The sequence below is a fragment of the Erythrolamprus reginae genome, chromosome 2 (assembly GCF_031021105.1).
Source record: "Erythrolamprus reginae isolate rEryReg1 chromosome 2, rEryReg1.hap1, whole genome shotgun sequence".
NCBI lineage: Eukaryota > Metazoa > Chordata > Lepidosauria > Squamata > Dipsadidae > Erythrolamprus > Erythrolamprus reginae.
In genome coordinates, this window is record NC_091951.1 from 194,335,316 (window position 1) to 194,584,379 (window position 249,064).

At 42.1% G+C, this 249,064-nt stretch overlaps 3 protein-coding genes and 1 long non-coding RNA gene across 10 annotated transcripts; 2 read left to right on the plus strand and 2 right to left on the minus strand.

Moving 5' to 3' along the window:
* Positions 1-39,736: 39,736 nt before the first annotated feature.
* LOC139161618 (gametocyte-specific factor 1-like) lies at positions 39,737-75,195 on the minus strand. Of its 2 annotated transcripts, none has more exons than XM_070740997.1 (8): positions 75,106-75,195; positions 67,394-67,480; positions 62,942-63,039; positions 55,217-55,343; positions 50,829-50,909; positions 50,457-50,517; positions 47,644-47,738; positions 39,737-40,063 (listed from the first exon to the last, which is right to left on the minus strand). In XM_070740997.1, the coding sequence occupies exons 2-8, from the start codon at positions 67,413-67,415 to the stop codon at positions 40,050-40,052; spliced, it is 498 nt and encodes a 165-aa protein (XP_070597098.1). In that variant the 5' UTR covers positions 67,416-67,480; positions 75,106-75,195; the 3' UTR covers positions 39,737-40,049. The 2 variants fall into 2 exon arrangements, with proteins under 2 accessions (XP_070597098.1, XP_070597099.1); XM_070740998.1 differs by having other exon boundaries at positions 75,102-75,194.
* Positions 75,196-75,283: 88 nt separating this feature from the next.
* On the plus strand, positions 75,284-84,445 carry LOC139158737 (uncharacterized). Its single transcript, XR_011557738.1, has 3 exons — positions 75,284-75,394; positions 78,874-79,020; positions 84,359-84,445. It is a non-coding gene; the product is annotated as an uncharacterized lncRNA (long non-coding RNA).
* A 10,250-nt stretch (positions 84,446-94,695) lies between these two features.
* LOC139161620 (gametocyte-specific factor 1-like) lies at positions 94,696-108,665 on the minus strand. Of its 3 annotated transcripts, XM_070741006.1 has the most exons (7): positions 108,599-108,665; positions 103,922-104,049; positions 102,385-102,511; positions 98,876-98,953; positions 97,636-97,678; positions 96,229-96,267; positions 94,696-94,852 (listed from the first exon to the last, which is right to left on the minus strand). In XM_070741006.1, the coding sequence occupies exons 1-6, from the start codon at positions 108,648-108,650 to the stop codon at positions 96,246-96,248; spliced, it is 450 nt and encodes a 149-aa protein (XP_070597107.1). In that variant the 5' UTR covers positions 108,651-108,665; the 3' UTR covers positions 94,696-94,852; positions 96,229-96,245. The 3 variants fall into 3 exon arrangements, with proteins under 3 accessions (XP_070597107.1, XP_070597104.1, XP_070597108.1); XM_070741003.1 differs by lacking the exon at positions 96,229-96,267; XM_070741007.1 differs by lacking the exons at positions 96,229-96,267; positions 108,599-108,665 and adding an exon at positions 107,834-107,943.
* Positions 108,122-242,697, plus strand: NCKAP1L (NCK associated protein 1 like). Of its 4 annotated transcripts, none has more exons than XM_070741000.1 (31): positions 108,122-108,142; positions 118,413-118,523; positions 120,047-120,139; positions 124,441-124,497; positions 131,413-131,555; positions 133,606-133,696; positions 135,206-135,343; positions 139,744-139,792; positions 141,715-141,871; positions 146,932-146,988; positions 150,120-150,216; positions 152,787-152,890; positions 155,642-155,774; positions 157,091-157,172; positions 158,589-158,647; positions 160,827-160,972; positions 165,624-165,756; positions 167,568-167,687; positions 176,840-176,979; positions 185,673-185,804; positions 191,464-191,682; positions 193,347-193,477; positions 195,723-195,820; positions 196,471-196,564; positions 197,952-198,034; positions 198,147-198,227; positions 210,333-210,426; positions 220,767-220,883; positions 225,615-225,724; positions 232,304-232,393; positions 241,666-242,697. In XM_070741000.1, the coding sequence occupies exons 2-31, from the start codon at positions 118,461-118,463 to the stop codon at positions 241,789-241,791; spliced, it is 3,237 nt and encodes a 1,078-aa protein (XP_070597101.1). In that variant the 5' UTR covers positions 108,122-108,142; positions 118,413-118,460; the 3' UTR covers positions 241,792-242,697. The 4 variants fall into 4 exon arrangements, with proteins under 4 accessions (XP_070597101.1, XP_070597103.1, XP_070597100.1 ...); XM_070741002.1 differs by lacking the exon at positions 108,122-108,142 and adding an exon at positions 108,891-108,984; XM_070740999.1 differs by lacking the exon at positions 108,122-108,142 and adding an exon at positions 111,303-111,610.
* Positions 242,698-249,064: the final 6,367 nt, after the last annotated feature.

The window sequence follows — 249,064 nt, forward strand, 5'->3', positions numbered from 1 at the left end:
CAAAGTAAGGTTTACATCATCATCACCATCATCATCACCATCATCACCATCATCATCATCATCATCATTATTTAGATTTATTAGATTTGTATGCCACCCTTCTCCGAAGACCCTGGGCGGTTTACTATTTTTATTTAGAGATCAGTCTGTCAGAATTAGTACCTGGGGTAATATTCCAGTTACAGTGAAAAAAGTTGTAATTAGTGTAAAGTAAAAGGAATTCTGAGTCATGGTGGATCAGCAGAATGTGCTACGACCTGATTGGTCAAGATCTGTATATACTGTAATGCATCTGGAGGTGTGGCTTATGGTCAGTGGTGGTTTGTTGTAGTTTATGGTTAGTAGTGGAAGAGTCGTCTAGTAAGATAGTTTGGTGTTCTGTAATATAGAATAGAGAATATAGTTTTGATACCAAGAAGAAGTAAAAGTCTCCAGAAGAATTCCTAGTCTTCATTCCGAAACCTCTCCAGTTCCTGATATCCTTTCTACTTCTGGGCGGACAGCTTCTAAACACAACTCTGACACAGTCATTGTGAATTCAAGGACTGTAGTGATTGGGAGCAAAAGCAAAAGCAGCAGAGTATGTGGATTGACAATGGGGAGAGCAGATCTCACACTAATTCATTTTTGTACCAACTCAAGGATGAGTGGAGCACACATTAACTCAGGACTGGGGGAAACTCCTTAATACCACACATGGGCGACTTTGCAAGTCTGCATGCTCTGTTCTCTGACCATAGTGTATCCCCTGTTTAGGAAAAATAAGAGGGTTGAGAGAAACAACGATTCGCTAACTTCCTAACCCACTATTTTAAAAAATATATATATTTATTTATTTATTTGTCAAACAATTATAGGGTGATAATTTGTACATATAAAACATTAGATAAGTAATGATAAAAAGTAGACAATAGGACAGGGACGGTAGGCACAATGGTGCACTTATGCACGCCCCTTTGCTTTGTTGGAAGCTGTGGTTCACAATCCCAGGTTTTGAAATCCTGAGCTCCTGTGTATGTCTTCAGTTTAGAAATGCAACGACATTACTCTGCAGCTTTTTTTCAACAAGCATCAATTACTTTTTGGCAGACTTGAAGCATGTTTATATTACAATAAGGAATGAATCTCACTACATAAAGATGCTGACTCAGCAGGCTGGTGTACTCAGTGTCCTGCAGCAGGGCAGCAAGACTCAGAATGGCTTTTAGTTATCAAAAAGAGGGGAAAATCAGCAGCTTTCACTTCTGTTGTTTGCCTGGTTTCTTTGGGATGTCCAGGCAAGATTAAACAGTGTTGCAGATGTCGTCAAATGTGGTCTAGGCAAGCACTTTTGCTTGACTATTTATGTGTTTTAATTAAAACTACATTTCAGACTACACACACACACACACACACACATATATATATACACACACACACACACACACATACATACATACATACATACATTCCAAACTTGTAATCTTTCCCCGGCTCAGCTGATAAAGGGGAGTAGAGCCTGTGGTTTAGAAGAAAAATCACTGCCTAACAAGGCATAAGAGGCCAGGTTCAAATCCTAGAAGGGTATGGCTTGGCTGACGAAAGATAATAAGCTTGAAATAGATCTATACAAATCTCCCTTTATTTCTTTATCAGTTATTTGCACATATACCAGTCATGGGCAACCTTTTGAGCTTGGTGTGTCAAAATTCGCCAAAAAACCGAGCATAACTCGGGTGGTGTGTCACCTTGAGAAAAAAACACTCTCACTCTCTCTCACTCTCTTCCTTCCTCTCTTATCTCTCACTCTTTCTTTCTTTCTTGCTCTCTCTCACTCTCTCTCTTCCTTTCTTTTCTTCTCTCTTCCTTCCACTTTTTTCTCTTTCTCTCTTTTCCTTCCTTCCCCTCTTCCCCTCCCTCTCCCTCTCTCCTACTCTTCCCCTACTATTCCTCTCCTACTTTTCTTTCTCTTCCTCCTTCTCTTCCTCCTCCTCTCCTTTTTCTCCTCCTCTTCCTCTCCTCTTCCTCCTCCTCTCCTTTTTCTCCTCCTCTTCCTCTCCTGCTTTTCTTTCTCCTCCTCCTTCTCTTCCTCCTCCTCTCCTTTTCCTCCTCCTCTTCCTCTCCTTTTCCTCCTCTTCCTCCTCCTCTCCTTTTTCTCCTCCTCTTCCTCTCCTCTTCCTCCTCCTCTCCTTTTTCTCCTCCTCTTCCTCTCCTGCTTTTCTTTCTCCTCCTCCTTCTCCTCTCCTTTTCCTCCTCCTCTTCCTCTCCTCCTCCTCCTCTTCCTCCTCCTCTCCTTTTCCTCCTCCTCTTCCTCTCCTTTTCCTCCTCTTCCTCCTCCTCTCATTTTTCCTCTTCCTCTTCTCCTTTTCTTTCTCCTCCTCTTCCTCTCCTTTTCCTCCTCTTCCTCCTCCTCTCCTTTTTCTCCTACTCTTCCTCTCCTGCTTTTCTTTCTCCTCCTCCTTCTCTTCCTCCTCCTCTCCTTTTTCTCCTCCTCTTCCTCTCCTTTTCCTCCTCTTCCTCCTCCTCTCCTTTTTCTCCTCCTCTTCATCTCCTCCATTTCCTTCTGGTTCTCCTTCTCCTGCTCTTCCTTCTCCTTCTCCTCTTCCGCTTTCTCCTCCTCTCCTTTTCCTCCTCCTCTTCCTCTCCTTTTCCTCCTCTTCTTCCTCCTCTCATTTTTCCTCTTCCTCTTCTCCTTTATCTCTTCCTTCCTTCCTCTCTTCCTCCCTTTCTCTCTCCCTCTCGTTCACTTTTCTCTCCCTTCCCTCCCTCCCTCCCTCCTTCTTTCCTCTCCTCTTTCCCTCCCTCTTTTTCCCTTCTTTCTCTCCACATCTCCGGCGGGCAGACGGCTTTGCTAACCGGCACAAGGCTCAAGCCAGCTGCCCGGGAAAGCCCTGTGCCAGCCAGGAAAGCCGGCTTTACGGGAAAGCAGCGCGCTTTTCAAATGTGCTGCTTTTCTGCTGCAACTCTTTCCTGGGCGGGGGGGGGCGCCCGAACAGAGGCAGCGGCGGCGGGTTCAAGGGACCAACAGCCGGTCCTTTTCGGGGCTGCGTTGTTGCAGCATCTGAGGCCGCCACTGCCTCCGCCTCCAGGCTAAGGGATCTCCTCGGTGGGCGGTCTTGGAGGCTGCAACAACGCAGCCCCGAAAAGGATCAGCTGTTGGTCCCTTAAAGCTGCCGCTGTCGCCCACTGCGGAGATCCCTTCGCCTGGAGGCGGAGGCGGTGGCGGCCTCAGACGCTGCAACAACGCAGCCCTGAAAAGGACTGGCTGTTGGTCCCTTGAACCCGCCGCCGCCGCCTCTGTTCGGGCGAAGGGATCTCCACAGTGGGCGGCAGCAGCTTGAAGAGACCAACAGCCGATCCTCATTGAGCTGAGTTTCCTTTGGCTTCCTTCAAGGCAGCAGGTGAGCTTTGCAGTTTTGCCTCGAAGGAAGCCAAAGGAAGCTCAGCTCGGGGGCGGGCCTGAAGCAGCCGCCGCCTACTCCGCCCCATGCTTCGGCCGCGCCGGGGCCAAGTAAGCTGAGGCTAGGCCCGTCGCCCCGGCTCCAAGTGCGGGGCCTGGACGGGCAAGCATTGGGAGGGCCTCGCCGTCGCTTGGCGGGAGAAGAGCTCCCCTCCCCGCGATCCGGGACGGCATGGCCATCAACAAGTTAGTGCACGGGGGGTCCTGATGGCTTGCTTACAGCCCCCTCCAGCCGCTCTTGCAGGGCTTCCAGGCTTCCCGCGGGGCGGCGAAGAAGCAAAAAAGTGGCACTGGAGGGACCAAGACGGTCTGCAGCTGAGCGTCTGGAGGAGGAGGAGGAGGAAAGCCAGGGGGCGGGGAGGAAAGCGGGCCTGCAATTGGCCAATTTCTTTCTCGCCTTCAGGGAGAGGAACTGCTGCTGCTCTGCCATAGGGTGCTTTCCTCCCCGCCCCCTGGCTTTCTTCCTTGCTGCCGCCAGACGCTCAGCAGCAGAGTGGAGGGGAGATTCGGGAGCTTATGGTAAAATCTCTACTGTAGTTTGGGGACCGCTGCCCTAAAGCTCCCCGTTTCTCCAGCCGCGTGTCACCGAAAATGACTACGCGTGTCAGTGCTGACACACGTGTCATAGGTTCGCCATCACTGATATATACAGTGGTACCTCTACTTAAGAATGCCTCTACTTAAGAACTTTTGTAGATAAGAACCGGGTGTTCAAGATTTTTTTGCCTCTACTTAAGAACTATTTTCTACTTAAGAACCTGAGCTGGGAAAAATCTCCCAGGAAATTTGAGAGTGACACGAAGGCCTGGCCAGTTTCCTGCCATTCCCCCTTTAATCCCAGCCATCTGGGCTGCCAGAGGAGCCTTTTGGTGGTGCTTAAGGAGGCTTTGGCAGTCCAGAGCAAACAAAGCATTTTCCTTTCTCTGGGCACTTGGACAGGGAATTAAAACACTCCCTTTGCTCTGGGCAGCGGAGGAGTCACCACAGCGAAGGAAAGGCACCGGCTACAAAGCGAGCGAGCGAGTGAGAGAAGAGGGGAGCCCTTCAGCATGGGAAGGAAGAGGCAGCAGGTAGCAGCAGCAGCAGTCAGTGTATGGGAGGCAGCCTTGCGCTGGGTGCATGGGAGGCGTGTGCTCCTCCTCGCTGCCTCAGAGTCCCTCTTTTTTTTTAGCCTTAAAGTTTTAGATTTTTTTTATTCCCCTCACCTCATCTTCTTCCTTCAGCAGGGGCTGTCTTCTTCCTCTTCTTTCTCCTCCTCCTCCCACAAAAATGCTAAGCTTTTATTTCTTTCCTAATGGGTTTGCACACATTATTTGCTTTTACATTGATTCCTATGGGAAAAATTGCTTCTATGCGACGTTTCGGTGAAATCACATTCACCATCATCAGGCTGAAGTTTCCAAGCTTCGTGCTGTTGTAAAATGGAATGTTTGCAACTGTCATTTCTTCCTAGTATATAGTGTGGGGGTGGAGATTTGGTTTGAATGTAACAAATAGATTGGGTGATTATGTTTCAGTGATCTGATTGGTTGGTGTAATCATAATTATTAGAAGGATTGACATGGTGATTTTTATGAAGTGTTTTTTGTTTAAGGCTGGTTTCCAAATTTCCAAATTCCAAATTCATAATTATTAGAAGGATTGACATGGTGATTTTTATGAAGTGTTTTTTTTGTTTAAGGCTGGTTTCCAAATTTCTGGTAGGCGGGACGTGTCATCTCTTTTATTTATGCAAAGGGGGCTCCTCTCAATTTCTATGGCTTCTAGAGCAATTCTTCTATATAAATTCTCTGTTTTGTGAAGTAATTTAGTTTTTTCAAAGTCAATTTCGTGCCCTGTTTTTTTAATGTGCTGGACAAGGGAGGAAGTCTTTTCTTCTTTTTTAACTGCATTCACATGTTCTGCAATGCGTTGGCTCACTCTTCGGTTGGTTTGTCCAATGTATGTGGCTGCACATGTTTTGCAAGGGATTTCATAGATTCCTTGGTATTCCAATTGGATTTTATCTTTGGGGCTCCTTAGGATATTAGATATTTTTTGGTTGGTGCAAAATGAAGTTTTGATGTTATGTTTGTGCAGAATTTTACTAATTTTGTCTGTGGTGCCCTTGATGTAAGGGAGGATGGTGGTACCATTGTCCTGTTCTTGATCTTGTTTTTTGGGGGGTGTCTCTTTTTTGATTAGGTTTGTGATTGTTTTCTCTTCGAATCCATTAGAAATTAATACTAAATTAATATTACACAGGGCAAAACCCGAACTCAGAACAATCTACATACATATACCCGTGAAAATTTACGAAAACAAATATATATATATATATATATATATATATATATATATATATATATACACACACACACACACACACACACACACACACACACACAGAGTATAAATGTGTGTGTGTGTGTGTATGTACAGAATAAAAAATATCTCCAGTGTGTAGACTACCCTTGGCAAAACTCATGAATGGGACAGCAATATGTAACTTTTCCAGATAAGTCTCAACATTTCTGGAGAGCTCCAGGTTTGGCAAGGCTGCTGTAGAATCAGATCTGGAAGGAGCTGTGTAGTCTACTCCATCCCATCCCATTAATGCAGAAGTACAATGAATTAATGAATTCTACCGTCCAAGTTATTTTATGACAAATCCAAGCTAGGAGATTCCTTTTCAGCCTAATAGCAACCCAATCCAAGATCATGCTTTAAAATTGCCGATGGGTGGGTCTTTTATTTGCTGCCTTCAAGTCACTATTTCCTGGATCAATCTCTGCAATTTTCTTGGCAAAGTTTTTCAGAGATGGTTTGCTTCCTAGGGCTGAGAAAGAAAGAGTGGGCCAAGGTCACTCAGCTGGCTTTGTGCCTAAACCAAAACAAGATCTCCTGATTTCTAGCCTGATGCCTTAACTACTATTGCTTTAAGATTATAATTTTCAAAAAACATGGCTTGATGCTTATTAGTCATCCCCTATAGTTAAAAGGAAGCCAATTATGGATCCACTCCCTTTAGAACAGCTAAACATATTTTCCTTCTTCTCAGTAAGTCTTTGCGTTTCTATAAACCCTGACATTTTCAGAAGCCTGCTGAGTGTCTGTTACAGATGAATAGTGCCGTTTTGGCTACAAGATGATCCACCCTTGGAAAATACATTTGGAATGGGTAGATGTATTCAAAACAAAACACTACACTAAAAAGGATTTGGATATTTTGCATTTAGCATGTTGCAGGAATCTACTTATTGTTAGACCATGTTATAGGGCAGTGATGGCAAATCTTTTTTGCCATAGGTGACAAAAGGGTGCCCGTGTGTGTGATAGAGTGCACGCACTTGCCTGATAGCACACACATGGGTGCCTTCATCCATAATGCAATCCCTGTGCATGTGCACACAAACCTCCCCATTGCTGCCCCCTGAACATGTGTGCAGGCATCACTGAAACCTCCAGACTTCCGGTAGGCCCACTAGATCATTTCCAAACTTCCGGTAGGCCTGTTGGGTCATTTCCAAACTTCCGGTAGGCCTGTTGGGTCATTTTCAACCTTCCGGCAGGCCCATTGCAGTGGTGGGCTACGAGCCGGAACACTAAATTGCGCTTGCTGCCGTGGCTCATAAGTTCTTGTGGGATCAGTGCGATTTTGCTGCTGCACCTGTGAAGGTAGCAAAATTGCGCATGGAGCCGCAGGTAAAACCTCGCTGAAACACAGGCGCAATTTTGCTACCTTCATAGGTGCAGCAGCAAAATCGCGCTGGTCCCGCAAGAACTTATGAGCTGTGGCGGTGAGCGCAATTTAGAATTCCGGCTCGTAGCCCATCGCTGGCCCATTGGGTCATTTCCAAACTTCCAGTAGGCCTTTTGGGTCAGTTTTTTGCCATCCAAACTTTCCTGAAGCCTGGGGAGGGTGAAAACGGCCTTCCCCTGACCTCCGGAAGGCTAAAGCAAAGATCAAAAGCAACATGAGAAAATATTATTTTACTGAAAGAGTAATAGATCCTTGGAACAAACTTCCAGCAGACGTGGTTGGTAAATCCAGAGTAACTGAATCCATCCTAAGATAAAATACAAAAAATAGTATAAGGGCAGACTAGATGGATCATGAGGTCTTTTTCTGCCGTCAGTCTTCTATGTTTCTATGTTTCTAAATATCAGTCGGCCAGCTTGCACGCATGCCATAGGTTCACTATCACGGATTTAGAGCAACTTCTGAAGCCACAATATGGTTGATTTATTTGGACTAGCATCAGTATTGGGTTGCTATCAGAATGGTAAAGAACGCCTCACCGGTAGCAAAAATTCAGCTGCGCGTGCAGCTTCATTTCTTCTGCACGCACGCGTGTGTGTCCCAGCATGGTTTTGTTTCAGCGCATGCACAGGAAGCAAAATCTTGTGAGGGGACGCGAGCATGAGACAGTTTGTCAATTTTTTGCTTCTGTGCATGCGCAGAAGCAAAAAAAATGCCAAAATCCTGTGCGCTTGTCCCCTCGCGAGATTCTGCTTCCTGCACATGCGCAGAAGCAAAAACATGCTTGGATATGTGCACGCACACAGAAGAAGCAAAGCTGCATACACAGCGCACCGGTAGCAGCGGGAATTGGAATCCGCCCCTGGATAGCATGATTGTGAACACAGCAGGCATCTTCTGTTAGCCGATATTTAATGTGTTTTGCGAACTTAACCTTGGAGGTGGGAAGGGGTTATAAGATATCTTGTTCAGTGCAGAAATCTAAATTAAACTTCCTTGAGAGATAGCTGTCTAACCTTTGCTCAGGCACATTATTAATGTTTTGGAGTAATTATTTCCCGTGCCAAACAGATTTTACTGTAAAGATATTTTCCCTGGTATTTAACCAGACTGCCTCCCTGTAATTTAAGATCATTATCCCGTGTCCTACAATTTGGAATAACATTCTGCTGTTTGCCAAGAATTTTAGATAAATGATAGATGATAGATGAAGAGTACATCAGTTTCCCCCTCTATATCCTATCTTTTTTTTTCTTTGGGGTAAAAGTTTTCTTTATTTTTCTTCTCCAATCACGTGTATAGAAAAAAAGATACCATTAATTTTCACGTGTAGAGAAAAAAAGATACCATTAATTTTAAATTAATTTACAATATATCATTTTTGCAGTTTCGGTATACATAAATTAATCAATGCCACCTCCTTAGCATTTGACACCTGAACCAAAAAAAATTATTCCAATTCCTTATATGATAAGAAATGTAAAAAAAAACCTGTTAGCCACTATACATTTTAGGCTGTTACTATTCTTAATCACATCAAATTAATTAGATCATAATGTTTCAATTTTCTCAAAATCTCCTCCATATCAATTTTCATCTATGCTTTAAACCCTCTTCCATAATAAATGCCCTTTAGAATAAAAGAGAAAAAGAAAAAGGACATTAAGGGAAAAGAAAAGGAGCAAAAATTTCCATTTACCTCCAACACAGTATTAAAACCAACCATTGCTAAAAAAATAGTTAAAATAGATATAAAGAGGGCAAAAAAGGGAGAACCCACCATATCGTATATCCCAAATATCGCCAGATTAATAAGACAAATTAAAAAAGAACCTAATTAAAAATAATTCCCTTTCATGAATAAATAAAATAAAATAAAAATAGAGATTAAAGAAGATTAGAAGATAGCAGGGGGGAAAAATAAGAAAGAAAATAAGAAACAGGGAGAATAAAATCAAAACTAAATACTCCATCATACCCTACTGAAAAAAACAGTAAGAATATCTATATCCTATCTTACAGTAGTCCTCCATTATTTTTATTCTCTGTTCCAGTTCACAGCTTCAGCAGGGGGAAAAAAAGAGACATTCTGCGAAGAGGGAGATTGTTTTGAAATCAGAGCTGGCTTTTTAAAGAGAGGACAGATGAGCAACCTCAGCCCACAGTCTTAGTTATGGTAAGTCAATTCCCCTGAGGATGACCTGCTTAACCCCGAAGCTGAGGAGTTTGGGGTCTTCCCACGAGTCCAAGCCAGATGCTTTACTGTGGGTGACTTCAACCACCTACACATGTTTTGGGGCTTGCCAGCAAGTGAAGTAATTGTGGGAATTCTCCCTGGATAGGCAGAAAACTGCTGTGTCATCTCTTCCCCCACTCCTAATCAAAGTGCTGGCGAGGGCTAGCATCCATGATTCAAAAGAAAAACATGCCTGCCCTTTTTACGGAACCATAATTCTGTCCTTAAGTAATTTTTAGCAGTAATTGGTAGCTAGATGCTGCTGGGGGCGGGTGATGTTGAAGCAAAGTTATTGCTGAGAATAAAGACCAAAATCCATCTGTTCTTCCTGTTAGTCCTCCAGTCAGCACCAATTTTTCCAATCCTTTTGCAAGTCTCCCAACTTCCTCCTCTGAGTCTACTATTGGGATTGAGGGACTAGGGGTGACTTAATAGCAATCTTCCCACATTTGAGGTGCTGCCGGAAAGAAGAGGTGGGTCAATCTATTTTCCAAAGCACCAGTAGGTAGGACAAGAAGCAATGGTTGGAAACAAACCAAGGAGAGAAGCAACCTAGAATGAAGGAGAGATTTGCTGACAGTGGGAACAATTAATCAGTGGAACAACTTGCCTCCAGATGGTGTAGATGCTCCATCACTGGAGGCTTTTAAGAAGAGATTGGACAGCCACTTGTCTGGAATGGTATAGGACAGGGGTAGGCAAAGTTGGCTCTTCTATGACGTATGGACTTCAACTCCCAGAATTCCTGAGCCCAATCATGCTAGCTCATGAATTCTGGGAGTTGAAGTTCACATGTCATAGAAGAGCCAACTTTGCCAACCCCTGGTATAGGATCTCCTGCTTGAGTAGGGGGTTGGACTAGAAGACCTCAAAGGTCCCTCCCAACCCTGTTATTCTGAGAGAAGGTCCAACTAGTATCCAATGATAAAGGGAGAGGAAAGAAGAAAGTGGGTGAGGGACTAAAATAGTAGAATGGAACTATACTGGGTATCAGCTGCTAGTTCCACTTTTTTGAATGCTCTAAAACAGGGGTGTCAAATTTGTGATGACACATTGTCGTCATGTGACATATCACAACTTTTCCCCCCTTCGCTAAACAGAGGGTGGGCATGGCCAGCAGTCTAAATCATCTGGCCCGAGGGGCACAAGTTTGACACCCCAGCCTATTCTAAATCAAGGTTCTTAAACTCAGATCATTTCAAATAACTCATAAGAACTAATTCACTACCTTGAAGGATGGGACATTGAACCCCCTTCATACATGGAGAGTAAATTGCCGAAGAGCATCATTGATTTTTTTAAACAGAGACCTTTTGCAATTTTTTGACAAGGCATAGTCAATGGGGAAATCAGATTCACTTAATAATTGTGTTACTAACTTAACAACTGCAATGATTCACTTAACAAAAATGGGGCAAAAGACACTTAACAACTGTCTTATTTAGCAACAGAAAGTTTGGGCTCAATTGTGGTTGTAAGTCAAGAGCTACCTGTATACGATTAGACCGTATTCTCAACCTGTGGGTAAGGACCCCTTTAGGGGTTGAATGACCATTTCACAGGGGTAGCCTAAGACCATGGGAAAAGACAAATTTCCCATGGTGTTAGGAACTAAAGCTTCTATTCTGATGCCTTGGAACATATTTTTACAATCTGACCAATCAGGAGTTTACAGTGGGGGTGTCCCTCTGACCTTCCTGCCAATCAGATTAAAGCTCTGTTGGGAGAATTGGCACTAGACTTATGGTTGGGGGTCACCACAACATGAGGAATTGTACTAAGGGGTCACGGTATTAGAAAGGTTGAGAACCATTGGATTAGAGGAATCCATAAATATACAGTGGTACCTCATGATATGAACCCCTCACCATACGAACAATCCAAGATACGAACCCAGGGTTCAGAAATTTTTTGCCACTTCTTCCGAACTTTTTCCGTCTTACGAACCCACCACCCGAACGCCGAACCCGGAAGTTCAGCAAAAGTTCAGGTTTGGGGTTCGGGAGGATGCCGAGAAGCCCCCCGGCTGTTTCAAAAGGTGACAGCCGGGCAGCGGGGCCTCTCGGCGGCCACCCGAACCCGAACTTTTGCCGAACTTCCAGGTTTGGCATTGGGAGAACGCTGAGAAGCACCCAGCTGTTTCAAAAGGTGACAGCCTGGCGGCGGCGTTTTTTTGCGTTTTTTTCCCTTGCACGCATTGTAATTCATTTTACATTGTTTCCTATGGGAAACAATGTTTCATCTTACGAACTTTTCACCTTACGAACCTCCTCCAGGAACCAATTAAGTTCGTAAGATGAGGTATTACTGTACCATCATCCGGTATATGGTACTTTTATTACATCCCCCCACCATCAAAATCACAATGATTGAATATTGAACCTATTGGTGGCCGGACTTTTGCAGTTAACAAGTGATGGGGAAAAAAAATAACTTTGCAATGAATCCTTGCATTAACAACTTTCACAGATCTGCAAAGCGAAAGAAAGCTGAAGTTGGATCATAAGCACCGCTGCAGTTTTACTTAGCACCCAATTTGCTTAATGTCCAAGTTGCAGATTGTCCCAATTGTGACAGCCAAACAAGGATCTGTGTGCCCTTCTGCTTCAGGACTGCTCAGTGATGTCAGCCAGCCTGCTTAATCCTGGCAACTGCGGGGCTTGTTAAAAGGACATTATCAAACATTTCTTCGCTCCCAGTTGCAAAATCTAAAACTGATTGCTACCATAAGGCGGTCAGAGGAAAACAAAAGGGAGTTTTTTGGGGACTTTTTTGGCTCCCGATTTAAGGAAAAACAAGAATCGCATAAGAATGTGTGAAAGGAAACTCACAGCAGAACAAACTGCCTCTTCTAGCCCAGTGTTATCTACTCATATTAGTAATAGCATTCCAGGATGTCAGGCAGGGATTTTCCAAGTCCTGTTTGGAGATGCTGCAGATCAAATGCCAGGTCTTTTGCAGACAATCCACATGGTTTACACCTGATTGTAGCAGAATGTTCCTGATGTCTGGGACTGACAATAGGGCTACCTCCAGGATACTCAAGTCTCTGTTTGTTGCCCTCCAACAACTGGCTTGATATGGTAGATCTGCTCATAGGAACAATCCCACCTTCTCATTTTCCTTAAAAAAAATTCCAATCTTATTTTGGCTTAATGTAGTGCAAGCTCATAAGGGATGCCTTTGCTGTCCTCACATCCAGGCCTGACCCGGAACCACCTTCTCAATTCCTTCTTCTTCAGAAGAAAAGGTAGTTCCATCTTCTTGACACAACTTTCTCAAGTGTGCAGGAAAGAAAGAGACTTATTTCTTTATTTTATTTATTTACTGGAATTTGTCAAACAAAAACGAGAACAAGAATAAGAGAATAAAAATGCAATGACAGGGACTTATGCATGTCCGTCCCCCCCATACTGATCACTTAAATACAAAGTAAGGTCCACGGAAGTCCATTTGTGACTGAAACTGTGAAAATTTGTAGCTGAGACAACTGAATCAGTGCATTTCAGACTAGGATAACTCTATTACAGAAATCATATTTTTTTACAGTCAGGTTTAGAATAATTTACGTTGCGTTTAAAGCAGATGTTTGCGCACATATTATTGGGATGATTGTGTCCATACCAGGTGTGTGTGTGTGTGTGTGTGTGTGTGTGAGAGAGAAAGACAGCAACAGAGAAAGAGGAACAGGAAGAAGAAAAAAGAGGAAATGAGAGAGAGAGAGAGAGAGAGAGAGAGAGAGAGAGAAAAGAAAGAAAGAAAGAAAAAAAGAAAAAAAGAGAAAGAAAGAAAAAGAAAACAAGAAAGAGGAAGGGGGAGAGTGAGAGTTAGAGAGAGAGAGAGGAAGAAAGAAAGAAAGAAAGAAAGAAAGAAAACTTATGACCACAATTGAGCCCAAAATTTTGGTTGTTAAGCAAGAGCGTTGTTAAATGAGTTTCACAGCATTTTACCACAGCATTAGTTGGCCACGCCCACCTGGTCATCTGATCAAGTACACCCACCCAGTCACATGACCAAGCACGCCCAAGTCACCTGAAAACTAAGCCATGCCCACCTGACCTCCAAGCCACACCCATAAAATAAGCCACACCCACAGAACCAGTAGGGATTTTTTTTAGATTTCAGCACTCTGAGAATTTTGAGCCTGGTAGCATAAGGAATTCTATTGTGTACAGTAGAGTGCAAGACTTTTCTTGTCTTCTGAACCCATCGATTGTACTGATGTCAAATATATGATGGGAATTCCAAACATAAAATTGGTCTAGCATAGCTTTTATAAGCTCTAATTAGCAATTCAATATTTCCAGGAAAAAAAAGCTTCACAAAATTAAGTTTAGAACTTTTAATGCTTTTTTAGAAATGCTGTTACAGTGAGCATTGGAGCATAAATCGTCAGAGATAAGCATACCCAGGTCCTTAACAAAGTGAGGGTCATCTACTAAATCAATGCCATCTGGCTTATACTTGACATTCTGATTATGTTTACTAATATGTAAGACAGATCATTTATTAATCAAAATTTGCAGTTGCCAAATAAATGACCACATAGTCGAGATCACTTTGCCAAACAATAGAATTATCTATAGAATTGAATAATTTTACATCATCAGCAAAAAGAATGCAGTTGCTTTTAAGTTGATCGTATAATATCATCGATATAGACCAAAAAGAGAGAGAGAGAGAGTGGGACCTAAAACTCTGCTTTGTGGAATACCACTGTTAACTGATACAGGGTTAGAGAGAGAGAGCACCCTATTTTGACCTTCTGCAGACAGGAAAGCAGCAATCCACATGTGCAAAGGTCCAGAAATGCCACAAGAATTTAATTTCAACAGCAGTTTATCTTGTACTACTGTATCAAAGGCCTTACAAAAATCTATGTAAATTGCATCAACAGCTTTACCTTGATCAAGACATGTAGCCCAGATGTTTTTGCAGTACAAAAGTTGTAAATTACAAGACAAGTTTTTCCAAAAACCCAACTGCTTGTTGAATAGTAAATTATTTGTCTCTAAGTGGTGAACAATGGATTGGTTTATAATTCATTCCATAACTTTGCATGTAGCATAGCACAAAAAAGTTGGTCTATAATTTTCTATTGAACTAGGGTCACTCTAGACTTATATACTGTTTCTTAGTGCTTTACAGCCCTCTGTAAGCAGTTTACAAAGTCAGCATATTGCCCCCAACAATCTGGGTCCAGAATGGAAGACTGAGTCAACCTTGAGCTGGTGAGAATCAAACTGCTGGCAACTGGCAGTCAGCAGAATTAGCCTGCAGTACAGTACTGCACTCTAACCACTGCGCCACCACGCCTCATTATAGGTATCTAAATCAACCTGGCTGAAATTTGATTTGAGTCATTCTGATGTTTCCATTTCCACCCAGATGTTTTTATCAGAATTGCCTGAACTTACACAGCATTCCAACTACTTACTAATCACAGCAGCTTTGTTGTCCCCTTTCCTATCTGGGACTGGAAAGGAAATTTTTCAGTGCTTGCTGTGGTATGGCAGCTTTAGCTTTAGCAACCAAATAAGCTTAAGCATTTGCTCTGGATCCTGAGGGAAGTTTCCTATTATAAAGCTTCTCTAATATAAATAAGTAAACTCAGCAATCCAAGTTAACTATTTCTTCTTGGTTGGTTTTACAATAATCCCTGTTGAAGGAAAATAGCGCTGCACTGCCATCTATCTGCAGCCTCCAGAACTACATGGCTCCAACTCAGACCCTTTTAGGCTGGAGGATGCATAAAGAACAAACAAAATGATTGAGGCCAGTAAATCCCACCGTTCTCCTAAGCTTCCGTGCAGCTGCACGGAAATAGCTTCAGCTCAGCCAACCATTGCTTTTCCTCCAAGCCCTGCAGGAGAAAGCGAGTGCTGGAAAGGATAGAGACAGAGAAAGGAAACTGTGGCCATGGCAGCTGCACTAAGCTATTGATCTGATGGGAGAGGGGATCAATAGCTATTAAATGTACAATGAAAGCAGGTGCTAGAACATCCATTGAGAGCAGTTGAGCATCAAGGAAATAAAATAGGGGCAAGCAACAGGCAGTTGCGTTAGAAGCTGTTTTGGGCAATGAATGCAGTTTACTGGCTTTGTGCCAGTTATTAACCACTTTGTGTCAGTTATGAACCACTGAGCCACGGCGGCACAGTGGTTAGAGTGCAGTACTGCAGGCTACTTCTGCTGATCACCAGTTGCCAGTTGTTTGGCAGATCAAATCTCACCAGGCTCAAGGTTGACTCAGCCTTCCATCCTTCTGTTGTGGTTGGCTCTGGGCCAGCTCCTGCAACGGGGAATTTGGATGTTGGCTTAGGAGAGTCCTCAGATACTTGTCTTAATGCCAGCAGCTTTGGACAGTGAGGATTCCTTGCCAAGGTCAGACGCTGGGGGAGAAGAAGAATCAGATAGAGAGCTGGATGCAGCCAGCCCATTAGTCAATGACCCCGTTAGTGGGTCATCGGACTTGGATCAGTAGATAGATGCCAGAATGTGCAGGCTCATGGCTAGAAGGGACCAACTGCACAGGTATCATCGGAGATACGGGAGAACACCTGTGGCTGAGGCAATTAGACTAATGGGGTTGCTGATAAATCACCAGCATTGCAGAAAGTGCATGTGGGAGATTGTCCATTTGGAGAAGGAGACGTCGTGTTTGCATTTTGTTCCTGGCTTTTCACAGACTCTTGGGAAAATTTCACAGCTAAGTAAAAACTTGTGGACTGACTGGAAGAGGTCTGGCTGTGGGGCTTCCACAGCTGCTCTTATCTGCTTTGTTTGTTTTTGTATTCATCTTAGGTATTTTTGGAGGGGGTACAAGTTCTTTTTGGGGGAGGTTCTATTGATTTGTGGTGCAGTATTTCTATATTTGTCGTTGCATTTGGATATGAGAGGAAGGAGTGTCTAGTATCTAGTATTTCCCTGTTTAAGCCATTTATACCAGAGATTTCCCATATTTTGTAGAATTCGGATTTGTCCTTTTCCTGTAGCTCTAAGGTCATTTTAATCATTTTGGCGCATTCAAGAACCTTGTTTATAAAGCTTAAAGTTTTGGGGGCTGTTTCTGTTTTCCAATTTTGTGCATGTAATAATCTTGCCGCCGTTGAAGGATTAGGTATTTATCTTCATTTTTGAATTTCTGTCTTACAATGTCAAGGAGGAAAAGTTCAGGTTTTAGGGGGATTGTCTGTGCCACAATTTGCTCTAAATAGCTTTTAATTTTACACCAGAATTTTTTAGCAACCGGGCAGACCCACCATAGATGGTAGTAGATTCCTGTTTCCCTTTTGCACTTGCAACAAATCGACAAAATTTTTGGGTACATTTTATTAAGTAGTGCCGGTGGGAGGTGCCAGTGGTAGAACATTTTATATAGATTTTCCTTGTAGGATATTGCTAAAGTTAGTTTGTAGTTTGTGTTCCAAATTTTTCCCCATTCTACTAAATTTATGGAATATCCAAAATTTTGGAACCAAGATATCATTGTTCCTTTCACTTCTTCGTCAGCCATATCATGAGCAAGTAGAAAACTGTGTATTCTGGAAATTGTTTTTTTATCACGGCCTAAGAGAATCTTATCTAAAGGAGTGTTGTTTTGGAAACCGTATTTAGTTTTGTCTTCTTTAAATTTGGATCAAATTTGTAAATAGGTCCACCAATCCAGGTTTATTCCTTTTCCCCCTAAGGTTTGTCTAGATACCAGGTTTTCTTGTTGATCTAAAATTTGCTCATACATTACTATTTTTGGGGGATCCAGCCATTTTGGTGTTGAGTAGTAGTTGGATTTTTTTATTTGTAACCAGGTATGGATTAAGCTGTTTCTAATATAATGTTGTCTGAAGTATGTGTGTGTTTTGTTTTTCACCTCCCCAAAATGCATGCCAGTCTGCTTGGAGATCGAAACCTTCTAGCGTTAGTAGTCTGATGTTTTTAAGATGGATCCATTCTTTTATCCAATTTAGTATTGCTGATTTATAATAGAGATCCTGGTTTGGCAAACCAACACCCCCCCCCCCCACTTCCTACAGTCCTGTAATAGTTTAAGTTTAATCCTCGCTTTTTTCTTTGACCAGATGAATTTACGGAATTTTTGATTAAGTTTTGTAAAGAATGTTTTATTAAGTTTTATTGGAGCTACTTGGAAAAGATATAGTACTCTTGGCAAGATGTTACTTTTAATGGCTGCTATTTTACCCATCAAGGAGAGTTGTATATTCAATACAGTGATCCCTCGATTTTCGCGATCTCGATCTTCGCGAAACGCTACACCACGATTTTTCAGAAAATATTAATTAAAAAATACTCCACGGTTTTTTTGCTATACCACGGTTTTTCCCACCCGATGACGTCATACGTCATCACCAAGAGTCACTTCTCTGTCTCTTTCTCTTTCTTTCCTGTCATTCTCTGCTTCAATCATTTTCTCATTTCTCTTTTTTTCTCCCCTTTTTTCTATCATTTCTCTCTCTCTTTCTTCCTCTCTCACACTCTCTTCCTCCCTCTCTCATCTCTTTCTTTCCTTCTCTCTCTTTCCTTCTCTCTCCCCCCCTCCACTTGCCCACGAGAAGAAAAAAAGCAACCTCTGCCGGGCAGCTCCCCTTGTGCCCCCGCTTTGTGCTTGCCTCTTTTGGGGATTTTTTTTCCTTTTCTTTTTTCGCCTTTGGTCTCCCATTAAGCCTGCCGCTTGGCCGCCACCGAGGAGAAGCGCGGGGAGGGCGAGAGAGGGAGATCATGGCATGCGAGGTCCCTGCAGAGCAGAGGGGGTGGCTGAGGCGGCAGAGGCGTAGCGGCGGCGGCGGCAGGCGAGCTTGGAGCCTTGCTTCGCCTCCTTCGCTGCAATACAAACGAAGGGGTCAGACGCAGCCTCGGCGAGCCGAAGGTTTCCGCGGCTCTGACCCAGAGCGGGAAGGGCTGGTGGGGACGGCGAATCCACCTCCCCAGCCACCGGCTCCACCATCTGCGCATGCGCGGCCATTGAAAAAAGGGCGCGCATGCGCAAATGGTGTTTTTACTTCCGCACCACTATATCGCGAAAAATCGATTATCGCGAGAGGTCTTGGAACGTAACCCTCGCGATAATCGAGGGATCACTGTACTGTACTTCTAATTTAGTTTTTTGTTTGTGAGTCATATTCATTGCTATGATTTTAGTCTTTTCTTTATTTATTTTTATACCTGCTATATTGCCAAAATTTTAAATTCCCTGTATTAAAACTGGACCAGTTTCCAATGGGCCCTCTAGTATGTAAGCCATATTGTCCGCAAAGGCCTGAGTTTTGTATTCCTCTATTTTAATTTTTAAGCCCCTGATTTCTTTCATATTTTTTACTTTCTTTAATAAGGTTTCCAGGGCTAAAATAAAAATTAGAGGTGCCAATGGGCAGCCTTGCTGTACTCCCTTGTTAATTTTTATTTTTGCAGTCATGTCGTTATTTATTAGTATTCTTGCTGTTTGGTTGGAGTAAATAGATCGAATCAGTCCTATGAATTTATTACCAAATTGCATTGTTTCTAATTGTACTGTGAGAATGGCCAATACAGGCTTTCAAAGGCTTTGTGCATATTGACAAATATTATTGCAGATTGTTTATCGATCCAATTTTCTTTCTTCCTTCCTTCCTCTCTCTCTCTCTCCTCTATGGTGATAGTGGAAGGAAACGGCGAAGTGTCTTAGTCGGGTTGTACTTCCCGTGTCTCCCAGCTCAGGGTAGGCCTTGCGCTCCATCTCAAATCTCCATCTACCAATCTACCAGTATGTCCTACCTCCACAACATTTGGCTTCAGATATTGTTCCCCATGGCCATGTGATCAAAATTTAGATACTTGGCAATAGGCTCATATTTATGATGGTTACAGTATCCTGGGGTCATGTGATCACCTTTTGTGACCTTCTGACAAGCAAAGTCAATGGGGAAGCCAGATTCACTTAACAGTGGTGTTACTTCACTTAATAACTGAAGTGATTCACTGAACTGTGGCAAAAAAAACCCCATAAAATGGGACAAAATTCACTTAATAAATATTTCACTTAGTAACAGGAATATTGAGCTCAATTGTGGTCGTATGTTGATGACTTCAAAATACTACCTTCTACATTGTTACGTTTTGATTTTAAGCATTATTATTTTTTAAAAGGGCTTTAAAAGTTTTATCTCTGAAAGAGAGAGAATAAAACATACAGCAGTGTTTTTCAACCAGTGTGCCGTGGCACACTAGTATGCCGCGAGACATGGTCAGGTGTGCCGCGAAGCTCAGAGAGAAAGAAAACAAGAGAGAGAGAAAGAAAAAGAGAAAGCAAGCAAGAGAGAAAGAAAAGAAGAGAGAAAGCAAGAAAAAGAGAGAGAAAGCAAGCAAGAGAGAAAGAAAGCAAGAGAGAGAAAGAGAGGGAGGGAAGATGGGAGAAAGACGGAGGTAGTGAGGGAGAGAGAAAGAGGAAAAAAGAGGAAAGAAGGAAGAAAGAAAGAGGGATGGAGAGAAAAAAGAGGGAGAGAAAGAGGGAGAGAGAGAAATACAGCGAAAGGAAGAGAGAATTTTTTTGTCCAAGCTTTTTTTAGCCTCCCCCCCCCCCTCAATGTGCCCCATGGTTTTGTAAATGTAAAAAATGTGCCGCGGCTCAAAAAAGGTTGAAAATCACTGACATACAGTATACAATTTCCCCCTAGTTTTCAGCCATCCAAAGAAAAAACAGGAGGGGGGATTCTCTTATGCATCCTTCCTTCCGCTGTGCTTGTTTCTCTAATTCTACCCTATTCCCACTGGTTCAAGTCCTGAATAGAACTGAGTCTCTGAGTCCTCCTGACAAGAATCGCTGAAAACAGCTGATTTATCCCACTACAAATAGCCTCTCTGATAGGAAATCTGGTTTAGATGGACATGAGATAAAGGCTTAAACCAGAGATCTTCAAACTTGGCAACTTAAAACTTGTGGCCTTCAACCCCCAGAATTCTACAGGAATTGAAGTCTGCAAGTGTTAAAGTTGCCAAGTTTGAGGATCTCTTTGCAGCTACTAACTTTAGTTAAAGTCCTTACAATTAATTGCTTCATGTAATTTAAAAAGCAAGATTGGGGTCACAGTGTGGGAACACCAGTTCCTCTGTCTCTAGTGTTGAGAAACAAGTAGGATGCGATTGTGCTTTTGGGGGTTCAGCTTTATTTCATAGTCCAATGCAGCACAGATGCACCTGCTAGAATTGTAGAAGTTTTTATAATGGCATGAAGTGGTTAAGTATTTAACTGTTGCAATTTTCAGAGCTTCCCTCCTCCCTTGATATATGAGCAAATTCAATGTTCTCTGCTTTCACATTGATTTTTATTGCATGAAACCATATTTATGAAATATGTTAATAGTAATAGTTTATGGCTCTATTCCATCCATTGAGAAGGCACCTCAAGAGTTTCTCACCCAAGCTCCAGGAGAAAAATAATTCAAGTTTATGGAAATGGAATGCTGAAATATGAGGTGGCAGAAAAGGCTTGTAGTTTCAGGAATTTAGTTTTTGTTAGTATGGCCATTTTCTAAGACCATGGTTTAAGAAGGGATTGGATAATCATTTTTTAAAACTATGGTGCTGATATAGGGTCTCCTTCTTGAGCAGGTGGGTGGATTGGAGGACCCCAAAGGTCCTTTCCAAATCTTTTATTCTGTTATTTTGTAATAGAGTCTGATGTCTGCATCAAATAGGGTGGCTCTTAAAATTCCCCATGAAAGAGCATGATAAAAGGAGGAGTAATTTGCATTTCGAGAAATACATCTAACAACAACAAAATCCAGTAGCAATAAAAAAAATATGTTGTAAATGTTGTCACCAAGATTCTAGATTCTCTTCCTCATCTACCAGTATTTCTTTTCCATATACAATTAGAACTTTTGCTGTTAATTCACAGCACCAACTCTTACACACATGCTGAAAAGTGTTAGAAACATAGAAACATAGAAGTCTGACAGGAGAAAAAGACCTCATGGTCCATCTAGTCTGCCCTTATACTATTTTCTGTATTTTATCTTAGGATGGATATATGTTTATCCCAGGCATGTTTAAATTCAGTTACTGTGGATTTATCTACCACGTCTGCTGGAAGTTTGTTCCAAGGATCTACTACTCTTTCAATAAAATAATATTTTCTCATATTGCTTTTGATCTTTCCCCCAACTAACTTCAGTTTGTGTCCCCTTGTTCTTGTGTTCACTTTCCTATTAAAAACACTTCCCTCCTGGACCTTATTTAACCCTTTAATATATTTAAATGTTTCGATCATGTCCCCCCTTTTCCTTCTGTCCTCCAGACTATACAGATTGAGTTCAATAAGTCTTTCCTGATACGTTTTATGCTTAAGACCTTCCACCATTCTTGTAGCCCGTCTTTGGACCCATTCAATTTTGTCAATATCTTTTTGTAGGTGAGATCTCCAGAACTGAACACAGTATTCCAAATGTGGTCTCACCAGCATTCTATATAGTGGGATCATAATCTCCCTCTTCCCGCTTGTTATACCTCTAGCTATGCAGCCAAGCATCCTACTTGCTTTCCCTACCGCCTGACTGCACTGTTCACCCATTTTGAGACTGTCAGAAATCACTACCCCTAAATCCTTTTCTTCTGTAGTGTTTTAGCTTCCTTATTAACAGATCATGACAGCAACAGCCATTCAGTCAGTAAGATCTTAATTTGAGCAAGAAGAAAGTTTAGGGATTTACCTCTAGGCTCCCCAAGCTGTACATCCTCGGTCCCATCTAGACTCCTTGGAAAATATCAGTTCAATGCCTCTATGTACTCTTTTTTTAAAATACATGAATTTCATAGAAATAAAAATTCTGCACAAAAGAAATTTCTAAGTTTTACAGTTCTGAACACATAATATACAGACTCAGACTGAATGTTTAGCAAAGTATCCCAGTTTTCATCCAGAGCGAATCAATGCTGTGCTTGGTCTTCTGTTATCCAGTTTTCCCATCCAGCATCTGCTTGCGACCACATTCAGATGAATTAGAGATAACTTTTTGCTTTGGTTTTCCGTCTTTGCTGCCTTGAGTCTTAGTCTGCTGCATCACATCCATTCCTAAGTTCTATTCTATTCTGTCTATTCCTGTTCTAGAATGTGGGGATGAATGCATAGAATTGGCTACCATCAAGTTCTATAAAATAATCTCTCCATCCAGCCAGTCGATCTTGTTGCAAGTGATAAAAAACTGGGAGCCATTGGTGTTGGAACCAGAATTGGCCATGGCTAGCAAACCTGGTGTCATGTGCTTCAGGATAAAGTTTTCATAATCAAACTTCTTCCCGTAGAGAGACTTCCCACCAGTACTGTTGTGGTTGGTAAAATCTCCAGCCTGGCAATGAACTGGCGGATAATGTACTTTAACCATCTCTGGATCTTGAACATGTTGGAAAAGCAGATCTGTGATAGTCGGGTTTTAAGAATGGAGTCAAATCTAAATTTGATTGAAATGAAATCAGATTAAGCTAACTGCAGTCTAGGCAGGCATGATTGCATCCTGTGTTAAAGAAAGCTCTTACCACCCTGTTTTCATTCCTGATGATTGATATGTAGCTAAGAAATTAGCAAAGCTCTTAGCAAATGAGTTAATTTTCTTAACCATAGTACTATGTGATCCAATTATAAAACAACTGCGAAAGTCACCGAGTAAGGTTTTTTTGGAACAATCGGAGATTTGACAAGACAATGATGAAGAAGATGATGAAGATGATTTGCATCAGCCCAACCTAACTAAATACTTGAAAAAGAGATATTGCCCAGCAACAGAGAATACAATCTGTCTTAGCAGTTGGGGATTGTATTGTGGATGGAAGTTGTAATGTGTATGAACAGTCAGGAAAGGCTACTGGTTCATTCCATCTCTATGGCAAGCCCAACCAGACTGAAATTACAAATCAGGATATGGAATTATAAAGGGTCTGCCAATGTATGTACATATTCCCATGGCCAACTGAAGTTTTCTGCTTTTGTAGCCACTCTTCCTTGACATTTCTGAATGTAAACTTAGAGCTCAAACATGTTTTAACGGTGAATAGCAGCCTACTGACTTGCCCTTTTCCTTTTGAGGACTAGTGAGAATTAAATCCACAGTCAAAAGTATGAGCCAATGAGTGACAGCAAGACTAGGTCTCGCAGGCACCTTCCCTCTGAGTCTCCACATCTTGAGCCTCAAAATCTCAAAACATGTCAGTTACAGCTTATCAAGATATTCTTATTAAGCCTAGCATGAGAGATCTCAGTGGTCTCAAATTCTGCTTGTGTATGAATGATAAAGCCTATGGCCCTGGATGTTGGCTTTGTTTTAATGGCAATCTTAGGAGCACAATGCATGTTACTTTCAGCTTCTATTATTCATTCATTGTTAATGTCCATATCTAATCACACATTCTTGCTGCTGTGGCCTAGAGGTGGAGTTCTTGCCTCACAATCAGGGGCTTGTGAGTTTGATCCTAGTTAGAGACAGATGTAAGGACTCCTGCTTGAGCAGGGGGCTGGACTAGATGACCTCAAGATCCCTTCCAACTCTGTTAATCCCTCTGTTAACACCATATTGAAGTTCTTTTGTACTACCCTAAGAAATTGTTATATATATATATATATATATATATATATATATATATATATATATAGATAGATAGATAGATAGATAGATAGATAGATAGATAGATAGATAGATAGATAGATAGATATAGATATAGATATAGATATAGATATAGATATATATAGAGAGGCAAAACAGGAGCTGTGATGTTCCTTCAATATACCAGGGTGATTCGACACAAAATGTAACCCTTCCCTGGTACAGAGCTGAAGGGATTGGATACTGTAGCCTAGAGGATAATTCTCTGCCTTACAAGGCAAAGGTTGCAGGTTCAAGTCCCAGTGGGTATGGCTAGCTGATGAGGCCAAAATAAGGCCGAAATAGATCTATCCTAGTCTCCCTTAATTTTCAAATTCAGCTTAAACATGTGACACATACAGATAGAATTGTCGGCTATCAATAAAATTAACTGCCTTGGAAATGGCCCTGGGTTGGGCCGAGAGGCAAAACAGGAGCTGTGATGTTCCTTCAATATACCAGGGTGATTCGACACAAAATGTAACCCTTCCCTGGTACAGAGCTGAAGGGATTGGATACTGTAGCCTAGAGGATAATTCTCTGCCTTACAAGGCAAAGGTTGCAGGTTCAAGTCCCAGTGGGTATGGCTAGCTGATGAGGCCAAAATAAGGCCGAAATAGATCTATCCTAGTCTCCCTTAATTTTCAAATTCAGCTTAAACATGTGACATATATATATATATATATATATATATATAGTTATATATATATATATATATATATATATATATATATATATATATATATATATATATCTATCCTAGATCTATCCTAGTCTCCCTTAATTTTCAAATTCAGCTTAAACATGTGACATATATATATATATATATATATATATATATATATATATATATATATATATCCTAGATCTATCCTAGTCTCCCTTAATTTTCAAATTCAGCTTAAACATGTGACATATATATATATATATATATATATATATATATATATATATATATATTTGTTTTCGTAAATTTTCACGGGTATATGTATGTAGATTGTTCTGAGTTCGGGTTTTGCCCTGTGTAATGTTTTGCATGTCTATGCGACGTTTCGGTGGAATCACATTCACCATCTTCAGGCTGGAGTTCCAATCTTTGTGTTGTTGTAAATGGAATATTAGCAAACTAATTGCTAATATTAGGAATATTAGCAAACTAATTGCTAATATTCCATTTACAACAACACAAAGATTGGAACTCCAGCCTGAAGATGGTGAATGTGATTTCACCGAAACGTCGCATAGACATGCAAAACATTACACAGGGCAAAACCCGAACTCAGAACAATCTACATATATATATATATATACACACACACACACACACACACACACACACACACACACTGCTCAAAAAATAAAGAGAACATTTAAACAACACAATATAACTCCAAATAAATCAAACTTCTGTGAAATCAATTGTCCACTTAGGAAGCAACACTGATTGACAATCAATTTCACATGCTGTTGTGCACTTTCAACTTTGTACAGAACAAAGTATTCAATGAGAATATTTCATTCACTCAGATCTAGGATGTGTTATTTGAGTATTCCCTTTATTTTTTTGAGCAATAGATATATGTGTGTGTGAAAAATATAGTGAATATATATGAGAAAATAAATATAAATCCACTCCACCCACTTATTTTTTTGAAAAATGTATCACCAGCATAGTTCAGAAAATAACAAATCTATGCAGAGAATATTCCATTTTTTTTGTTTTGATTTAAAAAAAGAAAATTGCTTTTATGTAAATACTGGGGTGCTGGAGGAGAATCCAAGAACCCGAGATACAATCGAAGTAAATGGTCCCATAAGATACCCAATTTTGATTACATAAAGATCAAATTATAGGAAAGGTTTCATAGGTATGTCTGGAGAGCTTCCAAGAATCAATCAACATCAAAATACTTTGCACCCGAATCCAATTTGAAAATATGTAATGTTTTTCTAGTAGGAAAAACCTCCTTCCAATTCCTATTCATCAGGTGCCAAATCTTTTTCCAAAGCAACTCAACAAATGTTTTTTTTTAATTTTGTGGAATTGTATATGTTTCCAATAGGTCCTCCAATATTGTTATTATAGAGAATACCTTCCCATAGAATAAAAAATCAGATTGGCAGATGATAATTATTTATTAGTCACCAGTTATATGATCTGAAGACAGCAATAGCAGAAGAAACTGAAGATAGAGTTATTTTTCAGAAGTACTTAATATGTAATTCTTAAAAGGAGTTGGACAAAAAGGAACATGCTGTTTGAAGTTTTAATAGTGGTTCTAATTGATTTCCCTATGTTTTTATATTCTGTAATTTGCATAAACTATCTTGAGTGTCTTAGAAAGGCAAGCAATAAATCTAACAAATAATAAATGAGTACAAGAGAGAGGCCAAAATGTGCTGGGTCTGATACTGTAGGGCAGCAGTCCCCAAACTACGGCCTGCGGGCCACGTGCGGCCCACTGAGGCAATTTATCCGGCCCGCCAGTGAGTGATAAGAGCACAGGGAAAAGAGAGAGAGAGAAAGAAAGAAAAGGGAAAGAGAGGGAGGGAAGGAGAAGTGGAGAGGAATGAAGGAGGGAAGGAAGGAAAGAAGGAAGGAAGGAGAAATGGAGGAACAAGGAAGAAAGGAAGGAAGGAAGGAAGGAAGGAAGGAAGAATGAAATGAATGGAGGGACAAAGGAAGGAAGGACTGTTTTGGGAGGGGGGTTAATTTTTTAAAAATTTTCTCTCAACATACATTCAAACAACACAGTGTACCATCTAATTTTCCATGAAGAAAATGCGGTATTTTGTTAGTAACTAATATCAATCATTCAAAAAGTTGCAAAAGGTTTTTTTTCTAATTTTGTCATCCAGTTACATTCATTTTCTTTTAATTAAATTCCCTCCTTAATGTTCCTTCAAAAAGTGCAACACCAATTATATGTCTAACTTATTAACCATTATGCCTTCTTTCTTTATACATAAGCCAAGAAAACCTTGTATAGCCAATAATATGTTAACAAAAGAAAATTAAAAACAAAACATTAACATATATGAATTTCAGATCTGCTCCCCCCTCTAAATAGTACGATCCCATTTTGTTTTTTACGTTAAAATAAAGTATGTGCAGTGTGCATAGGGATTTGTTCATAGTTTTTTTTTATAGTCCGGCCCTCCAACAGTCCGAGGGACAGTGAACTGGCCCCCTGTGTAAAATGTTTGGGGACCCCTGCTGTAGGGAATAACTGTTTCAGGCATATTTTACTATTGTGGAAGGATTTACATTGTGAAGGAAGCCATTGTGGAAGGTTTCCAAGTAGCCCAAATAACATATTCTTCGCTACATCTCTTGAGATGTGCCAACTTCAGTTCTGGGTAAAATAGAAATGTTTGTCCCAAATGGGTTGTGTCCTGAAATGAAGAGTTTTTGGATTAAATTATATAATGGATGCAAGAAATAACCAAAGTATCAACAGAATTTACACCAGAGCTCCTCCTTCTGGGAATATTCAAAAATGACTACAGTATAATAAAAAACATTAAATATTTAATATTACACATTACAACCACAGCCAGGATAGTATTTGTGCAGTCTTGGAAAAACTCAGAAATACCCGTAGAAAGCAAAATAATTAACAAAATTTATTATTGTGATGAAATGGACAGACAGAAGTACAGGACCAATAAGACTCAGACTATTATAAATATATGGGAACAATGGTATCAATGGATTGAATTGAGAAAAAAGAAAAAAAGAAAAGTAACAGCTAAAATGTAAATAGGTAAATACAAATGTGTTTGTAATAATGATAAATGAAATAAGATTGAATTTAAAGTATTAACGCTCAAACAAAAAATGGAATTTTGCTACAATGTAGAATTATTGTAACAGTTCAAAGAATTCAGTTCAAAACAGCTGAAAGAATTATTGTAACAGTTATTTTAAACAAAAGATTTGAAAACTAATAAAATGTATTATTAAAAAAAAACAAATGTTAGGGTGAGTCCATGGTTCAGCTCACACTCTTAGTCATATTTTCTTCCTTGCAAAAGCAAATTCTGACTTGATATATTGGGGTGATTCCTCTAGTATGCTTTTTGGATCCATAGAAAGTCAAGGCAGAGCAAAGGATAAATTGAACATTTTGTATTTGCAATATCATCAGGTTGTGCATCTTCCTTTTGTTATATTTACATATGGATGTCCTGTTTTGTGATGAAAATATGTACCCAGATATCAAGCACACGTGGCACATTTTGCTAAATTGCTCCTTATGTCATACCCAACATATTATACATCTGGTTGTTAGGAAGCTTTCTCACCTATCACAATGAGTGATTATAAAGCAGCTTATAAGACCAATGTATTGAATTATCCAAAGCCACAATATATTTAACTGTAATACTGGTTATCAACAGCAAAATTTAGCCGCTGTGAGCTGCTGGTTTCTTCTAAATCCCATCCAGAACAGCGCAGCAGCAGAGAGAAGCAGCCAGCTCGAATGCTATTATCTCTGTGCCACAGCGCTTTCTGGATGGGACTTACAGCACCCAAAGCAGTAGCTCACGGCTGCTAAATTTTGCTGTGCTGCACAAGGTGCTTTCCCAGTAAAAGCAGCAGTGGAAACAGCTCCCGATCTGGAGAGCACATGAAGTGTCTCTGCAAGTGACCAAGGTTCGCCAACACCCAAGGGTCAGAAGAAGCAGCTGCAAGATCTGAGATGCTGGACATTCAACCTGGCTGCTTCTCTCCACTGCAGCGCTTTCCAGATTGGATTTCTTACAGGTAAGAACCTTAGCCAATCCACTTCAGTCCCCTGTACCCTGTGGCCATTCTGCCCCCCCCCCATGGCCCTTAGGCCAAGCGCTGCAGGCCGCAGCCATATAAATTGCTTCAGCCTGGTAAGGGCTGTAGTTTGTGGCCAGAAAGGGGCATGTGGGCAGAGGCCCCAGGGAAGGCTAGAGCCAGGGACTGGCACCCCCCCTGACCCAAGGCGAACGGTGAGTGGGTGGCATGCAGTGGTTGGCTATGAGCCAGAACGCTAAATTGCATTTGCCGCAGTGGCTTGAAAGTTCTTGCGGGACCAGCGTGATTTTGCTGCTGCATCTGTGAAAGTAGCAAAACTGTGCCCGTTTCGGCGAGGTTTTACCTGCAGCTCTGTGCAAGATTTTGCTACCTTCACAGGTATAGCAGCAAAATCGCACTGGTCCCACAATAACTTACGAGCCGCAGCAGTGAGCGCAATTTAGCATTCTGGCTCATAGCCCACCGCTTGCAGCATGCGAGTAGAGGCCCAAAAGCCTGGCACATCCTCTAGGCCCCGGCCTGAAAGGCAAGCTGGCGGTATGCAGGTGGAAAGATGGCGAGAGGCAGGTCCGAAAGGTGGCCAAGCCTCGCCGTGTCCACCCTGAGGCAGCCCTTCGGCTGAGTGTCTTACCTTTGTAGGCAGCTATGATGAGTAGAGTGGGCGTAGGAGTAGAAATCAGCTGGGCTGCAGGGTTGGCATGGTGGACCACGGTGAAGGCAGGCAGGCGGGGTGCAGAGATCAGATGTGCCACGTGGTCTGGGTGAGCAAGCCAGAGAATAGCTGGGCACAGGCATGATTCTAGCCATTGGCCAAGGCGGGCAAGATGAGATAGGGCAGGGAGGAATGGAGCGGGCAGGTGAGCCCAGCCATTGGTGGGATTTACTGGTTCGCCGAACTGCACAGAATTGCAACAACCAGTTTGCCCAAACCAACAGCAGCCCACCTTTCTTTCTTTCTCATTCAATTCATTCTTCTATGCAGCCCAATCCCACTGTGACTCACGGTAGCTTACAACCTATGATGATAATTGGGTCCACAACTTCAGTCCTAAATTGAGATGGTGATAAAGCAGGTCTTCACATGAACGTGTCCTATTTTATAAGCTTTTTTTTTTTAAGTGATCATTAACATGGCGCCATAAAAGCACATTTGCAATTGCCAAGCGAACCCATTGTTTACCAAGGTTTTTTTTCCCTTCCTGCTGGAAACCAGAAATATAGGTTTCTAGAAAAACAACATGGTAGATTAATCATGTGAATGTGGGAATCTAAATGCGAGTCCGTTGCAGAGAATTCAAAATGGGGTTAAATGATCATGGGGGTGGGATAGTGGGCATCAGAACTTCAAATCATGTTGTAGGTTCCTTTTTCGGGGTCTGTCACAACTTTGAACTGTCACTGCGGAAGAAGTTATAAGTCAAAGACTTGCTGTAATCCAGTTAGGGTCAGAGAAGTGTTATTGGCATTCCCAGAAAATAAAAATGATGTGAAGTTGTAAATTAAATCGAAAGTAAAACTAGGATGAGAGAGCACTGTAAAAAGTTAGAGGGGTGAATGTGAAGCAATGTTGTCTTTCCCTTCTTGTGGCAACCATTTTGTGAGAAAGATCTATGACACCTGCTCAACCTTCTGGAGTTGTTTCACTCAAAATTTGGCTACCCTAGCTACAGTACATATTAAAACATTACAGTGATCCCTCGATTTTTGCGGGGGTTGCGTTCCCAGACGGCCCGTGAAAGTTGAATTTCCGCGAAGTAGAGATGTGGAAGTAAAACAACAATTTTTGGCTATGGACAGCCAAAAACTACCCCCGCGCACCCTTTCCCAAGGCCGTGTAAGGAGCCGGGCTTGAAGTTGGGGGCGGGGAGCAATGAAAGTACGGAGACCAGCAAAGATTGTTTTGAATGTCGGCCGCCACCACGCCACCAGCCCCCTCGCCGCTACCCCCCGCCCACCCAATCCGCCCCTCTCACCGACTTTCTTGGGACATGGGTCCTCCTGCAGCAGCGCTGGCAGCTATGGCTTCTCGTCCTCATTTGGCCGCTAGCCTCTCTGAGCGCTTTGAGAATGCCCGCCCTGCCCCTCTCGCAGTCCCTTAGCTGAGAGCGCTTTCTTCCCAGCTGTCAGCGAGGGGGCTGCAGGAGAGGCGGGGCAGGCGTTCTCACAGAGAGCAACACAGAGCGAGATAGAAAGGAGGGAGAAAGAGAGAGAGCAAGAGGGGGGGAGAGGGGAAGGTAGAGAGAGAGAGAAATGATAGAAAAAAGGGGAGAAAAAAAGAAATGAGAAAATGATTGAAGCAGAGAATGACAAGAAAGAGAAAGAGAGAGAAGTGACTCTTGGTGATGACATATGACATCATTGGGTGGGAAAAACCATGGTATAGAAAAAAAACTGTGGAGTATTTTTTAATTAATATTTTTTGAAAAACCGTGGTATAGCCGTTTCGCGAAGTTTGAACCCGCGAAAATCGAGGGATCACTGTACTGCTATCTCTGACATAAAAAGGAGATCAGTATATAGATTCTCCCTCAGACCTTTCCATCCTCTGCTTTTTACCAGACAGCTCAAATTTATGTACAAAATAATTTTTTTGTTGTAGAAGACACACCTTTTCCCTCCCTAAAAGAGGCTGATAATTAGGGTGTGTCTTATACTCTGAATGTAGCTTCCCCCCCCCCCCCAGCCCTAACTAGCTGCTAACGATCTTCCCAGCTCTTACCTTGCAGGCTCTTTAATTGTTTCTCTCTGTGAAGAATGTTTTCCAAGCCCTGTCTTTACAGGCCTTTTTCCATTACTCCAACTTCCTCCAAAGAAATTTCTTTCCAGCCCTAACCAGGTGCTATTAATGTCCCCAAGCTCTTTCATTGTTACTCTCTACTGTTTTCCAAGCCCTAAATCTTTGCAGTTTCCCCCCCCATTGGTCTAACTTGCTCCAGCCCTAACCAGGTGCTAATGATGTTCCCAGCATGTACCCGCTTACCAGCTCTTTCATTGTTACTCTCTGAGGAATGTTTTCCAAACCTTGTCTTGGTAGGCTGGGTTTTTTTCATTGCTTTACTTGCTCCAGCCCTACCCAGGTGCTAACAATGTTCCCAGCTCTTACCAGATTGCAGGCTCTTTCATTGTTACTCTCTGCTAAGAAGAATGTTTTCCAAGCCCTAAGTCTTTGCAGAGTTTTTCCATTGCTCTACTTGCTCCAACTGTTTCTTTACAGGTGCTAATGATGTTCCCAGTTCTTACTGGCTTGGAAGCTCTTTCATTGTTACTGTCTCAGAAGAACCGTTGCACTTACCTGAACGGTCTTCTCGCTGCACTGCAAGGAGAGTCCAACATGGGTTAATCTTCAGCCTTGCTGGAAGGGACTGAGTTAAAAATTAGCATAAATAACTGGTCCAACCCCCATGCTGCCCTTCCTGGGTCAGTCTTACAATAAAACGAAGTCATAGTGATATTAAATCAACCAACTTTATTAAACCAATTTAACTAAACTTTCAAGTAACCCTGTGTCCCTGGGCCAAACAGCCGGGTGGGTTTGGACTCTCCTTGCAGTGCAGCGAGAAGACTGTTCAGGTAAGTGCAACGGTTCTTCTCCACTTGCACTGCTTCGGAGAGTCTAACATGGGATGTACCCAAGCTTAACCAATTAGGGAGGGAGAAGGCTGGACCAGGGACGCAGTATCGTTGCAAACTCTCTGCAGTACTCTGCGTCCAAAGGCTGCTTCAGCTAAAGCGAAAGTGTCCAAACGATAGTGTCTGATGAATGTATTAGGGGCAGCCCAGGTCGCTGCACGGCAAATGTCCTCAATCGGGGCCTGCGTTGCCCAGGCTGCTGACCTGGCTGCACTCCTTGTTGAGTGTGCTGTAATGCCTTTAGGTATTGGTGTGGGCCCTGATTTATATGCTGTGACTATACAGGAACGGATCCAACAGCTAAGTGTTTTAGATGATACCTTATTTTTCATAGATGCCGGAAAATAAGAAACAAACAGGGCTTCAGTCTTTCTGAAGGTACTTGTGCGTCTAATGTAGATCTTGATGGCACGCCTAACGTCTATCTTGTGCCATTTCAGTTCCAGAGGGTGTGTCCCGTGGGTGCAAAAGTCTGGTAGGGTAATGTCTTGTGATCTGTGGAAAACCGTGTTCATTTTAGGTAGGAATGAAGGATCCGGTCGTAAGACCACTCTGTTTGTGTGAAAGATGCACAGGTCAGGTCTGACTGACAAGGCTGCGAGTTCCCTCCTTGCTGATGTGATAGCTGTTAGGAAGGCAGTCTTTAGCGACAACAGTCGCAGTGATATCTCCCGTAAAGGCTCAAAGGGGGGTTACGTGAGGGCTTGCAGCACCAAGGGTAAGTCCCATGTGGGGAACCGATGTACCGGTGGAGGTCTGATGTTCGCAGCTCCTTTAATAAAGTCCCGAATCCATGGGTGTTGTGAGATCGGGCGAGAAAAGTCCATCTTGAGTATGGTGGCGATTGCCGCTGTCTGCCTGCGCAGGGTGTTAGGTGACAATCCTTTGTCCAAACCTGTTTGTAAGAATTCCAGGATCTGAATCACAGAGGGGGACTGTGGGTCCTGATTCCGGGCCCTACAAAAGGAGCAATATGCTTTCCAGGTCGCTTGATAAATGCGAGTCGTGGAGGGTCGACGTGCTGCTTGGATGGTGCTGATTACTCTGTCAGGCACGTGTTCCTTCCTTAATCTCTCCCCCTCAAGTGCCACACGGCAAGACTCCACCACTGGGGTTCTGGATGGAAAATTGACCCCTGTTTCAATACCACCTTGTGGTATGGTATTCGCCAGGGGGGAGAAAGTGATAGTTCTATCAAGTCCGCGAACCACGGGCGTCTGGGCGAATATGGAGCCACCAATAGTATCTGTGCTTGTTCTTGTAGCAGTTTGTTGATTACTCTTGAGATCACGCAAACTGGAGGAAAAGCGTAAAGCAGCCCGTGCGGCCAGGGGCAAGTCAATGCATTGATCTGCTCTGCCCCTGGTGCTGGGAACCTTGAGAAAAACCTGGGTAACTGATTGTTGTACTGTGTGGCAAACAAATCCACTTCCGGTGTCCCATATCTTTGAGTGATCTCCAGGAACAGATTGCCGTCCAAACTCCATTCCCCCGGATCGATGGTTGTCCGGCTGAGCCAATCCGCCTGAATGTTTGATGTGCCTGATATATGTTCTGCTCTCAAGGATGCCAGATGGATTTCTGTCCATTTGAACAGGGACTGAGATTCCCTCATCAGGCGGCCTGATCTTGTGCCCCCTGATGATTGATGTGGGCCTTTGTTGCCACATTGTCTGTAAGTATCAGTACATTCTATCCTCTGACTTGTGGTGTGAATTGTCTGAGCGCCAGGTGCACTGCCCTGAGCTCCAGGTAATTGATGTTTGGACAGATAAGGCCGTCTGGATTCCACAGTCCCTGGGCTACTCCCACGTTGGAGTAAGCGCCCCAGCTTACCTGGTTGGTGTGAGATGGCTTTTTGGATAATTGATTGAGAAACCCATAGTCTCCAATGTCCTTATGGTCTCTGTCAGGTCCTGTCGTGCTCGGCTGGGGCTGCTGGACAGTATGATGATGTCGTCCAAATACGCCATAAGGCGTAATGGACGCGTCCTGAGCTCTGCGGCGAGTATGTCCAGTAATTTTGTGAATGTTCTGGGCGCTGATGATAGGCCAAAAGGCATGGCCCTGTACTGGAAGTGCTGGTTTTCGAAGCAAAAGCGAAGATATTTCCTGTAGTCCGGATGTATGGGGACATGAAGGTATGCTTCTTTGAGATCTATTGACGTCAGCCAGTCCCGCTGACGGATTGCTGCTAATATTGTCTTTAGCGAATGCATTTTGAACCTGCGGTATTTTATGTATATGTTCAGTTGTTTCAGGTTGAGTATGAGACGACAACCTCCCGAGGTTTTGGGTACTATGAACACAATGGAGTAGTACCCCCGTCCCTCCTGATGAACAGGGACCTTCTCGATGGCACCAATGGCTAGTAGGTGATCGATCTCCTGGTGGAGGAGGTTGCGCTTGTGATTGAAGAGTACTGGACACTGCATGAACCTGTTTGGTGGTCTCTGAATGAATTCCAGGGTAAGGCCCTGGGTTATTGTATTTTGAGCCCAAGTGTCTGTGGATATAGACTCCCAGGAGTCGGTGAAGTGCTGCAGCCGTCCTCCTATGGGAAAGGTTCTGAGGGAGTCATTTGTTTCTTCGATAACCTCCTCTGTTAGAGCCTCTGAAGGCTCTTCTGGTCTGCTGGAACTGTCTGTTCCTGTCTCCAAAGTTTCCCCTGTCCGACCTGTAGGAGGGCTGGGAAAAGGACCCCTGGGCATACGACCTTCCCGCCTGGGGTGCAGCGGTGGAAGATTCCGCCCGAAAGGGCTGGCGTCTGAAGTAAGGGGTAGTGCGTCTCTCTTGACGTCTGTAGGTTCTAGGTAGGACTTTTTTCTTGTCCTTGTCTTCAATGAGGACGTTATCTAGAGATTCCCCAAAGAGTTTTGTCCCATCAAAGGGAGCTGAGGCCAATCGCCATTTGGATTTGGCGTCAGCTTGCCAAGTCCGGAGCCAGAGTAAACGGCGGGATGACTGGTTCGCTGCTAAGGCCCGTGAGGAAAACCGGGATGCCGACAGAGTGGCATCTGCAGAGAATTCTGCTGCCGCCAGCAACTTGTTAAGATCTTGCCTCAGGCGGCCATCCTCCGGTCCCAGCTTTGTGAGCATCTCTTGGAGCCACAGGACTGAAGCTCTGTTAAAGAATGATGCAGCTGAGGCCGCTTTTAGTGCCCATGCAGTCATCTGGTGAGTCTTTTTATTCACGCCCTCCGCCCTCCGGTCCTCTGGTTTCAGTCCATCTGCCACCTCGGACGGAACGAGCGCATTAGACACCAGTGCTGCTATTGGGGCTTCTATAGATGGAAATTCCAGCAAATTTTCTAGCTCTGGTTCAAAGGCATAAAATTTGCATTCAGAAGCTGTTGGGCCTAGAGCTCCCGCTGGATATTGCCAAGGCCTTTTGAAATTGTCTAAGAAGAGTTTAGGAGCCGGTATCAGGTCTGCATCCTTCTGGTGTTCTGTGAGCACCCTGGAGGCCGGCTGGGGAGTTGATGACGCCTCTGTAGGCTTCTCAGGAATACCTGGAGTAACAGTCATTTACGCCTTGTTGAGGAGCACCCGAAAAATGGCTGGTCTGAAAAGTCCTGCATATGTTGGGGGTTCTGGGGGTGCTCCCTCATCCTCGGATAGGCCATCATCTGGCTCTGAGCCCTGTTCTCCAAATCCAGGATCCTCATGGAATGAGTCCTGTACAGGAGATGGGGGGGCTGGAGCTGCCCAAATATCTCTCTGCGCAGAAGGAGGAGGGCGTGGTGAGGCAGGGGGGGGGCAGTTGCTGTATACTGTTGTACCCCTGCCACTATGCCATGAGAGTAAGCGGAGGCAATCATATCCTGCAATGCTGGTGGCAAGCGTTGCCAGGTGAAGAGCGGAGGCCTGCGGCTGTCGGGGTGAATGTGGCTGTTGGCAGAGGTTGCGAAGCCATGTGCCATGCTGAAGAAGAAGAAGGCCTAGTGAATTCGGGCCTTGTTGGCTCAGCCACTTGAGATGGGCCCCCGAACCTATCTGGTGACCAGTCCTTATCAGTGGCCAACCCAATTCCCTCCGGGAGTCTCGGGGGTGTGGCACTAGTTATTGTTCCCATACTCTGACCTGGCATTTGTACAGAAGAACTTGCGGTTTGCCTCTGAGCCTCCAATTGATCTTCCAACGCTTTAATACGTCGTTCAGCTTCCTTGAGGGCAGAGGAAGATTGGGAACTCTTAGATTTGGCCTTGGAGGAGTGCGTTTTCTCCTTGGCCTTAACAGTCGGGGGTTCTGTTGTCCCCTGTGGAGGAAGATCAGCCATTCTGTGAATAAAGCTGCTCCGCTAAAGGTACCCAATATCGGCTTTTTTGCTGTGTTGTTTACAATCTGACTCTGCAAGAAATGGCTGCCCTCCGGTAAGCGCTGCCTCTTCCTGTGTCTTACAGGACATCCGGCTCCTTCCTGCGCTTTCCGGGGTGTCAATCAACCCTTAATTTGGCAGGCGGAAGTTGACTCCGAAAAGGGGCGTCTTAAAATGGCGGCCTCCTATTCAGCTCGCCATGCTTTCAATGGCCGCGCCCTTCGCTGTAGCCGTCTCTGACGGCGATCCGCGATCCGTACAGCCGCCCGGCCAGGGGCTCATGTTCTTCCGCCTCCGCTCTCGAGGAGCTGATCCCAGCGGGAAATTCAAATTGGCCCCGTCTTTCCACCCTTGGCCGATTTTCAAGTCGCTCCGACAGAGGTATGGCCGCGCAGGCCGGGGACCTCTTCGTTCGGCGACACCCGGTCTTGGGAGCAGTACCCACTCAGGGAAGAGGCTCTGACCTGGGAAAAGCGTTGTGGGCTATACTCCACAGAGCAGGGGCCCAATCCGTTGCTGTGAGTTTCTTGATGTATCTGAAAGGTAAACAGAGAAAAGAAATCGTTAGTAATATTTAATTAATTTGTAAAATACTAAATTCTAAAACTAGACTACAAAAGTCATAGGAGAAAAAACTCATGTGTCCCTTCACTATGACTGAGTTTTTTAGACTGACCCAGGAAGGGCAGCATGGGGGTTGGACCAGTTATTTATGCTAATTTTTAACTCAGTCCCTTCCAGCAAGGCTGAAGATTAACCCATGTTGGACTCTCCGAAGCAGTGCAAGTGGAGAATAAAGTTTTTTTAAGCCCTTAACCAGGGGAGAAAATAATGTGCTGAAGTTAACCAGATTAAGGATGTTAGTCAGATGAATACCAGGTAAGCAGATTCTTTTCCCTATTTTCCTCCCCCAAAACTAAGGTGTGTCTTACACTCTCGTGCATCTTATACTCCAAAAAATACGGTAAATGAAAAACCAACTATATATTATAAGCATAAAATACAAGATCTTCAGCCTTCTGTATTAGTTTACATTAAAAAAAATATTATTATTGCTAAAATTGAGTTTTCAGGTTGCATATGGATTACTTTTTTTCTAAAATGCCATGCCTTAGAAAGTTATCACACTGCAGAAATACGTTTGTTATTCCAATAGTTATGTTCATACGAACAACAGTCAATGCATTGTTGAATAAACAGTTACAGAATCTTAAATCATCTGAATTAGGATACTATCTAAAGTTCCATATTTGCAATAAAGTTTTGAGATAATCTAAATTAGTGTTAGGAGCAAGCGATATGCAGAATATATGGATGGAAATTGAACATTGTGGTTTCAGTCCATTATATACGTCTTTAATGTCCCATCAGGAAGCTTTCCACGTTTTTTAAAATTTTGAATCATTATTATCTAAAAAGAAAGTTATAATTAATGATATTTTCAACTGAACCTGGCAGATTTGGACCTTTTTTCCAAAGGTCATCCAAATGAATAATTAGCTCTGTTCTCAATGATGAGTTCATTGTTTTATTCATTTAGGACAATATAAACATAATAAGAAGTCGTCAAAGCCATGGGAAATGAGAGAATCATAGATGGAGAAATCCAGCAAGGTCTATTTTTACAGACAGAAGAAAAGGAAAAAGAGCAGACCAGCTCTCTCAGCTGCCACCAAATTCCTCTTGGAGATTATCCAGAAAATTACAAGAGTGTAAAGTTACCAATGGATTTTCTACTGATGCTTTAACAAATTGATATCTTGTAAAAACTATGAACTGACTAGCAGTTACAAGATGGTGGCATAAAAAAGAGCATTAAAAAAATTGGTCCTATTAACAAAGGCTGATTTACAGGTGACATTCCAGTGACATGGAATATTCCAGCAGGACAACAGGATTTGTATAGTATATTTTAAAGTTTACCACCATCTGTCCAAATGAAGTGAAGCATCTTTGGAATCCCAACTGCTCAGTCTCTCCAGTGTCACTTGACACTGAGGTATTATTTTGTGACAAACCCCGACATGCTTTTAAAACTTGACAGAGCCCATTTCCCAAAATGGAAAGCCTGACAGACTAAAATTTGTAGTGTGTTCTCAATACACAATTGTACAATAGCCTGTCCAATTTTTATTATTAATTCATGGCATCGGACCAGAATATCCCCCGGACTGCCTTCTGCCGCACTAATCCCAGTGACCAGTTAGGTCCCACAGAATTGGCCTTCTCCGGGTCCCGTCGACTAAACAATGGCATCTGGTGGGACCAAGGGGAAGAGCCTTCTCTGTGGCGGCCCTGACCCTTTGGAACCAGCTCCCCCCGGAGATTAGAATTGCCCCCACCCTCCTTGCCTTTCGTAAACTTCTTAAAACCCACCTCTGCCGTCAGGCATGAGGGAACTGAGACATCTCCCCTGGCCTATATAATTTATGCATTGTATGTTTGTGTGTATGTCTTGCTTTTAAATAAGGGTTTTTTAGATATTTTAATTATTAGATTTGTTATTGTATATTGTTTTTTACTATTGCTGTGAGCCGCCCCGAGTCTACGGAGAGGGGCGGCATACAAATCTAATAAATAATAATAATAATAATAATAATAATAATAATAATAATAATAAATAAATAATAATAATGCCTCCCATTTCTCCTATAAGGCTACTCTGCAATATTTCTTGACTCTATAAAATAAAACGAAAATAAAACTGGGCCTAAAAATATATCATAAATGGTTCAGAAAACTGAATTGCAGCATCAGATTTGTGTGCTAAGAAACAGATCATCTTAGAAATGGGGATGAATCATGACTTGCCATATCAGGGCATTTAACTGGAAATATGTGGTTTTCCAAATATTGATGAATTTCAATTTTTGGGAACTGCAGCTGGCATTGCCGATGACAACAAATGCTAGGAATTATACCTCAACATGTAGAAAGTTACAGAGAGTGCTCATATCCTACAGTAAATCATTTTTATTGTCCAGACATTTCTCCTACTCTTCACTTTTCCTTTTATACCAAGTTTATTTGTCTTATTAGACTTTTAGGAGTGAACTTCTATATTCATATTAACAATTAAGCAACATGCTCTTGGCAACTATATTGTTAACCGCCCCATATGCAGTTAAGAATTTGAATTCTTTTATTTTTGCAACCTCAAAACAAGAAAATAGCTTGGCACCAGTGTCTTTACTGGCATTTCAATCTTTCTGAGAATAGATAATGAATACTTGAGATCCAATGGAAGAAACAGCTTTTGCCATGGCCTTCAATTTTCAGCATCTGCAATTAAATGAAAAGCATGCAGTTTTAGATCTCAAAATAGAAGCTATGATAATCCAGACAAAAGAAGTATCAGGCAAGCCATTAAACCTCAAGAAAACACCATCAATTCTTCACACAGTTAACATGCTTACAGTGATAGGCAGGAAAAACAAAATGTCTTAACCAGAATAAGGAGCAAGTGCAGAATTTGTCTTATCCATATGCATTGTGGCCTAGAGCGACATTTTTTTAGCTATCCAAAAAGCTGGAAATTGGTTGAGACTTTTGCAATGCCCTTGAACAAAGCAAGTTCTGTCAAACCATTATCTGAATTAACTTCAGGCTGACACACACATTCCTAGAAGAGTCTTTCTAAGCTACAGTTTGAAGCAACGATTGAGGCACTTAGGAAAATTGTTTAGCTCTCCCTATTCTTTTCTATATTTGATGTAGTGTGGTACAGTAGTTCAGATATTAGAAGTCTAATAGACAGCACCCAATTCAAACCCATCGCTGCCAATAGAAACTCAATGATAACAATGTCACTGACTGAGCTATTTATAAAGTTATTATTCTGGGGGAAATAGGGTGTTATGCATGCTCCCTTCAGCCCTTGGATGAAAGAAAGGGTATAAATCAAATTACTGAATGCATTGCTATGTTTCAAACTAAGCTGCTCATAAGGTTATGTTCTGAGGAAAAATACGGGAGCGCCCCTATGCGTGCTCCTTTCAGTTCCTGGATGAAAGATGGGCTATAAATCAAATTAATGAATGCATAAATATTTATATTTGTCATGGAGAAACTGTAATCTCAAAGCCCAGTCTTTTGGGGGGTGGGAAAGTTCCACACATTCTCTACTAATTTCTCACCGACGGCTACCTGGTAGAATTAGAATTAAAATTTCAAAACAGAGGCATAAGACAAAAACAAACCTGGAAATACAGTGAACATAAAGTGATTACTGTATATATCAGCATTTCTCAAAATTAAAATATTTGATGAAACGTAAACAAGAACAGAAATATTTAGCTGGGAGTCTTTTACAATGAGATCCTATCTGTATCTAGCCATTACAATTGTCATATATTATCCTTAAGTTACAGTAGGGTTTTTTGAAAGAAATCAAACTAAATGAAATACTAAGGAATAATTATTATAGAAACATAGAAACATAGAAGTCTGACGGCAAAAAAAGACCTCATGATCCATCTAGTCTGCCCTTATACTATTTCCTGTATTTTATCTTAGGATGGATATACAGTGATCCCTCGATTTGCGCGTTCTCGATTAGCGCGAAACGCTGCAACGCGGTTTTTCAAAAAATATTAATTAAAAAAATAAAATATTAAAAAATAAAAAATAAGTCCACGCTAGTTCTCTCTCTCTTTCTCTCCCTGTTGCCGGCGTGGTATATGAGAGAGAAAGAGAGAGGCAGAGGTCGGGCGCATTACCGGGAGGTGGAGGCGGCATGGGGACGCTGGGTGCCGGGGACTCCGAGGAGGGGGTGGACGTCTGTTCCCTGAATGGAGACCGCCGGCCGCTCAATCGGGCCGGCAGGGAACAGAATGGACCCTTCCGCGGCGGGGCTGGTAAGGGGGGGAGCCGAGGGGGGAGCCGAGCCCAGCCCCGTGGCATTCGCTTTCCTCCCGCCGGCAGCCGACTGATCGTGGGCTCCTTCGCAACCTCGGAGAGCTTCCTGGTTTTTGTGAGCTTTCATGCCCTGGAAGCTCTCCGAGGTTGCGAAGGAGCCCACGATCAGTCTCGGCTGCGGGTGGGAGGAAGGCGAATCCCCCGTGGGCTCCGTTACATCTTCCGCTGCCAGCCAGGCCATGCTGGCGGCAGCGGAACAATCGCTGGCTGTCAACTTTTCTTTTTAAAACTGGGCAGGAGCTGACTTGCCTCCCCAGTGCTAAAAAGAAAAGTTGACAGCCAGCGCTGCGACTGACGGAATGCTGAGCCTCCCGTTTTCTCTCCCCCCCCCCCCTCGCCCCTTCGCCTCCCTGTGTTCCTAGGAGAAGTGCTGGGGATTGAGGCAAGACAGACCTTCTGCTCCTCACCAGCACTTCTCCTAGGAACAAAGGGGGGCGAAGGGGCGAGGGGGCGGAGAGAGAACGGGAAGCTCAGCATTCCATCAGCCGCAGCGCTGGCTGTCAACTTTTCTTTTTAAAACTGGGCAGGAGCTGACTTGCCTCCCCAGTGCTAAAAAGAAAAGTTGACAGCCAGCGCTGCGACTGACGGAATGCTGAGCCTCCCGTTCTCCCCCACCTCGCCCCTTCCGGTTTCGACGTTCGGCAACGGAGTCCGGCGCTGGGGCCATGCGAGGCCGCTCATCCAGGGGGGCGTGGACTGGCAAGCGGCAAGCGATCTGGCGGGAAGACCAAGGGAAGGTTCCTTCAGCCGCCCAACACCTGATCCGCTCCGCAGCGCGGCAGCAGCGAGGAGCCGAAGATGGGGTTTCCCCTTTGCCTTTACCCCATCTTCGGCTCCTCGCTGCTTCCGCGCTGCGGAGCAGATCAGCTGTTGGGCGGTTGAAGGAATCTTCCCTTGGTCTTCCCCGCCGCCCACACGCAAACTCCACCATCTGCGCATGTGCGGCCATGAAAAAAATGGCGCACATGCGCAGATGGTGGTTTTTACTTCCGCATCCAGTATAACGCGGAAATCGGTTAGCGCGGGAGGTCTTGGAACGTAACCCCCGCGCTAACCGAGAGATCACTGTATGTTTATCCCAGGCATGTTTAAATTCAGTTACTGTGGATTTATCTACCACGTCTGCTGGAAGTTTGTTCCAAGGATCTACTACTCTTTCAGTAAAATAATATTTTCTCATGTTGCTTTTGATCTTTCCCCCAACTAACTTCAGATTGTGCCCCCTTGTTCTTGTGTTCACTTTCCTATTAAAAACACTTCCCTCCTGGACTTTATTTAACCCTTTAACATATTTAAATGTTTTGATCATGTCCCCCCTTTTCCTTCTGTCCTCCAGACTATACAGATTGAGTTCATTAAGTCTTTCCTGATACGTTTTATGCTTAAGACCTTATTTCTTCAATTAGGTTATACTGTATTCTTAATCAATCTATTGGAAAATAACAAGTAGAGAAAACTATTAGTGGCTAATACTTACAGTAGCTATTACACATTACCTTTCAAAGCACTTTCATGATAATTGCACAATATCTAAAACAGAGGCACTAACGGCCTATTATATTCTATATGTTTTGGACTTCAACTTCCATTAAACTCAGGTAATGACAAAAGATTTTGTGGAATTAGTCAAAACTTCAGGAGGGACAAAACCCTATGCGATCATGTCCCCTCTAGTCCTTCTTTTCTCTACAGGAACCGTACCCAATTCCTGCAACCTAGTTCATATGTTTTTTATCTCCAGGCCTTTGATCATTTTAGTTGCTCTTCTTTGCCCTTTTTCCCCACCAAGTTTCAACATCTTTTTTTGTAATGTGGTGATCAAAACTGGATGCAATATTCCAGGTGTGGCCCTTGCTAAGGCTTTATAGAGCAGTATGAATACTTCACATGATTTTGATTCTACGTCTCTGTTTATATAACCAAAGATTATATTCGGCTGCTGCTCACACATACTGTCTCATGTTTAAATGATTGTCCACTAGGACTCCAAAATCCCTCTTGCAATTACTGTGTTTTAGCTACGTTTTCCCTACTCTGTATTTGTGTTTTTGGTTTTTCTTGTCTAAGTATAAAATCTTGATTTTTCTCCACATTAAATGTCATGTTGTTGGATAAGGCCCACTGTTCAATTCATGTTAACACTGTTCAAGCAATGTTAACATTTCAGACACAACAGCTGATGTTAAAAATAAGAACTTCACATTTAGCCCAGTGCTTATTTTTCCAAAATAGTTGAAAGATCTTAGCCATAATTTAGAACAGAAAACCCAATATAAAGCTATCTACAGGTAGTCCTTGACTTACAACTATTTGTTTAATGATGGTTTGAAGTTATAATGGCACTGAAAAAAAATGTACTATGATCCATTCTCAAAATTACGACCCTTGTACCAGTCCCATAATCACCTGATCGCAACTTGAATGCTTAGTAACCGGCTTGGTTTATGACAGTCGCCGTCTGCTGTGGACAAGGTGGTGTGATGGTCACAACTCACCTTTTTCAACGCAATTGTGCCTTCAAACCATTATTAATGGAATGATTACAAGTCCAGAACTATCTATACTGCTCAAAAAAATAAAGGGCACACTCAAATAACACATCCTGGATCTGAATGAATGAAATATTCTCATTGAACACTTTGTTTTGTAGAAAGCTGAATGTGCACAACAGCATGTGAAATTGATCAGTGTTGCTTCCCAGTGAACAGTTTGATTTCACAGAAGTTTGATTTACTTGGAGTTATATTGTGTTGTTTAAGTGTTCCCTTTATTTTTTTGAGCAGTGTATAATGAGATATACTTTTAATAAAAAATGTAGAGCAAATTTGATATAAAACTCCCCCTATGTCATTTTCTCCAGATAATTCAATTAGACAGATTAATGAAAAAGAAGAGACATTTGGATTGCTGTTTTAAAACACTGGGCTTAATGGAGCAATTCAAAGTGGAGAGTGACTCTTAAGTTACTTTCAATGACACTCAAATGCTGATGTTGTTACTATTTCCTTAATTACTTTATGCAAGCTAAGTCACTGTCTTGCACTTCACTGTAGATTTAAAATATGAGTGGAGCTACATTCTGAAAAATTCAGATCTTTCAATAAAAGCACAAGAAAAAGATTGAGGGATCAGTAAGACTTACTTCTTGGAGCCCAAATCTTCCTTTAGGCTGAACAGCCCCTCCCACTTTTTAGCTACCCTATAAAAATCATTACTACAACCTCAGTTATCTTTTTCTCCTTTCATTTCCTTCAGCACATATGCAAATATGCATGTATGTACTTGCCAAAGAATATTATCTATTACTTTTCCCCAAACACCTTTGCCTATTTCATACACCCATCCTCATCTACAGGATCATAAAGTAATTTATGTGGCATACATCTATGCAGCCAAATCAACTTTAATTATATTGGCTTAACATCTAGTCTCCTGAGAAATTGGAGGATCGACTCATTAAGCAATGGGTACATAATTCTCTTCTTCCAATATTTTATAGCTGGAATCACTAGATTCATGGACATCCCTGTCTAAAGCAAAATGGGCCCTTTCTTTTAGAGAAGCCAAAATTCCAAGGTAACCCTCATGTCCTTACCTATCCCAATGTTTAAATGGCAAATGTGAAAGGACATCTTTGCATGAATGCCACAAAAATCTCTGCGAGAAAAAATAATTGCATTCATAAGAAGTCATATTCAACTAAGGATGTCCAGAGTATTCGTTGCAAGTTACTTTTGCAAATACAATATCTGGCACACACAAAACCAGAGTTTTAGCTATTCTGAAATTGTGAGAGGCCCAGTTTGCAGAAACCCAGTCACATGCTACATAACCAGGAAAAAGAAACACTGGAAGAACATTGCATTCTTCCTTATAACCGATTATAAGTTGAGAACTGGAAGAAGCGTTTTGTCACCTCAGGGATAGAACAGGAGAAAGAAAAAAATGACGTTAGTCCAGTCATTCATTCCCCATTGTTGACGCCCAAGGAGAGACAAGAATAACGATGCAACATATTCCAGATTGTTGCAGCTTATGAGAGCCGAACTGAGACAGGCTCTGCAAACCAAGTCTAATGCAGCTGTTCACTATGAAGCTCCTACCAAATTTAACAGGAATCAATACTAAAAATCTAACAACTGTTAAGATGCTATTTATGCCTCTTCTTGTCCTCTGGCACTTATATTTCAAAGCAGCTGTTTTAGAGAAGTTAGGGGTAAATAGCGCCCTCTCTTGTCCAGTGAGACAAGAGTAATGAAATTAAACACTTCTCCCATGACAACTACATAAAGGTTGGATTCTATTCAGCAAGCTTAAACAGACAACTGATTTGGGAGGTGGATGGGGGGAAGGAGGCAGCATATTATGCAAGCATAACAAATACAGTGGTACCTCATTTCGTAAGGTGAAAAGTTTGTAAGATGAAACAATGTTTCCCATAGGAATCAATGTAAAAGCAAATAATGCGTGCAAATCCTTCAGGAAAATCCCAAACTTTAGAAGGGAGGCGAACAGAGGGCAGGGAGGAGCAGCTAAAGGGGTTGGGTGGAAGAAGCAAGGCTAGGCTAAAAGGTGAGTGGGCAGGAAGGCAAGGGGGGCGCCCCTCCCTTTTCTTTCTTCAAAAGACACCAGCACGTTGTTCTCTGCAAAAATTTTCCTCCCCCAAGCTGCCCCTCCCTCCTCCGTTTTCTTTCTTAAAAAGACACCCTTTCAGTTCCTTTGCAAGCACGTTGTTCTCTGCAAAATGTTTCCTACTCCAAGCTGCCCCTCCCTTTTCTTTCTTCAAAAAAGAGGGGGGGAAAGAAACCCCTTCATCCCAGCAGCAGCTGCTTGGGTTCGTAAGGTGAAAATAGTTCAGAAGAAGAGGCAAAAAGTTTGTTAGAAGAGGCATTCGTAAGATGAGGTACCACTGTAGTCTCTGGGCAGAAAAGGCTTCTTGTTAACTGCCTCTCCTTTTTCTTCTTCCAAGTCTTCGGAGAGGGGCGGCATACAAATCTAATTTATTATTATTATTATTATTATTATTATTATTATTATTATTATTTAATCAATGCTTGATTCTCAGACATTTTCTAGATAGTTTTCTTGGCAAGGTTTTTCAGAAATGGCTTGCTTTCATCTGCTTCCTAGGGCTGAGAGCGAGCTGGCTTCATGTCCAAGGCAAGACGAGAACTTCCACTCTCCCAATTTCCCAGGACAAATCAGTAAAACTAGTAACTTGCCTCCTATTCCTGCATCAACAGGGACAAACAGCATAGCCGTTTTAAAGTATATTAATTACCTGCCTAGGGAATAATTCCCATAAACAGAATACCTATTCATTTGAAATCCAATTTCATTCTTTTCACATTTCAACGACTGATCTTTCTTATATGCATTCAGTCTGAAGACAATTAAAATTAGCTTGTTCTTGTAAAATCGTATTTTTAAATGTGTCTTGACCCATATTCATATTAGTTACATATATGCAGCTGGTCCATGTCTTGATTTTATGGTGCAACCCTTAACTTAGCAGAGACAACTGCCTCTCATCAAGGTAAACAGACAATATATCCATATAGACATTTATAGATTTATTTATTTATTATTTAGATTTGTATGCCGCCCCTCTCCGCAGACTCAATTATGAGCTTTTCTTAATGAAAAATAATGATTGCTATAATGCTCAGGCGTACAAATATTTCCATCAGATATTATCAATGAATAACAAACGGTATTATTAACTTTAGGTGAAGTGCATAAGCAAGTCTTCCCAAGTTCTTACCTTTTATCTATAATGGACATAGTTTTCAGTACATAGTGCACTGATGTTATAGGCGGGGGCTTATTTCTTTTTTTAAAAAGAAAAACCACAATATGTTCTCAATATAAAACACCGTAGTGCATGGGGAGTGCTTTATCGCACACAGTCCAAGGTCTACCATGCAGAGATCATCGTTACTTACAGTTCTTCCATGGCAGAATGAAAGGCAAAGTCCTAGGAGCTCGCAGGCCTGAAGCTAGATGGCTCCTTTGTCCTATTATCGGGTTGGAAATTGGTCTGGGGAAAAAAAAAGGGGGGGGGGAGAAGAAACGTTCATTTTCCTGCTTTTGCTTAAATTTAATGTGCATTTTTTACAGGAGAGAGAATAATATATAGGCAGTCCTCACTTAGCAAGCATTCATTCAGTGGCCATCTGAAATTACAACGGCAGTGAATGAATGGTACTTGCACCCAGTCCTTGACATTATGGTTGTGCAGTGCCTGCATGATCATGTGATCAAAATTCAGATGCCCGACTGTCTGCACTCCCGACAGCCATCCACCCTCATTGTCTGCTCTTTGGGCTGCCCTGCACTGTGCTGCCTCTGGGCTCTGCCACCTCCACCGCCTCCCTTGAGTTGACCTTTGCCGCCTTCCTCCTCCCACTGCTGAGGAAGGGTGCCTGGCCCTTTGCGAGGCAGCGGCTGGCCCCACCAGGCTTTCTTCCTAAAACATAAAACCTCCTTGTAAGGCTTTGGAAGATATCAAAGCTTCCTAAGAAGGCTCTATGTCAGTGTTTCCCAACCTTGGCAACTTGAAGATATTTGGACTTCAACTCTCAGAATTCCCCAGCCAGCATTCGCTGGCTGGGGGATTCTGGGAGTTGAAGTCCAAATATCTTCAAGTTGCTAAGGTTGGGAAACACTGCTATATGTAATTTGGGCAGGGTGCAATTACATTCCATGGGGTGAGCAGGGCAAGAATGTAGGGCAGCCAAAAGGGCACAAATTAGGGTAATGGCTTGGGTTGAGGTGGGTCCTTGCTTAAAAACCAGGGGGGGTTGATTAACACCAGCAACAGAGAATGCCTTGGTTAAGTGGGGTGGTCATGGGATGTTGCACTTTGCAGCTGTATCAGTGACAGAAATTCCAGTTCCGGGTACTGTCATAACTCAAGGACTACTAATTTTTAAAGTTTCTGCGGGTCAGGACGAATGCCTCTGTTATGTTCCTCTGTAACAGAAGATAAACAGATTTGCCACTGACATTTGCTACACTTCTATTCAGCATTTAATTGTGCTATTTCCAGTACTGAACAATCTCTATTCACCACCACCCCATTTGTTGCCATTTTATAATTAAACTAAGATTGAGAATCGAGCTGACAGCATTACCAAATTAGTTCTTAACAAAGCCCTAAGACAGGAGCTTTCAAATAATAGATTACTAAATTCTTACATTGCAATAGTTTTCTGACATTTAGATGGAGGGATGTTATTTTTTGCTTTATTTAATAAAACAGAATGGAAACAGAAAAAAAAAAGAATAACAAAACAAAGAGAAAACCCAGCTTGGTTGTTATTCGCATAACAACTCCACAATATAGAAACTTAGCTGGCAACTGAGGTCTACTTAAAATTTCTGAACAGCAGGCAGAGAAAAGAAGACATAGGATAGATAGATAGATAGATAGATAGATAGATATTCATGGAATGTCCTACCAAACAAACTAATTATACTATTCATTAGAAAAGCCCTCTTTACGGTGGTTAACTAATGCAATTTACTATAGACCAATATCTCTAGAGTAAAGCTGGAAGGCAACTACCTACACTTTTGATTTTACCTTACTGCAATTAGTAAATTTCAATTAGATGACATCTTTCTAGCTGAGTCAGTAAAGGTGAATCTTGATTATAATTATTATTACATTGCTATAGTTTTCAGGGGCAATGGACTAAAACTGGATTTGCCTATCTGGTATAGAATAAATTTCACCCAGGAAGTGGGAAACTCAATGACAAGGATATACAGTATGTAATTCATATAAAATGCTAATGACAGAAGCTTTAAACTTCTCTGAGTTCCATCACAAGGAACCAGGTTGAAAAAGCAGTCACAGGAGGCCAATACCATGTTTTCCCCAAAATAAACCCTAGCATGATTTTTCAGGAAGCTCATAATATAAGCCCTACTCCCCAAAATAAGCCCCAGTTAAGATAATCAGTGGTGGCAGGAAGAAGAAATAGTTGGTAATGCGAGAGGAGCCGAGAGGAAATCCTGCTAGTTTTGCTTATTTCGCAATCCTTTGCTCCCCCCCAATGCCAGTGATGCTAGCTTTGTGACCAGGCAGTCGTAAGTGTGAACAGATTACAAAGTGCCCAGATTGTGATCAAATGACTGCGGAGTGCATGTGCGATATTTTGCATTTGTCGGAAGTGCTTTATCCTTTCTGAGGCCAAAGTTAATTCAATCTGTCAGTAAGCAAATGGTTATAAATTGAGGACTATCTGTAACAGAATAAAAATTCAAAAGCATAAAGTAACAACTTTCTTGGTCAGCAATAAGCCACAATGTTTCTAATTTATAGAAAAACTTTTCAATAAAAATTCCTTAAAAAACCATCTCTATTTAGAGCAGTGGTTCTCAAACTTTCAAATGCCACAACCCCTTAATACTGTTCCTCATGTTGTGGTAACCCCCAACCACAAGTCTAGCTCCAATTCTCCCAACAAAGGTTGAAGCTGATTGGCAGGAAGGTCAGAGGGACACGCCCACTGTAAATGCCTGATTGGTCGGATTGTTAAAATATGTTCCAAGGTGCCAGAATAGAAGCTTTAGTTCCTAACACCATGGGAAATTTGTCTTTTCCCATGGTCTTAGGCGACCCCTGTGAAACAGTTGTTCGACCCCCAAAGGGGTCCCAACCCCCAGGTTGAGGACCACTGAATTAGAGCAAATAGGACTGTTGAGAGAATGATCTTATGTTTAAGAATGGAAAGGAAACACAACTTACCTGTTCACTGCACAGCAGCCTGTGCCCCAAACAAAGGTAGAGTCTGATTGGTCTGCTATATCTATCATTGTACAAAAATATCAGTTTTTACTTATGGAAATGAACATAAGTTCTTTTTTTAATTAAGGAAAAAACTAATCTAGGGTTTGGTGCCAAAGGAAGCAATGCAGAAATATAATTAATCTACATGAGAATGGATAACCTTAGGTTGTAAAATGTTCTAATTTCTGCTTAGCCAAGGATAATAACAGCACAGGATAGAAAATAATGTAAGAACAGAGGTTTGAAAGGAGTATCTTTTCATACTAATTATAATTCAAAAAGAGAAAGGGAAGGCTCAAACTTGCAGTATTCTAACTACACAATTCTCACCTTTGTCCCAATCTTCTTCACATGGAGGAGACTGCCATGAACTTATCACATTCACTTTTCTTTTATTCTCTGCTTGACTTGCTATAACAAAAAATGAGAGAAAAATGCTTCCAAAATGACCCAATTTAATGCTGTCAGCATTAATTTTTGGAATCACATTTGACTACACTATACTAACCCACCCTACAGGTTAGCCTAAAAATGGCTTCAGTTTATAGAAATGATGGAGCTTAATGGCTATTAGGTTTGATGGCAATACAGTGATACCTCATCTTACGAACCCCTCTTCATACGAACTTTTCATGATACGAACCCAGTGTTTAAGATTTTTTTGCCTCTTATTCCGAACTATTTTCACCTTACAAACCCGAGCAGCCGCGGGGATTTCCCTGAAGCTCCTCAATTCCCTTCATTGTTGCCAGCGCTGCTTTGAATCCCAGCGACAAATTCCCCCCTTCCAAACTGGGGAAAAGACCCATGGATCTCAAGAGGAGAAAGGAGTGGGGAAAATGAGCAGGACAGGGTGAGCAAAAACGGGATCTCAAGAGGAGAAAGGAGTGGGGAAAATGAGCAGGACAGGGTGAGCAAAAACGGGAGGGACCCATGGATCTCAAGAGGAGAAAGGAGTGGGGAAAATGAGCAGGACAGGGTGAGCAAAAACGGGAGAGACCCATGGATCTCAAGAGGAGAAAGGAGTGGGGAAAATGAGCAGGACAGGGTGAGCAAAAACGGGAGGGACTCATGGATCTCAAGAGGAGAAAGGAGTGGGGAAAATGAGCAGGACAGGGTGAGCAAAAACGGGAGAGACCCATGGATCTCAAGAGGAGAAAGGAGTGGGGAAAATGAGCAGGACAGGGTGAGCAAAAACGGGAGGGACCCATGGATCTCAAGAGGAGAAAGGAGTGGGGAAAATGAGCAGGACAGGGTGAGCAAAAACGGGAGAGACCCATGGATCTCAAGAGGAGAAAGGAGTGGGGAAAATGAGCAGGACAGGGTGAGCAAAAACGGGAGGGACTCATGGATCTCAAGAGGAGAAAGGAGTGGGGAAAATGAGCAGGACAGGGTGAGCAAAAACGGGAGAGACCCATGGATCTCAAGAGGAGAAAGGAGTGGGGAAAATGAGCAGGACAGGGTGAGCAAAAACGGGAGGGACCCATGGATCTCAAGAGGAGAAAGGAGTGGGGAAAATGAGCAGGACAGGGTGAGCAAAAACGGGAGGGACCCATGGATCTCAAGAGGAGAAAGGAGTGGGGAAAATGAGCAGGACAGGGTGAGCAAAAACGGGATCTCAAGAGGAGAAAGGAGTGGGGAAAATGAGCCGGACAGGGTGGGCAAAAACGGGAGAGACCCATGGATCTCAAGAGGAGAAAGGAGTGGGGAAAATGAGCAGGACAGGGTGAGCAAAAACGGGAGGGACCCATGGATCTCAAGAGGAGAAAGGAGTGGGGAAAATGAGCAGGACAGGGTGAGCAAAAACGGGAGGGACCCATGGATCTCAAGAGGAGAAAGGAGTGGGGAAAATGAGCAGGACAGGGTGAGCAAAAACGGGAGGGACCCATGGATCTCAAGAGGAGAAAGGAGTGGGGAAAATGAGCAGGACAGGGTGAGCAAAAACGGGATCTCAAGAGGAGAAAGGAGTGGGGAAAATGAGCCGGACAGGGTGGGCAAAAACGGGAGGGACCCATGGATCTCAAGAGGAGAAAGGAGTGGGGAAAATGAGCAGGACAGGGTGAGCAAAAACGGGAGGGACCCATGGATCTCAAGAGGAGAAAGGAGTGGGGAAAATGAGCAGGACAGGGTGAGCAAAAACGGGATCTCAAGAGGAGAAAGGAGTGGGGAAAATGAGCCGGACAGGGTGGGCAAAAACGGGAGGGACCCATGGATCTCAAGAGGAGAAAGGAGTGGGGAAAATGAGCCGGACAGGGTGGGCAAAAACGGGAGGGACCCATGGATCTCAAGAGGAGAAAGGAGTGGGGAAAATGAGCAGGACAGGGTGAGCAAAAACGGGATCTCAAGAGGAGAAAGGAGTGGGGAAAATGAGCCGGACAGGGTGGGCAAAAACGGGAGGGACCCATGGATCTCAAGAGGAGAAAGGAGTGGGGAAAATGAGCAGGACAAGGTGGTCAAAAACGGGAGGGAAAGACCCATGGAGCTCAAGAGTGTCTCTTTTTGCCTTGCTTCGTTGGGACTGCCACTTCTTGCCACCTCTCCATGTCCCTCCCCCCCACTCCATTTGCCTCAGCTTAGTCTGGCCCCCCCCCACTTTTTTTTAAAAAAAGGCTTAATGTTTTGGATTTTCCTAATGGGCTTGCACGCATTATTGGCTTTTCCATTGATTCCTATGGGAAACATTGTTTCATCTTACAAACTTTTCACCTTACAAACCTCATCCCGGAACCAATTAAGTTCGTAAGATGAGGTATTACTGTGTAACTATTTCTGAAGGCCATTCTTTAAAACATTGCAAGAAAAAAAATTCCTATGTCCATTTCTTCCATTGGCTTGAGTGATAGTAGCATCAGTAGAGCCCACATCTTTTATATTATAGAATCCTTAACATCTATCTGGAGGCTCTAGAAAATGAAGAAGCAGGAATTTATTTTGGGTCCCCATTGCTTTCCACGCATGAACACTTAAGAACACGAAACTAAAAAACTGTGTTTTCTTTACTCCAAACCAAAATTCTGAAAGAGTTCAATTCTAACCCCCCACCTGCAAATATCATGCTAGTTCTTATTTCTCTTATCCCAATTTACATTTTTACTTACAATCAAGAGTCGGGCTGCAAGAACATGTTGTTTTCTCAGAATAATCCCCTTCTCCTGCCTTAATTCAAGATGTAAACTACATTATAGCAATACAGTTTAAATTAAAATTATGGGATGAGTATTTCAGATCCAGATCAAGGGGCTCCTTGGCCAATCTTAACTGCAATTAATGTTGATACTAATCTTTTGACAACAATTATGACAGTGTGATATTATGTTAAATATAGGCTTCAATCTGATACTCAGTTACTATGAATCACTGTTGCACTGGGTCAGAACAGTAGTTACTCCCTGGTTTACAGTACATTGGGTTAATAAGAGATAAGTATTCAGGTTTATGCTAAATAATATTCAAGCTATATTGGTTCTTTCATACTTACTTATCCTGGCACATTTATACATATACTGCTCAAAAAAATAAAGGGAACAGAATATAACTCCCAAGTAAATCAAACTTCTGTGAAATCAAACTGTCCACTTAGGAAGCAACACTAATTGACAATCAATTTCATTTTGTTGTCAGCACATCCAACTTTGTACAGGACAAAGTATTCAATGAGAATATTTCATTCATTCAGATATAGGATGCGTTCTTTGAGTGTTCCCTTTATTTTATTTTTTTGAGCAGTGTACATTAGAGAAGAGGTTGTAAATATATAATGAGATTTTTATTTCCAAAGTACTTCACTCTGAATGGTTAAAACATTGCTATTTTTTTTAATCCAAAGAGCGAACTTAGAGAATGCTTTCTTCTTGCAGTATCAGCCCAACTAGCAGATGGGAAAAAGTTACTCTGGTATCTATAGAAGTGTTTATTCTGTCCAGACTCAATAAATTCCATGCAATCTTGATTCCCACACACTACAAAAAGTGAAGGGGCTAGCTAGGATTTCAAGAATGCCTCTTCTCAGTAGATGCCCAGGTATTTCCTAAGATAAGAAATGCCTTACACTTCCTGGTTTTTAAGAAGTCCTTAAAAACATTTTATACTATGGGTCATTTGGGTGCTGATGGTACTGTCCATACGTTTTCTGATGATTTTTAATCATTTTTAAGTATGGCATGGTAAATCATCTGGAATTATTTAAGCAACTGACAGTCTAGGAATGATTACATCAATCAATAAACCCCCAAGTATGATGCTAATGTTCAATTTCTGTTATATATATTTGTTGTCTAAGAACACAATGACATTCACTTATTTCATAAAAGGGAAAGTAATATCTAGCTTTTGTCCCCACTTGCTTCACTCCACTGAACAGGAGATGCCAGTGACCCAAAATTATTTCCAAAACCTAACCCCGACTACCTTTTATTATTATAACATGAAACATTTATGTCACAATGTTGGACAATAAAACGTCATTGATTTATGAAACTAAGGACTCCAAGGACCTGTTAGGTCATTAAAAAAAAGTAGTCGTTTTACCTATGCTACTCCAAATCAAATTTAAAGCAAACCCACAGTCTATAATACCTGCAACAATACCTGCAAAAGCACCTGAAAGTCCTTTTGAAGGCAAAAGATAACTTACTCAACAAACCATTTTTGAAACTCTAACAGTAAAGTAAGGGATTGTTATAGCTGTCAACAGTCAATTCCTAAAGATTTATTTTTACCAATGTCCTGCTCAATGCATCGTTTGTCATCACAGCTTGATATATGTTGGCTGATCTCGTCCCTGGGCACTTGATGACGAGCATTAAATGGGCAAGTGACCAGCTGTTTCACAATCCCAGGATGGTTCTATAAAGATAAGTACAGGTAACAAAACCACAGAAGCTTTACTGACAGGTCACCAGGACATTGTTTTAACAACATGAGTGTATTAATTTAAATCTTGACATATAACTGTAACACAAATGCTCTTAGTTTCCTCCCTTCTCTGTTCTGAAACATCCATTTGTCATCAATAAGATTTGCCATCATCTTCTTCACATTTTTTTTAAAATTTCCTAGTCTGGTTTACAGTCAATCTACTAACCATATCCAATCTTGCTTTATTTTGCAACATTTGCCACATTCATTCATTCATTCAATTTTTATGCCGTTCTTCTCCTTAGACTCAGGGCGGCTTACAACATGTTAGCAATAGCACCTTTTAACAGAGCCAGCCTATTGCCCCCACAATCCGGGTCCTCACATTGGCTGGGTGCCATTATTTAATTGGGCTCTGTAAAACAAGTGCACAAATATGTTATCTTAAATAACTCTAAAAGAAAGGCAGGACACAGGGAAATATATCTCAAAAATCACCTCCTGATGGATTCTCAATACTGTCACCATTGCTAGCACAAGTGTGAATCCCTACATAGCGGCCACATTCAGAAAATATTTGTGGTCATCCAAAATCATAATTTCAAACCAGGATTTCCTCTTCATATTTGGCATACTAATTCCATTGTTCTCCTTATATTTCTCTATTATTTTATTTATTTTATTTTATTTATTCATTTGTCCAATACACAAATACATAGGAAGAAAGATAGACATGTGATAATATAAAAGAGGGTGAAAGTGAGCTTAGAGGAGAGGACTAATTCCATTGTTCTCCTTATATTTCTCTATTATTTTATTTATTTTATTTTATTTATTCATTTGTCCAATACATAAATACATAGGAAGAAAGATAGACATGTGATAATATAAAAGAGGGTGAAAGTGAGCTTAGAGGAGAGGACTAATTCCATTGTTCTCCTTATATTTCTCTATTATTTTATTTATTTTATTTTATTTATTCATTTGTCCAATACATAAATACATAGGAAGAAAGATAGACATGTGATAATATAAAAGAGGGTGAAAATGAGCTTAGAGGAGAGGATATATGAAAGGAAGAGAATATAGGCAGGGGGACTCATGTGTTCTTGATCTTTTTGGGACTTTCCCCCATGGCTTAGTCCATTATTTTCCAAAGTCTTTTTATTAAACTCCAAAACTACCACTACCACAGCACATCTACCAACTGCTTTTTGCACATGATTAAATCTTAACCAATGCATGGATATCTATGGAGATTCTCAGATATCCAGTTCATGGTTTTCCCCAAAGTGCTTTTTCTTCAAGAACCAGCTAGATTTTTAAATTTTTCTTTGCAAACTTTCGCTTCTCATCCAAGAAGTTTCTTCAGCCCTGACTAGATGTTTACATTTATAAAGTGGCACAACATAGGAGAACAAACCCCTCAGGACTAGATTCAGCAGTCCATCTGCATTTAAAAGACAAAGGCCACTCTTCTGAAGACAGCAAAGCTCATATTTTGGACAGAGAGGACCATTGGTTTGAAATGGGTCAAAGAGGCCATCTATGTCAAAACTGAACTTCCCTTTCTCAACAGAGGGGAGGGGTATGACATCATCTACCTGCACAGTCCTTTGAGCAGTTCCAAGAAGGCTCCACACCCATTTGCACTACTTAGGTAACCCTGATGACACAGATAAATCCCCAGGTGGCCCAAATGATTCTCGGAGAACAATGCAAATGACCAGCTGTCTGCAAGGAATATAAATCCTTCCATTTGCCACCATCCAGTCAGAGATGCTTGCATGAGAAGCTAAATAAGAAAGTCCAGCTGATCCTTGAAACAAACACCTTGTCCAGCTGATCCTTGAAACAAACAAATGCATGAATATAACCTAGTAATTCATAAAATTGAAGGTGTGGCTTTGTAATTTATGAAGAGAAATGAGCTTGACTACATTTCATTTCAGGTTGTTATTTGCCCTTCCTTCTGAGCAGACATACATACCCTAGGTATTTCAGCATTGATACATATTGAAGATAACTGAAACACTGATTTCTTTAAGCTTGCATAGGAAAAACTGTAGCTATGGGATAGAAACATATTGATGGGGTCTTCCTTGAAGTAAGGCAACTTGAGTTTCTATCATTTCATTTTGAGGGCCTTATTATAAAAGAGAATTAGATAGCTGATTTATTTTGCAGGGAGGTGAAAGACAAGCCAGTGTGCCTCATTAGCAGTGAACGAGTTGCCCTGATGAAGTAAACACTGAAAGGCATTATAATGCCAAATCTAGATGAAGAAACTGAAGGCCAGGTTGCACCAGGGAAAGAAACAGAAAAAGAAGCTGAATCCAGTTTGAAATGTTTTAGCAATTTCAAAATATTCAGAAGCTAATACATTTTATATTAGTTTAGGAAAGTAAATTTACGGGAAGGTAAGAGTCTGCAGTTAAGGGACCAGAATGTAAAGTATGGTTAAAAATGCATCTTCCTTGGAAACAGGAATAAAGATTAAACGTGTTAGGTTAACTGAGGACACTATGACAATTCAAGGACTGGCTGAGGATAAACTATTCAGATTCTGTCTTCTATTGTTGAGACTGGCAATGAGACAATAGCCAACACATTCTGCTCCACTGATTGCTGCTTGTTTGGAACTTAATCTCTGGAGATTATCATGAATTGTGTGAGTTAAAAGTCTTCCAAACAAAACTCTGGTTTGCAATGGCAAGTCTTTGTCATGTAAAAAAATTGGTGGTCTCAATGCTGCTGATGGGTCATTTGTCTTGTTGGTACTAAGAAAGGACTGAAGCCCATTTTATGAGGAAAAACCCCTCAGCCTTTTTGCAAATGAATTACAGTACAGTGGAACCCCGACATAAGAGCTGCTCTACTTAAGAGCAACTCGAGATAAGAGCTGGGAGGGGAGAGATATTTTTGTTCTACTTACAAGCCCAAATTCGAGATACAAGTGCCAAGGAGCTGTCTCCTGAAGCCAAACGCTAACTTCCGCGTTCGGCTTCAGGAGACAGCTGCGAAGCGGCGCGCGTGTTTTAAAAGGTTGCAGCCGGCCTGGGGGGCTCGGGGGGGTGCTTGCAGCTTTCTTTCTTGCTCTTTTTCTTTCTCTCTTTTACCTTCCCTTCCTCTATTTCTTCTTTTCTTTCTCCTTCCCACCTTCTTCCCTCCCTCCCTCCTTTCACTCATTCCTCTCTTACTCTCCCCTTTCATAAGTTTCCTTGCTTCCTTCCTCTGTTCCTGTCCCTTCCCCCTTTCTTTCTTTCTTTCTTTCTTTCTTTCTTGCTCTTTTTCTTTCTCTTTTACCTTCCCTTCCTCTATTTCTTCTTTTCTTTCTCCTTCCCACCTTCTTCCCTCCCTCCCTCCCTTCACTCATTCCTCTCTTACTCTCCCCTTTCATAAGTTTCCTTGCTTCCTTCCTCTGTTCCTGTCCCTTCCCTCTTTCCTTCCTTCCTTCCCACCCTCCGTCCATTCATTCACCCATTCCTCTCTTGATCGCTTAAAGCCGGTCCCTGGTGCAAAAAGGGTTGGGGACCTCTGTCCTACAGGATTGGGTGGCAGAGAAGTTGAACATATGTAAATTTAAAAGTTTAAGAAAGTATACAAGTTAAGTGAAAGAAACTTCATTATTCATTTATATGTACATGTACATTTCTTCATTAAAAACATGTCTTTCTGCATAATTTAGACTAACTTTGTGAGTTTTTTGAGGGCTGGAACCAATTAAAATTATTTACATTAATTCCTATGGGGAAAAGTCGTTCGAGATAAGAGCTGCTCGACTTAAGAGCCCAGGTCCGGAACGAATTAAACTCGTATCACGAGGTACCACTGTACTGTATTTTTCAGAGTGTAAGATGCACCTCCCCACCCCTAAAAGAGGTGGAAATGTTGGTGTGTCTTATACATCAAATGCAGCCATTTTAGGCCTCCTGAAGCCCTGCCCCGTGTCCTATTTTTGTGAAAAATGGGCCAGTTTTTCACAAAAATGGGGTCTGCAGAGGGCTTGGCAGGCCTTTAGAGTATGCCTAAAGGGAGGGGGAAGGCAAAAACAGACTGGGGCTTTTTTTGTTTCAAAAACAGGGGGGGGGGGGTTTGCCTTTCCCCAGCCTCCAGAAGCACTCTACAGGCCTCCCAAAACCTTTGTCGGCCCCATTTTTTGCAAAAATGAAAAATGAACCCGTGTTTCCAAAAAAACAAGGCATGTAGAAGATGTCTGGTGGCCAGGGAGGACAAAAACTTTTTCTTATTTATTTATTTTAATTTAATTTAATTTAATTTATTCAATGTTTATGCCACCCTTCTCCTTAGACTCAGGGTGGCTTACAACATGTTAGCAATTTCACTTTTTTAACAGAGCTAGGCTATTGCCCCCACAACCTGGGTCCTCATTTTACCCACCTCGGAAGGATGGAAGGATGAGTCAACCTTGAGCCGGTGATGAGATTTGAACCGCTGACCTTTAGATCTACCGTCAGCTTCAGTGGCCTGCAGTACAGCACTCTACCTGCTGCGCGCCACCCTGGCTCTTACTTACCTCTTCAAAATATTTGTGCGTCTTATACACCAGTGAATCTTAGTCCCCAAAATATGGTAATAGTGTGATATTGCACAAATCATGGGGAAAATATCATATTCTTGGAAAAGTAAAAACATATCGCCAGGAGTATAAATTATGTATAAATATATCAGAAGTCAGAGACTCAAGGAACTTCAGTTTAAAAAAGTATTTTTAAAAAATCCCTCAAAGAAGAACTAATATTTGGCTCATTATTGTGGAGTATGCTGCCTAAGCTGACGTGACATGTTGAAATGTTTAGATTCACTGAGAAAGATAGGTTTTGAGGTTTTTTGAGCTGGAATGAAGCTGGAAATTCACTATTTTTAAAGTTTATGTAAAAGCTGCTTCTCCAACTTCTTACAGGTGAATAAAATCATTGGTTCTAGAGATTTTATATTACAGTGATCCCTCGAGTTTCGCGATCTCGATCTTCGCGAAACGCTATGTCGCGATTTTTAAAAAAATATTAATTAAAAAAAAAAACCACTTCCACGTTTGGCTTCAGGACTCAGCTGGGAAGCGGCGCGGCTGTTTTAAAAGGTCGCAGCCGGCCTGGGGGGCTTCCCAGCACCCCCCCGAACCCCCAACCTGGGTCTTCCCGGCCGCCCACGCAAAGGGGAAACCCCGGCTCCTCACTGATGCCCGCCGCTCGCCCGCCCGCCAGCAAGAGGGGGAAGACCCAGGGAAGGTTCCTTCGGCCGCCCAGCAGCTGATCTGCTCGGTAGCGCAGCAGCAGCGAGGAGCCGAATTGGGTTTCCCCTTTGCGTGGGCGGCGGGGAACGCAAACTCCACCATCTACACATGCGCGGCCATAGAAAAAAAGGGCGCACATGCGCAGATGGTGTTTTTACTTCCGCAACCCTACATCCCAAAAAATCGATTATCGCGGGGGCTCTTGGAACGGAACCCTCGCGATAATAGAGGGATCACTGTATATCAACCTAACAATAAATGAGTAGCTTATGTCATATTTAGGAGAGGGAATAATATGTTATTTTATATTATTGCATCTATGTATTTATCAAGCTAACTGGGCACTATGGATTGAATTAGTGTAACTGCCTCCACATCATCATTTTCTTTACAACCTGGGCAAGCTCTGTCTAAATCTGTCAGATCCAAGAGGCTAAACCAGGGGTGCCAAACTCACAGCCTGGATGCATCATGTGCTGGCCCCACCCCTGCCCACTGTAGCAAAGGGAAACCCCACGGGTTTGACACCCCTGGGCTAAACTATCACCCCTTTCACAGCAACAGACAATGTCCCCTTTCCTAACAAGCCATTGACTACTTCCACAATTACAGAATACCAGAGTAGGCTCATATTCAATTGATTGTCCACTAGAATTCCAATATCCTTCTCCCAATTACTGCTATTAGCCAGGTTTCAAATAATCTCTACGTGTACTTTTGGTTTTTCTTACCTAAGTGTAAGACTTTACTTTTCTCTACCTTTAATTTTATTTTGTTAGATAGGGCCCAGTTTTCAGGTCTGTTACGATCCATCTGGTTCTTGAGCCTACCATTTAGGGCAGTGATGGCAAGCCTATGGCACAGGTGGCACGCGGAGCCACATTATTATTATTATTATATTATTATTATTATTATTATTATTATTATTATTATTAGATTTGTATGCCGCCCCTCTCCGCAAACTGCTGGCATGCAAGCGGTTGCCCTAGCTCAGCTCCAACATGCATGTATGTGCGGCCATCTGATTTTTGGCTCACACAGAGGCTCTGGGAGGGCGTTTTTGGCTTCCAGAAAGCCACCAGGGGGATGGGGGAGGGCGTTTTTATCTTCTCCCGGCTCCAGGGAAGCCTTTGGAGCTTGGGGAGGGCAAAACACGAGCCTACTAGGCCCAGCAGAACTTGGAAAACAGGCCATTATCCGACCTCCAGGGGGGGGGGGAAGCTGTTTTCACCCTCCCCGGGCATAGAATTATGGGTGTGGACACTCACACATGCACGATTGTGCGCCCGCATGCTCTTTCGGCACCCAAGGCAAAGAAGGTTTACCATCACTGATTTAGGGTGTTGGCTATTCTTGATTTGACTTACTCAGTACACTACTTTCCTATTGTTGGCATATTACTTATTCTGGTCCGGTGCCCTTCATGGCACCGGACCAGAATATCTGCGAGACAGCCTTCTGCTGCACGAATCCCAGCGGCCGGTTAGGTCCCACAGAGTTGGCCTTCTCCAGGTCCCGTTAACCAAACAATATCGGCTGGCGGGACCCAGGGGAAGAGCCTTCTCTGTGGTGACCCCGACCCTCTGGAACCAGCTCCCCCCAGAGATTAGGACTGCCCCCACCCCCCTTGCCTTTCGTAAACCTTGTTAAAACCCACCTCTGCCATCAGGCATGGAGAAACTGAGACATCTCCCCTTGCCTATGTAGTTTTATGTATGGTATGTCTGTGTGTATGCTTATTATATAATGGTTTTTTTTAGGTTTTTAATGTAAATTGTTATTTTAGACTTCAATATTAGATTTGTTATGGTATATTGTTTTTATCACTACTGTGAGCCGCCCCGAGTCTGTAGAGAGGGGCGGCATACAAATCAAATCCAATCAAATCATCAATAAATAAATAAATAAATAAAAAATAAATACATACTTCTGTCTTAATTGCTAAAATAGCTTAGTAATTCTCTAAAAACTCCTGGCAATGTAATGAATAAGTCAGATCTTTTTCATTATCTGGAAAATGATTCAAGTTAAAATCATATTTGCAAGACTAAAGATGCCATTTTAAATTTGGTACCGCTCAAGATCCAATGAAGATAGCCAGTTCTTTATCATTTGCAAATGATGAAAAAAAAGAACACTGGGATCACATTTTTAAACGGAGGGAATGGGATGAAGGAGATTAAGACTAAAACATACACTGAAGAAACTGGAAAGAGCAGTAACACTGGCTTGTCCAAAAAACAAGTAAATATAGGGAAAATAAGCAGTTAAGCAAATATTCTGTGCACTCTGCCTTGACAACTGCGCTTAACAAAAGATTTCCAGAGCTTACCTTACGACACTTGACAAGGTGGTAGGGGAACCTACAAGCCCTGATTTGGTGACTTTTGTCATAGGGGCACTGAATTAGTTTTTCAGGATCCAAAGCATCTATTAGAAAAGAACAGGGAAGGTCTAATGAGTATCCCACAAGTACTTTTCTAAATGCACTGCAAAAACACACCAAAGCATTGGAATTAATCAGATAGGTAAGAAAAGCTATCAGTTCTTAGTATTCCATAAACACAAAATTACTTCAAGTTTGCTGGCTAATTAAATTCACTCGGAAGGTTTAGGCGATTAGGGTACTAAACAAAGAAATGTAGCCAGTAGTGCAAGACAATGCGGCAGATGTTAATGAGCACATTTATGAAATGAAGAGAAAGCTGCTGAAAATCTGTATCCCTGAAGCTACTCAATTAGACAGTCCAATTAAAAGAGTTATTCAAGAAAATTGAAGAGGTGCTGCTCATGGTCCCCACTGGCCTTATAAGATAAGTGGCATTCGTCTGAGCCAGGAGGGGGTTGTTGCTGTACAGTGGAACCCCGACATAAGAGCTGCTCTACTTAAGAGCAACTCGAGATAAGAGCTGGGAGGGGAGAGATATTTTTGTTCTACTTACAAGCCCAAATTCGAGATACAAGCGCCAAGGAGCTGTCTCCTGAAGCCAAACGCTAACTTCCGCGTTTGGCTTCAGGAGACAGCTGCGAAGCGGCGCGCGTGTTTTAAAAGGTTGCAGCCGGCCTGGGGGGCTCGGGGGGGTGCTTGCAGCTTTCTTTCTTGCTCTTTTTCTTTCTCTCTTTTACCTTCCCTTCCTCTATTTCTTCTTTTCTTTCTCCTTCCCACCTTCTTCCCTCCCTCCCTCCCTTCACTCATTCCTCTCTTACTCTCCCCTTTCATAAGTTTCCTTGCTTCCTTCCTCTGTTCCTGTCCCTTCCCCCTTTCTTTCTTTCTTGCTCTTTTTCTTTCTCTCTTTTACCTTCCCTTCCTCTATTTCTTCTTTTCTTTCTCCTTCCCACCTTCTTCCCTCCCTCCCTCCCTTCACTCATTCCTCTCTTACTCTCCCCTTTCATAAGTTTCCTTGCTTCCTTCCTCTGTTCCTGTCCCTTCCCTCTTTCCTTCCTTCCTTCCCACCCTCCGTCCATTCATTCACCCATTCCTCTCTTGATCGCTTAAAGCCGGTCCCTGGTGCAAAAAGGGTTGGGGACCTCTGTCCTACAGGATTGGGTGGCAGAGAAGTTGAACATATGTAAATTTAAAAGTTTAAGAAAGTTTACAAGTTAAGTGAAAGAAACTTCATTATTCATTTATATGTACATGTACATTTCTTCATTAAAAACATGTCTTTCTGCATAATTTAGACTAACTTTGTGAGTTTTTTGAGGGCTGGAACCAATTAAAATTATTTACATTAATTCCTATGGGGAAAAGTCGTTCGAGATAAGAGCTGCTCGACTTAAGAGCCCAGGTCCGGAACGAATTAAACTCGTATCTCGAGGTAACACTGTATTGGGCTACACCTTTTCGCTTTCAATTCAGAGACCATAACAATAAACAGTTGCCGGGGAGGGGGGGGGATGTGGGGACAATATTATTAAAATCTCAAGTGATCTGTTAAAACCCCCGAATCTTTAGTAGCAGATTGTTCTCATCCGTTCTTCTTCCCTTCAATATGGGATGCTATGTGAAAAATTTCTTCCATCAGTGTAAGATTACATTTAACAAAACAGCATATGTGAGATGTTTTGGGATTGTACATCTAAAGTACAATTCAGTATACTAATGCTCCATTTAGAAACAATGCAACAGTTCAGAAGCCTTGATAGGTTTTTAAGATGGGGTGTCAAACTGGCGGCCTGCAGGCCAGAGGCACCATACAGGCCACGCCCACCCCAGCTCCGCGAAGGGGAAAAATGTTGTGATATGTCGTGTGATGGTGAGTTTAACACCCATGTTTTAAGAAATTTGATCAACAGCTGAAAGCACTAAATACTTTCAAACAAAGAAATTCAATTCCTATCATATGCCTACTAATAGTAAACTAACTAAATCAGCCAAGTCATTCTTCTTGCAACTGACTTGCCCCATCCACTGGAAATGCACATTTTTCAATATCTTGGCAAAATTGAAAACATTTTCAAAGTCCTTCTACTTGCCATAAAGGAGGCGGTCACTTGTTTTCTCCCATCAGCAAGGAAAAAAGGTCTAAAAACCTGCAGTGCCTTGATTAGGGTTGGGACTAATCATTTTCTTCCAAATTCCCAGATGGATATAAAGGGGAAGAGACTACTTACAAAAAACCCCGTCGTAAGCCCTCATGGTTTTCAAATGCTGGTTGAGAAGGATGACCCTTTATCAACTCTTTTATTCCATATATATGACATGGTTGCCTTAGGGCAGTGTTTCCCAACCTTGGCAACTTGGACATATTTGGACTTCAACTCCCAGAATCCCCCAGCCAGCGAGTGCTGGCTGGGGAATTCTGGGAGTTGAAGTCCAAATATCTTCAAGTTGCCAAGGTTGGGAAACACTGCCTTAGGGAGATAGCATCATCCCAGTTATTTGGGAGCAAACTGAATTGATAACCACCCTCTCACTTATTGACCGGGTTAGTGAGTTCACAGAGCACGATCTATTGTCTTCATGTAATGAAACGTGTTGTAGAAAGAAGGCCTGAATATGACATTCTCCTGACTCTGGGGCTGGATTGTCTATGGGAGGACAAACCACTTCTATAGCTCGCAGCATGTTTAAGCAAATCAAATTCAACTGAGCTCTAGCACTTCCCCCAATGTGAAGTTTAGAAATGGAATTCACAAAAGTACCATTTCCCTGGACTTTCCAGTGCTTAGGATACCTTAGAAATGGAAAGCAGTGTTTAAGCTTTATTTTTTAAAAAAAATATTTGTATTGTTTTCGAAATAAAAGTCATAACAAGTCACACAAACATAAAATAGACAAAACATAACACATAACATAGAAAGGAGCTACAACTGCTCCACTCAGTATTGAAGCAGTGCTTAAGCTTTAAATTGGGCAGGATGATAGACTCATTAGAGACAGACCTCGACTTAGAAACTACAACTGAGCCCAGAATTTCCATTGCTAAGACAGTTGTTAAATGAGTTGGGGGAAAGATCAAAAGCAATGTGAGAAAATATTATTTCACTGAAAGAGTAGTAGATCCTTGGAACAAACTTCCAGCAGACGTGGTTGGTAAATCCACAGTAACTGAATTTAAACATGCCTGGGATAAACATATATCCATTGTAAGATAAAATACAGGAAATAGTATAAGGGCAGACTAGATGGACCATGAGGTCTTTTTCTGCCGTCAGTCTTCTGTGTTTCTATGTTTCTATGAGTTGCGCCCCCTTTTACAACTTTTGCCAGAGTTAAGCAAATCACTGACGTTGTTAAGTGAATCATGCTATGGTTAACCAAATCCGGTTTCCCCCACTGACTTTGCTTGTCACAAGCCAATGGCCCTGGGACAGTGCAACAGTCAAATACAGTATATGCCAGTTGCCAAGTGCCTGAATTTTGATCAGGTGACCATCAGGCTGCTATAACAATCGGAAGTGTGAAAACTGGTCCTAAATTTCCTTTCTTGGTGCCACTTCGTAATGTCACTCAATAAATGGTCATAAGTCGAGGACCAACTGAGCTGCAATTGCAGGGGTGCTTGATGGGACTCAGTAGCTCAGTGACCTACAGATATCATTCCAGACTACTTAACCAGGTCAAACAGAGCTGGGAGAATATTATACTTCTGAAAAGCTGTCAACACTACAGAGATGCAATACAATGAAGATGAACAGTAATACACTGTGTAGATTTATACACTCTAGCCCTATCTCAACCAATGATAAAGAAACAAGGAATTGTGCGTTTTCTGCGGCACAAGGAAGAACTGCACAAGATCAAGGATAAAACATTCACCCCCTTGTTCTTTTCTAAAAGGAAAGACAAAACTGCTCAATGCAAACGTTTTGACTATAAGACCAACCACAATGTGTGTGCCTTTACGTCACCCAATTATATTTGTTTATTTCATTTTTTTAAAATGTCGCCCTTCTCCTTAGATTCAGGGCTGTTTATAATGTGATAGCAACAGCACATTTTTAAACAGAGCCAGCATATTGCCCCCACAATCCGGGTCCTCATTTTACCCACCTCGGAAGGATGGAAGGCTGAGTCAACCTTGAGCCGGTGATGAGATTTGAACCGCTGACCTGCAGATCTAAAGTCAGCTTTAGTAGCCTGCAGTACTGCACTCTACTTTGATTCCTCCCTCCTCTGAAATATGCAACATGTCTTCTTTTTCCCTTAATCTCCCAAGTTGCCCGGAAGTTATTATTAAGACCCCAGGTGGCAACTAAGATTAAAGAATAAAGACACAAAGTATTTATTTATGTACATATTGTCTACATTAAGTTTCTATTTTTATTAAATATATCTTACCATAGTAATCTTCTGTATTCATTGTTTGGAAACTGATAGAAGCCTGCCAAAAACTATGGCAACTCTGCTGTTGGGACCCACAGTCTTCTAAACAGTAGAAACCAGGATGTAATGAAAATATTTCAATTAATCCTTTTTATGGTTTATACAGTCGTTACTCATATAATAAATAATAATAATAATAATTTATTAGATTTGTATGCCGCCCCTTTCCGCAGACTCGGGGCAGCTCACAACAATAATAAACAGTATACAATAAACAAATCTAATATTTAAAAGAAAAAATATCTAAAAACCCATTATATAAAAACATACAAACAAGCATACCATACATAAAACTATATATGCCTGGGGGAAATATCTCAATTCCCCCATGCCTGGCGGTATAGATGGGTCTTAAGCAATTTACAAAAGACAAGGAAGGTGGAGGCAGTTCTGATCTCTGGGGGGAGTTGATTCCAGAGGGCCGGGGCCGCCATAGAGAAGACTCTTCCCCTGGGGCCCACCAGACGACATTGTTTAGTCGACGGGACCTGGAGAAGGCCAACTCTGTGAGACCTTATCAGCCACTGGGATTCGTGCGATAGAAGACGGTCTCGGAGGTATTCTGGTCCGATGCCATGTAGGGATTTATAGGTCATTACCAACCCTTTGAATTGTGACCGGAAACTGATCGGCAGCCAGTGCAGGCCACGGAGTGTTGAAGAAACGTGGGCGAATCTAGGTAAGCCCACAATAGCTCTCGCGGCCGCATTCTGCACGATCTAAAGTTTCCAAACACTTTTCAGAGGTAGCCCCATGTAGAGAGCATTGCAGTCAGAAAAGCTGGATGGGAGGCAATAACACAGAATTTATAAAAAACTTCAAATAATCCAGCAAATACTATTATACATATCTCTTACACTTTCTAAATGGGCACCAACCTGAAATTTTGAAAACTGTGAAAAAGTTTCTGCTATGTAAATTCTAAGGACAAATTTCCTTAGAATTGAAACATACTACCTAGTTTTGTAAAATAATTTATTATCATTTCCTTTATGTAGGCTGTATTATCTTTGAAAACTACAGACTGCTATTTGTGTAAAAAACTGGCAAACTAGTACCTATGGGCCATAACTCAGCATTTCTGCTTCATTAAATATCTTTACTTCTTACATATAAAAATACAGTAATACCTCATCTTATGAACCTAATTGGTTCCGGAAGGAGGTTCGTAAGGCGAAAAGTTCATAACACGAAACAATGTTTCCCATTGGAAACAATGTAAAAGCTATTAATGCGTGCAAGGGGGGGGGGAATCCCAAAATGGTGCTTTGTTGGGCGCTGCCGCCAGGCTGTCACCTTTTAAAACAGCCGGGGGGCTTCTCGGCGTTCTCCCGAACCCGAAAGTTCGGGTTTGGGTTCCGGAGGCTGCTGAGAAGTGCCCGGCTATTTCAGAAGGTTATAGCCGGGCGGCGGTGCTTGGCAGAGCGCCGTTTTTGCGATTGGTGGCGGCGTTTTCGGCCGATCTGGAGGCTGGAAAGGAGGTGTGGAATCCCAATAGGGAATTCCATGGGCGGAGCTTTGACGTCACGAAGACGTCCTTCCTGGTCAATTTCATCACCAGTAGGCCTAACCTCTCTGGGACCTTTAGATGTGCTTCTCTTGGGAAACGGTCATGGCCTGAACAAATTACAGGGACAAGACTTGAGCCAGAAATCTGATGGGAGAAGCTATTAGGGCAACGTTTCCAAGAGGAAGGGGGCCCTGCTCCTAGGCCCAGGAGCGTCTGCAACTCACAGTCAATCTGGTCGGTACCAGAGTTCGTGCCAGGGAGTGCAGAAGGGCAGGCCTTGCTAACCTTAATCAAAGTAAATCAAGGCACACTGGTTTGGAGGCCTAGCCAGGGAGAAAAGGCCTGAGGGATTGAAAGCTTACTCCAGGGCCAAGCGGCGGACTTAGAGACGCCAGACAGGACACGCGTGGCAATCTGCAAGGGCCGACAATTACTGGGCGCTGAGGGCCTTTGCGCCAAAATAAACTGCTCCGAGATTTTAAAGACAGAGGGGAGTCTAAAGTCTGGGGGACAATCAAGGGAAGCTTGCTAACAGTCCCACACCGCAGGAGGAAAGAGCCCTTTAAAAAAAAAAAAATCAATCAGCTTGCCGGTAAACCTCCTGGCCGAGTAGATTTACTTGTAAATACAATCTGACAGCGGCGCGAGCAGGGCGTTTGCAAAAAACTGCAGGAGCCACGCTGCGGCTTCTCCCTTGGCGCCGAGCCCAATAAGGCTGGCGTGCAACCAAGGCAAGCTCTAAAGTAAAAGGCAATAACTGAATTTTACTTATCTGATAGAAAGAAGACGAAGGGAAGGTGTTTTGCAAGAGGAACGAGCCACCACGAGACCTGCTGGATCGCAAGACTGAGCGAATTCTGGGGAAGGGGCAGATCCAGCAGGCTTTTTAAAGACTAGGCTCAGTCCTCGACGGATTGGACAGCGAGCAACGCACGTGACTGCTGGACCCGCTCTCTCAGTACAGAGAATGTCTCAGTTCACTTACTGTGGATTTACCCACATCCTAATCACGATCTAATTATTTAAACTTGTTCTGATGTTTTTTATTCTAATTTTAGGTACTTTAGTGATAAATGTAGGAATGTACCTGCTTTTCACATGTAAAAATTGCATTTATATTTAAGTTATACAACAGACTATCAAATGTAAATGATACATATTTGTTATAGTCTATCTTGTTGAGATAGCTGTATGTTGAAAAAAAGCTGAAAGTCTAAAATTTCAATAGGGTGATCTTATTTATTCATATGATTGGGCAGTTTGAATAGGGGAATACATTTTTCACTTATAGGGATAAAATGTTAATTGCATGTATATTCCTAGTTTCTTTAGTTTTACATACCGTATATACAGTGATCCCCCGTTTATTGCGTCCCCAACCATTGCGAACAGGGTACTTCGCTATTTTTCAACCCGGAAGTCAAAAATACCATCTACGCATGCGTGCCGGGCACACATGCGTAGATGGCAGCGGCTTCCCTGGGTCTTCCCCCTCTTGCTGGCGTCAGCGAGGAGTTTCCCCACCGCCCACGCAAACTCCTCGCTGCCGCCCGCCCTTCGCCCGCCCACGCCGTTCATTCTCGCCGCTTTTGAGCTAAATCCGGGAGCGAATTCGCTTCCGGACTCAGCTCAAAACCGCCGATAGCAAGCGGCAAGGAACGGCTTGTCTCGGCGCTTTCGAGCTGTCAGCTCGAAAGCGCCGAGACAAGCCGTTCCTTGCCGCTTGCTATCGGCGGTTTTGAGCTAAATCCGGGAGCGAATTCGCTTCCGGACTCAGCTCAAAACCGCCGATAGCAAGCGGCAAGGAACGGCTTGTCTCGGCGCTTTCGAGCTGTCAGCTCGAAAGCGCCGAGACAAGCCGTTCCTTGCCGCTTGCTATCGGCGGTTTTGAGCTAAATCCGGGAGCGAATTCGCTTCCGGACTCAGCTCAAAACCGCCGATAGCAAGCGGCAAGGAACGGCTTGTCTCGGCGCTTTCGAGCTGTCAGCTCGAAAGCGCCGAGACAAGCCGTTCCTTGCCGCTTGCTATCGCCGGTTTTGAGCTGAGTCCGGAAGCGAATTCGCTTCCGGACTCAGCTCAAAACCGGCGATACCAAGCGCCCCCCCGACCCCCAACCCGGGTTTGGGGGGCTGCTAGGAAGCCCTCCATGCCGGCGGCAAACAGCCGCCCCGCCCCCAATCTTCGGCTCCTCGCTAGCGCTGTGGGAGTAAAAACACCGTCTGCACATGCGCAGACGGTGTTTTTACTTCCGCATCGCTACTTCGCGAAAACCCGCTCGTTGCGGGGGCTCCTGGAACGGAACCCTCGCAACGAGCGGGGGATCACTGTATAGGCAAAAATATACTGCTCAAAAAAAATAAAGGGAACACTTAAACAAGAGAATATACCTCCAAGTAAATCAAACTTCTGTGAAATCAAACTGTCCAATTATTATTATTATTATTATTATTATTATTATTATTATTATTATTATTATTATTTAGATTTGTATGCCGCCCCACTCCGAAGACTTAGAGCGGAGTCTTAGAAAGACTTAGAAAGCAACACTGACTGACAATCAATTTCACATGTTGTCAGCACATTCAACTTTGTACAGAACAAAATATTCAATGACCATATTTCATTTATTCAGATCTAGGATGTGTTCCCTTTATTTTTTGAGCTTTGTATATATCTTGCAGTGCAGATTACAGAACAAAAAACATCTCCAGTGTGTAGACCACCCTTGCCAAAAGTCATGAATGGGACAGCAATATGTAACTTTTCCAGATAAGTCTCAACATTCAAATCAATAACAACTATTTAGAGCAGGTGTCAAACTCCTATCATCGAGGCAGCATCATGTGATGTACCGGGTCTTCCCTCCCCTTCGACGGGTGTGGCTACCGTGTGACAGATCCAATCCGTGGGCTGGGAGTTTGTCAGCACTGCTTTAGAGGAAAGCATGTATGTTAGCTTGCCCTAAGAGTATTTGAAACAATTACAGGCTATCTGCTATAATTTTTATCTTTGAAGCTCAATAAAATCATAGTACAGTGATCCCCCGATCGTTGCGAGGGTTCCGTTCCAGGACCCCCCGCAACGAGCGGGTTTTCGCGAAGTAGCACTGCGGAAGTAAAAACACCATCTGCGCATGCGCAGATGGTGTTTTTACTCCCGCAGCGCTAGCGAGGAGCCGAAGATTGGGGTTCCTGTTTTAAAACGTCGCCGCCGGCATGGGCGGCTTGCCAGCACCCCCCCGGACCCCCAACCCGGGTTTGGGGGGCTGCTAGGAAGCCGCCCATGCCGGCGGCGACGTTTTAAAACAGCCGCGCCGCTTTCCAATGAGTCCCGAAGACAAACGTCAAACTTCCACGTTTGTCTTCGGGACTCATTGGAAAGCGGCGCGGCTGTTTCAAAACGTCGCCGCCGGCATGGGCGGCTTGCCAGCACCACCCCCGGACCCCCAACCCGGGTTTGGGGGGCTGCTAGGAAGCCGCCCATGCCGGCGGAGACGTTTTAAAACAGCCACGCCGCTTTCCAATGAGTCCTGATGACAAACGTCAAACTTCCGTGTTTGTCTTCGGGACTCATTGGAAAGCGGCGCGGCTGTTTTAAAACGTCGCCGCCGGCATGGGCGGCTTGCCAGCACCCCCCTGAACCCGGGTGGCCGGGCGAGCAGCGAGCGAACGGCGGGTGGGCGGGCGAAGGGCGGGCGAGCGGGTGCTGGGGAGGGCTTCTCGCCCTCCCGCCAGCAAGAGGGGGAGCGAACGGCGTGGACAGGCTGCGGACAAGCCGTTCGCTCGGGCCGCTTCCCAGCTGAGTACTCAGCTGGGAAGCGGCCCGAGCGAACGGCGTGGGCGGGAGAAGGGTGCGCGAGCCGCGGGCGCGGGCAGGCAGGCTGCGGACAAGCCGTTCGCTCGGGCCGCTTCCCAGCTGAGTACTCAGCTGGGAAGCGGCCGAGCGAAGCGGCAGCAGCGAGGAGTTTGCGTGGGCGGTGGGGAAACTCCTCGCTGATGCCCGCCAAGAGGGGGAAGACCTAGGGAAGCCGCCCAGCAGCTGATCTGCCCGGCGCCATCTACGCATGCGTGCCCATAGAAAAAAGGGCACGCATGCGCAGATGGTGTTTTGACTTCCGGGTTGAAAAATCGCAAATTAGCCTGTTCGCAATGGTCGGGGACGCAATAACCGGGGGATCACTGTAACCTGCTTTCCAAGTGAAAATGGAGACACAATATTTACTGGATAAAACTGGGATACATGTCTACAGCTTCTAAAATAACTTTCCCAATAAGTGAAAAGCTAAATTATAAAGCCATTCACAGGTACTATCTGACAAATAACCTCAAACAATAGATCTTCCAACATTGATTAAACCAGCTCAGAGAACTGAACTTGGAGAAAGACCACCCAAAAAATTACTATCAGAATAGCTCTTTAGATATGAATCAGAATTAAGTACAGGTAGTCCTCAACCTATGAAAATTCAGTCCAAAGGTTTTGCCCCATCTGAAGATCTTTCTTTCCTCTGTTAAATGAATCACTGCAGTTGATAAGTTAGTAATCTGGTTGTTAAGTGAATTTGCTTGTCAGAATTTCACAAAAGGGGGAACCCTGGGACCCAGCAACGGACATAAATAAGAACCAGTTGCCAAGCATTGAAATTCTGATCATGGGGGATCTTACAAAGGTTGTAACTGTGAAAAACAGTCATAAGTCACATTTTTCAGTGCTGTTCTAACTTTGAAAGGTCACTAAATGAACTGTCATTAAGTCAAGGACTACCTGTACTCTTCAACTCATACAAGCAGTAGAGGAAAAAGATGGAAGGCAGGAAGAAGAAAAACAGGAAATCCAATAGGACACACATAGGCCAGATGTTAAGGATGCTGCAACTATGCACGGCTTCTATTTGAAATTTTGAGAGCCAGGGTGAAAGGAAGAAGAGAATATTACAAAAGTAGATAAACTGCTGCTCCTAAAGTATATATCTGAATATATCAAGAGGACCAATGCTAAGTTACTCTGAAACCAGGTTTGGTAAAGAAAGATGCCACTCTTAAGAGAGTTGTTGCAGGGTAGTTATTATGAAGAGAAATAGAAGCGAATGGTTCGCACACCGCTTGGCATCCCTGTAGAAAAAGGGACCCAGAAACTTAATAAGCAAACAAGTAACAAAAGAACCTTAGATTGTCCAGTTGACTTCTTCCCGTTTCTAAGAGGTCTGTAAGGGACGGGTGCAAGCGCACCACTGGGCCTACCCTCTTTTATTGCTACTTTTTACTTATGTTATGTTTATACAAACTATTATCATATATGTGTTTGACAAATAAAATTAAATAAGAAGGAAGGAAGGAAGGAAGGAAGGAAGGAAGGAAGGAAGGAAGGAAGGAAGGAAGGAAGGAAGGAAGGAAGAGACAAGACTGGGGTCCATCATGTTCCTCTTTCATACATCCCTGTGATCTAATTTATTTATTCACCGTGTTCCTTTTTATTAATTAATTTTGTTGGTCAGGTGAATGCAGTAAGTAACTAGTATCCATGTTGAACAGAAGACAGATTTACCCAATATAACTGGTAAAAAGTTCCAGCATTGCTGGCTCATTTTAGCCACAAGGCCTTTCCTTAAAGCAACAGAAGAGAGCTTGAAGGTTAAGAGGTCTTTTTTGCCACTTGTAACCTTTATAAATGTTTTTAGCCCCAATATTTTCCCAAGTTTTTCAACCTTGCAGAACCGTTAAGAATCCAGATAAATATGCTGTAACGCGCCTTTTACCTCCTTCTATTTATTTATTTTTAAATTTATTTGTTTTGTCGTATACAAAGATATAATAATATTTAAATACATGATACTAGTAAAAGAGAAACATTAGGACAGGGGACGGAAGGGACGCTGATACACTTATGCACGCCCTATATTGTTTTACAGCCTACTTATTTTATAGACCCGAAACTGGCACGTATGCCTTAACTTCGCAAAAGATTAAAAAGAAATAAAAATTATTCTCTTAACGCGGGAGCAATGGGAAAGCGCTCGGCGGGAGAAAAATAAAATAAATCTCAGAGAGCCCTAGAAATTAATAAATGGCGGCCCGGCCCTTTGGGAGACACCACCCCGCATCAGAGCGGGAGAGAGAAAGGATGAGAAGCGAAACTGCGTCGAGGATCCATTACTTACAATGACTCCACTCCTGCGAGTCACACGCGAAAAGAACCTTACCCCGCCAACGTGCCCCTTTTGAACGCATGCGCAACGTGCCTTTTGAGCGCAGGCGCATGATCTCCTCTCTCTCTCTCTCTCTCCCCTCCCCCCTCCGCAGGTGCGAACGGGGCTGAGGGCGGCGTTTGCGTCCCGCCTTAGCCGGCGAAGATTGCTCCTGGAGCGAGATCGGGCTGCATGGAGGAGGACGGACTGCCGATAGTTTTGGGTTTCGCTGTTGCCAGAAACTGGCTGGTGCTGTTTAAATGTATGATTGCCCTTTGTTGTTGTTTAGACGCCAAGACGGCTCCTCAAACTTGGCAACATTAAGATTTGTTGGACTTCAACTCCCAGAATTGTATTCTGTTGTTCAGCTGCCCGGAGTCCTTTGGGAATTGGGCAACATATAAATTAAATACATACATACATACATACATACATACATACATACATACATACATACATACATACATACCATGCGTGCATAAGTGCACCTTTGTGCCTACCGTTCCTGTCCTAATGTCTTTTTTATCTTTTCTATCTCTACTTTATACTTATATTATGTTAAACATGCTACAATACAATACTATATTTGTATGACAAATAAAATAATTAAAATAAATAACATCTGTCTTCGGGAGTCTTTGGAGAGGGGCAGCATACAAATCTAATAAATTATATTAGATAAATAATAATTAATAATAACATACATACATTTGGAATTCTGCTCTTTGAACTATTAATAACCTGTTAAATGGTTAGAACACTGCTCAGAAAAGACTGCAAACAACAGTTGGGCTCTGCTTTTGCTTTGGGATCTGATGCCCATTTGCTATCTTCAGCGAACAGCTGACATGGTTGCACTTCTCATGCTTTAATTTTTTTTTAAATGCATACAGTATTTACAAAGCCTTTTGTTAACTTGTTAGCTTGGATTTATTCTGAGTGTTTGCTTTCCACGCATCATCTCCATAAACCCACATTTCTATAGGTGCCCTTCTTTGGTGCCTTTCTTTGGTGACCTGTCCCTCTTTTGACTTCATGTCATTTGATTTTCTGTTTTTCATAAATCTTTTAGGATAACACAGTGCCCTGTGTTTATGGGCATCCGTTTTTCCTCATTGGAATTGTTAGTGATTGTGCTTTCAATATGTCACTTTTAGAAATTCCTACCCATCTTTTTCCCATTAGTTTATTTTGTGATATTAGTCTGGTCCCTAAGTGCTCCAAGGACATAAAAGTAATAATGTTTTTAAAGTTCAAAATTCAGTATACCACTCAGTTTCATTTTTTTTTCTTCACATCAAAAATTCTGGCATCTCATTCCCTTCACAGTTTGTATTTGCCTACTAAGTTTTTCCTAATGATTAGAAATAAATGAAAAATACCTTGGAAACCTCCTTCACATTCAAAAGGGGAAAGCTATTCTTGATTTGATCCTAATTGTTAGAATGTCAGAACTGGAAGGGACATTGGAGGTCTTCTAGTCCAATCCCCTGATCAGGCAGAAAACCCTTTACCAGAGGTCTTCAAACTTAGCAAGTTTAAGACTTGTAGACTTCAACTCCCAGCTGGCTGGAGAATTCTGGGAGTTGAAGTCCACAAGTCTTAAACTTTTCAAGTTTGAAGACCTCTGCCCTATACCATTTCAGACAAATAGTTGTCCAATCTCTTCTTAAAATTTTCCACTGTTGGAGATATTCACAACTTCTGAAGGCAAGTTTTCCACTGATCAGTTGTTCTCACTGTCAGGAAATTTTGGCTTAGTTCTAGGTTGCTTCTCTCTTTGATTAGTTTCCATCCATTGCTCCTTGTCCTGTTTTCAGGGGCTTTGGAGAATAGCTTGACTCCCTCTTCTTTGTGACAATCCCTTAGATATTGGAACACTGCTACCATGTCACTCCTAGCCCTTCTTTTCATTAAACAAGACATATCCAGTTCCTACAACCATTCTTTATATATTTTAGCTTCCCCTAATCATGTTTGTTGCTCTTCTCTGCACACTTTCTAAAGTCTCAGCATCAACAAATATCAATTTAAAGTGAAACTATCTCAAACAACAGTTTTGCTTGTTCTGATTATCCTCTATTGCAACTGAAGTCAGCTTTTCATCCATTTGTGTTTGAATTAGTATTCTGTTTGGCATTTACAAAGGATTATAACACATTAAACAGATGCATGAGAGAGATTTTAAAAACTAAATAACTTGGTTGTGGAATATATTGGTTGTGTTTATTATTGTCTGTGGAGAGGGAAGACATACAAATCCAATAAATTATTATTATTATTATTATTATTATTATTATTATTATTAATTATTATTATATGGGAAGCTCAGTTGTTTATTATTATGCTTTTAAGAGAAGTATTAAATGTAGAAATCAGTAACAAATCTCATTTATGTTGAGTCCAGTTCTTAATGATGGTGGGTACATTAATTTAGTTTCTTGCTAACAATATGAAATTCTTCAGATTTGTGGCAGAATATAATACTTGTACATGTAAATAAATAGATCACAAAATGGTTTGCTATTACTTTCTTTCAGGACTTTTTTTGTTGGTCTAATGTACAGCATTTTTTCATTGTGGCCTCTCAGCCAAATATTAGGTTTGCCTCTGCTTAGATTTCTGTATTAGCCATAGTTGGCTAGGTGTGTTTCCCTAGTGGCAGAAATTAAGGCATTGTGAATATGAAGCCTGTAACCCTGATATTAGAAGCCTGCTGTAGAGTCAGACTGTTTCCACTTGAAAAGTTTGGCTCTTGTTCATAAAATCAGATTACTCTGCTGAAGAAAGAAAATTAGAAAAATAATTGCAGCATAATAGAATAACAGAACTGAAGGGGATGTTGGAGGTCTTCTAGTCTAATCCCCTGCTCATGCAGGAAACCCTACATATAGACAAACAGTTGTCCAATCTCTTCTTAAAAATTTCCAATGTTGGAGTATTCACAACTTCTGGAGGCAAGTTGTTCCACTGATTAATTGTTCTGTCAGGAATTTCTCCTTAGCTCTAGGTTGCTTTTCTTCTTGATTAGTTTCCATCCATTGCTTCTTGTCCTGCCTTCAGGGGCTTTAGACAATAGTTTGACTCTCTTTTTTTTGTGGCAACCCCTTAGATCAGTGTTTCCAAAGTGTGATACGCGTACCCCCCAGGGTTATGGGAAGAGTTTGGTGGGGGTATGGGTTCAGAAAAAGTTCTGAAATACATCTTGCCTTTTCCAACTTCATATTTATGTGAAGTGGTTTTTTCAGCATTTGTAGACATTAAGTCGAGAAAAGGAACAGACTATTGGGCGTGGAACCACATCTCAGATTAAAATTAACAAGCAGGGAACCAAATTATGACAATCTGTCATCTCAGCACAAACAATCTCATCCTTCTCATTGATCCCAATAGATGTTATTTATAATATAACTTTTATTTATATTTTATTATGAATAATTTTATTTTTCATGTATTATTATTTTGTGTATGTACCAAAAAAGAAAAAAGAAATATATTTTGATATTAAAATACATCCATTTTTTTTTGACGAGGGGTACCAAGCGTTACGAAAATTATAGAAGGGGTACACATATATCAAACGTTTGGTTAACACTGCCTTAGATAAACAGGATAACTGAAAAAAAATGTCTGTAGCAGTTCTCTGTTGAAGGAGAAGATGAAAAAGATTATGTAAGTATATCGTTGTATACTTTTGTTCTCTGGCATGTCTACCAATTATAATCTAATTTTTTATTACAGGAGATTGGTCAAGATGTTAATCATATTGACACGATTGCTTTGGGGCGATAAGCAATTTCTCTGCAAAATAACTTGAAAGTGAATACAGTAAAAAGTTTCAACTTGATGAGAAAAGGCTGTCTAAAAATTTTTCACATTTTGGATGAGGTGAGAAGCATGCTGTGATTAGATTGCTTGATCAGGAATCGTGCTAAGGTTGAGTGAAAATTTTTATTTTTATTTATTTGTTTTGTCAAGCGGGGATATATGATTACAAAGTACACTGCTCGAAAAAATAAAGGGAACACTCAAAGAACACATCCTAGATCTGAATGAATGGAATATTCTCACTGAATACTTTGTTCTGTACAAAGTTGAATGTGCTGACAACATGTGAAATTGATTGTCAATCAGTGTTGCTTCTTAAGTGGACAGTTTGATTTCACAGAAGTTTGATTTATTTGGAGTTATATTGTATTGTTTAACTGTTACCTTTATTTTTTTGAGCAGTATGTAAACATTAATATGAATATCTCAGTACAAGCATGGTTTTGAGTACATGATATTTTACGAGATACATGGAGACTTTAGACAGGGACGGTAGGCACGCTGGTGCGCTTATGCACGCCCTTTACAAGCCTCTTAGGAATGGGGTGTTGTCAATGGTAGACAGTTTAAGCCTATAATTTTGGATGTTTGGGGAAGAAACTAAAGAGTTAGGTAATATATTCCAGGGGTTGACGAATTTTTGCAAGCACCTTTGGAGCAGTTTACATTAAGTTTGTATCTATTGTGAGTTTGTGTATTATTGCAGTTGAAACTGAAGTAGTCATTGACAGGTAAGACAAGTAGCATATAATTTGTGTGTTACATTTAGGTCAGATTGAAGATGACGTAGTTCTAAATTTTCTAGTCTGGTGGCACAAGGTATTCTGTTGCGAACAGTATATTCCATATGCTTTCCGGATTTTGGCAGGATGTATGAAAACAAACCCCAAAGGTTATTTCCAGGTGTGCTTGGATCTGCAGTATAGAATGGGGGTATTTTAAAAAAATTAAAGAGGTTGGTATTTTTAAAATCAAAGAGCCTTCCCTAACCCTGAAGCTTGGCTACATTCAATGCTTAAGAATCATTTGCCCGTTTTCTTTATTATTATTTTTGAAATCAGAATGCAGGATGTCACTTGATAGTGAGATATGTGGCATATAAATTAAAGAAGTGTGTAAACAGACCACGTAGCACAAAGATGTCTGGGTATCAGCCAGAGAGAGATGAATGACCAGCTAACCATACCAGAAGCGGTTTGATGTGTTATTTGATGCACTGCTGATGACTGAGCTTTCACCATGGATAACGTTAGATATAGATTAGAATTACATGTAAATGGTCTGTAGCCTTTTTAGATGGTCTATGTGCCTTCTGAATGGATTTCTGTTCCAGAGAAAAACGGCTTTGTAGACTTTAAATTAAGTAAGCCTGGTTTCTTCCTGGAAAATAAATTGTGAAGAATTATGTCTAATAATTGTGCCTAGTAGATCATGCATGCCTAATTAAGCCCATGATTTTTCACCTTCAAATGTATTGTTTCTTCTTGCAAAAGCATAAAAATACAGCAATCTTAAGAATACAGTGATCCCCCGAGTTTCGCGATCTCGATCTTTGCGAAACGCTATATCGCGATTTTTCCACCCGATGACGTCACTCCCTTCCTTTCTCATCTTTCTTTCTCTCTCTCTTTCTCTATCTTGCTTCTTCCTCTCTCACACTCTCTTCCTCCCTCTCTCATCTCTTTCTTTCCTTCTCTCTCTTTCTCTATCTCTCCCCCTCTTGCTCTCGAGTGGCGGGCGGCACCCAGGGAAGGTTCCTTCGGCCGCCCAGCAGCTGATCTGCTCGGCAGCGCAGTAGCAGCGAGGAGCCGAAGATGGGGTTTCCCCTTTGCGTGGGCAACGGGGAAACCCCATCTTCGGCTCCTCGCTGCTACTGCGCTGCCGAGCAGATCAGCTGCTGGGCGGCCGAAGGAACCTTCCCTGGGTCTTCAACTCCCAGAGCGGCGGACAAGCGGCGGCCGGACAAGCGGCGGACAAGCGGCGGCCGGACAAGAAAAGCGGCGGCCGGACAAGCGGAAAAGCGGCGGACAAGCGGTGGGCGGACAAGCGGCGGGCGGACAAGCGGCGGGCGGACAAGCGGACAAGCGGGGGACAAGCGGAAAAGCGGCAGACAAGCGGGCAGGCAGGCGGCTCCTCAGCTGCTGGGTCTTCCCAGGTGCGGAAGTAAAAACACCATCTGCGCATGCGCGGCCATGGAAAAAGGGGCGCGCATGCGCAGATGGTGTTTTTACTTCCGCACCACTACATCCCGAAAAATCGATTATCGCGAGGGGTCTTGGAACGGAACCCTCGCGATAATCGGGGGATCACTGTATTAAAAATAAGCTAGCTGAAAACACAAAGAGCAGGCTTGCCATTTGCCATTTGAATGAAATGAATAGCCTGCACATAGACAACTTTCAATGCAGCTAAGTAATAAATTCATTTAGGACTATATATTTATATGGCCAGTGTTGGCTGCAAAGATCAAGCATGTTTTTTAAAAAATCTTTATTACAGAATAAATTAAGATATAATAGGCAGAGTCATTTTGTCCTTGTGGAAGCTATGCAATATATAAGGTTGTCTAGCTGAGTCTGTTTTTACATTTTCTGATGCTGTCACCTACAGCTGTTACTTTCTACTTGTTCCTTGGCCCTTGCGCCTGTCTCCTTTGCGCCGGCTGTGACTACGAAGCCTCCATTCTGTCATGTTGCAGAGTTTATCTGTGTGTTTCTACAGAAAATCATGCAGAATTCTGAATGGCACCTCATGGTTATTTATTCCGGCATCTCTAGTTTGGTTTAGTTTGTCGTAACACAATATTGGCGATTGTGAATTTTAAGCCATGATTCATAGTTTGGTGCTATAGGAGAAGCAGGACACTATGAGTGTTATCCGGAAAGTAAGGTTACAAGGCACATAGCTCTTGCAGGCAATGTTCGTGGGGGAAGTGGTTATTACTATCATGTAACAGAAAGCCAACGGAAGAGAACAAGCAGTGACAGTGGTCAGTAGCTCATCGACTGGTTTTGTGTTGAACGTTAGAGATGAGCGTCCTCATTCTGTTTCCCTCCAAGTATGAACTGCTTGCTGTAACATATTACCTGACTGATAAGGGCATGAACGCTGCTGTGATGGGTGCCCAGATGCTTCCTGATGTGCACAAAATCAACAGTCACTGCTGCCCAAGACTTTCTTGACCGTTTCGAGATTGAAGGCGAGGCTTTTCTCAACTGTATAGTGACAGGAGATGAAACTTGGGCTTGAGCCATACCATTCTCCTTTAGCCAGAAAATTCAAAACTCAGCAAAGAGAGAAAAATCTTGGGCACCCATCGCGCATGTTGTGGTTAGCTCTGGCTCAGCTCCTGCCCCAAGGACTGTGGATGTGGGGCAGACATCCACATGCTGCAGGCCTGTTTTGCCCCCGGTGGAATCTGCTGATGAAGGCTGCTCTGACCAAGAAGACATGAGTGACAGGGAGGAGGAGAGTGTGGCAGACAGCTCAGAAGGAGATCAATTATCTAGCTCCTCCTTGGATTCGGAACAAGAGTTAATGATACAGCCACGCATGCGGAGAGCGATGCATAGGCAACAACAACTGAGAGATTATTATCAAAGAAAATGAGGCCACCTGTGATTGGGTGGGGCTGTGGTAATTAGTGAGGCTGCTATAAATAGCGGCCTGTGGGTTTGGCCATTGTGGAGGATTATCTGATCCTTGTGTTTCGTGCCTGCTTTGCTGATTTTGACCTTTGTGTACTGATTTTTCCCCGCTTTGAAACTAAACCAGAGCAAAGTGTGTTTCACTTTGTGAAAGAAGGAGGACTGTGAATGGCCTCACAGCTGCAAGCTAAGTATCACAGAACTGATAAGGGACTTGTACAAATTACCAGTTTGTTTGGAGACGAGTGCTCTTTGCTATACAAAAAGAGGGCTTAGTTTAAGTGAATTTTCGGTATAAAGAACATTGTTTTGAATTTTCAAACGTGTGTGTGTCTGAAATTGTATCTGTGCATTTTCGGGAGGAGTCTACCAGAGAGCTCGACAGAACAGCGCACAAATCTTGGGCCCGCATCCCAGCAGCATTCATGCCCTTAGTATTCAGGTAACGTATAACAGCGCGCACTTTGCACTTGGAGGGAAACGGAATGAGGACGCTCATCTCTAACCTGCAACACAATGCCAATCGATGATCTACTGACCACTGGCACTGCTTGTTCTCTTCCACTGGCTTCCCGCTACACAATAATACTACCAACTTGCCCCGCAAACATTCCCCGCAAAAGCTACATGCCTTGCAACTTTACTTTCCTGATAACCCCATATTTTTTCAGTCTCTGGCTTCTCCTAACTATGGCTTAGCATTATTATGAGCCCAGCTATTAAATACTGCATTGAAAAGATTGCCTGATAAAACTGTAATATGACTTCAACAACCAAGTACCGTAGTTTATGTCTGGAACTCACTACCTGACTCTGTAGGTTCGTCACCAAACCACCAAAACTTTACCACTGTCCACTGTTGATCTCACCCGATTCCTAAGAAGTCAGTAAGGAGCGTGCATAAGTGCACCAGTGTGCCTACCGCCCCTATCCTAATGTTCCCTCTTATACGTACCCATCTCATGTATACTGTATAAACAACGTTATATCTATGTATATTACCAAAACATACTTGACTAAAGAAATAAAGAAATAAATGAGTAAGTAAATATGACTGACTAAATGAATGAATGAATGAATGAAAGAAAGAATGAATGAATGAATGAATGAACGAACAAACAAACAAACAAACAAACAAACAAACAAATTCTATCCCTTTGCTGATGTTTGGATCCAGGTTTAACTATAATTCTCCATTTACCATCCTATCCTTTATTAGGTAGAAATGAATAGAGAACATAATCTTCCAAAAAAACATAGCATTGTGCTTTTCATTTATTGCTTTATCTTATATACCTGCTAGACAGATGCCTCTAATTTCCTAAAATGCTATGAGCAATGATGCAATGTATGCTTAAAAAAACATTGGACTAAAAATATAACTTCGCTTGGCTCATTTTAAAAGCAAAAGTACTTTTGCAAATAATAGGTTTACCAAAGTGAGAATACTCATTCGGCTCCTGAGCCATTTTTGTTTTGACCTTCTCAAGGTTACCAATCTTGAAAAAGAGATAAATCCCTTGAGCAGAATTTAAAAAAAAAAAAAAAAAGCTTGAAAAGTGAATTGCTCTCTTGCTGCGGTGCACTTTTCCTGAGACTTTGTGTTGAAATTCAATAAAACCTAAAGAAGGAGAAAAGAAACCTTGACAGCCTTATGTCAAAATAAAATTACAGGGGGACTGCTGTCTACGTACAGTAATTTTCTTCTTTTCCGCATCACTGATTTTAAAAACGCTCTGTCTCTCTTGCAGGGAGCCTGCTGCTCGCACAATTCAAAAATGCAAATATCTGGTGAGAGTGAAGGAAGAATGTAAGAATACTCAACATTTAAATAAAAGTCTTAATGGTAAAAAAAAATGTTGACTTGAATTAGATATGACCACTCATATTTGATTAGGAAGTGTCCACTGGCCACATGGTGGGAGTGTTGTCTAGAGGTTGGATAAAAATTAATATTTGTTTCCATGTTTAAACTACTCCAATAACCAAAGACTGTAAAAAGAGGTTTAAGGTAGTGCTGGATTACTAAGGATAGGTGCATATCCATCATAAGAGCAATATGGAGTAGGTGGTAGGTTTCTTTACCAGTTTTGAATTTTTGAAGGGACTGGAAAAAAAGAAAGGACTAGAGAAAAGGACAAGTGGGGACATGATACCAGTATTCCAGTATTTGAGAGGTTGCCACAAAGAGGAAGGGGTCAACTTATTTTCCAGAGTAGTGTTTCCCAAACTTGGCCACTTGAAAATATTTGAACTTCAACTCCCAGAATTCCCCAGCCAGTATTATCTTCCAAAATTCCTTCACTCCCCAAGCTATGGTCAAAAGCAATAGTCATCCCCATCTTCAAAAAAGGAGACCCTTCTCTCGTTGACAGCTACAGACCAATATCACTATGCTGTGTCTCATGTAAAATCATGGAATCAATTATAAATCAATCAATCACCCTTTCTTAGAATCTAATAACCTACTCTCTAACAAACAATTTGGATTCAGAAAGGAATTATCCTGCAATCTACAACTACTTCACTGCAAAAACATTTGGACTACCCACCTAGATCAAGGAAAATCCATTGATGCAATTTATATTGACCTGGCAAGGAGCAAGATAGAGAATGTAGAAGAAGCAAGAGCTTTTTTTGCGGAAAGCGGATTGAATAGAACTGAACAACCACGTAAAGAACCTAAAGATAAAGAGGAACAGGGGGTTGCCTGTAAAGAGAGGAAGGAAATACAAGATGTTAGAAAGAAACAACCACAAACTCAACAAGAATTGGTCTTAAGTAGTAGATTGAGAGAGCCCAAAGAAACCAAAAAATACTATAAATAGAGATGTTACAAGATTTTTTTAAAAATTCAATGTGAATGGATTGAATAACCCTAGGAAAATAAATCAAATATTGACCAAACTCAAAAAACAAAGAGCACAAACAAATATTCTACAAGAAGTTCATATTAAAATATCAAACAGAAAATTAACTTAATAAACCAAAATTAGGGAAACTCTATACAAGCTTAGCAGACCAAAAAGAGAGAGGTGTAGCAATGTATATTGATGAAACAATAGAGTCAAAACAAGTATACAGTGATTGTGAGGGTGGAATTTTAATTGTGAAATTAGATTTAGAACCAAAACCTCTCGTTATTATATCTATATATACACCGAATGATAATCAAACACAATTTTACAAGGAATTACACGACAAAATAATTGAATTATCAATAGAAAATATGATAATAGTAGGCGATTTTAATGCAATCTCCGATAGTCAAATGGATTACTCAGGTAAAAGGAAGGGAAAGAAAAAAAAGGTAATTCTACCAACAACTTTTTGGAAAATGAGTACTGAATTATTGCTAAAAGATATATGGCGTGAATGCCATCCACAAAATAAACAATACACTTTTTATTCAAACCCCCACAAAATTTGGACAAGAATAGATATGGTTAGGGCACCAGCACATACAATGGAATGGATTGATATTGAAATAGAAACCAATAGTTGGGCAGACCATAATCCATTAGTCATATATTGGAAAGGTAAGGAAAAACCTAATAATTGGCATATGAATAGAAATGTTTTACGTGACCCTTTATATAAAGAATGGATTGAAAAAGAATTGGAATTTTTTCCCGAAATAAATAAAAATGATACAACCCCACAAAATCTTTGGGATACAACAAAGGCTTGACAATTTCTTATATGGCAAAAAAAAATAAAGAGAAAAAAATACAACATCAAACATTAGTGGAAGAATTTAGAAAAATAGAATTTGAAATTCAACATAATGAACATGATGACAAAGTTAAAAATCAGAGGGATATAATAAAGCACAAAATAAAGTTGATAGAACAAGAACAAATAGCTGAAAAAATAAAAAAAGCAAAACAAGACTATTTTGAACATGCAAATAAACCAGGAAGATGGTTGGCTTATAAATTAAGAAAAGAAAGAGAATCTAAAATTATTTAAAAAACTATTAGATAGTAAAGGTGTACTAAGACATAGAATAGATGAAAAGAAGGAAATAGTACTAGAATTTTATAAAAAATTATATGAAAAAGAAGAAATAAAAGAAAAGGAAATCTTTGATTATTTAAGTTGTATAGACTTACCTATATTAACAGAAGATCAACAACAAAAACTTAATAAACCTTTTACAATGTCTGAATTACAGCAATCTTTCAAAAATCAAAAAAATAATAAAGCCACAGGCCCCGATGCAATACCTGCGGAATTCTACAAATTAGATAGTGATATACAGTACTCTCTTCGAATATGTTAGAGATATTCAGTAAGATAATAGCGTATGGTAAGCTACCTAGATCATGGATAGAAACTTTAATAACATTAATACATAAAGTTGGAACAGAAAAAGAAAAAAAATGAAAATTATAGACCAATTTCATTATTAAATGTAGATTATAAAATTTTCATTTCAATATATGCATTTAGATTTAAAAACATTATAAATGATATACAGTGATCCCTCGAGTTTCGCGATCTTGATCTTCGCGAAACGCTATATCGCGATTTTTCAGAAAATATTAATTAAAAAATACTCCACTCTTCTCTCTCTCTCTTTTTTCCTCTCTCTCACTCTCTTCCTTCCTTTGTCATCTCTTTCTTTCCTTCTCTCTCTTTCTCTATCTCTCCCCCTCTTGCTCTCCCTCTTTTTCTCACTTTCCCTCTCTCGTGCACCGAGCGGCGGGCAGGCAGGCAGGCAGGCGGCGGACAAGCGGCGGGCGGACAAGCGAGGCGGCGGACAAGCGGCGGGCGGACAAGCGGCGGGCAGGCGGGCAGGCAGGTGGCGGACAAGCGGCGGGCGGACAAGCGGCGGGCGGGCGGATAAGCGAGGCGGCGGACAAGCGGCGGGCAGGTGGGCAGGCAGGCGGCGGACAAGCGGCGGGCGGGCGGACAAGCGGCGGGCGGGCGGACAAGCGAGGCGGCGGACAAGCGGCGGGCGGACAAGCGGCGGGCAGGCGGGCAGGCAGGCGGCGGACAAGCGGCGGGTGGACAAGCGGCGGGCGGGCGGACAAGTGGTGGGCGGACAAGCGGCAGGCAGGCGGGCGGCGGACAAGCGGCGGGCGGACAAGCGGTGGACAAGCGGCGGGTGGACAAGCGGCGGGCGCGACAGCAGCGAGGAGCCGAAGATCGGGGTTTCCCCTTTGCGTGGGCGGCGGGGAAACCCCGATCTTCGGCTCCTCGCTGCTGCGGCGCTGCCGAGCAGATCAGCTGCTGGGCGGCGGAAGGAACCTTCCCTGGGTCTTCCCAGGTGCGGAAGTAAAAACACCATCTGCGCATGCGCGGCCATGGAAAAAGGACGCGCATGCGCAGATGGTGTTTTTACTTCCGCACCACTATATTGCGAAAAATCGAGTATCGCGAGGGGTCTTGGAACGTAACCCTCGTGATACTCGAGGGATCACTGTAATACATGAAGATCAGAACGGATTTTTGCCAGGGAGACAAATTAAAAATAATTTGAGGACAATAATAAATACTTTAGAATATTATGAACAACATCCTGAAAAGCAAATGGCACTAATATTTCTTGACGCTAAAAAAGCATTTGATAATGTGGATTGGGTTTTTATGAAAATGCAATTAAATAAGATAAATGTGGGAACCAAATTCTTTAATATAATTGATGCTATTTATTCCAATGAATCAGCGAAGATTATAATAAATAATGAACAATCAGAAAGATTAGAAATACAAAGAGGAGTTAGACAAGGTTGCCCTATATCACCATTATTATTTATTTTAACATTGCAAATATTATTAATAAAAATAAGAACAGAAAATGATATAAAAGGATTACAGATTAAAAAAGAAACTTACAAAGCTCAAGCATTTGCCGATGACGTTGTTTTTATAATAGAAGACCCCCTGACATCAATACCAAAACTAATATACTTAATAGAAGAATATGGGAAAGTGGCAGGTTTGAAAATTAATAAGGAAAAGACACAAATACTCACAAAAAACATGATGGACTCACAGACAAATCAACTAGAAAAATTAACAAATATGAAGATAACAAAAAAAGTAAAATACTTACCGTAGGTATTTGGATTTCTGCCAAAACTATATCATTAAAAAATGATAACCATATAAAACTCTTAGGCCAAATTAAAAAAGATTTGGAAATATGGAATAACTTGTATAAACTTGTCAATGAAACCAAACAGTAAAAATCTCCCTTAATACAATCTTTCTGGTAGTAGGTTGTAAATCCCGTTGCTACTGGTTCGCGTGCAATGCTTCTGTGCAGAAGTGTCCCAGGTGGGTGGGTGGAGCCTCCCACCACTGCCGTTATTGGTTCACTGAACCGGGCCGAATCAGAAGCAACCCATGGCTGAATTCTTCCCTATGTTCATATACAGTATTATACAGTAGTACCTCTAGATACGAGCTGCTCCACATGCGAGTATTCCAAGTTACAAGCCACGATGGGAGCAAAATTTCTGTTCCACACCCGAGCTCAAATTCGGGATACGAGCCGAGCTTCCACTAGGTGGCGCAAGAATCCTTGGTTCTGGTTATCTCGGCAGGGAAAAATAAAGTCTAAAGCCATTTGTTCCAAATACGAGTTGATCGACATACGAGCTCCGTTCTGGAACGAATTAAACTCGTATCTAGAGGTACTACTATACTAAGTTAATTAAATCAGTTGGGTGAGTTTGCACAACTCATTGTGCCACAATTTAACCGTATTATTTGGGTTCATATAAACTAACTGACCATATTTAGTCAGTTGTGTTGTACAAACATAACTATCGATTAAAATATTTTAAGCCCTTATCCTGATCATTCAATTGTATCATGCTCCTTTGTTTTCCTTTCCCGAAACCAACTTGTAACCTTTTCTTTGAATTGTCTGTTCCTCCCAAAAATTTCAATCCCTTAGTGATGGTTCTATCTGCAGTCAGTTGCTTTAATTTATTTGGGCATTTATTTATTTATTTATTGGATTTGTATGCCGCCCCTCTCCAGAGACTCGGGGCGGCTAACAGCGACAATAAAAAAGTGTACAATAGTAATTTGGTATTGATGATTAAAAATCAATTAATATAAAAACCAAACATACATACATACATACCATGCATAGAATTGTAAAGGCCTAGGGGGAAAGAGGATCTCAATTCCCCCATGCCTGGCGGCAGAGGTGGGTTTTCAGTTGTTTACGAAAGGCAAGGAGGGTGGGGGCAGTTCTAATCTCTGGGGGGAGTTGGTTCCAGAGGGCTGGGGCCGCCACAGAGAAGGCTCTTCCCCTGGGTCCCACCAGGCGACATTGCTTAGTTGACGGGACCCGGAGAAGATCCACTCTGTGGGACCTAACTGGTCGCTGGGATTCATGCAGCAGAAGGCGGTCCCTGAGGTAATATGAGGTAATTCATATTTGCTATCTAAGTTAAGCCAGTTTCATTCTGACCTTTTATTTATTTATACAAAATCTAATTTGCAATCACTTTTGGCCTAATTCATATTGGAGTCACCCTATGTCAGGTAAAGGAAAGCTAATCTTTCTTCAGATCCTTTGTTTTCAATTGAAGTTAAAGTAATACACACATAGCTAAGAACTGTTATTTATGCCTACTTATTTTTCAGAAGGGCTAATGGCTAGTTAACCATTAGATAAGAACTGAGGTGTGGAGAACTTGCCAGACTGCAGATAAGGTAATTTTTTTTCTTGAAAAAAGTATTGTAACAGATGGTATTCATGGTTCACTAAACACAATTTGGGTTAAGGTGGATGGCATGGTGAGCCATGCTACAATGTGGTAATATGTCATAGATCAGATAGAGCTGCATTTTATTTAGATGAAACTTGCATAACAGTTTTGGTGATTGCAGGAAATTGCTCATTACTTCATGATGCATCATCCGATTCTAATAAAATATTTAATATATTTTCTGCTTTTTGGCTGACAAAAGGTCAAGGTTCCTATGTGACATTTAGAACATGATATAGAATTATTTTTTTATTTTCCAAATACAGTGATGTTGTTTTTTAAACATCTGGATGCAGGATGGTAATAACGCTTAAAGATCATATTTCTATTCTATCCATTTGTTTGTTTGTTTGTTTGTTTGTTTGTTTGTTTGTTTGTGTTGAAAGGCAGGTCATCAAGTCCAACCTCCTGCTTAAGCAGGAAATCCTACAGCACCCCAGCCAAATGACAGTCCAATCTCCTCTTGAAAATGTTCAAAGTTGGGGAGTTCACAACCTCCGCTGGCAGGCCATTCCACTGGTTGATCGCTCTGACCGTCAGGAAGTTCTTCCTTATTTCTAGGTTAAATCTCTCCTTGGTCAGCTTCCAACCATTGTTCCTCGTCTGGCCCTCTGCTGCCCTGGAAAACAGTGTGACCCCCCTCCTCTCTGTGGCAACCCCTCAAGTACCTGTATACTGCTATCATGTCCCCCCTGGCCCTTCTTTTCTCTATTAAAACTAAACATTTATCTTTTTTCTCCCCTTTTTTCTATCATTTCTCTCTCTCTTCTTTCATCTCCTCTCTCTCTTGCTTTCTTCCTCTCTCCCTTCCTCTCTTCTCTTTCTTGCTTTCTCTCTCTCCCTTCCTCTCTTCTCTTTCTTGCTCTCTCTCTCTCCCTTCCTCTTCTCTCTTTCGCTTTCTCTCTCTCTCACTCTTTCTCTCTTGTTTTCTCTCTCTTTCTTTCTCCCCCTCTTTCTCTCTCTCTCTTTCTCTCTCCCTCTCTCTTCCTTTCTATCTCACTTTGTTTGTTGCTCTTTCTCTGTCTGTCAATGAAGCGGCTGTGAGAGTGCTTTCTCGGAGTGCTTCAGTAACGCCTGCCCAGCCTCTCCTGCAGCCTCTCTGCTGACAGCCCAGGACGAAAGTGCTCCCAGCGAAGGGGCTGCGGGGGGTGAGCGTTCCCGAAGCGCTCCGAGAAAGCATTCCCGTAGCCCCCTCGTTGGGCACGCGGATGAAGAGGAGAAGAAGGCACAGCAGCCACCGCTGCGGGAGGAGCCACGCCCCAAGATGGCAGGCGGAGTAGGAGAAAATCGGAGAGAGGGATGGATCGGGCAGGCGGGTGCAGCGGCAAGAGACCAGGGGCGCGAGGGGCCGGAGGCGCCTGGAGGGGTCGAGGGCGGCTGCAGGAGGTGGTGGCGGGAGAGGAGGCGAAGCTTGTGCTTTGGCCACACAGGGGCCGGATAGGCTGAGGTCAGGCCCGTCGCCCCTGGCTCCAGGGGGCAGCCCCAGCATGGCAGCGGGAGAGGAGGAGGCAAAGCTGGCTACTCGGGGAAGCGACATGTTTGAAAAATGCACTGCTTCCCTTGGCGCAGGCCTTGATGTCAGCCGCCGCTGCCTCCCCCCTTCTGTCCCAGCACAGGCTGAGCCTCAGGGAAAGGGCGCCGCCATCTTTTCCCGAATGGGCAGGGCCAAAGTGGAGTGGGGAACTGTGTCGCTCCCCGCCCCCAACGCCAACGCCTGGCTCGGGTGGGCAACCTTGGAAAAGGCTGTGCGGGGGGTTATTTTTCTGTGCATGCGCGCGCACCTTAGAGGGAACCTCACCCAGGACAAAACCCTGTGGTTCCCCACTGCCTACTTTCTTCCGTGTGGATTTGGAGCTGTTGAGGACAACTTGTTGGGTGCGGTTGGTCAGCCAACTGTTTATCCATCTGCATGTGTTGTAGTCTACCCCATTTTTTTTCTAATTCTATTCTACTCTACTCTACTCTGCTCTCTTTATTTTTATATCCTGCCTTTATTATTTTTCTTCTTCCTATTTTCCCCACAGCAATAATCCTGTGAAGTGGGTTGGGTTGAAAGACAGATATATATTGCCTTTGCTCTTAACTGTTCAAAATGTTGCTGTACAAGGCGTGTATGGAAACTAGAGAAGAGACTAAAATTTCTTTGTATCTGTGCTCCATAATTCATAACCAAGAAAAACAAACTACCCATATCAATGGGAAAGCTACAATCCCCCCCAAAAAATCCCTCTGGTGAAAAAACAAAGCAGGCTATGTAGCTAACTTCAAAAATTGCTACAAAAATATATACTACCAAATAAAGATGGAATGCTCCAACTATCTCAGCAAACAAGAAAACCTTCTGTGCACAAAATCCAAACACACCTTCTATAACTTCGTAAATAAACTCAAGGACTTGAGATCCCTTCCCACCACTAAAAGGATCCAACAACAAATAATGCTATGATGTAACAATCAAAACTAACCTCTTCAGCACATTCTTTGGCTCAGTCTTTGTAAACAGCAACAGCTCATTGCCAAAATTCCCTAGAGGTACTAGAAATACCCACAATGATTTAACACAAATAGACCTCACTGAAGACAGTGTTGAAAAAGCATTACCCGCCCTAAAACCTTCTCTGTCAATCGGACCTAATGGACTACGTGCATATTTCCTAAAAAAAGCTCTCCACAGCCATAGCTGAACCACTCATAATCAGTAACATACACAATTATGACCAATCTCATAAATCAATATCCAAATTGCATATGTTCATCAGTCTGTTTTTCTTTACACTCCCCTCCGTCTCCTTCTCCTCCTACCTTCTTACTTCTCTCCCCCTTCCTACTTCCCTCCATTCCTCCCTTCACCTATGTACTTCCTCTTTCTCCCTCTTTACCTTATCCTGAGTTATTGTTATCCTAATTCATCTCATATTTAACAGACTGATAACATATTCCCATACATTTTTAAACTATCGGTGTCTCTTCTAAAATCATTATTTTTATATAATTTCTATACATGGAACTCTTCATTTTGGGTATATGTTATCAATCTAAGGCAGGCTCCCCAAAACGTAATTTTGTTTCTTGGGTCTACCATCGTTTAATTTTCAATTTTTTCCCAAAATTAGCTGCAATAGCTTAACTTCCAAAAAGATTCATTGCTTTTTATGCCTCATAATTTTTAGTTGTACAGTGGTACCTCATCTTACGAACGCCTCTTCTAACGAACTTTTCGAGATACGAACCCGGTGTTTAAGATTTTTTGGCCTCTTCTTCCAAACTATTTTCACCTTACGAACCCAAGCCACTGCTGCTGGGATGAAGGGGTTTCTTTTTTTTTCTTTTTTGAAGAAAGAAAAGGGAGGGGCGGCTTGGAGGGGGAAAGAATTTGCATTTTAAAAAGTAGGAGAACAGCGTGCTTGCACAGGCACTGAAAAGGTGTCTTTTGAAGAAAGAAAAGGGAGGGGTGGCTTGGAGGGGGAAAGTTTGCATTTAAAAAAGTAGGAGAACAGCGTGCTTCCACAGGCACTGAAAGGGTGTCTTTTGAAGAAAGAAAAGGGAGGGGCGCCCACCTTGCCTTTCTTCCTTCCCACTCACCCTTTAGCCTAGCCTTGCTTCTTCCACCCGCCCCCTTTAGCTGCTCCTCCCTGCCCTCTGTTCGCCTCCCTTCTAAAGTTTGGGATTTTCCTGAAGGATTTGCACGCATTATTTGCTTTTACATTGATTCCTATGGGAAACATTGTTTCGTCTTACGAACGTTTCACCTTACGAACCTCCTCCTGGAACCAATTAAATTTGTATCATGAGGTACCACTGTATTTCTCCCACTCCTCAATTAATATCTTTACTCATCATTCTTTAAAAAAAAAAATTCTATCATTTCTAAGTGTCCTAATCTCACCAGGCTCAAGGTTCCACCCTTCTGAGGTGGGTAAAACGAGAACCCAAATTGTTGGGGGCAATATGCTGACTCTGAAAACTGCTTAGAGAGGGCTGTAAAGCACTGTAAGTGCTATTGCTATTTGTCCTGTATGGTAATTTGGAAGGGACCTGTGGCAGAGAGGCATCTTATGCTTATGAAGTGTAGTTCTTCTGATTAGAATGTCTTTCCTACAACATTAAAAAATCTCACTTCTTCTTCTTCTATATAGGGAGATAGAACCTAGATAATTCTCCTGAAAATGGCTGCTAAGAAGCAGCACATGAGTGCCAGTGTGGCAAAGTGGTTTAAATGCTTAAGACTAAGCAAAATTCAAATTCCCCACTTAATTATAAAGATCACTGATGACATTGAAGCAATCGTTCCCTAGCAATTGTTCTCTCTTAGTTAAGTTTCTCTTTTTTAAAAAAGAGAATCTCATAACTGCAGTTGAAGCTAACTTTATTTTCAATTTTAATAAGTTTTATTTGAATAAAACATATGTTAACAAATTTTAATATTTAAATGTTTAAAAAGGATAGCATTGAATTTTAAACAAATTGTCCCGATTTCTTCTTCCAATGGGATCTTCATGATAAAACCTGGAATAATAGGAATAATATTAATTTTTAATCATCTCAAAATGGCTCGTAACACTCTCCCAAACTTCTTGCAATCTGACAATATTGATAAAAGTCCAAAACAAAGAAGAGGAGAGGGGAGAAACTGCTAAGTATATTGTTTAGCATATACTGGTTGTGAAATGTGAAAAGAATCCTGCGCCCGATACTATTATTAGTTTATTTGAACAAGACACCCTAAGCTAGGGAAATCTATGTCAAAACTCCAAGCAAGGGCATCAAAGAGTGTGTTTATGTCATATCCACCACCTTGCAAACTATAACATACACTTCTGATGCTGAGACTCTAAGGCTGCCTTTGCTAGCAGAGCCTCTAGTCCCATTTACTGTTCATATTCTTGTATCATAGGCAACAGCAGCAACAACAACACCCTTTTCTTGCCATCCCTTTACCGTTCACTTTGACTACATCGGTACTATTTCAAATAGGAAAAAATGACTCCTTCAGTACTCTGCTAAACATGAGCTAACCAATTCAGTGATAGCTTATTCAATAAACTATTACTAAGCTAATGTAATGTTTAGTTGCTCAGATATACCGGTAATGGGAAACCTCTCATCACATTTAACCTCTATTATGAGCAGTATTTGGCTGGTGTCAATTCACATGGTAGTCTGTAGTTCGATTTCTTGTGGTACCAATACTATTGGCTCCCAAAAAAATTTCACTTTCAAAGATGTTGTTTCTGTTACAATTAACTTTGATGGCTTTTCTAATGGCCAAACAACATTTTGTAATGGCCAAACAACATTTTTGAAAGTACCATCTCCCCAGTGCATTTTACAATTACAGTGTTTCCTCGATTTTCGCGGGTTTGAACTTCGCGAATAGCCTATACCACGGTTTTTCAAAAAATATTAATTAAAAATACTTCGTGGTTTTTTTCCTATACCATGGTTTCTCCCACCCGATGACGTCATATGTCATCGCCAAACTAATAATTTTTGCAAATAAATAACAAAAAAAATAATTATTGTTAATAAATAATTATGTTTATAAATATCAGGATCACTAAGTGTCTTATTCAATGGTGAGTAAATGGTTGTTAAGGGAATGGGAAATGGTAATTTAAGGGTTTAAAGTGTTAAGGGAAGGCTTGTGATACTGTCCATAGCCAAAAATGGTATATTTACTTCCGCATCTCTACTTCGCGGAAATTCGACTTTCGCGGGCGATCTTGGAATGCATCCCCTGCGGAAATCGAGGGAACACTGTACTCATTAGCAATGAAACGTCTTTTGCTTCTGTGGATTGGCTGGAACATATCAAGCTAAAAATTAGAAATTCTATAATAGATTATTTAATTCCATAATACATTTATTTATTATTAGATTACCATTGAAGTTGTAGATTCTACTTTTTCTGTGCAGAATAGCTGTCAGGAAGAAAAATATGAGCATCAGTAATTATGTATGTCTTAAATTTACCTCTTCTAACATTCTTTCTCTAATATATATAACAGTAGAGCAGCTTTCATTCATGCAAACAGGGCTGAAAGGATGCAATGCTAGATTTCCATGCTTTAATTTGTAGGGAAGATTAGATATGCAATTCCTTCTTCCATAATAGAAATTGATTCTACAACAACTGATATACTATTCTGTGAAAAATTCCCAATCAGAGTCAATAGAAAAAAACCCAATATCCAGAGATTGCAAGAAGATATATTTGACATATCATAGATGTTTGATAACATTTAGATGTACAGTGGTACCTCTACTTAAGAATTTGTTCCATGACCAGGTTCTTAAGTAGAAAAGTTTGTAAGTAGAAGCAATTTTTCCCATAGGAATCAATGTAAAAGCAAATAATGTGTGCAAACCCATTAGGAAAGAAATAAAAGCTCGGAATTTGGGTCGGAGGAGGAGGAGGAGGAAGAGGAGGAGAACAGTCACTGCTGAAAGAAGAGGGTGAGGTGAGGGGAATCAAAATAATCCAAAACTTTAAGGCTTAAAAAAAAGAGGGACTACCCAGAGCAAAGGGAGCATTTCTTTTTTCTGGGCGCTGGCAGAGGTTTATTCCCTCTCCAAGTGCCCAGAGAAAGGAAAATGCTTTGTTCACTCTGGACTGCCAAAACCACCTTAAGCCCCACCGAAAGGCTCCTCTGGCAGCCCAGAAAAGCCCGAGATGGCCGGGATTAAAGAGGGAATGGCAGGAAACTGGCCGGGCCTTCGTGCTGCTCTCAAATTTCCTGAGAACTTTTTCTGTGCTTAAGTAGAAAATGGTTCTTAAGAAGAGGCAAAAAAATCATGAACACCCAGTTCTTATCTAGAAAAGTTCTTAAGTAGAAGCGTTCTTAAGTAGAGGTAACACTGTATTTGATAATTTTATTATAGACTGATTCTTCAAAGCAACAGCTATCCAAAGAACACTGATGCCTACCAATATCAACTCTTGCCTTGATCATCTTGTTTCCACTACAGTGCATTCTATATGCAGTTGCATTTGTAGACAACTCAGAAACTACATATATGTTGTCTAAGCAAAAGCATTTTTATTTTTCAACTTACACCCACTGTAGTATTGTACTATACTTACTCTCCCTCCACCCCCCATAATACGGCTTATTATTACATAGGTCTTCTACACCATAAAACATACACAAAAGATATACCTCTTTGACATAAAAAGTTGATTGGGCCAGATTTAAGAAACACTATTGACCTTGTGTCATTTGTTAAACCATTGTGATGCTGAATTAATAGGTGAAACAACAGGCAAAGCAGTTATTCTGTAGACTCACCTCTTCCCAAAAACAAAAACAGGAGCAGGATATTTATCAGCATCTTTAAAAGAAGGAACAGTAGTAAACCAGTATTAGATGCCCTTTGCATAATTACATAACTGGAAAGCTCTTTTCCGATTTTTTGCATGAAGCGCTCAAGTTGATAAGACATGAACTACATTCTCAAATGAGATAGTTATGCTTAATGGCACCGTTAAAATTATTTTGCCAAAATATCTAAAGCATTCTAGAAATAAACACAAAAATATTGTTCAAATCTTCCCTATTGGTTCAGAACCTAAGCGGCAGGGAGAGCCTGTGCAAAAATAATAGGAAGAGAAGACAGCAAGTGGAAAATTCAAACGCCAGTCAGGAGAAAGATGGGGGTGGAGTTTTTTTTATCAGTTTAACTCACTCTCAGGTCTACTTAAGCCCTTTCTTAAACCTTTGTTCTTATATCAGTGATGAGTAACCTTGCTGCTCTTCTCATCATCTAGACTAGAGTAGCATCCCTGCATGCTATTATGAACATTTTTCTCATCAAAAGCTCCTAAGGACAATACTAAACTTCATAGAGCATCCCAGACAAACACGTAAAGGATGTCCTATTATCTAAATCCCCACTGGGTCCAATTTGATTTTTAACAGGGGCAATTGGAACTTTGTTTAAATCAAGTTAATGGCCTTTTTAGGCTTCCTCCACATGAGTAGGAGTTCACTTTTTGAATATTAAGAATCATATGTCACAATGTGTGTGTGTGTGTGTGAGAGTGAGAGAGAGAGAGAGAGAGAGGATTTTAGAGATACTTAGGTGGGGCATGAGCAAAAAAAGGCTGGGAACCACTGATCAAAATTTTAACTTGTCTCAATGGTTGCAATTCAAAAGTGGGAAAAGACCTCTTGGCCTAAATCAGCAGGAACACTTAATCATTTGGAGCAGTGTTTCCCAACCTTGGCAGCTTGAAGATATTTGGACTTCAACTCCCAGAATTCCCCAGCCAGTGAATGCTGGCTGGGGAATTCTGGGAGTTGAAGTCCAGATATCTTCAAGTTGCCAAGGTTGAGAAACACTGATTTGGAGAGAGATCTGGTTCTTTAAATCTGTTTTAAACTGGGGTTTCCAAGAGGGAAGGAGTTCCTGCTTTGTCATAAAAAACCCCCCAAAAACCAAAATGTGTTTGGTTCAATTATAATACTTTTCAATTTGGGGAAAAATTGTGTACAGTTGTGGTGCTGTATACTGGAAATAAAAACTCACCAGCGTCCCAGTCTTCCTGCGGTGGTGGGCATTCCACACCAGTTTCCTTTTTGAATCTCATGTTTATATTGGCAGCTCCTGCAACCAAAATGTTCAGAGTTATGAACAGTGATATTGCTATCGAATAGTTATGAACAGTTACACGCAGTGATATTTAGTTCCAGGGCTGAGCGTCTCTCCTTACGATGTTGGAACTCATGTTTGTGAATTCACATAATTTATTTATTTATTATTATTTATTTATTAATCAGATTTGTATGCCGCCCCTCTCCGAAGACTCAGGGTGGCTAACAACAATAATAATACAATGTAAACAAATCTAATATTTAAGTTAATTTAAAAAAAACCCAATTTAAGAAACCAATCATACATACTGACATACCATGCATAAATTTTATAAGCCTAAGGGGAAGGGAAAGTCTCAATTCCCCCATGCCTGACGACAGAGGTGGGTTTTAAGGAGCTTACGAAAGGCAAGGAGGGTGGGGGCCATAGTTCCCTCTAAGCTGAGCAGTGAGCAATCGCTCACTTAAAAATCATCATCAACTCAGAATTTTTCAAACCTGCCCAGAAGCCGAGAGGGAAAGAGTGAGAGGGAAGGAGAGAGAGAGGAAGAGAGGAAGAGAGAGAAACAGATAGAAAAAAGAGAGGAAGAAAAAGAGAAAGAAAAAGAATGGGAGTAAGGAAGAGAGAAAGAAAATCAAAATCTAGTTTGAAACTAGCTCAACTATTTAAATGGCATTTTGATATTGATAGAGTTGCCTATTATGAGCTCACTATTATAGACACACAGTACAGTATTTTATTTTGAAATTCTCTGAGGCAAAACAGGGTGGATTTTTTGTTTGTTTGTTTGTTTGTTTGTTTGTTTATTTATTTATTTATTTATTTATTCATTTATTTATTTATTTATTATTTTTGTGCCGCCCAGTCCCAAAGGGACTGCCGCTCAGACACTATACTTTTCTGCCCCCCCCCCAAAAAAATTAGAGGGAACACTGGTGGGGGCAACTCTGATATCTGGGGGGAGTTGGTTCTAAAAGGTCAGTGCCGATACGCTCAAGTTCAAAGCAACTCTGTTGCAATGCAAAGCATCCTGGTCTCAGATTTTAATTTTAATGATTTTTACATTGGCTTTACGCGCTTTCATGAAATGTTTCACGTGTCATGAAATATTTTTAATGTTGATTTTAAATAGACATTTCATTTTCAAAATGCCAGGTGTCTTTGGTAGCTGCTCTATCAAGTTAAATGAATTTTTAAAGGGGGGGGGCATTTTGTGAGAAAGACGGGTGGGCTTCAAAATCTTTAGCAAGGGGTTCTCTGCCTGGTTGCTGGGTGGGTGTGATAATGATGGGAGTGGCCTAGGCATTTCAAGATCATATGCTGCAACGTCCTACCTGTCAATGACTACTTCAGCTTCAACCGCAACAACACAAGAGCACGAAACAGATTCAAACTTAATATTAACCGCTACAAACTTGACTGTAAAAAATATGACTTTAACAATCGAGTTGTCGAAGCGTGGAACTCATTACCAGACTCAATAGTGTCAACCCCTAACCCCCAACATTTCTCCCTTAGACTATCCACAATTGACCTCTCCAGGTTCCTAAGAGGTCAGTAAGGGGCGTACATAAGTGCACCAGTGTGCCTTTCGTCCCTTGTCCAATTGTCTTTCCTTTATCTCATATATCATATATATTTTCTTCCTTTCATATATCTTCTCCTCTATTTTATATTTTTCTTTATATATATTACCTCATGTCTATTCTCTTCTATGTATTGTGTATTGGACAAAATAAATAAATAAAATTAAAAAATAAATTTTTTGCCATCTCCAGGCTCCGGAGGCTTTCCTCAAGCCTCTGGGAGGGCAAAAACGGCCTTCCCAGTCTCTCTCCCTGAACCTCCCTGCAGTTACCTTACACTTACTCCTGGGAATGGCAGGATGGGCAGGCCCAGCCAGGGATGGAGGTTCTCCAAACTGCACAGAATCTTAGCTACATGTTCTCCCCAAACCCCTGCAAACCCACAGCAGCCCACCCCTGGAGAAAGAACTTGCTATGGCATGAAATACAAAAATTAATGGAAGCTCTCCATTGTCTTGGGTGAGTTCCCTTCTTAAATACATAAACACTTTCTGATTATTTACTGAGAGAGGAAAGGGGAACAGAAGAACAGCTTCTACGTTGTACAACAGATAATTTCAGACACTCCTATATCTCCTATACCTTTCTTCTTGTTGTGTCCAGAGGACAGTTAGGCATTGTACCCGCCCCTTATTTCTTGGGCGGGAAAATACTATAAGGTGATTGGTTGGCAGCCCGGCATATATATAGCTGCCGGGCAAGGCCATGTTGTCTTTTGTCTTATTCATGTAACCGTTATTCTCATTAATAAAAGAGCAGTTGTTTACCACACGAGTGGAGTCCTTCATCCAGCAAGGACTTAACATTTCTATTCCTATATCTCTTCTTCTGTTCTTTCACTGATATGTTCTATTACTATATCTTCTTTTCTATTATTTCTTAGATATATTTTACTATGAGTATCTCCTCTATAACCGTCATCATGTATTTTACTATGTGTATATAGGTATATACCTACTAAAACCCTCATTGTGTATTGGACAAAATAAATAAATAAAACAAATAAAATAAAACATCTAAGTCAGGGAATTAATTGGACCATTAAATCATGGGAATTAATTGGACCATTAAATCATCTTTCAGGACCAAAGCTTCAGTACTGCCCACTTTATTGCTTCATGTCCACGTTTAAATGTGTGTGTGTCGGGGGGGAAGGAAATATGTTAATTGCATATCTTTTTTACTTCTGTTTGGAGGAACAAAGCATAAAATACTCCTCAATTTCACTTCATAAAATCAAAGAACAGAGGCGAATCACACCTTTTTTCCAGAACGTTCTTGTACTTACTCTACTTTATAATAGTGTATTTTGTATTTTTTGCCCAGGAAAATTTAATTTTATGGCATGTACAGAAATCTTTCTCTGTTTGAAAAGTTCATTGAAGCTACTATGTCTGCCAAAGTTTATATGTAACTATTGTAATCTTCCTTCATTTATTTGACTGCATTGTATGTCAGTCATGATAGCTTTTCATTTTATTATTTATTTATTTTATTACTTAGATTTGTATGCCGCCCCTCTCCGAAGACTCGGGGCGGCTTACAAATCTTACAAAATTTTGATTTCCTTGCTTGCAATGTCTAACTTTTTAAAAGAATGAACCTGTGATCGTTAAAAAAATACTTTTCATACCTGTGTTGCTCACTATAGGTTCATCTCTTTTGCACCTTATTTTACAACCCATTTGAATATTCAGTATATAGTCTAGGCAGCATATTTATTTGGTTGAAATATTTGGGGATGCTGATTTCTGTAGCCAGCATCTCAGCTTAATACACATTTTTTATTAACAACATAACCTATTACACCAAGAGTCCTAGTGAGCATTCAAGCAGAAAAAAGAATCAAACTCTTACCTTTGAACATCTCCAAATCAATTTTATCCTCACAGGATTCAAGATGGGAATTGAAATTTTCCTTGGGAATTCTATGGCGAGCATTGTAGGGACATGTTACCATTCTTTTAGCAATCTTCTCATTGTTCTAGGCAAAAAACAAAACCCAAGAGATGACAATAATGTAGAAATTGGCTGTCTGCAAAATCCAGTCATCAGTGATACTTCAGGAAATATGTAGTTAGTTGGGGGAAAGATCAAAGGCAGCATGAGAAAATATTATTTTACTGAAAGAGTAGTAGATCCTTGGAACAAACTTCCAGCAGACGTGGTTGGTAAATCCACAGTAACTGAATTTAAACATGCCTGGGATAAACATATATCCATTGTAAGATAAAATACAGGAAATAGTATAAGGGCAGACTAGATGGAGAATGAGGTCTTTTTCTGCCATCAGTCTTCTATGTTTCTATGTTTTTAAAATATAAAAGATACAGGAGAAAAAGAATTATCAACCCAATTTTTTTTAACCTGGAGGAGCTCTCACAGTGCCACTAATATCTCAGGAGTGGAAAATTAAGGGATTTAGCAATCTTTTGACCCTTAACACAATTTCCTAAGGAGTAATGGTGTGTGGAACATGAAAATGGATCTTGGCATAGTAAATTTCAAGATTAATAAAACCTCCATACTTTAGGACAGTGATGGCGAACCTATGGCACGGGTGCCACAGGTTGCAAGCGAAGCCATATCTGCTGGCATGCAAGCCGTTGCCCTAGCTCAGCTCTAATGTGCATGTATGTGCCAGCCAGCTGATTTTTGGCTTGCACAGAGGCTTTGTGAGGGCATTTTTGGCTTCCAGAGAGCCTCCAGGGAGATGGGGAGGGTGTTTTTACCCTCCCTGGCTCCAGGAAAGCTGTTGGAGCCTGGGGAGGGCAAAACACAAGCCTATTGGGTCCACCAGAAATTGGGAAACAGGCTATTTCTGGCCTCCAGGGGGCGGGGGAAGCTCTTTTCACCCTCCCCAGGCATTGAATTATGGGTGTGGGCACTCGCGCATGCATGCACACATGTGCACACTCTTTCGGCACCCAAGGAAAAAAAGGTTTGCCATCACTGCTTTAGGAAAAGGCTTGAAATTAAATTGAACCATTTTGACTCTTCCAAGGAAACTGAATGGGCTATCTATGGCAATATCATAAAACAACACCAGTGTAAGTTTTTTTTCATCCACAATTTTACTGAATAACATTCTGCTTTAGAACCCGAAAAATGTTCTTTTGTAGGCAGTTCTGAAGTTTTTTTAGGAAGTAGTACAATATGGAACAGGTCTGCTGTGTGTTTTCATTCCAAGAACTCACTTGGAAGGAATTCTGTTTAATGTTGACTAAGAAACGCGAGAACAGTTCAACACTGGGGACAAGCACATCTGGTGTCAGAGTTGGAACTCTCTGTAATCAAATGTTTTGAGCTTCTCTCTTCTTTCAAGTTTTATCTAGCTTGGCTTTAAATGTCAACACGCTTTGCTTATATACACCGCATTTCATTTTCTCCTTACCTCCCTGCACTTCACCAAGTGATAAGGGAAGCGGCTGGCTCTGATCTGATGGTTTTTGTCATAGGGACACTGAATCAGACGTTCCGGATCCATGAGTGATGTGGGAAGACAGCTGGGTGGTTGTGCTCCTAAAGATGATGAAAAATAAATGAGTGAATAGAAAGGTACTATTAAATAGCAAGGTACCCAGACGCCTTAAACATGATCTATTGTCCACAAGATCATATGCTACAATGTCCTGCCTATCAAAGACTACTTCAGCTTCAACCACAACAACACAAGAGCACACAACAGATTCAAGCTTAATATTAACCGCTCCAAACTTAACTGTAAAAAATATGACTTTAGTAATCGGGTTGTTGAAGCGTGGAACTCATTACCGGACTCCGTATTATCATCCCCTAACCCCCAACATTTTACCCTTAGACTATCCATGGTTGACCTCTCCAGATTCCTAAGGGGTCAGTAAGGGGCGTACATAAGTGCACTAGAGTGCCTTCCATCCCCTGTCCTATAGCCTCTCCTATATCTCATATTTCTTCTCTACTATATCCTCTATAACATTCATTGTGTATTATTGCGTATTGGACAAAATATAAATAAATAAATAAGTAAGTAAATAAATAAATAAAAATATTCTAAGACTCAGTGGAAAGCATGACAGATTTTTTTAATGCTAATATGTCTAATTATTTCTTAAATTCCATATAATCATGTTGTTCAGCAGCCCGTAGCTTATCTTATTATTCCCTCCATTAAAAAAAAAATCAGAGATGAACCCTTGGATTTAATACATTCAGGTTTATTTAGGAAAGAGGTTGCTGCTCCAGTGCTGCCAAGTTGCTTCTGCAGCTACATGGTCCTCATTTTGAATATTCAGTGGCATTTACAGGCATTCAATTCCTTACTTGGACTACAGTTGGTCCAGAATGCAGCTGCGCGAGCTGTGGTGGGTGCGCCCAGATACAACCACACCATCAATTCTTCACAGGTTGCACTGACTTCCTATTGGTCCGTTCACAATTCAAGGTATTGATTATTACCTTTAAAGCCCTACATGGTTCAGGGCCTGAGTATCTTCGAGACCACCTTCTACCACTTAGATCCCACAGGGTTGGTCTTCTTCAGGTCCCATCAGCTAAACAGTATCAGCTGGCGGGTCCACGGGGGAGGGCCTTCTCTTTTCCTTAATTTTTCCCTAGTTCTATGTTACTTATCTCCTTGTTTAGTTTCCACCCATTGCTTCTTGTTCTACCCTCAGGCGCTTTGGAGAATAGCCTGACTCCCTCTTCTTTGTGGCAACCCCCGAGATATTGGAATACTGCTATCATGTCTCCCCTAATCCTTCTTTTCATTAAACTAGACATACCCAGTTCCTGCAACTGTTCTTCATATGTTTTATCCTCCAGTCCCCTAATCATCTTTGTTGCTCTTCTTTGCACTCTTTCTAGAGTCTCAACATCCTTTTTACATCGTGGCGATCAAAACTGAATGCAGTATTCCAAATGTGGCCTTACCAAGGCATTATAAAGTAGTATTATCTGCGAGACCGCCTTCTGCCGCACGAATCCCAGCGGCCAGTTAGGTCCCACAGAGTTGGTCTTCTCCGGGTCCTGTCGACTAAACAATGTCGTCTGGCAGGACCCAGGGAAAGAGCCTTCTCTGTTGTGGCTCCAACCCTCTGGAATCAACTCCCCCCAGAGATTAGGACTGCCCCCACCCTCCTTGCCTTTCGTAAACTCCTTAAGACCCACCTTTGTTGTCAGGCTTGGGGGAACTGAGACATCTCCCCCTTGCCTATGTAATTTTGTGCATGATATGACTGTGTGTATGTATTTTATCTATTGGGTTTTTTTTTCTTTTTAGACTTTTTAATGTAAAACTGTTATTTTAGATTTTAATTATTAGATTTGTTACTATGTATTGCTTTTATCACTGTTGTGAGCCGCCCCGAGTCTACGGAGAAGGGCGGCATACAAATCTAATTAATAATAATAATAATAATAATAATAATAATAATAATAATAATAATAATTAACACTTCACGTGATCTTGATTCTATTCCTCTGTAAATGCAGCCTCGAATATTTTCAAAATCTGGGGCCTATAGACTCTCATAGGATTGAAATTTGGCAAAGTTGATAAAACATTTTGTGATGTAAAAATGATCCTAAAACAGTTTATGACATAGTAAAAAATGTCATAAAGCATTTCCTGTGCTGAGGTTTGACTATTCAGTTGGGCTATTTTCAAGACAGATGCAACTCTGTATCACAACTTTTCCAGTGAAGGCCATATATTAAATGATCCATCATTGTTGAAGACATTGAAGAATCTGGTAAGGAAATAATGAGGACTCAGCAGGACATGGGTTGTCTAAATTATAACTAAGCCTATTATTAAGTGATTTACAAATTGCACTGACATGGATTTGAAATGGTTGAATAGGCCATAATAGGCTGGATGTATATAATGCTAAGCCATGTGATTTGCTTGGCCATGTATTAATCTGCCTATATAAATATAGGGTCAAAACTGTTGGGATTGGTTCAGTTGGTTCATTTCTGGTTCATTAAATCAGAAATCAAAGTATGGGTTATAAAGTATAGTGGCTTTGCTCACAGCAAACTAAGTCATGTTTGATATTGATTTAAATGACATAGAAATCAGAATACTGATTCATAGCCTTCCCCCCCCCACACACATACACACACACACACTAAAAAGTAGCTTTTTAATCTGATTAAATGGGGAATTTCTAATTCACTCAACTTGCATAGGTTTGGGGAACAATTAAAAAGGCATGAGACTTAGAATACTAAGTCTCATGCCTTTTTAATTGTTCCCCAAACCTATGCAAGTTGAGTGAATTAGAAATTTCCCATTTAATCAGATTTAAAAGCTACTTTTTAGTGGGGGAGGGGGGAAGGTTATGAATTTTCTTGACCATGTTTGCACAATGAGCTAATCTGCAGCTTTTTGATTAATTAATCCTTGCTTTGGGTTCACAATATATATCTAGCCAACTATATTTTTCATGCATTCTATAAATCAAATGGGAAAGTATTGTTATTTATAAGCCACAATTGATATCTAAGTTTGAAGCATGAATCAATGTTTAATTCAACTAACTAAATTTAAACAAATTTTATATTAGTAGAACATAAGCCACATCATGGTTTACAAAACATTTGTCACAGTCTGAATTCTTTTTTAGTACTATGAGGAACACAGCCATTAGATCCAATTCTGACCAGATGTATTTATTTTTTCATTCCATAATGTGTAAGGGGTATGTTATTTTATTGTGTTGTAAAAACACAATTTTGTTTTATTCACCAAACTGGCTTAGTGTGATAGATAAAACCCAGTTACAAACTTTTACTGAATAATTAAAGCAAAGAAAAAAAGACTTATGTGTGTTCCTGCTTTCCACCTTATTCCTCTGCAGACTGTTAGCGGAATTAAAAAACAAAAAAGCTAAGTTCTCCCATGTGAAAAAAAGGAGGGGGCATTTCATATTGCTTTTTATTTATCCAACTTGAATATACCCACCCATCTCAAACAGATGATACCCCGCCGGACCAAATAATTAAAACAAAACACAAACAAAAAAGAAATTAAATGCAAATATCAACCAAGCGATATCTGTTGGTGTCAACATAGCCAGGAAACGTAGCCCTTCAGCCCAAACCTGGGCATATAATCATATTTTCAAGGTCAATAGTTATTCTCAGAGAGACACAGCAGAAAAGACAAATCACCTAGTCCCCCACCAGCCAAATTTCTTTGGCTGGCAGGACCCATAGCATGCCTGCCCTGCAAGACCAGATTGAACAGATAAAACTGGTCCCTCAACCAAACACAGCCTCCCTCCCAAAGCAGCAGCCTTATGTCTATCACATAACCAACCTGCCTGACTCCTGACTCAGCGGTTCACCAGTTGAAGCTTCTGACTGCTCTTCAAAGGCAGGCCTATTTTATGAAGTAGCTAATGGAAACACCTGTCTGCCTTTCTCTCTGCTGATTGGCTCAAATTGCCTTTGTCTTTAGCAGGGCAAAGAGTTACACCTAAACAATTGGCTACATTCAAATGGATACAGGTTTCTCCTAATAGCAATTGAAATGTAGAGTGAACCAATGGCGGAACACATGGTGGGAAACTTTCTTGAAGAACTTTCTCACATTATTGTTACCAAGGAACCCATTGTATTACAAAAGGTGGGATACAAAAATTGCAGCCACCCTTGTCTTATCTTTAAAAAGTAGTATGGATACTTCAAAGATCATTGATACAAAATTTCTCAACTACAGAATAATAGTTTAAAACTATTGTAGATAGTATACTGGTTAATGGTTTTAACTAGTCCTTTTCTCACTAAATGCTAAATACCTAACTGATTTGTATCCCAGTGGTCTAGTTAATGATTCAAGGTTGAGCAAACCCAGGCAATTTCATTAAGTAAGCCATGGATCAACTAACCATGGATCAGGGATGTTTTGCAAACACAATTTGATTTTCATCTTTCTTTTGACTCAAGGGTTGCCCAGGCTTACAGTACTAAGTCAAGCTAAAAGATTCAAAACTCTGGTGAGGAATAAGGTGTTTTTTTTTAATGCACTAGGCAGAGATTCATATTTGGGGAAAGGATCCCAGTTTGAAGAAAAGCAGGATACCTTGTTTGACGTGTACAGCAAGGATAACTTCCAAGCTAACATTGGCAGACATCCCACCTCAACTCATTCCATTTGTATTGCTGATTACTGGTTCTGGGTAAAGAAAGGGCAGAGACAGTGAAGAGAGGACATCTGTTTAGAGGAATGTTTCCAAAGCCATGAACTCATCCGTTTGTTCATTAGTACAACTGGCATAACATAAGGACTCTTGTGCTCTTCCTTGAAACTAATTGTGGTAATCAAAAGGAGCCTGAAAAATCCTTTTAGGGCCAGTAGCCTTTTGGCAACTCTCTTGTTCAGGCCAGGGGGGGAAAAAAACCCATGATAGCAATTTGGGTTCCTGGTTTGCAGTTTCTTTCTTACCTTGAAGGAGAAAGCTTCAAATGGTAAACCTCTCTGTTTTTCCCCCTATTATCTTTCTTTTGTAACTATGCTCAAAAAAATAAAGGGAACACTCAAATAACATCCTAGATCTGAACAAATGAAATATTCTCATTGATTATTTTTTGCACAACTATTCCATTTGTAAGTAAAATTGATTGTCAATCAGCGTTGCTTCCTAAGTGGATAGTTTGATTAAACAGAAGTTTGATTTACTTGGAGTTATATTCTGTTATTTAATTGTTCCCTTTATTTTTTGAGCAGTGGCTCTATGATCCTTAGGTTGGTTTGGGCTGGTTGTGCCTATCAGCCAATTTTTGACTCCCCATGACTTCAAGATAATGTTGATGATTGCTGACTACCTGGACTAGTCCTACAATTTTGGCTCCTGCTTGGCCATTTTGTGATTAAGGCACCAGGCTAAAACCCGGAACCCATGGAATCTAGTTCCACTTAGGCACAAAGCCAGCTGGGTGACCTTGGGCCATCCACTCAGCCTTAGAAAGGAGACATTAGCAAACCACTTCTAAAAAACATTGCCAAGAAACTTCAGGGGCTGGACCAGGAAGTCGCTAGTTGCTAATGTTAACCTGAAGGCACAAAAAACTCATGGACCTAGTGATTGTATTCAAAGGACACAGTCCTGGTTATCCAAATACAGGAAGTCCTCGAAAAAACCATAAATACAGGCAGGCAATCTTATAGGCAGTTTGATCCTAGAGAACTGTAGTTATTATTGACACAAATACCCAGGGAAATAAGCTTGGCTTCAATTGGTTTGTAAATGAAGTCAGATTTGAGAGCTGGCTAAATACAGTTAGTCCTCCACTTATGACTGCAACTGAGCCCAGAATTTATGTTGCTAGCTGAGAAACTTGTTAAGCGGATTTTGCTCCATTTTACAACTTTTCTGGCCACCTTTGTTACATGAAATTAGTAACACCGTTGCTAAGTGAAGCTGGCTTCCCCTTCCCCCCTCTGCTTGTCAGAAGGTCTCAAAAGGTGATCACATGACCCTGGGACACTGCAGCCGCCATAAATGTGAACCAGTTGTCAAGCATCCAAATGTAAATCACGCAACCTTGGGATGCTGCAACATGCAACCGTCGTAAGTGTGAAAAATGGTCATAGGTCACTTTTTTTTACTTCCATTATAACTTTGAACGGTCACTAAATGAACTGTAAGGTGAGGACTACCTGTGTTTATTCATTTAACCCATGGGTGTTGGGGATGGGTGACATCCCCTATACAGCAGGTGAGTTCGCAAGATTAAAATACGACTGACTAGACCAGTGGTTCTCAACCTGGAGGTCTATTTCACAGGGGTCACCTAAGGCCCCTGTGAAATAGTCTGCATTGGTTGCCGATCAGTTTCCGGTCACAATTCAAAGTGTTGGTATGACCTATAAAGCCCTTCATGGCATCAGACCAGAATATCTCCGGGACCGCCTTCTGCCGCATGAATCCCAGCGGCCGATAAGGTCCCGCAGAGTTGGCCTTCTCTGGGGCCCGTCGACGAAACAATGTCGTCTGGTGGGACCAAGGGGAAGCGCCTTCTCTGTGGTGGCCCCGACCCTCTGGAACAACTCCCCCCCGGAGATTAGGATTTTACAAACTTTTACAAACTCCTTAAAACCCACCTCTTGTCAGGCATGGGGAAATTGATTCCCCTGGGCCGTTTCAGCTTTACGTATGGTTTGTATGAGATGTATGATTGTTTTTTATATTAAGAGTTTTAAATTGTTTTTAACTATTGGATTTGTACTGTTTTGTTGTTGTGAGCTGCTCCGAGTCTCCGGAGAGGGGCGGCATACAAATCTAATAAATAAGTAAGTAAGTACCGTAAGTAAGTAAGTAAGTAAGTAAGTAAGTAAGTAAGTAAGTAAGTAAGTAAGTAAGAAAGATAAAAAGAAAGGAAGGAAAGAAAGAAAGAAAGAAAGAAAGAAAGGCCATGGGAAAAGACAAATTTCCCATGGTGTTAGAAACTAAAGCTTCTATTCTGGTGCCTTGGAACATATTTTTACAATCCGACCAATCAGGCGTTTATAGCAGGGGTGTCCCTCTGACCTTCCTGCCAATCAGCTTAAAGCTCTGTTGGGAGAATTGGCGCTAGACTTATGGTTGGGGGTCACCACAACATGAGGAACTGTATTAAGGGGTCACGGCATTCGAAAGGTTGAGAACCCTTGGTAGACTGTCGTTCATTATGTCATATAACAGGAACAGAAGCAGTACTAAGTAGCAAGCTAGGCAGAAGTGAAAGAAGCTGTTTTAACTGTTGGCAAGGTGGCTTTGCCTCAGAACTTCTCTGCTCATTGAGCAGCCTGGTTACAGGAAGTCCTAGCCTCAGAGGGGAAGCTGCATTCTCCTTGTCAGAAGAGGAAGCATTGCAGTGAAGTCTACATGATTAGCTGAAAGCCCCACGATCAAGTCGTGCCACAGGAGTTGTGGCTGGGTGTGGCCTGCTTTTGAATCTCTCCCCTCACTGAGCCTGAAGCCCCAAGGGGCGCTGCCGATTCCTTGGGAAGATGTCTCTGTCCTCCGTGTACGAGCACAAATTTGCCGAGAAGCTGACAATTCTTAATGACAGGGGCAAGGGGGTGCTCATCCGGGTATATAACATCAAGAAGGTAGGCGCTGATGTGCTCCTGGGGCGGGTCATTCTGCTCTTCGGGCAAAGATATTTATTTCCAGCTGATCTTAAGGAAGGAATATAGCAATGTCTGGGATCTATAAAGTGTGGATGTGTCTGTCTAACTGGGGCCTTTCTCTGTTTCGTTCTCCTGGCTTACAGCAAGGGTGGGAGGCCCATAAAGTTTAATCTCCTATTCAACTTGGTTGGAGGAAACTGGTGGATAGAGAAAAAAATAATACTGTAATGCGGCCTACAACTACCACCCAGAAACACTAGTTGAAAGAGTGATTAAAAAACGAATGGTTCTTAAATAGCAAGCATATAGTAGTCTTGATAAAGGTCTGGGAGTACTTTTTTATTTTATTTATTTATATTTATATTTATATTTATATTATTTATATTTATATTTATATTTATATTTATATTTATATTTATATTTATATTTATATTTATATTTATATTTATATTTATATTTATATTTATATTTATATTTATATTTATATTTATATTTATATTTATATTTATATTTATATTTATTGGATTTGTATGCCGCCCCTCTCCGTGGACTCTCCGTTTTTAATTGAGTGATTTTTTAGGTGATGCTTTAAAAGTAAATAGTTTGATCCCCACCCCCGCTTGTCAGTTTGTAACTTTATTCTAATTTTCTCCAGCTTCAGACTTGCTTTCCTTCCTGTATATTATTCTAACCCTTCTTCTAGACCAGGAAGAATATCCTTGTCATTATTTAAGTAGTTCTCACAACACAACACGCTGAACTTGATTTGGTGTGCTTTAAGAATCCAAGCCTGGTGATTAGTTTATGGTTCACTGTGTGTAGCACAAAACTAAGATAGTTGGCTCAACGCTGTAAATTAAATGGTTAATCTGGTGCACATAGTCCTTATAGGTTTTGAACCACAATCTGTCTGAGCAGTATCCCTGCTCAGACAGATGGTGGTTCAAAACATCACACTGATACAATGGTTTGTTTTGGTTTAGTGCAGAGGTGGGGAACTATGGCCCCTTTATGACTTATGGACGTCAGCTCTCATAATTTCTGAGCCAATATGACTCAAGGTCGTAAGTCATAAAAAGGTGGTCCTTCCCCACTCCTCGTTTAGTGTTTGTTGTTAGTGCTTATGTTTCTTTTAAACATGAAACTTGGGTTTGTGGCTTTCTATGCTAAATTAATTTAGCCAATTGTGGTTTACTCAAATTATAGCTTATTGCAATGTGTGGACCTAGCTTGTGGTTTTAGCATGCTGCTTTTTCTGCACTGGCCTATATTCTATTGTGGCCTAATGTTCCCTCTATCCAAATAGGGACTGTTTTTCGCTTATGATTTCTATACTGCTTAAAGTGACAGTATTAAGATTATATTTTAAAAGCAGAGGATAGCATGCTGGGACTTTCAAATGTTTCACGCATGTCCCAAACATTTCTTCAGAGGAGCCTAAAAGCATGACAGGGGATTTTCCATCTTAACAAAAGTCCTGTGAGTTAAATTTAGAGCAGCATCCTCCCCCACTCCACCCCAGATGATATCATCCACATTTTGGAAGTTGTAGTTATACATATCTGGAGGAGATGAGACCCTGGGAAACTGCCAGAGAAAAGGAAACTGACCACAAGTTGACTATGGATGTTTGGACCAAATGAAGGATTTAAGCTGATATGCCTTTGGAAACATCATGCCTTGAACTGCAAAGTACTCTACCTTATTCTTAGCTGCTTTAATTAATAGGGATTGGAGAAGGCTTTAAGAGGAAGGGAGAAAACAGCAGCTTTAGAGTAATTCAGATCAACAGACAAAAAGCCAGCAGCAGTAGTTGCTTCCTCTTCCTGGTTGGAACTGTTGGGGGAGGGCGGTGGCATCTTATGCAAATTGCCGTGTGCACCTGTGTTTACATTCCTCCCCACTTCTGGCTACCAACCATCTTTTGATAGGGATCATAATATAGCAATTGTTGAGTTCTGCTACTGAGAGACAGAAGGCTGGTTGAAGTGACTTCAGCTCTTTACTTGGTTACAGCCAGCAAGCTTCAGCAAAAGCGTAAAAGTGGCAGGAGTTTTGAATTTAAATAGCCATTCTGGCAAGGAACCAATCAGAAATTTCCTACTCACCTGTTGGACTGGAGTGAAAACTTGGACATAACATCCCTCCCCCCCCCTTAGTTCAGTGCATAATTTAGCATACAAAATCATTGAAGTACGTAGGGCCTGCTTTTGCTCTAGTTGACTTGCATAGCTCACTCAGGTTGTTGGCTGGAGCCAGAGAAGACATGTTTTCTCTCTCTAGCTCCCTCTGTGGAAACCTCTGGAATGACATGGTTGAGGTGTTAGTTTCAGTTGAACTGGACTCGTTGTTGATGGGTGGCACCTCCAAATCGACAGCTAAGTGACCTGGCTCCTGGGAAATAGTCATAGCTTTAGGGGTTTGGCCTACTTCCCAGTCAGTGTTTAATGGTCAGCGGTCCCGTAATTGACCCACATGGCGCCATTTTCTGCCATCCCCCAGGCCTATTAAGTATGATTGGGCCTGTTATTTCCAAGAATTTCCCAGGTAGCCATTGGGCCCCTATGGCAAAGTTCCTAGCATTTTCTTGGAATGTTCTGATTCCCTCCACGATGGGATTTCCCTTTTTACTGTAATAACTTGGATGTAACCTGTCGAGAACTGACAGGAACTTCCTGCCCATCAGAAGCTCAGCAGGGCTTCTGCCTGTTGTTGTACTGGGGGTTATGTATTGTGTTGTTAAAAAATTGTCTATTCCAGCTTGCCAATCCCCTGGGCTAATTTGTCCCAACGCTTCTTTAGTGGCTCATACGGTACGTTCAGCTAGGCCTTGCTCTTTGGCTTGAACGGAGCAATCAATGTGTGTTTTGTTCCCAGGCTTGCTAGAAACCCTCCAAATGATGTTGACGTTAGTTGTGGCCCATTGTCAGAAAGTAGTATATCCAGCAGCCCATGTGTGGCAAATTATTTCCTTAGAACAGTGTTTCCCAACCTAGGCAACTTGAAGCTATTTGGACTTCAACTCCCAGAATTCCCCAGCCAGCAAATGCTGGCTGGGGAATTCTGGGAGTTGAAGTCCAAATAGCTTCAAGTTGCCAAGGTTGGGAAACACTGCCTTAGAACCCTGATAACAGCTTCTGTTGTCGAGCTAGGCCTCAATGCTATTTCCAACCATTTTGAGTCTGCATCGACTACTATTAAATGGACCTGTGAAATCCATGTGTATGTGCGATCAAGGGGCCCTAAGTTGTTCCCATTCGAGCACGAGGGACTTTGGGTCGAGTGCCCTCGATTCTTGGCACAGGATACATCCTGCGACCCAGTCCTCTATGTGTTTGTCCATATTTGGCCACCACACATAGCTCCATGCCAGTGCCTTCATCCTGACCACCCTTGTGTGCCCCTCATGTAGAATCCTTAGAATATCCACTTGTAGCGACAGAGGACCAAGGACCCGATCACCCCACAGTAGACACCCGCCTTGTATAGCTATTTTGTGTTGCCTTTTTCAAAAGGTTGGAGGCTGGGCTTTACTGGCCATTGCAGCCACCTCCTACTTACCCGGCTCTAAATAGTACAGAGTTAAACATCGCTTGTCCACTGCAGTAAATAGCCTCGGCCCCGCAAGTTCTATCATTAGTATTGGGACACCCGGAGTGGGGTCGTCCAAGTGCAGCGAGGGGCAGGGGCTCAATGCATCCACATTTCCCACGGCCTTGCCAGGTCGCTATTTCACATTATTTTGTGTGTAAGTGTAAGCAGCAAGAAATAAGACCATCTCAGCATTCTTGGGGGAAGAGCGTCCAGCTTGGGATTGTTCCCTACTAGGAGCCCTAATAAGAGCTGATGCTCAGTGACCAACTCCAAATACCTTCCGTAAGGATATTCGTGGAAATGCGTTACCTCTGCAACAGCAGCAAGAGCCTCTCGGTTGATTTGGCCACAATTTCTCTTGGTGCTCGAAAGAGTCCAATGGGGGCTTCGTGGCCATTTGGCAGTCTATGACTTAACACAGCTCCCACCCCAAAAGGTGATGCATCGCACACTAACACCACCGACAGAGTCTCGCTAAATTATATCAGGAAACTAATTATATCAGGGAGTTTGTTTAGACAACAATTTGTGTAGGGGCTCCGCTATTTTTCAGGAAGATGCTGTAAAAATTAAGCAGCCCTAAGAATGCTTGTATCTCTGTCTTGTTGGTGGGCACCGAAGCCTCTCTTAATAGGAGCCTTTAGGGCGAGTAGGGTTTTGATTCTTTTGATTTATCTCCCTCTCTCTCTTTTTTACTTTATGGTGATTTAGGGGCCAACCGGATGCTTTAGCCTCAATTTAAGACATCGGGTTTTTTCTTCATTCAATTATTCCTATGCCCCATTCCATTGAATTGTGGCCATGCCAAATCTGGTGCTGACTTTGAGACAAGAGAAATTAGGCACTTTTATGCTAGAAGGATCAGCATCACACATATGTCCTTGTTTGGAAGATGTATTGCTTAAGCCTATACACACAAATCTAGTCAACTAACATGTTACTAAACTGGTGCCAGATAAGGGTCAATGGCATTTAAGAGAATTGGACCTGGATTGTTTGTGGGAACGTAGTGACTCTAGCCAGTGCACACCCACATCCATAATGCAATGCTCTCTCCCCGTGCATGCACACAACCCCAGCACTGTCCCACACGCATGTGTACAACACCCTCCCCCTGCACATGTGCACAGACCTCACTGAAGCCTCCGGACTTCTGATAGGCCCGTTGGGCTGTTTTTCGCTCTGCTCAGGGTTCAGGAAAGCCTCCTGAAGCCTGGGGATGGCAAAAAAATGGCTCAACGGGCTAACCGGAAGTTCATTACTGAAGTTCTGGTTGGCCTATTTTTTGCCATGCCCAGGCTTCAGGAAGCTTTCCTAAAACCTGGAGAGAGTGAAAACAGTCCCCACCAAAAAAGGTCAAATATCAGGTGGCCAGCATGCCCATGCGCCCTGGAGCTGACATAGGGCAATGCCTCGTGTACCCTCAGATATGGCTCCACGTGCCACCTGTGGTATGTGTGCCACAGGTTCGCCATCACTGCTCTAGGCTCATGACTCACTTAACTCCACCCCTCCCAGCTCTGACTACTCTCCTACATCTTTGAGTCTTTGGAGAGGTGCGCCATACATCTAATAAATTATTATTATTATTATTATTATTATTATTATTATTATTATTATTATTATCATCATCATCATCATCATCATCATCATCAATACAACACAGCAAACGAGATCACTATGCTGGATTTCGTATTTCATCACCAGTCAGGTGCTTCCCAAGCACCTAGGACTGCGTGATGTAGCGGCAAATTATGTTTGCCGATCCCAGTAAAGCGGCCTTTTGCAATTGACAGATGGAGATTTTGTCAATTCCGATGGTTTTCAAATGTCCGCTGAGATCCTTTGGCACTGCGCCCAGCGTGCCAAGTACCATTGGGACCGCTTTCACTGGCTTATGCCAGAGTCGTTGCAGCTCGATTTTTAGATCTTCGTATTTCACTAATTTCTCTAGCTGCTTCTCCTCAATTCTGCTCTCCCCCGGATTGCGATGTCGATGATCCATACTTTCTTTTTCTCCACGATCACAATGTCTGGTGTGTTATGTTTCAGAATTTGGTCCGTCTGAAGTCGGAAGTCCCACAGTAGTTTTGCTTGCTCATTTTCGACCACTTTTTCGGGCTTATGATCCCACCAGTTCTTTGCCACTGGTAAATGGTAGTTCCGGCACAAGTTCCAGTGGATCATCTGTGCCACAGCATCATGTTTATGCTTGTAGTCAGTCTGTGCGATCTTTTTGCAGCAGCTGAGTATGTGATCGATTGTTTCATCTGTTTCTTTACAGAGTCTGCAATTATTATTATTATTATTATTATTATTATTATTATTATTATTATTGTCTGCTGTGCTTTAATACATTGTCATATGGAGATGGAGAGGCAGAAAGAATTTTAGGATGGTAGGAATCTAATCAGGATGTAACTGTAGTTTCATTTGCTTGGTAGATTGCCTTCTGCTCTTCTCCACCAGTGTTCTGGTTATAAATAAAACAACTAATAGACATTTTAAATCTCCATTGATCCTTCACCTGGAGGGGAGTTAAGCTTAATGTGCTATTTCTGAAGCATTTTTAATGCTTCTGAGGAGTGCGTAACAGTATCCCCTGTGACACATATGCTTTTACAGTTGGTGTCACCAACACATCTGGAGGGGCCCTAGCTTGAGAAAAGCTGCATTTAGAGTACCACTTTGGAAAATGTCATTTGAATGGATTGATTCATGGTCTTCTTTTAAGTTCCTATCTTAAAAAGGGACTCATTTGCCTGCGCTTGGTAATAATTGACCAATGACATTATGGCAGCTTGTTCCATTTCCATCAAACCTAAGGGAACAAAAGATACAGAACTGAGGATTTTTTTTTTCTATTTTGTTCCTTCCACCTTGCTCAATTAGCCATTGAAAATGAATAAAGAACCATTCAAATGAACAAAGCTGGAGAGAAGGAAGAGTATCCTGACAGCAAAGATGGATCAGTCTCCTGGAAAATTTGTTTATCTATTGTCTTTCCTGGCAAATGACATGGTTCATTCCCATGTGGGGTTTTGTTTTTGTTCTGCCATTTCTCATTTTCATTTCTAAGGGAGGAAAGAGATTAGCTGCATGCTGCAGTGAGTGTGAGATCCTGAAAAGCCTAATAATTATGCACTTAAACAAATGCAGTTTTGACTTGGCCTTGTTATCTTTGCAGACATGCACGGATTCCCAGACCAAGCTTCCGTTCCTCACGGAGAAGACAATGGAGTCCTCTATCAAATATATCAACAAAAAGTTTCCCAACTTGGACACACGGAGCAGCACGGTAATCCTCTTGGGAAAGAAAGACACTTCCTTGGAACTGTCTATATCAGGGGTCTCCAACCTTGGCAACTTTAAGACTTGTGGACTTCAACTCCCAGAGTTCCTCAGCCAGCTTTGCTGGCTGAGGAACTCTGGGAGTTGAAGTCCACAAGTCTTAAAGTTGCCAAGGTTGGAGACCCCTGATCTATATAGAGATTCTCAATTATCCAGGTCATGGTTGTTTTTTAAAAAAAAACTGGACTTTGCTATTCCCTTGAAGATGTTTTGCTTCTCATCCAAGAAGCGTCAGAGCTGAAGAAGCCAGTGACCTTTTGGAAAAAAAACAAAAAACCTCTTTGGGGGCTTCCCTGGAAACTGCTATTCTAGTTTCAGCCAGAGCAATTTCAGCATGCAGAAAACTGCTACCTTCCTGAACTCTGTTTTAACAACCGAGGTTTTTTTAACTCTCAAAGTTGGCCTTGCAGCAGCGAAAAGGGAAAAGCTATATTAGCTGTTCTAACTTCTTGCAATGCACGTGAAAATGTATTTTAAAATTCATACTCAATAAGCCAGGATTGCCTAGCAGTGGTTCTCAACCTTTCTAATGCCGTGACCCCTTAATATAGTTCCTCATGTTGTGGTGACCACAAACCATAAGTCTAGACCAGGGGTAGGCAAAGTTGGCTCTTCTATGACATGTGGACTTCAATTCCCAGAATTCCTGAGATAGCATGATTGGCTCAGGAATTCTGGGAGTTGAAGTCCACAAGTCATAGAAGAGCCAACTTTGCCTATCTCTGCTCTAGGCCAATTCTCCCCAACAGAGCTTTAAGCTGATTGGCAGGAAGATCAGAGGGATACGCCCCACTGTAAACACTTGATTGGTCGGATTGTAAAAATATGCTCCAAGGTGCCAGAATATAAGCTTTAGTTCCTAACACCATGGGAAATTTGTCTTTTCCCATTGTCTTAGGTGACCGCTGTGAAACAGTCGTTAACCCCCCCCCCCCAGGGTCCCGACCCCCATGTTGAGAACCACTGGGCCCTAGTTCTAATCAAACTCAAACTTCAAAGAATTGCTTAATTATTATTTTAAAAGCAAATTTAAAAAATATTAATTTGGAAATACCCTGGTAGGAAAACCCCCCACCAAGGGGGGGGTTTAGGAAGGGCAAGGAGTCTGCTACCCATTATGACTGCTCTTTGCCTTAAGCGGGGGTCCCCAAGCCCCAGGCCTCAGTCCACGACCCAGTCCACAGACCATTTGGAACCATTCCATGAAATTGGTGGGTCAGAGTGTGCACACGTACGCACTTCCACTTGCATGAGCGAGGGGCGAACACCGTTTGCGCAAATGGAGCTGTGCACACTTTCACACTTATCTGTCGCTTGAACAGAACCATCCCTTTTCCCCCCACATCGATCAGCCAAGCCAGAAAAGTTTGGGGACCATTGTGTCAAGCGGCAAAAAATGGGGCTATATTAAGGCTGCTGCTGCAGAGCTTACCTACCACCTTATGCCTACTTTTTTCTCCCTCCTTACAGCAACACTTGGGTCCGGTGCACAAAGAGAAAGCAGATATTTTTCGGGCGCTCACTGCCTATTATCAGACCTTTGTGGATGTCATGGAATTCAGGGTGAGTGTTAAACAGAGTTAGATCCATGCTGTAGTGAGATTGAGCCTTTTGCATTTGCAATAGGTAAACAAATGGATGGAGTAATACAGAAAACACAGGAAGCACTTTTTCTCATTCTTGTGTTTCCCTTAAAGACCTGGTGGCATGTACCAATGCCGTCCATTCCAGGAATCCTAATGAGTCTGAAACTATCATCCCGATTAGTAGGTACATTGTACAGTATTTGGAACATAAGAGTGGACACTATTTTGTTTTAATGTGCAGCAACACTATCCTTTCTTTGGAAATAAGCTCCAGTGACTCCACTGCGTTGACTTCTCACAAAATTAATCTTGGATTGCATTGGTAGTATTTTTTGACTCTGCGGGGGATTGCCTTCAAATCGTATGACACGGATTATATTGTAGCAAATAGCACGACAAAAGCACTTATATACCACTTCATAGTGCTTTTACAGCCTTTCTAAGCGGTTTACAGAGTCGTGTATTGCCCCCAACAATCTGAGTCCTCATTTTACCCACCTTGAAAGAATGGAAGGCTGAGTCCTATCTTGAGCTGGTGAGAATCAAACTCTAGGCGGTTGGCAGAATTAACCTCCAATACTGTATTCCAAACCACTGCATCACCACGGTTTTTATAATCTAACATGCCATTCATGTTAGCAGTAACGCCCCCCCTTCCCCAATTATTTATTTATTATTATGGGAGCAAGGAGAGAGAATCAAGTTTTCTGATTTCATTCTGGAGATGGTAGAATTCTATAGCCTTGAGCTTAATATGCATGGTCCAAACTAAAGTCAGTTTCAGTGACCTGCACAAGAGGCATCATGGCCACCTTGTTTACTTGTTGGAAAATGTTAAAAACAAATTTCTGGCCTCTTGCCCCACCCTATCCCGCCTTAAATGAAGTCGTATTTTATCAGTTTTCCCTTAAAAGTCTTCTCATTGTAGGTCAAAAGAAACCAAATAAATATTTTGGCATTTGAGTAAATGATAATACTGTACGTTGTTTGTATCTCATAGTTTGTTGTCTTACAAAATGGTTTCTAGGTTAAAGAACTAACTTGCAGTTAATTCTGAATAAGCTTGGGGTAAAATTGGGCTTCAGCTCTGGTTCTAGTATGCTGACCAAAGTATGCTCAAACTGACTGACATTGTCTTTACTGTTGGCACAAAATGCTGCATATTGAACATATGCCGAATAACAAACCAAATGAACATAATAAACTGGGCTACGAGCCTTGATCTTTCCTTAGACCAGTGCTTCTCAATTATTACCACCACCACCACCCCCAACTCTCTGCCAGGACAAATGTTTGCAATATTCAGCACGTTTTCACTGAAAAACCTCAAGCGGCTTATCAGCATGATTTGGGTGTAATGTAACGCCTTAATTTATTTGGCTTCATGCTGTCCACTGCCAACATATTTAGACACAGTAAACATACCGGTCTTTCCTCGTCTCCCACCGAAGTCACAGTGAAGCCAAGCGCTACATATGCTGCGTCGTATTTCCTTGTCTTAGCTTTCGAGAGACTTATGTTTGCCTCATTATCTCAGTTCCCCTCCTTTCTTTTCATCCCTGTTAAATATTTTTCCATGGTGTCTCTTAAAAGTTTGTGATCTGCACTTCAGATCCCCTGCTCTGTGCTGTGTGCTATTGTTGGTGCAAAACCCCCTACTGCTTGCGGCAAAAAAGAGCACATTCTCCAGGGTCATGCCCCCCCGCATCGCTCCGCGCCCACCTCAGGGGGGCTAGCCCACTATTTGAGAAGCACTGCCTTAGACTAAGGCTCATAGCCCAGTTTACTATGTTCATTTGGTTTGTTATGAGGCATATGTATAACTGTACAATTGGCATGTAAATAAACGGGGATACAACTTTTCCATGCTTTAACGCTATAGAAGTACAGAATTTCCTCCCCAAAAATCTTGAATGTTCCTATAGCATAGAAAATGATAATGGAGGTGAAAAAGTAATAATGTTGACAACTATAGATTTTCTGTCTCTGGCCAAGAAAGCAAAGATTAGTCAGTCTTGAGTAAAATTAGACATGATTCATGTAGCTTTTAAAGATAAATAAGGAAGGATATAGTAACAAGACTGAACCTCTACCCTTCAAGGCTGGAAGTTTTGAATCTCCATTTTCAAAAGCACAATGGATAGATATACCCTGACTCTGATCCTGTTTTGGCATAGCTGCCTGTAGTTATTACTATACATTTCTCCCATAGGATACCTCTTCTACTGTCCTTCCTCTAGCTTTAATGTGTGAGAGAGATAAGGCTCCCACATGGCTTTCCTGACATTTAAAAGATAAAAATAAGCGCACTAGAGTGCCTTCCGTCCCCTGTCCTATAGTCTCTCCTATATCTCGAATTTCTTCTCTACTATATCCTCTATAACCTTCATTGTGTATTATTGTGTATTGGACAAAATAAATAAATAAATAAATAAATAAAAATAAAGTGAAATAATGTCTACAGCTCCATCTTTTAGCTGTACAGTTTTGAGGGATGTGATTAGAAGCACCAGTCATCCTTCCTCTTCTTTCTTGGGAGATAAATAAAATCATCTTTATTTTTTAAAATAAATGATAACAATCTAAAATTCCCTTTAAATTTGGGCTCTTAATTTCAATATTTAAATGTCGATAAAAATGAGCAGAGCTATATGAATTGGGAACAGCAGCTTAAAAGGGAATTTTCAAAGTTAAAAAATAAAATCCATGAAAAGTATAGAATCATAGTGGTCTATTATAAAATGACTTGTTTCCAGTCAGAGCCTAAGAAGGAATCCCAAGCTGCAATTACAAAAGTGTTAAAATACAAAAATATTATAACTTCATACATGCAACCTGAGCAAGAGTTGCAAGTTGAGATTTAAATATCAAATCCTGTAATTTTTCAGGAAGTAAAGACAATGAGTACCACTCAGAAAACCAGACTAATTATTTACTGCAGAATTCTAGGTGTTTTTTTTTTTTTAAAAAAATCTATTCCTGCCAAATAGAAGGTTCTTTGAGCAGATTTTCCCTTTGCTTCTATCCATCATGTCTCGTTCTCAGTCTCAATTTCAGTAGCTGACTTCCAGGGGAGGTGATATACAATGCCCCATTTGTTTTCCAATCTCTAGCCATCAATTTCTGTCTCATTTTAAAATAACTTGCCGGTTTCCCAAGTCTCACCCAATGGCTGTGAGCAAGAGCCATCTCCTATTTATGGATGGAGGTGCAGTCATCCTAAGAAGATGCGAATAGAATAGAATAGAATAGAATAGGATTCTTTATTGGCCAAGTGTGATTGGACGTACAAGGAATTTGTCTTTGGTGCATATGCTCTCAGTGTACATAAAAGAAAAGATACGTTTGTCAAGAATCATGAGGCATGACACTTAATGATTGTCATAGGATACAAATAAGCAATCAGGAAACAATCAATATTAATATAAATCATAAGTATACAAGTAACAAGTTACAGTCATGCAGTTATAGGTGGGAAGAGATGGGTGATAGAACAATGAGAAGACTAATAGTATTAGTAATGCAGCCTTAGTGAATAGTTTGACAGTGGTGAGGGAATTGTTTAGCAGAGTGATGGTGTTTGGGAAAAAATGTTCTTGTGTCTAGTTGTCTTGGTATTCCGTAAATGAGTAGCATGTGCAAGCTACAAGCCCAACAAAATTTATGATAGAAGCCTGTTTTATTCTTAGTTGTTATTTCTCATTTTGGATCAGTGGTATTGGGTAATGATTGGGTAATGAAATACAGTGTTCCCTCGATTTTCACGGGTTCGAACTTCGCAAATAGCCTTTACCATGGTTTTTCAAAAAATATTAATTAAAAAATACTTCGCAGTTTTTTTCCTATACCACGGTTTTTCCCACCCGATGACGTCATATGTCATCTTCAAACTAATAATTTTTGCAAATAAATAACAAAAAAATTAATTATTGTTAATAAATAATTATATTTATAAATATCAGGATCACTAAGTGTCTTATTCAATGGTGAGTACCAGTAATAATGGTGAGTAAATGGTTGTTAAGGGAATGGGAAATGGTAATTTAGGGGTTTAAAGTGTTAAGGGAAGGCTTGGGATACTGTCCATAGCCAAAAATGGTGTATTTACTTCCGCATCTCTACTTCGTGGAAATTCGACTTTCGCGGGCGGTCTCGGAATGCATCCCCCGTGGAAATCGAGGGAACACTGTAATGGGGATAATGCTAAATAATGTAAGGTGATAAATTACCATAGTTATTAATTGAGTAAGCTCATTAATGTTTATTTTCTCCTTGTAGGACTATGTTTATGAACTGCTGAATACCATAGATGCAAGCCAGTGCTACTTGGACATTGTGAGTGTCATTTTCATATAGTACAGACATTACTTTTTTTTTACGGTATATATTTTTTTATTTTTCTCCACCATAAAATAAAACAATATATGGTTATAAACACAACAACAATGCTTAAAATCAATCATATACAAACTTTTCTTTTCTCATTACCCACTCCATGGAAGGTCTTATCTCTCTTCCTGTATAACATTTTCTGTTAATTTTATACAATATTAGCAATTTTTAAAATTCTAAATTGAAATTTTTCCCTCACTGTCTTACTACTAAAGGTTACAACAATGTAAAGAATGAATTTAAATTTAAATTTGTCTAAATTTAATCTTATATCATATAGTTAATTAAAAATTCTCTCTCTATATATATATATACTGTATATCTTTAGTAAAAGAAACTGTTCATAAAATGTAACCTACATCATAGAATAAAGTTCTATATGTTTAAATCTAAACAATAGGTACATTTTGTGTTATATCATATAGTGCTACCACCGTTTCTCATCTTTGACATTACTTTTGAGAGGAGGATGGAAAAGACACATTTTAGTACAATGTCAACTACCAAGTGTCTATTACTAAATTTGTAAACTAGAGGTAAAGAATTTGCAGCCCTTTAGACATTGCTGGCTATAATTCCTAGCTAGTACAGAAGGCTCTCCAGCACCTGAAGCCCTTGAGATTCTCCATCCTTGCTATGAACTATGAGCATTATGTTTTGGTTTCTTCACACTGTTGGGCAAAAAAAATATCCAAATAAATAAATTTCTATGCCCACTGTTTGCATAGAAATCCAAATGAATGAATGAATGAATGAATGAATGAATGAATGAATGACCAAATGTTGATCTTGAACTACAAATTTGATTGATTGAGAAATTATCTGGCCAGGCCAGATCTATTAGTCAGGTCATCAGTGCTTTTAGGATTGGGGGGCATATTTAGAAATCTGAAGAATGTTCATTGGCATCATTGCAAGATAGCAGTTCATAACATCCGTTAATCGCAAAACAATAACAACATCTTCATGAAAGATTCCTGTATTGTCTTCAGAGAAGACTGAGGTTGTAGATCACATTGTTTCCATGTGTTGTGGCCCGCCAGCAGCCTGTGTAGCTGATAGCAAATCCCGTTCGAGAGGAGACCAGTTTGGTGAGGCTTGCAAGGCCTGAACGCCAGAGGCAGAGGTTCAGCCAGGACCTTCAGAACCTCCAGCACCTCATAGCAGTGATGAGGAAGAAGAGGCTTCTCTTCTTAGTGCACACGCACGTAGAGCTGCCAAAAAGTAGGAGTGGTTACTCCAGAGGAGGTCTCCTTAGGAATAACCTCTGGGGCTCATTGGCTACTCCCCTAATCTACTTAAGGAAAGCTGGGGGAATTGAATCTCTGCAAGAAACAATGTTTGAAATGTGTCACGTTGTCTTGTATCTGGAAAGTGTCTGCTCTGCTTATCTGCTTTGGTTTGTTTATTGAAGACAACTTCTAGGCATTTTGCCAAACTTTGTGAGCTTTCAAAGACTAATTGCTATTCTTTGATTTAAGACTTTCTGAACTTATATCAACTGTTAATAACAATTAACTAAAAGTTGGGCTTTTGCAAAAAAAGACTGCATTTAAGTTTGTGTATATGTGTGACCTCTACCAAGTCAGTTATTAGTAGTCAGTCATTGCTTAAAATAAGTTCAAACAAACTGTGTGTTTTGCTACATTCTTAGCTGGGTCAGAACACCATGTAGCACAAAAGAAAGAACTGTCAAATATAGACCAGCAAGTACAGGTAGTCCTTGACCTATGACTACAAATGAGCCCAAATATTTCCATCACTAAGCAAGAGAGTTTTTAAGTGAGTTTTGCCCTGTTTTATGACCTTTTCTTGCTACAGTTGTTAAGTGCATCGCTGCAATTGTTCAGTTAGTAAAAATAATTGTTAATTGAATACGGCTTCCCCATTGACTTTGCTTCTTCTCAGAAGGTCACAGAAGGGGATCATATGACCCTAGGACACTGCAACCGTCATATATATGAATCGGTGCCCAAGTGTCTGCATTTTGATCACATGACCATCGGGATCCTGCAACAGTCATATTGTAAAAGACATGTCATTTTTTTAAAGTAACGTTGTTGTTTCAAACAGTCTAAGCAAATTATTGTATCAAGACTATTTATACAGAGACAGGTAGAGAATTAAGAAATATTCTGACTTCCTAGGGAGTAGAATGAACCCCACTCCCCTAAAAGTAAGCACGCATAGAGACACCAGTCTCCCCCAAACTGATATTTGCAAGCTCCTCTTTTGCACTCCCTGTTCATCCCAGATTATCCCCAATATACAGTACTATCTCCCTGCCCACCTCTTTATCTCTTCTATCCAGCTTTGTTTAAGAAAGAAAAAAGAAAGAAAGAAAGAAAGAAAGGGAGGAGGGAGGGAATGAGGGGAGGAACGAAGGAGGGAGGGAGGGAAGAAGGAAGGAAGAAAGAAAGGGAAGAGGGAGGGAATGAAGGGAGGAACGAAGGAGGGAGGGAGGGAGGAAGGGAGGAGGGAAGAAAGGAAGGAAGGAAGGAAAGAAGGAAGGAAGGAAGATTTTGGTGTTATGGTTAAGATGCTGATCTAGTTCTAGTTCCACCTTAGGCATGAAAGCTAGAGAGGTGACCTTGGGCCAGTCACACACTCTCACCCACCCCAGCTCACAGGGTTATTATTTTGCCGGGAAATGGGAGGAAGAAAGAGTATTATATATGTTCGTCACCTGGAGTTATTTAAAAAAAATAATGGAAGATTTTTTAAAAATCAAATCAATAAATAGCACAGCAGTCTCTCTCAGAAGAACTTGGCAATTTCTGCTTTTCTCCTGAGAAGTATGCTGTGCTCAGCAGAAAATAAGGCAGTCGTTTAGACATTTGGAAACTGGGACTTTGCTTTCTGGTCTTAGAATAGAAACGTAAAGTGCTTTTTAAAACAGGGGAAGCAAGGATTGGACTTGATTGCTATGTGAAACTGTGAAATAGCTGGATTTCCGGTGTTCTGCTACAGGCCCCAAACTCCAAATAGCCCTTTCCTTCCAAAACAGAAAAGGAGCACATGCTTAAGTATAAGGGTGTATTTTATTTCCATAGTGCTCTTCCTTTCCATGGACCACTGAAGGAGTTTTAAGATACAAGGGAGAAAAAAAGTATTAGCAACATTACAATAAACAATAATGCTTTAAAAAACCCTGCATAGATATAAAAATTAAAAATAATTAAGAAAGAACAAACAGCAACAACAACCCATCAGTGGCAGGCAATCTTATAGGCAGTTTGGTCCTGGAGTCCTGGAGTTTATTATTACATAAACACCCAGGGAAATATGGCTTCATGGCTTCAATTGGTTTCTAAATGAAGTCAGATTTGGGGCCTAGCTGAATACAGGTAGTCAGGGGTGAGATTTTACAAGTTTGGACCAGTTTGGGTGAACCGAATGTTCTGACAATCAGCTGGGGGCATACTGGTTCGCTCCGATGATCAGTTTGGCCCCAGCGCGAGCACCTGAGCCAAGGTGGTGCAGCAGGTAAAGTGCTGTACTGCAGGCCACTGAAGCTGACTGTAGATCTGAAGGTCAGCAGTTCAAATCTCATCACCGGCTCAAGATGGACTCAGCCTTCCGTCCTTCTGAGGAGGGTAAAATGAGGACCCGGATCGTGGGAGCAATAGGCTGGCTCTGTTAAAAAGTGCTATTGCTAACATGTTGAGTCTAAGGAGAAGGGCGGCATTTGTATTTGTATTTATTAGATTTGTATGCCGCCCTTCTCCGAAGACTCGGGGCGGCTAACAACAATATAAAAAGACAATGTAAACAAATCTAATATTAAAACAATCTAAAAAACCCCAATTTAAAGAACCACTCATACATACAAGCATACCATGTATAAATTCTATAAGCCTAGGGGGAAGGGGAATTTCAATTCCCCCATGCCTGACGACAGAGGTGGGTTTTAAGGAGCTTGCGAAAGGCAAGGAGGGTGGGGGCAACTCTGATATCTGGGGGGAGCTGGTTCCAGAGGGTCGGGGCCACCACTGAGAAGGCTCTTCTCCTGGGTCCTGCCAAACGACATTGCTTAGTCGATGGGACCCGGAGAAAGCCAACTCTGTGGGATTCGTGCGGCAGAAGGTAGTCCCGGAGATATTCTGGTCCGATGCCATGAAGGGCTTTATAGGTCATAACCAACACTTTGAATTGTGACCGGAAATTGATCGGCAACCAATGCAGACTGTGGAGTGTTGGTGCATAAAAATAGAATGAATGAATGAATGAATAAATACATAAATAAATAAATACTCACCTATATCTCAGCCGATTCGCATGACACAATGGCTCAGCTGAGTTACAGCAACACGAAACTTAATTTTTTTGTTAAACTGCTCCCGCACAAAGCGTGCAATCACCGAACCAGCACAATCCCTCCACTGCAGGTAGTCCTCGATTTAGGACTACATCTGAGCCCAAAATTTCTGCTGTCAAGTGAGACATTTGTTTAAGTAAGTTTTGCCTCATTTTACGACCTTTCTCGTCACTCTTGTTAAGGAAATCACAGTTGTTAAGTTAGCAACACAGTTGCTAAGTGAACCTGGCTTCTCCATCGCCTTTGCTTGTCAAGAGGTCAGATAATCACATGAACCCAGGATGCGGGGATCGTCATAAATATGAATCAATTGCCAAGCGTCCAAATTTTAATCACGTGATCACAGGGAGGTTGCAATGGTTGCAAGTGTGAAAAATGGTCATAAGTTACTGGTTTTGGTGGGGTAACTTTGAACAGTCACTAAATGACTAAATGTTGTAAGTTGAGGAATACCTGTACCTATTATTGGGTATACAGTGTCCCCTCGATTTTCACAGGGGATGCGTTCCGAGACCGCCCGCGAAAGTCGAATTTCCACGAAGTAGAGATGCGGAAGTAAATACACTATTTTTGGCTATGAACAGTATCCCAAGCCTTCCCTTAGCACTTTAAACCCCTAAATTACAATTTCCCATTCCCTTAGCAACCATTTAGATTATTACTCACCATGTTTATTTATTAAAGTTTATTTTAAAAAATGTTTTTTAAAGGCAGACGAAAGTTTGGCAATGACATATGACGTCATCGGGTGGGAAAAACCATGGTATAGGGGAAAAAACCAAAAAGTATTTTTTAATTAATATTTTTGAAAAACCGTGGTATAGACGTTTCGCGAAGTTCGAAACCGCAAAAATCGAGGGAACACTGTATTGCTAAGAAGTCTTATATTGTTGACCATTCCCATCATTGGAACTACGCTGCGGAAGTAAAAACACCATCTGCGCATGCGCAGATGGTGTTTTTACTTCCGCCGCAGCAGCGAGGAGCCGAAGATTGGGGTTTCCCCGCCGCCCACGCAAACTCCTCGCTGCTGCCGCGCCCGCCGCTTGTCCCCTGCCTGCCCGCGCGCCCGCCCTTCGCCCGGCCACCCGCCGTTCGCTCGCTGCTCGCCCGGCCACCCGGGTTCATTTGGCTTCGGGACATGCCGGCGGCGACATTTTAAAACAGCCGCGCGGCTTCCAAACTGAGTCCCGAAGTCAAAGGCGAACTTCCGCGTTTGGCTTCGGGACTCAGTTGGGAAGCCGCGCGGCTGTTTTAAAACGTCGCCGCCGGCATGTCCCGAAGCCAAACGAACCCGGGTGGCCGGGCGAGCAGCGAGCGAACGGCGGGTGGCCGGGCGAATGGCGGGCGAGCGGCGAATGGCGGGCGAGCAGCGAGCGAAGGGCGGGTGGCCGGGCGAACGGCGGGCGAGCAGCGAGCGAAGGGCGGGTGGCCGGCGGGTGGCCGGGCGAAGAGCGGGCGAGCAGCGAGCGAACGGCGGGTGGCCGGGCGAAGGGCAGGCGAGCGGCGAGCGGCGGGCGAGCCGGGCGAACGGCGGGCGAGCGGGTGCTGGGGGGGGCTTCTCGCCCTCCCGCCAGCAAGAGGAGACCCAGGGAAGCCGCCCAGCAGCTGATCTGCCCGGCGCCATCTACGCATGCGTGCCCATAGAAAAAAGGGCGCGCATGCGCAGATGGTGTTTTTACTTCCGGGTTGCAAAATCGCCATATAGCCGTTTCGCAATGACCGGGGTCGCAATACCCGGGGGATCACTGTATATGCAGAAACCTCCCCATTGTCAATTCTGAAGCTGGCCTGGCCGAGCCCATCTTGGAGCTTCAGTGCTGCCACACTGGAGCTGAGGGATGGAGGTGGGGTATGGGGGGTATTAGAGATAACTTGGGTTGTGTAATAAAAATAAACTAGTTTCTCTTGGCAACCAAGGACATCCTCATACCTGGCCGGAGGAAGGATGAGTTATGTCACCAGGCCACTAGATGGCGCATTGATTGAACCATGTGATTGACTGACTGGGGTTGAGGGAAAACATTTAACTATATTCTCTATACTAAGATAGTATTGTACAGAACACAATACTATCTTAGTATACAACACCACCACTAACTATAGACTACTAATCACGAACCATTACAAACAACTACTAACTGCTAACCACAATGAACCACAAACCACCACACCTACTATTTATACAATTCTAAACCAATCAGGTTGTAGCTTATTCATGGTGACTCAGCAGTCTTTTCACTTTGCATAATCACAGCCTTTTAACTGTAAACAGAATATTACTTCAAGACAGTACTAACCCTGACAGGAACAGCTCTCCACCAGAAGTTGTGGGTGATTCATCACTGGAGGTTTTTAAGAAAAGACTGGAGAGTCACCTATCTGAAATGTTACATGGTCCCCTGCATGGTCAGTTCTATTCTGATTGATTGATTGCTGGCAGGGAATGAGAAACTCTGAAAGGGGTGAGAAAATGCTAGCTCAGTCTTTCCCTTTTATTCCTTCTAATTCAGTTATATGTATTCTTTCCCCCCCTGCAGTCTGTGAATTATGATTTCACCAAGAACTATCTGGACCTGATTGTCACCTATGTTTCTGTCATTGTACTTCTTTCCCGTATTGAGGATCGTAAAATCCTGATTGGTCTGCATCATTGCACCCATGAAATGATCCATGGAACCAGGTTGGAGTTTGATCTACTAAGATTAAGATTATATTACCTAGAGCAGTGATGGAGAACCTTTTTTTCCCCTCTGGTGCCAAAAGAGCATCTGCGTACATTAGAGAGTGCCCACACCCATAATCCAATGCCTGGGAAGGGCAAAAAAAGCTCTCCTCACCCCTCAGAGGCCTTCTGGAGGCTGGAAATGGCCTCTTTCCCAACTTCTGATGGGCCCAGTAGGCTCGTCTTTTGACCTCCCCAGGCTCCAAAGGCTTCCCTGGAGCTAGGGGAGGGTAAAAATGCCCTCCCACAACCCTCCAGAGGCTCTCTGGAAGCCAAAAACACCAACCCAGAGCCTCTGTCTGACCCAAAAATCAGCTGGCTGGCATACACATGCACATTGGAGCTGAACTAAGGCAACGGCTCACGTGCCAGCAGACATGACTCCACTTGCCACCTATAGCACTCGTGCCATAGGTTCGCCATTACTGACCTAGAGTGAGCTCATTGTATTTTTGCCAATTTTGGTGGAATATTTGCTTTCCATGTTGTCTTCTTTTGCTTATTCTCTTATTCCTATTGTGATAGATATACACCAGTCAAGCACTAATGAATAAAATCAATCAATAGATAATCAATAAAATGAGAACCACTTCCTTCAGCAGAAGAATTTCCCCCGCACCCCCCCCCACCCCGTTATGCCTTTCTTTGCTTCATCTGCTATTTAGAAGCTACAAGGGACCCCCATTTCTCCAGCACTAGAGTGTACTTTGGCTGTGGCTTACCCATCCCCACTCCCGAGCAATTCCAGCATGAAGCTTGATATGATCAGAATGGTATGGCTGACTCTTGATCAGCAAAGCTGTAGTCTCATTCTTTGGAGACAAGATTATGTAGAAACCCATGTCAAGAGAAATATAATAGCATCTATTGTGCTAAAGTACTTGTGGATGAGAGGTGGTGGCTCAGCAGTTAAAGACTCGGAGCTTTTCACCTGGAAAGCTGACAGCTCAGGTTTGAGACCTAAATAGCACTTGTAGCTTCTAAATAGCAGAATGCTGCACAATGGGATGAGCTCCTGTTACTTGCTCCAGCTCCTGGCTATCCAGCAGTTTGAAACCATACAAATGCAAGTAGATTAAAAGGTACCACTTTGGTGGGAAGGTAATGTTCTTCCACGCACCTTGGCGTATAGTCATGCTGGCCACTGGACCATGAGAATATCTTTGGACAATGCTGGCTCTGTAGATTAAGAAACTGAGATGAGCCCCACCTCCTGGAGTCGGACGTGACTGGATAGGGGAAATTTTTTTACCTTTGTCTTTTTACATGTGGATACTGTGATTGTAACAGTTAGCTCTGTATCCCATTCTCTTCTGGGAGCTCAAGGTGATATGTACACCTATGTATCTTCATGTTTTCCACCCAACAATGACCTGGCAAGATAAATTGGTCTGAGAGTGATTACATGGTCCAAAGTCATCCAAAACCTCCATAACCATGGATGGACTTAAAACTTGGTCCAATCATTTCTTCTTCCATCCCATACATCCCATATTGGCAATCAATAATGTTTATGCACTGAGAAAGTAATGGGTTCAAAAAAGGATGGAGCTCCTGCCTCATTCTCCCCATCTCCAGTAGCACAGAACAGGAAGCTAGCAAAGATAGCTCTCTTATGCAAATAGTTTCTGCTAAAATCCCCTCTTCTGCCGTCTTAACTGCTGCATCACTTGGACTTAGGGCATTTTATGAACTTACGTATTGTGGTTTGAGAAACATACTTTATGATTTAGCATGCTGGGGAAGCCCAGTTCATTTTGCTTTATTCAATATTTAAACAAACTGTGCATATATAGCTATATAGATGTGCATCTATACATATATAGACTCAGATATTGTGTGAAATGCCCAGGTAGCCTCCATGAAGTTATTCTCTATTATCTAGGAGTAAGGTGGTACCAAGTCTGTATCTGCAGGCAGTTTTAACAGATTGAATGCCCAGAGTCTACAATTGGAGCTAGGTCAATGTTTTGTGTAATAAAACAGTGCATTGCTTGTCTGATTTCAGTGAAGCTAGCTTCCGTCGATTGGGTCAGATGATCATCGAATACGAGAATCCCTGGCGCAAGCTGCTGGAAGAGTTTGGACCACATACCAAGGTGAGGTTCGGTGTGGTTGCACAAATCTAGTGCCTTTGGGGTAATGTGCATATTCAACCAACCATGGTTAAGCTTAAATTGTAAGCCCAGCCTTTATGTTTTGGGATCACTGATGGGGTAATAGATTTTAGCTATTTCTGAGCAGAGGTTATTGTCTGGGGTTGTGTTTTTGTGTTTATGTCACTTGCAGTAATTACATAATTATTGCAACTCCTTTTTTATTATTGCAATTTTCCCATTTGCTAGTTCTTCTCCGTGAATGTCTTTACCTCCATTTGTGGAGGAATTTGAGAAAAATGAGCATGTGAATGGTCTTTACTTTTTTCTTCTTACCTCCCAGTCAGATGCCTTGTGCATCTGCAGAGTCTCGGTGGTTCAATGGTTAGAGTGCAGTACTGCAAGCCATTTCTGCTGATCACCAGCTGCCAGCAGTTTGGCAGATCGAATCTCAGTAGGTTCAAGGTTGACTCAGCCTTCCATCCTCCCAAGGTCGGTAAAATGAGGACCTAGATCAGACCTAGGCAAAGTGCGGCCTGTGGGCCGGATGCGGCCTGCCCGCTGTCTGTGACCAGCCCGCAGAGGTAGGAAGGAAGGAAGGAAGGAGAAATGGAGGAAGGAAGGAGAAATGGAGGAAGGAAGGAAGGAGAAATAGAGGGAGGAAGGAAGGAAGGAGAAATTCTCTTTCCATGCCCTTTTGCAAAAGTCCAATAAATGCTCATTTTTAATTGTTCATTGGTTTTATTGGCCTTTCCAAGAAATTTAAAGCAACCCCACCCCACCCCACCTCTCAGGGGGGAAAAAAGGGAAGGAGGAGGAAGAAAAGGAATCCAAAGCTACTTTCAAGCAAAGCCTCCACTATGTTTTCTCAACTGACAATGTGGATCAGTTGAAGAGAGGCACCTGAAAGGAATATTTTTAAAGAGAAGTAAAGAACTGCCCAAAAGTAGAAATAAAAGGCAGAGAAAATCAGAGAGACAGAAGCTTCTCTCCATCTGGAGAAGGAAGGAAGGAGAAATGGAGGGAACAAGGAAGGAAGGAAGGAAGGAAGGAAGGAAGGAAGGAAGGAAGGAAGGAAGGAAGGAAGGAAGGGGTGGGCAATTAATTTATAAATATAAATATAATAATATAATATAATATAATATATAATTATAATATAATTAACTCGGTTCTACCCAATAATATACAGTATTGGGTAGAATTGAGTTAATTATATTAATCCGGTCCACTAAACCCATCCCAATTTCTCATGCAGCCCCATGGCAAAATTAATTGCCCACCCCTGACCTAGATTGTTGGGGGCAATATGCTGACTCTCTGTAAACCACTTAGAGAGGGCTGTAAAGCACTGTGAAGCAGTATATACTGTAAGTCTAAATGCTATTGCTATTATCGCTTGTGTGATTTAGGAAAGCAAATTTGCCAAGATGACACATAGTCTTGCCCTTTTGCTCTTGCTCTCTCTTCATGCTATTCCTTCCTAAACATGCTAATCCATTTTTTTCTTCCCAGACTGTCAGCCATGCACTTCTTTCACTGCACATCCTTTTTGTCCGTCGAAACCATTCTGCTGACCAGTGGCGAGGTGACCAGCTCTTCAGTTTGATCAGCAATCCTGCCAGCATGCTATCTCCTGCCAATTCAGACACTGTGAGTATGAGTGTGGGAAAGTAGGTTCAACAGTCACCCCTTTCAATGCCGAAAGAGCGTGTTTTTTAGTTGTTTAGGTGTACTAAGCGTAGGTAGCTCCCCCTTTCAAACCAATACTATCCCTTCACAGCTTCAGCCTTCAACCAAAAGCTATAATGGGTTCCTACCCATTAACTTAATGATGTGGTCAGCTAACCCATTGCAGGTAACGTTCATTTAAGAGCCACAGTGGCATAGTGGTTAGAGTGCAGTACTGCAGGCTATTTCTGCTGTCAGCTGGCTGTCTGCAATTTGGCAGTTCGAATCTCACCAGGCTCGAGGTTGACTCAGCCTTCCATCCTTTCCAGGTGGGTAAAATGAGGACCCAAATTGTTGAGGGCAATATTCTGACTCTGTAAACCACTTAGAGAGGGCTATAAAGCACTGTGAAGCGATATACAGTGATCCCCCGGGTATTGCGATCCCGATCATTGCGAAACGGCTATATGGCGATTTTTCAACCCGGAAGTACAAACACCATCTGCGCATGTGTGCCCTTTTTTCTATGGCCACGCATGCGTAGATGGCGCCGGGCAGATCAGCTGCTGGGCGGCTCCCCTGGGTCTTCCCCCTCTTGCTGGCGGGAGGGCTGTTTTAAAACGTCGCCGCCGGCATGGGGGGCTTGCCAGCACCCCCCGGGCCCCCAACCCGGCGTGAGCGAACGGCGTGGGCAGGTGAAGGGCGGGCGCGCGGGCAGGCAGGCGGCGGACAAGCGGCGGGCGCGGCAGCAGCGAGGAGTGGGCGGCCGGTAAGACCCCCAGCGCCGCTTCCCAGCTGGGAAGCGGCGCGAGCGAACGGCGTGGGCGGGCGAAGGGCGGGCGAGCTGGGGGCGCGCGGGCAGGCAGGCGGCGGACAAGCGGCGGCCGCGGCAGCAGCGAGGAGTTTGCGTGGGCGGCGGGGAAACCCCAATCTTCGGCTCCTCGCTGCTGCGGCGATAGTAAAAACACCATCTGCGCATGCGCAGATGGTGTTTTTACTTCCGCAGCGCTACTTCGCGAAAAACCGATCATTGCGAGGGGTCCTGGAACGGAACCCTCGCAATAATCGGGGGATCACTGTATACTGTTCTGTTGGCCTCTCTGGTAAGAGCCTCCTGAAAATTCAAGGGTACAAATTTCAGACACACACACGTTTGAAAATTTAAAACAATGTTCTTTATCACAAAATTCAAAATAAACTAAGCACTCTTTTTGTATTGCAAAGAGCACTCGTCCCAAAACAACTGGGTAGTCTGTACAATTTCCCTTAATCAGTCTTTAAGTACTTAGCTAGCAGCTGTGAAGAAACTTCACACCCTTTCTTCTTCCAACGAAGTGAGACACACACACTTGTTGCTCTGCTTTGGTTTCAAAGGCGTGAAAAATCAACAAAGTCCAGAAAACAGCAACACACGATTCCTGAAGAACTGTGATCAGATACTCTTCCACAATGGCCAAACCCACACGCTGCTATTTATAGCAGCAACCCTAATTACTGGAGCCCCACCCAAACACAGGTGGCCTCTCTTATCTCCTGTAATATGTCCTTACTTGGTCTCTTCTACGCATAATTCTGCGCTTGCGTGAGTCCAAGACGTCTTCATCCGAATCAATGGAAGATAATGGAGATTGACTGCCTGGGCTGTGTGCCAAGCCCCCCTCTTCCAAGTCACTCCCACCTTCTTCTTCATACGAGGAAACTAAACTCTGAACTGACTCTGTCGGCAATAACACAGGCCTATGACATGTTGAAGTTTCCCCTGCATCCACCTCCACATTCCCTGGGGCAGGAGCTGGGCCAGAGCCAACCACAACATATACTAAGTGCTATTGCCATTGCTATCAAGGGTGTTTTGAGATTGTTGGAATGTGTGAACTTTCTCCTCCAGTTACATCACTAACTAGGGGTTACATCAACTCCTAGGCTGTGGCCCACTACTGGCCTGTGAGCCCTTCAAAACTGGGCTGTGGAAGCAGCAGGCGAGCATACATGTGCATTTCCGCTTGTATGAGCAATGTGCGTCCATGCTTTCCTGCTATTCACTCATTTGATCCCCATCCCCAGCTGGCCCGCAAAGCTGAAAAGGTCGGGGAACTCTTAGCTAGCCTACTCTACAACTATTTGCCCCCAGTATGCCACTTTATTTTCTGTCTTTCACATCTGCCAATTCTCATTTCCCTAGAAATGTTTCCAATCAAACCTCCGGTTTTCCAGCAGTGGAAATGTTATTTTTAAGGAAGAGGAGAATTTTTACAGGATTCCTTCTTAGCGGTGTTCTGAAATGATCTCCACCATGTTATTTGACGAAGGAGAAGGGACTTATTGGCAGCTTTTCAGCTATAAAGCAGAGAAGGGCTAGTCAGCTTCTTCCTGGTTAACAACATTCTGAAACAGCATCACTCGGGTTCTTTTTCTATAGATGTTTTTCCTCGCTGCAGAATCCAGAAAGCAAGAAGTGTCAGGCTGTTTTCATTGCTCGTATTTTGTCGGTTTTAATAACCTCTTCCCTATGAAAGAAAAACAAATGCAGCTATTGATGTTCGGTTATCTTACTCTACACAGGGCAATCGTGGCATCTCTCTGTTTGAGGCTGTTTCCGCCCTGGCGTTTTCCCATTTTTGTCTCCCTTTATTTTGTATGTGGGAGATGCTTCAATGCAGTGTGTGAAAGCAAGTTAATAGAAAGGCTCTGGCAGAGTCAGACCCGCCCTGTTGCTACGACAGTTCTCTGATTGGAGGATGTTTTCATCACTGTCTGAGAATACACTGAAAAGGGACAAGAGCAAAAACCAGAGGAGAAAACCAATCACTTTGTGTCTAATGAACCATAGACTCATAAGCTAGGCCAACGTGATTCAGCAGGGATTCAGAACAAGCACAGTACATGCAGAACTAGAGGAGATGGTGGAGATGGTCAGTTTTAAGGTGGCATTTCATGCAAGAATGGGTAATATTATTATTATTATTATTATTATTATTATTATTATTATTATTATTCATTGGATTTGTATGCCGCCCCTCTCCGCAGACTCGGGGCGGCTAACAACAGCAGTAAAACAGTACAACAGTACAACAAAATCCAATACTAAAAAACAGTTAAAAACCCATTATATAAAAACCAATCATACATACATACAGACAGACATACCATGCATAAAATTGTGAAGGCCTAGGGGGAAGGTGTATCTTAGTTCCCCCATGCCTGGCGGCAGAGGTGGGTTTTAAGCAACTTACGAAAGGCAAGGAGGGTGGGGGCAATTCTAATCTCTGGGGGGAGTTGGTTCCAGAGGGTTGGGGCCGCCACAGGGAAGGCTCTTCCTCTGGGTCCCGCCAAGCGACATTGTTTGGTTGACAGGACCCGGAGAAGACCCACTCTGTTAACTCGATAGGGAGAAAATGGTTTTAATTTTCTGGATCATTTTACTAGCTGGGCTGAAGTTGACAATACGATTGCCAGTGGGTATTTTTGTTTAATCCACTCATTGCCTTGCTCCTTCTAATTTGAATTTTTAAAAAAATGCATACTGAAATTTTAAAAGAACTCAGATATCTGGCAGAGGCAGTTTTAGAATGAAAGGAGGCTGCCCTTTTTACCTTGCTCTCCCTCTATGTCTGCGTGAATTTCTGTAGCCCATGCAACCTTGTAATAAAAAGAAGGTCGCATCAGAAACCAGAGTTTTTCTTCCAGCCAGTTTCGTAAGAAAAATCAAGTAAACTAGCATAACTGGAAAGGAGAGGAAGGTCATTCAGACTGGAGAAAAAAAGAAAGTACAAACACTCAGAAAAGTGTATATGGCAGCAGCTAAAGAAAGGGGAAGAAGTACCAGTTTAAATAAGTTAGAGAGAAAGAGAGAACAAAGCCAGACAAATGTGCACTTCTAGACATAAAGTGGAGAAAATTTTCACAGTGGTCAAGCCAGAATTTTTCTTGGAAATTTCCAGCTTTTTGAAGACTCCTGAGCTGGAATGGACTGAATGTGATAATGGATGTGCCAATAGCAATTGTCACTTGTACCTAATAAAGTTATGAGTCATGGTGGCGCGTTGGTTAGAGTGCAGAACTGCAGGCTACTTCTGCTGGTTGCTGGGTCTCTGCAGTTTGGCAGTTCAAATCTCACCAGGCTCAAGGTTGACTCAGCCTTCCATCCTTTCAAGATTGGTAAAATGAGGACCCAGATTGGTGGGAGCAATAGACTGACTTTGTAAACCGCTTTGAGAAAGCTGTAAAGCACTGTGAAGTGGTATCTAAGTGCTATTGTTATTATGTTTCTGAAAACCACATGGGTATAAAAAGACACTCACCTACAAGGTAGATTGTACAAATCATTTGTGTATGGGCGTGGAGAGGATCTTATTTGTTTGTCCACCCCTTTTCTTCCCCAGATGGCCTGTGAATACCTTTCGTGGGAGGTTCTCGAGCGATGGATTGTGAGTAAGTTACCATCACTTTAATTTTATGTTCCCACCTGGATCCTAAGCCTAGAAGAGAGATAGACAGCTTTTAAGGCACATTCATCATTGTTAGAAAACCATAGCAAGGCAACCATTTGGTGAGGCATACCAATCACAAACTGCTTCTACACTGGGAGTGCAGCCAGTAATAACACATTGAAAGTGCTCTGCTCTCAACTTTCCTCTGGCTTTGTTCCTTCTGTTGTAATCATTGGGTAAGAACAGGATACAGAAATATAGAGGAACAAGCCCATGTGAAAACCTGCATAGATATAGCAAGGGGGACAAAACTTCTCCCTTCTTATTATTCTTATTGGACAACTTATTGTTGTTGCTGCTATTACAGTGTTCCCTCGCTTTTCGCGGGGGATGCATTCTGAGACCGCCCGCGAAAGTCGAATTTCCGTGAAGTAGAGATGCGGAAGTAAATGCACTATTTTTGGCTATGAACAGTATCACAAGTCTTCCCTTAACACTTTAAACCCCTATATTGCAATTTTCCATTCCCTTAGCAACCATTCAGATTATTACTCACCATGTTTATTTATTAAAGTTTATTTTAAAAAATATTTATTAAAGGCAGACGAAAGTTTGGCGATGACATATGACGTCATCGGGTGGGAAAAACCATGGTATAGGGAAAAAAACCCACAAAGTATTTTTTAATTAATATTTTTGAAAAACTGTGGTATAGACTTTTCGCGAAGTTCGAACCCGCGAAAATCGAGGGAACACTGTATTACTGTTTGTACATAGCCTATAAAATAATTCTGACTGGATTTAGTACAAGGGTGAAGGTTCATTCTCCGGGTTTGTGGGCTGGTTTCCAAATATTTCATTACCTGGCTAATTAACACCTTCAGCAGACTTTAGGGGATGTCAGTGTTCTTTTGTTTATAAGGGCTTCAGGTGTTGGTGTGTGTCAGGTTAGGGCAGAGGTAGGCAAAGTTGGCTCTTCCATGACATGTGGACTTCAACTCCCGGAATTCCTGAGCCAATGATGCTAGCTCAGGAATTCTGGGAGTTGAAGTCCACATATTATGGAAGAGCCAACTTTGCCTACCCCTAGGTCAGGGTCTTGTGATGTGTCAGGTGTGTGTCATCAATGAGAATCTTGTGATAGTCCTCTTAGTACTTTTCCTTTTTCCTTTACTTTTAGGATTTAGTACTTTTGATTATTGGATCCTCCTCAAGTAACTAAGATATTAAGTGTATTGTATGCACTGTCCCAATTATTGCAACTTTTTGTAACAGATGAGTTGAAAAGTTTCCATCCCTCTTTTGTCCAAGTGCTTTATCATCATCATCATCATCATCATCATCATCATCATCATCATTATTATTATTATTATTATTATTATTATTATTATTATTCCCTGTCTTTTTCTTTTTCTATAAATAGAATAGAGTAATATAAAGGAATAGAATTGAAATCCTCCCTTTCTCTTAACTCAGCTCAGGGTTCTGAAAGTCCATTCCTCGCCACGGACTTTTAAGAGCAAAACACTTCTAAAACGGAACGTTATTAGGAAGAGGTAAAATTTCCCTCTTGGTAAAAATCGCATCTGTACATTCTAGCCAATTTTTACACACTTCCCTCACTTCCTATGAAAATAGGAAAATATTCCTCCACTATCTTAGCTGGGGAAGATTTGTTTGTCTAGCATCGCATTTGGCAAAACAATGCTCCATGCATTTCCACCTGTCTCAGCCTGACTTCAAGATGTAAAGTTGTAAAGATTTGCTGCTCTTTGTGATGTTTTGGCTTAACTTGCCCTATTCATTCTGCTGCTCCCAGCAATGTTTGGACCCCTTGTGGCAATTTTTCAAAACACCAAAGGTTTGTATTTCCTTTCCTTCCCTCTCCCCCACCTCGGTAACATTTCCCCCCACTCCCCGCAGTGGGGTTCTTGCTCTGCCACAGTTGCCTAGGCTCTACCCAGAACTGCCTGGAACTTTGGCGGATGGCTCTTCGCGGCTCACTCTACATCACACTGATACGAGATGAAGTGCTTTCCATTCACAAGGTGGCAGAAGAGGCCTTCAGTGGCATTAAAGGGTAAGCGGTGTGCTGAAGTGTGTAAGAGCTTGTGTGATAATGATCCTTCACTGGTTAGACTAGGCCAGGGATAGGCAAAGTTGGCTCTTCGATGACACGTGGACTTCAACTCCCAGAATTCCTGAGCTAACATTATTGGCTCAGGAATTCTGGGAGTTGAAGTCCACAAGTCATAGAAGAGCCAACGTTCCCTACTCCTGGATTAGGCTAATGCTCACTTCATCCATTGGGATACTGCACGAGATAATAGATGTCAGAGAAGTTGGTTGTTTCAGATTAAAAAAATAAATAATACTTGTGATATTATCTTCTCCAACTCTTCTATACCACTGGTCCTCTTAAGATAGCCATATTCTAATCTGATGTGTTCCAGAATTATTATGAGGATCACCGAATTCCCAATCAGCATGGCCCAAGTTGAAGGGTGCCAGATAGGAAAAGCCCATGATGGCAAATTTATTATCCAGCTCAGCTTCATTGAGAGTGTGCATGCTGACCAGCTGATTTTCGGGTCTTTGAAGCTTTCCCCCCCTCCCAGTGCTGTTTTGGGATGTGAGGCCAAAATAGGGTAAAGAGGGGGGGTTGCACATGCAGGGGGAGCATAAGGGGGAACGCACACATACACGGGGGGTGAGGGGAGAACAGAAGTCACATGCATATGTACAGCAGGGTGAGGCACACAGGAGAGCCACTGCATTATGGATGTGGGTATGCACATGTGCACAACAGCTCTGGTGTGCATGCTTTCGGCACCCAAGGAAAAAAATGTTAGCCATCACTGGGATAGGCTTATCTGATTTTCCTGGCTCTGTCTGGATTAGGTTGCTTGCCGAATTATTATCAAACTGCATGCAAAAGTGTGTAGTTTCCAAATTACTGGAAATAATTCTAGAAGTATGCAGTAACCACAACCAAGTGGACAAAGGTGCTTTGGATCTTCTATGGACACCCTCCCTGTATCTTAAAGGAGCTCCTGACAAATACAGTAAGGGTGCCCACAACATCTCTTTTTCACTCCACTCCCAATTGTTCAGATTACCATTTTAAATACGGCACCCTGTTCCAGCTGCTACATTTTAAGGAGGATTCCGATAAACTGAACATCCAAAGAAGGCAGGGAGGATGCTTAGGTGACTAGAAATGAACTCTTCCAAGGAGAGGTTGAATGAAGATACTTCAGAGGGATCCAAACCCTGCTTGGGTAGAGAGGAGATATCTACAATTGCACTTTTCAGCTAGTTGAAGATGTGTCAGGCAGTGCAGAGGGCATGGACTATTAAGATACACTTAACATAGAGACGTAGGTTCTTAGGAAGCTTCTTTTAACCTTCAGCATAGTTTGAATTAGATTCCTAAAGGTTATTACTCAAGGATCCCACTTACTTTTGAACTTTCTAATTTTATGACTTGACCAGTATTAATAAATGTTTAGTAATACCTCTCCAAGGATTTAGTTTGTGGCTTCCTATGTCTTCCTTTCAAAATCGTGATACCAGGGACTAAACTAAACATCTTCTATAAGCAAAACTCTTCTTGCTGTACTTCTGCTTCACTGAACAGTGGCTTTATTTAGAGCAGGGTTTTTTAAATCGTGACTCATGCCCTTTCAACGTCCATGAGCAAATTCGAAGGCATCATTAACGTGGAGGCTTATATTTACAAAGCAGAAACAAGGTCAGAATTTGTTCCTGGTTCCTCTGTGTTTGCCCAAGCCAAGCAAGCAGCAAAGCCCACAGAGGGATTTGTGGGAGGGATAATCCCATAGGTTCATCTGTCTGTCAAAATCATCCACCAATCACAACAGCACTGTGACTGAGATATGTTTTTTTTGCCTGGATGATGACTCTTGATGTGGCATCTAGCATGTTGACAATTTCTGTAGAAGTAAAGTTTTGTGTTAGCAAATTTCAGTGTTTCTGTTCATTAGTTTGGATTTCTAACCTTTAAAAAAGAGAAAGGCCTTTTGTAGCCCGGTAAAAGAAAAGATGAAGCGGTGGTGATAAAAGTAAGTTTGATCAAAAAAATGTGAAGTCGCATATCTTTGAGGTTGACATGGAGTTTTGCTATTGGAGAAGAATGTTATCAGTATGTAACGTGTCAGAAAAAACCCCTGTCAGTTGAGAGTATGAAGCCAAGCAAAACCAGAATAATGCCTGGAAACAAATCAAGCAGGCTTAGTGAAGAAAACTTGGACATTTTTCCATTCAAAAGAAGATGAGCTGAAGAAAATAATAACACTACTTTGATATATGACCATCCTTGTAAAATTGCTTCTCATCAAATTGTATACAGAATTACCCAGGGGGGAAAATTTCCACATAATTGGAGAAAATTGTTTGGCAATTGTCAATACGGTTGACAATTCTGGCAATTTGGTTATAGCTATTTAGGGCATCTAGTGTCAAACAGTAAGAATTGTCTCTCCATTAAATGATACCATTTCCCATCAAACGTCTGAGAGGGTAGAAGATATAAATGATCAACTAAACAAAAAACTAAGCAGTAGACCATTTGCTCATCAGACCGATGAAGTGACAGATAGGACAAAGGATGCTATGTTAGAAACATTTTTGAAACCAAAATAAATGATAATTTACTTTCATATAAAGAAGTGATAAAACCGAGTAAAGTTGAGGATCTTTTTGAAGATTTGGATAACTGTATGAATGCAAATTACTTAAAGTGGACAAATTATATCATGAGATGTACTTAGATGGAACCTAATATCATAGAAATGTTTTAAATATGCCAGAATCTCATAGTTCGATTAGATGTAGGCAAGGTCTTGCTTTGGAAAAATTCAGTCCAACAATTCAGGAAGTTTTACTAACTATTATGTAAATTGAACAAAACTTGACCTATAAAGATTGCATGAAGAGATGGCCAACAAATACATTTTTTCACTGTTTTTTGGTGAGTCAAGATGTTTGACACCCATTTTCAAATGGAGAAATGAACTCTAACTCTGAAAATGCATAGTTATCTACATGTTTATCAACTGTATTTATTAAGTATACTCTTGACAAGCTAACGATTCTTAAGATCTCATTGCAAGGTGACAATTTCCTTGAACCTGGCGACAAATAAAAATAATGAATGGGAAAGTTAAACTGAGGAAGAGTAAAACTGAAAGACTCAAATTTAGACATGTTTCTTCCTTTGAAACTGTTGAAAGTGGTAACAGAATAGTAAATATGATTTATATTTAATTCATCTCTATTTGAAATACACTTTCAGAACAAATTCTCATGTGCAACAGTTCAAAATATAACCAGATATTACTATTCCTGATAAGGATTTCTTTGAAAATAATTCTTGATAATTTATCTCCCTGAATTACTAATCAGTGTATAAAAGGAATACAAAGAATTAAGTGAGCCAGCTATAATCATTCTGATTCAATTTGCAACATCTTATTTTTGAGTCAGAATTTTTCCATTTTGCTCCTTTGAAAACCACACATCAATCCAAAATAAATATAGAAGGAATAATGGAAGCAGCTGTCTAAAAAAAAATCACTGGATTTCAAAAATGATGTAAAATTAAGTAAGCTTTTCCTTCTCATGAAAAATATGCCTTTAAATTAGTTTCTTTTTTGGAAATGAATGTATTTTTTAAATATTGTGGTATCTATCATATCTTTGTGTAATATAGGGATTAAATTTTAATAGTTAAAGGTGATACAACTATTACTTGACCAGCTGTAGTCCCACTGAACTCATTAGTTTTTAAGGGGACATGCAAATTCAAGTACAGTGGTACCTCGAGATACGAGTTTAATTCGTTCCGGACCTGGGCTCTTAAGTCGAGCAGCTCTTATCTCGAACGACTTTTCCCCATAGGAATTAATGTAAATAATTTTAATTGGTTCCAGCCCTCAAAAAACTCACAAAGTTAGTCTAAATTATGCAGAAAGACATTTTTTTAATGAAGAAATGTACATGTACATATAAATGAATAATGAAGTTTCTTTCACTTAACTTGTAAACTTTCTTAAACTTTTAAATTTACATATGTTCAACTTCTCTGCCACCCAATCCTGTAGGACAGAGGTCCCCAACCCTTTTTGCACCAGGGACCGGCTTTAAGCGATCAAGAGAGGAATGGGTGAATGAATGGACGGAGGGTGGGAAGGAAGGAAGGAAAGAGGGAAGGGACAGGAACAGAGGAAGGAAGCAAGGAAACTTATGAAAGGGGAGAGTAAGAGAGGAATGAGTGAAGGGAGGGAGGGAAGAAGGTGGGAAGGAGAAAGAAAAGAAGAAATAGAGGAAGGGAAGGTAAAAGAGAGAAAGAAAAAGAGCAAGAAAGAAAGCAAGAAAGAAAGAAAGAAAGAAAGAAAGGGGGAAGGGACAGGAACAGAGGAAGGAAGCAAGGAAACTTATGAAAGGGGAGAGTAAGAGAGGAATGAGTGAAAGGAGGGAGGGAGGGAAGAAGGTGGGAAGGAGAAAGAAAAGAAGAAATAGAGGAAGGGAAGGTAAAAGAGAGAAAGAAAAAGAGCAAGAAAGAAAGTTGCAAGCACCCCCCCCGAGCCCCCCAGGCCGGCTGCAACCTTTTAAAACGTGCGCCGCTTCGCAGCTGTCTCCTGAAGCCAAACGCGGAAGTTAGCGTTTGGCTTCAGGAGACAGCTCCTTGGCGCTTGTATCTCGAATTTGGGCTTGTAAGTAGAACAAAAATATCTCTCCCCTCCCAGCTCTTATCTCGAGTTGCTCTTAAGTAGAGCAGCTCTTATGTCGGGGTTCCACTGTATAATATGAAGGATTACAGAGTTTTGAGAAATTCTGGCTTTGGGAAAAGGAAGCAATAGGTGAGCTATGGTAGAATTTAGTCTGGATTCCTGGAAGGAAAGGTTGCTTTCAAGAGGGGAAAGAGGCAGTGTAGCTTAGAAAGTTTGGTTGACAGAAAGAGGGTTAAAACAGCTCCCTCCTAGCATTTCCCAGAATATGTCTACAGATACATAAATAGTTACTTTAGTCTGGCAAGATTCTGTCTATAGGTAAAGAACAATAAAGGAAACTGCCTGTTCTTGGGGTGAAACAAATATCCTTCCTCTCTCTTTACAGCTATGGGAAACGTATCACTGATATCAAAGATTGTAAAGAGCATGCTCTGCAACAAAGGTAGGAATATCCATGCCCTCCCTGGCTCTCTGCTATTTACTGTATATCCATCGCTTTGCTTTATTTGCTTCAGTATTTGTTTTCCTTTCGATCTCATCAGCCTTCAACTTTCCCTTCTGTCTGCCACCTCCCTCCCAGACCCATTTAACCAGTTTTCCTGATACTTTTTTCTTCATATTGCCCTGCAAACATCTTGGCTCTCTTACCTTGTATATGGGACATTCTCTTCTGTGATTGCAGTCTTACCTATGGCATGGCGTGAGCTTCATCCTTTTGATGCTTATAGTTTATGCTAAGTTGTGTTTTGCTTTAGCAGTGCTTGTTCATAAGTTACCTTGAGCCAGAGTTTAAAGTGTGTGTAGGTGGGTGGTTGGGTGGGTGGGTTCCTCACAATGCTTTGAGCTCTAAGCATATAGCACTTATAAGCAGTATCTTGAATAATGGGAAACAAACTTTCTATAATCTTCTTGGTTGTCCTTACCACTCTCTGTATGGACTTTCTATTTGAGGCACTGCTGCCACCAAACCAAACAGTGATGCAGTTTGTTAAAATGCTCTCAATTGTGCCTCTGTAAAAGATGGCTAGGGCAGAAGAAAAAAGATGTGGTGTCCTCATCTGATGCAGGAAATGCAGACAGCGGTTTGCACACTTCACTAAGTGTGGAGAGATTGTTAGTTATCCTGGCTTGCTCTATCTATCTATCTATCTATCTATCTATCTATCTATCTATCTTTATTTATTTATTTATTTATTTTTATTTATCTATTTATCTATTTATCTATTTATTTATCTATTCATTCCTTCATTCAATTTTTATGCCGCCCTTCTCCTTAGACTCAGGGCGGCTTACAACAAGCTAGCAATAGCACTTTTTAACAGAGCCAGCATATTGCCCCCACAATCCGGGTCCTCATTTTACCCACCTCGGAAGGATGGAAGGCTGAGTCAACCTTGAGCCGGTGATGAGATTTGAACCGCTGACCTACGGATCTACAGTCAGCTTCAGTGGCCTGCAGTACAGCACTCTACCTGCTGCACCACCCCGGTTCTGGGGTAACAACCAATAGAATAAACTTTTAAGATGGTTAGAATTATTTCTGAAACCTGCTATGCTGATAATGGTAGATAGATAGCAACTTGTTCCGCATCTTTCCTCCACCCGCAACTGTGGTGCATCACAACTAGTAACTTGGCTATCTGAGAGGGGAAGAGGTCAGGCTCAACGGGAGCATGTGCCAGATGCAATGGAATAGCTATGGGGAAAGATGGTTTTCTTCATGTCTGGAACCCAGGGGCATTCTTTTGACCATGGAGAGGGACATTTTCCTGGCCTAGATAGGTCTTTTGTCTTATTCAGTGGAGGTCTAATGAACCATAACAACCCCAAAGGCAAGAATGGAATGAACTGCCACAGAGTCCCTGCTGTTACTTCTCTCATTTTCACTGTAGCTTCAAATGACATTATCCAGTTGGTAAGCTCTGCAGTTATTACCTAGTTCTGCAGTCTTTTCTCCATTGTAACTGCAGATGCTCCTGGCAGTACTTTTTACTGATCAAATACTGTCTTGATTGTCAAAAGATAAAGGAAGGTTGCAGTTTTATTTTAATTGGCGAGTGTTGAGATAATTTTACTGCAATAGAAAGAAATCTGCAGGCATTTAGTCACTGCGATTATGTATTGACAATTGCAGGTCAGCAGTTTTTGGAAAGCCTTTGCACACGTGCAGAGAGTTAAAAATAAGAAAACTGTGACATCCGAGCGGGTGGGCAGAGCCTTGGGCTGCCCCCGCTACTCCAAACCACCAGCGGTCGCCATTACCAGTACAACTGGACCAGGCCGAACTGGTAGCACTTCACCCCTGGGACACATCCATGATATTTTCTCAGCAAGAATACAGCTTGGTGGACTCCCATCCATGTAATCATGGGTTCAACCTTTTTAGCTTTATGAGATCAGTCAGCATTGGCCAGATGCCATCACCTAAGTGGGTGATAGATAACTAATACACATTTGCAAATACAGTGTTCCCTCGATTTTCGCGGGTTCGAACTTTGTGAAAAGTCTATACCACGGTTTTTCAAAAATATTAATTAAAAAATACTTTGCGGTTTTCCCCCCAATACCACGTTTTTTCCCACCCAATGATGTCATATGTCATCGCCAAACTCTCATCCGCCTTTAATAAATATTTTTTAAAATAAAACTTTAATAAATAAACATGGTGAGTAATAATCTAAATGGTTGCTAAGGGAATGGGAAATTGCAATTTAGGGGTTTAAAATGTTAAGGGAAGGCTTGTGATACTGTTCATAGCAAAAAATGGTGCATCTCTACTTCGCGGAAATTCGACTTTCGCGGGTGGTCTTGGAACACATCCCCTGCGAAAATCGAGGAAACACTGTAGTGGCAAATATCTGTAACTCAGGTATAAGATGAGGGTGAAACCTTTGCCTCCCACAAACCTACGCACATGGACCAAATCCCCAGCTTTGCAAGGAATCATCCCACCGTACACAAAAGAAGCTGTGTCCAGACCTTGTTCAGACATTTCAGCACCACAACACTAAGAAAAGCAGAAAGGAATTGGCTGCTGTACACCTTTCTCTGTAACGGCTATCCAAAAGACCTTCATTTTCCAACATACATCACCCAAACCACACAGCCCTCCCATCACCAGCAGTTCACCTCTCAATGACTCTGACCTGATGTTGATGTCCTTGTCACAAGATCCAACACAAGATTCACTGATGATTCACAGCTGACCCATCACAAGACTCCCCCCTCCCCATTTGACACACCCACACGTGAAACCATTATAAACAGAGGAACAGTGACATCCTCTAAACTTTGCTGAAGATGCTACCTAGCCTGGTAACAAAGTGTTTGGAAACCAACCCACAAGCTCGGAGAATGAACCCCCACCTCCCAATACACATTTATTTAACTTGATCTAAAAAGGAATAGGGGAAAATTCCTGTTTTGGCTCACCCAGTATTACAGTATTTCTTTATGTTGCTTGCTTTGGCTGACAATAATAACCCCCGTTTTATGATGTTGATTACATGAAGGGAGGGTAGTGGGAAGGATGGGATTCTTTTCATGTGAATTCTCTGGCTGCTTTCTTGACAGTGGGCAATTACATCGAGGCCGGCGTAATTTCTTGAGGCATGCTGTGCGGGAGATGGAGGCTATTCTGGCCAATGAACCTGGACTGCTGGGCCCCAAGGCAAGTCGGTCAGGGAGATATAAAGGCAGGCAAGAACTAAGAGCTGTGAAGGTGCAAGCAGATTTATGCTGCGTGTGAGCAGTTAGAGCTGGGCCAATGCGGGCACAAGAGAGATTTATGTACATAAAATGCACACAGGCCTCTCTCTATATGTGAGAAGGATGAAGGCAGAGCAAGTATTATAACCATTTGTTTAGTGAGTGTTCAAAGCTGCAACAGTGCTGCAGAAAAACACAACAGCACTGGTCCATCACAGCATCCCTTGGTCACAGGATCAGAATTCAGGCCCTTGACAATTGGCAATGTATTTACAGCAATCGTGGTGTCCTGGGATTGCTCTTTGCAACCTTCCCAAAAAGCTTCTGGCAAACAAAGTCAACAGGGAAAGATTAACAATCAAACAATTCACTTTACCACTGCAGTGATTCTCTTAACAATCGTGACAAGGCAGGTCACAAAATCAGGTGTAGTTATGATCATAATTTGAGGACTATTTGTATTCATACACCTGCATTGGCTTTTGCTGGTTCTTGATTTGATGTGCCCAGTCGCTGTCTCTACTAATGGCTTGCGTTTTGTCAATAACTGATGCTCAGTTAACAAGGCCCTCAGCGGAATGGAAACACTTTTTTTTTAAAAAGAGAAGGCTTTTGTCCTGTCAGTGCCTGATGTTTTACACCCTTAGTGTTAACAAGCAAATGAAAAAATAATAATATTTACCTCAGTTTCCTGGCTGAAGTAATATTTGGTCAGCCTAAAGACATTTTTCTTATCTGAGTGCTAGATTATACTTACCGGTGGCAAGCTTTTCTAAACTCATTCTGCAGGAATCCTGGGTAAAACAATGAAGTGATTTAAAGAGTGGGAAAGAGCTGGAAGAGGTTTCCACCCTTGCTTGTCTACTTTTTGTCTTTTTCTATATTACCCTGCCTAGCTGCTTTTCTCCAGTTAACCCTTTCTGTAATCATCCTAGCGAAGAGTTGTTCTAAGGATTATGCAAACCAGTATAAACCTTGGAAAGGCACCAAGGCCAGTGACTGGTGAGGTCCCACAGATTTGGTCTCCTTAGGATCCCGTCGACCAAACAATGTCGGCTGGCGGGACCTAGGGGAAGAGCCTTCTCTACGGGGGCCCCAGCCCTCTGGAATCAGTTCCTCCTGGAGATTCGCACTGTCCCCACCCTCCTTGCTTTCCGAAAGAGTTTAAAAACACATCTTTGCCATCAGGCCTGGGGACATTAGACCTTCCCCTGTCCAACGAACGTCGTTAGTGTGATTATTGAATGAACGTAAATGAATGTTTTAAAGTTAGCATTTTAAGAATCTTTTTGGTATATTAATTAAATAAACTGTATTGTTATGTTTTTGGTATATGCCATGGAGAGGGGCGGCATACAAGTCAAATAAGTAAGTAAGTAAGTAAGTAAGTAAGTAAGTAAGTAAGTAAGTAAGTAAGTAAGTAAGTAAGTAAGTAAGAAAGAAAGAAAGAAAGAAAGAAAGAAAGAAAGAAAGAAAGAAAGAGAAAGAAGAACTATTCCAGAATGCATGTAACAAAGGTGGTACTCAAGATAACTATCAAGGAACATATACTTATATTCCTTTCTGGTAAAGGAACATTGAGCTGATTTGGGGAAGCTGTGCGAGAGCCATTAAAGAGGAAAGAAAGGAGTGAGTCATTAAGGGAGACCTTAAAGGAGGAATTACATAGCCCCAGGATAGAAGGAAATTTGAGAAATCCAAAGTCATCTTTTTTTAGTATAAGCTCAAAACAATGCCATGTTGATTTTGTTTAGTATAAGATTCCGAAACGTTTGATAACCTTTCAGGATTCTGTTATTCTACCTCAATATTTCCAAAAGTGTAATCCCAGAACTCCTCCTTCTCGGGGGTCTACAAAACCAAAATTATTTGCCAGTTTATGTTGAAAAAACATATTATATCGAAGTCCAGTCAAGCCATCTTGTAAAGAAGTAGCAGCAGCAAATGTATAATTTTTACTTTCAAATATGATAAATATTGATAAATGTAAACAATACAAACAAAAACTATTTTGAGATTCTCCTTGATTTAAAATTTGGCAACAGATTCTGAGAGTTAACAAGTTTAAAAACACTGTTCTACCGTACTACAATAATGAGCGTTGCTAGAAGCTGTGACCTACCATTTCTGTCTTCTTACAAATATTTCTTCAGTCTTTCCCTTAAAGTTATTTCCTCTTCTATCTCATCTACTTGCTTCCCTCCTCCCTCCTTCCTTCGCCACTTTAGTCATGAAGAAATCTTTGACACGTGGAGAGATCATAAACCAGAACTAAATGTGGCTCTTTATACTGATTCCAGTGATTTTAATAATTGGTCTGCCGATTTCAGTTTCTTCACTTCTTTAAATGTTCTTTTCCACACTTTAAATCGCTCCATTATTTTGACCCAGAATTCACAGTAGAATAGAGATTTGGGGAAGCTATTTGTAGTATTGAGATCTGTTTGCTTGTCCTAACCGGGAATTCTACTTGGAATGAGATGCTCAACTCTCTTTTGTCTGATATTCCTCCCTCACTTTCAATATCAATAGGCTATTTATGTCTTCATGGCTCTGTCATTCTGCCGGGATGAGGTTGCCTGGCTGTGCAGACACAGTGACCACAAAGGCAAGAACCAAGAGGAATTCACCGACAGGTAACTGATCAGGTTGGGGAAGTGTCATCCATGGATTGGAAGTCTAGACTTGAGGTAAACTCTAAAGCATGGGTGTCAAACTTCTGTCATCACGTTGCCGTCACATGACGTATCGGAGGTTTTCTACCCCTTCGCAAAGCTGAGGTGGGCGCGGTCTACGCATGATGCATCGGCCCGTGGGCCACCAATTTCTCACCCCTGCTCTAAAGCTTTCAAGGTTAATGAACCCATGTGGTTCAGTACAGCTGCCAAAATGTCATTTTCTATACCACTGTTAGAAATGCAAGCTCTAAATCTTCACAAGTGACGGAAAAGGCCACTTGAAAAATCACAATTTCTTCTCTTTGGAGGATAAAAGTTCAGATTGGAGTGTATTTATGTCAGGCTAAATGATGGTTTGACCAATTGAGCCTAAGGCCTGATCTACATCTAAAAACTTAAGTCTTTAAACAACTGGCCAAAGAGCCTATGTAGCTTAACATGATGGCTAAACTTGTGTTTATGAGGTCTGATACTATTGCCCACTGAATTTGCAATCCAAACTCACAGAACAGTGAATGAACTCAACCTGCATTTTTCCCCAGCGTTGTTCTTACCAGCTGCAACATGTAAGCTGCACTAATGGGAAGTGGGAAGCAAAGAGAGTGATTAAGAGTTAGTCTCTCTAATCCATAAAGGAAGGGTAGGAGAGGCATATTCAGATGTATATTCGTCTTGAGATGGAGGGGAAATGAAAAGATAAACTCTACTCACAATTTTTGGCAGGAATTTTTTTTTTTTTTGCAGGGTAATCTTGCTGCAAACTGAGATAACAATTTACCTCTGGCAGGGCATTACAACAGATGAAAGGTCTTTAGGAAGTCAAATAGGACTGAGGACAAAATAGTGCTAAAATAGAAACAAACCTGTAGTTAGCATAGCTGTGACAGGAGAGTTTTGAGAGAGTCTTGTTTTCAGGCACATGCATGGTTCCTCTCGCATAGGGTCATTTTACCGGTCTCCCCTCACATGTATGCATAAAGTCATTTATATTTATTTATTCATTCATTCATTCACTCACTCACTCACTCACTCACTCACTCACTCACTCACTCACTCACTCATTTATTTATTTATTTATTTTGTATGCCGCCCCTCTCCACAGACTCGGGGCGGCTCACAACAGCAACAGAAAACAATATATAATACAAATTCAATAATTAGAAAACTAAAAACCCATAATTTTTTTAAAAAACATGCACACAACATACCATACATAAACAGTATAGGCCTGGGGAAGATATTTCAGTTCCCCCATGCCTGACGGCAGAGGTGGGTTTTAAGAAGCTTGCGGAAGGCAAGAAGGGTGGGGGCAGTTCTAATCTCAGGGGGGAGCTGGTTCCAGAGGGTTGGGGCCACCACAGAGAAGGCTCTTCCCCTGGGTCCCGCCAAGCGACATTGTTTAGTTGACGGGACCTGGAGAAGGCCAACTCTGTGGGACCTAATCGGTCGCTGGGATTCGTGCGGCTGAAGGCGGTCCCGGAAATATTCTGGTCCGATGCCATGAAGGGCTTTATAGGTCCAGATCAACACTTTGAATTGTGACCGGAAATTGATCGGCAACCAATGCAGATTGTGGAGTGTTGGTGTAACATGGGAATACCTTGGGAAGCCCATGATTGCTCTCGCAGCTGCATTCTGCAGTTTCCGAACACTTTTCAAAGGTAGCCCCATGTAGAGAGCATTACAGTAGTCGAATCTCGAGGTGATGAGGGCATGAGTGACTGTGAGCAGTGAGTCCCGATCCAGATAGGGTCGCAACTGGTGCACCAGGCGAACCTGGGCAAACGTCCCCCTCGCCACAGCTGAAAGATGGTTCTCTAATGTGAGCTGTGGATCGAAGAGGACGCCCAAGTTGGCACCCTCTCTGAGGGGGTCAATAATTCCCCCCCCCCAGGGTTATGGATGGACAGATGGAATTTTCCTTGGGAGGCAGAACCCACAGCCACTCCATCTTATCGGGTTGAGTTTGAATCTGTTGACACCCATCCAGACCCCAACAGCCTCCAGACACTGGCACATCACTTCCACTGCTTCGTTGAGTTATGTTATTATCTGTCCATGCTAAATTGTTCAGAGTTCATTGGCCAAGCGTGGAAAGTAACTGTTCCACTTCAGGGTGGATTTGCATACTGGAGGTTGCAGCAGTTTTTATACCATTCCATCAACATCATTGCAAAAAATAGATAGGAGATGAACTGAATTGAATTATTGCAAGATTTATTTTGTTGAAAGTCATCTTTTAACTGTTGGATTGTAATGCAATTTTCATTCCCTTGCATCTCAAGTAATTACCAGGTTTAAAGTAAATTCAGAAGCATGCAAACCAAACGCAAATCCAGCTTTTGCATGTGGAAAAGATGCACAAACTCAGCTTTCAGAGAAGGCAAGATCAGTAGCATCTGCATGGGAATGTTTGCGGTTGAGGTACAATTAATCTGCTTCCTCAACCGCTTTGTGTATTCCTTGGCTCCCAGCTTGTTTGTCTGTTCATTAAGTTGTTCACATCTGGGTACAGCATGGAAATAGGAGACCCGAATATTCTAGTTCTTTCAAGAGAGTGGATTTTTGTTGTAAGGGTCTGAATAGTTTGGCAGATCTCTTTGTTTGTGTGAGGACCTGGCAGTGGCAAAAATCAGCTTTGTAGCAGCAAAAAGAATCTTGGGCAAGATCGCTATACTTCTTCCAAAAATCTATTTATTTTCCTCACAGCTACTTGGCTGAGCTGCTCTTTCTGATGGAAAGACTACGCATCATGCTTAAAAAGCACCAAAATGTCATTCAACGGTACCATGTACAATATTTGTCACGCTTTGATGCCCAGGTGCTTGGTAACATCATACAGGTATGGAAACAGCAAAGAATTGAGGTCAGTGGCATGGTGTTTGTGGGGGTGGGGATTGGAGTAGGATCCAATGAATAGACTCCATCCTAAAGAGATAGAAAAGATTAGGTGGGGAAACGTGAGAATGCGAAAGAATTTTAAATATTAAATTAAATATTAGCGTCACCGACTGAGTGACTTTTGGCCAATCATTCATTGTCAGCTCACTCCAGTTCATATGTTATTGATATGGGGAACATAGGAGGAGGAATTGAGTATCAGTTATATTTGCTGCCTTGAGTTTGTTTGTTTGTTTGTTTGTTTGTTTGTTTGTTTGTTTGTTTGTTTATTGATTGATTGATTGATTGGATTTGTATGCCGCCCCTCTCCGGAGACTCGGGGCGGCTAACAGCAATAATAAGACAGTGTACAATAATACTGTAATCCAATACTAAAAATGATTAAAAACCCATTAATATAAAAACCAAACATACATACATACATACCATGCATAAAATTGTACAGGCCTAGGGGGAAAGAGTATCTCAATTCCCCCATGCCTGGCGGCAGAGGTGGGTTTTAAGTAGCTTACGAAAGGCAAGGAGGGCGGGGGCAATTCTAATTTCTGGGGGGAGTTGGTTCCAGAGGGCCGGGGCCGCCACGGAGAAGGCTCTTCCCCTGGGTCCCGCCAAGCGGCATTGTTTAGTTGACGGGACCCAGAGAAGACCCACTCTGTGGGACCTAACTGGTCGCTGGGATTCGTGCAGCAGAGTTGTTTATAAAAATAATAAAGGTGGTATATAAACAAACAGTTAAGGCATGAGGTTAGAAAGCAGAAGATCATGAATTCTAGGCTTGTCTTGGGCACAAAGCCAATTGCGTGATTTTGGGTCAGTCACTTTCTTTCAGACCTAGGAAAGAGGCAATGGCAAACCAAGAAAACTCCAGGGATTTGTCCAGGCAATTTATGAGAATCAAATGCAATTGAATGGAAGAAAGAAAAAGTATCTAGATGCTGACAAAAATCTTTATCTGCTGTCAAGAGTGGATGAATTCGATGAAATCAGTCCTATTTTTTCAACAGAAGGGGAGTTGCTTCACAAGCCACAAATTAGAAAAGGGAGTCACTAAAGCCCTTTAAAATGATTTTCCTGCCTTGAAGCATCTGTTACTTATATTGATGGTTGCTTCTCTTTCTGAAGACACTTCGGGCGAGATACAGCATTAAATCGGACAGCACAATTCCTTTAAATAATTGCATGCAGTAAAGTTCAGTGTAAACAAACCACTGAATAACAAATTGTTGTCTTTACTCTAAGCCCTTTTGTTTCATGCAGGACCTGACCGTGTGCCCTGAAGAGGAATCAGTGATTATGTCAGCTTTTGTCAACACGCTTACACCCCTGACTGTCAAACAGGGTAATTATGCTGTCAGCTAGAAGATTCTGTGTCTATTTCCCCTGCCCTCAGTGCAAAAGGTTCATACTTCAAGAGGCCTATATAAAGCTCCCTCTATAAGAGTAATTCAAACATGGTGCCAGAAAAAGGTTTGGGATTTAATAAAAGGAGCATACCACAGATGCTGTTGTTTGCTTTGTATGCACATTACCTTACCAGGGTGGGGAACTATTGCCCTTTTATGAGCTGTGAACTTCAACTCCCAGAATTCTTGAGGCAGCATTCTGGGAGAATTCTGGGAGTTGAAGTCATAAAGGGAGCATAGTTCCTCACCTCTGCCTCAGACATTGAAAGAAACTTGATTCAGATTTTCTGTAGTGGTTTTTTTTAAACCATACTTTCTTACATGTGGGATGGATTGGATGCTAGTAGGACTATACCAAAACTACAGATATACTACCTCCAGAAGTGGAGTCCTTATGTAAACCGTAAACTGTTACAGAGATTGCTGTGCACAACAAATAATTTTTTCAGCAGCAAAGCCTCATTCTACTTGCCCTTGAATATTTTTTTTATCCTTAAATAGCAGAAGAAAAAAGCCAAAGCCCACTGTAACAACATAGCCAAAAAGAGTTGTAAACCTAATCTTGCATAGCTTTTTATCTGATAATATTACGCTGCTAACCAGAGCATACAAAACATTTGCTAGACCAATTCTCAAATACAGTTCATCTGTCTGGAAGCAGCACTGCATAATGTACATTAACACACTTGAACGTGTCCAGAGATATTTAACGAGAAGAGTCCTACACTCCTCTGCTCTCAACAGAATACCTTATACTACCAGACTTGCAATTCTGGGCCTAGGCAACTTAGAACTTTGCCCGTTTCGGTATGACCTAAGTGTAGTTCATAAAATTATCTGCTACAATGTCCTACCTGTCAAAGACTACTTCTGGCAGGCCAAAGTCTCTAACTCTACCTAAGATTTACAGATTTATTTCTCGGATGCTAATTGGAATGCTGACAACTTCAGCTTCAACCACAACAATACACAAGCACAAAAAAGATAGCAAACAAAGTTAACCACTCCAAACTTGAGTGCAGAAAATACAACTTCAGCAGCAGGGTGTTCAATGCCTGGAATAAATTGATTCTGTGGTTTCATCCCCAACCCCCCCAAATGTCTGTTGTTGCTCTCACCCCATTTCTAAGAGGTCTGTAAGGGGCATGGATAATTGCACCTGCGTGCCTACCATCCCTCGCCTAATGTTCCCTTTTACTTTTATTCATTTCAGGTATTCAAATTATGTATATATTTATATATATTCTCTAATATGATTTTGACCAAATAAAAAAATAAAATAAAAAATAAAATAAAATCCCCGAGGCTCTTTCAATAATTGTTGTCTTCTTCCCATGCTTTGTCTTTTGCAGTTGAAGTCAAGGAGAAATTTGACTTCAAGGGACTGCGATTGGATTGGTTCAGACTACAGGTAAAATCTCTCCGGTCACCGTTTCTCACTATTCTTCCCTTTTTTCCTGTAATAACTCCTAGTATGTTTGGAATATTTTATGCCCTATTAGGATTTTGTAGAGTCAGTAACAGAGAGCTGGGTTGCACATTGTACTCGTCACACAGTGAGAATTCTGCAGGCAGAGAAGAAATAACTGACTGGGTATTTATCTTTTCAAAGTGTACATTTCAAAGTGTAACTTTTCTTAGAATTTGTGCAGGGGATAAGTGGGGTGGGGTGGGGATTGCTGCTGAAGAAAGGGATATGATGGACAAGAAGAGTTTCCTCCTTCCCATTGTCCAGCTCCTTAACTCTTTCTATCCACTGGTGGGCAGGGAGGAGGGACTTATAGAACTATACATACAAGACACTTTGAGCTGATTCAGTGTAAATTGCAGGCATTCAAATGCAGCTTGCACTAAAGGAGCTTTAAAAACCTTTTGCTCGTATTGTTGCTGGCTTGAGAAAGCATTTGAAAACCCTGTGGTGACGCAGTGGTTAGAATGCATATTGCAGGCTAACTCATTGCTCACTGCAAGCAGTTTGATCCTAACAAGCTCGAGGTTGATTCATCCTTCTGAGTTGGTAAAATGAGGACCCAGATTGTTGAGCAGGGAATTGAAAATAGGTCAGCAAGTGTTGAATTGCCTCTGTACAAATCGATGGTGAGACAACACTTGGAGTACTGTGTACAGTTCTGGACACCGCACCTCAAGGATATAATGGAACTGGAAAAGGTGCAAAAAGGGCAACAAGAATGATAAAGGAAATGGAGCACCTCCCTTATGATACCATTTACAACGACTTAGTCTCTTCAGCCTTGAAAGACAGCGTTTAAGGGGTGACTTGATCGAAGTGTATAAAATCAAGCATGGGATAGAAAAGGTGGATAGAGAAAAATTCTTTTCTCTATCACACAATACTAGGACAAGGGGGCACTCCCTAAAGCTCATAGGTAAGAAAGTGAGGACAAATCAAGGGAAATATTTCTTCACCCAGAGGGTCGTTGGTTTATGGAATTCACTTCCAGAAGAGGTCGTGACAGCTGTCAGCCTTGATAGTTTCAAGGCAGGATTAGACAGATTCATGGATGCCAAGCATACAGATGGTTATTGAAACGGATGTCCAAGTGCTGCCTCTGTGTTGGTTGAGGCAGGCAGGATTCCCTGGGGTACCACTTGTTGGGGGTCAAGGGAAAGGGAGGGTTTTGCCTTCTCTTTCTCCTCAAGATCCCCATGTACAATTGGTGGGCCACTGTGTGACACAGAATGCTGGACTCGATGGGCTTTGGCCCGATTCAGCATGGCTCTTCTTATGTTCTTATGTTTGAGGGCAATAGGCTGACCCTATAAACTGTTTAGAGGGGGCTGTAAAGCATATGAAGCAGTATGTACAGTAAGTCTAAGTGCTATTGCCATTTGTAGAGCAAATTTGAAATTGCTGGCCTATCAGCTTCTGGAGAGCTTCAGATAGTCCCCCTTTTAGTTAATTGTATCATTTTCAGTTGTCCATCAAGAATCTGGGCATGCCAGTGGAGAAAAGTCCTTTTTCTAGCACTATCAACATTTCCATTGGTAAACACTTCTTAATATACTGGCAAAATAGCAGTGTTAAAGGCATTGGTTATCCCTCAAAACTACTCATAGCATTCTTCCAAATTAAATAAAATAATAAATAAGAAAGAATGCCAAATAATGAAAGATCTTAGCATTCTTGTGAGATGAGAGTGAGAATTAACAATCTCAAAATGTGTTGGGCATTTTAAAATATGGGGAGAGAGTTGCCTGCAACATGAAAAGCTTGGAAGCCCTTATCTAGCCTAAGGTACCAGCCTGTTCTCCATTGGTTAACTATTCTGTTTATTGGTAAATATGAGTGAGCTACTCTATACTAACTGTCCTCAGTTAACCAATATATTGTTTTATCACTATCATAATCATAAATGGTTTCCCCCCCCCCCCTATATTGGGCATCCAAACTCACAATTTGCAAAATGGTGGCTGTGTGAATCAATATAATAAGTATAATAAATAAACGGATGTTAAAAACGGGTTGTCTGATACCGGAAAAGATTAGAAGATCCTGACCAAGCCTAAGGACAACAATTGTGAGAATGTTAGGTGATAGGTCCTTAATAATAGGTTCCTTCTTCCATCAGGCATACACCAGTGTCACTAAGGCTCCATTGCAACTGCGAGAGAATCATGACCTTGCCAAGGTGATGAACCTCATTGTCTTTCATACTAAGATGCTAGACTCTGTGGAAGAACTCATAGTGGAGACATCCGATCTCTCCTTCTTTGGGTATGTATGTAGGACAGCAAGAGATAATACTGATTGTGCAACAAATTTGGGAAATGCAGATTTCAGCTCCAGTGGAGAGTGTGTGTGTGTGTATGTGTATGTGTGTTTACACACACACACGAATATAATGTTGGTAATGACCTATAAAGCCCTACATGGCATCGGACCAGAATACCTTTGGAACCGTCTTCTGCCACACGAATCTCAGCAACCGATAAGGTCCCATAGAGTTGACCTTTTCCGGGTCCCAGCGACTAAACAATGTCGTCTGGCGGGCCCCAGGGGAAGAGCCTTCTCTGTGGCGGCCCCGGCCCTCTGGAATCAACTCCTCCTGGAGATCGGAACCGCCCCCATCCTCCTTGCCTTTCGTAAGCTATTGAAGACCCACCTATGTCGTCAGGCATAGGGAAATTAAGATACACCTGGGCTTATATTGTTTATACATGGTATGATTGTGCTGCATGGTTTTAATAATGGGTTTTAGATGTCTTTTAATATATTGGATTTGTCATATTGTTGTTTTTGTTGTGAGCCACTCCAAGTCTCTGGAGAGGGGCGGCATACAAATCTAATAAATAAATAAACAAACAAACAAACAAACAAAAATAAAATAAAATAAATAAATATACTGTATATATTCGTAGATTTTCACAGGTATAGGTATATAGATCTTAGCATATTCAGGTCTTGTCCATGTAAGATTGATAGAATCTTGGCAAAATTTCGACACGATCCCACTTGTCATCTTCAGGCTGGTGCTTTCGGCTTCGTGCTAGGGTGAACAAAGCGTGGTCAGAGCTGCCGTCCCTCTATAAATACCGGGGTGTATGTGTAGAGTGCTGGAGTGCACTGACCAAGAATTGTTCACCCTAGCACGAAGCCGAAAGCAGCAGCCTGAAGATGACAAGTGGGATCTCATTGAAACGTCACCAAGATTCTATCAATATCAATCATATACGGGGGGAAAACCTGAATACGCCAAGATATATATTCAGTGTGTGTGTGTATTCATTAAGTTCAGTGTTATCTGATTTAGTTTGGGAAGTTTATTTTGAGAAAGAGTTATTTTTATTTATTTAGTCAAGCATGTACAGTGGTACCTCTACCTAAGAACGCCTCTACTTAAGAACTTTTCTACATAAGAACCAGGTGTTCAAGATTTTTTTGCCTCTTCTTAACCATTTTCTACTTAAGAACCCAAACCCGGAAAAATTTCCCAGGAAATTTGAGAGCAGCACGAAAGCCCAGCCAGTTTCCTGCCATTCCACCTGGGTTTCTCTCTTTGGCACAGTGTATGGGAGGCGCGTGCTCCTCCTCGCTGCCTCAGAGTCCCTCTTTTTGTTTTAAGCCTTAAAGTTTTGGATTTTTTTGATTACCCTCACCTCACCTTCTTCTTCGGCAGCAACTGTCCTCCTCTTCTTCTTCCTCCTCCTCCTCCCACCCAAATTCTGAGCTTTTATTTCTTTCCTAATGGGTTTGCACACATTATTTGCTTTTACATTGATTCCTATGGAAAAAATTGCTTCTACTTACAAACTTTTCTACTTAAGAACCTGGTCACGGAACGAATTAAGTTCGTAAGTAGCGGTCCCACTGTATATGATTACAGACAAAGTATAAACGTGCTTGTGAATATATAAGAGGTACAAGCGTGGTTATGAGTACATGATACTTTATAAATACATGGGAACATTAGGACAGAAACAGTATAGGCACAGTGGTGCACTTATTGCAAAGGAAGGCTGGGGCAGAATTTCCACAGAGGCAGAATCTTTGATAGAAATGAGAATGCCAATTCACAGCAACATTCTGATGGCAGTGCGCATTCTCACCCACCCATTGTTTCAAGGTGATGATCAGATCAGATCTTATTGCACATGGGTGGGTGTGGCTGTGGATGTGTGGGTGGGTGTGCACCTTCCAGTCAGTGTTGACTCCTGGCTTCTGCCTGGACTGTTCTTTGCAGCTTTCTTGGCAACATTGCGGAAGTGGTTTGGCCTTGCCTCTTTTTCACAACTGAATGAGAGGGATTGACCCAAGGTCATCCAGCTGGCTTTGTGCCTACGGTGAGATTAGAACTCACAGCCTCCTGGTTTCTAGCCATTGCACAAAACTGGGTCTCTTACTGAAAGCCCCTTAATGCTGATTTTATGGAGATAATTGCTTGGGATGCTTAAAGAACAAGGGTTTTATATTCTATCTTCCTTCCTTCCTTCCTTCCTTCCTTCCTTCCTTCCTTTCTTCCTTCTTTCTTTCTTTCTTTCTTTTATTTTGTCAAGTGTGTATTTGTAATATACAGTGGTACCTCATGATACAAACCCCTTGTGATACGAACCTGGGGTTCGGAATTTTTTTGCCTCTTCTTACAAACTTTTTTCGGCTTATGAACCCACCGCAGATCGCAAAATGGCACTCTGCTGGGCGGCAGCACCTGGCTGTCACCTTTTAAAACAGTCGGGGGGCTTCTCGGCGTTCTCCCGAACCCGAACTTTTCGGGTTCGGGAGGCCGCTGAGAAGCGCCGCCGCCCAGCTGTCACCTTCTGAAACAGCCGGGGGGCTTCTTGCCATTCTCCCGAACACCGAACCACGGGTTTGGGTTCGGGTTCCGGAGGCCGCTGAGAAGCGCCCGGCTGTTTCAGAAAGTTACAGCCGGGCGGCAGAGCGCTGTTTTTGCGATGGGCGGTGGCGTTTTCGGCCGATCTGGAGGCTAGAAAGAAGGTGGGGAATCCCAATAGGGAATTCCATAGGTGGAGCTTTGACGTCACGAAGACGTCCTGCCTACTTCCGGAACCAATTAGGTTCGTAAGACGAGGTATTACTATACAGTAGATCTAACATTGTTTATGTACATAAGATGGGTACTGATAAGAGGGAACTTTAGGACAGGGACAGTAGGCATGCCGGTACGCTTATGCACGCCTCTTACTGACCTCTTAGGAATCGGGTGAGGTCAATGGTGGACACTCTAAGGGTAAAGTTTTGGGGGTTTGGTGATGAAGCCTTGCTGGACAACCCCTGAGTCTGGCCTAGGTTTGTAATCAGAGGAATCATTAGCAAAGCTGCCAATGAGAGGATATTCTTTGTAGCAGCAGCTCATCTATGCAGCTTCTTTTCTTCAGGTCTGGTCCCCAAACCTGATTCATTTTTAAGCCTTTGATACTCAGTTCTTTAACTGTTAAGTTAGGGATAGGGGTTGTGTGTTTTCGTTTTAGGTGTTATTCGTAACTTGTTAATATGCAGTGGTACCTCGGTACTCGAACGCTTCCTTTCTCGTACAAAATTTGCTTCGGTATCTGAACAAAAATTCGGATACCGAACAGCCACAGAAAATTTTGTTTATTATCCGAAATGAGGGGACGGGGTGAGAAGGAATGGGAGTCGGAATCCGACACGCCCATTCTGGCCGCCCACTAAACAGCCTCCTAGTCGTGCTCCAAGCTGTAGGGAGTGGGGGGGCGGCTGCAATACCGGCAGTTTCGGGGGAGCTCCTTTCCTCAGTGGTTCGTCTTCCCTTTAAGCAGTTACACCAAGTTTCTCTTTCCCGAGAGTAGCGACGGCAGCAGAGGCTTTCCTTAGAGCAGCAGCAGCGCCGGGAACGTCAGCGGCTTCCCTTTCTCATCTCACGTTCCCGGCGCTGCTGCTGCTCTAAGGAAAGCCTCTGCTGCCGTCGCTACTCTCGGGAAAGAGAAAGTTGGTGTAACTGCTTAAAGGGAAGACGAACCACTGAGGAAAGGAGCCCCCCCGAAACTGACGGTATTGCAGCTGCCCCCCCACTCCCTACAGCTTGGAGCGGAAGGGTGTAGGAAGGGTGGGGGCGGCTCAATACCGTCAGTTTCGGGGGGGGGCTCCTTTCCTCAGTGGTTCGCCTTCCCTTTAAGCAGCTACACCAACTTTCTCCTTCCTGACGGCAGCAGAGGCTTTCCTTAGAGCAGCAGCAGCGCCGGGAACGTCAACGGCTTCCCTTTCTCATCTCACGTTCCCGGCGCTGCTGCTGCTCTAAGGAAAGCCGCGGCCGCCGTCGCTACTGCCGGGAAAGAGAAAGTTGGTGTAACTGCTTAAAGGGAAGAAGATGAACCACTGAGGAAAGGAGCCCCCCCCCCGAAACTGCCCCCACCCTTGCTACAGCTTGGAGTGCTTAGACCTCATATGTTTATCCCATAGGAAATAAAGGAAATCGGGGCTGGAAACCAATTAAACCCATTTCCATTATTTCCTATGGGATAAATTAATTCGGTACTCGACCAAATCGGTTCTCGACCACACTTCTGGAACGAATTGTGGTCGAGAACCGAGGTACCCCTGTATTTTTGTTATTATGCCAAACTACATGAATGGTTTGTGGGAGAGAAGTGGATAAACATTTGTTAAATAAAAAGTCAAGGAAGTACCATCTGTTGCTAATTGCCTTGATGGGCATTTTATTCAAATTACTCTCTCTCTTTAAAAAAAAAAGCACCAGACCATTAAATAAAAATACAAGAAAGAGTGCTTTCTGCAGGCCATATCATTGGGAGCATTATCTTCTTTTTTAGTAATTGTACCCAGTATTCATCCTACTATTCATTAGAAGAATGGATGGGAAAGAAACATGTGCCTTGAGGTTGCTTGCTTCCACTTGTTTGAGCTTCTTCAGTTTCTTTCTCTTTGACAGTTTCCACGTGCGCTATTTGGAGAAGTTATTTGCCGCCTCCTTAGAGGAACCATCCATGTTGCGTTACATCATTGTCTTCCCACTTCTGTGTGCTGATTTCAGTAATGCGATCCATCCAATGTGCCCTGAGGAGGTGTGTACATTTTTAACTCATGAGAAAAAGAAAGAAAAAAACAGCTGGATTGAGAGGTTCTTACCAGCCTACATAAACTTGCTTTTTCTGCTATTCTTTATAATTTCCATCGGTCTTTGTGGTTTTTAAAAAATAGTGTTTTGTACATATTGTATGTTCAATTTCAGTAAAAACATTTTTGATCATGTCTATAATGCATATACAAATGAGAAAGTTCCAGATATTTTATCTTAAGTATACAGTGGTACCTCTACTTACGAACTTAATTCATCCCGTGACCAGGTTCTTAAGTAGAAAAGTTTGTAAGAAGAAGCAATTTTTCCCATAGGAATCAATGTAAAAGCAAATAATGTGTGCGATTGGGGAAACCACAGGGAGGGTGGAGGCCCTGTTTCCTCCCAGGAGATTCCTAGAGAGGCCCCACAGAGGCTTCTCCCCACCTTTTCCAGCCCTGTTTCCTCCCAGGAGGTTCCTAGAGAGGCCCCACAGAGGCTTCTTCCCGCCTTTTCCGGCCCTGTTTCCTCCCAGGAGATTCCTAGAGAGGTCCCACGGAAGTTTCTCCCTGCCATTTTTGGAGGCTTGGGTTTGTAAGTAGAAAATGGTTCTTGAGAAGAGGGGGGGAAATCTTGAACACCCGGTTCTTATCTAGAAAAGTTTGTAGGTAGAGACGTTTGTAGGTAAAGGTACCACTGTATATGTGATTTAAGAAGCGCTGCAAATGGAAGGAATTCTTTTGAAGAGTATGTAGTATGGAGAAGTAAGATAAGCAGTGGTGATTAACAGTGCTTTTAACTGATTATTGTGTTGTTGTTGTATTTTATTACAGTAAGCATTACATTCTTATAAATAGGCAAGATATGAAGGGCTTGATAAATACAACATTTTAAACTTTGGAGATGAGCACATAGTTTAAAATATGAAACTTATTGTATGCACTACGAAACAAGCCCTATTGAGGAAAACGAAACCTATTTTTAAATGAATAAATGCTCTTTTCACTTACTCAAGAAGTTGATCACAATCATAATACACAATAACAAAAGATCTAAGTGCCAAAGCCCACTGCAACAACATTGCCAAGAAGGCCTCAAGAGTTGTTAATCTAATCCTACGTAGCTTCTGCTCTGGAAATCTCACACTACTTACCAGAGCTTACAAAACTTTCGCCAGACCCATCCTAGAATACAGCTCATCTATTTGAAACCCATACCACATTTCTGACATTAACACCCTCAAAAATGTCCAAAGATACTTCACCAGAAGAGCCCTTCACTCCTCTACCCGAAACAGAATTCCCTACAAAATTAGACTTGCAATCCTGGGTCTTGAAAGCTTAGAACTACAACGCCTTAAACATGATCTAATTATTGCCCACAAGATCATATGCTGCAATGTCCTGCCTATCAAAGACTACTTCAGCTTCAACCACAACAACACACAACAGATTCAAGCTTAATATTAACCGCTCCAAACTTAACTGTAAAAAATATGACTTTAGTAATCGAGTTGTTGAAGCGTGGAACTCATTACCAGACTCTGTAGTATCACCCCCTAACCCCCAATGTTTTGCCCTTAGACTATCCACGGTTGACCTCTCCAGATTCCTAAGAGGTCAGTAAGGGGCGTACATAAGCGCACTAGAGTGCCTTCCTTCCCCTGTCCTATAGTCTCTCCTATATCTCGTATTTCTTCTCTACTATATCCTCTATAACCTCCATTATGTATTATTGTGTATTGGACAAAATAAACAAATAAATAAATAATAAACAAGCCATGTAGTGAACTAAGGTGATTTTTGCTTCCTATTCCAGGATCCGCATCTGCGCACCTGTGCCTTGGCCATATGCAACAACTTCCTGGAAGAGATTGCAAAGCAGACTGCGACCTGCATCCTTGAGACTTGTGCTGAACAGTGTAATCTGAGAGAGCAAGTGAGTAACCCAAGTCACATGGGATGCTGAGGATCAGAATAGAATAGAATAGAATAGAATTTTTATTGGCCAAGTGTGATTGGACACACAAGGAATTTGTCTTGGTGCATATGCTCTCAGCGTACATAAAATAAAATATACATTTGTCAAGAATCATGTGGTATAACACTTAATGATTGTCATAGGGGTCAAATAAGCAATGAAGAAGCAATATTAATAAAAATCTTAGGATATAAGCAACAAGTTACAGATACAGTCAACATGGGAGGAAATGGATGAAAGGAATGATGAGAAAAACTAGTAGAATAGAAGTGCAGATTTAGTAGAAAGTCTGACAGTGTTGAGGGAATTATTTGTTTAGTAGAGTGATGGCGTTCGGAAAAAAACTGTTGTTGTGTCTAGTTGTCTTGGTGTGCAGTGCTCTGTAGCGACGTTTTGAGGGTAGGAGTTGAAACACTTTGTGTCCAGGATGTGAGGGGTCAGTAAATATTCTCCACTTGCACTGCTTCGGAGAGTCCAACATGGGTTAATCTACAGCCTATTGGAAGGGACTGAGTTAAAAATTAGCATAAATAACCGGTCCAACCCCCATGTTGCCCTCTCTGGGTCAGTCTAAAAAACTCAGTCATAGTGGAGGGACTCATGAGTTTTTCCTCCTATGACTCTTGTAGTCTTGTTGTTTTAGCTTGTACATTTGCTTAACTTTTTACTGTTTTTATTGTTTTATTATAAAGCATATTAAGATATTCACTAACAAAAAAATTTTTCTGTTTGTCTTTCAGAGACTGGACGATGTATTTCGGCAGTTTGGGCCCCTGGTTCTGCGGAGCTATGCCCACTTCTCTTCACCCAGGTCGGAGCCTCTTCCCTGCGAGGGTACAGCTCCAAGGACCGGGCGTCGCCCAAGGAACGAGGTCCCCGGCCTGCGCGGCCATACCTCTGTTCGGAGCGACCATCGGGAGCAGGACACGACGAAAAGAGGACTTTTGAATTTCCCGCCAGGGAAGAAAAGCCGCGGCGGGGAAACGAGCCGGCGAGCGGAGCGCCGAGCCAGGAAGCCGAGAAAGATCATCGCCGTTCGTAACGGCAGCTGTAATGGGCGCGGCCATGACAATAAAGGCACCAAACACAGGGCGCCGCCATTTTGAGGCTTAGCTCCGGGCCGCCATTTTGGAGGGTTGACGGACAGCCCGATTACCCAATTATATCGCCCGGATGTCCTGTGTAACAGGAAGAGGCGGAACATAATAGCGGCGGCCATTTTTACTGACCAAATTGCTCAAACGCAGCTACAATTACCTGTTGGTCTCACGGAGCCTTATAATCATCCTCATGGCCGATCCAGCCCAACAGGGGACAGCTGAGGCCCCGATCACAAAGGCTAAGGAGAAGTCTCACTCTTCCAAGCCCAAGTCTAAATCTTCGCAAACCTCCTCTGCAATGAGAGATGCTGAAAGGCGCATCAAAGCCCTGGAGGAGCAATTGGAGGCGCAAAAGCAAGCTGCCATGCCACAAAATGCACCTATAACAGGTACTACCCCCCCGGGGCTCCCGGAGGGCATGGGATCAGCAACTGATCGGGACTGGTCACCGGATAGGTTTGGGGGTGCATCCCAGGTGGCAGAGCCAACTAGGCCAGAAATTACCAGGCCTTCTTCTTCCCCGGCATGGCACATGGCATCTCAACCAATGCCAACTGCCTCATTCACCCCGACAGCAGCTGGCCTCAGATCCTCCCCAGACACCTGGCAACGCCTGCCACCTGCATTGCAGGACATGATTGCTTCGGCCTATTCCCATGGCATAGTGGCTGGGGCCCAACAAAACATGCCCAGTGCCCCCCCTGCTTCGCCTCGCCCTTCTCCATCTGTCCAGAGGAATATATGGGCAGCTCCGGCACCCCCATCTCCCACGCACGAATCCTTTCAGGAGGACATGGGCTTTAGGGAGCATGGTTCTGATCCGGATGATGGCCTATCAGAGGATGAGGGTGCACCTCCAGAACCCCCGGCATATACTGGCCTCTTTAGGCCCTCTATTTTTCGTGTGCTCTTGAACAAGGCTAAGCTAACTATCGCCTCAGATGCACCTGGCAAGCCCGCTGACCAGGCAACGATCACTCAACCGACCTCAAGGGTACTTACTGAAACCCAGAGGGATGCAGACTGTATACCTGCTCCCAAATTGTTCTTGGACAATGTTAAAAGACCCTGGCAATACCCAGCGGGTGCTCTAGGCCCAACAGTCTCAGAAAGGAAATTCTATGCATTTGAACCAGAATTGGAGAATTTACTAGAATTCCCATCTGTCGATGCCCCTGTAGCGGCTCTTGTTTCTAATGCACTCGTGCCATCAGTGGTGGCAGACGGCCTACGACCAGAAGACCGGAGGGCCGAGAGCATAATCAAAAAGGCCCATCAAATGAATGCATGGGCCCTCAAAGCAGCCTCAGCTGCTTCATTTTTTAACCGAGCGTCGGTCCTTTGGCTGCAAGACATGCTCACGAGATTAGGACCGGAAGATGGCCGCTTGAGGCAAGACCTCAACAAGCTATTAGCGGCAGCAGAGTTCTCCGCGGACGCCACTTTATCGGCATCCCGCTTTTCTTCACGGGCTCTAGCAGCAAATCAGTCGGCTCGACGCTTACTCTGGCTCCGGACATGGCAAGCTGACGCCAGGTCCAAATGGCGTCTGGCTTCAGCCCCATTTGATGGTGCTAAATTGTTTGGTGAATCTCTTGACAAGGTCCTCATAGAGGATAAAGACAAGAAGAAGGTCTTACCCAGAACCTATAGGAGGCAAGACAGACGGACCACACCATACTTCAGACGTCCACCCTTTCGGGCAGAGGCCTCCTCCAATGCACCCCAGGTTGGAAGGTCATACACTCAGGGGTCATACTCTCAAACTTCGTACAGAGCAGACAGGGGTGGCTTTGGAGACCGGAATAAACAATTCCAACAATCAAGGAGACCATACAGAGGCTCCAGCAGAGGAGGTTATAGAAGGAACAAATGACTCCATCGAGAACTTTCCTATAGGAGGACGGCTACAACACTTCACCGCCTCTTGGGAAGCCATATCTACAGACTCTTGGGCTCTAAGAACTATAGCTCAGGGTCTCACTTTGGAATTTATTCAGGAACCTCCCAGCAGGTTCCTGCAATGCCCAACAACCCTCAACAACCTCAAGAACAACCTTCTGTATCACGAGATCAACCACCTCCTCCAGATAGGCGCCATCGAAAGGGTCCCGTCCCATCAGGAGGGGCGGGGATACTATTCAATCGTGTTCATAGTACCCAAGGCCTCCGGTGGTTGCCGCCTCATTCTAAACTTGAAACAACTAAACATATACCTCAAATATCGGCGTTTCAAGATGCATTCCCTAAAGACAATATTAGCAGCAATTCGCCAAGGGGATTGGTTAACGTCGATAGACCTCAAAGAGGCCTACCTGCATATCCCAGTACATCAGGATTACAGGAAATACCTTCGGTTTTGCCTCGACAACCAGCATTTCCAGTACAAGGCCATGCCTTTCGGCCTATCATCTGCACCCAGGACATTCACAAAGTTACTGGACATACTCACAGCTCATCTCAGGTCTCGTCCACTACGCCTCATGGCGTATCTGGACGATATCATCATCCTGTCCAAAAGTCCTGGATGGGCTCACCACGACCTAACAGAAACCATGAGGACACTAGAACACCTCGGTTTCTCCATCAATCATCAAAAGAGCCACTTTACACCAACAAGGTACCTACCTCACCTAGGCACCAACATAGACACCACAACCGGCATGGTCTTCCTTTCAGCAGAACGACAAGCCAAGGTCAAAACCTTGGTCACACAGCTACAACGCAACCGTTCTCCGACCTTAGCCTTCCTCTCTCAACTGTTGGGGGTACTCATATCTTGTATAGACATTCTACCTTGGGCCAGGCTCCATGCCAGGCCTCTGCAATGGTTCCTCATTCCCTTTCAGAGGAACAGAACGAGTCACTCGTCCGCATCAGTGACAATTTCGCACGAAGTAAGGAAATCACTTCCTTGGTGGAAGTCATCAGCCCTCACGCAAGGATCACCGTTCCTGCCACAACAGGAGATGACCATAACAACGGACGCGAGCCTCTCGGGCTGGGGAGCGCACTCCGAGGTGGGAGTGGCCCAAGGCCTTTGGACCGAAGAGGAGCTCACATGCCCAAACATCAATTACCTGGAGCTCAGAGCCGTTCACCTGGCTCTCAGACATTTCACTGCACAGGTCAGAGGTCAGAACGTATTGATCCTCACGGACAATGTGGCGACAAGGGCGCACATCAACCATCAGGGCGGCACAAGATCGGGTCGCCTGATGAGGGAATCCCAGTCCCTGTTCAAATGGGCGGAACGACACCTATCATCCTTGAGGGCGGAACACATATCCGGCATCTCAAATCTTCAAGCAGACTGGCTCAGCCGGACCACCATAAATCCGGCGGAGTGGAGCCTGGGCAACGATCTGTTCATGGAGATCATTCACAAATACGGGACACCACAGGTGGATTTGTTTGCCACCCATCACAACAACCAATTGCCCAGGTTCTTTTCAAGGTTCCCCTCGCCGGGAGCAGAGCAGATCAATGCCCTGTCATGCCAGTGGCCGGAGGGTCTGCTATATGCCTTTCCCCCAGTCTGTCTGATCCCAAGGGTAGTCAACAAACTGCTGCAAGAACAAGCGGAAATCCTCCTGGTGGCCCCATTCTGGCCCAGGAGGCCTTGGTTCGCAGACTTGATGGGTCTTTCAATTTCTCCCCCCTGGCGAATCCCACACCACAAGGTGGTCCTGACACAGGGGTCGATTTACCACCCAGACCCTCAGTGGTGGAGTCTTGCCGTGTGGCACTTGAGGGGGAGAGATTGAGGAGAGAACAACTACCGGACAAAGTAATAAATACTATGCAGGCAGCTCGCCGACCCTCCACGACCCGCATTTATCAGGCCACATGGAGGGCATACTGTTTATTTTGTAGAAACCGTCATCAGGACCCACAGGACCCATCCGTAATCCAGATCCTAGAATTCTTACAAGCTGGGTTGGACAAAGGACTGTCACCCAACACGCTTCGCAGGCAAACGGCAGCTATAGCCACAATCCTTAAAATGGACTTTTCTCGCCCAATTTCACAACACCCATGGATTCGGGATTTTATCAGGGGGGCATCGAACATCAGACCCCCCACCATTCACAGATTCCCTACATGGGACTTACCTCTGGTCCTACAGGCCTTGACAGAACCTCCCTTCGAACCTCTAAGAGATATTCCACTTCGTCTCTTATCGTTTAAAACGGCCTTCTTAACAGCAATCACATCAGCGAGGCGAGTATCCGAACTCGCGGCCTTGTCAATCAGACCAGACTTATGCATTTTTCATACAAACAATGTAGTCCTGAGGCCTGATCCTACCTTTTTACCAAAAGTAAACACTGTCTTCCACAGGTCACAAGACATCATCCTTCCGGATTTTTGTGCCAAGGGGTCACATCCACTGGAACTAAAGTGGCACAAGATTGATGTCCGTCGTGCCATCAAAATATACATAAGACGGACAGGTTCCTTCCGGAGAACAGAGGCCCTGTTCGTTTCCTACTTCCCGGCATCCATGGGGAATAAAGTATCCTCTAAGACTGTCAGTTGTTGGATACGCTCCTGCATCGCCATAGCATATAAATCAAGGTCTGCACCAATACCTAGAGGTATCACGGCCCACTCTACAAGAAGTGCAGCCACATCAGCGGCCTGGGCGACACAGGCCCCCCTTGAAGATATCTGTAGGGCAGCAACCTGGACTGCCCCCAATACGTTTATCAAGCACTACCGTTTGGACAGTTTCGCTTCAGCTGAAGCGGCCTTTGGACGCAGAGTGTTGCAGAGAGTTTGCACCGAGTCTGCGCCCCTGGTCCAGCCTTCTCCCTCCCTAATGGTTTAAAGCTTGGGTATATCCCATGTTGGACTCTCCGAAGCAGTGCAAGTGGAGAAGAACCGTTGCACTTACCTGAACGGTCTTCTCGCTGCACTGCAAAGAGAGTCCAAACCCACCCGGCTAACGGGCCCAGGGTCACTAGACGATTCATAGTTGAGTTTGGATTCTGTTGAATCAGTTGAATAAAGTTTCCTTGTTTTTCTAGCACTATGACTTCGTTTTATTATAAGACTGACCCAGAGAGGGCAACATGGGGGTTGGACCGGTTATTTATGCTAATTTTTAACTCAGTCCCTTCCAATAGGCTGTAGATTAACCCATGTTGGACTCTCCTTGCAGTGCAGCGAGAAGACCGTTCAGGTAAGTGCAACGGTTCTTTTCCCCGCCCTCTTTTTGACTCGTGCAGTATACAGATCCTCAATGGAAGGCAGGTTGGCAGCAATTGTTTTTTCTGCAGTTCTGATTCTCCTCTGAAGTCTGTGTCGGTCCTGTTGGGTTGCAGCACCAAACCAGACAGTTATAGAGGTGCAGATGACAGACTCAATGATTCCTCTGTAGAACTGTATCAGCAGCTCCTTGGGCAGTTTGAGCTTCTTGAGCTGGCGCAGAAAGAACATTCTTTGTTGTGCTTTTTTGATGATGCCAGAGATAAACCATGTACAAGGACTCCAAGAAGGCACAATAATCTGCAAGATGAAAAAAGATTGATCTGAGAAAGATGGAATAATACTATAGAACAGTGATGGTGAACCTATGGCACGTGTGCCACAGGTGGCACGTGGAGCCATATCTGCTGGCACACGAGCTGTTGACCTAGCTCAGCTCCAACGTGCATGTGTGTGCCGGCCAGCTGCTTTTTGGCTCACACAGAGGATCTGGGAGGGCGTTTTTGGCTTCCAGAGAGTCTCCTGGGGGATGGGGGAGGGCATTTTTGCCTCTGGAGCCTGGGGAGGATGAAAAACAGGCCTACCAGGCCCACCAGAGTTTGGAAATGGGCTGTTTCAGGCCTTCAGAGGGGCTCTGGAGGAGGTGGGGGAGGGCATTTTCGCTGTCCTCGAGCATTGAATTATGGTTGTGGGCACTCGCGCATGTGCAGTAGTACACACACACACACACATTTTCGGCACCTGAGGAAAAAAAGGTTCGCCACCACTGCTATAGAACTTGCTTTCAAAGGAAAGCAAGATTAAAGTATGTGGGGTGGGGTTTTTTTGTTTTTTGTTTGTTTTGTAACACACTAGACATCATGTGCACTTCTCTGGTCACTTCCTGGTAGAACTGAGGAATAAAGATTATGAATGGGCTGGATAGGCAAATGAATGGGGCTATGAAGAGCATGGGCTAGATTCTTAGTATAAAACCAAAAGAAGGCTGCTTGGGGAATGGGTTGGACATGCGCCAATAAAGAAGAAGAATTGTATCTCAGGGTTGAAATGAGGGGCACTTGGTGCTCTCTGAGCTTGGTTGTTTTCTTGTGGACAAACTAGGTAACATCATCAGTATTAGTAATCATGATGTTACCTAGTTTGGGTAACAAAATGTCTGCAAGAAAACAACCAAGCTTGGAGAGGACCAAGGAAGGACCCCTCGCACATTCGATTGACAAAATCACTTGGGTTCTCCAGTTGGTCCAACTAAGTCTTAGATGTCGGCCTGGATTTATTGATTCGCCATGTTACTGGTTACACCGAAGCACTCCACGGTCTGCACTGGTTGCTGATTGGTTTCCAGACACAATTCAAAGTGTTGGTTATGACCTATAAAGCCCTTCATGGCATCGGGCCACATTACTTGCGGGACGGCCTCCTGCCGCATGAATCCCAGTGACCGGTGATGTCCCACAGAGTCGGCCTTTTCCAGGTCCTGTCAACTAAGACAATGTCGCTTGGTGGGGTCTAGGGGAAGAGCCTTCTTTGTGGGGGGCCCAGCCCTCTGGAATCATTCCCCCCCCCAGAGATCTGTACTGCCCCTACCCTCCTCGCCTTCTAAAGACTCACTTATGCCACCAGGCTTGGGGCCATTAGATCCTAGCCCCTGGCCAAACGAATGTAATGTATGTTCACTGTGTAAATGGTAGTGACTAATTTTAATATTATTGGGGGTTTAGATTAATTGTTTTTTAATTAATTAGATTACGATGTTGTATTGCTTCTATATGTTGTGAGCCGCCCCGAGTCCTCGGAGAGGGGCGACATAGAAGTCCAATAAATAAATACAGTGATACTTTTCTTACAAACTTAATTGGTTCTGGGACGAGGTTCTTAATGTGAAAAGTTTGTAAGACGAAACAATGTTTCCCATAGGAATCAATGGAAAAGCGATTAATGCGTGCAAGCCCAAAATTCACCTGTTTTGCCAGCTGAAACGCCCGTTTTTGTGCTGCTGGGATTCCCCTGAGGCTCCCCTCCATGGGAAACCCCACCTCCAGACTGTGTTTTTGCAATGCTGCAGGGGAATCCCAGCATCACAAAAATGAGCGCTTCGCTGGCAACAGAAGTCCGGAGGTGGAGTTTCCCAGCGAAGGGAACATCAGTGAAATCGCAGCATCGCAAAAACACTGAAGTCCTCGAAACCCCACCTCCGGACCTCTGTGTTTTTGCGATGCTGCGATTTCACTGAGGCTCCCCTCGCTGGGAAACCCCACCTCTGGACTTCCATTGCCAGCAAAGCGCCTGTTTTTGCACTGCTGGGATTCCCCTGCTGGGATTCCCCTGCAGCATCACAAAAATACGGAAGTCCGGAGGTGGGGTTTCCCATGGAGGGGAGTCTCAGGGGAATCCCAGCAGCGCAAAAACGGGTGCTTTGCTGGCAACGGAAGTCTGGAGGCGGAGCATCCCAGTGGCGGTGGTGGGTTTGTAAGGTGAAAATAGTTTGTAAGAAGAGGCAAAAAAATCTTAAACCCCGGGTTTGTATCTCGAAAAGTTTGTATGATGAGGCGTTTGTAAGACGAGGTATCACTGTAAATAAATGAATACATTTTGGGGTGATGGTTGATGAGACAAAGGAAATGATTAATACTTAGGGGATTACCGAAGCTTTGTATAGCTATGGTTGCCTTGATTTTATTAATTTGTTTTTCCATGCTGGTAGGGGAAAAGCTTCTTCTTGAAGATGATTTCCCAGACCGCCACAGCCAATCATTCCATATGCCCTAACCTCTTTATCTTTGTCTTATCTCCCAGCTCTTACCCAAGCACTGTGCACCCACCATCAGCAAGGCCCGAACCAAGAGGGTTCAAAAAAAGAATACCAAAAAGTTAGAGCCAGAAAGGGATAAACCTGGAGCAGAGAGTATTCGGAAGGACCGCAGCCTGGTCACAAAGTAAGTACAGTAGTCCCTCGCTATACCGCGCTTCACCTACTGCGGCTTCACTTCATTGCGGGTTTTCAAGAAATATTAATGAGAAAAATCATTCGCGGATCTTCGCTGGTTCGCGGGTTTCTGAGGAAGTCGATTGGCAGATTTAAACAGCCCGCCGAACTCGATCGGCAGGTTTTTTAAAAAAAATATATCTAAAATTGTAAATACTGTATTTAAATACTGTATCTAAAATAAATACTGTGTGGGAAGGGTTTATAAACACTTAAAACAATAAAAACTTACCAAACAATTACAATATAAATACTTAAATAAGTACTATCAGTCGATAAATTCCCCATCGCGGATTTCACCTATCGCGGCCGGGTCTGGAACGTAACACCAGCGATAGGTGAGGTCTCACTGTATCAAGGTTCCAGGTAACATCCGAACTAAATCAAAGTCGGAGTCAAAGCACTCCTCAAAGTTCCAATTTATTTCTGGAGCCATCCTGGCACCTACAATGGGAAACCAGAATCTGAGTTTCCTACTCAGTTGAAAGTTCCTCCACCCACAAACTTGTCACGTTGCCCACTGAGATTGTGCCAGCATGGCCAGTCCTCCTTCCTCTTCCGCCCAGGTATCTGGGCATAGGATGTCCTTGAACCATTCAAAATAATGCTTTGTGGCTACATCTGTTCCCTCCTGAAAATCACCCCTCCCAAGTTCCCATAAACATCAGGTCTTCTATAGATAGTGTGGCAAGCTGTTAATTTATCACCAACTCCTGTACTGGCTTGACAGGAAGATCATAACATTCAAATTGTTTATGTTCCTTAAACTGATTACCTTTTAGATAATTTTGAATCTGATGATTCTGTTATAAGAGAGCATATACCAGTAGACCCCCTGAGATGTTAATTTAATCCTGAATATATCCTAATATATAACCACTAATTAATATTACCATAGTAAATATAGCTAATATAACCCTGGATATAATCCTAATATATCCTAAAGATGATCTAGTGATTTCAAGAATGTGCCAATTCAGAACTAATTTTGTTCTATATTTTGTGTGTAAGTATGTCCAATCAGGACCAAAATAGATATGATGAAGGAGATATATTTCTTCATGGGGAGGGCAGCGGGCGGTATATTTTTATGCTTTATACAAGACATTACATAATGTATAGGAGAGATTTAATATGGCTTTCCCTAATGGAATGGAACTATAATTGGGACTGTAAAATAGCTTTGAATCAGGCTCTGAGGACTCCAGTTTCAGTGGTACAAAACAGCACAAGGAATACAAAAAGCAACACAGATGGAAAGGACTATACAGTGGAGATATCAACATCCAAAATACATAAAAGGTATTTCCTATTTACAAGAACTCCTAATACTATAAGATGAGGGTAGATCGGCATTCAAATTATTTACCAAATCAGAAGGCTAAATGGATTAATGTTGTAGTAGTAGTAGTAGTAGTAGTAGTAGTAGTAGTAGTAGTAATAATAATAATAGTAATAGTAATAATAATAATATTTTTATTCATAATATTGATATTATTTTAATAATAATATTAATATTATTAATTAATAATAATGTTAATAATAATAAATTTATTATTGTTATTATTAATAATAATAATAATAATAATGTTAATAATAATAAATTTATTATTATTATTATTATTATTATTATTATTATTATTATTATTAATGGAATAGCTAAAGAAATAAGGTAGGCAACAGAAGAAGTGTTAGTCTAGGTCATTGATGGCACGCGGAGCCATATCTGCTGGCACACTAGGGGTTGCTCAGCTCCAACGGGCATGTGTGTGCCGGCCAACTGATTTTTGGCTCGCACAGAGGTTCTGGGAGGGCGTTTTTGGCTTCCAGAGAGCTTCTGATGGGATGGGGGAGGGTGTTTTTACCCTCCCCCAGCTCCAGGGAAGCCTTTGGAGCCTGGGGAGGGTGAAACTCGAGCCTACTGGGCCCACCAGAAGTTGGGAAATAGGCAATTTCCTGTCCTCCAGAGGGCTTCCGGGGGGTGGGGGGAGCTGTTTTTGCCCTCCCAAGGCTTTGAATTATGGGTGTGGGCACTTGCACAGGCGCACGCTCTTTTGGCACCCGAGGAAAAAAATGTTGGCCATCACTGGTCTAGATTGCAATCTGAACAATGACACAATGCCCATCAGAGTGGAAGAGATCAATCAATATTGGTACCCTAACCTTAACTGCCCTCCCCTTGCCAAAAAAAAAAAAGGGAAAGGAAAAAGAGACTTTACAGAGCAATCAATCCCACCTTGTATTTAATTTGACATGCTAGCAAAAATAATGCTTAGGATCTTCCGGAGCAGATTGGAGCTCTACATGCCAGATGTACAAGCTGGCTTTAAAAAATGCTGAGCGATAAGCACGTTCTTGCCAATAAACGGCTGGATAATTAAGTAAGCCAAAGAATATATATTTAAAAAGTCAGCATCTGCTTCATTGACTATCAAAAGCTTTTGATTGTGTTGGTCGTGTCAAGCTGTGCAATGTACTTAGAAGAATGGGAAGCCCACACTTCTATGAAACCTATATAAAGACCAGGAAGCCACAGTACAGGCAAAACATGGCAAGACAGATTGGCTCTACATTGGTAAAGCAGTGAGGGAAAGCTGTATATTCTTCCCTCCCACTCCCCGAGCGGAGCTTCCTCTGGGGTGACCCCTAGGTTGCCTCTCCCCATCGCAACCCACCCACCTCATGCCCCGCCAGCTGTGGGTGCAATTGCTGCCTGCTCCTTGGAGCCGAGTCGGGACTCAGCAACCTTCCCAAATCTGAGCCTCATTCTGAACTGCCCCACCAAAGGAATCCCAGCTGCAGTCTTCTGTCCAGTCCAATCCCATCGTGATGGACGGCAAGCCACTGCTGCAGGACCGTCTGCCGCTGTACAGACCTTACGGGCCGGTGGGCAACCATGCAGCCCATATTTACGGGCAGTGAAGGTCCGTACTTACCTTTCCCTGCTGGATTGGTCTCAGGAGTGGGCAGCGGGCATGCGCACACTCCCGCACGAGAGTTTGCTTTCACGCATGCGCATAAGCAAAGAAACCTATGTAAATCACCGAAATCTCATGCAAGGATGCTCCTGCACATGAGATTTTGGCAATTTCCCCAAATTTCTTTGTTTCCATGTATGCACAGAAGCAAAGAAAGACTGAAAATCGTCGAAATCCTGCATATTGCTTAAGACCCACCTATATCGCCAGGCATGGGGGAATTGAGACATCTCCCCCAGGCTTATAGTGTTTACGTATGGTATGCTTGTGTTGTATGCTTTTTTAAATGATGGGTTTTTAGATACTTTCTTTTATTATTAGATTTGTTACATTGTATATTGTTATTATTATTGTTGTGAGCCGCCCCGAGTTTGCGGAGAGGGGTGGCATACAAATCAAATCAAATGAATAAATGAATAAATTAATAAATTAATAAATTAATAAATTAATAAATTAATAAATTAATAAATTAATAAATTAATAAATTAATAAATTAATAAATTAATAAATTAATAAACTAATAAACTAATAAACTAATAAACTAATAAACTAATAAAAAGTGATGTGCCGGTGCCTGGAGGCTGTTGGGGCCTGGATGGGTGTCAACAGACTCAAGCTCAACCCGGATAAGACGGAGTGGCTGTGGGTTTTGCCTCCCAAGGAAAATCCCATCTGTCCGTCCATTACCCTGGGGGGGGGGAATTATTGACCCCCTCAGAGAGGGTCCGCAACTTGGGCGTCCTCCTCGATCCACAGCTCACATTAGAAAAACATCTCTCAGCTGCGGCGAGGGGGGCGTTTGCCCAGGTTCGCCTGGTGCAACAGTTGCGGCCCTATCTGGACCGGGACTCATTACTCACAGTCACTCATGCCCTCATCACCTCGAGGTTCGACTACTGTAATGCTCTCTACATGGGGCTACCTTTGAAAAGTGTTCGGAAACTTCAGATCGTGCAGAATGCAGCTGCGAGAGCAGTCATGGGCTTACCTAGGTATGCCCATGTTTCACCATCACTCCGCAGTCTGCATTGGTTGCCGATCAGTTTCCGGTCACAATTCAAAGTGTTGGTTATGACCTTTAAAGCCCTTCATGGCATTGGACCAGAATATCTCCGAGACCGCCTCCTGCCGCACGAATCCCAGCGACCGATCAGGTCCCACAGAGTGGGCCTTCTCCGGGTCCCGTCAACTAAACAATGTCGGTTGGTGGGCCCCAGGGGAAGAGCCTTCTCTGTGGCGGCACCGGCCCTCTGGAACCAACTCCCCCCGGAGATTAGAACTGCCCCTACTCTTCCTGCCTTCCGTAAACTCCTTAAAACCCACCTTTGCCGTCAGGCATGGGGGGAACTGAAACATCTTCCCCTGGGCATGTTTTATTTATATATGGTATGCTTGTGTGTATGTCTGTTAGTATATGGGGTCTTTTAAATCTTTTAATTTTAAATTTGTTAGATTATTTATGATTTGTTTCCACGTGTTGTGAGCCGCCCCGAGTCTTCGGAGATGGGCGGCATACAAATCTAAGTAATAAATAAATAAAATAAATAATAAACAAACAAATAAATAAATAAATAAATAAATTTTTAAAATGCGAGCGTCTTTGTGTTAGATTTTGGCGTTTTCTGCTGATTTCTTTGATTCAGCGCATGCCCGGAAGTAAAATATTTAATGGGGGTGCATGCAGCAGGGATGTGCAGATGCGCAGGCATCACTGTTTCCGCTACGGGATGGGCGATCCCGGGCATATCAGGGGCAGCCCAATACTGCCTTTGGAGCCATCCCGCTGGCGCTGCCCTACCTGTTCCCACGGGGACCGGACCAGAATATACCATTCTGGCTAGTTCACAGCCACACAACTATCCCAATACAGTGGTACCTCGAGATACGAGTTTAATTCGTTCCGGACCTGGGCTCTTAAGTCGAGCAGCTCTTATCTCGAACGACTTTTCCCCATAGGAATTAATGTAAATAATTTTAATTGGTTCCAGCCCTCAAAAAACTCACAAAGTTAGTCTAAATTATGCAGAAAGACATGTTTTTAATGAAGAAATGTACATGTACATATAAATGAATAATGAAGTTTCTTTCACTTAACTTGTAAACTTTCTTAAACTTTTAAATTTACATATGTTCAACTTCTCTGCCACCCAATCCTGTAGGACAGAGGTCCCCAACCCTTTTTGCACCAGGGACCGGCTTTAAGCGATCAAGAGAGGAATGGGTGAATGAATGGACGGAGGGTGGGAAGGAAGGAAGGAAAGAGGGAAGGGACAGGAACAGAGGAAGGAAGGAAGGAAACTTATGAAAGGGGAGAGTAAGAGAGGAATGAGTGAAGGGAGGGAGGGAGGGAAGAAGGTGGGAAGGAGAAAGAAAAGAAGAAATAGAGGAAGGGAAGGTAAAAGAGAGAAAGAAAAAGAGCAAGAAAGAAAGCTGCAAGCACCCCCCCGAGCCCCCCAGGCCGGCTGCAACCTTTTAAAACACGCGCGCCGCTTCGCAGCTGTCTCCTGAAGCCGAACGCGGAAGTTAGCGTTTGGCTTCAGGAGACAGCTCCTTGGCGCTTGTATCTCGAATTTGGGCTTGTAAGTAGAACAAAAATATCTCTCCCCTCCCAGCTCTTATCTCGAGTTGCTCTTAAGTAGAGCAGCTCTTATGTCGGGGTTCCACTGTACTGTGTATATGGTAATGCTGCAGCCCACTCCCACTACATCTATGATAGTCACGAATGACTGCCCGGATTGCAAAGTTGGTGTGCTGGAAGACACCTTTATCTGTCTTGGCATCTTGTGCGACATATTTTTTTCCTCCGTCAGGATTATCTTTTGCCTCACTTTGAGACTACAAATGTGTCCTAACTGTGGGGCAACATTTGGTTAAGGGATCAGCAGCCCCCACCCCCAACTCCATTCCAGAGGATTTGAGCAGCTGTAACCCCCCCTTTTTTTCTTCTAATGTAAATGTCATGTACAATCAAGTTTATGCATCGGAGCTGATTTTGTAGAGAAATACAATTACTTCCCTTTTTTCTTCAACCTGCATATTTATTAAAGGCAGCCGGACTGGAAAAAGATTAATGTGTTTTAAAATTGGAGGAAGATCAATATCTTGCGCTTTGCTGATGGCGCTTCCCGACTGGCTTAAAATACAAAGCAACTGCAAGTTCAAGTAATAAAAAGAACAGAAAAGTAATAAAAATCTAGATGCACAGTGAAAAACATGGTCCAGAAATTCAAGATAAACCACACCAAACAAATGACAATGGTCGGATAGGATACCAGCCATAGAACTGACAGTGAAGACATCAAAGTGGCAGATAGCTTCAGACTGGGAGGATCAACCATCCTAAGGAAACAAGCAGCCAAGAAATACACCACAGATTAGTACTTCAGTGTTTCCCAACCTTGGCAACTTGAAGATATTTGGACTTCAACTCCCAGAATACGCCAGCCAGCGAATGCTGGCTGGGGAATTCTGGGAGTTGAAGTCCAGATATCTTCAAGTTGCTAAGGTTGGGAAACACTGAAGTACTTAATAACAGGGGTGGGTTCCTCCTGGTTCGAACCAGATCACCCGAACTGTTAGCAATCCACTGGTGATGTAATTTTGGCATCACGGATCCAGTTCTATCTGTGCCAGTCTGTGCTCACCACCATATTGCCCACAAGACCATCTGCTGCAACGTCCTGCCTGTCAACGACTACTTCACCTTCAACCACAACAACACAAGAGCACGCAACAGATTCAAGCTTAATATTAACCCCTCCAAACTTGACTGTAAAAAATACGACTTTAGTAATCGAGTTGTCGAAGTGTGGAACTCATTACCGGACTCCGTAGTGTCATCCACTAACCGCCAACATTTTACCCTTAGACTGTCCACGGTTGACCTCTCCAGATTCCTAAGAGGTCAGTAAGGGGTGTGTATAAGTGCACTAGCATGCCTCCCATCCCCTGTGCTATTGTCTCTCCTGTATCTCATATCTCTTCTCTTCTATCCCTATATCTTTTCTGCTATGCTCTCATTGATATATTTTATTCCTGTATTTTATCCTCTATTCTTTCCTTGATATATTTCACTTTGAGTATATCCACTATAACCTTCATTGTGTATTATTGTGTATTGGACAAAATAAATAAATAAAATAAATCTTTTTATCTGCATGTTCAGCTGATTTTCCTGTGTTTGGATGGCTTGTGCTCATTCCATGCTTTGAATACTGACCTTTATTTCTTCGCCCGAAGCACAGCTGGTCAGCTCCTCAGCTGTGTTTCAGGCTGAATCCACCGTCTGAGCTTATGCGGAAGTGAAATCTTATGAGGGGATTTATTATTTATTTATTTATTTATTATTTATATTTGTATTTGGATGTGCGCAGGGGCAATATTGTAATGCGAACTGGTGGTGAAGGTAAGTAGAACCCACCCCTGCTTGGTAGGGGAGCCATGGAGAGCTTGGAAAAGATATTCAATCTTGGAAAAGATGCAAGAGGTCCACATACCTAGAAAGATCAGAATAGGGCAAGCCATATAACTTCCTGTGATGCTCTACCTTCTGTGTGAAAGCTGGACTTTGAAGAAGCAGCATGGAAAGAATACAGGCACTATGGAACTTTGCCGTTGGAGAGTAGCACGGACAACCAAGAAAACCAAATAATGGATCATTGAACAGATCAACCCAGAGTTTGAAGGATCCTACTTCAGATACATTATGAAAGATCTAGCTTTCTGGAGAAGGGCCTATAGTTAGGAAAAGTAGAAGGGAAGGGAGGTAGAGTGTAGCCAGTGACAAATTAGATAAACTCAGTTACATTGGCTATGCGTGTATGTTCCAGGACCTGACTTGATGACAAGTAATCAATCATCACAAGGGAAAGAAAACTTTTTTTCCCTAAAATATAAAAGTAACAAAATTAACCAAAAAACCCCCAATTGCTTGTATGGCACTTTTTGACAACTCCTTAAAAGAGTGGCACATTTTTGTGGATTGCATAGCTGTCCTCTGCAGTTGCAGGTAGCACAATCCCAATCCCAGTGCAAGACACATTTGCAGTTTATGAGTTGCTGATGTGCTACAGGTGTGCCTGCAACGGTCCTGAAGCACTTTTCCCCCCTCATTGAACCTGAAACTATGCACAGATGTTCTGTTTATATCTGCCAGCTACCCAGGATAGATAGTATGATTAAAAATATGTTGCTCAAAAAAATGAAGGGAACACTTAAACAACACAATATAACTCTAAGTAAATCAAACCTCTGTGAAATAAAACTGTTCACTTAGGAAGCAACACTGATTGACAATCAATTTCCCCTGCTGTTGTGCACATTCAACTTTGTACAGAACAAAGTATTCAATTGGAATATTTCATTCATTCAGATCTAGGATGTGTTATTTGAATTTTCCCTTTATTTTTTTTGAGCAGTATACATAAAATATTTTGTGAAAGCATCTAGGAGCAGGTTTAATAGAAGAAGAAATAAACTTTCTTGAGATCTTACTAATAAACCCAAAACGTATTGGACTCAAAGTGGTATTTTCTAGAGTTGGGTTAACCCAAGCTTTACTCTCTTTGGTCTGCCCTTCCCTGCTTCTTGCCAGGAACGTTTTGTGAAATGCCTTCCATATTATAAACACATTCTGTATATATTTTTTTCTTTTTTCTTTTCCCAGTCTAGACAAGTTGCACCTGACCCTGTCTGAGCTTTGCTGGAGCATAAACCAAGCAGACAGCATCGTCATCTTTGAGCATATAGTAACTCCAGTGGAGTATCTCAGTAGCCAGCTGGAGATCCGACTCAGCAGGTACAGGAAGTAATGGGATATTATTGCCGTGTGGGCAGGATGATTGTTGTAGAAGTGAGCCACCGTAGTGGAGGTATCAGCTATACCTTTTGCATGTTATTTTTGAAGAATGGAAAAGATGTGTGAGTGTGTGTGTGTGTGTAGGTGATAGTGTGTGCCCCCATTCCTGAATTTCTCTCAATGAATGGGGCATGATCTGCCTCCCTTCAATCTTACTAACTCTCCCATGCATTTAATTCTTGGCATGCCTATGAATCTAATGGTTTGGTTTGTTAATGTGCCCAGATCTGGATTGCAAAAAAAATCCAGGCATCCGCTAGATCCGTGCATTGGTGCATTGGAAATGGGAAATTCATTTTCTGGCATGTGCATGCTCCTGGGCAGCTCCTCTTTCAGGTCACATCCTGGCGTGGGCAGCCAGCAGGATGGGGTGGAATGCAGTTCCACTGGCAGAAATGAAGATGTGTGCAGAGCTCCAGCGAATCGGTGGCTGTCACTTCCTGGATTACTGGTCTCAGCTCGACTCTTCTTTTTTCCCCTGCTGCTGCTGCTGCATCTGCGCTCCTTGCTTTTTTCCTCTTTCCTCCTTCCCGGCCTCGGACGAGCTTCCCTCTCTCCTGCCCGGCTCCCCTCCAGCCTCATGGGGCCACCTCCCGCCTGAGCTGCAAGCAGAAGGCATGGGTGGAAACAGTGCTGGCAGCATTTATGCTTCTGGCAGCACCCGTTCGCCTAGCTACCCAGCCTGAGGCAGGGGGGATGACGACCCAGGAAGGAGAGCGTGGGAAACACGAAGCAAATTGTCACCCCAGCGAGTGACACTGGTAAGGTTTTAAGTCAAGGACTTAACAGTTCACTTGAACGATGATGATCGTTCAAGCCACTCCCACCTGGTCACATAACCGGCAAGCCACTCCTACCCAGTCACATGACACTTAAGCCACACCCACAAAATTAGCCACACCCACAGTGTGACAGTGAAAATTTTGGCTGCCCATTACTGGTCACATCCCAGACGAGTGCACGTGTACTCCAGGCAGGGGTTGCAACTACCGCTGTTACCAGTGTGCTCCCGTGTAGCTCTGTGTCTCCGGCGTTCACAAGTGTGTGTCCAAACAAGATTTTGTTTCTGCGTGTGGAAAAGGAAGCAAAACCTCACAAGGGGACATGCACGTCCACGATATTTCAATGATTTTTTTATTTCCATGCATGCACAGAAGCAAAAAATCACCAAAATCTCACACATGTGTGCATCACTTCATGAGATCTTGCTTCCTGCGCATGCCAGGAGCAAAATCTCACTCAGATGTGAACGCACACGGGAGACATGGAGCTGTGCGCATAACTCAATTTTCGCTACCAGTTTGATGGTGTCAACCGTACTGGTAGGAACCCGCTACTGGTGTACTCCCTTTTTCGACACTCGGTGCCGAAAAAAGTTCGCCATCACTGAGCTAGATGGATGCATTCTCTACAACATTGTTTCCCAACCTTGGCAACTTAAAGATATTTGGACTTCAACTCCCAGAATTCCCCAGCCAGAGAATTCTGGGAGTTGAAGTCCAGATATCTTCAAGTTGCCAAGGTTGGGAAACAATGTTCTACAACATTGGTTTTCATGTTATATTAAGCCCTAATCTGGTGTGTTTGTTTCAAAGCCTTTTAAAGACTGAGCGACCTAGGGCAATTTAGCAATGAAAACAAGGTAAATGTTTTACAATATTTCTTTTGTTTGTCAGCAGTCAAGCGTACTGGAGCATGTAGGGAGAGACCCAGTACTGAATTCTTCAAATGATACCTTAACTGAATACGGTGTAAAATTCTGTTCATGAAATCATTTAGATATTAATCTATAGTTTAGTAGGGAGCCTGCTATATATGAGTCAGATGTTCTAACTGCTTGCTATAAGTCCTGGACCCAGTTAATTCTGCTTTAAATTAAAGTTTAAATCAGTACCTTTAAAAGTTGTATGCGTCTTTAACTACTGTATACAATATTGTCTTCTTGTAAAAAAAAATTATTTTTAACTACCTCTTTAACAAAGCTTATGTTCAGAGTTGACTCCCTCTTTCTGAGAGAGGTAAAATGGGGGCTCAGATTGTTGGGGGCAATAGGCTTACTTTGTAAAACTGCTTAGAGAGGGCGTTAAGCACAGCGAAGTATATATGTCTAAGCTACTGCTATTATTTTATTTATTTATTTTATTAATTAGATTTCTATGCCGCCTTATTCCTCAGACTCAGGGCGGCTCACATCAAGAAACAATACAATAGCTAGAAATCTCAAACTAAAAACATCCTAAAATCCCAATTTCTTAAAAACCCAATATCTTAAAAAACAGTCGCTCACATTCATCCACTCATGCATATAAATTCATTCGTCGGCCAGGGCTAGATGTTAAATTTAGTGGCCCCAAATCTGCCGGCAGAGGTGGGTCTTTAAAGTCTTATGGAAGGCAAGGAGGGGGGGGGTACGAATCTCTGAAGGGAGTTACAGTAGTTCCATAGGGCTGGGGCCACCACAGAGAAGGCTCTTCCCCCAGGCCCTGCCAGCTGATGGGACCTGGAGAAGGCCAGCTCTATGGGACCCAACTGGCCGCTGGGATACATGAGGCAGCAGATGGTCCTATAAATAATCTGGTCCAATTTATTTTGAGGAAAAATGCTAGTCCTTCCCTTTTTGTCTTGCACTGATAAATTTCTTAATGGTTTTCCAGCAGAGGCTGGCAGCTGGTTTTGACCATCAAGCCAAAGAAGAGAGCTTTTGCTTTGTACCATCTAATCCAGATGATGTTTCTGCCGGGAACTTCAGAATGCCTTTTGCCTCCTTCTGTAGCTCTTTAAAGAGGAGAGCTGCATCTGCTTTACCATCTGTTAGATCCCTCTCTTATCAGAAATAAATAGTGGGAAGCAATTGTTTTGTTTTGACACCAAGTTTTTTTTTTATTTAGATAATTATTTTGAATTGTTTTTGTTTTAGACACTACAAATAACAGCATATTGTATTTATGCATTCATTTTGTCTTGCTTTGAGGTGAGCCCCTTCAGTTTGAATTAAAGTGTATTGGTAGACATAGCAAGCAACAATAAAACGCCTCTTTGAAGCTTATGTGAACCCAATTAATAAAAATGACCTGCGAGTGTTTCAGTCCCAGAACTGAACTTGCTAGATCATGAACATCCACTAGATAGGTGATCTTTGTGAAGAGGAGCTAAGCAAGCTTGGGCAGGGCAGTCAGGGGATGAACTAGGGCCCCATAAGCCACAGCTCCAATACCTTGTTGTTATTCCTACATATGGTTTGTTCAGCCAGATGGTTTAAGTCTCCTTTGGTAGCTAACATTTAAAACTACTGGTATTTTTTTCTTGTCGTTACCCTACACGTCTCTCCATAAGCAAAAATCTAATCTAGTTCCAAATGTACCATCAGGCTTGACTTGTGTTCCTTGGATCCATTTTTCCCTCTTTGCTGAGGCATTCTGCTGAGGCCTGAAGAGGGAGCTGTGCCAGCTGGCTTAGGATTTCAGGGACGGATCAGCGCTTGAGGAATACAGTAACAGATCCTGTGCAGGCAGGGGTTGCTGGTTCCACTGCTACCGGGGCGCTATGCCTGCAGCTCTGTGTCTCCAGCATGAGCACACACATGTCCAAGCAAAATTTTGATTCTGCACATGTACAGGAAGCAAAATCTTGCACGGGGTCACGCGCATGATATTTCAGTGGGTTTTTGTTTTTGTTTATAAAAAGTTTTTATTTACAAATATACAATAAATACATTGGTTACAATTGACAATATAGACATGTCAAATTACAGGGAAAAAAGAAATGCGAGAAATGGGTAATCAGAGATTAAAACATTAATCCTGTCGAATTATATGCATTTGAGAATAGACAAAGACAAAAAGACAAAAGACGTCGACAAACATACAAACATACAGAGAGAAAGAAAGAAAGGAAGAGAACAGAAGAGTAGAGTAGAAGGAAGGAAAGGGCGGGCGGGTATACGGTAGATCTGTGTTAAAATTGTGAACTAGATATACTTTCAATAGCTCATTTCCTTATATCTAATATTTGAGATTATAGATAAATAAGAGAAAGTGTTGAATAAATCAAGATAAAGAGGTTTTAAGAAAGCCAGTCTAATTTTAGTATATATATCGATGTCTCATACATCTATTAAAAAGAAAAGAAAGATTTGATACCAGATTTGTATCTGTTTGAATATATACAGTTCTTAACATTTATTAGGCAATATTGTGTCAGTGGGTTTTTTGCTTCTGCACATACACCGAAGCAAAAAATCGCCAAAATCTCATATGCACGTCTCCTTGTGAGATTTTGCTTTCTGCACATGCACAGAAGCAACATCTTGCTCAGATGTGCACATATGCATGCTGGAGACACAGAGCTATGCGCGCAGCTCGATTTTCTCTACTGGTACAATAGCATCGACCATACTAGTAGGAACCCGCTACTGATCCCACCTCCTCCCCACTCAATCCCTGCTCTCCCCATGTGTTTTTTGTTGTTTGTTTGTTTTTAACATTTATGTTTTGAATTTTATGTATCTGTAAGCCACCCAGAGTTATGTTTGGTGTGTATGAGACTTCGGAGTGGAGAAGGGCGGCATACAAATCTAATTAATAATAATAATAGTAATAATAATAATAATAATAATAATAATAATAATAATAATAATAATAATGTTAAATTGATTTGTAGTTTTTTAATGGGTTGTTAGGATTGCGGGATTTTATTCATTATTGTTGTTCGACTTATTTTTATTATTGTATTTTTTAAATTATTGTAAGCCACCCTGAGTCCTACGGGATCAGGCAGCATAGAAGTTGAATACATTAAATTAAATTAAATTATCCTATGGTAAAATGGGGAGGGGCAATAAATTCGTTCAGGAATGAATGAATGAATGGTAAAGTAAAGTAAAGTGAGGTGAAGTGAAGTGAAGCGAAGTAAAATATGTTGTATTGTGCAGAATAGTGGCTTGCAGGTTGCAAGTTGATACATCTGTGTGTATTTTTTTATAGCTAGAGGTATAACAAGCAGGAAGAGGGAGATTATGATCCTGCTATATAGAATGCTGGTGAGACCACATTTGGAATACTGTGTTCAGTTCTGGAGACCTCACCTACAAAAAGATATTGACAAAATTGAACGGGTCCAAAGATGGGCTACAAGAATGGTGGAAGGTCTTAAGCATAAAACGTATCAGGAAAGACTTAATGAACTCAATCTGTATAGTCTGGAGGACAGAAGGAAAAGGGGGGACATGATTGAAAAATTTAAATATATTAAAGGGTTAAATAAGGTCCAGGAGGGAAGTGTTTTTAGTAGGAAAGTGAACACAAGAACAAGGGGACACAATCTGAAGTTAGTTGGGGGAAAGATCAAAAGCAACATGAGAAAATATTATTTTACTGAAAGAGTAGTAGATCCTTGGAACAAACTTCCAGCAGACGTGGTAGATAAATCCACAGTAACTGAATTTAAACATGCCTGGGATAAATATATATCCATCCTAAGATAAAATACAGAAAATAGTATAAGGGCAGACTAGATGGACCATGAGGTCTTTTTCTGCCGTCAGACTTCTATGTTTCTATGTTTCTATTGTTTCTCTTGGTTTTCCCGATCTTCCCCATAGGTCTTTGGCGCGACTGGTAAAACCAAACCCAAGTTCTCCAGAGATAGCGCGCCCCTCAGAAGTATTAGCAGGCGTGCAGGCCTACGCTACTTTCCTGGTGTCCCTGATGCATCGTGTAGGAGTGGATACTTCGCGCCTCCTCCGTGGAGTGCTCCTGCAGCACACCCAGCCGCTGGATGCAAGTGGGGAGCAGACAATCACCACACTCTATACCAACTGGTATGTGGCTGGAGGGGGGGGGGGAGGCATAATGGTAACCTGCAGGGAGAAAATACTGCTGTACAACTGTAGGAGCCAGGACATTATTTGTCCCAAGGTCACTAAGGTCAGTTTTACTATCTCCTTGAAATTCCAAAAGTCAATCCTGAAATATCTGAGATATTCATTAAAAAAATTCTTCTCGAGACTAGATACTACATTGAGGGTTGTCTATATTGAAAATAAGGCACTGTTTTCAGGTATGGATGAGCTGTTCCTTCTTTCCATTAGTGCAAAAGGATCTTTTAAAAAGGATGTCCAGTCAACGAAGCAGTGGAAGTGATGTACCTGTGCCTGGAGGCTGTTGGGGCCTGGATGGGTGTCAACAAACTCAAACTCAACCCAGACAGGACGGAGTGGCTGTGGGTCTTGCCTCCCAAGGACAATTTCATCTGTCCATCCATTACCCTGGGGGGGGGGGGGAACTACTGACCCCCTCAGAGAGGGTTCGCAACTTGGGCATCCTCCTCGATCCACAGCTGACATTGGAACATCATCTTTTGGCTGTGGCGAGGAGGGCGTTTGCCCAGGTTCGCCTGGTGCACCATTTGCAGCCCTATTTGGACAGGGAGTCATTGCTCACAGTCACTCATGCCCTCATCACCTCGAGGTTCGATTACTGCAACGCTCTCTACATGGGGCTACCTTTGAAAAGTGTTCGGAAACTTCAGATCGTGCAGAACGCAGCCGCGAGAGCCATCGTGAGGCTTTCAAGATTTGCCCATGTTTCCTCAACACTCCGTGGCTGCATTGGCTGCCGATCAGTTTCCGGTCACAATTCAAAGTGTTGGTCATGACCTTTAAAGCCCTACATGGTTTTGGACCAGACTACCTCCGGAACCGCCTGCTACCGCACGAATCCCAGCGACCGATAAGATCCCACAGAGTTGGCCTTCTCCGGGTCCCGTCGACTAAACAATGTCGTTTGGCGGGCCCCAGGGGAAGAGCCTTCTCTGTGGCGGCCCCGGCCCTCTGGAACCAACTCCCCCTGGAGATTAGAATTGCCCCCACCCTCCCTGTCTTTCGTAAACTACTCAAGACTCATTTATACCACCAGGCATGGGGGAGTTGAGATATTCCTTCCCCCTAGGCCATTACAAGTTATGCATGGTATGTCTGTGTGTATATTTGGTTTTATAATAAGGGTTTTTAGTTGTTTTATTATTGGATTGTCACATGCTGTTTTTATCATTGTTGCTAGCCACCCTGAGTCTACAGAGAGGGGCGGCATACAAATCCAATAAATTATTAAATTATTAATTATGATATGGCTGCAAATGAATAAGCTGCAAATAAAAAAATATCCTGCTTTATAGCAGGTATCCCTTCTAAGTTCTGATACCAAAGTTACTTAATGTATAAAGCATAATGCTTTATTTTGTCTTGTTTGTATGTATGTATGCTTTCTTTTTATGTCGTTTTGTTTTTATCAATGTAAATAACCAATAAATATATGTATATTTTTTAAAAACGATGATATAGTTGTGAGGCAAAGCCTTCCTAGGAAGAGTTTCTTGCTAGTAAGGTTTCCTGGCTCTTTCCACATAGCTGCCCTGCAAAATGTTTAAGAAAGTTGTACTTAGTTGTTCTTAGATGGAATAGATTTTGTTGGCATTTCTTCCCAGGTATCTGGAGTCACTTCTACGCCAGGCAAGCATGGGATCCATTGTCCTTTCGCCTTTAATGCAAGCCTTTGTCAGTGTTCCCAAAGAAGGGGAACAGATCTTCAGTGCTGAAGAATTTTCTGACGTCCTAGGTAGGTGTCGAAAGGCCTAGACAGAATCGTTCACAATTGGGTTATAATGGGTTACCTTATTTAAATTTAATCCCTGGTATTAGTAAATGAGCTGATAGGTTTGAATTGTATTGCCCACTTGAAGCTCTGGCATTTGCACCAAGCCTAGCTTGGCTCAGGCATATTTTGAGCATGTGAATTGCAGCTGAGTTTTAAATCTGTAGCAAATCATATGAAGCAGAGAATAATGGAATAAACCTCAGTAATGATGGAGGAGGAGGAGGCAGCAGTGACATTTCCGTATTGTTCATTAGCAAACTACATGGACCAGCAATTGAGTTTAGTACTAAAGTATTCAAAACCAATACAGCATCAACACAGGGAATCTTAACATCCAGCCATCTATTTCAAACATGCACTCTCCCAACAATATACAAAGATTAAAACGGTATTTGGCCCCGACCCAATTGGCAAAAATATATCCCAAATTTAATCCAAATAGTTGGCAATGCAAAAAAACCCCTAATGGCACCTTCTTTCAAATGTGGTGGTCGTTTTTCTGCAACAAAATAAATTTGGAATAAAATTCATAATTGGCTACAGGAGATAATTGTTCTTATTGAGAATTTTCAAAAAAGAATATAGTAAGGGGAAAAATATTTAATATTGCATATTACCACTGCAGCTAGGATTGAATTTGCCCAATTTTGAAAAATGCAGAGACATACCCGCCCACCCCCAGAAAAAGTAATAATTAATTAAATTTACGACTGTTCTGAAATTGATAAACTTTCATTGGAATTAAGGGGCAAAAAAGAGTCAGATTATTATGAGACATGGGAACAATGGCAGAAAGTTGAATTAAGGAAAAGAAACAAGAAAATCATGAGTAACTCCTAAATTGGTTAAAATGTAAATATGTGTAAATAAAAAGAAATGTATAGTTATATTAAAGGAATAAGGTTTACGTAAGAGTGCCCTGATGATAAATAAATAAGAAACTTTTTTAATGTAACAATGCAGAAGTACTAAAAGTATAATTGTAATTTTGTTTTTAAAAAAATTGTTTAAAAATTCATAAAGTTTTTTTTTTTAAGATTTAAAATAAAATCCTGGCCTTAAATGTAAGATCTTAAAGACACAACTTACAATGAGACAGAAACACATGGTTTATGCATGAGGTTCCTAGTTAGAATGTTCAGTATGTCATGGTGTTTGTTTCTTAGAACAATGGAAGTTTTGCAGTTGTCTCGCTCTCTGGCCTCAGTACTGGCAGGTAGTAACAGGGAATTGTTCCAAAGGTGCTTTTTCGGGAGGCAACTGGACTTTCCTGTTTTTTCCTTGAAGACATTTCACTTCTCATCCAAGAAGAGTCTTCAGCTCTGACTGGATAGTGGGGTATGGAAGGATTTATATTCCTTGCATACAGTTGGTCATTAGCATCCTTTTAGAGGTCCCCAAACTTAGCAACTTTAAGACTAGTGGACTTCAACTCGCAGAGTTCTCCAGCCAGCTTTAATGGAGTTGCCAAGTTTGAAGACCTCTGTTTAAAGGGTTTAAAGAGTTACTCACCTGAGTAATGTTCCTGGTTACTGTAGTCTGCAATTTTTCCTCTGGAAATCCATTCCTACTCCCACACACTATTCAAAGGTTGTTCATCCCAAATTCTGTACTCTACAGACTGGTAGCAGGGAAACGGCTCTTGGCTGTTTCTCAACCAGTTAGAAGACAGGGATGAACTTGGGACATCATACCAAATGGAAATAAAACTCTGTCTACTAAAAGTGGATAAATGTCAGGCCATGGGCCCTCTGTATACTTCCTGGTCTTTTTCTGAATATCTCTGAAGCTTTGCAAGACTATGCCACTAATTTCTGGCAGCAAAATGTTGAAAATCAACAACAAAAGTAAAAATTAATATATGACAAATATCCACTAAATTTAAGGTAATTATTTTGGCAACTCTGTCCATCTCAGACAAGCATATTGAAAATTCTGGTCTTAGTTTCTTGAATGAGTTGTATTACCAGTGCCATGTGGTCTTGGGTATTGTTTTTCTTTTTTAAGGCCACCAATAGGGTAAATGAGAAGGCTGAGATCTCTGTTGCAATTTTTATAACCAGAAGGTAATGAACCAACATCTGATGTCTCTTTTTTTCCTGATGTCTATAGTAATCCAAAGATTGACCCTGCTCTGGCTGCTTTAAGTAAGCATACTGTACTATTACACTATAATAAAAATGAATCCCTTTTGGTTTCCTTGCAGAAATGAGAGCATTGGCTGAACTCCTTGGTCCTTATGGAATGAAGTTCCTAAGTGATAACCTCATGTGGCATGTCACCTCACAGATGGTGGAACTAAAGGTATAAAGCTCAGTTGAGAGGAGAACAGATTGGAATCAGCTATTTTCTTATTTATTCTGGGCTTCGCTTCATGAAGCCATAATATAATTTATTTGGTTTGAGCAGTGGTTTTTATGAGTCCCCCACCATTCCACACGGTGGAGTACAGTATATTAAATGAGCTGACTGGTCTAGTTAGTCAACATGCATGAAACCTGCCTTTTGGATTAGAAGGAAAAGACATTGAGCAGAAGGTCTGGTTCTAGAAACTCTGCTAAGTTTCTTAGCGAGAGAATTGAAGATTGGCATATGGCTATTTCTCAAAGCTAAATGAGAAGCAAGCCGCTCAAGATAAATGTTATACAGTGGTACCTCGACATACGAGTCTAATTCGTTCCAGACCCGAGCTCGTATGTCTAAACTCGCATCTCGAACGAATGCCTTTAGACTTTATTTTTCGTGCCGAGATAACTGGAAGCAAGGAATTTTTGCGCCATCTAGTGGAAGCTCAGCTCGTATCCCAAATTTGAGCTCGGGTGTTGAACAGAAAGTTTGCTCGTGTCTCGGCTTGTAACTTGGAATACTCGCATGTGGAGCAGCTCGTATCTAGAGGTACTACTGTACTATCTTCAGAATTGTCATATGATATCACCAAGTTTTGTTCTTTCCAGAAACTTGTGACTGAGAATATGGATATTTTGGTTCAGATCAGATCCAACTACTGCCACCCAGAGCAAATGGCAACACTAATGCCCCGCCTAACAGGTAATGGTTCTGTACTTGTTCTTCCCTGCTTCAAGTATTCAGCAGTCATTGGTGAGACTAATAGAAAATTCAAGATTTATTTGTTTTTGTTTTTAAAAGAAAACACAGAGAAGCCACAACTAAAGAAGTCAAATCTGTTTTGATTCTGGGCTTTATTACTGACTTTTAAATGTACGTTTTCAGACCAAATCTTAGAATGGATGGTGATATGTCTCATTTCTCACTGTTTTGATAACCCCAATGATTTAGAGATAATAAATTCATTAGGTTTGACTCACTTTCCCCCAAGAACCCAGGATAGTGAGCATGACATTTCTGCCACCACTTTTTCTCATCAACAGCTCTGTGGCATAATGTGAGTTGAGAGATCATGACCACCCTCAAGTCATGTGGGAAGTTTTTATAGCTGAATGTGGACTTGGAACTGGATTTTCCCTCTTCTATAGCAGGGGTGTCAAACTCCAGGGACCTGCGGGGTACTTAGATCTGGCCCATGGGGTTCCCCTGGAAACAGCAAAGGACTGGCCTGTGGTGCTTCTACCAGCGCACTTGGGCCACCACAAGCCCCCCTGAAATGAGCGTCATTGAGCTAGCCACACCCATCCTGGTCCTCGGAGGTCAAGCACAACCCTCAATGAAATCGAGTTTGACACCCCTGTTCTATAGCACAATTTACCAAACTCTTTAGTAAAGCAGACTGGGAATTGGGTGTGGGGACAGAGCAAATTATGATGGCATAGTTTTGTCATGCATTACAGCATGTTAGGACAGCTATCTAGATATATCCTGAGACTAGCTAATAGGTTTGGGTGGGGTGGAGGGATGGGGAGGGAAATAGAATGGAATGGAATAGGATAATATATTGCCAAACCTCTGTGCAGAGTTTCTCAAAAGTGATTTTAGATTCTAAATATATTTGACATCATTAGAAACTTACCAGCAGATTCAGCCTTGTAAAAGCTCCTGTTGTTCTAGACATTGGTTTTAAATATTGTAATTGTTGTGTGCTCTCAAGACTATTTAGATCAGGGGTCTCCAATCTTGCCAACTTGGACTTCAACTCCCAGAATTATGGGAGTTGAAGTCTGCCAGGCTTAAAGTTGCCAAAGTTGGAGATTCCTGATTTAGACTATCTTGGTTTTCATAGACCTAACTCTACAACTCATGTTAATGTTGGATAGTTTGTCCTCTTTGGATGCCTTCTAAAGGTATTTATATGGAATGATCATCATTCTCAACTACTGTGTTTGTCCTATGATAATTTAGATGATAGGGATTGTGGATGTTATACTTCAAATACACTCACACACAACAGCTTGGGATAAACTAAGCTAAAGGTCTTGTGGTTCCTGGAAAATTGTGTCTAATCACAATCTCTTCTGTCCAGGCATAGATAATGTTCTAAAAAGGATGACAATAATTGGAGAAATTCTGTGGTTCCGGTCAATGGCACAGGAAGGACTTCAAGAGGTAAGTGGTGGGACACTGATACTCATAGCTACAAACAATTAAACAGAAGTTTGTAAGCAAAAAAAGGTAGCTCCTATTTGTTGCCTCACCTCTTGCATTCTAACATGGACAGGTGTTCAACAATCGTTGCCCTTTCCTGATGGGACCCATTCAGTATCTGAAAGAATTTGTCAACCCTGAGATGGACATAAAGGTAAAATTTTGAATGTTTTTCTTTCTCTTGTACGAAGCCTGTGGCCAGGCGGGTCCATTCTCTGCACTTTCTGAATGCTATATTGATGACAATACTGACTCTACCAGCACCATTGTCCTTTCTTTATCAGTATGCAGAAAAAAATGTGGAGGTGTAGATGAAAATTTATTTTGCAAGTGCCTTTTATCAGTCATCCTAGAATGTGTACATGATACTCACACAGATTGTAATCTGAAAGGAAACTTTATATCCATATAGAATCTGCTGATTAAGTTTAAATGCTAATTTTACCTTTTTAAATGCCTTTAAAGATGTTACAAAGAATGTCAGTATCTTTAGCATTAATTCAGTACATATGTTACAAAAGAGCTGGTGAATCTCTTAGCATAGATTAGATATTTGACGGGTTAGAAGTAGTGTTGGGAGAACCCAACTAAGTTCGGGTTCGGGTTCGGCACCCAATTTTTTTTAAAAAAATTGGGTTCCGAACCCGAACCACCGATCTTTCACCGAACTTTCGAGTTCGGCGCTCGGGAAAGCTCCAGGAAGCACCGCCGCCTAGCTGTCACCTTCCAGAACAGTCGGGGCACTTCCTGGCGTTCTCCCAAACACGAACCTTTGCCGAACTTCCGGGTTCGGTGTTTGGGAGACCGCCGAGAAGCACCCCGGCTGTTTCTGAAGGTGACAGCTGGGCGGCAGCACTTCCCAGAACAGCCGAGGAGCTGTCGGCCGGTCAGGAGGCACAAAAGAAAGTGGGGAATCCCACAAGGGAATTCCAGGGGCGGAGCTTTGACGTCACTGAGATGGCCTTCCTGGAGTCCCCGTTTCAGCCGGCCAGGAAGGATATCTCAGTGACGTCAAAGCTCTGCCCATTGAATTCCCCAACTCCTTTTGCGCCTCCCGACCGGCTGATAGCTCCCCAGCTGTTCTGGGAAGTGCTGCCGCCCAGCTGTCACCTTCAGAAACAGCCGGGGCGCTTCTCGGTGGTCTCCCCAATGCCGAACCCGGAAGTTCGGCAAAAGTTCGGGTTCGGGAAAGCGCCGGAAACCACCCCGATTGTTCTGGAAAGTGACAGCTGGGCGGCGGCGCTTCCCGGTGCTCTCCCGAACCCGAACTTTTGCTGAACTTCCGGGTTTGGGTTTTGGAGACCACCGAGAAGCGCCCCGGCTGTTTCTGAAGGTGACAGCTGGGCGGCAGCACTCCCTGGCGCCCCCCGAACCCGAACCTGAACTTTTGCCGAACGCTTGCAAAAATTCAGGTTCGGTACAAACCTGAACTTTGCAGGTTCAGTTCGCTCAACACTAGTTGGAAGCTGAAATTGCCAGCAGAGTGGCAAAGATTGTTAATCTGTGGCCCACAGGTAGCCAGCCATTACCTCAAGTTCTCTCAGAATGCCTTTTGGGAGCCAATTTCAGTTTTTTAAACTACAAGATGTCTTAAGGTTAGGCATGGTAACATTCTGGGAAGCCCCAGTTTTAAAATCCCCCAAACACTGAAATGGGCTGTGATCCCCACCCCAGTGATTGTGAATCAAGAAGAGACTACTCTTTCTATGACTCCTTGAGAGCACTTCCTGTGTATTTCTGTGAAGCTAAAAGTCAGAATTCCAACTCCCCACCCCTCAGACACAGTCCATACTTAATCTAAAATAAAAGATTCACCAGCTCTTCTGTAAAGTACAGTATATATTGATCTAATGTTAATGATATTGGCATTCTATGTAACACCGTTAAAGGCATTTTTTTCTGCACAGTTCTGAAAGTGTCCGATTTAAAAACTTTATTATTTCAGTGTCCCAAATCTATATTTTCTGCATACTTGTAAAAATTGCATCAAAGAGTGGAAGAGATGGAAGAGTGTAGCCCACTGGCTCACATTCCTATATTAACTTTTCAAGCCCACCTTATTATGTCTCTATCCTGTTTCCTTTTTTTCTCTTCGTGCTGCTCAGTTAATGAGGCACCTCTTTCACTAATAGTGTCTGCTATGTTTTAAATGTATCACGATTTTCTTCTTAGTTGATATTATTGTGTCATTGCATTTTTAACATCTCTGGAGCATCATTCTATCTTGGCAGGTGATGTGCTGATGCATATCTCACACACATACATATAGCAGGCACAGTTGAGCAAATTGTCTCTGTTATCTATTAGATTAGTTTTATTAGATTTTTATCCTGCCTTTATGACTTTATAAGTGACTCAAGGCAGCAAAGAAGCATCCTCTTCTTTCCCCCCACAACTATTCTGTGAGGCTGGGCTGAGAGAGAGAAGACTGGCCCCAAATGATCCAGCTGGCTTTCATGTCTAAGTTGGGACTGGAACTCACAGTCACCTGGTTTCTAGGTCAGCATCTTCACCACTACACTAACTCCATTTGTTCCGTTTGATTTTTCTTTTATAGTTTTTCTAGGCAGCTGTAGGCTATGAGTTGCAAGCAGTCTCTTTTTCAATCTGGCATTTTATTCTGATTGGCAGTAGTTCTCCAAGATCTTTATCCATATTTGCTAAATATTGGAGAAGGGGGTATGTGTTGTGGCTTCTTCCACTGTGAAATTTTAATTTGTAAGCCACCCGGAGGAATCCTGTGTAAGTTGGATAGCCTTATATATTTGTTTAACAGATAAGTACATAAATATATCTGGTTGGTTTTAACTGGACATGCCAGGGGTTGAATCTTGGACTTTCTGTTTGTAGATCAGATGCACTTGTTGAGCAATGGTCTTACATGAGCATTATCTTTGTTAGATTGGACGAAGAATGGAGTCGAAGCCGGTAGAATGAAACAAGATGTCTCTATTCATTCTCTAATAGCAATATACTAGTAAACAGCAAAGGATTCAGGCTGGCAGTGGTCTTTATACAGGGGTAATAGCTATTAGCCAATAACTTTAAAGTATTTTCTCACAACTAATGGAGACAGCCATTAGCCAATAGTTTTAAAATATTTAAAGTTAGATCTGATCTAAATGTAATTCATAAAATCATATATCAAAATGTCCTTCCTGTTAGTGACTATTTCACTTTCAACCACAACAACACAAGAGCACGTAATAGATACAAACTAAATGTAAACTGCTCCAAACTAGACTGCAGAAAATGCAACTTCAGCAATAGAGTGATCAATGCCTGGAATTCACTACCTGACTCTGTGGTTTCTTCCCCAAACCCCAAAATCTTGAACCTTAGACTGCTTACAGTTGACCTCTCCCTTTTTCTAAGAGGTTTGTAAGGGGGGTGCATAAGCGCACCATTGTGCCTACCGTCCCTGTCCTACTGTCCAATTGTGTTCTTCTTTTATATGTTTGATGCTTGATGAAACAAACAAACAAATAAACTTTTCCCACAGTTAGCGCAGACCAGAGTGAAACCTTCCGGCTGCGCCTGTGCAATTAGTCTTCATGCTTTATTGACAGTGCTACTTGATTGAGCTCAAAATCTGTACTGTAGAAGGAGCTACACCAATGCATTATTTTATCTCTTGCTTAATTCATTAATCCTCATTCCTGACTGAGATGGACTGTGTGATCTGCTGTGCTACTAACTGTGCCTTTCCACTACTTGGAAGGTTTGGCAGAAGTTCACCAGTGCCTCTGGAGAGCCCGCGGCTCGATGTGTTTTAATTAGAGATGCCACGGAAGCAAATTTAGATCTTAATTTTGCCCTTTCCAATTGTGTGTCCTTGGTTTCTTGTTACTCGGCTTGCCACTTCCTCCGTTTCTTTCTATAAATCCAATCGGTTTTTGCAGCTTGTAAAGCAGTAAGTGAATCAGGCTTTCAAGTGCATTGGGACTTTCAGAATTCCCTGGGACAACTCGGGGTTTTAAGTCAGTCTTCCCCAAACTGTGTTGGTCCTCAACTTACAACAGTTCTTTTAATGACCATGCGAAGTTACAGCGGAACAGGAAAAAGGTGACATGACATTTTCCACACTTATGACCATTGCAGCATTCCCATCATGGTCACATGATTTACATTATTATGCTTGATGGCTGGTTCATAATTATGTTGGTTGCAGTCATACGTATGGGTCCCTGGGTCATTTTCTGATGAGCAATGTCAATGGTGAAGCCGGATTCACTTAACAATGGTGTTACTAATATAACAACTGCAGTGATTCACTTACAAATGTGGTATAACTCCTTTAACAAATGTCTCACTTAGCATCATAAATTATGGGCTCAGTTGTGATCATAAGTCAAGAACTACCTATATTCAGTGAGAACAGTTAAAATCCTAGGTTCAGAAAGCTTAGAACTACGTCGCCTTAAACATGACATAAGCATAGCCCATAAAATCATCTGCTACAACATCTTTCCTGTCAACGACTACATCAGCTTCAACCACAACAACACACGAGCACACAACAGATACAAACTTAAAGTAAACCATTCCAAACTCAACTGCAGGAAATACGACTTTAGTAACTGAATAGTTAATGCATGGAACTCACTACCTGACTCTGTAGTATCATCACCTAACCCCCAAAACGTTACCCTTAGACTATCCTTTGTTGACCTCTCCTGATTCCTAAGAGGTCAGTAAGGGGTGTGCATAACTGCACCAACGTGCCTTCAGTCCCCTGTCCTAATATTTCTCTCTTACTAGTACTGTATCATGTATATAAACATTGTTATATCTTTGTATACTTTGTATACTACCAATTCGTACATGAATGAATGAATGAATGAATGAATGAATGAATGAATGAATGTATGTATGTATGTATGTATGTATGTATGTATGTATGTATGTATGTATGTTTTTATGGATGGATGGATAGATAGATAGATAGATAGATAGATAGATAGATAGATAGATAGATAGATAGATAGATATGGGGATAGAGAATTTTGCAATATATATATATATCCCACCACACTCTGTGGCCAGCCAGGGATGGTATTTGCAGGTTCTCCGAACTACTCAAAAAGCTGGCTGAGGAATTCTGGGAGTTGAAGTCCACAATTTTTTTAAGTTGCCAAGGAAGGAGACCCCTGTTTAGATAACTCAAGGTGGCAAACAAACCTAATACTCCTTAGTGTCCTGGCACAGAGGTCTCTCATGTAAAGAGATTACTCACAAAGAAACCACTTTTCATTTTGTGATTCAAAAGAATTCTGAAATTCAAGATCTGTCTGAATGTTGCGGCTTTCTTTCCTCTCCCTGTGCGCACTCCATTAAATGCACATTCTGTGTTTGAGCCTAGTCCTACCAGCTGGGTCAGATACAGTATTAACTAAAGCCCTATTCTTGTCCCTCCGTTGCCTTGATAAGGACAGCAGCAGCAGACAGAGCGCACACGAAGAATATAAATGATGAAACTGATTTAAATTCATAGCTCAGTTAATTAGTGCTGTTCTCTGCTTTCTACCTCGCCCCTCCCCCTGGCTGTATTAGACTTAATTGCAATCATTACTAGTAGCGGGGTCCCTATGAATAAATAGAAGAAATCTTGACTTCATTATTTCCAGCTAGTAAGTGTGAATATAGGAAGAAAGAAATTCGAAGCATTGAACATTTCTGCAGAATGACAAACGGGGACACAAATCACAGGCTATGGGGAGCCACCCAGAAACAAGGGAAGCACGGGTGGAGAAAGATCAGGATCAGAGTGCAGATTCTGCACTCCAGAGGCATTTGCAGGAATTGAATCAAGCCATTTCTACTTGGGACTGATAACCAGGAGTCACATTTAATATGGAGAGCCAGTTTGGTCTAGTGGTTTAAGGCAGGGGTGGGTTCTAACCAGCATAGGCCTGCCGTCTTTGGGGCTACCAGTGCGCTCTCCAAGGCCATCGCAGGTGCACGCGCATCCGGGGGGCACACCCGTTGGTGCAAGGTTTGGCTTGAAATTTTGCACAAGTGTGGGTGAGATTTTGGCGATTTTCAGCGATATTTTTGCTTTTTGCACACAACCAGCAAAAAATTGCCAAAATCTCGCTCGTGCAAGCATCTTCTTATGATATTTCGCTTGCTGTGCATGCGCGGAAACCAAATCTTGTGCACACATGCACGCATCCAAGACGCGCAGTTGCGTGCGCATCCCAAAAATCGCTACTAGAACGTAGCACTTTACCATTCCAGTTGCAGGTCATCACTGGTTCTAACTCACTTGGTTCGCTTCCTGCTGTGGGGGCATGTGCCTGCGCACTACCTAAAAATCTGGTATTCACTTACTTTGCTACTGGTTTGAACATGGGAGCACGTGCATGCGCTCTCTTCACTCGCTCGCGGTGCTTCTGTGCATGCACAGAGCATCAATTTTGACATCTGGGCGGGTGGGTAGAGCTTTTCACCACCACTGCTATCGGTTTGCCCAGATTGGTGAGAACCGGTAGATTTACCACCACTGCTTGGCAGCCTCTACATGGCTTTATCATGATGAAGTTACTGGCGTATTTTTGGCTCTAGCTACCCCAGTGGCATTATAGCATTGGCTGAGGGTTTTTGGAAAACGATTGCCTGACTGATCTTGCTTTCCTGAGTAATCTGCTTAGCTAAGTGTTGCTGCCCACCCCAATCCAGCTGTAAAGCCTTAATGCTCCTGTTATGTCACTCATGCTCAGCTTTCCTGCAGCTCTGCTGCTATAGTTCTCTCTTTCAACTGTTTATTTTTAAAAAAAATATATTTTTATTTTGAATTTTCAAAAGTTTTACAAACATACTTAAAAACACATAATAACAATGAGATAAACTGTTTCAGCTATTTAGAAACATCACCAAGTTTGTTATGGAGTTGCTTCTCTCCAAAGAGATGAATAAATAGCAATAGCATTTAGAATTATCTACCGCTTCACAGTGCTTTACAGCCAGCTCTAAGCGGTTTTACAGAGTCAGCCTATTGCCCCCAATAGTCTGGGTCGTCATTTTACTGATCTTGGAAGGAGGGAAGGCTGAGTCCACCTTGAGCTTGGTGAGACTCAAAAGCCACCATGGTAAGCTTCTCTTCTCTTTGAAGAATAAGTTGTTTCTGATCTCTTCTCATTTCCCTGTTCTCATTCCTGTTGATTTTTAAAGATATATATATAAACAAAGATTTTAATGCAGCCTGAACTACTACATTAATTTTAAAAAGCCAAGTCCCGAGTCTGCGGAGAGGGGCGGCATACAAATCCAATCAATCAATCAATCAATAAATAAATAAATAAAACATACATACATACATACATACATACATACATACATACATACATACATACATACTCTGTTAAAAGTTATCCGCTAACAGGTATTGGTTGATTCTTTTGAAAGGAAGTGGTGCCACTGAGTGGCACTGTCACCTATACCTCCATCATTGAGTTTTGGTGAACTCTACAAGAGTGCTTGAGGCTGAAGAAGAAATAGAGATGGTAGTGGCAGTGATGCTGACACGGAAGGTCCCTAACTGAATTAACATAAAAATGAATAATTCCACCCACCCACCAACCCCTCATCACACCTTGGCTTGAAATGTTTCCCTAGTCCAGGGGTAGGCAAAGTTGGGTCCTCTATGACATGTAGACTTCAACTCCCAGAATTCCTGAGCTAGCATGATTGGCTCAGGAATTCTGGGAGTTGAAGTCCACAAGTCATAGAAGAGCCAACTTTGCCTACTCCTCAATTCCACTTGAATCTGAGCTTTTCATATTCTACGCATTTCTGTTTTCACAATGCACATTATTACTTGGGTAAGGCAATGCTTGCGTGCTGGCAGATACGGTGACATGTACCACCTGTGGCACACGTGCCATTGGTTTGCCATCACGGATATAGGCTCTCCTTCTTGAGAAGGGGTTTGGACTAGATAGAAGACCTCTAAGCTCCCTTTCAGCTGATTGATGATTTGCTTAACAACTGTGGCAAAAAGGTAATAAAATCAGGCATGATTCACTTAATGACTGCCTCACTTAGTGATGAAACTTCTGTTTCCAATTGTGGTTGTAAGTTGAGAACTATCTGTAGGTTGTTAGGTTGGTTATTATTATTTTTTATTATTTATTAGATTTGTATGTTTTAATATACAGTTTTGGCATTTGGCAGGTATGTTGGATACTTGGAAACCAAACATTTGGGGAGCCTATATTTAAAATCCTCTGCTTTTGATATTTCCATAGAGAAGGTACTTGCAATTTGCACATGATGCAAAGACTTCCTTATTTTTGTTTTTGCACAATATGTAAATGGAATCAGTAAATAAACAAGATTAAATTTTGCACCCAAAAGCAATATTTGCAACTGTGTTTTATTGAATGCAATTATAATTGTAGCTTGGTATGAGGTATAAAGCAGAGCACACTATTTGCAGCTTTCAACCTTATTCCTGGTTTGTTTTCTATGCAGACTATAACTACTCAGAACTGCATCATGATTAAAAGTAGGGTACACAGTCAAAAAATTGCCCAAGCAAGTGAAAAAATACTTTGGTCATCTGTTGTATTAATTCTGCATTGTTTTTGATTGGGTCAATAAATTATGGCGTAACAGGACACGCGATTTCACAATGCTTTTATTTATTTCAGGACCCACAGTGGTGAGATGCACACACAGTGGGACATATGTTTTTGAGCCATGCAGCTACAGGATAGTCTTTCTTTCATTTGCTTCCAAGAAGATGGAAGGGGATCTCATTTTAAGTTGCTCCGGATTCTTGGCACAAGCATCCCTATCAGTCTACAAAGTTAAACGAGCTTGTATTTGCTGTAAAAAACAGAATGTGAACCAACACCCGGGAGTTAAGAATTGGAAAGATCTGTAGAAATAAGTTCCCTGTGTTTAGATAGCCTGTACCAATTCTGTGTGCTGAATTGGTACAGGCTACCTAAATGAGAGGGTGGATAATCTGTCATTCACCACCAGCCTCTCTGCTTAAATCAGCTTGTGCGCTTCCCAGAGATGCTTGATAGAGTGGTAGCAGGAGCCGACCTGTTCCGCTTTAAACAACCGTAAATGTTTTAATACTTTCTTTAGCCTCCAGCTGCTTTCTCTGTCAGCTTTACATGAAATCAGCAGAAGACTCACAGCCACTTAATTCCTCTTCTCCCTTCTGGCTCTTGGAAGTAACTGAAAATTTTAAATCCAGTTTGTATGTTTAGAGAGTCAGTGGCCCCATTTTAGGAACAGAGCAGCAGGAATGCAAAGTGGCCTTGGTATTATTCTGGCCGGTTCACATCATGCTCAGCTGATCACGGATGTTGAGAATTGAGAGATGGATGTGTTTTGGTATTTTTATTTATTTATTTTGTCCAATACACAATAATACACAATGAAGGTAATAGAGGACACCTTCGGGGAAATAGAATTGGAGAAAGAATAGAAGAGAGAGTATAGGATAAAATAATCAATGAGAGAATAGAAGAAAGATATAGGGATAGAAGAGAAGATATATGGGATATAGAAGAGACAATAGAACAGGGGTCGGAAGGCACTCTAGTGCACTTATGCACGCTCCTTATCCTAGGCCAGTGTTCTTGACATCCCTGTTATAAACCTTTAGGACTTCATCCCCATTTAGAGAGCTATGGATGTGTAATGGTTATCACATGGTTACGTGCAAAGTGTCAGCAGTCCCTATGGCAGATACAGCAAAAGAAACTCCTGGGACATTATATTACCAAGAGTATAACTTTACTGATAAATTCCACATAGGCACCGAAGACCCAAAACCAGTTCTAAAGTTTTTGCATGCAGAAGCAGCATGGGTAAAATTCCCCTTTCTCTCCTTAAATCACACACTGTTCATTGTCCAGCAATCAATACAGTCAATTTGTTTTGGGGAATGGTCTGAGCATCTTGGAGCTTCCTCTTCATTTGAAATTGGGTACTAACACATTGCTAGATGACAGTCGGCTCTCTTGCATTCCACGATTCCCTCCCAAGCTCCCCCTTACATTCCAAACTTTCTCTCCTCCTCCCTGTTTCTGTTGTCTGGTTGCATGACACAAAGGGCAGGAAGGCAGGGAGAATGGCCTTGAGGCAGGGGTGGGTTCCACTTACCTTTCGCTACCGGTGCGCATCGTGAATGCAATTCTACTTTTGCGCATGCACAGAAGGACATTTCAAGCTAAAACACAGCTGAGAAGCCATCAAAAGCAGGAAAAAAGCACAAAAAATTACACAAAAAAAGATGGCGGAACTCATCGCCCAGGAAAGATGGCACTGGAGCTGTCACGCCTAAATTGCATCATCAGCAAGCTGCTACTGGAGCTCCCACACCGGGCTGCACTGATAGGAACCCACCCCTGCCTTGAGGGACAGCAGGACCAAGATAATAAAAGAAGACTAATTCCAGGACAGCAATGTAACCTGAGTAAATGCCTCATATGAGACCTTCCATAGTTCTCACTCATAAAGGTTGAGAGGGGGCTCACTCCAACTTGCAAGCCTCTGTTATTATAACTTTACTGTTCTGCCTGACTGGGCTCAGGCAATGCGTAACAGTCCAAGGAAAAGAAATCAAACACACACGTGCTCTGCTAATCAGCAAACTTGTATTAGATAAACAAAAAAGGGTTACTCAAAAACAGTTCTTAGTGTCCGAAAACAATGATAGTGCAAGGCTTACTTCAGCCGCATACAAAAACACAGGAAAACAAACAAACAAAGACAACCTGGAATGAGCAAAGACGTTTCAGGAGTCCTTTTGAATCTCTGGAGTAAACAGCAAGTCCCAGAGTTTTCACCTCCCACTTGTCTGAAAAAGCTGGGTTGAAAACTCCAACGGCACGGAACAGAAACTTCAGAGCAGGAACTACAAAATAACACAGATAAACAGCCACAGTTTGCCTTGGCCTTTGTTCCCTTTTATCCCTTTAGCCCTCATTAAGGGAACCACACCCAGCCCTCAGTATAAGAACTACACCCAGCCCAGGTGCTACTAAAATGACTTGCAATACTCCTTCAATTGATCCTTTCTTTGCATAGCTCTTCGGCTATGCAGATCAATATATTGATCTGCAGAAGAACCCAGGGACGAAAGACTGTCTGAGGGACTGCATGCCAAATCCCCTGGGCTGTCTGCTGAATCCTGCGTACCAGTGGCCTCGTCCTCTTGGCTGTCTGCCACGTCTTCCTGGCTGTCTGCCACATCTTCCTGGCTGTCAGCCAGGCTTTCGCATACACTTTGTGCCGCGTCTCTCCCAGCTGTGGGAGCAATGGCTGGCCCAGGCCCAAACACAACACTTTACAATGAAAACAGCACTTACCTGCACTTACATTTCATTTTAAGTCTACCTTAGCAATTACTCTGAATATCTCTGAACATTTTCCTTTCTTTTTTGCTTTGCTTCATTGATTTTGTTCCCGAATATGCAAATATTACTGAGACAAAACACTAACAAAAATGGTGTAGTTTTGTGTCCTGTCTAGGTTAACCATGGGCAAAACAATGTTGAATTATCTAATATTTCCTTTCCATCTTGGTGAGAGAAGTGTTTTCTGAGTTACGATAAGCCAGATAGTGATGCTGATCAAATTTCCATTTGTGAAATAGTATCATTTCAGTATTAGTCTCTTGTGTTTCCTGCAGCCAGAGCTATAATGTGTAGAAAATAACAGAGTGTGAAATATAAGCTTTGCACATGTATATGTTTATTATAACGAAGCTTAAGCATCATGAAGTGGAAATAAAATAGCAAAGTTCTGAGGGAAAATAAGTAGATCTCTTTTTTCCCCTGGGTCTCATTTTTTAAATTTCCTTTAAGTAAGAGGATCACACATTGCTTTATATGAGATTCAATTTTGCTCTTATTTTCAGCTTACATCCCAACCAACCAAACCATACTTTGATTTTTATAAAAAGTGAATCTGTACTCTTTTTGTAAAAAACTACCACTGGAGGGTGAAGATACGTGATCTTTTTGTTATTATTTTAATTATGGAGAGTTACGTTGCTCTCTTTCTAGCAACACGGGAAAATATATTGCTTTCTTTCTAGCAACGCAGGGCAAAAATATGGCCCATTTGCAGTCTGAGGTCACATAATCTGGAATTCTACCATGTTTTTTGCTTAATGTGGTGTAGACCAGATCCACCATGGTGACAGGGAATGTTATAAGAAAGAGAAAAGGGACAAAGTCCAGCAGCAGTTGTATCCCTCTCATAAGATCTGATTCTGCCATCCCTTTAGGTGACTTTGAGTATCTTCGAACTGGCCACTGCTGCAGGACTCCCCTGTGACATCGACCCAGCCCTGGTCTCTGCACTCTCCAACCTGAAGAAAGGTAAGGACACAACTTATCAATATTTATCTGGCTTGCCCCATTAAGATAAAAGTATAGGACACCACCGTGCCTTCCTATATCATCTAGGCAAGTTTCCGGCTAGGGCAGTGATGGCGAACCTATGACACGCGTGTCAGCACTGACACGCGTAGCCATTTTCAGTGACACGCGGCCGTTAAGGAAGTCAGGTGTCCATTTTTCCAGAGAAATATCGTCGCTTCGCGTTCCCTTTCATTGGGTGAGCCGATTCTTTCCATTAGAACGAAACCTGTTCCTTCCAAAGAGCCCCTTTCTCTCTCTCCTTCCTTCCTTCCTTCCTTCCTTCCTTCCTTCCTTCCTTCTTCCCTTCCTTCCTCCTTTTGCCTCCTCCTTCCCTCCCGTCTTTTCCCTTCTTTTGAAGTTTGCTCTCTGCTTGCTTTTTCTGTCAAACCTTTGCAAGGATATCTGTCCCAGGCTTCTGGAAATAACCTGCAATTCACGTGAGAATTCACCGTTTCAGTGAGTCTTTGGGGCAAGGGCACCCCGCCCTCTCCTGCAGGAGTTTTTTTTTAAAAAAAAGAGTCCGGGGACTATTCTGCAAAGTGAAAGTAAGACTCGGCGAAGCTTGTTTGTTGACTTGAGGTCAAAGCTTGAGAATCTAGAAAGGTGCCGCTTGGAGAATCAAGAGGGAGTGCCACTATGAACAGGAAATTTGGAGTGCCTGGAATCGGTTACCAGACACTTTTAGCACAAAATTATGGTTTTTTTCTCAAGGTGACACACCACCCAAGTTATGCTGGGTTTTTTGGCGAATTTTGACACACCAAGCTCAAAAGGTTGCCCATCACTGGGCTAGGGGATCTTTCCCAGCACTAGAAAAGATCCCCTATCTGGAAACTAGGCCCTAGACGATACAGAAAGATCCTGTATCCTCTAGCACTGGGAAAGATCCTCTTCTAGGGAATCGGTCCAAGCTGAGCATCAACTCAGCAAAAATATTTAATCTCTTGTCTCCAGGAGCTGTCACTGTTTGGATGCCATTGCTGGTTTGTTTGTACTGAAAAAGCCCACTGCCAGATCCTAGTGAAGAAAATGCAGTTATCTTGCATTTTTAATTCTGCCTTTCTCAGTTGGCAGGGGCAGTCTAGTATGTGTAATAAACAGTTTTATGGGTTCTGAACATCTCTGTGGGTGAGATATATGCAATCTCTTACTTAGAAATTCATTCACACACACACACACACACACACACACATATATATATAGAGAGAGGAAGTAACATATTTTTTGCTGATAATGAAAAGGAAAGGAGACTAGGATAGATCTATTTCAAGCTATTTTTCTCCCATCAGCTAGCCATATCCTTAGCGAGATTTGAACCTGGGGAGTGTAAGGCAGTAGCTTTAACATCTACACCACAGGTTCTCCTCCTTTCAGCTTGTACCAGGGAAGAGTTATATGTTTTTTTTCTATTGAATCTCTCTCTATCTCCCGATCCCTCTCCCTCTCTCTCTTCCCCCCCCTCTCTCAAACACACACACACATTCTTTTATTTCCTATTTTCAAAGCCTAGATAATCTAGACAGATGAGGCGAGAGTAGAATTGTGATTTGCACATCTTGAATAATTGAAGGCACTAGAATATTAGAATAAGTAACTACAATCCCTGTGGAAGTGCATGCTTATCTTTGATCAGCTGATTAGCTCTATGACCATCTTTTCATCTTTCTTTGATTTATGATTATCTTATGATTTATGATCTGTGACTTATCACTGTTGTTTGCATGTGCACTGAGAGCTTATGCACCAGAGACAAATTCCTTGTGTGTCTAATCACACTTGGTCAGTAAAGAGTATTCCATTCCATCTTCCACCTAGTGAACACAACAGCTCATCTGTTAGTGAAAGACAAAGGAGCAGAGTCTTAGCAACTTCTTGGCGTGCCCATAAATCCTGCTTTGTCCACAGAAAGACTGCTGCTCATATCATGAAAGTATCTGAACAAAACTACAGTCCTTCTATCCTCACAGTGGCCGAAAGGACAGTAAACCGCAACAACAGATGAGCATGTAATACATTCAATGTAAACTGCTCCAAACTAGATTGCAGAAAATACCACTTCAGCAATAGAGTGATCAGCACCTGGAATGCAGTACCTGACTCTGTGGTTTCTTCCCCAAACCCCAAAAACTGTAACCTCAGATTGTCTACAGTGGACCTCTCCCCTTTTCTATGAGGTTTGTAAGGGGCGTGCATAAGCCCACCATTGTGCCTAGCGTCCCTGTCCTACTGTCCTCTTTTATCATTACTTTCTACTTATATTATGCTTATACAAACTGCAATCCTATACTTGTTCAACAAATGGATGGATGGATGGATGGATGGATGGATGGATGGATGGATGGATGGATGGATGGATGGATGGATAGATAGATAGATAGATAGATAGATAGATAGATAGATAGATAGGATAGGATAGGATAGGATAGGATAGGATAGATCATCATACCCCTCTTTACTGCATTTAAGCCAGCTTCTGGCAATTGCCTTGTTCTGTCCTTCATTTTGACACCCCGATGAAAGGTTTTCCTAATCCCTGTTCTGTATCTCTCTTGGTTTAGAATTTCAAAAATAAAAAATTACTACAATTTGTATTTTCCAAATGAAGGTAAATATACATGTCCCAGGATGTTACCAGATCCAATCCGAGTCAATTGCCAGAACTATAGGTTTATTCTTCCAAATTTTGGGACTTCTACTGGAGCCCATTCTCTCTCTCCAAAATGTATGCACTGAGCTGTTCTATGTAATGTATGTACGTGGTGTCTGGTTGTGTGTAGATTTTAGCTCTTAATTGGGGTATTGATAGCTGACTATTAAGTCATTGATTGTTGTTTCCTTGTGCCAATGTGCGCTCGGCTCCTAAGTACCTGATCCACTGGTGGTAAATCAGCACTCCTGTTGATTTACAGCGGCCCATTTCCCAGACTGCAATCAGTTCTCTAACTATTTTTGTTCCTGTTCAGCCTACAATCTAGTAGCTGCGTAATTGAATGCATGTCCTTGTTCATTGCAGTGTGAGGCTACCAATGAGTTAGGGTCTCCTCTTTTAACAGCTCATTCATGTTCTCGCAATCTGGTGGTTAGCTTCCTCCCTGTCCGTCCCGCATAGTTGCAGGGGCAATCCATGCAAGGAATATGTTAAATTACATTCAAGGTTTCTCCCATTTCCAAATTAACTTTGTAGTTTATGATTTGTCCTTGTATGGTAGCCTCTGGGCGGTGGGCTGTGTTCCACTGGCAGATGTTGGAAGCTGCATTGTACTGCTTCTGTTTTCTTCAGTTGAATAGAATAGAACTGGAAGGGACCCTGGAGGTCCTCTAGTCCAGTCCCTGTACTATTTCAGATAAGTGGCTGTCTAGTCTCTTAAAAACCTCCAGTGATGGAGCACCCTCAATTTCTGAAAGCAAGCTATTCTATTGTCTAATTGTTCTCACTGTTAGGAAGCTTCTGCACTTCTATTCTACTAGTTTTTCTCATCATTCCTATCACCCATTTCCTCCCATGTTGACTGTTTGACTGTAACTTGTTGCGTATATCCTAAGATTTTTATTAATATTGCTTCTTCATTGCTTACTTGACCCCTATGACAATCATTAAGTGTTGTACCACATGATTCTTGACAAATGTATATTTTATTTTATGTACACTGAGAGCATATGCACCAAGACAAATTCCTTGTGTGTCCAATCACACTTGGCCAATAAAAAATTCTATTCTATTCTATTCTCCTTAATTCCAGGTTGCTTCTTTCTTTGGTTAGTTTTTATTTATTTATTTATTGTTAGAGTTGAAAGGGACCATGTAGGTCATCAAGTCCAACCCCCTGCCTGAGCAGGAAATCCTATAGCACCCCAGCCAAATGGCAGTCCAATGTCATCTTGAAAATGTCCAGAGTTGGGCAGTTCACAACCTCCACAGGCAGGCTGTTCCATTGGTTGATCGCTCTGACCATCAGGAAGTTCTTCTTTATTTCCAGGTTGAATCTCTCCTTGGTCAGCTTCTAACCGTTGTTCCTCGTCCGGCCCTCTGGTGTCCTGGAAAATAGTGTGACCTCCTCTTGTCTATGGCAAACCCCCAAGTACCTGTAGACTGCTATCATGTCCCCCTGGTCCTCCTTTTTTCAAGGCTATCCATGCCCAGTTCCCACAATCTCTCTTCGTAAGTCTTGGTTTCTAGTCCCTTAATCATTTTGGTTGCTCTTTTCTGCACCTTCTGCAGAGTTACAATGTCTCTTTTGAAGTGTAGTTACTAACCATTTTTTCTTGTCCTGCCCTCTGGCACTTTGGAGAATAATTTCACCTCCTCTTCTTTTTGGCAGCCTTTCAAATACTGGAATACTGCTATCATGTCGCCCCTAATTCTTCTTTTCTTTAGACTAGCCAAATCTAAATCCCGCAGCCATTCTTCATGTGGTTCAGTCTCCAGGCCTTTAATCATCTTAATTGGTCTACTCTGAACTTTTCCCAAGGTCTCAACATCTTTTTTGTATTATGGTGACCAAAATTGATTGCAGTATTCCTGGTGTGGTCTTACTAGGGTTTTATAAAGCACTACTAATACTTCACATGATCTTGATTCTCCGTCCCTGTTTATATAACCCAGGGATAGAACGTCCCTCCAGCTTTGAGGAGAGTGCTCAATGTAACCCCAAACTCCCCCAGTACCTGACTGAACCTAATTTGAAAGTCTGCGGGCTTTTTTCCAGTCTATCTCAAGACTGTAATGAAATGCAGGCTCCATGTCTTAAGCATTCGGTCACTTTTCCTATTTCCCTTTTTCTTTCCTTTACCATTTTTTTCCTCTGTGAAAAATTCTGGAGAGCAATTTGAAAGCTTGCGTGCAATTTTGTGACCCTTTCTCAGAAAATAAGGAGATTTTGTGTAAGGATAATGCCTAATACGGTTCTCAGAAAGGGTTTAACTAAGGACAATATCTGATGCTGTGCTTGCTTATGCGGTTTTTTTCTGCATGAGGAAGTAAAGAATCTGTTTCAGGCTGAACTGCAAAACAGTGAATTTGATAGATCAGGGCTGCCATCTTCTTACAATCCTAATTGTCTTGAATATTTTCCTTTTTTCTGAGCTGTACAGTATTTGTATTAACCAAGCCAGTGTTTTTCAACCAGTGTGCCGTGGCACACTAGTGTGCCGCAGCACATGGTCAGGTGTGCCGCGAGAGGGGAGAGAGAAAGAGAGAGAGAAAGAGAAAGAAAGCAAGAGAGAGAAAGAAAGCGAGAGAGAGAGAAAGCAAGAGAGAGAGAAAGAGAGAGAAAGAGTGAGAAAGAAAGCGAGAGAGAGAAAGCAAGCAAGAGAGAGAGTGTGTGTTAGAGAAAGAAAGCAAGAGAGAGAGAGAAAGAAAGAAAGAGAGAGAGAGAAAAAGAGAAAGAGAGTGAGTGAGAGAAAGAAAGAAAGCAAGAAAGAGAGAGAAGGAGAGGAAGGGAGAAAGAGAGAGAAATGAGAAAAAAAGGGGAGAAAAAAGAGAAATGAGAAAATGATTGAGGCAGAGAATGAAAGGAAAGAGAGAGAAACAAAAGAGAGAGAGAAGTGACTCTTGATTTAAAGCATATGATAAAAAGCACCCAAAGAATAAAAGAGGAAAAAAACCCAGCCCTCACCTGTTTTTGGAAAGAATAAGAGAGAAACACACACACCCAGCCCTCACCTGTTTTTGGAAATGGTTCAAGAGTGTGTATATACACACACACAAGGGGGGATAATATGTATAGTGTCATTTTGTGTCATTTTGGTTGGTGGTGTGCCCCAGGATTTTGTAAATGTAAAAAAAGGTTGAAAATCACTGAACTAAGCGAGTTATTATTTTCCTAGCATGTTCTGCCATGCTTGCTTCAAGCTGAAAGAGTTTCAGTTTGAAGCTAGCATGGCAGACCATGCTAGGGAAATAATAACTCACTTAGTTGTATCACTAGACTTTGTTGTAGTTTGTTATGCATCTCGCTTTTGCCTAGGGTGACTCCCCACAATCTTCCTTCCTTCCTCTTCCTACTGGCTCAAGAAAGCAGTTATTTTTATTATTTTTTTCTCCACAATTTCCATTTTTATGTCAACACATATACCTTAAAATGTCAATAACATACATATTTATACATTTTTATTGAATATCAAAAATCAATACATGTATCCTGTTTCACACCTATTTTTATCCTGTTCATGTCTGTTTTCCTTCATTCTGTTACACTCCCCTCCTTCTATTTCTATCTTCTACCTTCTTACTCCTTCTCCCCCCTTCTACTTCCCTCCACTCCTTCTTCCTTCTCTTCACCTTTTTACTTCCTATTTCTCCTTCTTTACTACTCCCTGAATGCTTCTTGCCCTAATTCATCTCATATTTAGCAGACTGATGACATATGCCATACATTTTTAAACTAGCGGTGCCTCTTCTATAATCATTATATTTATATCTTTTCTGTACATATAACTCTTTATTCTAGTTATATGTTTCTCATCTGATGCTGCTTCTTCCAAACCTTGTTTTGTCTCCTGGCTCTACCACCAATTAATTTTTAATTTTATTCCCAATGTTTATGTGGCACCATTCAACCGAAGGCATCGCTTCCTGCCACAACAATTACATCCCCAACCCAATTGTGTAAGAAATCCTTTCCCCCTCTCCCCACATATATAGTACCATGATATGCTTGGTGTCAGCGTTCCAGAAGAACCAAACGCCTATAAAACACATTTTCTCAAATTTATTTATTTATTTATTTATTTATTCATTCATTCATTCATTCATTCATTCATTCATTCATTTGTCCAATACACAAATACATAGGAAGAAAAAATAGACAAAGTAAAAGTGAACTTACTTGGACTTCAGTAAGTGAATTTACTTGGATTTCAGTAAGGCATTTGATAAAATAGATCATAACTAGATAAAGCTGAAAAATGTGCGTTAGACAGCAACATCACCTGATGGATTCAAAACTGGCTAACCAAGTGCACTCAGTGCGTAGTGCTCAATGGAACTGTATCTACATGGAGGGAATTATACAATGGAGTACCCGAAGGCTCTGTTTTAGGCCCAGTATTCTTCAATATCTTCATCAATGACCTGGATGAAGGGATAGATGGGCAACTCATCAAATTTGCATATGACACCAAACTGGCAGGAATAGCCAACGCTCCAGAAGATAGGTGCAAAATACAGAAGGATCTTGACAAACTTGAACAATGAGCGCTATCTAACAAAATGAAATTCAATGGTGAAAAAAGTAAGGTTCTACATTTAGACAAGAAAAACAAAACGCACAGGCACAGTATATGTAGTACATTGCTCAACAGTAGTAACTGTGAGAGGGAGCTTGGAGTCCTAGTGGACAAGCATTTAAATATGAGCCAGCAGTGTGCAGCAGCTGCTAAAAAAGCCAACACAACAGTTCTAATCTGCATTAAGAGAGGGATAGAATCAAGATCATGTGAAGTGTTAATACTTTATAAGGCCTTGGTAAACCACACTTGGAATACTACATTCAGTTTTGGTCGCCACGATGCAAAAAGGATATTGAGAGACTAGAAAAAGTGCAGAGAAGAGCAACAAAGATGATCAGGGGACTGGAGGCTAAAACATATGAAGAACAGTTGCAGGAACTGGGCATGGCTTGTTTAATGAAAAGAAGGACCAGGGGGGACATGAGAGCAGTGTTCCAGTATCTCAGGGGTTGCCACAAAGAAGAAGGAGTCAACCTATTTTCTAAAGCACCTGAGGGTAGAACAAGAAGCAATGGGTGGAAACTAAACAAAGAAAGAAGTAACTTAGAACTAAGGAGGAATTTCTTGACAGTCATAACAGTTAATCAGTGAAGTAGCTTGCCTCCAGAAGTTGTGAATGCCCCAACACTGGAAGTTTTAAAGCAGATGTTGGATAACCACTTGTCTGAAGTATTGTAGGGTTTCCTGCCTAAGTAGGGAGTTGAAGACCTCCAATGTTCCTTCCAACTCTGTTGTTGTTATTATTATTAAGTGGGGAAGACCGCATTCTCAGGACATGTTGATGATAGCATAAGCTTTTTTTTAAAGGTACAACAGGATCTTCTTACATTGAGTTTCCCAAATGGAGGGCCTCCAGAGATATTAGCTTTTCATAATCCATAGCAGGTTTTCCATGGAAGTCCAACTCTGTTGTTGTTGTTGTTGTTGTTGTTGTGATGATGTTGTTGATGATGATGATGATCATCATCATCATCAAATTCCCATTTATTACAGTAGCTTTACTGACACATCTGGGAAAACCCAAATCTGAGAGTTCTGGGTTTTCTCTCAGTAAGTCAAAACCTGAAATCCACCCGTCCGTCACATGGTCTAATCACCATCTGTCCCAACTGGAGCCATTCTTTCAACCACTTCTCCTCCATGTGCAGGAACAAAAAGAAAAATGCTATTATGTTTAACTACAATACTAAATTTTCCCCCTCCTAATTTCTCAAGCACAAGAATGTAGCAGTGTGGAACCTTCTGATGCTAATATAGCTTCCAAAGCTGACACTTGGATTAAATTATGGTTTGTTGAACAGGGAACAAGAAAAAAAAAAACCTGAGATTTTCAAATGAGTGGATTTACATATTAGTCTCAAAAAGCACAATTCACATTAAAGTTCGGCAGGGCTTTTGAGCCAGGGGTGAAATTCAGCAGGTTCTGACATGTTCTGAGGAACCAGTAGTGGGAATTTTGAGTCAGCCCCACAGTGGAGATTTTTAAATATCCTTCCTCTGGAATGGGATGTGAATGGGGATTTTGTAGCATCCTTTTCCTGCCACGCTCACTAAGCCACAGAACCGGTAGGGGAAAATTTTGAATTTCGGCCCTGCTCTTTTTCCCTGAGGCTTCCTTGGCCTCCCTTTGCATAATATGGTGTCCTATCAAGGATTAATGGGGCCTGAAGAGGGCAATGTTGATATTCATTTTGCATTATGAACTGAATCAAATCAGCTTTCTCTTTCTTTTTTGCATATGCATGCTTACAAATATATAATTTGCTGCACCAGAAAGGCCCATTGGCCTCCCTTTCAGTCTAAGGAACACTAATGAGATGTGTAGGACTTACAGGGTGGTTTTTTTCCCCCTTCTCCATCTCTTCTGTCCTCCATACCACCACCTGTTATTCTAGCAGTGCCTTCTTTTAATTTCTTTCTTTATGATGCACATAAAAACAATTGCTGCCAACCTGCCTTCCATTGAGGACCTGTATACTGCACGAGTCAAAAGAGGGCGGGGAAAATATTTACTGACCCCTCACATCCTGGACACAAATTGTTTCAACTCCTACCCTCAAAACGTCGCTACAGAGCACTGCACAGCAAGACAACTAGACACAAGAACAGTTTTTCCCTGAATGCCATCACTCTACTAAACAAATAATTTCCTCAACACTGTCAGACTTTCTACTAAATCTGCACTTCTATTCTACTTTTTTTCCTCATCATTCCTATCACCCATTTCCTCCCATGTTGACTGTATGACTGTAACTTGTTCCTTATATCCTAAGATTTTTATTAATATTGCTTCTTCATTGCTTATTTGACCCCTGTGACAATCATTAAGTGTCGTACCACATGATTCTTGACAAATGTATATTTTATTTTATGTACGCTGAGAGCATATACACCAAGACAAATTCCTTGTGTGTCCAATCACACTTGGCCAATAAAAATCTATCTATCTATCTATCTATCTATCTATCTATCTATCTATCTATCTATCTATCTATCTATCTATCTATCTATGTGTTGATTGAAGCAGAGCTGAGCAGGGTCAGTTCGGTTCAGCTAGCCAGCTCCTTCCATCAGTTCATTTATTGGCCGGCCAGAACCACTATATAGATTTTTAATTATCCTTTTCTTGTTTTTCCCCCCTCCTTTTTTGGGGGTGGCGAGGAGCATGCCTTCTAAGCAGCTGAAGTGGAAAGGTGACTGCTAACATAAATCAGACTTATTTCTGATATCTCTTGGTGTACATCAGTGGTTCTCAATCTTGGGGGTCGAACGACCGTTTCACAGGGCTCGCCTAAGCCTATGCGAAAAGACAAATTTCCCATAGTGTTAGGAACTAAAGGTTCTATTCTGGCGCCTTGGAACATATTTTTACAATCCGACCAATCAGGCTTTTACAGTGGGGGTGTCCCTCTGATCTTACTGCCAATCAGCTTAAAGCTCTGTTGGGAGAATAAGCACTAGACATATGGTTGAGGGTCACCACAACATGAGGAACTGTAGGGGTCACGGCATTAGAAAGGTTGAGAACCACTGGTGTACATCATCCTTTTTTTTTGTCTCCCTGATAGAGAGCTCATCACCTGAGGAGGACTACAAGACAGCCTGCTTGCTCCTAGTCTTCATAGCTGTGTCTCTGCCACTCCTGGTCTCAGATCCTTCTTCTGTTTACCTCACCGAGATGGATGGTAAGAGACGTAATACCAGCAATGGAGCAAATGCTTGCTAATATACTTGTTTGCTGTCTTATCTGGTTTGTGTGACGTGTTAACTTGTACTGTATTTTGACTCAAGTTGCAGCAGTTTAATCATAAACAATCACTAAACAATGTCATTTGGCGGGGCCCAGGGGAAGAGCCTTCTCTGTGGCGGCCCCGGCCCTCTGGAACCAACTCCCCCCAGAGATTAGAATAGCCCCCACCCTCCTTGCCTTTCGTAAGCTCCTCAAAACCCACCTCTGCCGTCAGGCATAGGGGAATTAAGATAACCTTTCCCCCTAGGCTTCTACAATTTATGCATGGTATGTTTGTATGTATGATTGGTTTTATAACAAGGGTTTTTAGCTGTTGTAGTATTGGATTTTTACATTCTGTTTTTTGTCACTGTTGTTAGCCGCCCCGAGTCCACGGAGAGGGGCGGCATACAAATCCAATAAATAAACAAATAAACAAATAATCTGTATCCTGACTTGGGGTAGCTTCCTTATGGCTGCCATATTTTCAGATTGAAACATCTAGGGACCATCTCTCTTTTTTTGCCCTCTACTGGTTGTGTGGATTATGGCAGCCAAGTTGCGGAGGACTTATGCTTGCTTGCTTGCATATTTATTTAATTATTAAATTGGTATGTCTGCCTATCCCACAAGGAGAAGAACCCTATGAAAACAATAAACATGTGAAACACAGTCATTTTGAGCAGAGGTGGGGTGGGGAGAGAGAGAGAGGTTGATTTTCCGTCAGCAACATAGTATCTCAAGATGTCACCAGTCCCCTAAAGCTGCCAGACCTGATGGGGTCCAGAAAGTAAGAAGGGACAGATCTGTCCTCATTTCAGAGGGGAGAAGGTTCCGTAAGATTTTATTGATTGATTGATTGATTGATTGATTGATTGATTGATTGGATTTGTATGCCGCCCCTCTCTGTAGACTCGGGGCGGCTAACAACAGTAATAAAAAACATCATATAAATCCAATATTAAAACAACTAAATAACCCTTATTGTAAAACCAAACATCCCTACAGACAAACATAACATGCATAAATTGTAAAGGCCTAGGGGGAAAGAATATCTCAATTCCCCCATGCCTGACGGCAGAGGTGGCTTTTAAGGAGCTTATGAAAGGCATTACTACATAAGTAGAGTGTAAAAAATGTACAATATGCATATCTCTTTTGTCTTTCTGTATTTGGTTTTTATTGTATATATTTAAAAAATATTTATTGTATATATTTAAAAAATAAATAAATTTATTTAAAAAAAAAAAAAAAAGAAAGGCAAGGAGGGTGGGGGCAATTCTAATCTCCAAGGGGAGTTGGTTCCAGAGGGCCGGGGCCGCCACAGAGAAGGCTTTTCCCCTGGGCCCCGCCAAACCACATTGTTTTGTTGACGGGACCTGGAGAAGGCCCACTCTGTGGGACCTAACCGGTCGCTGGGATTCATGCGGCAGAAGGCGGTTTCGTAGATACCCTGGTCCGGTGCCATGAAAGGCTTTATAGGTGATGACCAACACTTTGAATTGTGAGTTGAGAAACAGGACCCAAAGCAAGCTTCTCTTGCCAGATCTAACGAGAAAAGCAATAGGAGAATACTTAATATAATATTCAAGGCACAGTCCAGGGTGATGACTAAATCTAGGATGAGATCTACACAATGGTTAAGCTTTGTCAAAGCTCTGAGAATGCAAGTATAGTCAGTCCTGCAGCTTCACTTCTCTTCACCCTACTTGGTTCCCTCCTCTTTCGCCACAGATGCCAGCAGGATCTGATTCAGTTACAGGGAACAGCTACCGGTAGAACAAAAATAAATGTTTGCAGATCTTGCCATCTGAGAATACCTGAAGTGCTAATTTCTCTTCTGAGTCCACTGGAGAAGGGCGGCCTAGAAATCAATAACTAACTAACTAACTAACTAACTAACTAACTAACTAACTTAATTAATTAATTAATTAATTAATTAATTAATTAATTAATTAATTAATTCTCTTCTGGTCGGACCAGGCCTCTGTTTGGAGGAAGTGATGGCCAGATAAGGGATAAAGTGAGATTTTCCTTTCCTTTCCCTGACAATCAGTTACAGGTAGTCCCTGATTTATGTCCCTGATTTATGACAACAATTTAGATCAACATTTCTGTTGTTAAGCCAGACATTCGTTAAATGCAGTTTTGCCCCATTTTAAGACCTTTCTTGCCCCAGTTGTTAAGTGAATCATTGCAGGCATTCATTTAGGAACACAGTTGTTAAGTGAAATTGGCTTCCCCGCTGACTTTGCTTGTCAGAAGGTCGCAACAGGGGATCACATGACTCCAGGGCACTGCCACCACCATAAATATGAGCCAGTTGCCAAGAGTCTGAATTTTGATCATGTTTTGCTACCGGTTCGCCTGCGCAGGCACACTCACAGAAGCATCCCAGAAGGGCCCACAGTTTCACTTTCATTTTAGCATGGCTTGCCTGCACTCTGGAATCAGCTGAGGGTCGGGAAGCTGCTAATCAGTTGCTGGTCTTAACAGGCTCTGCACTGTTTGCTGCAAGGAGGTAAATTGCTGGGAGGCAGAGGCCAAAGGGTAGGTGGGGCTACATTTGTTGAAGCAGCGGAAGTGATGTGCCAGTGTCTGGATGCTGTTGGGGCCTGGATGGGTGTCAACAGACTCAAACTCAACCCGGATAAGACAGAGTGGCTGTGGGTCCTGCCTCCCAAGGACAATTCCATCTGTCCGTCCATTACCCTGGGGGGGGGAATTATTGACCCCCTCGGAGAGGGTCCGCAACTTGGGCGTCCTCCTCGATCCACAGCTCACATTAGAGAACCATCTTTCAGCTGTGGCGAGGGGGGCGTTTGCCCAGGTTCGCCTGGTGCACCAGTTGCGGCCCTATCTGGACCAGGACTCATTGCTCACAGTCACTCATGCCCTCATCACCTCGAGGTTCGACTACTGTAATGCTCTCTACATGGGGCTACCTTTGAAAAGTGTTTGGAAACTTCAGATCGTGCAGAATGCAGCTGCGAGAGCAGTCATGGGCTTACCTAGGTATGCCCATGTTTCGCTATCACTCCGCAGTCTGCATTGGTTGCCGATCAATTTCCGGTCACAATTCAAAGTATTGGTTATGACCTTTAAAGCCCTTCATGGCATTGGACCAGAATACCTCCGAGACCGCCTCCTGCCGCACGAATCCCAGCGACCGATTAGGTCCCACAGAGTTGGCCTTCTCCGGGTCCCGTCAACTAAACAATGTCGGTTGGCGGGCCCCAGGGGAAGAGCCTTCTCTGTGGCGGCCCCGACCCTCTGGAACCAACTCCACCCGGAGATTAGAACTGCCCCTACTCTCCCTGCCTTCCGTAAAGTTCTTAAAACCCACCTTTGCCGTCAGGCATGGGGGCACTGAAACATCTCCCCCGGGCATGTATAATTTATGTATGGTATGCTTGTGTGTGTGTTTGTTAGTATATTGGGGTTCTCTTTTAAACTTTTTTTTAAATATTTAAATTATTTGGAGTTGTTACGATTTGTTTATGCCTTGTTGTGAGCCGCCCCGAGTCCACGGAGAGGGGCGGCATACAAATCTAAATAATAAATAAAATAAATAAATGCACCCAGGTTTTCACCCTCTTTTGGGGGATAAAAAGGGTGCATCTTATACTCCAAAAAATATGGTAGGTGCCTCCTCAAATTCTAAAGTCCTGTTGACCAAACAGAATATGGTTTTAATTTTGCAAAAGTACTGTACCTAGAATTCTTTCTGCAGTCTAAGAAGATCCCCCTCAAAACAGATGCAAAGAATTTCTACAGCCTTACAGGTAGTCCTCGATTTACAGCAGCTCATTTAGTGACCATTCATAATAACAACAGCACTGAACAAGGACTGTTTTTCACACTTAGGACCGTTCGGCATCCCCCTGGTCATGTGATTTACATACGGATGCTTGACAGCTGTCATATTTATGACAGTTGTAGTGTCCCAGGGTCATCCACCTTTTGCAATCTTCTGAGAAGCAAAGACAATGGGGAAACCGGATTCACTTAACAACCATATTACTAAGTTAACAACCTCAGTGATTTGCTTAACAAATGTAGCAAGACAAGTCATTAAAGGGGGCTGTTAGGAGGCTTGGCTATATCCTCACCCCCTGAAATATTGCCGACCCCCCTTAGTATTTTGGCGAAAGCCAAATAGCTGTAGTATGTCCAACATCACTAAGAATTGTTTGTTTGTTTGTTTGTTTGTTTGTTTGTTTGTTTGTTTGTTTGTTGAATTTAAAGTCTGTCCTTCTCCTAGCGGACTCAGGGTGGCTTACAAGAATAAAATATTAACAAAGATTAAAATACTACAGTCCATAAGTTAAAAAGAAGTAATAAAATAAAATAAAACCCAGTATAAATAACATTCAGTCATCCTTCATTCATAACTACTGGCTGGAGCGAAGACTATCGCTCACAGCCCCAGGCCAGATGGCATAAATGTGTCTTTAACGCCTTCCAGAAGTCGAGGAGAGTGGGGGCAGTACCAATCTCTGGAGGGAATTGGTTCCAGAGGACCGGGGCTGCAATAGAGAAGGCCCTTCCCCACAGTCCCGCCAGTCAGCATTGCTTAGTTGATGGGACCTGGAGAAGGCCAACTCTGTGCGATCTAAGTAGTCGCTGGGAATACCATGCTCCACTATATTGATTGAATCCAACTGTTGCTACTTCTTTGCTACAGGTTATAGAAACAATATCCACTGCCTTGCCAAAGCTATCATCCAGGTGTCAGCTGCCCTATTCACCATCTACAACAAAAATATTGAGAGCCATCTGAAGGAATTCTTGGTTGTGAGTTGTCTTGATTTTTCCTGCATGTGTTATTCCTCCATGAGTTTTCAGGGCTCCCCAAGTCTCCTTTATTTCTCTAGATCAGTACAACTATGTTTGTAAGCATTAGGAGGCCATAGCTTAAATCAGAGGTCTTCAAACCTGGCAATTCCACAATCCACAATCTTGTGATATCCTTGTGGAGTTGATATCCACAAGTCTCAAAGTTCCCAAGTTTGAAGACCTCTGACTTAAATGGAGAACAAAGGTCCTCCGATTGTAAACCATTTCCCTCTCCTCTCCTTTTTCCACATTACTTTTTAAAAAACGTTTTTCTTCCTGTCAAAATTTGTATTGATTTTATTCTTTCAAAAATAACCCAAGGGCTACCTTTTGCTGGGGCTTAATTTAAAAATCAAATGAAAACATGTCTGTTGCATAACAAAATATTTTCAATGTTATTAATCTTTTAAAAAACACTCTCGCATATCATCATCTGAAACATCGGAGCATGGCAATTCATTTTCATGAATGCTGTTTTGAATGATTTTTTGAAAAATCATTCTGGGAAACAGAGACCCAAATGTTCTAGCAAATATACAGCAATGTATGACTCAAGATACTGCATTTGTGCTATGGGCCATTCTTTTCTCTTGTACACAATGGTCATTATCGATGTCATTTTTTCTAAAAAGGCAACATCTGAATTGCTCCCTTTGTTCTCACCTTGCATCCACTTTTGGTTTACTCTACAGAAAATTGATGGTTTGTTTGTTTCTTTTTATTTCTACTGCTGTGAAAGTAATTTGTATACTGAGAAAGTACCGTAATTTCTCTTTCATTTGCTGCAGAAAGATGGAGAGAAATTGTATTAAGTCAGATTTAAGGCTGATAATGATGATTGCATCTTAAAAAGTATGTTCAATGCGACAAAAATTATATATACATCTAATTTTTATGGTTGGGTTGATCTACATTTGTCAATCAACTTCATTTATTTTTTTTAAGGAAATATATTTCAAATTGTATATATATTCCTATAATGACTTTTGCTTAATATTGTATGTCCAGTCATCGTAACCTGTTCAATATTGCTTAGAGCAGTACTGTATGTGAAAAACAATGGTAGCATAGACAGACTAGCCAGGATTAAAACAAAAATCCAAAAGACACATCTTTATTCTCTACCTGAAGATTTACCAAATGGTGGGCATATTCAGGCTTTCAAGTTTCACCGTTTTCTTCATTAATCAAAGTTATTAAAAATCCAGGGGATTGAAGTGAAAGCTAGATCTATACTGTGCATGTTAAGAACAATTTGATTTTACCTCTCACTCATTTCTCTTATTTGGAATCATCTTGCCTGATAAGGAATTCTTAAACACTTGAACGTGTGCAACTAATTTTTAAATTTTCAGTTGCCGTCATAAAAATATTGCTTCAAGAAGAGCTTGGGCCTTTCTGGTGGCTGTTATCTCTTGTTCACAGCCGGCCATTCTCTTTTGGTTTTCCTTAAGCTCATATGTCTTTCTGATAAGAAACCTACGTTAAAGTCCTGCTTCCTTCCGATTTGCGAAAGGAAGAAATTTCATGCAGTTCACGCTCAGAAACATTACCTCTCACAGTCCCAACATTCGGGCTCCTACTTGGTAAAAAGAAAACAAGGGAATGGAGAGGTCCGACTAAAGCATCTTGAGATTTTTCCAGTTGTCAAAACTGGACACACATTTGCAAACTGGACGAGACTGCCTGCTATCCCTAATTCAGGGACCAGTTCCAGGGTCTTGAAAGTTCTCCTTGGCCAGAGGCATTTCTCCTTGCTAATATTTCAAGTGACTCACTTTTTGCGCAACTGTATAATCCCACACAAATGTTAAAAAGAAACAAAAACAAAAGGTAAGCCCACCAGCTATTAGTGATGGATAGAGGTGCCACTCAACACGATTGCTTCCTTCTTTCTGGCCTCTGGGAATCAGTATATATCTGTTGATTGGATACCATTGGCAGGTTGCAGTTTCTCTTTGTCAACTGAAAGGAGGCCATGGAAATGGGGAAGGAAATTGTGGGCGCTGGGCTTCTTCTCTATAGTTGATGCCACACCAAAATGTTGTCACAAATGACATCATCCAACAACATTTTGGTGTGGCATCAATTGTAGAGAAGATGAGAGCAAGCCGGATGCATTAGTATTTATTTATTTTATTTATTTATTCAATTTTTATGCCGCCCTTCTCCTTAGACTCAGGGCGGCTTACAAAATGTTAGCAATAGCACTTTTTAACAGAGCCAGCCTATTGCCCCCACAATCCATGTCCTCATTTTACCCACCTCGGAAGGATGGAAGGCTGAGTCAACCTTGAGCCGGTGATGAGATTTGAACCGCTGACCTTCAGATCTACAGTCAGCTTCAGTGGCCTGCAGTACAGCACTCTACCTGCTGCGCCACCCCTGCTCCTGTATGGACACGTTCTGAGAGCAACACCTTCCACCATTGCCAAGACTGCCTACCAACTCGAAGTCAATAGCTGGCAACCTCGTGGGCACCCAAAACAGAGATAGGAAGACACCATCAACAAAGATATGCAAGCCATATCTTTGGGCAAGCCATATCCATGGGCTTGTGCCCTGGAGACATAGCTGACCATGCAAAGTAATGTTCAATGATCCGAAATGCAAACCCTGAACTTGTGGGAATATGTTAGGAAGAAGAAGAGGACTGGGCAATTAGCTTTATTATACAGTCCCTGAGCAGGCACCTTGCAGGTAAATGTTGATACCCTTTCCCCCAGGAGACTGCAATTCAACAGGGAAAGCACAGTAGAGGAAAATTCTTCACCAGTTGAGTCTCTCTCTGTTGTGAAACCCTTAAAACATGTCCTTCCCCCACCTCATGAGCTGGTATGCTTTCTAAAATTATTTCAGGATATAAGACAAGATTACTCCTTGAAGAGGAGTAAATCAAGTAAATCAAGTAAAAAGCATTATAACAAAGGTGCTTTTTTCAAGAGGCAACTGGACTTTCTTGATGTTGAGGCCACCTGGAGATTTATCTGTTGTCATCAGGGTCACCTGAGTAGTGCTAATGGGTGGTGGAGCCTTCTTGGAACTGCGGAAAGGACTGTGCAGATAGATGATGTTATATCACTCCACCTCGTTTGGGAGAAGGAAGTTCAATGTTGACATAGATGGCCTCTTTGACCCATTTTTCAAACCAATGGTCCTCTCTGTCCAAAATGTGGACTTTGCTGTCTTCAAGAGAGTGGCCTTTGTCATTCAAATGGACTGTGAATCTAGTCCCGAGGGCTTTGTTCTCCTATGTTTTGCCACTTCATAAATGCAAACCATCCGGTCAGAGCTGAAGAAGCTTCTTGGATGAGAAGCAAAATATCTTCAAAGAGAAACCAGAAAGTCCAGTTGCCTCTTGGAAAAAAAGCACCTTAGGGACAGCCATGACCTGGATGATTGAGAATCTCCCTAAACGTTTAGAAATGCGTTAGTTTTTAACAGATTAAATTTATATATATGTCACACAAACAGAAAAGTAAAAGAGTAAACCCCATACCTCGGAAGGCTGGAAGGCTGAGTCAACCTTGAGCCAGTGATGAGATTTGAACCGCTGACCTATAGATCTACAGTCAGCTTTAGTGGCCTGCAGTACAGTACAGCACTCTACCTGTTGTGCCACCCCGGCTCTAATATAATAATGATAATAATAATAATAATAATAATAATAATAATAATAATAATAATAATAACAACAACAACAACAACAACAACAACAACAATAATACTCTGTAAAAAAACAGATGAAACAATCGATCACATACTCAGCTGCTGCAAAAAGATCGCACAGACTGACTACAAGAATAGACATGATGCTGTGGCACAGGTGATCCACTGGAACTTGTGCCGGAACTACCATTTCCCAGTGGCAAAGAACTGGTAGGATCATAAGTCTGAAAAAGTGCTCGAAAATGAGGAAGCAAAACTACTGTGGGACTTCCGACTTCCCACTGACCGAATTCTGAAGCATAACACACCAGACATTGTGATCGTGGAGAAAAAGAAAGTATGGATCATCGACATCGCAATCCCAGGAGACAGCAGAATTGAGGAGAAGCAGCTAGAGAAATTAGTGAAATACGAATATCTAAAAATCGAGCTGCAACGACTCTGGCATAAGCCAGTGAAAGTGGTCCCAGTGGTACTTGGCACGCTGGGTGCAGTACCAAAGGATCTCAGCGGACATTTGAAAACCATCGGAATTGACAAAATCCCCATCTGTCAATTGCAAAAGGCCGCTTCACTGGGATCGGCAAACATAATTCGCCGCTACATCACGCAGTCCTAGGTGCTTGGGAAGCGCCCGACTGGTGATGAAAGACGAAATCCAGCATAGTGATCTCGTTTGCTGTGTTGTACTGACATAATAATAATAATAATAATAATAATAATAATTATTATTATTATTATTATTATTATTATTATTATTATTATTATTATTATTATTGATTAGATTTATATGCTGCCCCTCTCCGCAGATATATTTTGTTTTTAATTCTGTACACTGCCCTGAGTCCTGAGTCCACTGGAGAAGGGCAGCCTATTGATGTCACATGCTTATTAGATCCATGTCCCTTGTTTAAAGCTTCATAGGAGGTGACAAGTGGCTGGTTGCCTGTTATGGTAAATTCATCCTTGAAAGAGAGGGTGGTTTTTCCTGCCTTGAAGGAGTCAGTGGCGTGCCTCCTCTGCAAGACGCTATCACTTGATCCAATAATTCTGGATAATTTTCATTTAATTTAGCATTCTGTTTTGGGGGCAGTTGTTAAGAAAGGGCTTCAGAAGGTCCTTGAGCAGACAGATAACACAAACCATCTTCAGACAGTCTTCAGGCCAAGACAGAGTACAGACACAGTGTGGGATCCCCTTGTTGGTAAAGTGCGGATGGAAATGATAAAAGTTGTCTCCATTCTTCTTGAACTCTTAGTCAGTGTATCAGTCGTGACATTCATCTGGACTACATATAAGGCTTGGGAATAAGAGTCATGGTGCTGCTGTGATTGTCCTGCTTCTATTTGGTGTTGACAAGCGGAGAGAGGTCCAGCCGGGGCCTGTGATTTGTGGGTTGCCTCGGGGCTCTATTCAACCTCTGCATGAAACTGCTGGGTCAGGTCAAGAAATAACAGGAGGTCAGGCATCATCAGACGATCCACAGAAGCATTAGCAGTTAGAGGCGACTCTTGATATGCCTGCGTAACACTTCCACTACTCCAGCTTCATTAGTTATCAGTTAAGTGCTGAATGCAATTCAGGATGCTTGCTTATCAATTATGAACCCAGAATAACTTTGTATGCCACCCCGAGTCTGCGGAGAGGGGCGGCATACAAATCTAAATAAATAAATAAACTTTATTGTCACTTTAAATATACACTAGTCGGCATATAATAAAATGAAATTTTGTTGCAATCAGCTCTGAATGGGTCATCACCTCCAATATACACTACATAAATAAAATTTTAAAAAATGTGTATACCCACATATATTAAATGACACAGAAAACAACACAGTCTCCATTGAATGCATACATGTACATGGCGAGAAAAACAAATCTTGCGAGTTTACCAGATGGATGGTACAAGGAAAAAAGCTGTTATAGAATCTGGTATTCCTGCTAGAAATAATTTGAAACCTTCTCCCAAAGGGGAGACACAGAAACACCCTAAAGTAGGTGTGTGGGGTCTAACAATGCTAGGAGCTCCAAGCATATAGCATTTGTAAGTAGTATCCTGAATAACAGGAAGCGAGCTGCCTGTAATGTTCTCAACTGTCCTTACCACTCTCTGTATGGACCTTCTAACTGAGGCACTGCCACCACCAAAGCAGTTTGTTGAGATGCTCTAATGTCCTATCATTTCTGCTCACCATGTAAAATCCAGTATGCTAGGAATGGACTGAATCTCATTCTTTAAGCAATCTAATCTGATAGGACGTAGAAAACATACCTGCTCTTTGGAATACTCAGACATTTAATATCTCCCAACCAACACAGGCTTTTTCATTATCCCTGAAAACCTATTATACTTCCTCAAGCTCTGGGATAGGTTGGGGTGTGCCCAGCTAATGAGCAGTATCTCTTTAGTTATATGTCTATTCCTCCACTACATTTATTCTTATGTTATTTCTTTTGTGTTTTAGGTACTGTATCTATTTTTAATCTTTGCACCACCCAAAGTCAGTGCTAAATTGTACGGCTTTATAAATCTAAATTACAAATAAATAAAATGTCCACTTCTGATTGTGGTTTCCATCTCAAAATAAATGGAACAAACATTGTAGCTATGCTTGGTCTTTAAAACAGGGAGATGGATTATCTTTTGTTTAAGCAAGAGTGTATTTTGTAGCCTACCAAAATAATTTCAATATCATGTTCTGTGAGGTCTAATAATTTCCTCAACTTGATCAGTACTCTCTTTCGGAAAAGAGTTTAGACCTGCAGTTTACATTTTAATCATTTCAATTAAACCTCATAGCTCTTGTTTTTTATTATCATTGGAAAACTGGCTCACGTTTTGTTATCTTTCCTTTATATCCCTTAGCTGGCTTCTGCTAGCATCTCACAGGGAGGGCAAGAAGTTGATCGGATGAAAGCCAAGAACTGGGAGTCCATCTCATTGCTCCTGTACTTGGTGAGTATCTTAAAGGTTAGACTTTTAGATGTGTGTTTCTTTTATATTGTGCTTCAAATAATTGAGAATCAGATTAGATTGCTTTATTTTTTGCCCCTAAGGTAATATCTAGACACAGAAATAAAAAATTGTAAGGCAGAAGTGAGTAGTTTGTGACCTGCAAAATGTGTTCAACCATGTCCCAGCAATTAAAACTAATACAAATAATGGTGAAGGGTGGTGGTTGAGGTATAATAGCTGGCAGGCCAGACAATCCTTATCTGTAAGCTAAAAGCACAAGTTTGTAGAGACCAGGAGTGAAATCTGATTGAACATTGGAATGGAATGTCACTTTAAATGTAAACTAATCAGCATACATTAAAATGAAATTTTGTTGCTCACAAAATATAACCATTATGCATATACACACATGCAAACATGCACACATATCTGACACAGAAAAATATCACAGTCGAGTTTGGATGTACAGTGATCCCCCGATTATCGCGAGGGTTCCGTTCCAGGACCCCTCGCGATGATCGGTTTTTCGCGAAGTAGCGGTGCGGAAGTAAAAACACCATCTGCGCATGCACAGATGGTGTTTTTACTTCCGCCGCAACAGCGAGGAGCCGAAGATTGGGGTTTCCCCGCCGCCCAAGCAAACTCCTCGCTGCTGCCGCGCCCGCCGCTTGTCCGCCCGCCGCTTGTCCGCCGCCTGTCTGCCCGCGCGCCCGCCCTTCGCCCGCCCACGCCGTTCGCTCGCGCCGCTTCCCAGCTGAGTCCTGAAGCGAACTTCCGCATTTGGCTTCAGGACTCAGCTGGGAAGCGGCGCTGGGGTTTCCCCGCCGCCCACGCAAACTCCTCGCTGCTGCCGCGCTCACCGCTTGTCCGCCCGCCGCTTGTCCGCCGCCTGTCTGCCCGCGCGCCCTTCGCCCGCCCTTCGCCCGCCCACGCCGTTCACTCGCGCCGCTTCCCAGCTGAGTCCTGAAGCGAACTTCCGCGTTTGGCTTCAGGACTCAGCTGGGAAGCGGCGCTGGGGTTTCCTCGCCGCCCACGCAAACTCCTCGCTGATGCCCGCCGCTCGCCCTCCCGCCAGCAAGAGGGGGAAGACCCATGGAAGCTGCCCAGCAGCTGATCTGCCCGGCGCCATCTACGCATGCGTGGCCATAGAAAAAAGGGCGCACATGCGCAGATGGTGTTTTTACTTCCGGGTTGAAAAATCGCGATATAGCCTTTCGCAATGATCAGGATCGCGAAACTCAGGGGATCACTGTATACATATACATGGCGAGAAAAACGAATCTTGTGAGTTTGCCAGACAGATGGCATAGGGAACAAAGCTATTACAAATCTGGTAGTCCTGCTAGAAACTTCCTCCCAGAAGGGAGCAACAGCAATAGACTGTGAAGTAGGTTTGTAGGGTCTCTAACAATGTTTTGAGCTCTAAGCACATAGCGCTTGTAAGCAGTATCCTGAATAATGGGAAGTGAGATTCTTATAATGTTCTCAGCTGTCCTTACTACTCTCTGCGTGGGCCTTCTATCTACAACTACGTCACCTCTGAACTGATCTAACCATAATTCACAAAATCATAAACCAAAATGTCCTCCCTGTTAATGACTACTTCACCTTCAACCGCAACAACACACAAGCAAGTAATAGATTCAAACTAAATTTAAATCACTCCAAACTAGACAGCAGAAAATACTACTTCAGCAATAGAGTGATCAACGCCTGGAATGCACTACCTGATTCTGTGGTTTCTATTCCTAACCCCAAAACCTTTAACCTTAGACTATCTACAATTAACCTCTCCCCATTTCTAAGAGGTCTGTAAGGGGCCTGCATAAGCGCACCATCGTGCCTAACGTCCCTATACTACTGTCCTACTATTTGTCTTCTTTTATCATTACTTTTTATGTTATGTTTATATGTTTATATTAACTACTATCCTATACTTGATTAACAAAAAAATTAAAATGAAATAAAAATATCCGAGGCACTGTTGCCAACAAACCAAACTATGGATTTTGTTAAAATGCTCTTAATCATGCCTCTGTAAAAAGTGGCCAGGATATAAGGAGAAAGATGTGCTCTCCTCATGTGAAGCCAGAAATGAAATGCTGGTTTGCACTCTTCACTAAAGATAACATATGAAGAGACCAAGACAGATTGTTATCTGGACCCCCATAATATTTAATACCATTGACCACCTTCGTAGCTGCAGCCTTGATACAAAGTGGAACATGACTATGTTGGCAATTTCTAAAATCTACAATGATCTCCTTTGTTTTGTTAACATTCAAAGCCAGGCTATTTTTAAAAAATTAACATTATTAGTGGCACAGTGCAGGTTACGTACTTCTGCTGATTGCCGACTGCCGGCGGTTTGATTCTCACTGGTTCAAGGTTGACTCAGCCTTCCATCCTTCCGAGGTGGGTAAAATGAGGACCCAGATGGTTGGGGGGAATATGCTCATTCTGTAAACCACTTAGAGGGCTGTAAAGCGCTGTAAAGTGGTATATAAGTCTAAGTGCCATTGCTATTTTTCTAAGAAATATCATCAGACCCACCATGGTTGGTTGGTTGTTTTTTCCTCTCCCCTCCTTCTTTCCTTTTGCATCTTGCCTGTGAAAGTGTCATCTTCCCAAAACTCTTAGAAAAGCTGTGAAGCTTTAGAGGACACTAATAATCATGAAAAATATTGTTGAGAATCACATACCTTCATATTTCTATGTAAGGATTTGTCTGTGTATGCATTGGCATCCTTCAGTCTCGAAAGATCATGGTATCATTCTCTGAACAGATGGGTAGGTTAGTATGGAGGAAACACTGTTACCCAAGCAGCAGATCCCCCCTCTCCACGTCTCTGAAATAATCCAATGGAATGGCAAAGGCCAATACAATTGGTTCCAGCTATGTCGCATGAGTTATCAGAATGTGGCTGTACCCAGTCACAAACTACTTCCAGGACTCCAGATTTTGTCTCAAGGTTTACTCCTGAAGCCTTTTCCAATGATGGATATAGTCACAAGGCAATGGAGGTTTGCAGTCAGAGTTCCCCTTCTCCTAGTGGTTGACCAGGGCATCTTCTGTGTCTTGCCGTGCTCTTAGTGTACCACATTGCTTGCAGAGACCACCTTCATGTCCATTGACCTATTCTAGTAGGTTTCATCAGCTCAGTCCGCTGGAATCTTTTCCCCCATCTTTGGGATAGACAAGTCCCTATCTCGCCAAAGGTCAATGACCCATCGGCTACTCTCAACCTGGTTTGGCCAGCGTGTCGAAGTTATTGCTCGGGTTGTGGCTGCGTAGGCTACAGCTGCTAGGAGCCACAAGTGAGAGCTGAGTGACAGGTGGGGATCAACGGTGAACGAACTGCCCTAAAAGCTGCCCTAAAGGAACTGCTGTAATACAACATGACTCTACCCCAGAGATGCTACCCCTCCCTGAGCACCCCGTACATTATTATTATTATTATTATTATTATTATTATTATTATTATTATTAATTAGATTTGTATGCCGCCCCTCTCCGAAGACTCGGGGCAGCTCACAACAGCAATAGAAACAATATAACAGTGAAACAAATCTAATATTAAAATAAAACATATCTAAATCCCCAGCAATTTAAAACCATACAACACATACATACCAAAAATAAAATATAAAAGTCTGGGGGAGGATGTCTCAGTTCCCCCATTCCTGTCAATAAAGGTGGGTCTTGAGTAATTTGCGAAAGACAAGGGGGGGGCGTTCTAATCTCTGGGGGGAGTTGATTCCAGAGGGCCGGGGCCGCCACAGAGAAGGCTCTTCCCCTGGGGCCCGCCAAACGACATTGTTTGGTCGACGGGACCCAGAGAAGGCCAACTCTGTGGGACCTTATCGGCCGCTGGGATTTGTGCGGTAGAAGGCATCCCATTTGTCTGTATACATGCGATAATTAGACTGTGCATAAACAGATACTTAAGGATGCAACCTTTCAACTTCCTTTAGTAATCCCTGACGGAAGATACAAGAACTTCCTGATCAATGAAAGACTCTGCTCATGTGGGAATGTTATATTAGAAAAGCTAGCCCATATTCTAATCTCTCCTTATAGGGAAATTTGCTGAATCTAGATAACAACCTCCTCATACAAAACATCCCATTTGTACTCAACATATCATATGTACATTATCTATTTGCAGATAAACATTTTAATATGGCAAGGGAAGTAGCCTAATTTTGTTTGGCAGCCTGCCAGATACAGCTGCTATAAGGAGGAACATAAATCAAAACAGATAAGAATTGCTGCTTTATGTATTGTTTTCATGGACGTTTAAATAATTGACATTGGCCTGTAACAGTAATAAAGAGACAGATTGTCAGGCTGATAAATCTAGTTATACCTTAAATATTTTAATAATTTAATAGTGTATTAATATAGCATTTTGGCATTTCAGTAATTTGGTATATTAGGATTGTAGTTTTTCATTTGTTTTGTAATTTAGTCTTAAGCATTTTAGAGTCTTTTTTTTTCTTTTCCCTTTCTCTAGTATTTTAGATTGTGTATGAATATAATATTTGAGGTTGTTCTGTGTTAATCTGCCTCAAGTTTAATAGTCTTCGACTTATGACTTTAACTGAGCCTACAGTCTTAAATCAAAATGGTTATAAACGGTAATGGGTTCTAAATTCTGTCGCTACCAGTTCATGCAAGACATTTCTGCACATGCGCAGAAGCATCCCTGGCAGATGGGCAGAGCCTCTCATCGATGCTACCAGTTTGTTGAACCAGGCTGAACCGGAAGCAACCCCCTCTGGTTATAAATTGGATCATCGCATGACCGATTCAATTTTATAACTTTTTTTTTGCAGTGATTATTAAGTGAATGTCGTGGTTGTTCAGCAAATTTATTTTCCCCCCATCCAGAAATTGGAAAAAAACATCATAAATCATCGATAACGTGACTGTGGGACTCTCTAAATAATAATAATTATAATAATAATAATAATAATAATAATAATAATAATAATAATAATAATAATAATTTTTATTATTATTATTATTATTATTATTATTATTATTATTATTATTATTATTATTATTATTATTATTATATTAGATTTGTTCACTGTTATATTGTTTTTACTATTGTTGTGAGCCGCCCCGAGTCTTCGGAGAGGGGCGACATACAAATCTAATAAGTTATAATTATTATAATTATAATTATAATTTATTAGATTTGTATGTTGCCCCTCTCCGAAAACTCGGGGCGACTCACAACAATAATAAAAACAATATAACAGTGAACAAATCTAATATTAAAAGAAAAAGATATATAAAACCCCAGCAATTAAAACCATACAACACATACCGTATTTTTCGCTCTATAAGACACACCTGCTGATAAGACGCACCTAGTTTTTAGAGGAGGAAAATAGAAAAAAAATATTTTGAGCCAAAAAGTAGGCTAAAATATTTATTACAATAACACTGCCCTAGGGGAATTGGGAAAATATACAAACAAGCCCCCCTCTCTCTTTCTTTCTTTCTATCTCTCCCTCTTTCTCTCTACCTTTCTTTCTCTTTCTCTCTCTCCCTTTCTCTGTCCCTCTCTTTCTTTCTCTCTGTCCCTCTCTTTCTTTCTCTCTGTCCCTCTTTCTTTCTCTCTGTCCCTCTCTTTCTTTCTCTCTGTCCCTTTCTTTCTTTCTCTCTGTCCCTCTCTTTCTTTCTCTCTGTCCCTCTTTCTTTCTCTCTGTCCCTCTTTCTTTCTCTCTGTCCCTCTCTTTCTTTCTCTCTGTCCCTCTCTTTCTTTCTCTCTGTCCCTTTCTTTCTCTCTGTCCCTCTTTCTTTCTCTCTCTTATCTCTCCTTCTCTCACTCACTCTCTTTGTATCTCTCTCTTTCTCTCTCTCCTTCTCTATCTCTCCCTCTTTCTCCCCCTTTCTATCTCTCCTCTCCCTTTCTCTGACCCTCTCTTTCTTTCTCTCTGTTCTTCTCTTTCTTTCTCTCTGTCCCTCTTTCTTTCTCTCTGTCCCTCTCTTTCTTTCTCTCTGTCCCTCTCTTTCTTTCTCTCTGTCCCTCTTTCTTTCTCTCTGTCCCTCTCTTTCTTTCTCTCTGTCCCTCTCTTTCTTTCTCTCTGTCCCTCTCTTTCTTTCTCTCTGTCCCTCTTTCTTTCTCTCTGTCCCTCTCTTTCTTTCTCTCTGTCCCTCTCTTTCTTTCTCTCTGTCCCTCTTTCTCTCTCTTATCTCTCCTTCTCTCACTCACTCTCTTTGTATCTCTCTCTTTCTCTCTCTCCTTCTCTATCTCTCCCTCTTTCTCTCTCCCCCTTTCTATCTCTCCTCTTCCTTTCTCTCTCTCTCTTTCTCCCTTATTTTTTCTGTTTTTCTGCTGTGGGCGGTTTAGGGCCCCTCAAACCCTGACGACCTCGCCCCCGAATCCTGGCCGGGACAAGGCAGCTTCCTCTGACAGGCGCCGCGCGGGGCCGAGGGGGCTCAGCAGGAGGCGCAGCGGCGGGCGGAGAGAGGGAAGGGGGGGCAGCGGCGTCCCTCCTGGCCTTGGCGACCCTCCCCACCTCCTGCAAACGCGGCGGGCAGCGGGGGAAGAGCGAAGAGCCGGCTCCGGCGGGCGCGGGGCTTGGCTGGCTGGCGGGGGGAGCACCGCTGGTGGTGCGAAGGGAGACCCTCTTCCGGGAGGGAGGGGGCCAGGCAGCAGCTAGCCAGCCGAGTTCGCAGCCAAACTTTGCACAGGCGGCGGCCGGCTGCGAGCGACTGGCTGGGTTTTTGGTCTTCGAGACCTCCCCGCCTCCTGAAGCGATTTCCGTAGCCTTCCCAAAGGCTCGGAACCGCCAACGCTCCTCCGGTGCCGCTCCGCCTCCTAAACCTGCGGGGTGGAGGCGTCCCCCGGCCCAGCACTTCCAGAGGCCGAAAGGCGCGGCTCTCTTCGGGGTTGGAAAGAGGAGAGGCGGCGACAGAGGCGGCGGTCTCCAGATGAGTATATCGCCACCCCCCCCTCTGCTCCAGCGCCTCCCCCCCCCCTCCCTGCCTGCATCTTCACTCCATAAGACGTGGCTGATTTTTCATCCTACTTTGGGAGGAAAAAAACTGCGTCTTATGGAGCGAAAAATACGGTACATACCAAACATAAAATATAAAAGCCTGGGGGAGGTGTCTCAGTTCCCCCATGCCTGGCGATATAGGTGGTCTTGAGTAATTTGCGAAAGACAAGGAGGGTGGGGGCCGTTCTAATCTCCGGGGGGAGTTGATTCCAGAGGGCCGGGGCTGCCACAGAGAAGGCTCTTCCCCTGAGGCCCGCCAAACGACATTGCTTGGTCGACAGGACCTGGAGAAGGCCAACTCTGTGGGACCTTATTGGCCTCTGGGATTCGTGCGGTAGAAGGCGGTTCCGGAGGTATTCTGGTCCAATGCCATGTAGGGCTTTAAAGGTCATTACCAACACTTTGAATTGTGACCGGAAACTGATCGGCAGCCAGTGCAGGCCGCGGAGTGTTGTAGAAACATGGGCGAATCTGGGAAGCCCCACGATAGCTCTCGGGGGCACATTCTGCACGATCTGAAGTTTCCGAACACTTTTCAAAGGTAGCCCCATGTAGAGAGTGTTGCAGTAATCAAACCTCGAGGTGATGAGGGCATGAGCGACTGTGAGCAGTGACTCCCTGTCCAAGTAGGGCCGCAACTGGTGCACCAGTTGGCCATAAATTCAGGGTGGTTGCTAAATGCCAAAAATGTGATCATGGGACCAAAGCCCCCCCCCCCCCCCATTTGTTAGAATTTCACAATTGGTCATTGGAACCTTTGGAGGGAGGGGGGGTTCTCATAAGTTTGAAAGGTTGCTGATCGACCAGTTGTAAATCAACAGACAATCTGTAACGAAAACTCTTGCACCACAAACTGCTGCCCCATTTTTAAAAAAACATTTACCATTGTCATAAAGTAGCACAAAATCTGCAGCAAATAAGCCAAGCTACATGACTTACAATACGAGGAAATAGTTGTTAGATGTCAGATCTTTTCATTTAGAATGACAGAAAGTGGTCAATACTTAGCAATTTTTTGTCTTTTTGTGTGTGTGGTTATACTAACATCTCCATCTCCAGGATAGGCAGTAGCAAAGAATGAGAATGATAAAGATAGCCATTATCACTCCTCCTTACTATTACTGGGCTGGACATCTTGGGTGGATAGAAAGAGCTACCCTGGTTGGAAAAGGCAACAGAGTGGTCCTTGTAGCAGCTCAGGTGATGCATCTCCATTAGGGTCTCCCTTGGCAGCAGGAGATAGTTATTGATTTTCTCGCTGATGGGAGGAGATGGCTCAGCCAGGTGGGGCCCTGGCTTCCTGGGTGGGATTTGATATTCTTCACTGGCCACATAGCTTTTGCAGCAAAGCAATTTAAATGCAAATATTTCTCCCTGGAGTGTGCGAATGAGTTAGCCCAGCCTGACATTCACTCATTATCCCAATTGGAGAAGAGGTGTAGCTGCTTCATCAGCATCACCTTTGCCAGGGCCCCATTGCTACGGTAACTCCTGCTGATCTTTCATCAGATGTGCTGGATGGTCAGCAGTATTCTACTTTCTGATGTCTCCATGGTGGAGAAAGAATCCTGCAGATTATATTACATCTAGCTAAAATCAACGGACAAAGAGCTTCCCTAGATAATTTCAGAAAAAAGATCAAATTTTTTTTTTAAAAAAAAAACCCAGCCCTTAAAGCTGTTGAATTGTCATAGAAACAAGGAATCGGGCATAAATTTCACAATCCGCCAAGACTGTAGAATTGGCAAATGGTTGCAGTTGTTTGAGATGGATTTTGTATGGTGTCTGTGGTCCCAACTGATTTTGCAGTTCTGAAACAGTATTTTAAGAGTGCCACGCCTTCACCGCTTATAAAGCAAATCCATTTGCCTTCTTTGTGAACCAAACTCTGAATGTGAGCGTGATATATGTATGTTTGGTTTTTATAAATAAGGGTTTTTAGCTATTTTATTATTGGATTGTCATATGCTGTTTTTATCATTGTTGTTAGCCGCCCCGAGTCTACGGAGAGGGGCGGCATACAAATCCAATAAATTATTATTATTATTATTATTATTATTATTATTATTATTATTATTATTATATATGTTTTGTTTACAAAGGATAGCCTGGCTCTTTCCAGAGTCCAGAATAGAATCTGGATATTTTATGAGGCAGGGTGTTTGATTCTAACCTATTGGCCAGGTGGCAGCCTTAGGTAACCCTGTAAATTATTTATCTGACTTATTTCTCATTTTATGTATCTCTTTCAGCTTGTGGAAGAGTCATCCTTCTTGACCATTGACATGCTGGAGACCTGCTTCCCTTATGTGCTGCTGCGAAATGCCTACCGTGAAATCTCCCGAAACTCAATTTTGAGTCGTCTCTCTGCACATTGAAAAGCCTTGCTTTCTGGCCATCCACCTGGATTGCTAGATCATAAATGCAGAATATTTGGCAGGAGTGGATAGGAAGGATAGTGGATGCTTTGGCCAAGCTGTCTCTTTGACCCTTCAACTTATTGTCTAAAGAGAATCAGTCCTAGCTTCTTGAGTGCTTAGCTAACATTTGATGGCCTTTCTTTTGGCCAGTATTGTTACTAGTCTAAATTGTATAACCATTGGATGGTTTTCTGGGTACTTATTGATACAATGTACGACATTTTACCACTTTGTGGCCTTTTAAAACATCTGCTTGGACTGAACAGGCCCAAAATGAACTCCAAAATGTTCATTTCAGTCACCTGTAGAAAAAAATATTTTTCAATCTACCAATTAGATTGCAAGCTCCTTAGGGTTGGCACCAACTTTTGTTTAAAAAAAACATTCTGCAAATAAAGTTATAAATGAATGATTAGAGCAATCACTCCTAGAAAAGAAACAGGCAACAATCTTATATTCCAAGTATGTGTCAGAAAATTTAATAATGAAGAACAATGATTGTTCTTTTTGTTCTTTTTGATTTTGTTTTTCATTTGAAAACAATCATGGGAATTGTCAACAAGGAATAGGGAAGACATTCCTTATATTATCGACCCCTTATATCTTTCCCAGTCCGAATAGCAATTGATGCACTGCTTGAGATGGAAGCTATAGCCCAAAGCATTAAAACTGAACTAATGATAAAGAATAATAAGTTAGGTTTACACTTGCTAAGCCATGGTTTCCTTAAGAAACCATCATAGCTGGATCACACAAAACTAATCTAAAAGCCTTGACAGAAGGATGATCCTTTAGTCCTCTTTGATGATCCTTTAGTCATGCTTGATATCTTTGGATAATAATAAACTTGAATCTATCCTCAAATTTCTTCATCTCTTTCTTCTCCTGGCCTAATAACATCCAAGAAAGCACACAACGTGCCTCACATGATTCTGAGGAGGAAGAAATATTTGTTTTGTATAACCTGAAAATTCATTAGATTGCATGCATGCGCGCACGCACACATACACACATGCCAACCTTTTAGAAATTCTTATCTAAACTGAGAAACAGGTTGACCACAGTTAGAGAAAAGAGAATGGGAGGTTAAGCAACTTCCGGTTTCATGCTAGCTTCCCCACTGACTTGTTGAAAGCTGGCAGGGAGTGTAATAAATCACTCCTCCTCCTCCTTGGCTGGCCTGTGGAACGTCCTGCCACTTGCTGAAAGGAGTGGTGGAGACAGGGAACTATGGATGATGAAGAAAACTGCACCCTCTCTATCCATTCCAGCATGACCCCAAAGGATGCTTCTCTCCGGGGAACAAAAGAACAACCCCCACCTCAGAGGCATCTCTGTTGAACCCTCATCCTTCCGTCCATGCCCACCACCCCTAAGAGAATTCATATTTCAGCCTCTGTTCCAAAGCAGCCAATCACTGTTTACCCATTGGGTCTTGCTGCCAGCCATTTGGACGCAACAATGGCAGCATGAGCGAATTCCATCTTCTTTCTGGTTTCCCAATTGACTTTGCTTGTGGGAAGCTGGTAGACAGCATTAGAAATGACCCTTCAACTAACAACTGGTCTAATTTTAGTAAGAGACTTTGCTGAGTGGAGGGCAACAATGGACAAAAAATGCAGTGGGAATGACTTACTATTTCCTGCTGGCTACCCCATTAACTTGGCTTGTCCAAAGCAGCCAATCCCTGCTTGCCTGTTGGGCCTTGCCACCAGCTGATTGGATCCAGGAAACAATGAGTGGGGATATAGCCTTCCCATCTTCCTTTGTGCCAAAACCTAAAATACGTTTTTAAGAAATGTGATTGGAAGGCATGATGACATTGAAGTGACCACAATTTCCTCAATTTCATTCCCACAGGAGGCCTAGCATTCTTCTGTAAATTAGCCTATTTGAGTTACCTTGGTTCAATAATTGTTGCCCTATACTTTCCAATAAAAGACCCAAGAGTTTTGATAGTATATAGATACATTGTACATAAATAATTCTTGTTAAAAAATATATATGAAGATTTTTAAAATTACAGAAACACAAAAAATATAAAAAATTGAAACAGCAAAAGAAAAAGTGAAGAACAACAAAAACACACAAAAGAGATATCTAAATAAGCAACATCTGATGTTTGCAGCACTTACAAACATACCAATTGCCATCTCTTCCCTCTCATTTTGCAGTTCATGGTTCTCTTCTTCACAGAAATGAAACTTTTCAATCAATAAATCCCATTGGAACCTATTTTTAAACAATTATTTCAGTAACAGGTATATTGTTGTCCTCTATTGCTTAAGCCTTTATTGTGTTCTTCCAGTGAACAGTTCTGGGAATCCCTGGCAGAATCTGCTTCTGAGAAACACAACTTCAGAAAGTCACACATTGAGAGCAGAGAAGCAGGGAGTAAAAGGATGTTTAATTTTTCTGCCTGCGGGGAATTGCCTTTTTCCAAGCTCTTTCTTCCTGCATACGGCAGAAGCTCTCTGTTTATGTTAGCTTTGTTCAAGTGTACTCAAGAACAAAGTTTTATATTAGAAAGGTGAGTCAGAATGAGCCTCAGGCTCCCATGACAATTTTGCATTGATGTCAGGGGAGGAAGGCAGGGAGGGAAATATTCTACCTGTCTTATGTATAATTTTAACCTTTTTTATATGTCCCACTGCATAGTCACCTTCCTTTCTATCCCCACCCTGATTCCCCATCCCCATGGAAATGGGGCATCATTGCTCCTTGGTTTGTAAGTTCCCACAGTGTATAAACCTGCATTTTAGAAGGGCAAGAAAGAGAAGGGCAGACTTTAAGTCAGTGGTGGTGCATCTATGATGGTGACACGCCATGACATTTGGGATGACACATCGGCAAAAAGAATCAGAACTTCAAATACAAACTTGTTCTGTCGGGCTCTCTGGTAGACTCCTCCCGAAAATTCACAGGTACAAATTTCAGACACACACACGTTTGAAAATTCAAAACGATGTTCTTTATAATGAAAAGTCACTTAAACTAAGCCCTCTTTTTGTATAGCAAAGAGCACTCGTCTCCAAACAAACTGGTAATTTGTACAAGTCCCTTATCAGTTCTGTGATACTTAGCTTGCAGCTGTGAGGCAATTCACAGTCCTTTTTTCACAAAGTGAAACACACTTTGCTCTGGTTTATTTTCAAAGCGGGGAAAAAAATCAGCACACAAAAGGTCAAAGTCAGCAAAGCAGGCAGGAAACACCACAATCAGATAATTCTCCACAATGGCCAAACCCACAGGCTGCTATTTATAGCAGCCTCACTAATTACCACAGCCCCACCCAACCACAGGTGGCCTCATTTTCTTTGATAATAATCTCTCAGTTGTTGTTGCCTATGCATCGCTCTCCGCATGGGTGGCTGTATCATTAACTCTTGTTCTGAATCCAAGGAGGAACTAGATAATTGCTCTCCTTCTGAGCTGTCTGCCACACTCTCCTCCCTGTCACTCATGTCTTCTTGATCAGAGGAGCCTTCATCAGCAGATTCCACCGGGGGCAAAACAGGCCTGCAGCATGTGGATGTGTCCCCCACATCCACAATCCTTGGGGCAGGAGCTGGGCCAGAGCTAACCACAACACAAACTTAATAAACAAATTATCACAGATAATCTCCACTCAGTCAAGGACCTCGGAGTACTAATAACTAAAGATCTAAGTGTCAAAGCCCACTGCAACAACATCGCCAAGAAGGCCTCAAGAGTTGTTAATCTAATCCTTCATAGCTTCTGCTCTGGAAATCTCACACTACTTACCAGAGCTTACAAAACTTTCGCCAGACCCATCCTTGAATACAGCTCATCTGTTTGGAACTCATATCGCATCTCAGACATTAACACCCTTGAAAATGTTCAAAGATACTTCACAAAAAGAGCCCTTCACTCCTCCACTTAAAACAGAATACCCTACGAAACTAGACTTACAATCCTGGGTCTTGAAAGCTTAGAGCTACGACGCCTCAAACATGATCTAAGCATTGCCCACAAGATCATATGTTGCAATGTCCTGCCTGTCAAAGACTACTTCAGCTTCAACCACAACAACACAAGAGCACACAACAGATTCAAGCTTAATATTACCCGCTCCAAACTTGACTGTAAAAAATATGACCTTAGTAATCGGGTTTTTGAAGCGGGGAACTCATTACTGGACTCTGTAGTATCATCCCCTAACCCCCAACATTTTACCCTTAGACTATCCACGGTTGACCTCTCCAGATTCCTAAGAGGTCAGTAAGGGGCGTACATAAGCGCACTAGAGTGCCTTCCATCCCCTGTCCTACAGTCTCTCCTATATCTCATATTTCTTCTCTATAACCTTCATTGTGTATTATTGTGTATTGGACAAAATAAATAAATAAATAATGACATGCCAACCTTTACCAACACCTGGTTGAAGGTCGAATCTGTCTCCTTAGGCCCATGCCTCGGTATCAGGGGTGGGCTGCTGCCCGGATGGGAGGGAACGAAGTGGGGTAGCGAAAATGGAGCTCCACCCCAGAGCACCCAATTTGCACTGAAAGATGTTAAAAGAAAATGCAGGGCATCCTTCATAAGCCACGCCCACAGTGTGGTAGTAAAATTTTTGGTAGCCCTTCACTGCTCAGTATGCATGTTTTTCCAATGAAACAGCAACTATTATCAAAAGTGTGCCCTATTCTTGTCTTATTTTGAAGATAATGGAGGCCACACAAGAATGGAATGTGCTCTTTTCACAGCCTCTGGACCCTCCAGACATCACATGAGGAGGCCATGTCTTTGTGCATCCGTAGCAACCTCCCAAAATCACACAAAGCATGAGATGTGCTTTTATGTGATTTTTTTTTTTGGAGCTTGCAACTTTAAGAATGAAAGTTTCAAGTGACCCAGAGCAGCCTCCAGTAGGCCACAGGGCCTGTCCACGGGAAGAGAACATCGCCTGAAGGTAAGCAGCGTACGGCAGATCCTGGGGACCGCTAACTGCATGCCAATTGTGTAAAAAGAGCTGGGGTGGAGCAGCAGGTAGAGTGCTGTACTGCAGGCCACTGAAGCTGACTGTAGATCTATAGGTCAACGGTTCAGATCTCATCACTGGCTCAAGGTTGACTCAGCCTTCCATCCTTCCGAGGTGGGTAAAATGAGGACCCAGATTGTGGGGGCAATATGCTGGTTTTGTTAAAAAGTGCTATTGCTAACCTGTTGTAAGCCGCCCAAAGGAGAAGGGCAGCATAAAAATTGAATGAATGAATGAATGAATGAATGAATGAATGAATGAATGAATGAATATACCTTGCAAAATGGCTTGAGGCAAACCTTTTGAGTGACAGCGGTGGCGCTGGGCTAAAATCAAGGCCCAGTTGTCTTCTCCAAGCCCAGTCTTGACTCTACCACTGAGTGCCCCTGTTCAGGATGGGGGAGCGATAGAGAATTGTTTCTCTATTGTTTTTTGTGTGAATGAGTGTGAGACACACCAATAGTTTCAAGTTAGACATTTACCAAATTTTGGACATGCTGAGTCTAAAAGCTTGGTCATCATTGCTCTAAGTATGAAAATATGTGGCAAAAAATTTGGGATAGGAATTATAAACTGACAATGGCTACTAGAATTATAAATTGACAATGGCTACTGGAAAATCTTTATAAAGGAAAATCTTTATAAAATGTTTTATAGGCGGCATATGCCACTAGCAACGTTAGCAAAAATGTTTAACATGTCTGCCAAATGTTTGAAAATCAATTAGACTCAGGTACTTATTTATCCTATGTGGTGGACATGTATGAAAGCAAGAAAATATTGGACTAAAATACATACACAGTTGGAACAGCATATAGATTTAAAACCAGAAATATTCTTGTTAGGTATACTATAATACGAGAAAGCTATGATAAAGGGATTATATATTTAATGTTACAGGTATTGACAAGAGTGAGAGTTGTATTTGCACAATATTGGAAAAATGAGAACATCCTATCAGATGAAAATATAATTTGGAAAATATTGAATTGTGCAGAGATGGATAGATTGACATTGAAAATAAAAGATAAAGGAGATAGAGTATTATTTAACGTGAAATGGTTTTTATCAATGGTTAAAGATAAGAGGTAAAAATTAGATGAAGAAAGAACATTATTATATTGAAGTAAAATATTAATGTTTATAACTATAAGTATGCTAATATAATCAAGAGGATTATAAATAAGCTAATAATTATAAATATGGTTATTTTTTATTTTTTCCTTTTGCAAAATGGTATGCCTGGACAATACACTGTATTCAAGATACCTATATCTAAATTTTAAAAAATTGACTTTAAAAAAGAAATCTATCATCCTCCTTTAAGTGTCTAAAAGAAGCATCCTCCTTTAAGTGTCTAATGCTCTAGTGCCTTTCCAAAGTTGTTACTTGATTTTAAAATGATGATGGTGATACATTTGAAAGAAGAAGAAAAACCACAAACACGCAGATGAAATGGCTAAAAGAAAAAATAAACTTCAAAATGGATAAACAAGGAATTGACCACCCATAGAATCTGGTTAATTTTTTCAATATTTCATTGATTAGTTTTAAATAATAAAATATACTATATAATTTTAAATACTAAAATCATTATTTAAATCTAAGTATATATGTACAGCAATAATAATAATAATTATTATTATTATTAATTATATTTGTATGCCGCCCCTCCCTGTAGACTTGGGATGGCTCACAACAACAATAAAACAATATACAATAAATCTAATAATTTAAAAGTCACTAAAAAACCCTAATTAAAAAGCAAAAACATACACACAAACATACCAGGCATAAACTGTATAGGCCTGGGAAAGATGTCTCAATTCCCACATGCCTGACGGCAGAGTTTACGAAAGGGAAGGAGCGTGGGGACAATTCTAATTTCTGGAGGGAGCTGGTTCCAGAGGGTCGGAGCCGCCACACAGAAGGCTCTTCCCCTTGGTCCCGCCAAATGACATTGTTTAGTTAACGGGACCTGGAGGAGGCCAACTCTGTGGGACCTAACTGGTCGCTGGGATTCGTGCGGCAGAAGGCAGTCCCAGAGATATTCTGATCCGATGCCATGAAGGGCTTTATAGGTAATAACCAACACTTTGAATTGTGACCGGAAACTGATCGGCAACCAATGCAGACTGCAGAGTGTTGGTGTAACATGGGCATACCTAGGGAAGCCCATGATAGCTCTTGCAGCTGCATTCTGCACGATCTGAAGTTTCCGAACATTCT

What these genes read in the sequence shown, in the direction of transcription:
- LOC139161618 (XM_070740997.1), bottom strand. Translation starts at nt 67,415, where the DNA reads ATGAATACAGAAGATTACTATG. An exon ending in ACCTTGTCAAGTGTCGTAAG is followed by an intron (nt 55,344 to 62,941) that starts GTAAGCTCTGGA and finishes TTATCTTTATAG; the next exon opens with AACCATCCTGGGATTGTGAA. An exon ending in ATGCATTGAGCAGGACATTG is followed by an intron (nt 50,910 to 55,216) that starts GTAAAAATAAAT and finishes TTTTTGTTATAG; the next exon opens with CAAGTCAAGCAGAGAATAAA.
- LOC139161620 (XM_070741003.1), bottom strand. Translation starts at nt 108,650, where the DNA reads ATGTCTGCCAATGTTAGCTTGGAAGTTATCCTTGCTGTACACGTCAAA. An exon ending in TGCTGTACACGTCAAACAAG is followed by an intron (nt 104,050 to 108,598) that starts GTATCCTGCTTT and finishes CATCATCTTTAG; the next exon opens with GAGCACAACCACCCAGCTGT. An exon ending in GCAGGAAGACTGGGACGCTG is followed by an intron (nt 97,679 to 98,875) that starts GTGAGTTTTTAT and finishes CTTCTTTTAAAG; the next exon opens with ATGCTGATAAATATCCTGCT.
- NCKAP1L (XM_070740999.1), top strand. Translation starts at nt 111,509, where the DNA reads ATGTCTCTGTCCTCCGTGTACGAGCACAAATTTGCCGAGAAGCTGACA. An exon ending in CTGGAGATCCGACTCAGCAG is followed by an intron (nt 185,805 to 191,463) that starts GTACAGGAAGTA and finishes TCTTCCCCATAG; the next exon opens with GTCTTTGGCGCGACTGGTAA. An exon ending in ACTCTCCAACCTGAAGAAAG is followed by an intron (nt 210,427 to 220,766) that starts GTAAGGACACAA and finishes TCTCCCTGATAG; the next exon opens with AGAGCTCATCACCTGAGGAG.